This window comes from Bos taurus, chromosome 2, assembly GCF_002263795.3.
Source record: "Bos taurus isolate L1 Dominette 01449 registration number 42190680 breed Hereford chromosome 2, ARS-UCD2.0, whole genome shotgun sequence".
Lineage (NCBI taxonomy): Eukaryota > Metazoa > Chordata > Mammalia > Artiodactyla > Bovidae > Bos > Bos taurus.
In genome coordinates this window covers 10,493,841-10,782,198 of record NC_037329.1, presented here as the reverse complement: position 1 = coordinate 10,782,198, position 288,358 = coordinate 10,493,841, and the positions used below count along the sequence as shown (strand labels likewise).

The 288,358-nt window shown below is 36.9% G+C and overlaps 1 protein-coding gene across 1 annotated transcript; it reads left to right on the top strand.

Moving 5' to 3' along the window:
• Positions 1–76,841: 76,841 nt before the first annotated feature.
• FSIP2 (fibrous sheath interacting protein 2) lies at positions 76,842–219,322 on the top strand. Its single transcript, XM_059877827.1, has 23 exons — positions 76,842–77,010; positions 77,361–77,486; positions 84,851–85,012; positions 85,760–85,849; positions 86,809–86,948; positions 91,490–91,631; positions 95,814–95,924; positions 113,152–113,278; positions 118,952–119,041; positions 128,508–128,620; positions 129,544–129,589; positions 130,786–130,892; positions 138,437–138,497; positions 162,741–162,798; positions 168,516–168,552; positions 171,829–180,772; positions 182,660–192,132; positions 194,869–195,369; positions 196,929–197,029; positions 204,432–204,475; positions 211,128–211,171; positions 215,943–216,012; positions 219,117–219,322. The coding sequence occupies exons 1-23, from the start codon at positions 76,912–76,914 to the stop codon at positions 219,254–219,256; spliced, it is 20,826 nt and encodes a 6,941-aa protein (XP_059733810.1). The 5' UTR covers positions 76,842–76,911; the 3' UTR covers positions 219,257–219,322.
• Positions 219,323–288,358: the final 69,036 nt, after the last annotated feature.

The window sequence follows — 288,358 nt, the reverse complement described above, 5'->3', positions numbered from 1 at the left end:
TTATGTTGAGGTATGTTCCTTCTATTCCTGCTTTCTGGAGAGTTTTTATCATAAATGGGTGTTGAATTTTGTCAAAGGCTTTCTCTGCATCTATTGAGATAATCATATGGTTTTTGTTTTTCAATTTGTTAATGTGGTGTATTACATTGATTGATTTGCGGATATTGAAGAATCCTTGCATCCCTGTTTTTAATGGGTTATTTGATTTTCTGCTATAGAGTTGTTGTTCAGTAGCTAAGTCATGTAACTCTTTGCAACTCCATTGACTGTAGCATGCCAACTCCTCTGTCCTCCACTACCTCCCAGAGTTTGCTCAAATTCAGGCCCATTGAGTCGGTGATGCTATCTAACCATCTCATCCTCTATAGAGTTGCATGCCTTACGTATTTTGTATATTATTATCTTAATAGATACATGATAGCAGTTTAGTTGCTAAGTTATGTCCAACTCTTGCAACCCTGTGGACTGTAGCCTGCCAAGTTCCTCTGTCCATGGGATTTCTCAGGCAAAAATGCTGGAGTGGGTTGCTATTTCCTTCTCCAGGGGATCTCCCCAACCTAGGGATCAAACCCAGGTCTTTTGCATTGCAGGTGGATTCTTTACCACTAAGCCATTAGGGAAGCCAACAGATATGCAGTTTACGAATGTTTTCTCCTATTCTGAGGTTTGCATTTTCACCCCTTGACTGGTTTCCTTTACTAGGCAGAAGATGTTTTTTGATATGATGCAACCCCACCTGTCCATTTTTTGCTTCTTTTGACTGTGCTTTTGATTTCATATCTAAGAAATCACTGCCAAGACGAATGACATGGAGTTTTGCTCCTGTTTTCTCTTAGGAATTTTATAGCTTCAGATTGTGTGTTTAAGTATTTGATTCATTTTGAGAATTTTTTGTATGATGAAAGATAAGGATCCAATTCTATTCTTTCATACATGCATATCCAATTATGAAAATGCTATTTGTTGAAGAGACAATTCATTGCCCATTGTATATTCTTGACAATTTTGTTGAAGATGGTTGACTGTGTATGTGAGGATTTTTTTTTTCTATTATGCTATCTGTTATGTTCCATTGGTTGGTCTGTATAGTAGTACTATACCGTCTTGCTTACTGTAGCTTTATAATGAGTTTTTAAATCAGGAAGTGTGAAATGTCTGACAACTGTGTTCTCCTTGCTCAAGATTTTTCTGACTGTTGATGATTTTTGTGGTTATATATGACTTTTAGAATTGTCTTATATATATTTTAAAATTCCATTGAAATTCTGATAGGAATTGCATTGAATCTATAGATCACTTTGGAAATTTTAACAATGTTAAATCTTCTATTCCATAAACATGGGATATTTCAATTTATTTGTGTTTCAGCAATGTTTTGAAGTTTTGAATGTATAAATCTTATACTACCCTGGTTAGGTTTATTCCTAAGTATTCATTCTGTTTGGTGCTAGTGTGAATAAAACATTTTTTTTCTCATTTTCCTTTTTGAATGTTCATTGTTAGCGCATAGAAACAAAATTGAATTTTTACATTGATTTTGTAACCTACCAGTTTATTGAATTCATTTATCAATTCTAATGAGTTTTTTTTTTTTTTTGATAAAGGTTTTACAGTTTTCTTTACAAATAATTGTATCATCTATGAATAATATTAATATTATTTCTTTTCCAGTATGGACCAATTTTATTTTTATTTTTCTTGCCTAATTTCTCTGGCTTCTATGGTTAAAAGAAAAAAAAAAAAAAAAAACCTGGTAAGTATACATATCTTTGCTTTGTTCCTGAGCTTAGAGGAAAAGCTTTTAGTCATTAATCATTGAGTGTAATAACAGCTGTGAGGTTTTCATATGTATCCTTTATTATGATGGAATTTACTTCTAATTTGGTATTTTTATAATGAAAGGGTATTAAATTTTGTTAAGTGCTTTTTGTGCATTTATTGAGATGCACTGTGATTTTTGCCTTAGCACTTTAAGGCAAAACATATGTATCTAATTGATCACATATGTTCAACCATCCTTTCTTCTCATGGATAAGACACACTAGATTGTGATGTGTGATCCTTTAAATGTGCTACTGAATTTGTTTATTAATATTTTATTGAGGATTTTTATATCTATACAAATCAAGAATATTGTTTTTTGGTTTTCTTGTGATATCTTTTCTGGTTTTGGTAGTAGTAATTCTGGCTATATAAAATGAATTTTTAAGAGCTTCTCCCTCTTCAATTTTCTGAAAAAGTCTGAGAAAGACTGTCATTATATCTTTAAATGTTTTCTAAAATTTACCAGTGAAAACATATGGTCCTGGGCTTCTCACTTTTGTGGAGGTTTTTCACCAATGACTCAGTATAAAAATAATATCATTAAAATAGCCTAAATAAAAATCACAGTGCATAGAGAAAAATAGCTTGTATGTCTCACTAATAAAATAATAACCACGACAACAATGGAGTGAAATTGTTTAAGAATTAGAAGAAAAAACTCTATAATTCTATGTCCATGGAAAATACTGCACTAAAATAAGGGCAAATTTTCAACAACACAAAGCTGACACTATTTTGCTGGCAAAAAAAGCACTTCAAGAAATGTAGTAGGACAAAAATAAAAAAGACATCAGATGAAAACATGAAATTACACAAAGAAAAGGAGAATAATTAAATCATAAATATGTTGGTCAATATATTTTTAAATTCTCCTCATTTAACAGACTCAGAATATATTTCACTATATTTTAAAGAATTTGGAATCATATAGAGTATCTCAGATGACCATGAAACTAAATGAGAATTTAAAATCAGAAAGTATGTTAAAAATATTCAAATGTTTGCATGATAAACTATATATCATGTGTCAAAAAATAAACCTGAAGGAAAAATAGATTTTTTTTTTCAAAATGAGTGAAAATCAAAACCTGAGAAAATTTGTGGAATGCTAATAAAGCACTTCTTAGTGCAAAATTTATAGCTCTAACAATTTAAATAGAAAAAAAAAAAAAAAACCCTCAGACCAATACCTAGGAGTCTACCTAAGAAAACTATAATAAAGAAGACTAAATAAAGCCCAAAGTAGAAAGTAAAATAAAGATGAGTCAAAATTAGTGAAAAAAAGTTAAATGGTAGAAAATATTCATAAAATCAAAAGATTTTGCTTAATTAGATCAACATAATTTATAAAACTCTAGCTGGACTAATAAAAAGTATAAAAATACAGATTTTAAAATTCAGATTAAAAATAAGCAATACTAGATATAATTCAGATATCAAAAATATACTAAGGGAACATTTGAACAATAATATGACAATAAATTTGATGATCTCATCAAAGATTTTGAGCTCATAATTTGTATCTTCTGTAAAACAATCCCAAGCCAAGATGCTAATTCCCTCAAACTAATTCCCTCAAACATTTAAAAATAAAAGTAATGTCAATCCAGTGTAAAATGTTTCAGAATACTGAATAGGAGCAATGTTTCCCAATTTATAAGACTAATTTTTTATTTAAACATAAATATATATGTATATATATATATATATATATATATATATATCCATTATAATACCAAAAACCTGCATCTCTCTTTAATGCATGTATAAAAAGTATTTAAGTACATATGAGTGAATTGATGGAGAAGGCAATGGCGAGCCACTCCAGTACTCTTGCCTAGAAAATCCCATGGATGGAGGAGCCTAATAGGCTGCAGTCCATGGGGTCGCTACGAGTCAAATGAGACGGAGTGACTTCACTTTCATTTTTCACTTTCATGCAATGGAGAAGGAAATGGCAACCCACTCCAGTGTTCTTGGCTGGAGAATCCCAGGGACGGCAGAGCCTGGTGGGCTGCTGTCTATGGGGTCGCACAGAGTCGGACACGACTGAAGCGACGCAGCAGCAGCAGCAGCAGAGTGAATTGAATCTAATAATATATAAAAATGATTATAAATGATGAACAAATGGAGTTTACCCAAGGTATTTGAGTTTCATTCAGTAATACTCAACAAGAACAAGTGATCATCCAATAAGGCAGATAGCATTCATAAGTCCAAGACAACCCAAATCGATGAATAATGTAATTTGAAATATATAAACAACATTCAGAGTTTGAAAGTTGTAAGCAATCACCAGAAATTTTGAACATTAAATGCCAGAGTTTAGCCATATCTCCAACAATTCATTAAGAAGACCCTTTCATCTAATCAGCAGTTAGAAGACAGAATTCCTTTATCAAATTTTACACAAAGAAAGAAAAACCTTAATTGATAATTAGTCAAATGCATTTGCAGAATTTAGTTCTTAATGCTGTTTTTTGCTTTTTAACAGCTAAATGAGAAATAATCTACAAGCCTTAAAAATCCATCTACATAAACTGTAAAATTTAGGGTTTTAGTAGATTCACAGAGTTATGCACACATCATCTCAATCTAATCTTAGAATATTTTTAACATCTCCAAAGAAACACCATACTAATTTGCAATCACTCTTCATTCCTTTCCTCTCTACAACATAGGCCTAGGCAACCAGTAATTACTTTTCTATCTTTATACATTTGAGTATTCTGGACATTTTCTAGAAACACATCAGATAATGCATAGATTTTAGTGACTGGCTTTTTCACTAAGCATAATGTTTTCCAGGTTTACCCTGTGGTCTAACTCACTATGTCATTCCTTGTTATGGTCAAACACTATTTCGTTGTATGGATATATCACATGATGTTTATCTCTTCAATAGTTGATAAATTACTGAATTTCAATTGTTTCAACTATTTTTGCTTTATGAATACTGCTATGAACATTCATCCTAAGCTTCTGTGTGGATTTAGGTTTTAACTTATCTTGTGTAAACATGTAGAAATAATATTACTGGTTGATAGAGAAAGCAATGGCACCCCACTCCAGTACTCTTGCCTAGAAATTCCCATGGACGGAGGAGCCTGGTAGGCCACAGACCATGGGGTTGCGAAGAGTCGGATACGACTGAGCGACTTCACTTTCACTTTTCACTTTCATGCACTGGAGAAGGAAATGGCAACCCACTCCAGTGTTCCTGCCTGGAGAATCCCAGGGATGGGGGAGCCTGGTGGGCTGCCGTCTATGGGGTCGCACAGAGTCGGACACAACTGAAGCGACTTGGCAGCAGCAGCATAGTAACTATGACTATCATTTTAAGGGACCACCAAATTATTTTTGAAAGGAACTGCACCATTTTAAATCACCACCAACAATACATGAGGATTTCAAATTCTTCACATCCTCACCAACTCTTGTTAGTCTCTCATTTTAATTATAGCTATCATGGTGGCTAGGAAGTAGCCTTTTGTAGTTTTGATTTGCATTTCCCTAGTGATTAATCATATTGATCATTTTCATGTGTTATTAGTAATTCTTACTTTTTAAAAAAATATGTATACAATTTATTGTGGACAAAAGGACATTTTTTATGAATTCAGTTTTTCTAGATTTATTGAGACTTGTTTTGTGGACTAGAGTATGGTCTAGCCTGCAGAATGTTCCATGTGCACTTTAAAAAATGTGTATTTGTTGGGGGTGGGGGTAAGTTTTCTATTCATGTTTAGAAAACATATACATTGTTCAAGTCTAATATTTCCTTACTAATCTTATGTCTAGAAATTCAATCCATTACTAAAATGTGGTAATGGAAACTATTATTTTAGAATTCTCTTTCTCTTTTCAATTCTGTGAATGTTTGCCTCATATATTTGGGGCTCTGTTGTTTGGTGCATGTATTTTTATAACATATAATTTTGATGAATTGACCCTTTTATAAAAATGTTATATATGACTTAGTCTCTTGTAAAAGTTTTTGACTTAAAGCCTATTTTGTCTGACATTAGTATAGTCATTACTACTCTCATTTTGTTACTATTTGCATACTATTTTTCACTTTTTCATCTTGAATCTATTTGTGTCTTTGGTTATAAAGTTAATCTCTTGTAGATAGTATGGAATTGCATAGTTGTTTTTTTTTTTTTTAATCTATCCAATCAATTTCTGCTTCTGGACTGGAGGTTTAATCAATTTAACTTAAAAATAATTACTATTAAGAAAGAATTTATTTCTGTCATTCTGCTATTTGTTTTCAACATGTCTTTCAACTTTTTTGTTCTTGCTTTACTCCATTAGTGACTTCCTTTTCTAAGAGTTTTATGGTGTAAAATTTACCTTCCCTCTCATTTCCTTTGGTGTTACTGTTTAGATAATTTCTTAACAGAGAACATGGAAAGTGGAATTCATAACTTAAATTTATTAAAACTAGTTTTAATTGATACGTAGCTTCAGTCAGTCAGTCAGTTCAGTTATTCAGTCATGTTTGACTCTTTGTGACCCCATGGACTGCAGTTTGCTAGGCCTCCCCGTCCATCACCAATTGCCAGTCCTTGCTCAAACTCATGTCCATTGAGTCAGTAATGCCATCCAACCATCTCATAATCTGTCATCCCCTTCTCATCCTACCTTCAATCTTTCCCGACATCAGGGTCTTTTCCAATGAGTCAGATCTTTACAACAGGCCAAAGTATTGAAGCTTCAGCCTCAGCATCAGTCCTTCCAATAAATATTCAAGACTGATTTCCTTTAAGATGGACTGTTTGGATCTGCTTGCAGTCCAAGGGACTCTCAAGAGTCTTCTCCAACACCACAGTTCTAAAGCATCAATTTTTCAGTGCTCAGCTTTCTTTATAGTCCAACTGTCACAACCATACATGACCACTGGAAAAACCATAGCTCTGACTCAAACCATTACTTTGCCAACATGGACCTTTGTTGGCAAAGTAATGTCTGTGTTTTTAATATGCTATGTATGTTGGTCATAGCTTTTCTTCCAAGGAGTAAGCATCTTTTAATTTCATGGCTGCAGTCACCATCTGCAGTGATTTTGGAGCCCAATAAAATGAAGTCTGTCAGTGTTTCCATTGTTTCCCCATCTATTAGCCATGAAGTGACGGGACTGGATGCCATGATCTTAGTTTTCTGAATGTTGAGTTTTAAGCCAACTTTTTCACTCTCCTCTTTCACTTTCACCAAGAGGCTCTTTAGTTCTTTGCTTTCTGCCATAAGGGTGGTGTTACTGCATAGCTGAGGTTATTGATATTTCTCCTGGCAATCTTGATTGCAGCTTGTGCTTCATCAAGCCCAGCATTTTTCATGATGTACTCTGCATATAAGTTAAATAAGCAGGGTGACAATAAGCCATACCTCTACAGGATACACTCAAACATTCAAAGGCAGGACTGGCTCAGTCTCTGTGAGGTCTCCTGGTGCACACAAAGTTTTGTTTGAGCCCTCCAAGTGTCTCTGCCAGGTAGGGGTTTGATTCTAAACACAATTTCACCCCTCCTAGCATCTTGCTGGGGTTTCTCCTTTGCCTTTGAATATGGGATATCTTTTTTTGGTGGGCTCCAACATTCTGCTGTTGATGTTTGTTCAGCTGTGAGTTGTAATTTTGGAGTTCTTACAGAAGTAGATAAACACATGTCTTCCTACTCCATCTTGTAAACACGTAGCTTCAATAGCATTCAAATATGTTTCCTATACAGTTCCACCTCCCATTTATTGTGATATTCACAAATTACACAAATATTCACAAATTCACAATTACAGTGGTAAAAAATCCACCTGCCAATAACTGGAAAATTCCATGGACAGAGGAGCCTGGCTGGCTACAGTCCATGAGGTCACAAAGTATTGGACACAATTGAGCAACTGAGCATGCATGCGTAGTGTGTGTGTATATACACTTTACAATTGTTGTTTCATGCATTTCCTTTAAAATAATATAGGGACTATAAACAGGAGTTAAAAAAACAAAATAACAACAATACTGGATTTTATATTTACCTATGCAGCTACTTTTTATCAGGTTTCTCTTTTATGGTTTTGATTTACTTTATAGTATCCTTTTATTTCAGCCTGAAGGACTCTTTTTAGTGTTTACTAGTACCAAACTCTTTCAGCTTTTCTTTTTAAAGTATCTTAATTACTTCTTCATTCCTTAAGGACAGTTTTTTCAAATATAAAATTCTTGGTTGACAATTTTTTTTCTTTTATGATTTAAAAAATATCATCCACTCCTTTCTGGTTGCCATGTTTATCATGAGAAATCTGCTATTCTATTGAAGATACACTGTACCTTTTTTCAAAGATTTTCCCTTTGTCTAACTGTAATGTGTTTTTGTGTGGATTTCTTTGGGTTTATTTTTCTCTGAAAGAGGGAGGAGAAGGGGATGATAGAGGACAAGATGGCAGGATGGCATCACCAGCTCAATGGACATGAGTTTGAGCCAGCTCCAGGCAATTGAGCAGGACAGGGAAGCCTGGTGTGCTACAGTCCATGGGGTCACAGAATCAGGCACGACTGAGTGGCTGAACATTTTTCTCTGATTTTTTTGAACTTCTTTATTGTGTAGATTAATATCCTTTATAAAATTCAGAAAGCTTCAGCTATTATATATTCATGATTTTTTTTCTGCTCCAATGCCTATTTTACACTTGGGATTCCCATTACACATATGTTGTCATGAGTAGCATGTATGCTCAATTGTGATCCACTTTTTGCAACCCCATGGACTGCAGCCTACCAGGCCACTCCGTCCATGGGATTTTCCAGGTAAGAATACTGGAGTGGGTTGCCATTTCCTTCTCCAGGGTTCTCCCTGACCCAAGGATTAAATCTGTGTTTCTCGCATCAGCAGACAGATTCTTTACCAACTGTGTGTCACCTGGGAAGCCCCTATGTTGGTATGCTTCATCATAATCCATAGGTCTCTTAGTCTCTGTTTAACTTTCCTTATTCTTTATGCTTTCCATTCCTCAGAAGAAATAATTTCAATTACCTATCCTCAAGTTCATTGATCCTGTATTATTCTATTAAGTCTATCCTTTTCCTGCTCAAATATGCTATTGAGATGCTCTAATACATTATTTTAGCTATTGTAATTTAAGGTCATTAATTAGTTTACTCCTTTTTACAATTTCTCTTTATTGACATTCTCAAAAGTTTATACATCATTCCCCTAATTTCCATTACATCTTGCCTATAGTTTTCTTTAACTTTTTGAACATATTTAGAAGTCAATTTATAGCCTGTAGTTTGTAAATCCAATCAGGGATAGTTTTTGTTACTTTCCTCTGTAATTTGGTCACATACTGCTTCTTTAAACATGTTTTATAAAATATTGTTTAAAAAACCAATATTTTCAACATTTTAATGTGTTATCCACGGAAAGCAAATTGTTTCTCTTCCTAAGGGTTTTCATTTATTTCTCTAGCTATTTGTTTAGTGATTCTTAAAGACTATTTCTCTAAATGTATGACCCTTGCCATGTATAATCTCTGAATTTTCTGCTACTTCAGCTTGTGTTCAGTTAATGGTTTGATAGATATTTCACAGAATGATAAAATGGAGAGAGAGAGAGGGAGAGGGAGGGAGAGGGGGAACTCTCAGTCATTGCAGATTGGCTCTGTACTGTGGGACTCCTTTGATTCTTAGCTGGGCTATTTATAACTCTGCTGCTGCTGCTGCTAAGTCGCTTCAGTTGTGTCCGACTCTGTACGACCCCATAGACAGCAGCCCACCAGGCTCCCCTGTCCCTGGGATTCTCCAGGCAAGAACACTGGAGTGGGTTGCCATTTCCTTCTCCAATGCATGAAGCTGAAAAGTGAAAGTGAAGTCACTCATTCGTGTCCTACTCTTAGCGACCCCATGGACTGCAGCCTACCAGGCTCCTCTGTCCATGAGATTTTCCAGGCAAGAGTACTGGAGTGGGTTGCCATTGCCTTCTCTGATTTATAACTCTACCATTGCTTTTACTTCTTAAGTGCTAGGCACTGAGACTAGCAAACAGGTAAAATCTTAAGATCCCCTCAAGTTTTTTATGAGTATGTGCATTGTCCCAGGCATGCACATGATTTTCCAAATTTCCCAGTGGACATGGGCACTTTTGAATTCTCTAATTTTCCAAAGAAACTCTTTCCTCTAGTTTATTTCTTGAGGACAACAAATTTTAGTTGTTCCATTGTTTGATTCAACTGTAATATTTTGCTCCAAGAAACTGTATGTTTTTATGTTGTTTGTTTACCTTAAACTATTTTTAAGAATCCCCATGACTTTTCTACACTGAGTGAGTTTTGATTTAGGCCAAAAAAAAAAAAAAAGATAAGCAACTTGAATCAGTCTTTTAGGAAGCCCCATATAGAATAAATAATTCTTTGATAATCAATTCTGCTCTGCTCCCTCTGTTTTCAAGAACCAGAGTTCTACATTAGAAACAAAAGGTACTATCTCCAAGCCATTATGATGAAGAGAAGGTAGGTAGGGCAACAGCAAGTAAAAGCACTACATTATTCTACCCTTTAAAGTTCCCTTTTTCTTGATTCAGCTATATACCTTTGACTATTTTCCAGAGTTCTAACAAAATTGGTCTACATATCTTGATTTTTCTTTTATGTTCTGGCAAGATGGCTTCTTGGAGTGTTCTACTCTGCTATTTTTACTGACATCTTCACTTTATTTATTTTTATTTTATTTTATTTTTTAACTTTACAATATTGTATTGATTTTGCCTTATATCAACATGCATCTGCCACAGGTATACATGTGTTCCCCTTCCTGAACCCTCCTCCTTCCTCCCTCTCCATACCATCACTCTGGGTCATCCCAGTGCACCAGCCCCAAGCATTCAGTATTGTGCATCGAACCTGGACTGGCGACACGTTTCATATATGATATTATACATGTTTCAATGCCATTCTCCCAAATCACCCCACCCTCTCCCTCTCCCACAGAGTCCAAAAGACTGTTGTATACATCAGTGTCTCTTTTGCTGTCTCGTATACAGGGTTATTGTTACCATCTTTCTAAATTCCATATATATGCGTTAGTATACTGTATTGGTGTTTTTCTTTCTGGCTTACTTCACTCTGTATAATAGGCTCCAGTTTCATCCACCTCATTAGAACTGATTCAAATGTATTCTTTTTAATGGCTGAGTAATACTCCATTGTGTATATGTACCACTGCTTTCTTATCCATTCATCTGCTGATGGACATCTAGGTTGCTTCCATGTCCTGGCTATTATAAACAGTGCTGTGATGAACATTGGGGTACACATGTCTCTTTCCCTTCTGGCTTCCTCAGTGTGTATGCCCAGCAGTGGGATTGCTGGATCATAAGGCAGTTCTATTTCCAGTTTTTTAAGGAATCTGCACACTGTTCTCCATAGTGGCTGTACTATAAGTGATAGGCTTGCGAGAAACAAATTCTCTTAGTTTTCCTTCATATACCAATTTCTCTATTTCATATTTATCAATAAAGGGTATTTTCACTAGATATACATTTAAAAATATTTTCTACTTTTTCTATCTTATTATATATATATTTATGTTGTTGTTTAGTTGCTAAGTCATGTCTGACTCTTTGCTACCCCATGGACTGCAGGCCATCAAGCTCCTGTGTCCATTGCATTTCCCAGGCAAGAATACTGGAGTGGGTTGACATTTCTTTCTTCATATAATATATATTATATAATAAATATATTGTGTATATATAGATACACACACACATATATTTCACTTGACAAGTTTTTTCTTTGAGTACTTTTGGCTCCCATGGTTTCAAATGTAAATTCACTGTATTACACTGAATTCACTGTAAACTGGGATTCTCATATAAGAAATATATCCTTTCTTTTGGGGTGTTTTCAGAAACTTTTGTTTTTTAGTTTTCAGAAATTTAATTGTGATTTATTTCTGTGTGGATTTCCTTGAGTATAGTATTTGGGGTGTGTTCAGTTATTAAATCTCTAGACTGAAGTCATTTCCAAATATTGATTTGTCCTTAAGTTCACTGACTTCATCTTCTATAATCTATATTTTGCCATTGAGCCCAACCTGTGAGTTTTTATTTCAATTACTGTATTTTTCAGTTCTACTATTTCTGTTTGGTTATTTTTATTTAATTTATATTTTTTGAGAGATTTTCTATGTTTTATTTTGTTTCACTAAAATCCAGAGTTGTTTGTTGTAGCATTTTTATGAAAGCTGCTTTAAAATATTTGTAAGATAATTCCAACATCTGATTAAAATCAGTATTGATATCTATGGATTGTCTTTTGTCATTCATGCTGTCATTTTCCTGATTCTTGGTATAATGAATGATTTTCAAATGCATCCTTAATACTTTAGCCATTAGGATACTCTGTTTCTTATTTTTCTTGTTTTTATAGCAGGACATCCCCTTGGTGAGGTATAGCACACTGGCCTGGTGGTTGTGCATATTCAGATCCCTCTTAGATCTCACCAACTCTACTTCATCAAAAGTGAAGCACTTACCCATACTGTTGCATTGCTGATGGATAAGATGAAATTTCAGCTCCCTTTGAGTCAGCTGGATACCTTCCTGGTGAGAGAAGACACTAACTCATATATTATTGCCTTCTAGTTGAGATGTAATACCACTATCAACAAGGAAGGTGGAAGTGAAAAGATTACTCAACTGTTCTGTTGTTGCAGGTTGAAAGCAAAGTTTTTACCTCCTTTTTTGACCAGCTGACAGCTGGAGAAAATGGCAACTAGACCTTCCTCTCTCCTCATTTTTCTACTTCACTGATGTTAGTTGGTTGTGGAACCTCAGATATATACTGGATCCCAATTATACCAAAGGACTAGAGTATTGACTATTTCAATTTAAATAACTTTGTTCTGATCACTGACATCAAGTGTGTGTGTGTGGAAGCTCAGCTTGCCACTTGACTTATTGACATCACCATCAAGAATTGATCATTGCACCTTGAATAATTACAATGCCCCATGCTGTCTCTCTCTACTGCGCAATGAATTTTATATTATCTTGGGTATGGATCTGATGTTATATATGTATATTCATGTGTGTGTGTGTGTGTGAAACACTTATTACTCACAATAACATGTATATTGTGGTAGAGAAATACTTCCATAAAATTATCCTTCATTTGTCCTAATTTTGTCATCTAAATAACCAAAAATATCAACAGCTGAAATTTCAAATTTAGTCAATTAAAATATATATCTTAGGAGATCTCCATAATGCAAATATATTACTATAACTATATAGATAATGAATAAAATGAATTAAAACATTTATTACTTGCATATTATGGAAAATTCTTTAAAAACATCATGTACTATACAGCCACATGGGGGCAGTGAGAATCACTTCCCATATATTATTATGCACATTATATATTGAACACAAATACAGATAAAATCAAATGTGCATCATGCTGCACGGGCATAGCTGACTGCCTGTATTACCATCACGGATGGTGAACTTTCCCTTTACTGTCAAATTAGTTTCAGGTATTAGATGTTATTAGTATCTCCAATAGTTCTGACTGGTCTAAAATTGAACTGCCTTTGGATGTAAATCTGTATCACTGTTTTGTTGTGATGTGATATTCCAGTATTAATACAAAATTTTGATAAATATAAACTCAAGTGTCATTTGATTACTAAAGACTCTCCCGTTTACAAGGTCACATTATAGTGGAAATAAATGTAATCATGTAGATGTATAATATGATAATTTTAATTTTGGTCAAAGAGGACAAATGTAGAACATCTGGATTTTATGTTTTATAATTCCCATCAGTCAATTATAGTACAGTGATCTGAAAACAGATGCCACTGAAGTCAGGCAGATTTCTCCAGCACTGAGTATTAACATGTAGGAATTTTAGCAATATAGAGTGTCAATCAAAAAGTAAATTCTGTATGATATTTGTCATTGTGCTACTACATAACAATTTTTAAGAACAGTTAACCTGATATTGCATTATGCCATATCAGTGACTGATATGCATTATATATATAACCAATTTTATATCCTAGTAGCTACATTCCCTGGAGAGAAAGAATAGTTATGTTTTCAGTGATTTTTTTTTTTTTTGGCCAGATGGCAATTAAACGGTCAGAGTTTTTGGATGACTACAGAAACATCTGTTCTCATTATCGTCCTGCTTTCAACAATTCAGCTTGTTAGTAGATGGAGAAAAGTCCCATGTCTATGAGTTGTCTTCCATAATTGAGACTGTTAGGATTACATTTTCTAGGAATAATGTAAGAGAATCGGTAGCACCCATATTAAAAATGTATAGATTCATTAGATACAATTTTCATACCACACTACAAATGCTCATTGAATTAAATCCCTTATGCAAAATGACAATTGATCATTTTACAGCCTATAGAATGTGAATGCTAAAGTATATGATATTCATTGTAAGCAAATTATATATTGCAACAGAGACTAAAAAAGCAGAGTTGTACTGCTGCTACCATTTACCAACTAAGTTCAGTGTAATAAAAGATGCAACTCTTGAGCTAAATAATTAAGAAAATAAGCAAAATGCTTCCCTTACGAGACAGTTCAAGATATAATTCTCAATATTTCAGTGACATAAGTACTAATAAAACAAACAAAAAAAAACCCTGCAATATTACTGGAGGATTTCATATTCTACCAAGATAGAATTATTCCTTCCAATCCCTGTACAATTAAAACACCCTTGCCACAAACAAGCATAAGAAGACTATGATAGATGGAAAAAAGAAAATCAGTCTAGAGACCTCTAAGCATGGTGAATAACACAATGATGAGTTCCATGGATTTTCTCATCCTTTATACATATTCTGATAAAGCATCACAGACTATAGCATGTACAGGACAACAATAACAATTCTAGATAGGAATAGGATAATATCTTCCTAATGGCACCCCACTCCAGTACTCTTGCCTGGAAAATTCCATGGACAGAGAAGCCTGGTAGGCTGCAGTCCATGGGGTTACTAGAGTCGGACATGACTGAGCGACTTCACTTTCACTTTTCACTTTCATGCATTGGAGAAGGAAATGGCAACCCACTCCAGTGTTCTTGCCTGGAGAGTCCCAGGGACAGGAAGGCCTGGTGGGCTGCTGTCTCAGGGGTCACACAGAGTCGGACACGACTGAAGTGACTTAGCAGCAGTAGCAGCAGCAAACCTAAGGTAGCTAAAGGTTGTTTTTCAAATAGAACATGAAGGGGATTAATCTCAAAGTAAAAATGAAATTTCTAATTACCAAAAATAGTGCTGAGAGTGAAGAGGAAAGGTATAAACTTTGAAAATATATCTACAGAGCATAAGAAGTATAAATGACTTGTACTCAGAATATATGTCAAATCACTTTTTAATATAAAGAACTGCATAGAAACTTGGTTAAAATTTTGAATGAGTATGCCACAAAAGAACATATTGACTAAATAAATATATATAAAAGGTATTAAATATCATAGTAATTAGAGATATGAAATTAAAATTAATACATTATATATCTACCAGAATGGCAGACTCACAACCAGTAGTTTGAAAATAATTTTACTAGATTTAACTAAAGATCTGAACAACAACAAATTATTTATATCTGAATGCAATATATTCATTTTCTATAAAGCTATGTGATGTTCCTCTTAAGTTGAACTCCTGAAACAAAGTTATTATTAAATGGGTTCTGATAAAACAGCTGTTATTAGAGCTAAAAATGACACCTTTACTTTGGATGCAATGCATGGCAGAAGTAAACTTTAAAATCATAAATATTTTCTTTCCTAAAGCAATTGCAACTGAATATCTGTAGCTTTCAATTAGTAATATAGTTTCAAAATAGAAAATCAGTCGATTGTACTGAACTAAAAGTATCATTTGCCTACAAGCTCTCCCTGAAAGCTTTTTTTTTTTTTTTTTTTTCAATAAAGGGTGCCATATATAATCAAATATCACAGTCAAGGGAAAAAGTATTTTAAATGCTTTTGTTAGCATTCTAACTATACATTTTCAAAAAGAATACAATATCAAGCTTTGTAGTAACATTTTTGTTTTCTCCCTCTCAGAACAGCACTGTCAAATTATAGTTAATGATCCATTTTAAATCCCTCAAATTATAGAGTGAATGAAATGAGTTAATGTGCTCCATTACTTTTTTTTAACATCTCTTAAGTATTTTTCAAAGTTTTTTAAAAAGAAAATATGCTTCAGTCATATCAAAACTTATGCTCAACTTTTCCAGACAAGGGAGAGAGTTTGTTTTTTTTTTTTAATTTTATTTCTTTCACAGAAGATTTGAAAGCATAGATTATACATATCTATAAACATATCACTTGTTTTACCTCATTTGAATAAAGTTTATGTCAAAGAAATAAATCAAAATATCACATTTTGGAAATTAAAATGTTTTATAATAGGAAGTGATGTTGAATTTTATATGATTCTTTCAATATTCACTCTACTTAATTAAATATTAGGTTTATCATAAGACAACACTTCTCTAGTTTCATAGTAATTTCTATTGCAGATGAGTAGGTCTTTTGGTACTTGCCTAACACTGTCTGCAATATGGCAGAATTATGCATTCATAGGTATCAATTCACATTTTAAGAAAATGTTTAAGAGAATAGGAGCTCACTCATGGTTCTTAGGAGCTTCCTTCGTCACTCAGACAGTAAAGAATCTGTCTGTAATGCATGATACCCAAGTTCAGACCCTGGGTTGGGAAAATCCCCTGGAGAAAGGCATGGCAACCCACTCCAATAGTCTTGTATGGAGAATTCCATGGACAGGGGACCCTAGTAGGCTACAGTGCATAGGGTCACAAAGAGTCAGACAGGAGTGAGTGGCTAACATTTTCACTTTTCATGGTCCTTAGACAGTAGGAAGCTTCTGGTAGAAGCTTCTTCCTGGAAATTTAACGGCAGTTGCTTGGGAATGTGACTTCCAAAATTACAGGGTGATACCCTTTATGTCTACAAGATATGAAGGTGGAAGAACTGATTAATAAAAGGTAACACTGAATATTGTCACCATGTCATATATAATAGCCACACAATAAGCAATTTTTTAGAACTATTTAGGATCATAAAGCATATACCTATGGTGTCCTTTCTTTATTTAATAAATTGTTACTGTCAGTAAATTTGGTGAGGTGATGGATGTGTTAATTAACTTGACTTTGATAATTATTTCACAGTGTGTGTATATATATATATATATATACATATACATATATATTAAATCATCATATTGTGCATCTTAAATTATGTTGTACAACCTAAATACCAACAAGTTTTATTTATCAAGCATACCTCAATAAAGCTAGACAAATAAAAATTAAGTGAATAAATAAAACAAACACCGTTGATTCTTATAAAAAATAAATATATATTTAAAAAGTGCTTACAATCTGCCATTGCCGAGAACTAGCAAGGTATGTAACTGGAGTGATTTTAAAAAATGAAATACTTTTTGAAGTCTAGAAACAGAATTTTCAATAATGATTTAATGGAATTTTTTCCTTTTTTTCTGTGAATTAAAACTTGTGAAATATCTCTTATTTGAACAAAGCAGAAAACTTTTCTGAACTGTTTAAAAAAGAAACTAATATGTAGAATATTTTGGGGTTATTGTTAAGACAGTAAACTAAAGAAATTTAAGTATTCTCCTGCCATGAACATCTGGAAATCATACGTAAATCCTAACAAACATATTTTAAATTTGAATCTGATCTCACATTAAAGAAAAAGAAATTTTCGGTTTCCAGATATAAGGTGGAAGAATAGAATCTAGTGATGAAAGTAACTGACCTGAGGCTGCTCCTGTGTGAAGTCTCAGAGGATAGCAGTACACAGGACGAGAGGGTTCCATCCACATAAATACAGGACATTAGGCCTTGTGCACATGTAGGCAGAGGGTAGAAAATAAGATAGCTAAAGATAAGACTCCACTAGAAAATTACTAGAACTAATCAATGACTATAGTAAAGTTGCAGGATATAAAATCAACACACAGAAATCCCTTGCATTCCTATACACTAATAAGGAGAAAACAGAAAGAGAAATTAAGGAAACAATTCCATTCACCATTGCAACGGAAAGAATAAAATACTTAGGAATATATCTACCTAAAGAAACTAAAGACCTATATATAGAAAACTATAAAACACTGGTGAAATAAATCAAAGAGGACACTAATAGATGGAGAAATATACCATGTTCATGGATTGGAAGAATCAATATAGTGAAAATGAGTATGCTACCCAAAGCAATGTATAGATTCAATGCAATCCCTATCAAGCTACCAACGGTATTCTTCACAGAGCTAGAACAAATAATTTCACAATTTGTATGGAAATACAAAAAACCTCGAATAGCCAAAGCTATCTTGAGAAAGAAGAACGGAACTGGAGGAATCAACCTACCTGACTTCGGGCTCTACTACAAAGCCACAGTTATCAAGACAGTATGATACTAGCACAAAGACAGAAATATAGATCAGTGGAACAAAATAGAAAGCCCAGAGATAAATCCACGCACATATGGACACCTTATCTTTGACAAAGGAGGCAAGAATATACAATGGATTAAAGACAATCTCTTTAACAAGTGGTGCTGGGAAATCTGGTCAACCACTTGTAAAAGAATGAAACTAGAACACTTTCTAACACCATACACAAAAATAAACTCAAAATGGATTAAAGATCTCAATGTAAGACCAGAAACTATAAAACTCCTAGAAGAGAACGTAGGCAAAACACTCTCCAACATACATCACAGCAGGATCCTCTATGACCCACCTCCAAGAATATTGGAAATAAAAGCAAAAATAAGTGGGGAATAAAGCAATGAAAACAAAACTAACAAATATGTTGAGAGGACAGGAAAGAAAGAAAAAGAATAAATATGCAACATTAAATAGAGGTAGATAAAGAAGATTTATATACATTTAAGTTTAACTGTAAGGGGAAAAGAACAGTAGAAAAGCAAACAAAGGAATAAATGTAGAAAATATAATACTAGGTTTAAAAAAATAAAACTTAAAATTAAAGAGAAAAGGAAAAAACAAGGAATAAGAAAGAAAAAAAAAGTGGGGGAGAACTCCACATAACTGCAAAAGCTCAATGTAGAGGCAGAAGTTTATAACAAGAGTAAAAAATACAACTGAGAAAAAAATGCTCAAAAGCTTTGTTAGATTTCATAATGCCAATAAAATCAACAACTACAACGTGGGGTGGGGGAAGGAAAAGGGAAAAAAAAGAAAAACAATCGAAAAGAATCTACAAAACCAGTCAAAACATAACAATAATAAATATTTTTCTTGAGTCAAAAAAAAAAAAAAATAAACAAATGGGACCTAATTAAACTTAAAAGCTTCTGCACAACAAAGAAAAGTATTAGCAAGATGAAAAGGCAGCCTTCAGAATGGGAGAAAATAATAGCAAATGAAGCAACTGACAAACAACTAATCTCAAAAATATACAAGCAACTCCTACAGCTCAACTCCAGAAAAATAAATGACCCAATCAAAAAATGGGCCAAAGAACTAAACAGACATTTCTCCAAAGAAGACATACAGAGGGCTAACAAACACATGAAAAGATGCTCAACATCACTCATTATCAGAGAAATGCAAATCAAAACCACTATGAGGTACCATTTCACGCCAGTCAGAATGGCTGCTATCCAAAAGTCTACAAGCAATAAATGCTGGAGAAGGTGTGGAGAAAAGGGAACCCTCTTACACTGTTAGTGGGAATGCAAACTAGTACAGCCACTATGGAGAACAGTGTGGAGATTCCTTAAAAAACTGGAAATAGAACTGCCTTATGTTCCAGCAATCCCACTGCTGGGCATACACACTGAGGAAACCAGAAGGGAAAGAGACACGTGTACCCCAGTGCTCATCACAGCACTGTTTATAATAGCCAGGACATGGAAGCAACCTAGATGTCCATCAGCAGATGAATGGATAAGAAAGCAGTGGTACATATATACAATGGAATATTACTCAGCCATTAAAAAGAATACATTTGAATCAGTTCTAATGAGGTGGATGAAACTGGAGCCTATTATACAGAGTGAAGTAAGCCAAAAGGAAAAACACCAATACAGTATACTAACACATATATATGGAATTTAGAAAGATGGTAACAATAACCCTGTGTACGAGACAGCAAAAGAGACGCTAATGTATAGAACAGTCTTATGGACTCTATGGGAGAGGGAGAGGGTGGGAAAATTTGGGAGAATGGCATTGAAACATGTAAAATATCATGTATGAAATGAGTTGCCAGTCCAGGTTCGATGCATGAACTGGATGCTTGGGGCTAGTGCACTGGGACGACCCAGAGGGATGGTATGGGGAGGGAGGAGGGTTCAGGATGGGGAACACATGTATACCTGTGGTGGATTCATTTTGATATTTGGCAAAACTAATACAATTATGTAAAGTTTAAAAATAAAATTAAATTAAAAAAAAAAGAAATATAAACACACACACACAAAAAAAGAAATCCTAAGAAGAGTGGGTAGATAGAGAAATGTGGAAACTATTACAAGCTTCTCTATATCTGCATGAGCTATAGGTGAAAAGAAATAAATAGGATTGTCAGTTCACACCAGACATGCCCTGGACATAAAAGTTGGTCACTGAGGTTTGAATTCCTAATATGTCTGATGAAAGCAAACCAAAACCTACTATGGAGATACACTCCAACTCAGAGATAAAATTTACCAGAATAGAAGATTAATGTTTTCCAATGCAAAGAAGTATAAAATTTCAAGTAGGATAAATGAATAAAAATTCACAGCTGAACATATCTTATTGAAACTCCTTAACTTTTATTTCTGCCTTATTGACTATGCCAAAGCCTTTGACTGTGTGGATCACAATAAACTGCAGAAAGTTCTGAAAGAGATGAGAATACCAAACCTCCCTCTTGAGAAATCTGTATGCAGGTCAGGAAGCAACAGTTAGAACTGGACATGGAATAGCAGACTGATTCCAAATAGGAAAAGGAGTACTTCAAGGCTGTATATTGTCACCCTGCTTATTTAAATTATATGCAGAGTACATCATGAGTAACACTGGGCTGGAGGAAGCACAAGCTGGAATCAAGGTTTTTGGGAGAAATATCAATAACCTCAGATATGCAGATGACATCACCCTTATGGCAGAAAGTGAAGAGGAACTAAAGAGCCTCTTGATGAAAGTGAAAGAGGAGAGTGAAAAAGCTGGCTTAAAGCTCAACATTCAGAAAACTAAGATCATGGCATCCAGTTCCATAACTTCATGGCTAGTAGATGGGGAAACACTGGAAACAGTGCCTGACTTTATTTTGGGGGGCTCCAAAATCACTGCAGCCATGAAAGTAAAAGACTCTTACTCCTTGGAAGGAAAGTTATGACCAACCTAGACAGCATATTAGAAAACAGAGACATCCTTTTGCCAACAAAGGTCCACCTAGTCAAGGCTATGATTTTTCCAGTAGTCATGTATGGATGTGAGAGTTGGACTATAAAGAAAGCTGAGCACCAAAGAATTGATGCTTTTGAACTGTGGTGTTAGAGAAGACTCTTGAGAGTCTGTTGCACTGCAAGGAGATCCAACCAGTCCATCCTAAAGGAGATCAGTCCTGGGTGTTCATTGGAAAGACTGATGTTGAAGCTGAAACTTCAATACTTTGGCCATCTGATTCGAAAAGCTGACTCATTGGAAAAGACCCTGATGCTGGGAAAGATTGAGGGCAGGAGGAGAAGGGGACGACAGAGGATGAGATGGTTGGATGGCATCACAGACTCAATGTACATGAGTTTCAGTAAACTCTGGGAGTTGGTGATGGACAGGGAGGCCTGGCGTGCAGTGGTACATGTGGTCGCAAAGAGTCAGACATGACTGAGTGACTGAAATGAACAGAATTGAAAAATAATCATATAACAGGCAAGAGACAGAAAACCAGATAAAACACAGGCAAAAATTTTATCTAGAGAAAAAATTTTTGAGCATTATGAAGCCAAATATCTTTAAAATACTAAGATAGTCATCAAATCAAAAGAGAAAAGATCAAAATAAGGAGAAAAAATATACAAAAATAAATCCAAAACGATTAACAAAATGGCAATAGGAACAGACATATAAATATAAACAATTATCATAAATGTAAGCAGAGTAAGTCTCCAACCAAAAGACACAGACTGGATAATTGGATAGCAAAAAAAAAAAAAAGACCTGTATATAGGCTGCTTATAAGAGACTCACTTAAGATCTAGTGATGTATACATACTGAAAGTGAGAAAATGGAAAAATATATTCTACATAAAAGGAAATTAAAAGAAAGCAAGGGTTGTAGCACTTATATCAGACAACAGAGACTTTAAAATCCATACAGTTACAAGAGACAAATAGGACACTATATAATTATCAAAGAATCAATCCAAGAAGATACAACAATTGTAAATATATATGCACCCAACAGAGGAGCACCTCAGTATATGAGGCAAATGCTAACAAACATAAAAGGAGAAATTAACAGTAACAAAATAATAGTGGGGGACTTGAACACCACACTTACATCAATGGATAGGTCATCCAGACATAAAGTCAATAAGAACAGATGCCTTAAATGACACATTGGGCCAGATGAACTTAAATGATATTTATAAAGCATTCCACTCAAAAGCAACAGAAAACATATTCTTGTCAAGTGAACATGGAATATTCTCCAGGAGAAATTGCATGCGAGGCCACAAGGCAAGCCTCCATACATTTAAGAAGTTTGAATCATATCAAGTGTCTTTTCTGATCACAAACTATGAGATCAGAAATCAATTATAAGAAAAAAACCTGCAAAAATCATAAATATGAGCAGTTAAAAAAACATGTTACTAAACAGTCAATGGATCACTGAAAAAATCATACAGGAAATTAAAAAATATTAGAGACAAATTAGGACATAAACATGATGATGCAAAGTCCATGGGATGCAACAAAAGCAATTCTAAGAGGGCATTTTAGAGAAACAGAAGCTTACCTCGGGAAGTAAGAAAAATCTTGCAGAACAAATCACCTAATCTTATGCCTAAAGCAATAAGGAAGAGCAAAAAAACCCTCAAAGTTAATAGAAGGGAAGAAATCATAAAGACCAGAGCAAAAATAGATGAAATACAGAATAAAAAAAATTATACCAGAGATCAATGAAACTAAAAGCTGGTTCTTTGAAAAAATAAGCAAAATTGATAAACCTTTAGCCAGACTCATCACAAAAGAAAGGGACTGGTTTCAAATCAATAAAATCAGAAATGATAAAGCTACAACTTAAATCACAGAAATACAAAGACTCATAGAAGACTACTGTGCGTGCTAAGTCACTTCAGTCCTGTCTGACTCTTTGTGACCCTATAGAACATGGCCTAACAAGGTCTTTTGTCCACAGAATTCTCCAGGAAAGAGTACTGGAGTGGATTGCTGTTTCCTACTCCAGGAGATCTTCCTAGTCCAGAAATTGAACCTACATCTCTTAAGTCTCCTTAATTGGCAGGCAACTTCTTTATCACTACCGCCACCTCGGAAGCCAAAAGACTACTAGATGCCAATCAAATGGACAATCTACAAGAAATTAAGAAATTCTTACAAAGTAACAATTTCCCAAGACTAAATCAGGAAGAAATAGAAAATATGTAGGGACCAATTATAAGTACTAAAATTTTGAATTTGTGATTAAATAACTAATAAGAAATAAATGTGCAAGATCAACTGGCTTAACACATGAATTCTAACAAACATTGAGAGAAGAGTTAACCACTATCCTTCTCAAACTATTCCAAAAAATTGCAGAGGAAGACATTTCTGAACTCATTCTATGAAGCCACCATCACTCAGATAACAAAACCGGACAAATACATATCACACAATAACAAAAAATTAGAGGACAATTTCAATTATGAACATGGATGCAAAAATCCTCAACAAACTACTAGCAAACCAATTCCAATAACACATTAAAAGGATCACATACCATGATCAGGGGAGTTTACCCCAGGAATGCAAGGAGTTTTTAATATCTGCAAGTCCATCAATGAGATACACTATATTAACAAACGGAAGAATAAAAACCACATGATCATCTCAATAGATGCAGAAGTTTTTGACAAAATTCATTACCCATTTATAGTATAAACTCTCCACAAAGTGGGCATAGAGAGAACCTTCTTCAACGTGAATGTTAGTTGTTCAGTCCTGTCCTACTTTTTGCGACCCCATGGACTGTAGCCCATTAGGCTCCTCTTTCCATGAAGGCCATATTTGAAAAACTCACAGCAAACATCATTCTCAACAGTGAAAAATGAAAGCATTTCTGCTAAGATCAGGAAGAAGACAAGGATGCCTATTATTACCACTTTTATTCAACATAGTTTTGAAAATCTTAGACACAGAAATCAGTAGGCTTCCCAGGTGGCACAGTGGTAAAGAATCGGCCAGCCAATGTAGGAGACATGAGTTTGATCTCTGAGTTGGGAAGATCCCCTGGAGGAAGAAAAAGCAACCCACTCCAATATTGTTGCCTGAAGATTCGCGTGGACAGAGGAGCCTGGCAGGCTTATATAGTCCATAGGGTCACAAAGAGTCAGATGTGCCTGAGCACAAACACACATGGACAAAGAAATCAGAGAAGAAAAAGAAATAAAAGGAGTCCAAATTGGAAAAAAAAATGTAAAACTGTCACTGTTTGCAGATAACAAATGATAGTATACACAGAGAATCCTAAAGATGCTGCCCAAAACTACTAGAGCTCGTAAATGATTTAATAAACTTGCGGGGTAGGAAATGAACATACATGAATCTGTTGCATTCCTATACACTGAAAGCAAAATGACAAAAAGAGAAATTAAGAAAACAATTCCATTTACCATCATATGAAAAAGAATAAAATACCTCAGATTAAACCTACCTACCAGTTTCCTACCAGTTAGAACTGGACATGGAATGACAGACTGGTTCCAAATCAGGAAAGGAGTACATGAAGGCTGTATATTGTTACCCTGTTTATTTAACTTATATGCAGAATACATCATGAGAAATGCTGGGCTGGATGAGGCACAAGCTGGAATCAAGACTGGTGGGAGAAATATCAATAACCTCAGATGTGATGACATCACCCTTATGGCAGAAAGTGAAGAAGAACTAAAGAGCCTCTTGATGAAAGTGAAAGAGGAGAGTGAAGAAGTTGGCTTAAAACTCAACATTCAGAAAACTAAGAACATGGCATCCACTCCCATCACTTCATGGCAAATAGATGGGGAAACAGTGTAAATAGATACAGACTTTATTTTCTTGGGCTCCTAAATCACTGAGATGGTGACTGAAGCCATGAAATTAAAAGATGCTTGTTCCTTAGAAGAAAAGCTATGGCCAAACTAGATGGCATATTAAAAAGCAGAGACATTATCCTGCCAACAAAGGTCCATCTAGTCAGAGCTATGGTTTTTCCTGTAATCATGTATGGATGTGAGAGTTGGACTATAAAGAAAGCTGAGCACCAAAGAATTGATGCTTTGGAACTGTGGTGTTGGAGAATGCTCTTGAGAGTCTCTTGGACTGCAAGGGGATCCAACTAGTCCATTCTAAAGGAAACCAGTCCTGAATATTCATTGGAAGGACTGATGCTGAAGCTGAAATCCCAATACTTTGGCCACCTGATGCGAACTGACTCACTGGAAAAGACCCTGATGCTGGGAAAGATTGAACGCAGGAGGAGAAGGGGACGACAGAGGATGAGATGTTTGGATGGCATCACCAACTCTATGAACATGAGTTTGGGATGGACAGGGAAGCCTAGCGTGCTGCAGTCCATGGGGTCACAAGGAGTTGCACACGACTGAGAGATTGAATGAATTGAACTGAAACCTACCTAAGGGGGCAAAAGCATATCCCTGGTTGCTCAGTGGTAAAGAATCCACCTGCAATGTAGGCATCTCAGGAGACACAGGTTCAGTTCATGGGTCGGGAAGATCCCCTGGAGGAGGACATGGCAACCCACTCTAGTATTCTTGTCTGGAGAACCCCATAGACAGGGGAGCCTCGCTGGCTACAGACCACAGAGTTGCAGAGTTGGACACCATTGAGCAACTGAGCAGGCAAGAGCTGAGAAAACAAAAAATAAAAATAAGAGAAATATAAGTAAAGGAATGAAACTTTTGCCTGAATTATTTCCTTACTTTCAAGGAAGAAAAAAATTGTAACCAATTTTGTGTTCTACTTAATTGAAATATCTTAATGTCTTTATGTTTTTGTCTCACTTAAATATAGAACAATTGTTCTTTGACATATAAATATTATCCCTTTCTACACTAAAAGATCACTTATCAATAAGTATATATTGCTTTCATATGTTGCTCATTTATTTAGGAGAAGTGTCAGATTGTGTCTTGGTCTATAAAGGTAGTAAAAAATGCACTCTTCAGAAATTATTGCGTACCAGGTTTCATACTCATGGTGTGCTGGCATGCTTTGTTCATGTAAAATAGAACTAGTTTCTATTTTATTTCTTAACTGTCAGCAGGTGACAGTAATGTAAGAAAAATTTTAAGAAAAAGAACTTTCTTACTTCTTTTCTTGTAGGAGCCACAGTGATTACATATCATAGTGCAAAATTATATTAGTGGTATAAAATGTCACTCAACATTTAGCTGTAAACCACACAAGAGTTGGTGGGTCAACCCAGAGCCCAGAATTCATTTTCCTTTCTCCTTAGCAATGCAAGGATAAAAATATTAACTGTCACACAAATAAGAATGACAGAAGAAACTCTGATGTTATTTTTTGGTGATTAAAATTTCCCTTCTTAATAATCAATAGCCAGAAAAAGATAACAAAAAATAATGTATGTAAAAGTCCTTCTAATGCTCCATGAAACAACAGAGAATAACTTAGATTCTTAAAGGCAATAGAAAAGAGTTACTTATTTAGAATAGAAATATAGTCAAGTCGCTCAGTCATGCCTGACTCTTTGAGATCCCATGAATTGCAGCATTCCAGGCCTCCCTGTCCATCACCAACTCCCAGAGTTTACCCAAACTCATGTCCACCGAGTTGGTGATGCCATCCAGCCATCTCATCCTCTGTCCTCCCCTTCTCCTCCTGCCATCAATCCTTCCCAGCATCAGGGTCTTTTCCAATGAGTCAACTCTTCACATGAGGTGGCCAAAGTACCAGAGTTTCAGCTGCAGCATCAGTCCTTCAAATGAACACCCAGGACTGATCTCCTTTAGGATGGACTGGTTGGATCTCCTTGCAGTCCATGGGACTCTCAAGAGTCGTCTCCAACACCACACTTTAAAAGCATCAATTCTTTGGCACTCAGATTTCTTCACAGTCCAACTCTCACATCCATACATGACCACTGGAAAAACCATAGCCTTGACTAGATGGACCTTTGGTTTAGGCAGGGTTAATGTCCTTTACTTAAATACATATGTAAAAGAATCATTCACTTTTTTTGTTTGTTTGTTTGTTTTTAATTTTATTTTGTTTTTAAACTTTACAATATTGTATTAGTTTTGCCAAATATCGAAATGAATCTGCCACAGGTATACATGTGTTCCCCATCCTGAACCCTCCTCCCTCCTCCCTCCCCATACCATCCCTCTAGGTCGTCCCAGTGCACCAGCCCCAAGCATCCAGTATCGTGCATTGAACCTGGACTGGCAACTCATTTCATACAGGATATTATACATGTTTCAATGCTATTCTCCCAAATCTTCCCACCCTCTCCCTCTCCAACAGAGTCCATAAGACTGTTCTATACATCAGTGTCTCTTTAGCTGTCTCGTACATAGGGTTATTGTTACCATCTTTCTAAATTCCATATATATGCATTAGTATACTGTATTGGTGTTTTTCCTTCTGGCTTACTTCACTCTGTATAATAGGCTCCAGTTTCATCCACCTCATTAGAACTGATTCAAATGTTTTCTTTTTAATGGCTGAGTAATATTCCATTGTATATATGTACCACTGCTTTCTTATCCATTCATCTGCTGATGGACATCTAGGTTGCTTCCATGTCCTAGCTATTATAAACAGTGCTGTGATGAGCATTGGGGTACCCGTGTCTCTTTCCCTTCTGGCTTCCTCAGTGTGTATGCCCAGCAGTGGGATTGCTGGAACATAAGGCAGTTCTATTTCCAGTTTTTTAAGGAATCTCCACACTGTTCTCCATAGTGGCTGTACTAGTTTGCATTCCCACTAACAGTGTAAGAGGGTTCCCTTTTCTCCACACCTTCTCCAGCATTTATTGCTTGTAGACTTTTGGATAGCAGCCATTCTGACTGGCGTGAAATGGTACCTCATAGTGGTTTTGATTTGCATTTCTCTGATAATGAGTGATGTTGAGCATCTTTTCATGTGTTTGTTAGCCCTCTGTATGTCTTCTTTGGAGAAATGTCTGTTTAGTTCTTTGGCCCATTTTTTGATTGGGTCATTTATTTTTCTGGAGTTGAGCTGTAGGAGTTGCTTGTGTATTTTTGAGATTAGTTGTTTGTCAGTTGCTTCATTTGCTATTATTTTCTCCCATTCTGAAGGCTGCCTTTTCATCTTGCTAATACTTTTCTTTGTTGTGCAGAAGCTTTTAAGTTTAATTAGGTTCCATTTGTTTATTTTTCCTTTTATTTCCAATATTCTGGGAGGTGGGTCATAGAGGATCCTGCTGTGATGTGTGTCAGAGAATGTTTTGCCTATGTTCTCTTCTAGGAGTTTTATAGTTTCTGGTCTTACTTTTAGATCTTTAATCCATTTTGAGTTTATTTTTGTGTGTGATGATAGAAAGTGCTCTATTTTCATTCTTTTACAAGTGGTTGACCAGATTTCCCAGCACCACTTGTTAAAGAGATTGTCTTTAATCCATTGTATATTCTTGCCTCCTTTGTCAAAGATAAGGTGTCCAAAAAAAAAAAAAAAAAGATAAGGTGTCCATATGTGCATGGATTTATCTCTGGGCTTTCTATTTTGTTCCACTGATCTATATTTCTGTCTTTGTGCCAGTACCATACTGTCTTGATAACTGTGGCTTTGTAGTAGAGCCTGAAGTCAGGTAGGTTGATTCCTCCAGTTCCATTCTTCTTTCTCAAGATAGCTTTGGCTATTCGAGGTTTTTTGTATTTCCATACAAATTGTAAAATTATTTGTTCTAGCTCTGTGAAGAATACCGTTGGTAGCTTGATAGGGATTGCATTGAATCTATACATTGCTTTGGGTAGCATACTCATTTTCACTATATTGATTCTTCCAATCCATGAACATGGTATATTTCTCCATCTATTAGTGTCCTCTTTGATTTATTTCACCAGTGTTTTATAGTTTTCTATATATAGGTCTTTAGTTTCTTTAGGTAGATATATTCCTAAGTATTTTATTCTTTCTGTTGCAATGGTGAATGGAATTGTTTCCTTAATTTCTCTTTCTGTTTTCTCCTTATTAGTGTATAGGAATGCAAGGGATTTCTGTGTGTTGGTTTTATATCCTGCAACTTTACTATATTCATTGATTAGCTCTAGTAATTTTCTGGTGGAGTCTTTAGGGTTTTCTATGTAGAGGGTCATGTCATCTGCAAATAGTGAGAGTTTTACTTCTTCTTTTCCAATTTGGATTCCTTTTATTTCTTTTTCTGCTCTGATTGCTGTGGCCTAAACTTCCAAAACTATGTTGAATAGTAATGGTGAAAGTGGGCACCCTTGTCTTGTTCCTGACTTTAGAGGAAATGCTTTCAATTTTTCACCATTGAGGATGTTTGCTGTGGGTTTGTCATATATAGCTTTTATTATGTTGAGGTATGTTCCTTCTATTCCTGCTTTCTGGAGAGGTTTTATCATAAATGGGTGTTGAATTTTGTCAAAGGCTTTCTCTGCATCTATTGAGATAATCATATGGTTTTTATTTTTCAATTTGTTAATGTGGTATATTACATTGATTGATTTGCAGATATTGAAGAATTCTTGCATCCCTGGGATAAAGCCTACTTAGTCATGGCGTATGATCTTTTTAATGTGTTGTTGGATTCTGATTGCTAGAATTTTGTTAAGGATTTTTGCATCTATGTTCATCAGTGATATTGGCCTGTAGTTTTCTTTTTTTGTGGGATCTTTGTCAGGTTTTGGTATTAGGGTGATGGTGGCCTCATAGAATGAATTTGGAAGTTTACCTTCCTCTGCAATTTTCTGGAAGAGTTTGAGCAGGATAGGTCTTAGCTCTTCTCTAAATTTTTGGTAGAATTCAGCTGTGAAGCTGTCTGGACCTGGGCTTTTGTTTGCTGGAAGATTTTTGATTACAGTTTCAATTTCCGTGCTTGTGATGGGTCTGTTAAGATTTTCTATGTCTTCCTGGTCCAGTTTTGGAAAGTTGTACTTTTCTAAGAATTTGTCCATTTCTTCCACGTTGTCCATTTTATTGGCATATAATTGTTGATAGTAGTCTCTTATGATCCTTTGTATTTCCGTGTTGTCTGTTGTGATCTCTCCATTTTCATTTCTAATTTTATTGATTTGATTTTTCTCCCTTTGTTTCTTGATGTGTCTGCCTAATGGTTTGTCAACTTTATTTATCCTTTCAAAGATCCAGCTTTTGGCTTTGTTGATTTTTGCTATGGTCTCTTTTGTTTCTGTTGCGTTTATTTCTGCCCTAATTTTTAAGATTTCTTTCCTTCTACTAACCCTGGGGTTCTTCATTTCTTCCTTTTCTAGTTGCTTTAGGTGTAGAGTTAGGTTATTTATTTTACTTTTTTCTTGTTTCCAGAGGTATGCCTGTTTGCTATGAACTTTCCCCTTAAGACTGCTTTTACAGTGTCCCACAGGTTTTGGGTTGCTGTGTTTTCATTTTCATTCGTTTCTATGCAAATTTTGATTTCTTTTTTTATTTCTTCTGTGATTTGTTGGTTATTCAGCAGGGTGTTGTTCAGCCTCCATATGTTGGAATTTTTAATAGTTTTTCTCCTGTAATTGAGATGTAATCTTACTGCATTGTGGTCAGAAAAGATGCTTGGAATGATTTCAATTTTTTTGAATTTACCAAAGCTAGATTTATGGCCCAGATGTGATCTATCCTGGAGAAGGTTACATGTGCACTTGAGAAAAAGGTGAAATTCGTTGTTTTGGGATGATATGTCCTATAGATACCAATTCACTTTGTACCAAAATTTTCACCTCTGTAATTCTAGTCTTTAGCCTTCTTCCAGCTGTTACCTCTGCTAAACTGACACAGATACTTGGAATGAGCAAGTTATATTAATATAGAAATAATACTTTATTAAATTTTGATGCATTATTTTTAATTACAATTAAATAAAAGAATATTTTTCTCTTTTTCATTTGAGGCCATGACCTTACTATGTCCCATTCCTTTTTCTAAGTCACAATACACTTACACAAAGTAATAATATAATATATATATAATATATAATAATATAATATATATATATATAATAATATATATCCTTCTTGCCCCACACTTCCTTTATGATTTCTTTCTCTGCTAGCCAAGATATAAGAATAGAAAAAGATAAACATGGATAGCTTTCAGTAATGTAAAAAGTATTTTAACTACAAGTGGAAATTAATCTATTGAAATAAATTATTTACATTAGTCTAATTTTTCCAATTCACAGATATCATAACCTCCCTTGAGATAGAGAACTTAATGTGAGTGATCTACCTATACACTCATTTGTTTCCCATAAGCTTACTTTTCTCAAGAATATTTTTGTATGTATATAGTTCTAATAACATTTATTGTGGTTCAAGTTTCAGAGAATTACTCTAAGCTAATAGTACAGTCTAAGCTATTACATTAAAATTTTAATTGTACAATTTGATACTGTTATTTTGTCAAAATGTATGTTGCAACATAATTGTCCAAAATATTACTTTTAATGTTTAATTATTTCATGTACCATTTATTTTTGCAAATATGCTAAATAGATATATAATCAGAGTATGTACTACTATGTACCCTGCTTTGGCACTCAGTATTTTTCTAAAAATCTTTCAACCCTGCCACATAATCTGGATGATTATTTTAATGATCCTTTAGTTGTCCACTGATTTTTGACATAACTTTGATTGTCTCCTGGTGGCCCCAGCTATGATATAATTCATACTTGGTGATTTAGCACCACATTACAGTACCTCTGTGTTCACAGATTAAATATCATCATACTTCCCTATTTGTTGTTGTTTGGTCGCTAGATCAAGTCTGCCTCTTTGCGACAACATGGGCTGCAGCATGCCAGGCCTCCTTGTCCTTCATTATCTTCCAGAGTTTGCCCAAATCGATGGCAATTGAGTCAGTGATGCCAACCGACTATCTTGTCCTCTGCCACACACTTATCCTTCTGCCTTCAATCTTTCCCAGCATCAGGGTCTTTTCCAGTGAGTCAGCTCATCACATCAGGTAGCCAAAGTATCTGAGCTTCACCTTCAGCATCAGTCCTTCTAATGAATATTTAGGATTGTTTTCCTTTAGGACTGACTGGATTGACCTCCTTGCTGCCCAAGGGACTCTCAAGAGTCTTCTCCAGCACTGCAATTCAAAAGCATCAATTTTTTGGCACTTGGCCAACTTTATGGTCCAACTGTCACATCCATAATGACTACTGAAAAACCTGTAGTTTTGACTATATGGACCTTATCAGCAAAGTGATGTTTGTGCTTTTTAAACACTGCCTAGGTATGTCATAGCTTTTCTTCCAAGGAGCAAGCATCTTTTAATTTCATGGATGCAATCACCATCTGCAGTGATTTTGGAGCCCAAGGGGAAAAAAAAGTTGTCACTGCTTCCATTTTTTTCCCATCTATTTGCCACAAACTGATGGGACCAGATGCCATGATCTTAGTTTTTTGAATGTTGAGTTTGAAGCCAGCTTTTTCACTCTCCTCTTTTACCTTCATCAAGAGGCTCTTTAGTTCCTCTTTGCTTTTTTCCATTATAGTGGTATCATCTGTATATGTGAGGTTGTTCATGTTACTCTACACCATCTTGATTCCAGCCTTTGATAGTTCCCCATGACTTCAGGTTATTTAGACAATGCATTCATTCTGATTCTGCTGTCTTCAATTCTGTCAGTCTACACTCAGCCACTTACATTGGTTCCTTCCTATGCCCTATCACCAGAAAAAATCTGGAGAAATGCCTAGGTTCTTTCTTCCTAAAAAGTCAATGACTTGCCACAGAGTTGCAGATAGTAAGAAAGAACAAAGTCTTTCTCTCTCTTCTTACATGTAAAAAAAATTCTGGAGCTTTTTGTGTATCCAACTTGGGCTACTCTGCCTATGGGATTTTCCTGGCAAGAATATTGGAATGGGTTGCCATGCATTCCTCCAGGGAATCTTCCAGACCCAGGGATCAAATCTGGGACTCCTGCATCTTCTGTGCTGTAGGTATGCTCTTTACCTGATGAGCCATTGGGAAGCCCAGGTGCTTTTTCTTACTTTCTAGATTTTGACATGAGCAAGATAAGAGTGGAGTTAGCTGAGAGGAACTTTATGACAAGGATGGATAGATATATAACTGTCAACTGGTAGAAACTAAAAAAAAAAAAAAATCATTTAGACTAATTTACGGGGACTTTTAATGTCTTAGCCAAGTTGTATTGCAATTCTAACTTCATAAAAGTCTGTGACATCTGTGACCTGTGGCAATTGTGTCACTGCAGCAACCATAAGAAAAGACACATGACCTTTCATCCCCTTCATAAAGCTGTATTGAGAAATGAAAGCATTCACTTAAATTTGATACACAGATATAAAGTTTAACTGTCTAATAAACCAATAAAATCAGTATTTGTCATAAATTTCTTCATCATTGGAAGATTAAACTTGTCACAGATATTTCATTAGGGGATAAGGTCCGCAATACATTAGTCCCATTGTTTTATTTCTTAATCTTACTTTCCAAGTAGTGCTTTTTTTTTTTTTTTTTTTCCCAAGAAGTAATTCAGACTTTAACCATAAGGCCAAAGAGATCAAGCAATATTTCTTTTTTTTTTCTCGGTTGCAGAAAGTTCATTGACATTTATACATTTTAAAATATTACTCACCTTGCAATATCATTTAATAACAGTAAATCAAAGTACAGTTAGAAAGAGTGGGTTTATTTATAAGCTAGTGGTAGTAAACATATGTCCTTGAGAACATATTTTCAAAGGCCACCAATTACCAATCACTTTCAAAATTGCCTCGTACTATAATAATATGCCAAAACTTAATTTTGTTATTAAGATATTTCTAAAAAAAAGTAAATAGAAGTGAAAATGTGGAAGTGTCAGTCACATAGTCGTGTCCAACTCTTTGTGACCCCATGGACTGAAGCCCACCAGGCTCCTCTGTCCATGAGATTCTCCAGGCAAGAATACTGGCATGGGCTGACATTCCCTTCTCCAAAATAGAAGTGGACTGGAAATATTTTTAATTACATTTTTAAAATATTCACTGTGTTACTTATATTCTAAAACAGAAATAATCCTAGGGGAAGATTTAGAAACACCACATTTTGTAATTGCCAATCTCTTTTGGAATTGATACAAAATCAACAATATAATACCTGTAAGCAAGTCATTCATTGGTTTAACAAATACTTTTTGAATGATATTGTGCAACAGGTTCTGTTCTAGGTGCTATAAAGCAATAACAAACATGATAGATAGGGCTATGATCTCATTTATTTAAAGTAGACAATAAAGAAATTTATAGATAAATAAAATTGATCAGATTATAAACTTTCAATTATAGCTAATGTAAAGTAAGTCCCTACAATATTCAGCTGAATGTCATAGGGACTTTTAAGCAAGCAGATGTATAATAGTGATGTAAAGTATGATTACTCTAATTGCACAGATGAAAAAACAGAGGTATAGATATACTAAAAATATCAAGATGCTAACAAGCAATTGAGTCCTTTTTAAAACCTTCTCTTATTTCTCCAAAACCCATAGGTGCTCTTTCTCTTAATGTTGTTCATGGCTGCACTCCCCAAAATTATAACCTTCTTTAAAGAAGATTAGCTGCCAGTTAGATGGGACAGCTAGTTCTATACCTGTTAATGGATTGAGGCCTTTAGAAGTGGCCTATAAAAAAATTAAAATGGTTAGCATTTGTAGCAGCTGTAAGAAGTTTTGTTGAAAAATTCCCTAAATTGCAAGAAATGAAACACCTTTTTCTCTATGGTCATTCAATACCCTTAAAGGTTGCTCATATCTGGATAATAGAAAGATAATAGGCTTAAAAAAGAATAATCTGGCCCAAAATACTGTCATTTGCTCCATAGAAGTTGTATAGGTAGCCCTCTATGAGCAAACCACATCACACCTTAGATCAGTGGTTAATTAACCATCTGAGTGATCCCCAGTAAAAACTAAAACTTACTTGCCCCCACCAAAAATTGTAAGTGCCCTTGATAACCTACTTTATGGAATATTAGTAGATTTCTGGCTCTACTATATGTATTATACAAAAAGGAGAAAGTCTAATTGCTAGTTCAGTTCAGTTCAGTTCAGTCACTCAGTAGTGTCTGACTCTTTGTGACCCCATGGACTGCAGCACGCCAGGCCTCCCTGTCCATCACCAACTTCCAGAGTTTACTCAAACTCATGTCCATTGAGTCGGTGATGCCATCCAACTATCTTGCCCTCTGTCATCCCTTTCTCCTGCCCTCAATCTTTCCCAGCATCAGGGTCTTTTCAAATGAGTCAGCTCTTTGCATCAGGTGGCCAAAGTAATAATTGCTATCCTTTTCTTAATTACATCCGTGTGAGTCAGAGTTCATATAAATGAGAAAAGCACTGCTAACAAATAGGTAAACACCCATGATTTTAATGGTACATGAGAAGTGATGACTGAAATATAATTCTGATCTTGAATTTACTGTATGGAAAATTGTAACAGAATAGCCAATAAAGTATATACAAGAATTTATAATAAACTAAGGACATATAAAGGTAAGTAAATTCAGTAATTCTACATAATTTTCAAGTTCACCATTGAATAATCCACCAATTAATGCAAACACTAGGTCAAGAAATAAACAACAAAACTACCCTGATTACTTATGCCATCATCACTTTCTAATTGCTTCATTTTATAGAAATCAGTCACAAAAAATACAGTCAGAACAAAAACCTGTTAAAAAGTTTACATAATTTTATATATGTATGTGTATATATATATATACACATATAAACACATGTACACATATACATATATATAATAAGTTTCACTTCACTCACAGTCCTTTTCACTTTAGATTTTTTTTTAAAGTAAGATTGACCCCAAACTGACATATTGAATGTCTAGATGCCATGGAGTTGAAGAAAATATACACATAAAATAGCTTAATTTTAGTAATTTTTTTTTCTTAAGGAGAAAGAAAACAAACTTTTTCATATTGACTTACCTGATTTTTCTAGTCCAGAAATAACTGCACATCTACCAGACACAAGAGAAAAGGAATGCTTTTCTTTCATATATCTGTTTATTGTAGACTTTAACTATGTTAAAAGACCTTTCAAATCTCAAACAGAGTGAAGCAAACAAAACATTGGTGCTGAGTTCATTAGCATTTAATGAATAACAAATTAGCTTGCCTGGGCTAGTAATCTGAATTAGTTTTCCTCCTGAGTTTTTCATTTATGTTATCTTCTTTCATGCAAATTAAGGAACTACACAAACACAATTAGATGTGGCAGCAATCTCTGTAGCAAGTAACAGGAAATGGGCTTTGCAAAATAAATTACAGATATATTTCCTCTTATAGCGCAATAATCAAATACTACATTTCAGGCACATTTCAGACTTTTTTCATTTCACCATCTCCTATGAATTAGAAAGTAGGTTAATACAAAGTAAATGTTTTTAAGAACATGAATTAAGTTGCTTTCCCTGGTCTATTTTTCCTTACAAATAGCTGATTTCATGAAGTCTTGGGGAAGAGGCGTGTTAAAAGTATTGCTGCTGAATCCATGGTTGCCCTCTTCCTGTAATTCACACGTTCACCAAGCCCAGGCTTGAGAATAACCACATCCATTCCCACTTGTCCATCTGATTTGGCTGCATACCCTCAATAGCAAAAGTTGGGTTCTTTAAACAAAAATGAAATTTGATTCCAGTTCTTCAGCAATAACCTTTTCAGACATAAATCGTGACTGCCTCATGGCACAACTGGGTCCAGGTGAAACTGCAGAGTAAGCAACATTTGCTACAGTTGCTGTAATATTGTTCCACTTCTGCAAAAACATTCAAGGTATTAAATTTACCTTAGTTGAACATTAACTCATTTACATGTGTTAAACAATTTAATCCTCCCTGTAACTCTGTGAATTAAAATGAACTAAATTTTAATTCAGAAGAGCTAAGTGAAAACAAATTACAGGAAGTAAATGATAGATCTAGTGCTTAAACACAAGTCTGAATAACTCCAAAAGAAGTACTCTTAACTCCTTATCCCATCGCCTGCCAGAAAATTGGGTTTTTCACAATTTCTTGAACATGGTAATTAGGACTGAAGGCTCACCTCATGACGTCCAATTCTTTAACTAGGTCAATGCTCTGGGTCTACTTCTTGATTTCTCCCTTAAGCCTAATATGCCTGTGACAACCAACATTAAGTCCTTCATTGCTGTAGTCACTCATTTTTAAGCTCCTAGTATAAGTAGGTTATTATTTTAGTACCAAAGGGCATGGCTTCTGTGCTAAAGTAGTTTGAAGTCCAGTGGGACAATAGATAGGTGATAAAGTTCTGGAAAATGATTAGTGTTAAGGCAAAACTATGCAGGGAGGCTTATGAAAAAAAGAATCTAATGTTTTCTACAAGTTTCTGCAACTTTCTAAGGGAGAAACATTTACATGGTGATCTGGGTCATTTCTTGGTTCAGCACCTTGCAAGTGTTATTTTCTTCAGTGACACAAGTGCAGAGCTCAATTCTTTTCTTTATATCAATACACACAAATCAAAATTAAAAAAAAAAAAAAAAAAAAACTGCTGACCTAATCCTGAATGTGAAGCTATGTAACTTGGTAAGAGAGAAGAAAGAGATAAGAATTAACTTAAAATAAAATGAACATTAATCAAACATTACATAACTTTGTCCTTGAGCGTTCTTCAACTAGTCTATATTGTCCTTACTATACCCCACTCTTTTTCTCTCTCTCTTTTCTTCTATTTTCCCACCACTCCCAGTTTCCTGTTCATTCTGTCAATTAGAAATCTAATAATATTTGAGTGTGCGTGTCTCCATAAAAGGCACTCACTCACCTTTTATCCTAAGTGAATATCAATTGTGTTTTCCAAAACAAAAGTTCTTTGGAATAAAACTGGTAACAGCTCCAGAAAATACGCAGGTAGGTAAAGTGTCTCAAAGGAGAGTAGAAAAACAAGACCAAGAGTAAATTTATAAGAGTTAATCTGTGTAAGGCTTATCTAAGTAAGAGGAGTTATCTAGGTAAGAAAAGGATAAAAAAATAAGCTTATAATCACTGATAAGTAATTTCTAATATGGTGGGTTTCACAGACCCCAAGATAGAAAAAAATTTCATGAAGGACAGGATGAATGAGCAAACTGTCACAGATGCTAGACAAATGAAAGACAAGAGACAAAATAGGCCATTGCCTCTGGCAATGTGACAGTTATTGCTGACTTCTGCAAGAAGAGTTTCAGTATTGTATGTAATGCGAGACAACTTTTATACAAAATTCAACCTAAAGATAAGTATTATTCTCAATGGAAAGGTCTTCCTTAAAAGCTCAGCTAAAATAAAAGAGCTCGGATAAATAATTTAACATAAATATATCTTAGTTTATTTAGTGTATTACAATTTTAAAGATCTCCATGTGTCAGATGTAAACAATCTCCTATTCCAAATACTCAGATAGTTTTTACTGATGGGTCAGCAAACGGTAAAGCCTCCATAGTTACTAAAAATCACCAAAATGTTTTAGAAACACAGAAAACTTCGGCTCAAAGAGCTGAAATAACAGCAGTCATAGAGGCTTTTGCTGTGTTTGGAGATGAGGAATTTAACCTTTATTCTGATTCTCAGTATATTGTCAGGTTGTTTCCACACATTGAAACTGCGTTTTTTGTCTAAAAATAAAACTACCATATTTCATTTGTTAACTAAATTACAGCAACGAATTTGGAAAAGAAATAAAATATTTTTCATTGGACACATTCGGGCTCATTCCGGATTGCCCGGCCCTTTAAATGCCTTTAATGATTTGGCTGACTTAACCAGAAATACAGTGGCTACTGTGATTGAGGAGGCCAGAGCCTCTCACTCACTTCATCATCAATATGCTACTGCCTTAAGATATCAATTCCAAATTCCCAGAGAAACTGCTAGGGAGATTGTGCGTTCTTACTTATATTGCCCCACTGTTTATAATAGTCTACCTATGGGAGTTAACCCTCGCGGTCTCAAACCTAATGTACTCTGGCAGATGGATGTAACTCATGTCTCTTCATTTGGAAAACTGTCCTTTGTTATACCTTTTCTCATGTCATTATTGCAACTTCTCGTACCGGAGAGGCAGTTAAAGGACGTTATACAACATCTCTTTACTTGTTTTTCATATTTGGGCCTACCAAAAGCTCTGAAAACTGACAATGCTCCTGCTTACACTTCCAAGTCTTTTCAGGAATTTTGTTTACAGTTTCAAATTAAACACAATACAGGCAACCCTTACAATCCCCGGGGACAAGCCATTGTGGAAAGAGCACATCAAACATTAAAGCTTCAAATTCAAAAATTAAAAGAAGGGGAGTTTAAGTATAGCTCTCCCCATCAAATCTTGCAACATGCTCTTTTTGTAATAAATATGTTAAATGACGATTCAGCTGGAACTACTGCAATGCTTCGTCATTGGTGCCTGGAGCAATTAAATGCAAAACCATTAGTCAAATGGAAGGACCTCCTCTCCGGACAATGGAAGGGTCCTGACCCATTATTAATTAGCGGTCGAGGATGTGCTTGTATTTTTCCACAGGACGCAGATTCACCAATTTGGGTTCCAGACAGGCCAGGTTCGCGGCGCGCACTCGCTCGCTCGCCCCGCCCACCAGGCAGCCCTCGCCTCTGCGCCTCCAGCCTCGCCCCGCACCCTCCTCGCTGCACCCCGCGACCTAGAGCAAAGAAGTTTGTGCAGCGAGTGAGGGCCAGAGAGGAGAGCGCACCCGCAAAGTGCCGACCAGACCAGCGCGACGCCCGCCAGCAGGGGAGACAAGATAAACATCGAGATCCCGGCGAGACTGACAGGGCTGCTGCAGCATGAACTCCAACCAGAAAATAATTCTACTTATTCTGTTTTAGCTTGTCCACCCTCGCCTTATGTTTTCCTTTTTACTAATGACTCCAACAAACTTAATGTAGGCATGAATTATTCAGGTGGACCTAACGTAGTGACTTGTGAACAATGTATGCTTTCATCTTATTTAAACCCTCAATGTAATGTTTGCTCCTTTGTGGTGTTACAATGCCCATCCTATCTTATGGTGCCTATATGATAGCTATGGTCTTACTGTGTTACAACAACTGCAGGATTTAATGCGATCGTGACAGTTTGTGGTCTTACTTATTTTAAGAATATCAGCTTTAATAGCAGCAATTAGTTCTGTTACTGCGGCAGCAATATCATTGACTCAACAAGTGCATACTGCCCAATATGTTGATACCATGTCTAAAAATGTTTATTTAACTCTAGCAACACAGGAAGCTATAGATAGGAAATTAGAGATGAGAGTAGACGCCTTAGAAGAAGCAATTATGCATATTGGGATTGAGTTACAGGCTTTAAAGGTGAAGATGGCTTTGACATGCCACGCTGATTACAGGTGGATATGCGTGACATCTTTGAAGGTAAACGAGACAGATTATGAATGGGAAAAGATTAAAAATCATATCTCAGGTGTTTGTAACAGTTCTGATATTGGCCTGGACTTAGGGAAACTTCATAATCAAATACAGACCTTGGAACACTCTCAACTGGATTTTACCGCCGCTGGAGCAGCTAATGACTTTTTTCACACCATCTCTAACTTTATTTCTGGAAAAAATATTCTGTCTAATATCCCTAGTCTCTAATCCTACTTCTCATAATCATTCTTCCTTGTATTGTCAGGATTCTCCGGCAGAGCATTTGGAGGCTCGCGACTGAGCTGCATCTGGCTGTTTTAAGAAATAAAAAAGGGAGAGATGTTGGGGGCCAGAGTGAGGTACTCCGCCCATGGCAAAGGTCATGAGGAAGGAGGCTCGACATACGCAAAGGCGGGATCGAGCCTCAGGAGTCCCCCTGGAACTCCTCGAGCATCTACCCCCATAACCAGAGCCTGCCTACTTTACTACTTTGTGCTCTTACCTACACCTCTGACTTTACGGGGGGCTGTCCCCCACCACCTCTTTCGGAGAAGGAGTTAACCTAGAGCTCCAGTCAATAAAAACTCTTGGGTGTGACAAGAGTGTTTTAACCTACAAACTCCTCTGAAGGTTCTCTAGCCTGCCTGACAGGCTCGTCCGGCCACATGTGATTGCTCACAGCCTCCCAACCGTGAGAGGCACAAGATGCTTTAAACCCTCTAAAAACAGGTTCTTTAGAGAAGTTAGAAAACTATTAGTATAAATATAATGGGCTAATTAGAAATTGTGTTGGTGAAGGGTTTTTCATTTGTTGAGCCAATGTTTGTTGCTAAGTCTCCACATCCCCTGCCCTTACACACATTAATGAATATATAGAAGAAATAAGTATTAACCTTTGATATTAATCACGTTAGACCTTAGGCTAAGTAAATTCTTTCCTTAGCTAAAACCCACTACACCCTCACCCTGTAGGAATGTAACTTTATTTGGGTGGCGTCTGTTTTGAGAATAATCAGCCCTGGAGAAATAAGTGTCCTGATTGACTGACCGCTGTCACAAGGAGAGGGTCGTAAATTGTCAGCAGGCCCCCCTGGCCAGAAGATGATGTAACACCCCTAAGACCTCTGTATACATTTGTGTGAAGCACCTGACTTTAATAAAAGTCAGGACTGCTGTCCCCACGTGACTTTTGTATAACATCTTAGTGTATAAAAACAGACTCTGGAAAATAAAGAATTGGGATCAGTTTCTCGAAATACTGGTCTCCCCATGTCGCTCTCTCTCTCACTCTGGTTGAGTCTCCATCTGGAGCGCGGAACCCACCATGCTTACTAATTATGCCTGGGCTTCTAAGATCCAACTGGGGAGGCCTCAGTGTCTCCTCTCCTTCGGGAGAACGGAAGGACGCCTGCGGCCTACGTAAGTGGTGCAAACTTCTTGTCTTGAAGTTTTATTGGTCTCCCGCGTAAACCAAGCTACTCAGCCTCTTTTCTCCACTGAATTTTCCTACTGAGCTATCCTTATTCTATTACTCTTTATATCTTTAATTAATATCTAATTGAAGCTATTGTATCCTGATCCTCGCCTATGCCGTCTCTCCTTCGAATACCCTGGATCAGCTGGGGCTGGTCCCCGGCATGTAATAGTTTTCACTATTTGTAGGTTGTACACCAGACAAGGGCACAAAAAATATTCTCTTCATCTGAAATAAAGAAATAATTTAATTCCCATATATAATTCCAATTGCTATTTTTAGAATAAAAACATCTTATGTACAATTGAAGCCGGGAAACTGTAATAAAAATTCCAATCATAAATACAAATGAAAAGAGGATAATTTATATATGTCAAATGATGAGTTAGTAATATTATGCACAATTGCTTTTCAGTCACTCAATCATGACTGAGTCCATCCTTTGCAACCCATAATTTGCAGCATGACAGGCTTCCCTGTCCTTCACCATATTCCAGTTTTCTCAAACTCGTGCTCATTGATTTGGTGATGCCATCCATCAATCTCATCCTCAGTCCTTGCCTTCTCCTCCTGCCTTCAGTCTTTCTTAGCACCAGGGACTTGTCCAATGAGTCGGTTCTTTCCATCAGATGATCAAAGTATTGGAGATTCAGCTTCAGCATTAGTCCTTCCAGTGAAAATTCAGGATTGATTTCTTTAGGAATGACTGGTTTGATTTCCTTGCTGTCTAAGGAATCCTCAAGAGTCTTCTCCAACACGACAGTTCAAAAACCAACAATGCTTCTGAGCTCAACCTTCTTTATGGTCCAACTTGCACATCAGTACATGACTACTGAAAAAAACATAGCTTTGATTATACAGACCTTTGTCAGCAAAGTTTTGTCTCTGCTTTTTAATACACTGTCCAGGTTTTTCATAGTGTTTCTTCCAAGGAGCAAGGTTCTTTTAATTTCATGGCTGCAGTCATCATCCACAGTGATTTTGGAGCCCCAGAAAATAACATCTGTCACTGTTTCCACTGTTTCTCCATCTATTTCCCATGAAGTGATGGTACCAGATGCCATGATCATTTTTGAATGTTGAGTTTTAAGACAGCTTTTTCATTCTCCTCTTTCATCTTCATCAAGAGGCACTTTAGTTCCTCTTCACTTTCTGTCATGAGAGTGTTTTCATTTGCATATCTAAGGTTAGTGATATTTCTCCCTGCAATCTTGATTCCAGCTTGTTAGAATTTTGCATGATGCAGTCTGCATATAAGTTAAATAAGATGACAATATACAACCTTGATGTACTCTTTTCCCAATTTGGAGCCAGTCTGTTGTTCCATATACAGTTCTAACTGTTGTTTTTTGATCTGCATACAGGTTTCTCAGGAGACAGGGTAAGGTGGTCTGGTAGTCTTATCTTTTTAAGACTTTTCCACAGTTTGGTGTGATCCACATAGTCAAAGACTTTCAAGTAGTCAGTGAAGCAGAAGTAGATGTTTTTCTGGAATTCCTTTGATTTTTCTATGATCCAACAGATGTTGGCAATTTGATCTCTGGTTTTTCTGCCTTTTCTAAACCCAGCTTGTACATCTGGAACTTCTTGGTTCAACAATTTTGGTTGAAACCTAGATTGAAGGATTTTGAGCATTACCTTGCCAGCATATTAAATGAGTGCAACTGGGTGTTAGTTTGAACATTCTTTGGCCTTGCCCTTCTTTGAGATTGGAATGAAAACTGACCTTTTCCAGGCCTGTGGTCACTGCTGAGTTTTCCAAATTTGCTGGCATATTGAGTGCAGCACTTTCACAGCATCAACTTTTAGGATTTGAAATAGCTTAGCTGGAATTCCATCATCTCCACTAGCTTTGTTTATAGTAATGCTTCCTAAGACCCACTTGACTTTACACTCCAGGATGTCTGGCTCTAAGTGACTGATCACACCATTGTGGTTATCCAGATCATTAAGATATTTTTGGTATAGTTATTCTATATATTCTTTCCACCTCTTATTAACCTCTCCTGCTTCTCTTAGATCTATACTATTTCTTTTATTATGCCCATTTTGCATGAAATGTTCCCTTGGTATCTCTAATTTTCTTGAAGAGATCTTTCCCATTCAATTGTTTTCCTCTATTTCCTTCATTGTTCACTTAAGAAGGCTTTCTTATATCTTCTCACTATTCTTTGAACTCTGCATTCAGATGGGTATATCTTTCCTTTTCTCCTTTGCCTTTTACTTCTCTACTTCTCTCAGCTATTTGTAAGGCCTCATCAGACAATCATTGTGCATTTCTTTTTCTTGGGAATGGTTTTGATCATTGCCTCTGGTACAATGTTACGAACCTCTGTCCATAGTTCTTCAGGCTTTCTCTCAGGTCTAATCCCGTGAATCTGTTTGCCACTTACACCGTATAATCATAAGGGGTTTGATTTAGGTCATATTTGAATGGCCTGGTATTCTTTTCCAATTTAAGTCTGAATTTTGCAATAAGGAGTTCACGGTCTGAGCCACAGTTAGGTCCTGGTCTTGTTTTTGGTAACTTCATGGAGCTTTTCCATCTTCAGCTGCAAAGAATATAATCAATCTCATTTTGGAACTGACCATCTGATGATGTCCCTGTGTAGAGTTGTCTCTTGTGTTGTTGGAAGAGGGTCTTTGCTATAGCTAGTGCATTCTCTTGGCAAAATACTGTTAGCCTTTGCCCTGCTTCATTTTGTACTCAAGGCCAAACTTGCCTGTTACTCCATGAACTTGACTTTCTACTTTTGCATTCTAGTCCCCTGTGATGAAAAGGACATCTTTTTCTGATGTTAGTTCTAGAAGGTCTTGTAGGTCTTCACAGAACCATTCAACTTCAGCTTCTTCAGCATTACTGGTTGGGGCATAGACTTGGATTACTGTGATATTGAATGGTTTGCCTCAAATTGAACAGAGATCATTCTGTAGTTTTTGAGACTGCACCCAAGTACTGAATTTCAGACTCTTTTGTTGACTTTGAAGGCTATTTCCTTCCTTTTAAGGGGTTCTTGCCCACAGTAATGGATATAATGGTCATCTGAATTAAATTCACCCATTCCCATTCATTTTAGTTCCCTGATTCCTAAAATGCTGATATACACTTTTTGTCATCTCCTGTCTGACCACTTCCAATTTAGCTTAATTCATGGACCCAACATTCCAGTTTCCAATTAAATATTGTTCTTTACAGCATCGGACTTTACTTCCACCAACAGACACATCCTCAACTGAGCGTTGTTTCTGCTTTGGCTCAGCCTCTCCATTCCTTCTGGAGCCATCTCTCCACTCTTCTCCAATAGTATATTGGGTACCTACTGATCTGGGGAGCTCATCTTCCTGTGTCATATATTTTTCCTTTTCATACTATTCATGTGGTTCTCAAGGCAAGAATGCTAAAGTGGTCTGCCACCCAGTGGACAATATTATGATTATATTTGTAATATAACATATTAATAATATTCATGATCATACCTGTTTATTAAGTGTTAATATAGATTATAAAAAGTATAACTAACAGAGGCTCTAATTCAACACCTATGTTTATTATCCATATATACCTCTGAGGGCCAGGAAGGGAAGCACATCCAAAGGAATCACTGTGGTCCATCCAAAGTGTCTAAGACCACTCTGGTTCTCCCAAGGAAGATTTATTTATTCTTTTCCGAACCTAGTTGTATAGGTGTCCTATCCTATTCTCCAGGATCTCATATGACTAGATGGAAAAGAATCCTGCAGGTGTTCTTTTAATTGTATCCCCTAGATTTGACCTATATATACTGGCATAAGTGGGTGTTTGAACCAAGAGTGGAAGATGACTGTAATAGGGTTGGGGCAGGAAGCAAGGGAAGGCACATTTATGTTGTCAGTTTCTTGAATATCCATACCTTTTATTTCTAACATGATTGCATTTATTATTAGAATATTTTAAAATTGTTATTCATGATTATTAATTTGAATAATTATTATATTTTATACAATATTAGGCTGCAATGGCACGTAAGCTCCAGTGGCTGCGATGGCCTACAAGCACGGCCGAGAGGAGCTACCCCATGTCCGAGGTCAGGGGCAGATGCCAGGAGGACCCCATGCTCGAGGGGCAGCAGCCAAAAGGAACTACACCACATCCGAGGTCAGGGGAGGCAGACTAGAGGAGCTACCCTGCGTACGAGGTCAGGGGCAGCGGGCAAGAGTGCCAGGTTGCAACAGCTCAGGAGCAGCTGGGAGGAGCTACCCCACGCCAGAGGCCAGGGGCAGCAGCCGGGAGGAGCTACCCCAGGTCCAAGAAGCAGCAGTTGCCTGGGCACAGGAGGGCCGAGAGGAGCTACTCCACGTTCAAGGTCAGGAGGGGCGGCGGTGAGGAGATACCCCTCATCCAAGTTAAGAGAAACCCAAGTAAGATGGTAGGGTGTTGCAAGAGGGCATATGAGGGCAGACACACTGAAACCATACTCACAGAAAACTAGTCAATCTAATCACACTAGGACCACAGCCTTGTCTAACTCAATGAAACTAAGCCATGCCCTGTGGGGCCACCTAAGACAGGCGGGTCATGGTGGAGAGATCTGACAGAATGTGGTCCACTGGAGAAGGGAATGGCAAACCACTTCAGTATTCTTGCCTTGAGAACACCATGAACAGTATGAAAAGGCAAAATGATAGGATACTGAAAGAGAAACTCCCCAGGTCAGTAGGTGCCCAATATGCTACTGGAGATCAGTGGAGAAATAACTCCAGAAAGAATGAAGGGATGGAGCCAAAGCAAAAACAATACCCAGTTGTGGATGTGACTGGTGATAGAATCAAGGTCCGATGATGTAAAGAGCAATATTGCATAGGAACCTAGAATGTTAGGTCCATGAATCAAGGCAAATTGGAAGTGGTCAAACAGGAGATGGCAAGAGTGAACATTGACATTCTAGGAATCAGCGAACTAAAATGGACTGGAATGGGTAAATTTAACTCAGATGACCATTATATCTACTACTGCAGGCAGGAATCCCTTAGAAGAAATGGAGTAGCCATCATGGTCAACAAAAGAGTCCAAAATGCAGTACTTGGATGCAATCTCAAAAACGACAGAATATTTGTTCCTTTCCAAGGCAAACCATTCAATACCACAGTAATCCAAGTCTATGCCCCAACCAGTAACGCTGAAGAAGCTGAAGTTGAATGGTTCTATGAAGACCTATAAGACCTTTTAGAACTAACACCCCCAAAAAAGATGTCCTTTTCATGACTGGAATGCAAAAGTAGGAAGTCAAGAAACACCTGGAGTAATAAGTAAATTTGGCCTTGGAATATGGAATGAAGCAGGGCAAAGGCTAATAAAATTTTGCCAAGAGAATGCACTGGTCATAGCAAACACCCTCTTCCAACAACACAAGCGAAGACTCTACACATGGACATCACCAGATGGTCAACACCAAAATCAGATTGATTATATTCTTTGCAGTCAAAGATAGAGAAGCTCTATACAGTCAGCAAAAACAAGACCAGGGCTGACTGTGGCTCAGATCATGAACTCCTTATTGCCAAATTCAGAAGTAAATTGAAGAAAGTAGGCAAAACCACTAGACCATTCAGGTATGACCTAAATCAAATCCCTTATGATTATGCAGTGGAAGTGAGAAATAGATTTAAGGGACTAGATCTGATAGATAGAGTGCCTGATGAGCTATGGAATGAGGTTCATGACATTGTAGAGGAGACAGGGATCAAGACCATCCCCATGGAAAAGAAATGCAAAATAGCAAAATGGTTGTCTGGGGAGGCCTTACAAATAGCTGTGAAAAGAAGAGAAGTGAAAAGCAAAGGAGAAAAGGAAAGATATAAACATCTGAATGCAGAGTTCCAAAGAATAGCAAGAAGAGATAAGAAAGCCTTCTTCAGTGATCAATGCAAAGAAATAGAGGAAAACAACAGAATGGGAAGACTACGGATCTCTTCAAGAAAATCAGAGATACCAAAGAAACATTTCATGCAAAGATGAGCTCGATAAAGGACAGACATGGTATGGACCTAACAGAAGCAGAAGATATTAAGAAGAAATAGCAAGAATACACAGAAGAACTGTACAAAAAAGATCTTCACGACCCAGATAATCACAATGGTGTTATCACTCACCTAGAGCCAGACATCCTGGAATGTGAAGTCAAGTGGGCCTTAGAAAGCATCACTACAAACAAAGCTAGTGGAGGTGATGGAATTCCAGTTGAGCTATTTCAAATCCTGAAAGATGTGGCTGTGAAAGTGCTGCACTCAATATGCCAGCAAATTTGGAAAACTCAGCAGTGGCCACAAGACTGGAAAAGGTCAGTTTTCATTTCAATCCCAAAGAAAGGCAATGCCAAAGAATGCTCAAACTACCTCACAATTGCACTCATCTCACACGCTAGTAAAGTAATGCTCAAAATTCTCCAAGCCAGGCTTCAGCAGTACATGAGCCATGAACTTCCAGATGTTCAAGCTGGTTTTAGAAAAGGCTGAGGAACCAGAGATCAAATTGCCAACATCCACTGGATCATGGAAAAAGCAAGAGAGTTTCAGAAAAACATCTATTTCTGCTTTATTGACTATGCCAAAGCCTTTGACTGTGTGGATCACAATAAACTGAGGAAACTTCTGAAAGAGATGGGAATATCATACCACCCGACCTGCATCTTGATAACCTATATGCAGGTCAGGAAGCAACAGAACTGGACATGGAACAACAAACTGGTTCCAAATAAGAAAAGGAGTATGTGAAGGCTGTATATTGTTACCCTGCTTATTTAACTTCTATGCAGAGTACATCATGAAAAACGCTGGGCTGGAAGAAACACAAGCTGGAATCAAGATTGCCAGGAGAAATCTCAATAACCTCAGATATGAAGATGACACTACCCTTATGGCAGAAAGTGAAGAGGAACTCAAAAGCCTCTTGATGAAAGTGAAAGAGGAGAGTGAAAAAGTTGGCTTAAAGCTCAACATTCAGAAAACGAAGATCATGGCACCTGGTCCCATCACTTCATGGGAAATAGATGCGGAAACAGTGAAAACAGTGTCAGACATTTATCTTTTGGGGCTCCAAAAGCACTGCAGATGGTGACTGCAGCCATGAAATTAAAAGACGCTTACTCCTTGGAAGGAAAGTTATGACCAACCTAGATAGCATATTCAAAAGCAGAGACATTACTTTGCCAACAAGGTCCATTTAGTCAAGGCTATAGTTTTTCCAGTGGTCATGTATTGATGTGAGAGTTGGACTGTGATCCAACTGAACTGAACTGAGGCATTTCAAATGAGGAACCTATATGCCAAAGGGTATACTGACATTCTCTCATCATATGTTGAAATACTAACCCTTAATATTAGGAGGTAGGGATTCTGGGAGATATTTAATCATGAGGGTTGAACCTTCATTATGAGGTTAGTGCCCTTACAAAAAGACACATGTAAGAAGTCATCTCTTTTTCCACCATGTGAAAATACGAGTAGATGCCATATATAAACTAGGAAGGGGATCTTCACCAAACACACTATTAGTCTAATATTAGACTCTTAGCCACAGAACTGTGAAAAATCAACTTTTGTTGTTTAAGCTACACAATCTATGCTATTCTACTGTAGTACTCTTAAGACATTCAGTATTATGAAAAAGACACATTGCTTAATTCTTTCCTTCTTATTTTTGTGTTTGACCAAATTCTCCTCAAACACCTGCAACCTTGATTTGACCATATTTTAGTCAGGCTTCTATCCTCTTACTAGACCCCTGAACTTTGTCCCACACTTGAGCTTAAGCACTGTAATGAAGATCAGTATCCTGTTAATGACACCTTCTGAAAATCAGATGACCACAAAGACTTGTTTTTTGTTCAGCTCTTTGATCATGCTACCTGCTCACCCTACTTCTCCATACCTAGTCTTTTCTTTTACGTTGTTTTGCTTCTCCCTATAAGAAAAGGGAATTCCCTTCTTTCTTTACTCTGAGACATTTGTAGATTTGCTCAGAGCATTCTCCCATTATCATAGTCTTTCTGAATACAATCTTTCCTTATTTAAATTTGGGCTTATTTTATTATGATATGCTAAAATATTCTGTACATTTTGTTGACCTTGGGCAAAGTTAAAAGAAATATTTTGAGGATATAAAAATGGTTTTATTGAAGAAAGCTTTCATTACTAAACTGAAATATTTAAAAAGATAATGGAATTCCCTGGCAGTCCAGTGGTTAAGACATTGCTTTCATGGCCAAGGGTGCAAGTTCGATTCCTGTCTATGAAACACAAATCCAACAAGCCAAGTGGTATGGCAAAACAAAACAAACAACAAAAAATAGGAATTTTAGAGTGTAAATCAGCATTTTAATGTTGATAAAAATACAACTAAATAATTCATTTGAACTATTATTGAGTATTTGCAATGAGACAGAAAATGTATTGCATGCGTCCAAATACTTTATTGCCTTCATGTTTCCCATTAACTCCATGCAAGTTTAACTCATTTTCTGAAAGAAGGAAATGAAGATCATGGATACAGGAATGATATATTTTGGCCAAGGTCACACACATAGCAGGAATATGGACAGTTGTCATTTGAATGCAAGTCTCATGATGCCAAACCAAATGTTGTTTACACACAACAGCTGCAGCACAAAACCTGTACACTATTTGATTATAAATGAAAAGAAAAAAATACTCTCGGCGTAATATTGAAAACTGAACACTTTCAAAGTCACCAAGAATATTACAGATTTTTTTTTTCATTATTAAACAAACCAACAAAAAAAACAGTAAGGACACAGGGAATTCTCTTACCATATATATAAGATGAGGTTACTTATGGATATTTTGCAATTTTTCCATTTCCTAATGGTATTCAAGAGAACTGAGAATCTTACCTTAAGAGTATGAAGTGTGTGTGTTTTTTTTAATATTTATATATTTTAATTGGAGGCTAATAATTTTACAATATTGTGGTAGTTTTTGCCATACATTGACATGAATCAGCCATGGGTGTACATGTGTCCCCCATCCCGACCCCCATCCCACCTCCCTCCCCATCCCATCCCTCTGGGTTGTCCCAGTGCACCAGCTTTGAGTGCCCTGTTTCATGCATCAAACTTGGACTGGTCATCTATTTCACATATGGTAATATACATGTTTCAGTGCTATTCCCTCAAATCATCCCACCCTTGCCTTCTCCCACACAGTGCAAAAGTCTTCTTTATATCTGTGTCTCTTTTCCTGTCTCATGTATAGGGTCATTGTTACCATCTTTCTAAATTCCATATATATGCGTTAATATACTATATTGGTGCTTTTCTTTCTGACTTACTTTGCTCTGTATAAAAGGCCCTTGTTTCATCCACCTCATTAGAACTGATTCAAATGTGTTCTTTTTAACAGTTTAGTAATATTCCATTGTGTATATGGACCACAGCTTTCTTATCCATTCACCTGCCGATGGACATCTAGGTTGCTTCCATGTCCTAGCTATTGTAAACAGTGCTGCAGTGAACTTTGGGGTACATGTGTCTCTTTCAATTGTGATTTCCTCAGTGTGTATGACCAGCAGTGGGATTTCTGGGTCATATGGGAGTTCTATTTCCAGTTTTTTAAGGAATCTCTACATTGTTCTCCATAGTGGCTGTACTAGTTTGCATTCCCACCAACAATGTAAGAGGGTTCCCTTTTCTCTGCACCCTCTCCAGCATTTATTGTTTGTAGACTTTTTGATAGCAGCCATTCTGAACAGCATGAGATGGTACCTCATTGTAGTTTTGATTTGCATTTCTCTGATAATAAGTGATGTCGAGCATCTTTTCATGTGTTTGTTAGCCACATGTATGTTTTCTTGGGGAAATGTATATTTAGTTCCTTGGCCCAGCTTTTGATTGGGTCATTTATTTTTCTGGTATTTAGCTGCATGAGCTGCTTGTATATTTTTGAGATTAATTGTCAGTTGCTTCGTTTGCTATTATTTTCTCCCATTCTGAAGACTGTCTTTTCACCTTGTTTATAGTCTCCTTCATTGTGAAAAAGGTTTTACATTTAATTTAGTTCAGTTCAGTTGACTTGCTCAGTCGTGTCCGACTCTTTGCAACCACATGAATCGCAGCACGCCAGGCCTCCCTGTCCATCACCAACTCCCGGAGTTCACTCAGACGCACGTCCATCGAGTCAGTGATGCTATCCAGCCATCTCATCCTCTGTTGTCCCCTTCTCCTCCTGCCCCCAATCCCTCCCAGCATCAAAGTCTTTTCCAATGAGTCAGCTCTTCACTAGAGGTGGCCAAAGTACTGGAGTTTCAGCTTCAGTATCATTCCCTCCGAAGAAATCCCAGGACTTATCTCCTTCAGAATGGACTGGTTGGATCTCCTTGCAGTCCAAGGGACTCTCAAGAGTCTTCTCCAACACCACAGTTCAAAAGCATCAATTCTTTGCCTCTCAGACTTTTTCACAATCCAACTCTCATATCCATACATGACCACAGGAAAAACCATAGCCTTGACTGGACAGACCTTTGTTGGCAAAGTAATGTCTCTGCTTTTGAATATGCTATCTAGGTGAGTCATAACTTTCCTTCCAAGGAGTAAGCGTCTTTTAATTTCATGGCTGCAGTCACCATCTGCAGTGATTTTGGAGCCCAGAAAAATAAAGTCTGACACTGTTTCCACTGTTTCCACATCTATTTCCCATGAAGTGATGGGACTGGATGCCATGATCTTTGTTTTCTGAACGTTGAGCTTTAAGCCAACTTTTTCACTCTCCACTTTCACTTTCATCAAGAGGCTTTTTAGTTCCTCTTCACTTTCTGCCATAGGGTGGTGTCATCTGCATACCTGAGGTTATTGAGATTTCTCCTGGCAATCTTGATTCCAGCTTGTACTTCTTCCAGCCCAGCGTTTCTCATGATGTACTCTGCATAGAAGTTAAATAAGCAGGGTAACAATATACAGCCTTGACGTACTCCTTTTCCTATTTGGAACCAGTCTGTTGTTCCATGTCCAGTTCTAACTGTTGCCTCCTGACCTGCATACAGATTTCTTTGAAGGCAGGTCAGGTGGTCTGGTATTCCCATCTCTTTCAGAATTTTCCTCAGTTTATTGTGATCCACACAGTCAAAGGCTTTGGCATAGTCAATAAAGCAGAAATAGATGTTTTACTGGAACTCTCTTGCTTTTACCATGATCCAGCGGATGTTGGCAATTTGATCTCTGGTTCCTCTGCCTTTTCTAAAACCAGCTTGAACATCAGGAAGTTCACGGTTCACATATTGCTGAAGCCTGGCTTGGAGATTTTTGAGCATTACTTTACTAGCATGTGAGATGAGTGCAATTGTGAGGTAGTTTGAGCATTCTTTGGCATTGCCTTTCTTTGGGATTGGAATGAAAACTGACCTTAGGTCCCATTTATTTTTGCTTTCATTTCCACTACTCTGGGAGATGGGTCATAGAGGATCCTGCTGTGATTTATGTTAGAGAGTGTTTTGCCTATGTTTTCTTCTAGGAGTTTTATAGTTTCTGACCTTACATTTAGATTTTTAATCCATTTTGAATTTATTTTTGTGTATGGTGTTAGAAAGTGGTCTAGTTTCATTCTTTTACAGGTGATTGACCAGTTTTCCCATCACCACTTGTTAAAGAGATTGTCTTTTCTCCATTGTATATTCTTGCCTCCTTTGTCAAAGATAAGGTGTCTATAGTTGTGTGGACTTTATCTCTGAGCTTTATGTTTTATTCCATTGATCTATATTTCTGTCTTTGTGTCAGTACCATACTGTCTTGTGACTGTGGCTTTGTAGTAGAGCCTGAAGTCAGGCAGGTTGTTTTATCCAGTTCCTTTCTTCTTTCTCAAGACTGCTTTGGCTATTTGAGTTTTTTTTTTTTTTTTTGTATTTCCATATAAATTGTGAAATTATTTATTCTAGTTCTGTGAATAATACCATTGGTAGCTTTATAAGGATTGCATTTAATCTATAGATTGCTTTGAGTAGTATACTCATTTTCACTATACTGATTCTTCCAAACAATGAACATGGTATATTTCTCCACCTATTTGTGTCATCTTTGATTTCTTTCACCAGTGTTTTATAATTTTCTATATACAGGTCTTTTGTTTCTTTAGGTAGATTTATTCCCAAGTATTTTATTCTTTTAATCACAATGGTGAATGGGATTGTTTCCTAAATTTCTCTTTCTGTTTTTTCATTGTTAGTGTATAAGGATGCAAGGGATTTCTGTGTGTTGATTTTATATCCTGCAACTTTACTATATTCATTGATTAGCTCTAGTAATTTACTGGTGGAGTCTTTAGGGTTTTCTATGCAGATAATCATGTCATCTGCAAACAGTGAGAGTTTTACTGCTTCTTTTCCAATCTGGATTCCTTTTGTTTGTTTTTCTCCTCTGATCCTTGGCTAAAACTTCCAAAATTATGTTGAATAGTAGTGGTAAGAGTGGACACCCGTGTCCTGTTCCTGACTTTAATGGAAATGCTTTCAAATTTTCACAATTGAGAATGTTTGCTGTGGGGCTGTCAAATATGGCTTTTATTATGTTGAGGTATATTCCTTCTATTGCTGGTTTCTGGAGGGTTTTTATCATAAATGGATGTTGAATCTTGTCAAAGGTTTTCTTTTCATCTATTGAGATAATCATGATTTTTACCTTTTAATTTGTCAATGTGGTATATCACATGGATTGATTTGCAAGTACTGAAGAATACTTTCATCCTTGGGATAAAGCCTGCTTCATCATGATGTATGATCTTTGTAATATATTGTTGGATTCTGTTGGCTAGAATTTTGTTGAGGATTTTTGCATCCATGTTCATCAGTAATATTGGGCTGTAATTTTCTTTTTTTATGGCATCTTTGTCTGTTTTTTCCAGTAGTCATGCATGGATGTGAGAGTTGGACTGTGAAGAAAGCTGAGTGCTGAAGAATTGATGCTTTTGAACTGTGGTGTTGGAGAAGATGCTTGAGAGTCCCTTGGACTGCAAGGAAATCCAACCAGTCCATTCTAAAGGAGGTCAGTCCTGGGTGTTCTTTGGAAGGATTGATTCTGAAGCTGAAGCTCCAATACTTTGGCCACCTCATGCGAAGAGTTGACTCATTGGAAAAGACTCTGATGTTGGGAGGGATTGGGGGCAGGAGGAGAAGGGGATGACAGAGGATGAGATGGCTGGATGGCATCACCAGCTCAATGGACATGAGTTTGAGTGAACTCTGGGAGTTGGTGATGGATAGTGAGGCCTGGCATGCTGCAACTCATGGGGTTGCAAAGAGTCAGACATGACTGAGCGACTGAAATGAACTGAACTGAACTGTCTGGTTTTGGTATTAGGGTGTTGGTGGCCTCATAGAATGAATTTAGAAGTTTACCTTCCTCTGCAATTTTCTGGAAGAGTTTGAGTAGGATAGGTGCTAGCTCTTCTATAGATTTTTGGTAGAATTCACCTGTGAAGTCATCTGGTCCTGGGCTTTTGTTTGTTGGAAGATTTTTGATTACAGTTTCTATTTCCATGCTTGTGATGGGTTTGTTAAGATTTTCTATTTCTTTTTGGTTCAGTTTTGGAAAGTTCTACTTTTCTAAGAATTCGTCCATTTCTTCCAAGTTGTCCATTTGATTGTCATATAGTTGCTGTTAGTAGTCTTATGATCCTTTGAATTTCTGTGTTGTCTATTGTGATTTCTCCATTTTCATTTCTAATATTGTTGATTTGATTTTTCTCCCTTTTTTTCTTTATGAGTCTGGCTAATGGTTTGTCTATGTTATTTTTCTTCTCAAAGAACCAGCTTTTAGTTTTGTTGATTTTTGCTGTAGTCTCTTTTGTTTCTTTTTCATTCATTTCTGACCTAATTTTTATGATTTCTTTCCTTCTACTAACCCTGGGGTTCTTCATTTCTTCTAGGTGTAAAGTTAGGTTATTTATTTGATTTTTTTCTTGTTTCTTGAGGTAAACTTGTATTGCTATGAACTTTCCTCTTAGCACTGCTTTTACTGAATCCCATAAGTTTTGAGTTGTTGTGTTTTCATTTTCATTTGTTTGTATGCATATTTTGATTTCTTTTTTTATGTCTTCTGTGATTTGTTGGTTATTCAGAAGTGTGTTTAGTCTCCATGTTTGTATTTTTAATTTTTTTTCCTGTAGTTTACATCTAATCTTACTGCACTCTGATCAGAAAAAGATGCTTGAAATGATTTCATTTTTTTTTTTTAATTTAAGAGTACAGCATATTTTGGATGTTTGCCATGTAACTATTCTTTCTGATTTGTGAGGAATTGAGCTTTATATACTGCCACTATTTGAAAAAGTATATGAAATAGTTCAAAATGATTTGAAAATCAGTGACGGTTATGTTTTATTATTATTAAAAATTATTTGGGATAGACAGAAAGGACTGAAGAAATTTTTTTCTGTATTACTGTCTCCTGATATTCTTAAAGTTGGTTTCTATACTTGATAAAAGGAGTAATGCTTGGGTCTAGGAAATGAAAAGACATTTATTGTGACAAGACTCTAAATAAGCTTTCTTACATTTCAAGGTCATGGATGGTATATCCCATTAAGACAATATCTCCAGCCTGTGTGGGATGGACATTAATAAGTCTATTAAAACACAGATATTGCACTCTGAATCTGGTTCTGCTGCATGTCCAATTAAAAAGGAAAGTTGTGCCTACAAAGATTGAATTGTGGTAAATTCTGATTTATATAATCACCCTTCCTTTCCTCCTTTCTTTTCATTTCTTCCTTCCTTTCTTTCAGGTACATTCTATTTAGAACTTGCTTTACTCATGATGCATGACTCATGATGCATGAAGGAAACACAACTTGGAAAGTTCCAAGTATCAAGGTTCAAATACTTCCTGCACATTGCAATAAAGAGATTCTCTGATATCTTTAAGTAGGGTAACTATTCACTCTTAGAAATTATACTTCTTTGAAGAAAACCCAGCTCTTTTTATATTTCCACCTATTTACCACTTCATTGAGTCTTAATCATGTCTTTTTTATTCTATATCAACCCTAGAGCTTTCTCTGCTGCTGCTAAGTCGCTTCAGTCGTGTCCGATTCTGTGCGACCCCATAGATGGCAGCCCACCAGGCTCCTCTGTCCATGGGATTCTCCAGGCAAGAGTACTGGAGTGGGTTGCCATTTCCTTCTCCAATTCATCTAAGTGAAAAGTCAAAGTGAAGTCGCTCAGTCGTGTCTGACTCTTAGCGACCCCATGGACTGCAGCCTACCAGGCTCCTCCATCCATGGGATTTTCCAGGCAAGAGTACTGAAGTGGGGGTGCCATTGCCTTCTCCTAAGTCTTGTTATAAAAGTATCCTTCCAAATCCTTGGCAAACCCATTCACTCCTTCATTGAAAAAATATTTCTTAAGTATCTACTGTATAAAATGAACAATTCTACTTAGATTCAATGGTATGGGGGGAGAAAAACACAGTGCCCACAGTGCCCATTCTCTTGAAACTTACAGTATATTGACAGGAAACACAAGACATTAAGAAACAAACATTCAATGTACTATCACATGCTTAACCGTTCAGTCATGTCAAACTCTTTGTGACCCCATGGACTGTAGCCCACCAGACTTCTCTGTCCATGGAATTTTTCAGACAAGAATACTGGAGTGGGTTGCCATTTCCTCCTCCAGGAGATATTCCCAATCCAGGGATCGAATTCATGTGTCCTGCGTCTCCTGCACTGCAGGCAGATTGTTCATCACTAAGCCACCTAGGAAGCCCCCAGTGTACTATTAGGTCATAATAAATACTATGCTGAAAAATAAGCAGGAAGCAGACACAGAGAGTTTGGGTAGTGGTGAGGGGGTAGGAAATATTTTAGGTAGGTAAGGTAGGGAAAGCTTCAGAGCCAAGACATTTGCGCATGGATCTGGAGTAAAAGCAGTGGAAGAGAAGTATCCCAGACAGAGAGAACAGAGGGTGTGAGATTTCTGAGGTGGAAATATTCTTGAACTAATCAATGAACAATAAGCCAGCTTGGTAAATGTTAGAACATTGAGCAATGGAAAGAATAAAGGGGCTGAAGTTGATAAAGCAGCCTGGGTTAGAATTTTGTTTTGAATTATATTGATATTAAGAATATGATCAAGGAGAAAATGAGCAGTGTCAGAAAGTTCATGAGATTTCCTAAGAATAAATCAGAGGGTTCCTATGCATAAATCTAAAATCAAGGATGTTCTATGATATTAAATAGGCATGGATTTTCCCTTAGCTTTGTTTGGGATTTCAAAGGTCTGAATATGTAAAATATATAACTACAAATACAAAATGGAGGCTACCTTCAACAAAAGTACAAAAGAAATATTTGAAAGTGTTTCCATTAAAATCTTGCCAATAAAGAAACAAACAAAAAAGGGAAAAATTGAGGAGGCAAAGTCTGATTCTCAACAAGTATTAGCAAGAAAAGGTTAATGAAGATATTTCACAAAACAGAACTGAGTCAGTGTATCTCCACTCTTAAAATTACAACACTAATGAGTATACACAGCTGACCCTAAATATATATCTAAATATTTTATTCTTGTTTAAACCTTTATTTTTCTATATTTAAAGTAATAAAATGTTATTTTGATATAACCTAGAAAAATATAGAAAGTCATATCTTGGCATATAAATGACATTTCTAGGAACGTTTTTCTGCTGGCAATTTTCTTATGGCAGACGCAACTTAAGCTGCTGATAATTTCAGTGGGTGGGGGAGGCAAGGCATCAGGAGGTGGGTGAGTGAATTATCACAGTAACTACTAGGAATGACACTATAAATACAGAAATATCATGAATAAGTTATAACTTAACTTATATTAACTTAAATTTAACTTTAAATTTAACCAGTTAAAATTTAAAAATACTGGGCTAAAGTAATAAGAATTAACATAATTTCACATACTAAAATATGTCACTCTTTTATGTAATGAAGTACCTAAACTTCAAATCTGAACTAAAAATCTGTTTTATTCAAAAGCTATATAAGTTCAACCAGGATCATCTTTATCACTCTACCTTAAGCCATTAAATTCCTAGACCTGGTTGTAGCTCTAACAATGCACAGTTCTACTGGTAGCCAAAACATGATGATATTCACTTTGGGGCTATGGATATAAAACTGAGGTCTTCCAAATTTCCACTCATGACATTTCCTAGCATCAAGTATGATTTAGCAGGGTGGGAAATTAATATGTAAGATAGCCGGATATATGTATTATCAAGTTCTTCTGATTATAAAAATTAGTCCAATTTTCTGAGGAAATAAAGCAGTTACTGAAAACAAGTAGCTGAGACTCCAAGCCACAGGGAGAGCAGAAACTAAATTTATTCAAGATGATGGCCACTTCTTAACTTTTCTCTTTCATGGCCCTTCAGTTTTACATTATTCTGTTTCCCATCTCACCTAACTGACTTTTGAGTTAGCTTCCCTTTTTCTCAACATTTCTCGAATGTTTTCTGAACATTCCCTTTTTCTCTATGTCTTAAATTCCTCTGACATAGCAGGAAGTTCTCACTTACTCAGTTTCAGTAGCGTGGCCAGCTATATAATTTGAAAGACCCAGTGAAAAGTGAAAGCAAGGGGCCCCATCTTCAAAAATTATTAAGAATTTCAAAAGGCAGAATATTGAACCAGGGAAGGAGTATTTCTAAGTGAGGACTATAAGGGTCACATACTTATGAAACTGGCCCTACTCAGGAATAAAACTAAATTACTCAAGTTCTTTTTTTTCCCAACCAAATCACAGCTTTTGTCAAGTTGGTGGATGAACTACCTCTGCATCAAATCTAGTGCTTGTACCAATATGAGTTATAACTTAGAAAGAGTATGGATACGTAGTGTATTTCTTATAGCAAAGCTAGCTGTAGAAGCTTTGTAAAATGTAAAACACAGTAGAAGATTCTTGTTATTTATATGAAAATAAAAACCTGCATTCCTTCTATGGTATTGCCCAATTATCTCTTATGGCCTCATTGCCACTATATTTAGCCAGTAAAAAGATAAGAGTTAATAAAGAAGTAGCACTTCATCTCTTAACAATATCAGCCAAAACTGCACACAGGATTTCTTCTCACATCTGATTGGCTGGAATGAGTCACACTGGCATGCCTAACTGCAAGGAGATTAGAGGATACAGTCTGGCATGGTTTACACAAAGAAAAGGAAATGCATTTCTGATAAACAGTTACTATTTTCTTCCATACACAGCATATAACAAGCTGCCTGGGCCATCTTTGTTACCATGAAGTGAATTTTACAGAAGGATTTCTTCTAGTCCAAGTCAGCTTCCTTTACTATGTCCTCATATAAACTCTTTTATTTTCTTTCAGTGTGCTCCTTTCCAATAATATATCTATTTAACAGTAATCTAGTTAATATCTGACTCTTCTACTAAATTCACAAGTAAGCACACAATGTGTGTCTTAATCATCTTATCCACTACCCTGTACTCGTAGCATAGCTGACCAAATCTGAGTGTACGTTTGAACCTTGGATTTGGTGGGACCTAAATTCCCATGACATTCTTTCAATAGTTTGTATAGCTTAACCCTCTTCGGTTTTCCTTTTTTTTTTTTTTTTTTTTTGTGACCCAGGATTATGACCCAGAATCCCATCCAGTTCTTGGTCAGATTTGCCTTAGATCCATATTAGAGAGAAATGTTATAATTTTACCACAAAACCAAAATTATCAGCCAGTACTATTGCCACCATGTAAGAGTCAGAAATTACTGAAAATAATTAAATTTCCAAACCCTTTGAAATAGTGAGGGTATAATAGGCTCTTGGTTGCAAAAATTAAGAAAAAAATCTAGTAGTCCTTTAAAATCTTTATAGCACTTAAATAACATAAGAAAATTAAGAATTCCTGATGAATGTGGGGGTCAAAGATGGCAAATTATCTTCCAGTAGAAAGTCTTTCCCTCTATTCTTTAGGAATAGAACTCCCTAAGCTTTCACCAAGCCCATGCCTTCCACCTAGAGATATATTTCCCAGCTCATCTCACAAATTCATTTGGTTATGTAACTAAGTTTTTACCAATGAAACAGGAGCACAAACAATTTGCCTGTAAAATGATTAGATGAGTATTTCTTTTAGTATTTATTTTTCATTTATAATTTCACAAAGCTGCAATATAAGATTGCTAGTGAGACAGATTCTAATTCTCACGGACTATACAGATGACAGAGAAGATAGGTAACCTAGCAGATGGCAGACCAAGAAAATTGAAGTAACCTGGGTATTTGGGTAACCATGGGAACAGATCAGCATATCAGTATGTCTGCATTCAGTTATTCAATATTCCTCAGCTAAAAAGTAAGAATTAATCAAGCTTTGTACTAGCTTGATAGAGATTTATAAAGTTTTGGTATAGCAGTTTAGCCTGTAATGTTTTTACCAATATAGAGGTGTTATGCTTGATGAAGTACAAACACAAGGCCAGAATACCAGCCTGAACCAGAAACACTTCCAAGATTTCTTTCTTTTAAACTGATTGGATAAGAAATGCCAAAATAGAAGCATGAAGTATCTCAATGAGGCATATTTTCGAAAACAAGGAGACTATAGCAATCATACTTGATATTTGCCCCAATTGAGTCAAACTACTTATAACACATTTCTAAACCCATACAAAATATTCAAACTATTTTTAATACCCAAACCCATGGAAAGTAATAAATCTCAGTTAAATTTTAGAACCATAGCAACCCCAGAATGTCAGGAGAGTTATGGTCATGGAAGAGATATAGAAACAATAACAATACTCTTTATTCTTGTTCCAGATAAATTTTTGTTTGCAATGCAGCAGATATAGGAGACACGGGTTCAACAGCAGAGTCAGGAAGATCCCTTGGAGAAGAAAATGGCAACCCACTCCAGTATACTTGCCTGGAAAATCCCATAGACAGAGGAGCCTTGTAAGGTACAGTCCAAAGGGTCACAAAGAGTCAGACATGACTGATGACTAAACACAGCACATGGAAACACTGGGAAATAACAGAAAAGCTAAGCAAAAAGCACTTGATATAATAATGTAAGCCAAAAATTTCTGAGGAGATATTTTTAATAAATCAAGAGACCTGTGCATAAGTGTTTATATGCTACTTCAAGTGGCAAATGTCCGGTAATGCATCCATAACCCAACCCACTTTACTTCTCTATAGGTGAGAAAACAAGGGGTAGATAGTCCTTTGGCTCCTAACTTTAGTCTTCCCAAAATTTGTCTACAGCATATGAGATGAATGAGCAGCATAGTTCAAGGAACACCTGGTTGTGATGACTCGGACATGAATTTATTTTCTTTTCTCCCATGTCATACTTTCTCCCCCCTCTGCTTGAGGACGTTCCACTCAGACCCTGCACTCTTCAAAACTCTCTGTGCTCAGAAACATTTTTTCTTCAGACAACCATTCATCCTAATTTCAATATATGATGGAATATCATGTAAGCAGGACAATGCTCAGATCAAGAACAGCAATGATATATATATATTTTTAATATTTATTAACTAAAATTTTTAGTTTAAAAGAATCAAAGAACTACAAATGCATCAGGGCTTGAAGGGCCAAGATCTTGACAAGACGAGGTCTTTTTCTGGGCAAACCTAATTTTCTGTGTCCAACTTTTCTCTTTAGGAATTTCTGGCAGCAGATTTCACTAAAATGATAAGAGAATAAATAGATCAGGTGATTGTCAATGTTAAGGAACCAGGAAATAAGAGATCAAGAACTTGAAAAGGAAAGAGGTCTGATCTCTGAGAAAATGGAGGTGAATAGAAGTAAGCATGGCACTTAGCAGTTTTTCCCTTGAGGCTTTTGCTGACTTCTTATTAAGCAGAAGAAGAGGCTAATAAGTCGAGAAAAAGACACTGAATAGCAGAACAGTTTTTGACATTCTTGTGATACTGAGGAGAAAGATTGTAGTTTAGGATCCGTCAAGAAAGAAGGCCACTGGTAAGCTTTCCAAGCTTGCAGTTTGTATGCTTGTAGACTTACACACTAGGGATTATAACTAACGAGGGATAGACTGAGATTTCTAAAAGTGCAATGCCACCTGGTACAATCACTGCAACTTGTGAATTGTTTTCCTCATTCTAATTCTTTGAAGAATAGGCTAAATACTCTCTAACAAAAAATCAAATAAGTCACAGTCTGCAAGGTTTGTATAGACAAATCTGAGTTTAATGAAGGCCTTTTTCCTGTGGATGTTTACGTGGCATCTCAAATAGGAAAAAAGGCCCATTTTCCAAGTATTTGCTGCTTATTAAATATGTCTGATATGGAACATGGAAGTTTACCACTATACCTGAAATGTCATGATGATGTTTAACATATTGTAGTAATTCTGAGATGTTAATAAGAATTGAATTATGAAGAAAAAAAGTTCTATGTGAGTTTAAGGTCTATGTAGAGAACAGTTATATGCCTGGATGCATTTTCTCAGATCCTGGAAGACAAATACTATTATTTTCTAACTCTGTAATGAGTTGATTTTTTTTTCAAAGCTTCTAAATCAAACATATTCTGGACTTAAAAACTTTGAATACAATAGTAGTCAGGGTGCTGAATTGAAAAAAAGGTGACTATAAGATAAAAACCCCATCGTCCTTGCCCATAATCTCCCTTTTCTATCTTAGTCCAAAAAGGAGAGCTACACTATGTACTCCCACTAGAAGTGTGCAGAATTTCTCTCTGCAGAAACTGACTGGCCTAAGAGAAAGGATCTATACTTATTGACAATAGGATTCTCCATCAAAATACCTTTATCCCATACTTGATCACTCTGCAGTGAAAGTCACTAATTGATTAGGCCTTCCCATACACTTTTGTCCCTCATTGTAAAATTTAAATGGATAGTCATGGACCAGACATTTCAACAAGGCCTTCAACTTGAGAAAAAACTAAAATGAAAACCAAGCAAAAATGCTCTTACAACAATCAAATAAGGGGAAAAAAAGGAAGAGACTAAAAGGTGAAAAAGGCTTAAGCATAAAATCCAAGAAATGTGTCCTTTTCTATACTATTGAATATTGTTTGTGACTATATATTATTTTAATAATATAATAAATATATTTCAAATTATAGGCATTTAACAAGTGGAATAATTATATGAAAAAATAACTTGATATTGGCATATGGACAAACTTAAATATATAAATAAATAAAACCCAAGAAAAATTTAATGACCTTTAATTAATAATCTCAGAATTAAAAGAAGATAAGGAATCTCTAAAATATAAAATGGCATGATATACTTAAAGTGATGAAAGAAAATAACGTACAGCCCAGATTATTGTACCCAGCAAGGATCTCATTCAAATATGAAGGAGAAATCAAAAGCTTTACAGACAAGCAAAAGCTGAGAGAATTCAGCACCACCAAACCAGCTCTCCAACAAATACTAAAGGATATTCTCTAGACAGGAAACACAAAAAAGGTGTATAAATTCGAACCCAAAACAATAAAGTAAATGGCAACGGGATCATACTTATCAATAATTACCTTAAACGTAAATGGGTTGAATGTCCCAACCAAAAAACAGAGACTGGCTGAATGGATACAAAAACAAGACCCCTTCATATGCTGTCTACAAGAGACCCACCTCAAAACAGGGGACACATACAGACTGAAAATGAATGGCTGGATAAAGATTTTCCATGCAAATAGGGACCAAAAGAAAGCAGGAGTAGCAATACTCATATCAGATAAAATAGGCTTTAAAACAAAGGCTGTGAAAAGAGACAAAGATGGCCACTACATAATGATCAAAGGATCATTCCAAGATGAAGATATAACAATTATAAATATATATGCACCCAACACGGGAGCACCGCAATATGTAAGACAAATGCTAACAAGTATGAAAGGAGAAATTAACATTAACACAATAATAGTGGGAGACTTTAATACCCCACTCACACCTATGGATAGATAAACTAAACAGAAAATCAACAAGGAAACACAAACGTTAAACGATACAATAGACCAGTTAGACCTAATTGATATCTATAGGACATTCCATCCCAAAACAATGAATTTCACCTTTTTCTCAAGCGCACATGGAACCTTCTCCTGGATAGATCACATCCTGGGCCATAAATCTAGCCTTGGTAAATTCAAAAAAATTGAAATCATTCCAAGCATCTTTTCTGACCACAATGCAGTAAGATTAGATCTCAATTACAGGAGAAAAACTATTAAAAATTCCAACATATGGAAGCTGAACAACACTCTGCTGGATAACCAACAAATCACAGAAGAAATAAAAAAAGAAATCAAAATTTGCATAGAAATGAATGAAAATGAAAACACAACAACCCAAAACCTGTGGGACACTGTAAAAGAAGTCCTAAGGGGAAAGTTCATAGCAATACAGGCATACCTCAAGAAACAAGAAAAAAGTCAAATAAATAACCTAACCCTACACCTAAAGCAACTAGAAAGGGAAGAAATGAAGAACCCCAGGGTTAGTAGAAGGAAAGAAATCTTTAAAATTAGGGCAGAAATAAATGCAACAGAAACAAAAGAGACCATAGCAAAAATCAACAAAGCCAAAAGCTGGTTCTTTGAAAGGATAAATAAAATTGACAAACCATTAGGCAGACACATCAAGAAACAAAGGGAGAAAAATCAAATCAATAAAATTAGAAATGAAAATGGAGAGATCACAACAGACAACACAGAAATACAAAGGACCATAAGAGACTACTATCAACAATTATATGACAATAAAATGGACAACGTGGAAGAAATGGACAAATTCTTAGAAAAGTACAACTTTCCACTACTGGATCAGGAAGAAATACAAATCTTAACAGACCCATTACAAGCACGGAAATTGAAACTGTAATCAAAAATCTTCCAGCAAACAAAAGCCCAAGTCCAGACGGCTTCACAGCTGAATTCTACCAAAAATTTAGAGAAGAGCTAACACCTATCCTACTCAAACTCTTCCAGAAAATTGCAGAGGAAGGTAAACTTCCAAACTCATTCTATGAGGCCACCATCACCCTAATACCAAAACCTGACAAAGATCCCACAAAAAAAGAAAACTACAGGCCAATATCACTGATGAACATAGATGCAAAAATCCTTAACAAAATTCTAGCAATCAGAATCCAACAACACATTAAAAAGATCATACACCATGACCAAGTGGGCTTTATCCCAGGGATGCAAGGATTCTTCAATAACTATAAATCAATCAGTGTAATACACCACATTAACAAATTGAAAAATAAAAACCATATGATTATCTAAATAGATGCAGAGAAAGCCTTTGACAAAATTCAACATCCATTTATGATAAGAACTCTCCAGAAAGCAGGAATAGAAGAAACATACCTCAACATAATAAAAGCTATATATGACAAACCCACAGCAAACATTATCCTCAATGGTAAAAACTGAAAGCATTTCCTCTAAAGTCAGGAACAAGACAAGGGTGCCCACTTTCACCATTACTATTCAACATAGTTTTGGAAGTTTTGGCCACAGCAATCAGAGCAGAAAAAGAAATAAAAGGAATCCAAATTGGAAAAGAAGAAGTAAAACTCACTATTTGCAGATGACATGATCCTCTACATAGAAAACCTAAAGACTCCACCAGAAAATTACTAGAACTAATCAATGATTATAGTAAAGTTGCAGGATATAAAATCAACACACAGAAATCCCTTGCATTCCTATACACTAATAAGGAGAAAACAGAAAGAGAAATTAAGGAAACAATTTCATTCACCATTGCAACAGAAAGAATAAAATACTTAGGAATATATCTACCTAAAGAAACTAAAGACCGATATATAGAAAACTATAAAACACTGGTGAAAGAAATCAAAGAGGACACTAATAGATGGAGAAGTATACCATGTTCATGGATTGGAAGAATCAATATAGTGAAAATGAGTATACTACCCAAAGCAATGTATAGATTCAATGCAATCCCTATCAAGCTACCAACAGTATTCTTCACAGAGCTAGAACAAATAATTTCACAATTTGTATGGAAATACAAAAACCTCAAATAGCCAAAGCTATCCTGAAAAAGAAGAATGGAACTGGAGGAATCAACCTACCTGACTTCAGGCTCTACTACAAAGCCACAGTCATCAAGACAATATGGTACTGGCACAAAGACAGAAATATAGATCAATGGAACAAAATAGAAAGCCCAGAGATAAATCCATGCACATATGGACACCTTATCTTTGACAAAGGAGGCAAGAATATACAACGGATTAAAGATAATCTCTTTAACAAGTGGTGCTGGGAAAACTGGTCAACCACTTGTAAAAGAATGAAACTAGAGCACTTTATAACACCATACACAAAAATAAACTCAAAGTGGATTAAAGATCTAAATGTAAGACCAGAAACTATAGAACTCCTAGAGGAGAACATAGGCAAAACACTCTCCGACATACATCACAGCAGGATCCTCTATGACGCACCTCCCAGAATATTGGAAGTAAAAGCAAAAATAAACAAATGGGACCTAATTAAACTTAAAAGCTTCTGCACAACAAAGAAAAGTATTAGCAAGGTGAAAAGGCAGCCTTCAGAATGGGAGAAAATTATAGCAAATGAAGCAACTGACAGACAACTAATCTCAAAAATGTACAAGCAACTCCTACAGCTCAATCCAGAAAAATAAATGACCCAATCAAAAAATGGGCCAAAGAACTAGACATTCCTCCAAAGAAGACATACAGAAGGCTAACAAACACATGAAAAGATGCTCAACATCCTTCATTATCAGACAAATGTCAATCAAAACCACTGTGAAGTACCATTTCATGCCAGTCAGAATGGCTGCGATCCAAATGTCTACAAGCAATAAATGCTGCAGAGTGTGTGGAGAAAAGGGAACCCTCTTACACTGTTGGTGGGGATGCAAACTAGTATGGCCACTATGGAGAACAGTGTGGAGATTCCTTAAAAAACTGGAAATAGAACTGCCTTATGACCCAGCAATCCCACTGCTGGGCATACACAATGAGGAAACCAGAATTGAAAGAGACACGTGTACCCCAATGTTCATCGCAGCACTGTTTATAATAGCCAGGACATGGAAGCAACCTAGATGTCCATCAGCAGATGAATGGATAAGAAAGCAGTGGTACATATACACAATGGAGTATTACTCAGCCATTAAAAAGAATACATTTGAATCAGTTCTAATGAGGTGGATGAAACCGGAGCCTATTATACAGAGTGAAGTAAGCCAAAAAGAAAAACACCGATACAGTATACTAACGCATATATATGGAATTTAGAAAAATGGTAACAATAACCGTGTATACGAGACAGCAAAAGAGACACCAATGTATAGAACAGTCTTTTGGACTCTATGGGAGAGGGAGAGGGTGGGATGATTTGGGAGAATGGCATTAAAATACGTATAATATCATATATGAAACGAGTCACCAGTCCAGGTTCGATGCATGATACTGGATGCTTGGGGCTGGTGCACTGGGATGACCCAGAGGAAGGGCAGGGGAGGGAGGAGGGTTCAGGATGGGCAACACATGTATACCTGTGGCGGATTCATTTCGATATTTGGCAAAACCAATAAAATATTGTAAAGTTTAAAAATAAAATTAAATTAAAAAAATAAAAAATAAATTAAAAAAAATAAAAGGGCATGATAAAATATAACATCTGTGAAGCTATGATGGCATATAATTAGAAAGAATACATTATTTATATGAAAAAATAAATTTTTAAATTTAAATAAATTTAAAAACAAAAGTTCGTTGAAAACTGCACTTCTCAAAAAGAATCATTTTGAAATAGACCTAAATTTCCAAGTTTCTGAATTTTATTTTAATATTAAATATTTAAAGTGCTTTTATGATTCAAACAATACATTGTAGATCTGGGAATATTTGCTGTAGTTTCTGAAAATATATATAAATATATCTTCATATATAAACATCTTTAGAACAATGTTCTTGGTCTTTTTTTTTTTTTGGAGGTAATGAAAAATATGGAACAGTGGATCCTCAAAAAACACATAAGCAACCAAATATGCACTAATTCCAGGTCTTTTCCCCGATTTCCACCTTGCCATCCATCTACACTCTCCCAACTACATCCTCACTTCCTCTATACCAGATTAACTGGGTATTCAGACAAAGTTAAACCCTCTGAAAGAGATATTGGGTGGCATCTCTCTCTCAATTTAAACTTTTTATTTTATATTGGGATATAGCTGTTCAAAGCACTTTGAGTCAGATAGTAAAAAAATCTGCCTGCAATGCAGGAGACCCGGGTTTAATGACTGGGTTGGGCAGATCTCCTGGAGAAGGAAATGGCCACCCACTCCAGTATTCTTGCCTGGAGAATCCCATAGACAGAGAAGCCTGGTGGGCTACAGTACATGCAATTGCAAAGCATCAGATGTGCCTTAGTAACTAACATTTTCAGTTTCATAGCAGATTAACAATGTTGCAATAGCTTCAGAACAAAGGAAGGGACTCAGCCATATATATACATGTGTTCCTTCTCCTCCAAAGTCCCCTCCCAAGCAGGCTGCCACATAACATTGAGCAGAGCTCCATGTGCCATACAGTAAGTCCCTGTTTGTTATTCATTTTAAATATAGCAGTGTGTACATGAAGTAAGCTTCCTATTGAAATGTTTAATTTCACACTTTTCTGACCTTTTACATGTCCTTGCTTTTTGACTCCTTGTGTTATTGATAAATTTTTTCCCTCTTTCTGTGCCCATTGCATTGTACCAGCAACTTTCACTACAATTTTCCTTATTTGAGAAAAAGCAAGCATTTTTGTAAAAAGCCTTTGACTCCTGGGGGGAAGATACTTGGTATGAATTTAGTGTGTTTGATCAATCATAGATAATTTTAACATTTTCAGAACACATTGATTTTTACTGCTAACATAAAAGATCAAAATTAAATTTCCACAGGGATTCTTAACTGCTATATTAAGATGTATAAAATTATATATTTTTAACAATAAAGACAGCAAAACTGAAGTCTGATTTCATTTTGATTATGGCGGATGTCATAGAAACAAAAGAAAATTCTAAATTAGTCTTTTGATATTTTCATTATACTTTCATCTGTCACAGTACTTGAAATGCACATAGAGTAGATATTAGAGAATGAACATATATTTACTACAAATATCTACATAAACATATTTTTCTAAATATGTTTTCAAAGCCCACTTTACTCCCTGCTGGCTTGATTGAGTTTCTTAACCAGCAAAATAAAACAGTAAAATGGATACACATACAATTACATTTTAGAATCAACTATTTATTAACCAACATGAACATTTATTTATGAATCAATATGAACTTACTGAATGCAATATGAATAATTCATTGTATGGTTTTTAATCAAAGGAGTCTTTCATGATTTGGTGCAAATCCAGAAGGGGCATCCATTTGACTCACATTTTTCTGAAATCTTAACCTTACTCCCACTTAACATTTGGTTTACTGTGTATTTTTCATCTTTTTCATCAGGAATTCCTCTGGTAAAGTAATAGAAATGTTGATGAATTATTGAGACAGTCTATTCAACCACTAAAAATTATCAGCATGTTTGTAAGTACTCCAGTCACCTCTGAAAACAAGGATTCCCAGCTGTTTTATGCCCTTAAGAAAATTTGTTGTTGTTAAGTCTCTCAGTTGTGTCCTACTCTTCGGAATCCCATGGACTGCAGCATGCCAGACTTCCCTGTCCTTCACTGTCTTCGGAGTTTACTCAAACTCATGTCCACTGAGTTGGTGATGCCATCCAAGCATCTCACCCTTTGTCGCCCCCTTCTTCTCCTGCCCTCAATCTTTCCAACCATCAGGGACTTTTTCAGTGAGTCAGTTCTTCACATTGGGTGGCCAAAGTACTGGAGCTTCAGCTTCAGTATCAGTTCTTCTGATGAATATTCAGGATTGGTTTCCTTTAGGATTGCCTGGATTGATCTCCTTGATGTCCAAGGGACTCTCAAGAGTATTCTCCAGCACCCCAGTTTGAAAGCATCAATTCTTTGGGGCTCAGCCTTCTTTAAGGTCCAACTCTCACATCCTAAGACAAATTTCAAAAACACCTGATTTTGATTCAACTGCCTCTATGACTGTTGATTTGTGTGTGTGTGTGTGTGTGTGTGTGTGTAAGAAACTTTTCAGATGATACCACATCAATATTGCAGCCACAAGTAAAACAGATGGCACAAAAAGTGTTTTAAACTAAAAAAAAAAAAAAAGCAACAATATTCAGTATATATGTAATGTAGGTTAGTTATTCTTCAAATTCTATATTGAAAAGTACCTGGCAGAATAAATTAGGAGTTATGGATTAATAGATACATACTGCTGCTGCTGCTTCAGCCGTGTCCGACTCTGTGTGACCCCTCAGACAGCAGCCCACCAGGCTCCGCTGTCCCTGGTATTCTCCAGGCAAGAACACTGGAGTGGGTTGCCATTTCCTTCTCCAAGATACACACTACTATATATAAAATAATCAACAAAGATCTACTCTATAGCACAGGGAATTATATTCAATATCCTATACTAACCTATAATGGGAAAGAATCTGAAAAAGAAGATGCATATATAATTTTGCTGTACATCTGAAACTAACACAAAATTGTAAATTAAAGTATTAGGTGATGGTTTTATATCTATATCTATATTTACATATATACATAAATATATATATTTATGTATTCTAAATATAGTTTATTAAATAAACTAGAAATATGAATGCTAATAAAGAGTTATAATAAAGCCAAATTTTATTAGTATTTAACTTATATCTATCTCTCCTTCCCCCAAAGATAGAAAAACAAACATATTCTTCTTTTAATAACATTTGATCTCTACTCAAATATTCCCTATTCCTTAATAGAAATTTTCAGCTCTGCATGCATGATTTATGTTTTCTAATGTAGATAGGTAGGGCATATTTTATTATAACTTCTTAGCATTAGTTTATGTTTAAATGCATTTTTAAATTACCTGATTAAGGAAAACAGTTTAGCAGAAACAATATTTATTTTATTGCATTCTAATAACTCAAAATGATAGAAAGTTAAAGTGTGCTTTTCTTCTTTTTTATTTTGGTTTATTTTCTTTTAAAATCGCAAGGTTTATTTCTTTTAAAATATGATTCACATATTTGCATTTCATTTTCTGATATAAAAGTCAGCTTTGCAACTGGAATATTTATGTAACTCTGTTTTCCATCTAGACCATTAAAATTTACTCTGAACCTGGCATGTGTTTCTAAACTTTTCTCTGGTAGGACGTTTTAAAAATTAATAAATTAGATGTAAAAATGGAAATAAAATGGGAACTTAGAGTTAGGAAGCAGAAGGAACTAGAACAAAACCAATAACTTATTACCAGCTATCTGAAATGCATAAATCAAAAGACTGAATATTCAAACTCAGAAGGCAGAAGGTAAAAATGTAATCTTGCTACAATGTTCCTGAAACTGTAATTGGGGCATGGTATTTCAAAGCTGTGGAAGTCAAACATTTTCTGCAACATTATTAATTGGCCCCAATAGCAAAGCATTCCAGTATTTTAGACTGGTAAATCCCATGGACAGAGGAGTGTTCAGATTTTTACCCACACATGTTAAGACTTTACCAAGACAAAATTCTGCTTCTTATGTCTTCTTAGGGACACTAAATGATTAAATCAATTAATAGGATGAACTTTGAGAAGGGCTGTCATAGAAATCGATACCTCTTGGAATTTAAGGTAACATAAACGGTTGGATTGATAATTAAGATTCAAAGGACTCAGATCTTACCCAGTATCAACCTTCACTAATGCTTTCAGGGATATATGTAATCATAACACACAGGCGAAAAAACAAAGGTCCATGACCTCTAGTGCAGTTCCCCAAGTCCTATTATACGTGAGACGCTCTCTGGCTCAAGGTAACAGACAAGTTTTTTTGTGAGAAATGCTTTACTTTCACAGAAGGAGCCAGTTAAATTAAGAGATACGTTTTACACTGAGAGGATTACACAGATTACATAATTTTCCAACCAATCATTACCCAAAAATCTCTATATTCCAGTTTGTTTACCGTGAGCAATTCTAGACAATTTAGGAAGATTGTTGCTAAATGCTTGCTAGGCACTATACTGGGCTTCCCTCATGGCTCAGCTGGTAAAGAATCCATCTATAGTGTGGGAGACCTGGGTTCAATCCCTGGGTTGGGAAGATCCTCTGAAGAAGGGAAAGGCTACCCATTTCAGTATTCTGGCCTAGATAATTTCATGGACTGTATAGTCCATGGGTTCACAAAGAGTCAGACACGACTGAGCAACTTTCACTTTCAGGCATTATACTATGTACTGTGCACATAAAGTTGAATAAGGAAATACCTGCTTTCAATAATGAACTTTCTATTTCATTAAAGGGGAATGACAGGTAAAGAGATATCCTTTTTTTAACTTTTTATTTTGTACTTGGGTATAGGCCATTAGCAGTGTTATGATAGTTTCACATGAACAACAAAGGGACTCAACCATACACATGTATGTATCCAATCTCCCCCAATCAAGATTTCAGGGAGAAATACCAATAACCTTAGATATGCAGATGACACCACCCTTATGCCACAAAGTGAAGAGGAACTAAAGAGGCTCTTGATGAAAGTGAAAGAGGAGAGTGAAAAAAGCTGGTTTAAACTCAATGTTCAAAAAACTAAGATCATGGCTTCTGGTCCCAGCACTTCATGGCATATGGATGGGGAAACAACGAAAACAGCGATAGACATTATTTTCTTGCATTCCAAAATCACTGCAGATGGTGATTGCAGCCATGAAATGAAAAGATGCTTGCTCCTTGAAAGAAAAGCTATGACAAACCTAGAGAGCATATTAGAAAGCAGAGCCATTGTTTTACTCACAAAGGTCCATCTAGTCAAAGTTATTGTTTTTCCAGTAGTCAGGTATGGATGTGAGAGTTAGACCATTAAAGAAAGCTGAGAGCAAAAGAAATGATGCTTTCAAATGGGGGTGTTAGAGAAGACTCTTGAGAATCTCTTGGACTGCAAAGAGATCAAACCAGGCAATCCTTAAGGAAATCAGTCCTGAATATTCACTGGGAAGGACGGATGCTGAAGCTGAAGCTCCAGTGCTTTGGCTATCTGATGGGAAGAGCTGACTCATTTGAAAAGACCCTGATGCTAGGAAAGATTGAAGGCAGGAGGAGAAAGGGACAACAGAGGATGAGATGATTGGATGGCATCACCAACTCAATGGCCATGAGTTTGAGCAAGCTTCAGGAGTTGATAATGGACAGGGAAGCCTGGTGTGCTGCAGTCCATGGGAGTCACAGAGTTGGACACAACTAAGCAACTGAACTCAACTGATTCTCCCCCAAGTAGAGAGAGATTTTGATATTGTGAAAAGTGCTAAAATGGAGGGAAGCACAGAGGAAGCAAAGAATTGGTGCTTTTGAATCATGGTGCCAGAGACTTGAGAGTCCCTCGACCTGCAAAAATATCAAACCAGTCATTCCTAAAGGAAATCAACCCTAAATATTCTCTTGAACAAGTCCTACTGAAGCTGAAGCTCCAATATTTGGTCACCTGATGCAAAGAGCCAACTCACTGGAAAAGACTCTGAAAATGGGAAAGACTGAAGGCAAAAGGAGAAGGCAGAAGCAGAGGATGAGATGATGGAATAGCATCACCAACTCAATGGACATGAATTTGAACAAACTAGGAGATGGTGAAGGACAGAAGAGCCTGGTGTGCTGCAGTCTATGCAGTGGCAAAGAGCTGAATGTAGTTCAGTGATTGAACAACTACAACAGAGGAAGATAATTTGACAAAAGCTTAAAATATCAGAAAGGCTTCCTAGAGGTGAGAATACTTAAGCAGTCTTAAAGGTTGACTGAAACTATCCAAGCAAGAAAGTGGGAAGGGCTGTCAGGAAGAGGAAACAGCACAGTAATACAGAGAGTTTTGAGTCAGGGGGCTCATAAGGGGAAGTAGGTCTAAGAGGATTTCTCATCTTCTGGTTTGGGTAGACACTGGTACTGTTATTGAGATGGGAAGTGCAGGAAGAATGGGGCTTTTGTTTTGTCCTGTGGTGAAAATTGTGGGTTGAGATTTGAATATATTGAATCTGAGTTGATTGTAAGAAATCCCTGTGGATTATAACCAAAGTTTAGATTTCAAATTTCAAAGTCCTAAGCATATGGGTGATGTTAAGACAAATAAAGCAGATGCAAAAGAAGAGTGTAATGATTAAGAAACTGTCTCTTGGGCCACTATTTAATACTGACCTTCTTTAATCTTTGAAAAAAATGGGATAATTGACAAGGGTGTTAAAAACATTAATGCACAAAGTGTTTAGCACAGTACCTAGAGTTAGAGGATTCTCAATAAATAGTAGGTATTATTATTAAATGGCCCAAAAAATAAAAGGATAAGAATAGATCAAGGAATCTAAGGGGCTAAGTCCAAGCTCCTAACATCAGATACAGTTTCTGCTTTCAAAGTTCTCACATCCTTGTTAGCTCCCTGAAGGAAGGACCATATTTTTCTCATCATTGTATCCTTAAATTCCTAGCTCAGATGACTGGCCCAAAGGAGCCAGGCACTTGATAAATTTTCGCTGGAAGACGAGAGGATGAAAAAGAGGCCCACAGGAAGACACAGGAGAGGCAGTCAATAGGGACAGGAAGAAAGAAAAAAGAAAGAGCTAGAAATGAAAGAGGGCGACTAGAAGAGGAGGGAGGACAATAAGTTATGTGGGACCTGGAGTGGATTGGGAAGAGGTTATGGACACCTGGGGGTGGGGTGTGGTCACAGTTTACAAGGGAGCCATGTGTATTCATCAGTCCTGAGTGCAGAAGAATTGATGCTTTTGAACTGTGCTGTTGGAGAAGACTCTTGAGAGTCCCTTGGACTGCAAGGAGATCCAACCAGTCCATCCTAAAGGAGATCAGTCCTGGGTGTTCATTGGAAGGACTAATGTTGAAGCTGAAACTCCAGTACTGTGGCCACCTGATGCGAAGAGCTGACTCACTGGAAAAGACCCTGATGCTGGGAAAGATTGAGTGCAGGAGGAGAAGGGGACAGACAGACAGAGGATGAGATGGTTGGATGGCATCACCGACTCAATGGGCATGGGTTTGGGTGGACTCCGGGAGTTGGTGATGGACAGGGAGACCTGGGGTGCTGCGGTTCATGAGGTCGCAAAGAGTCAGACATGACTGAGCGACTGAACTGAACTGAACTGGCTCTAGAATGGGCTGCACAATCATTCTTGTTTGTTTTCTGCATAGAACCAAACCTTCTTGGAGAAGAGGAGAAATTAGCCAGCTAACGTGCCAGCAAAGTTCTGTAAGTTTTGATTTTGGTTTGGTGTGGCTGAGGGCTGTAGGGCTCGTAGAGAAATATGTCTCCCTCGGCACGCAGGGACCAGGCCCCGCGTCCTGATTTCCCGGCTCTGAGGCTCCCAAGCCAGCGCGCGAGGGGCTCGCCCTCGGGAGGGCGCTCTGCTCTTCATAGTTGAACACCCGCACGTTCGGAGCCTGGAACGCTGAGAGGGAGGGCCTCTGACACGCAGGATACTGGTCATTCAGTCCGGTGGGGACGGAGGGACGACGACAGGGACGGGGTGTGAGGGGAGGTGAGAGAGGGGGACAGCGAGGGCACAGAGGGGCCCAGGCCGGCTATGGAGCTGTACATCAGCGCCTGCTCCAAGGCTGCCGACGTCGCAGCCACCAAGACGGCCACCAGCGGCCTCACCACAGAAAGCCAGCAGTGTGGAGACGTGAGTGGCCCCCAGGCTGGTCAGCTCTGTCCTCCTCTGCCGTGCCTCCAGCCTGGGAGGGAGGGGAGGGGAGGGCGGCGAACGGTCACGTGCCCTCGGTGAGGCCCGTAACCGTCCGGCTTTCAGGGCCCACAAGCAGGGGCGCCGCAGGAGGCAGGGCTGGGCGGGTGCTGGCGCAACCGGCTGTGGCGCTGCCTAGGGAGCTGGTAACTGGAAGCCAAGGTCTTCCAGGCTGCCTGGCAGGGCGGGACCTTTCTGTTCCTTCCTTCCTCAGGATTGGAGTAGCAGTTAAGTTGGCCTAAACTAACATACCTAAAGGAACGACAAAACTCTCCAATTGTATCCGACAGGGTGAGCACAAAACTCAATTTTCGGGGGTCGGAGCAGCTCAGCTACTGGATCTGCCTCTTGGGGTCAAGCTGCCTGTGATCCCAGGAAGCAATAGTTTATACTATACCACAAAATTAAATGAGAAGGTAAGGTGATGTTTAATTTTCTTACATTGACTTCATTCTTTTATGAAAATTGTTAGTTGCTCAGTTGTGTCTGACTCTTTATGACCCCATGGACTGTAGCCTGTCAGGCTCCTTTGTCTATAGAATTCTCCAGACAAGAATAGTGGAGTGGGTTGCCATTTTCTTCTACAACAGGTCTTACCCACACAGAGATATAACCCTCAGGTGGCTCCGATGGAATGAATCCACCTGCAATTCAGGACCCAGTCCTATACTTTGCTCTTCTCCCAGCTATGAACTTGGACCATCTTTCAAGATTTCTTTTCAACTGTTACAGCCTTTATTTCCTTAGAATTTGCATTGTCCTTGGTTTGTATAAGTCTACCCCATACTATAATTTTATAATTTAAATCTTACTAGGTTATAGTGTGTATGCCCCTCAAACTCTTCCATGTTTTTAGTCCTCAATGTAATGTGAAAGTGAAAGTGAAGTTGCTCGGTTGTGTCCGACTCTTTGTGATCCCATGGACTGTAGCCTACCAGGCTCCTCCTTCAATGGGATTCTCCAGGCAAGAGTACTGGAGTGGGTTGCCATGTATGCCCCTCAAACCCTTCCATGTTTTTAGTCCTCAGTGTAATACCCTCCCTCAAACCTTCCCACTCCTTGATTCAGTAATTAACAGGGCAGGAAGTGCAATGCAGTCTTTTTAACCAGTTGCTTTGATCAATACGGCAAAAAATTCTACTGGAAAGATTTTTCAGTTAACCGCTATGTGTGCATACTAAGTTGTTTCAGTCATGTCCGACTCTTTGCGACTGCATGGGCTGTAGCCCACCAGGTTCCCTGAAGATTGACTTTGTGATAGCTTTCTTTTTCTTTCAGTAAAATCTCCTTGATGAAGTACTGCCTTATATTTACACTTTTTTTTTTCACCCAGTTGTTTTAACTGACAGCAGAAGGATTACCTGACACTAAGGAATGGGTTTGTATAAAAGATGTTCTTTGTTTAGAGATCAGTAGCCCAGGATTGATTTTGAGAAACACAGACCATCAGAGGAACCAGAGATCAAATTGTCAACATCCACTGAATCATTGAAAAAGCAAGAGAGTTCCAGAAAAATATCTACTTCTACTTTACTGACCATGTCAAAGCCTTTGCCTGTGTGGATCACAACAAACTATGGAAAATTCTTAAACAGATGGGACTAGCAGACCACCTAACCTGCCTCCTGAGAAATCTGTATATAGGTCAAGAAGCAACAGTTAGAAACGGACATGGAACAACAGATGGTTCCAAATTGGGAAAGAAGTACATCAAGGCTGTATATGGTCACCCTGCTTGTTTAACTTATATGCAGAATACATCGTGAGAAATGCTGGGCTGGATGAAGCACAAGCTGGAATCAAGATTACTGGGAGAAAAAAAAATCAATAATCACAGATATGCAGATGACACCACCCTTATGGCAGAAAGCGAAGAACTATTGGTGAAAGTGAAAGAGGAGAGTGAAAAAGGTGGCTTGAAACTCAACATTCCTAAAATGAAGATCATGGCATCAGATCCCATCACTTCATAGCAAATTAATGGGGAAACAATAAAAACAGGGAGATATTTTATTTTCTTGGGCTCAAAAATCCCTCAAGATGGTGACTGCAGCCATAAAATTAAAAGACGCTTGCTCCTTGGAAGAAAAGCTAAGACCAACCTAGCCAGCATATTAAAAAGCAGAGACATTACTTTGCCAACAAAGTTCTGTCTAGTCAAAGCTATGGTTTTTCCAGTAGTCATGTATGAATGTGAGAGTTGGACTCTAAAGAAAGCTGAGTGCCAAAGAATTGATGCTTTTGAACTGTGGTGTTTGAGAAGACTCTTGAGAGTCCCTTGGATTGCAAGGAGATCCAACCAGTCCATCCTAAAGGAAATGAGTCCTGAATATTCATTGGAAGGACTGAAGTTGAAACTAAATCTCCATTACTTTGGCCATCTGATGCGAAGAACTGACTCATTGGAAAAGACCCTGATGCTTTGAAAGATTGAAGGGAGGAGGAGAAGGGGAAGACAGAGGATGATATGGTTGGATGGCATCACGGACTTGCTGGACATGAGTTTAAGTAAGCTCCAGGAGTTGGTGATGGACAGAGAAGCCTGTCCTGCTGCAGTCCATGGGGTCGCAAAGGGTCAAAAATGACTGAGCAACTGAACTGAGCTGAGACCATCAAAGCTAAAATTCAGTATCTAAAATACAGTGGAAGTGACAAATAGATTCAAGGGATTAGACTGATAGACAGTGTGTCCGAAGAACTATGGATAGAGGTTCGTGACATTGTACAGGAGGTAGTGATGAAGAGCCTCCCCAATGAAAAGAAAAAGGAAAAATGGTTGTCTGTGGAGGCCTTGCAAACACCTGAGGAAAAAGAGAAGCTAAAGGCCAAGGAGAAAAGGAAAGATATACCCATCTGAATTCAGAGTTGCACAGAATAGCAAGGAGAGATAAGAAAGCCTTCCTCAGTGATCAATGCAAAGAAATAGAGGGAAACAATAGAATGGGAAAGACTAGTGATCTCTTCAAGAAAATTAGAGATACCAAGGGAATGTTTCATGCAAAGATGGGCACAATAAAGGTCAGAAATGGTATGGAACTAACAGAAGCAGAAGATTATTAAGAAGAAGTGGCAAGAATACACAGAAGAACTGTACAAAAAAGATCTTCATGACCCAGATAACCACAATGCTATGATCACTCACCTACAGCCAGACATCCTGGAATGCAAAGTCAAGTGGGCCTTAGGAAGCATCACTATGAACAAAGCTAGTGTAGGTGATAGAATTCCAGCTGAGCTATTTCAAGTCCTAAAAGTTGATGCTGTGAAAGTGCTGCACTCAACATGCTAGCAAATTTGGAAAACCCTGCAGTGGCCACAGGACTGAAAAAGGTCAGTTTTTATTCCAGTCCCAAAGAAGGTCAATGCCAAGGAATGTTCAATCCACTGCACAATTGCACTCATCTCACACGCTAGTAAAGTAATGCTCAAAATTTTCCAAGCCAAGCTTCAGCAATACATGAACCGTGAACTTCCAGATGTTCAAGCTGGTTTTAGAAAAGGCAGAGGAACCAGAGATCAAATTGCCAACATCCATTGGATATAGAAGAAGAAAGAAAATACCAGAAAAACATCTACTTCTGCTTTATTCATTACACCAAAGCCTCTGACTGTGTAGATGACAACAAACTGTGCAAAATTCTTAGAGATGGGAATACCAGACCACCTTACCTGCCTCCTGAGAAATCTGTATGCAGGTCAAGAAGCAACAGTTAGAATTGAACATGGAACAACAGACTTGATCCAAATAGGGAAAGGAGTACTTCAGGGCTGTATATTGGCACCCTGGTAATTTAATTTCTATGCAGAGTACATCATGTGAAATGCCAGGCTGAATGAAGCACAAGCTGGAATCAAGAATGCTGGGAGAAATATCTATAACCTCAGATACACAGATGACACCACCCTATGGCAGAAATTGAAAAGGAACTAAAGAGCCTCTTGATGAAAGTAAAAGAGGAGAGTGAAAAAGGTAGTGTAAAATTCAACATTCAAAAAACGAAGATCATGGCATCCAGTCCTATCACTTCATGGCAAATAGATGGGGATACAATGGAAACAGTGATGGACTTTATTTGGGGGGGCTCCAAAATCACTGTGGATAGTGACTATAGCCATGAATTAAAAAACACTTGCTCCTTGGAAGAAAAACTATGACCCACCTAGAGAGCGTATTAAAAAGCAGAGACATTACTTTACTGACAACGGCCCGTCTAGTCAAAGCTGTGGTTTTTCCAGTAGTTATGTATAGATGTGACAGTTGGACTATGAAGAAAACTGAGCACTGATAAATTGATGCTTTTCAATTGTGGTGTTGCAGAAGACTCTTGAGAGTCCCTTGGACTGCAAGGAGATCCAACCAGTCCATCCTAAAGGAGATGAGTCCTGAATATTCACTGGAAGAACTTATGCTGTAGCCGAAACTCCAATACTTTAGCCACCTGATGCAAAGAATTGACTCCTTAAAAAAAACCCTGATGCTGGAAAGATTGAAGGGAGGAGGAGAAGGGGACAACAGAGGATAAGATGGGTGGATGGCATTATCAGCTCACACATGAGTTTGGGCAAGCTCCGGTAGTCGGTGATCGACAGAGAAGCCTGGCGTTCTGCAGTTCCCGGGGTCTCAAAGAATCGGACATGACTGAGCAACTGAACTGAACTGAATATCTAAAAGTTCTCAACTAAAAATCAACTAAATATCAACATCTAAAAGAAACAATCCATTTCTGAGTGACTCACAACTCAAGATTGTTGATTGTTTTCCTTAGAGAAAGATACGGATTTCACTTCTGGTCTCACTGAATTTATGACATTGCCCTATGGAATTCCTTTTTTTTTTTTTTCCCCTTTCTTAGGGAATCTATGGTAATTAGGGAATTCTGCTTTATAACCTAGATGCATTGGAATAGAGTAAAGTCTAGTATTAAGCATTGTCAGAAATTTATCAAGGAAACTTTTAAATGGATAAGGCATCCTAGCATCCTATCAGCTCCCCAATCTCCCTCTTTTTTCACATAAGCATCCTCAACTTAACTTGAGGGAGTTCTTTTTAGGGTCCCACCCAAGCCAGGCTCTTTAGTGTTCAGAATCTGACTGAGGAGGCTACTGCCAGACAAAACACAGGCTGAACACAAATTGGTACCTGCAGACAGATCAGTTCAGTTCAGCTCAGTTTGGTCGCTCAGTCGTGTCTGACTCTTTGCTACCCCATGAATTGCAGCACACCAGGCCTCCCTGTCCATTACCATCCTCTGGAATTCACTCAAACTCACATCCATCAAGTTGGTGATGCCATCCAGCTATCTCATCCTGTGTCGTCCCCTTTTCCTCCTGCCCCCAATCCCTGGCAGCATCAGAGTCTTTTCCAATGAGTCACCTCTTCTCATGAGGTAGCCAAAGTACTTCAGTTTCAACGTTAGCATCATTCCTTCCAAAGAACACCCAGGACTGATCTCCTTTAGAATGGACTGGTTGGATCTCCTTGCAGTCCAAGGGACTCTCAAGAGTCTTCTCCAACATCACAGTTCAAAAGCATCAATTCCTCAGCACTCAGCTTTCTTCACAGTCCAGCTCTCACATCGATACATGACCACTGGAAAAACCATAGCCTTGACTAGACGGACCTTTGTTGGCAAAGTAATGTCTATGCTTTTCAATATGCTATCTAGGTTGGTCATAACTTTTCTTCCAAGGAGTAAATGTCTTTTAATTTCATGGCTGCAATCACCATCTGCAGTGATTTTGGAGCCCAGAAACATAAAGTCTGACACTGTTTCCCCATCTATTTCCCATGAAGTGGCGTGACCAGATACCATGAACTTCATTTTCTGAATGTTGAGCTTTAAGCCAACTTTTTCACTCTCCTCTTTCACTTTCATCAAGAAGCTCTTTAAGTCTTCTTCACTTTCTGCCATAAGGGTGGTGTCATCTGCATATCTGAGGTTATTGAGATTTCTCCTGGCAATCTTGATTCCAGCTTGTGCTTCTTCCAGCCTAGCATTTCTCATGATGTACTCTGCATAGAAGTTAAATAAGCTGGGTGACAATATACAGCCTTGACGTACTCCTTTTCCTATTTGGAACCAGTCATTGTTCCATGTCCAGTTCTAACTGTTGCTTCCTGACCTGCATATAGGTTTCTCAAGAGGCAGGTCAGGTGGTCTGATATTCCCATCTCTTTCAGAATCTTCCACAGTTTATTGTGATCCACACAGTCAAAGGCTTTGGCATAGTCAATAAAGCAGAAATAGATGTTTTTCTGGAACTCTCTTGTTTTTTCCATGATCCAGCGGATGTTGGCAATTTGATCTCTGGTTCCTCTGCCTTTTCTAAAACCAGCTTGAACATCAGGAAGTTCATGGTTTACGTATTGCTGAAGCTTGGCTTGGAGAATTTTGAGCATTACTTTACTAGCGTGTGAGATGAGTGCAGTTGGGTGGTAGTTTGAGCATTCTTTGGCATTGCCTTTCTTTGGGCAGACAGATACCAGTGTGCAAAGATGTATAGATCACAGAATTTGAATAGCATGCCTGCACAGGGCATGGTGTGCTCTCAGGTTTGCCACATCTCCCACACATTCCAGTTGCTTTTCACTTGAGACAGTTCCTACTTTAACTTTAGACTAAAAATTTCTGTTGTCTGGCTAAGACAATCTAAAGGATAGTATAAATATAGGATACAAAGACAACATTTGGATGACTTCCGCACCTACTTCTAGCCTCTCCTTTTCCCCTTTCAGAGGTTCTCCCATTACCTATTATCACTATCCTGCTATTGAAAAATTTTTGAAAAATGAACGAAGTACTGATGTCCCCCCTGGCAGATTTTAAAGTGCCTCGTCTTGGTAATGTTTTAACTTACAAATGAGATGAAATTATTCATGTTTCCTCTAAAGTAACAGATAAACTAACATGACTATTAGTTATTTTCCTTCTTTGATACAGTAATAGCTATTTAATAAGGTTGTATTTGGTATGGAGAAATCTCAATCCCTAGCATTATTCTTTATAATTGATTCTTCAATATATTGAACTTTATAATATAAAGTGGTAACTTTTCCCTGACTGTAGCACTCAGAAATCATTGCATTTCTTAGATAAGAGTTCAAAATACAATAACTCTTTAATTCATCATCTTTTAACATCTGAGTTTTACTTTTTTTTTTTTTTCAAAGTTGTTTCAGTGAATCTTTGTGGAAGATTTTCTGTTTTTCTTTATTGTTAGAATATGAGATACAGAGCATGAGCTGGCTGGATGGCATCACCTACTGGATGGACGTGAATTTGAGTGAACTCCGGCAGTTGGTAATAGGGAGGCCTGGCGTGCTGCAATTCATGGGGTCCCAAAGAGTTGGACATGACTGAGCGACTGAACTGAACTGAACTGAATGATATTGATATTGAATGCAGTTTCTGGATCTGGAGGAGGGAAGAGGAAAAGAGAAAGTCTTAGTTTTGGCTTTATACATTAAAACAAAGTTTATACTTTCCTCTTTCTTTTCATTTCCTCCTCCCTTTTCTAGCTTTGGGCTAGGGACTGATAAAGATGGGGGAATTAATTGAGTGAGGGTGGGGTTTTAGGATAATTCAGGTTAGTGAAGAAAAAAGGTTAGGGATAAGCAATTAACACTGCCCATTCCAAATTCTTTTTCTGATTTTGTCCCACTTCACATTCTTACATGTTTTATTTTCTATGAATAGTCTGGTCATTTTAATAGATTGATATTTAAAAGAAAAATTGATTAATTGTACATTTATAATATGCTTAAATTTCTTGTTTGCAGCTTTTTCGACCTTCTTATGGTTTTAACCTGACTGATCCATACTGTCGACTTTTGGAAAACCAGTATAAAAGTCTCCATGATCCACATTTAAGAGCCTACCATCAGCGTAAAGACATCTTGAGAAGATTAAAGAAAGGTGGTTACATCACCAGCAATAATAAAGTGAGTTGAAAATAACTTTTTTTAAATTTAAATTTATTTTAATTGGAGGCTAATTACTTTACAATATTGTATTTGTTCTGCCACACATCAATCATTGAAAACCTCTAAGATTTGATAAAAGCTTGCTTCTGTTCCTCTCTGGGGGGCCTGGATCACCTTTAGTTTGGTCAGAAGAGATACTTACTGGAAAATTCCATTAAATCAATCAGTATTTGGGTCAAAGAAAATCAGACAGTAGTTGTTTTCCAAGTGAAACTACTTCTTCCTTTAACTTTTTTTCCTTGAAATATCAAAAGATGACTACTAAATAATTTGAAGATGTAAAAAGAATTTTCCCAACTGTATCATAGTTTTCTTTGTCTCTAATGGCACTGTATGCTTGTCAAGGGTTATGTCCCATGTACTTTTTAAAAAATTAAGAAAAAATAAGAACCTAGAAAAATCAGCTTAATACAGTCCTAATACACTCTGTTCTTATTGAGGTTGAACATTATTATTAAATTGGTATTTTATTTTAATAACTTTATGTACTCAATTCCTTACCATGGCATAAGTCATATAAATAAAGTAATGCTATTTGAATAGCAATTTCCTGTTGATTAAAAATTCTAGAGAGATATTACTTACAAAATTGTTAGCAGTTTTTTACTTGGTTAACAGAGTATTATTTTACTTCTATAAAGTAATTGCTTTGATTTTTAGATATTTTTATTTATATATTTTTCTAATTATTTTGTGTTTTTTTAGGTTGTATGTACCTTGAGGGAATTGAATAAGTACAGGCAATATCTTACCAGTTTAAAATTAGACTTTGAAAGAAACTATATAAGAGAACAAGTAAGTTAAATATTTAAATTTGGTTTCTGTACATGGGGTTTGGAACAAAGGTTTACTTGTGGGCAGAGTATTTTCTTATAATATTCTACCTTTAATTTTGGCAACCTAAATAATTTCTCCAAGTAAAAATTTAGAGCAGAAGAAAATATTTTGAGATTGCTATTTTGGGCCAAGAAAGGGAAAGGGACCAGGTCATCTATTAATATGCCAGTGGTAGCTGGCAAAATTTAATAATAAAATTGTTACTAGGATATGCCCCATCTACCTGATTTGGGACCAATTGGAAGAGTCTGTTGTGGCAGCAAGATTCTTAGGCTGGAGACCAAAACAACTTAAGTAACAGGAGAGGAGCCATATGAATTGTTATAACATCCTAAAAATGCAAAGAACACGTACACTGTATGTTTGTACACATGTGGCTGTGTTCATCCACTAAAACATGTGAGCCTCTTCTCATGTGTGTGTAAGTGAATTCAGACTTTAGAGTCACAAGTTGGATAAAAATGAAAAAGCTGCACATATGTGAATTTTACAGATTTATGTTCCAAGGTCAAGAGTTGTATAGAAATGAAGATGATTCCCCTATACTTTAAAGTGTTCTCTATTTCCCCTCATCTACTCCTTTGTGCTGGGAGTTTCTCCTCCACTTCTTCCATTTTTTAAAATTAATTTCTTTAGAATGGATAGAAAAAAAGCTGAAATATTTTTTATTTTCAGAAACAGAAATCTTTGAGTCAATTGTCCATATCTACAGTGGATTCAAAATAGATTTAAATGCAGTTAAAAGGAATTAGTTATTTACAAAGTATAGGAATTTCACTAAACATTAAATATAAAAAAAGCAGATCAAAAGACATTTTTATTTCTGGGAAATGTTAAAAAATTGTATATACATATATATATATACATCCATATATATATGTGTATATATATGTTACACACACACTTTTTTTTAATAGAAAATGCTTGCAAAACAAGTAAATAAACTACAGGAAGACAATCAAATACCTGGACGTTCTGATGTTACACAGTTCCAAAATTGGTTGTTACAGGAAGGCACCCCATCTATTAAGGACCAAGAACGATTAATAAGGCACAGGTGAGATTGAAGTTAATGAATGTTTTATATATATATTGTGGATCCAAATAAGTTACAAAATGCTAGAAATAATTGAAGCTAAGAGTTTTTTTAAAGTATGGGATGCTATTTAACTTCACTATTTCAGTATGGAGAGGAAGGGAGAGCAAAAGGTCCAGGAATTGGGAATTCTGGTACCAAGGCTATAAACATGAATTTCTGCTAGAAAAGATACAGTTTCTGGGAGTCCAGGAGGTAATCCAAGCTGTTAACTGAATAAATAATCAAATACAAAATCCATCCTGTAGTTGGAAATGGAGGGAAAGTATCTTTAGCACATGATTTTAATAATAATTTTTTATTGGGTCATCTTTAAGAGCTGGCAGCATTGTTTGAGGAAATTAATGCAAATTCAAAAAAGGAGGGTAGATATAGCTTCAATACTGATAAAACATGTGTGATTGCTTAAAAAACCTGCAAGCTCCTTGTTGTTGTTGCGGCTGTTCAGTTGCCTAGTCGTGTCTGACTCTTCACGACCCCATGGACTAAAGCATGTTAGGCTTCCCTGTCCTTCACCATCTCCTGGAGTTTGCCCAAGTTCATGTCCATTGCATTGGTGATGCCATCCAACTGTCTCATCCTCTGTCACCTTCTCCTTCTGCCAACAGTTTTTCCCAGCATCAGGGTCTTTTCCAATGAGTCAGCTGTTTGAATCAGGTGGCCAATATAATCGAGCTTCAGCATCACTCATTCTAATGAATGTTCAGGGCTTGCTTCCTTTAATATTGACTGGTTTGATCTCCTTGCTTTCTAAGAGATGCTCAAGAGTCTTTTCCAGCATCACAATTTGAAAGATTCAATTCTTCAGCACTCTGCCTTCTATATTGTCCAGTTCTAACATCTGTACATGATTACTGGAAAGACCATAGCCTTGACTATATGGGCCTTTGTTGGCAAAGGGATGTTTTTGCTTTTTAACTTACTATCTAGGTTTTTCATAGCTTTCTTGCCAAGAAGTAATCATCCTCTAATTTCATGGTTTCAGTCACCATCAGCAGTGGTTTTAGAGCCCAGGAAAAGGGAACATGTCACTGTTCCACCTTTTCATCTTCTATTTGCCATGAAGTAATGGGACTGGATGCCAGAATCTTAGTTTTATTAATATTGAGTTTTAAGTTGGTGTATTCGTTCTCCTTCACCCTCATCACGAGGCTTTTTACTTCCTCTTTGCTTTCTGCCATTAGAGTGGTATTATCTGTATATCAGAGGTTGATATTTCTCCCAGAAATCTTGATTTCAGCTTGTAACTCATCCAGCCTGGCATTTCTCATGATATGCTCTGCGTGTAAGTTAAATAAACACGGTAACAATAAACAGCCTAAAGGAGAAATCATACTCCTTTCTCAGTCCTGAACCAGTCAGCTGTGCCATACAGGGTTCTAACTTTTGCTTCTTGACCTGCATACAGGTTCCTCAGGAGACAGATTAAAATGGTCTTGGTATTCCCATTTCTTTAAGGGTTTTCAACAGTTTTGTTATGATCCACACAGTTAAAGGCTTTAGCATAGTCAATGAAACAGAGGTAGATGTTTTTTTCTGGAATTCCCTTGCTTTCTCTATGATTCAGCAAATGTTGGCAATTTGATCTCTGGTTCCTCTTGCCTTTTCTAAACCAAATTTGAACATCTGGAAGTTCCTCGGTTCATGTAATGTTGAAGCTTGCTACTGCTAAGTCACTTCAGTCGTGTCCGACTCTGTGCGACCCCATAGACGGCAGCCCACCAGGCTCCCCCGTCTCTGGGATTCTCCAGGCAAGAACACTGGAGCAGGTTGCCATTTCCTTCTCCAATGCATGAAAATGAAAAGTGAAAGTGAAGTCAGTCAGTCGTGTCCAACCCTCAGCAACCCCATGGACTGCAGCCCACCAGGCTCCTCCATCCATGGGATTTTCCAGGCAAGAGTACTGGAGCGGGCTGCCATTGCCTTCTCCGATGTTGAAGCTTAGCTTGGAGGATTTTGAGCATACACTTAGTGGCATGGGAGATATGTGCCAGTTGTCTGGTGGTTTGAACATTCTTTAGTACTTCGTTTCTTGGGAATTGGGAGGAGGATTGACCCTTTCTATTCCTGGGGCCACTGCTGGGTTTTCCAAATTTGTTGCCCTAAAGAGTGCAGCACTTTAAAAGCATCATCTTTCAGGATTTTAAAAAGCTCTGCTGGAATTCCATCACCTTCACTAGCTTTATTGGCAGCAGTGTCTTCTAAGGCTGACTTGACTTCACACTCCAGATGGTCTGGCTCTGAGGGAGAGACTGCACCATTGTGGTTATCTGGGTCATTAAGATCTTTTTTTGTACAGTTCTTCTGTGTATTCTTTCCATCTCTTCTTGATCTCTTCTGCTTCTGTTTTGTCTGTACTGTTTCTGTCCTTTTTTATGCCCATCTTTGGATGAAATGTTCCTTTGATAATTTCCAGTTTTCTTGAAGAGATCTTCTAGTCTTAAACCCTTTCTGTTGTTTTCCTCTAATTCTTTGCATTGTTCATTGAAGAATGCCCTCTTGTCTTCCCTTGCTATTATCTGGTACTCTGCATTTAGTTGAGTATACCTTTTCCATTTCTCCCTTGCTTTTTGCTTCTCTTCTTTCCTCAGCTATGTGTAAAGCCTTCTCAGATAACCACTTTGCCTTCTTGCATTTCTTTTCCTTGGCATGGTTTTGTTCTCTGCCTTCTGTACTGTATTACAGATCTCTGTCCCTAGTTCTTCAGGAACTCTGGTTGCTAGATCCAATCCCTTGAATCTATTCATCACCTCCACTGTATATTCATAGGGAATGTAATTTATGTTGTTCCTGCCTGGCCTAGTTGTTTCCCCACTTTCTTTAATCCAGAATTTTGCTATGACGGACTGATTATCTGAGCCACAGTCAGCTCCAGTTCTTGTTTTTTCTTATTGAATACAGCTTTTTCATTATCGGCTCCAGAAAATGTAATCAACCTGATTTCAGTATTGACCATTGGTAATGTCCATGTGTAAAGTCATCTCTTGTGTTGTTAACAAAGGGTGGTTGCTATGACCAGTGTGTTTTCTTGACAGAATTCTGTTAGCCTTTGCTCTGCTTCATTTTGTATTTTAAGGCCAAACTTGCCTGTTATTCCAGGAATCTTTTGTCTTCCTACTTTTGCATTCCAATCCCCTATAATGAACATAATATCTTTTGGAGGAGGATTGTTAATTCTAGGAGGTCTTCTAGGTATTCATAGACTGGTCAACTTCAGTTTATTTGGCATCAGTGGTTGGGGCATAGACTTGGATTACTGTGATGTTGAATGGTTTGCTTTGAAAACGAACCAAGATCATTCTATTGTTTTTAAGCCTGCATCCAAGTACTGCATTTCAGACACTTTTGTTGATTATGAGGGCTACTCCATTTTTTTCTATGGTATTCTTTCCCTCAGTAGTGGAAATAATGGTCAACTGAATTAAATCCACCCATTCTTGTCCATTTCAGTTCACTGATTCCTAAGATGTCAGTGTTCACTCTTGCCATCTCCTGCTTGACCATATCCAATTTATCTTGATTCATGGACCTAACATTCCATGTTCCTATGCAATACTTTACTTTACAACAGTGGAGTTTACTTTCATCACCAGACACATCCACAACTGAGCTTTGCTTTGGCCTAGCTGCTTCATTCTTTCTGGAGCTATTAGTAGTCGTCCTCCTCTCTTCCCCAGTAGCATATTGGTAACCTTCCAACATGAGGACCTCATCTTTTGGTGTCATATTTTTTGGCCCTTTTATACAGTTCTTGGAGTTCTCATGGCTAGTATACTGGAGTGGTTTGCCATTGCCTCCTCCAGTAGATCACATTTTGTCAGAACTCTCCACTATGATCTGTCCATTTTAGGTGGCCCTACATGGCATGGCTCATAGCTTCACTGAGTTATGCAAGCCCCTCGATCATGACAAGGCAGTGATCCATGAAGGGGCAAGCTCTTTAGATGCCATCTATTCATGTTCAATCATTACCTTTCCATGGTCAAGACCATCTCTTAGGAAGTGAAAATATATATATTTTCCCCTCCTCCTTCATTAAGCTGTGGAATTAAGCTGCATTTCCTAACTGCTATGTTCCATAGTAATTTTGTAACACAGAGACATACCAGAGACCCAGACTATACATGGAAGATGTGTTCAAGGCCTTTTAAATTACAAGGGAATCAACATACATCTTTTCTTAGAAAATCTAAATCATTTTTCCAAATTTGAAGTCACTGTTTCAGTTATTTCAACCTTCTTTGCAAACATATATTCCTAAATCTATTGTGAATAGGTACTATGCAAAATGTTTTTAATAATATGCCTCACATTTATCCTTTTATTGGCTACAATAACAGATATATATATATCTATATATATATATATATATATATAAGCTTATATATATATAAGCTCAAGAAATAAAGCAAGCAAGGAGGTAGTTTTGGAATATCAAAGCAGATGATGTCATTGTAAGCAAAACTCCTAGTTCACCATGACTTACATTTGCTTTTACTTAGATATCTGGATATGATAAGGAGGGAATTAGAACATCTTGAGCACACAGCTGAAGAGCAACGCCTGCTCCGAATGGATAGAGAAGAAAGACGACAGCGAGAACATGCAAGAAGAAAACTTAGTCTTCGTAGAAAAATTGAAGAGGTGAGAGACAGCAAATTTAAACCAGAGAAAAATTGTGTACAGTTATTCATTTGTAAATAAGTTGAGCTGTCCATCATGCTTCTTCAGGTAATGTCAGGTCTAAACATTTTACCCACATTGAGCTTTCTCCACAGCTGTAATCATAAGTTGTTACATAAAATAAGGATGACACCACACACTGTGTGTATGAGCCAGTATCTGCTCTTAAAGTGATGATGGGGAAAGTTACTAGATACTGTTTTAGTCCATTATAGCCCTCAGTGTGGAGAGGAAAACATTTTAAATTTAGATTTAGTTAAACACCCCTGCATTCCTAATAGGAGTGCAGTAAAGTAAAGAAAGCCCATTCTAGAGCCAATGAATGATTTTATTAGGTTAGTGCAAAAGTAATTGCAATTTTGCATTGCTGAATGTTGCTATTTGATATTGGAATGCATTCTTAAGTAAATGTGGTTATGTTATATATCATTTTAATGTACATTTCTTCCTTTTATGTTTTTTGCTAATGACTTATTACTTGTTTATTTTTTTATTTATTTTTTTAGATTGTTTTTATTTTTTTTTTCCAACTACAATTTTATTTTATTTTTAAACTTCACAAAATTGTATTAGTTTTGTCAAATATCGAAATGAATCCACCACAGGTATACATGTGTTCCCCATCCTGAACCCTCCTCCGTCTTCCCTCCCCATACCATCCCTCTGGGTTGTCCCAGTGCACCAGCCCCAAGCATCCAGTATCGTGCATCGAACCTGGACTGGAAACTCATTTCATACAGGATATTTTACATGTTTCAATGCCATTCTCCCAAATCTTCCCACCCTCTCCCTCTCCCACAGAGTCCATAAGACTGTTCTATACATCAGTCTCTCTTTTGCTGTCTCATATACAGAGTTATTGTTACCATCTTTCTAAATTCCATATATATGCGTTAGTATACTGTATTGGTGTTTTTCTTTCTGGCTTACTTCACTCTGTATAATAGGCTCCAGTTTCATCCACCTCATTAGAACTGATTCAAATGTATTCTTTTTAATGGCTGAGTAATACTCCATTGTGTATATGTACCACTGCTTTCTTATCTAGTCATCTGCTGATGGACATCTAGGTTGCTTCCATGTCCTGGCTATTATAAACAGTGCTGTGATGAACATTGGGGTACACGTGTCTCTTTCCCTTCTGGTTTCCTCAGTGTGTATACCTGGCAGATTTATTTTAGACTAGGGAAATGATTGGAAGAGGTCAATCCTAATCCCAGTTCCCAAGAAGGGCAGTACTAAAGAATGTTCAAATCACCAGACAATTGCACTCATGCTAGTAAGGCTCTGCTCAAATTCCTGCATGCTAGGCTTCAGTATTATGTGAACCAAGAACTTCCAGATGTTCAAACTGGGTTTAGAAAAGGCAAAAGAACTAGAGATCTAAATGTCAACATTTGCTGGATCATAGAGAATTTGCTGGTAACAAATAGGGAAAGGAGTACATCAAGGGTGTATATTGTCACCCTGCTTATTTGACTTATATGCAGAGTACATCATGAAAAATGCTCAAGGGTGTATATTGTCACCCTGCTTATTTGACTTATATGCAGAATACATCATGAAAAATGCTGGGCTGGATGAAACACAAGTTGGAATCAAGACTGTCAGGAGAAATATCAGTAACCTCAGATATGTAGATGACATCACCCTTATGGCAGAAAGTGAAGAACTGAAGAGCCTCTTGAAAGTGAAAGAGGAGAGTGAAAAAGTTGGCTTAAAACTCAACATTCAGAAAACTAAGATCATGGCATCTGGTCCCAGCACTTCATGGCAAATAGATGGGGAAACAATGGAAATGGTGACAGACTTTTCTTTTTTTTGGCGGGGGGGGGGGGGCTCCAAAATCACTGCAGATGGTGACTGCAGCCAAGAAATTAAAAGATGCTTGCTCCTTGGAAGAAAAGCTAGGACCAACCTAGACAGCATATTAAAAAGCAGAGACATTACTTTGGCAACAAAGGTTCATTTAGTCAAAGCTATGGTTTCCCAGTAGTCATGTATGGATGTGAGAGTTTGACTATAAAGAAAGCTGAGTGCTGAAGAATTGATGCTTTTGAACTGTGGTGTTGGAGAAAACTCTTGAGAGTCCCTTGGACTGCAGGGAGTTCAAACAAATCAAACCTAAAGGAAATCAGTCCATCCTAAAGGAAAGCATGATGGGCAGCTGAATATTCATCAGAAGGATGGATGCTGAAGCGGAAACCCCAATACTTTGGCCATCTGATGCAAAGAACTAATTCATTGGAAAAGACCTTGATGGTGGACAAGATCAAAGGCAGGAGAAGAAGGGGACAACAGAGGATAAGATGGTTGGATGGCATCATCAACTCAATAGACATGAGTTTGAGCAAGTTTCAGGAGTTGGTGATGGACAGGGAAGCCTGTCATGTTGCAGGCCATTTGTTCACACAGAGTTGGACTCGACTTAGTGACTAAACTGACTGAACTGTTTCTTGGCAGGAAAGCTATGACAAACCTAGACAGTGTGTTAAAAAGCAAAAAATCCCTTTTCCAACAAAGGTCCATATAGTTAAGGCTATGGCCTTTCCAGTAGTCAGGTATAGTTGTGAGAGCTGGACAATAAAGAAGGGAGAATGCTGAGAAATTAATGCTTTTGAACTCTGGTGCTGGAGGTGACTCTTGAGAGTCCCTTGGACAGGAAGGAAAACAAACCAATCAATCTTAAAGGAAATCAACCCTAAATATTCATTAGAATGACTGATGCTGAAGCTCCAATGCCTTGGCCACCTGATTTGAACAGCTGACTCATTGGAAAACACTCTGATGCTGAGAAATATTGTTGGCAGAAGAAGCAGGTGACAAGGGATGAGATGGTTTATTGAATCACCAATACAATACATGATCATGGGCAAGCTCTGGGAGATGGTGAAGGACAGGGAAGCCTAACATGCTATGGGGTCATGAAGAGTCAGACATGACTTGGCGACTGAACAACAACAGCAAACAGATATGTTAGACAAAGAGCAAGTTTGAGCACTTTTCTTATTCAACTTCAAAATGGGTCGTAAAGCAGTGGAGACAACTCACAACATCATTGATGCATTTGGCCCAGGAACTGCTAATGAACCTGTAGTGTAGTGGCTGTTAAGTTTTGCAAAGGAAACGAGAGCCTTGAAGATGACGAGCACAGTGGATGGCCTTTGAAAGCTGACACCAACCAATTGAGATCATCGAAGCTGATCTTCCATCAAAGCTGATAGAAGAACTACCTGAGAAGTTGCCAAAGAACTGAACTTTGACTATTCTATGGTCATTTGGCTTTTGAAGCAAATTGGAAAGGTAAAAAAGCTTGTTAAGTGGATACCTAATGTGCTGACTGCAAATTAAAAAATCGTTGAAGTGTCATCTTATTCTACACAACAACAATGAACCATTTCTCAATCAAATTGTGATGTATGGCGAAAAGTTGATTTTATGTGACAACTAGCAATGAGATGACCAGCTCAGTTGTCGGACCAAGAAAAAGCTCCAAAATACTTCCTAAAGCAAACTTGCACCAATAAAATGTCATGGTCACTATTTGGTCATCTGCTATCAGCTTAACCCACTATAGCTTTCTGAATCCCCATCAAAACCATTATATCTGAGAAGTATGCTCAGCAAATCAATGAGATGCACCGAAAACTGCAATGCCTGCAGCTGGCACTGGTCATGAAAATGTGTCCACTTCTTGATAATGCCCAACCATACATCGTACGACTAGTGCTTCAAAAGTTGAATGAATTTCACTTTGAAATTTTGCCTCATCTGCCATATTCAACTGATCTCTCACCAACTGACTATCACTTCTTCAGGCATCTCGACAACTTTTTGCTTGGAAAGCACTTCCACAACCAGCAGGAAGCAGAAAATGGTTTCCAAGAGTTCAGTGAATCACGAAGCACAGATTTTTATGCTACAGCAAACTTATTTCTCAGTGGCCAAAATGCATTGATTGTAACAGTGCCTATTTTGATTAATAAAGATGTGCTTAAGCCTATTTTTAATGGTTTAAAATTCACAGAACTGCAATTACTTTTTCACCTTGACTTGTTCTAAATAACTTGCTTTTTGGTAGTGGAAAAAATATAGAGGTTAATTGTGTATGCATACTGAATATGGTAACATGGTGCTCTTTAGGAATGGAAGACAAAAGAGATGTTACTTCTGACAAGGATTGGAGAAGATGTGAAAAGAGAAGCTAGGATAGAGGAACAACGGCGTAAAAGCAGAGAAGAGAGTGACAAGAAGGTAGGGTGAGATTTAACCTCTGATTGGGGCTGATTGAGGATGTGCTTTTGATAGTTTTCATTTTTGAATGTAGTCCACTTTGTGAGATGGCAATAGAACAGTTACCCCAAATGATTTGTATTATACCAAGTGAAAGTTATAAAATTTTTATTGTATTTTGGTTGTATTTTATTGTGGCTGTAATATAAAAAGTACTTCACTATTATTTGATAAAGCTACTTTTGACTTTATCTCACACCATAAACTATACTTGTAATTCCTGTAGAAAAAATTTATATAACTGATTGTTTTTATTAGAATTTTGAAGCAAGTTCTCAGTTTTTCCCCACCAGTTAATCTTCTCAGAATACTTGTTTTGAACTTTAAATAATATGTAATATTTTATGATTTAGAGTATAAATCAGTATAAAGAGAAATAAAATTCATTTGTAATTCCATCACCACCATATTTATTTATTGGTATATATACACACACCACTGTATTCTTACACATTGTATAATACTTCTGTAAATGTTTATATGTTTGAATTAACACATACATTCATGTTATTATTCCTTACAGATTCTTCACTTTTTTAATAACAAAACAACATTGACAACTCTATGTCAATAAATGTTATCTAAAATAATCTAATCTAAATAATTATTTTAGGTAATTTCTTGTTGACAAACCTATGTGTAAGTGTAAGATTTACATAGTTTGGTTATACTGATATACACTGCTATATAATTTTTTAAATATTGAAATTGAAATATATTAATATTTTATTCTACCATTGCGGTGGTGGTGTTTAGTTGCTAAGTCATGTCTGACTCTTGCGACCCCTAGGGAAGCCCTCTAGACTTCCTACATGTACATTTTAGTATTGTTAGTGACTCGTTGTTCATATGGAAATCTCAGCTTACTTGAATTTACTATAATTATTATTTTCTAATATTTAATTTTTCACCAGTTTTTTATTGGAATGCAGTGCAGGAGACTTGAGTTTGATCCATAGGTTGGAAAGATCCCCTGGAGGAGACCGTGGCAGTTCACTCCAGTATTCTTGCCTGGAGAATCTCCATGGACAGAGCAGCCTGGTGGGCTACAGTCCGTGAGGTCACAGAGTTGGACATGACTGAGCGACTAAGCATAGCACATAGTTGATTTACAGTGTTGAGTTAGGTTCAGGTGTATAGAAAAGTGATTCAGTAATACATGTATTCATTCCATTTTAGATTCTTTTCTCATGTAGGTTATCACAGAACACTGAGTAGAGTTTACTGTGCTATGCAGTAGGTCCTTGTTGGTTATCTGTCATATATATAGTAGTGTTTTGTGTGTGTTATCACAGGCTTCTGATTTATTCCTCCACCCCCTCACATTTCCTCTTTTGTAACCGTAAGTTTGTTTTCCATATCTGTAAGTCTGTTTCTGTTTTGTGAATAAGTTCATTTTTTTTTAAATTTTATTTTACATATGAGTGATATCATAAAATATTTGTCTTTTCTACCTGACTTAGTGTGATAATCTCTATCCAGGTCATCTATGTTACTACAAATGGCATTATTTCATTTTTCATGGCTGAGTACTTTTCTGTTATATATATGTACCACATCTTCTTTATCCATTCCTCTATCAATGGACATTTAAATTGTTTCCATGTTTTGGCTATTGTGAATAATGCTGCAGTGAACACTGGAGTGTGTGTATCCTTTTGGATTATAGTTTTCTCTGGATACGTGGCCAGGAGTGGGGTTACTAGGTCATGTATAGTAGTTCTATTTTTAGTTTTTTAAGGAATCTCCATGTTATTCTGCACTAATTATCAGATAAATGCAAATCAAAACTACAATATGGTATCACCTCATACTGGTCAAAATGATCATCATCAAAAAGTCTACAAACAAACAATGCTGGAGAAGGTGTAGAGGCAAAAAGGGAACCCTTCTACACTGTTATGACAATGTAATGGTACAACCACTATGGAGAATAGTATGGAGATTCCTTAAAAAACTAAAAATAGAACTACTGTCTTTTCATATATTTTGGCCATCTGTATGCCTTTGGAGAAATGTCTGTTTAGATCTTCTGCTTATTTTTGATTGGGCTGTGTATTTTTCTGTCTGAGCTGAAGGGGCTGTTTGTAAATTTTGGAGACTAATTCCTTTTCTGTCTCATTTGCAAATATATCTCTCTTTTTGTTTATGGTTTCTTTTGCTGTGCAGAAGCTTTTAAGTTTAATTAGGTCCTTTTTTCTTTCCCTTTTTCTTTTCATTACTCTAGGAGGTGGATCAAAAAAAGATATAGTTGTAATTTATGTCAAAGAGTGTTCTGGCTATACTTTCCTCTTAAGAGTCTTATAACATTTGGCCTTACATTTAGGTCTTTGATCCATTTTGAGTTTATTTTTGTGTATGGTGTTAGTGAATATTCTAATTTCATTCTTTTATGTGTAGCAACAGAGTGCCCCAGGTTTCCTCTTAATTTTCACCTGATGACATTTACTGTGTCTCCATAAACTTTAGTCTCAATCAAATTCTGGCACTGGGCGTGCCCATTAAACATGAACATTCATGGTAGGCATGGTAATACCACAGGCTGCTTGAGGAATCTTAATGGCAGAGCAGTTTGAATTGTTGGTATTTCCAGTGCAACTATTCTAAATTGGGTTTTTGAATTATGTTTTAATATAAAAGCTTTTCAATTCATTTTTGTTTCTTAGTATAATCTATATTTTCTTTTAGATTTGACATTACCTGTATTTTTACTCAAAGTATGTGTTTGTTGCAGAGTTATCAAAAACTTAAGATAAGAGATTTATCTTAGCTTCTTTGTCAAAAATGAGTTTCAGGAGAAGGCAGTGGCACCCCACTCCAGTACTCTTGCCTGGAAAATCCCATGGATGGAGGAGCCTGGTAGGCTGCAGTCCATGGGGTCGCTAAGAGTCGGACACGACTGAGCAGCTTCACTTTGACTTTTCACTTTTATGCATTGGAGAAGGAAATGGCAACCCACTGCAGTGTTCTTGCCTGGAGAATCCCAGGGACGGGGGAGCCTGGTGGGCTGCTGTCTATGGGGTCGCACAGAGTCGGACACGACTGAAGCAACTTAGCAGCAGCAGCAGTTTACTAACTTTACTCCTTTTTTCTGTTTTTTGACCTGTTTGTCTTATCTTGATTATACATTTAATAATTCTTTAAATAAGTCATTTTAGTTTTCCAAGTTTGTTTTTCTGTTTCAGAGTTGTTTTGGTTAATCTATATTTACATTTATATTTCTATATATATTTTAAAACCATGTTGTACATGTTTGCCAGGAAATTTTGCTGAGATTTTGATGGGAATTGTATTGACTGTATAGGTCATTTTGGGCAGAATTGATCTCTTGATTATATTGGATCTTCCAACTCATGAACCAAACACCTCTATTTATTTATGTCTTCTTAATTTTTCTTATCATGTACTTATATAATTTGAAGTGTACAGCTTTTACACATCTTTTGCTAGATTTATTCCTATATATTTCATAATTTATTGTAATTTGTATTTTAAATTCCAATTATTTTATGTTGGGATATAGGAAATCAATTTTTAATATTCATCTTATATCTTATATGGATAAAAACACTTACTAGCTCTATTAGTTTTATTGTAGGTGCCAACTGATATTCGACATAATGATCATGGTTCTACAAATGATCTTGGTGCTCATTAAACATGGATGAGTTTTTAGTTCCTTCTCTTGCCTGATTGCATTGGCTAGAACCTCCAGTATAATGTTTAATAGAAGTGATTATCATGGACATTATTGTCAAATATTTATTTTGTCCTGCTTGCCTCTCTACAGAGCTATTAGGCTGCTTGACATTGCACCAGACCTTAATGATGTTTTTCATTTTGTGGTTCTTTAATTGAAATATAGTCAGTGTATAGTATTACAATGTACAATGTCAGCTTCGGGTGTATTATATAATGATTTTACACATCCATACATTATAAAATGATCACCACAATAAGTCTAGTAAACTTTGTTATACAAGCTGATTTATATTATTGACTGTATTCCAGACGCTGTATATTTTGTCCCTCTAATTCGTTAGATAACTTGAGATTTGTACCTCTTAATACCCTACATCTGCTTCCCACCAAACTCCTTTCTGGAAACCACCTGTTTCTTGTCTGTATCTGAATTTGTTAGTTTTATTTTTTAGCTTCTACATTTGATATATGTTGCATTTGTCTTAATGTGAATTATTTCACTTAGCAGAATACTTTTAGATTGTCCATGTTGTCACAAATGGCAAGATTTAGTATTTTTAATGGCTAAATAATATTCCAATGTGTGTGACCACATCTTAGTTATCCATTTGACTATGGATGAACACTTGGGTTGCTTCCTTTTCCTGGTTATTGTTAATACTACTGCAGTGAATACTTGAATGCCTGCATCTTTTGTATTAGTGTTTGTATTTCCTTTGATTAAATATCCAGAAGTGAAATTGCTGTGTCATATGGTAGCTCTATTTTTTTTTTTTTTTTTTTTTTTTTAGGATTTTACGTACTGTTTTCTGTGGTGGCTTCTACCAGCTTATAATTTATAATCCAGACAACAGTGCCTTGAGGGTTCCATTTTCTCCTCATCCTGAAGTTCAGTTCAGTTCATTCGCTCAGTCATGTCCGACTCTGTTCAGCCCCATGGACTATAGCATGTCCACCACCAACTCCCGGAGTCTACCCAAACTCATGTCCATTGAGTTGGTGATGCCATCCAACCATGTCATCCTCTGTTGTCCTCTTCTCCTCCAGCCTTCAATCTTTCACAGCATCAGGGTCTTTTCCAATGAGTCAGCTCATCACATCAGGTGGCTAAAGTATTGGAATTTCAGCTTCAACATCAGTCCTTCCAATGAATGTTTAGGACTGATTTCCTTTAGGATGGACTAGTTAGATCTCCTTCCATTCCAAGGGACTCTCAAGCGTCTTCTCTAACACCACAGTTCAAAAGCATCAGTTCTTCTGTGCTCAGCTTTCTTTATAATCCAATTCACATCCATACATGACCACTGGAAAAACCATAGCCTTGACCAGATGAACCTTTGTTGACAAAGTAATGTCTCTGCTTTTAATATGCTGTCTAGGTTGGTCATTGCTTTTCTTCCAAGGAGTAAAGGTCCTGGACGCCATCACCATCTGGACACCATCACCATCTGCAGTGATTTTGGAGTTCAGAAAAATAAAGTCAGCCACTGTTTCCACTGTTTCCCCATCTATTTGCCATGAAGTGATGGGACTGGATGGGGAAACAGTGGAAACAGTGTCAGACTTTATTTTGGGGGGCTCCAAAATTACTGCAGATGGTGACAGCAGCCATGAAATTAAGAGATGCTTACTTCTTGGAAGAAAAGTTATGACCAACCTAGATAGCATATTGAAAAGCAGAGACATTACTTTGCCAACAAAAGTCTGTCTGGTCAAGGCTATGGTTTTTCCAGTGGTCATGTGTGGATGTGAGAGTTGGACTGTGAAGAAAGCTGAGTGCCAAAGGATTGATGCTTTTGAACTGTGATGTTGGAGAAGACTCTTGAGAGTCCCTTGGACTGCAAGGAGTTCCAACCAGTCCATTCTGAAGGATATCAGCCCTGGGATTTCTTTGGAAGCAATGATGCTAAAGCTGAAACTCCAGTACTTTGGCCACCTCATGCGAAGAGTGGACTCATTGGAAAAGACTCTGATGCTGGGAGGGATTGGGGGTGGGAGGAGAAGGGGATGACAGAGGATGAGATGGCTGGATGGCATCACTGACTTGATGGACGTGAGTCTGAATGAACTCTGGGAGTTGGTGATGGACAGGGAGGCCTGGCGTGCTGCAATTCATGTGGTCGCAAAGAGTCAGACACGACTGAGTGACTGAACTGAACTGATGGGAATGGATGCCATGATCTTAGTTTTATGAATATTGGGCTTTAAACCAATTTTTTCACTGTCCACATCCTTACCATTTGTTATTAGTTGTGTTTTTAATGATAGCCATTCTGGCAGAGGTGTGGTGGTACTGATTCTGTTTTTGATTTGCATTTTCCTGAAGACTTATGATGTTGAGCATCTTTTCATGTATTTTTTGGCCATAAGTATGTTTTTTAGAAAAATGTTCATTCAAGTCCTCTGCCCATTTTTGGTTGGGTTATTTATTTGTTTGTTTTTGATAAGTTATATGATTCCATTTTATATTTTGGATACTAACCTTTTATTGGGTATATCATTAACAAATATCTTCTCCCATTCAGTAAACTGCCTTTTTATTTTGCCAAGAATCTACGTGTCCAAAAAAGTTTTAGTTTTTTGCAGTCTCATTTGTTTATTTTTGCTTTTTGCCTAAAGAGCCAGATCAGACTAGTAATAATATGCTAAAATTTATGTCAAAGATCATGATACCTGTTTTCTCTAGGAGTTTTTTGATTTGAAATCTTAAACATTTAAATTCTTAATCCATTTTTAATTTGGTTTTGTATATGGTATGAGAAAGTAAATCCGTTTTTTCTTTTCCCTTTAGCTCTCCAGTTTTCCCAACACCATTTATTGAAGAAGCTATATTTTTCCTATTGTATATTTATGCCTCCTTTGTTGTACATTAATTGACCATAAAAGTGCAGGTTTATTTCTGGGCTGTCTCTTCTGTTGTAATGATATATGTGTCTGCTTCTGTGCCACCTACATACTGTTTTGATTACTGTAGCTTTGTCGTATAGTTTGAAACCAGGGATTATGATTTTGAACATCTTTCTCAAGATTATTTTGAGAAAAGACCCTCATCTATCTCAAAAACTTTTATGTTTTCATACCAATTTTAGAATTATTTGTTCTGGTTCTGTAAATGCCATTGGTATTTTAATAGGGTTTACATTAAATCTGTACATTGCCTTGGGAAATATGGTCATTTTAACAGTATTCTTCCAATTTGTGAGCATGGTATATCTTTCCAATTTTTTGTGTTGTTTTAAATTTATTTCATTAATGTCTTACAGTTTGTGATTTTAAGTCTTTTATCTCCTTTGTTAGAATTATTCCTAGGTAATGTATTCTTTTTGATGCAATTGTAAATGACATTGATCCTTAATTTCTCTTTCTGTTAGTTCATTGTTGGTTTGTAGAAATATGACTTGTGATTATTAATTTTGTATCCTGCAATCTTACTGAATTCATTTATTAGTTCTAATAAATTTGGGGGCATCTTTAGGATTTTCTGTGTATAATATCATGTCATCTGCAAACAGTTTTACATCTTCTTTTCCAAGTTGGATACAGTTCATTTCTTTACTTGTCTGACTGTTATGGCTAGGACTTCCAGTGTTCAGTTGCTGAGTTATGTCTGACTCTTTGCTCTTTCCTGAACTCTAGCTCACCAGGCTCCTCTGTCCTCCACTATCTCTTGGAGTTTGCTCTAATTCATGTCCCTTGAGTAAGTGATGCTATCAAACCATTTTATCCTCTGTTGCCCCCTTCTCCATTTGCTTTCTGTCTATACAGCCTCAAGGTCTTTTCCAGTGAGTCAGTTCTTTGCATCAAGAGGCAAAAGTATTGGAGCTTCAGCATCAGTCCTTCCAATGAATATTCAGGGTTGATTTCCTTTAGGATTGATTGTTTTGATCTCCATGCTGTCCAAGGGACTCTCAAGAGTCTTCTGTGAACAGCACCACAGTTCAAAAGCATTAAATTGTACTCAGCCTTCTTTATGGTACAATTCTCAAGTCTGTACATAACTACTGGAAAAGCCATAACTTTGACTATATGGACTTTTGTCAGCAAAGTGATACCTCTGCTTTTTGAATACTTGTCTAGATTTGCCATAGCTTTTCTTCCAAGGAGCATGTGTCTTAAATTCATGATTGCAGTCACCATCTTCAGTAATTTTAGAGCCCAAGAAAATAAAATCTGTCACTGCTTCCACTTTTTCCCCTTCTATTTGCCATGAAGTGATGGGACCAGATGCCATGTTCTTTGTTTTTTGAATGCTGTGTTTCAAGCCAGCTCACTCACCTCTTTCACCCTCATCAAGAGGCTCTTTAGTTCATCTTCACTTTCTGCCATTAAAGTGGTATCATCTTCATATCTGAGGTTGTTGATATTTCTTCCAGCAATCTTGATTCCAGCTTGTGATTCATCCAGTCTAGTGTTTTGTGTGATGTACTCTGCATTTAAGTTAAATAAGCAAGGTGACAGTATACAGTCTTGTCAAACTCCTTTCCCAATTTGGAACCAGTCAATTTTTCCATGTCCATTCTAGCTGGTGCTTCTTGACCTGCATTTAACTTTCTCAGGAGACAAGTAAGGTGGTCTGGTACTCCCACATCTATAAGAATTTTCCAGTTTGTTGTGATCCAGATAGTCAAAGGTTTTAGTGTAGTAAACGAAGCAGAAGTAGATTTTTTTTTTTTTAACTCCCTTGCTTTCTCCATGAGCCAACAGATGTTGGCACTTTTATCTCTGGTTCCTCTACCTCTTCAAAACGACTTCCAATACTGTATTCAATAAAAGTAGTGGGATGGGGCATCCTTGTCTTATTCCTTATCTTAGAGGAAATGCTTTCAATTTTTCACCATTAACTATGATGTTGGCTGTAGGTTTATCACATATGACCTTTATTATGTTGGGGTATGCTTCCCCTGTCACCTACTTTGTGGAGAGTTTTTTGTTTTTTTTTTTTAACTTTTTGATTTATTTTTTTATTGAGGGATAAATGCTTTACAGAATTGTGTTGATTTCTGCCAAACATCAACATGAGCCAGCCATAGGAAGGTGTTTATCATAAATAGATATTGAACTTTGTCAACACCTTTTTCTACACTGATTGAGATAATTGTATGATTTCTGTTTTTCACACTGTTAATATGTATCATATTGATTTCTTTGCAGGTACTGAAACATACTTTTCAGACAAATCCCACTTGATCATGGTGTGTGATCTCAAATTCTGACTTTTAATATTTTGAGGATATTTACATCCGTGTCCACCTTTGATAATGACCTGTAATTTCCTTTTTTGAGTGGTGTTTTTGTCTTGTTTCAGGGTGATGTTGGTCTCATAGAATGAGTTTGGAAGACTCTCCCTTCCTCTTTGATATTTTGGAATTGTTTGAGAGGGATAGGTAGTAAATCTTCTTTAAATATTGGTAGTATTCTTCAGTAAAGACTTCTGGTCCTGTTGATTAAATTTCATTACTGGTAATTTCTTTTTTCATCTTTCATCTTCTTCTCAATTCAGTCTTGGGAGATTATACATTTCTAGGAATGTATATTTCTTCTAGCTTGTATATTTTATTGGGATATAATTGTTCATCATAATCTTTTATGATATTTTGTATTTTTATGATGTTGATTATAACTTCTTTTTCACTTCTAATTTTATTTGGGCCCTCTCTTTCTTGATGAGCCTGGCTAAAGATTTTTCAATTTTGTTTATCTTTTCAAAGAACCAGATCTTATCTTCATTGATATTTTACAACTTTTTTTTAGTCTTTGTTCCATTTATTCTGCTCTGATCTGTATGACTTCTTCCCTTCTACTAACTCTGAGTTTGTTTGTTCTTTTTCTAGTTCCTTTGGGTGTAGATTAGGTGGTTTATTTGAGAATTTTGTTCCCTGATATAAGCTTCTATTGCTGTAAACTTCCCTCTCAGAACTTCTTGTAAGTTCCCTCTTAGAAAAGTTGCTTCCCATAGATTTTGGATCATTGTGTTTCCATTTTCTTTTGTCTCCAGATAGTTTTCGTTTGATTTCTTCAGTGACCCGTTGGTTGTTTAGTAGCATATTGTCTAGCCTCCACATACACATATTTTTATTTTTTTACAATTTTCTCGTGGTGATTTTATTGTGCTAGGAAGAAATGCTTGATATGATTTCAGTCATCTTAAATTTATTTAGACTTGTTTTCTGGCCTAACATGTGATTGATCTGTCCTTGAGAATGTCACATGTGTACTGGAGTGTGTACTCTGTTGCTTTTTGATGCGATATTGTATATATCCACCATTTAATTTGTTGTTTAAGGCTAGTGTTTCTGTATCGATCTTCTGTCTAAATGATCTGTCAGTTAATGTAAGTGAAGTTATTATTGTCCCCTACTGTTATTGTGTTACTGTCAATTTCTCCCTTTATCTATGTTAGTATTTGCTTTGTGTACTTAGGTGTTCCTATGTTGGGTACATAGGTATTTACAATTGTTATATCTTCCTAGATCAATCCTTTCTTCATTATGTAATATCCCTCTTTGTTTTTTGTTAGAGTCTATGTTTGAAAGTCTATTTTGTCTGATAAAAGTATTGCTACCACCAATTTTGTATGGAATACTTTCTCCATCCCCTTACTTTCAGTTTGTGTGTCTTTATTTTTTTTTTAATTAATTTTATTTTATTTTTAAACTTTACATAATTGTATTAGTTTTGTCAAATATCAAAATGAATCCACCACAGGTATACATGTGTTCCCCATCCTGAACCCTCCTCCCTCCTCCCTCCCCATACCATCCCTCTGGGTCGTCCCAGTGCACTAGCCCCAAGCATCCAGTATCGTGCATTGAACCTGGACTGGCATCTCGTTTCATACATGATATTTTACATGTTTCAATGCCATTCTCCCAAATCTTCCCACCCTCTCCCTCTCCCACAAAGTCCATAAGACTGTTCTATACGTCAGTGTCTCTTTTGCTGTCTCGTATACAGGGTTATCGTTACCATCTTTCTAAATTCCATATATATGTGTTAGTATACTGTATTGGTGTTTTTCTTTCTGGCTTACTTCACTCTGTATAATAGGCTCCAGTTTCATCCACCTCATTAGAACTGATTCAAATGTATTCTTTTTAATGGCTGAGTAATTGTGTGTCTTTAGATCAACCTGCAGGCAGCATATGTATGGGTTATTTTTTTATATTCATTCCGCCATTCTGTCATTTGATTGAAACATTTAATCCATTTAGATATAAAGTATTGATAATTACTGATATCTATGTACTTGTTTACATTTTGTTCATTGATTTCTGGTTGTTCTATAGGTTCTTTTTCATTCATTTAATCATTTGCTCTCTTCCATTGTGATTTTATGAATATCTTTAATATTATTCTTGAGTTTGTTTCTTTTCTTTTGTGTTGTACTACATGTTTTTGGTTTGTGGTTACTGTAAAAATGTATGTGCATGCTCAGTAGCTCAGTTTTGTCTTTATGACCACAAGGACTGCAGCCTGTCAAGCTCCTCTGTCCACAGAATTCTCTAGGCAATAGTACTGGAGTGGATTGCTATTTACACTTCCAGGTGCTCTTCCCAACTCATGGGTCAAACCTGCATCTCCTGGGTCCTCTGCATTGGCAGGCAAATTCTTTACCACTGAGCAACCTGGGAAGCATAAAATGTGTGTGTGTCTGTGTGTGTGTTTAAAATCATATATATATATATATATATATATATATGTATTACATATGATTGATTTAGTTGATTATCTCTTAGATTCAAATACTTCCTAACAACCCTACAGTTTTATTCTCCTCTCCATTTTTAATGTTTTTACATATTATATTTTAAATATTTTGGGGCATCCCTTAACTACCTTTCGTGCATCCCTTAACTACTCAACTACACTCACAGTCAAGTGTAACTCAGTCTCTTGTCAGGGCACTGCTCCTTTCTCCTGGCTCCTGGTGTGCACAAGGTTTTGTTTGTGCCCTCCAAGAGTCTGTTTCCCCAGTCCCGTGGAAGTTCTGTAATCAAATCCCACTGGCCTCCAAAGTCAAATTCCCTAGGGGTTCTGAGTTCCTTTGTTGGACCCCCAGCTTGGGCTTCCCTAGTAGCTCAGTTGGTAAAGAATCTGCCTGCAATGCAGGAGAACCACGTTTAAGCCCTGGGTTGGGAAGATCCCCTGAAGAAGGAAATGGCAACCCACTCCAGTACTTGTGCCTGGAGAACTTCATGGACAGAGGAGCCTGATAGGCTACAGTCCATGGGATCACAGAGTTGGATACGGCCATGCAACCAATTTTCATTTTGACTTTACTTACTGTGGATATGATTTTACTACTTTTGTCTTTTAACTTTCCTACTAGTTTTATAAGTGCTTGATCCACTGCCTTTACTGTGTGTGTGCCTTTACCAATGAGATTTTTCCTTTTGTGTTTTCCATATTTCTAGTTGTGCTCTTTTCTGCTTAGAGCAGTCCTTTTCAGGTTTCTTATAAAACTTTTCAGTGGTCTTTTCAGTTCAGTTCAGTCCAGTTCAGTCATTCAGTCATGTCTGACTCTTTGCGACCCCATGAATTGCAGCACGCCAGGCCTCCCTGTCCATCACCAACTCCCAGAGTTTACACAAACTCATGTCCATTGAGTCCGTGATGCCATCTAACTATTTTGTCCTCTGTTGTCCCCTTCTCCTCTTGCCTTCAATCTTTCCCAACATCAGGATCTTTTCAAATGAGTCAGCTCTTCACATCAAGTGGCCAAAATATTGGAATTTCAGCTTCAACATCAGTTCTTCCAGTAAACACTCAGGACTGATCTCCAGTCCCCTACAATGAAAAGGACTTTTTTTTTTTTTTTTTTGAGTGTTAGTTCTAAAAGTTCTTGTAGGTCTTCATAGAACCATTCAACTTCAGCTTCTTCAGCATTCCTGGCCGGATTACTGTGATATTGAATGGTTTGCCTTGGAAATGAACAGAGATCATTCTGTCATTTTTGAGATTGCATTCAGGTACTGCATTTCAGACTCTTTTGTTGACTATGATGGCTACTCCATTTCTTCTAAGGGATTCTGGCCACAGACGTAGATATAATGGTCATCTGGTTAAATTCACCCATTCCAGTCCATCTTAGTTCGCTGATTCCTAGAATGTCGACGTTCACTCTTGCCGTCTCCTGTTTGACCACTTCCATTTTGACTTGATTCATGGACCTAACATTACAGGTTCCTATGCAATATTGCTCTTTACAGCATCGGACCTTACTTCTATCACCAGTCACATCCACAACTGGATGTGTTTTTGCTTTAGCTCCATCCCTTCATTCTTTCTGGAGTTACTTCTCCACTGATCTCCAGTAGCATATTGGGTACCTAACTACAAAATTCATGGGCTGACCTTCAAATTTGAATGACAGCCTTGGCAAATATTCTTAGTTGTAACTTTTCCTTTTGTCACTTTGAAATATTGTATCACTCTTTTCTGGAGTGCAAAATTTCTGCTGAAAAGTTAGCTCAGAGTCTTATGGATACATAACTATTTGCTTTTCCCCTGCTGCTTTCAAGATTCCTTCTCTTCTTTACTTTTTGCCAAAAATTGGTGTGAACCTCTTTGGTTGATCTTGATTGTGATTCTTTGTGCTCCGTGGACATGGATGGCTGTTTTCTTTCCCACTTTAGACAAGTTTTCATCTATTTTTTCTTCATTTAAGTCCTCAGCCACTTTCCTTCTCTCTTCTCCTCCTTCTGTGACCATTGTAATGCAAATTATGGTATGATTGATGTCTAGAATTGTCTTAAACTCATTTTGTTTGACTTTTATGTCTTTTTTTCAGTTAGGCTTAGGTAATTCGGACTACTTTGTCTTCCAGTTCACTGATCCCTTCCTCTGTATCAGCTAATTTGTTGACTCCTTCTAGTGTTTTGTTTGTTTGTTTTGTTTTTTTAGCTATTTTATTAGTTCCGTTTGATTCCTCTCTATGTTCTAATGCTTGTTAAACTTCTCACTGGTTCATCCATCTTCTTCTGTGTTCCTTGAGCATCTTATGCCCATAATCTTGAACTCTTTTATCAGGTAGATTGCTTGTCTCCCCTTATTTAGTTATTTTCTGAAGTTTTATGTTTGGAACATATTTCTCTCATTTTGCCTAATTCTTTTTGTTTATTTCTATGTATTAGATACATTGGTTACATTTTCAAGTCCTGAAGATGTGTACTTATGTGGGGTATATCCTTTGAGACCCAGCATCTCCTCTGGTCATGAGAATTACGTGCTCGAAAGGTATCCCATATCAGATCTACATGGCCTGGTTGACTGCCAAGTGCTGCCTCACGTGATGGCTGCCTGCCCACTGGTGGACAGAGCTGGGTCCTGGTGCAGCTGGTTGAAAGGTCCAAGGGTCCCATGCCTCAGCCAGCTGGTAGACAGTGTATGTCCTAGTAAGACTGGCTGTGGGACCTCTGGTGAATGGAGCAAGGACCAGGCCCCTGTTGCAAGATGATGGGTCCCAATGAGGCTGGGTGTATAGCCCAGATGGGTCCCAGGACTGTTGCCAGCTCCCTTGTGAGCAGGTCATCCCTTAGTGCTAACAACCTAAAAGGAGGACTCCAAAATGGTACTTGCCATCCTTGTAGTAAAACAGGCCTCCAAAAGTGGCTGCCACCCTCATCCCCATCCCCAAAGGGAATGCCAGTTGCCTCCTGTCTCTCCAAGAATCTCTCCAAGATGAACAAGCTGGTCTGATGCTTCTTTCATCTTACTGCCTCTGCAGTGGGCCTCAGAACATATATTTGCATGTGCCTTTTTAGAGCAAAGTCATTATTTCCTACCACCCTCTGGTTCTTCCATATGTAAGCCCTGCTAACTTCCAAAGCCAGATATTCTTGAGGTTTGTCTTCTTGGTGCAGGACCTTTCTGGTTGGGAAGCCTAATGTTGAGCTTGGACCTTTTTCTCCTTGGGAAGAACCTTTGCAGTTGTGATTATCCTGTTGTTTATGGGCCACTGACCCCAAGGTGAGGCTCTAGACTATATTACATCTCTTTGTCTCCTACCCATCTCATTGTGGCTACTTCTTTCTGTCTTTAGTTATTAAAGTGTTTTCTGCTAGTCTTCCTGTCATTCTCTTAGTTACCCTGAAAATAGTTTTAATTTTGGTGTGTCTATGATCAAGGAAGGAAGCCTGGGGTCTCCCTTCTCTACCATCTTAGCCACATTCCCTAATTTTGCTTTTTTTTTTTTTTTCCCCTCAGTGTTTCTCTTTGGATGGTTTCTTTTTCTGAATATATATTAATATCTTCCCCTTCAATGTGAACTCTACCATTAATGCACCAAATGCATTGCTTACCTCACACATTTAAAATTGACTGGGCACTGTTTATATCTTCTGTGTCTCTTGTTTATCTTATAAATATTTGGAATTCAGTTATTTTATGCTTTTAATTCAAGTGTAGTTAGTTTATAATGATGTATTAGTTCTATGTGTATAGAAGTGATTCAGTTGTATATATATATATATATATATATATATTCATGTGTATATATAAAGTCTTTTCCAAATTCTTTTCCACTATAGATAATAAGAAAATACTGAATATAGTTCCCTGTGCTATGCAGCAGGTCCTTTTTTACTTATTTTATATATAGAAGTGTGTATATGTTAATATCAAACTCTTAATTTGTCTCTCTACCCATTGCCTGCTACCCTCTTTGGCAGTCTTCAATTTTTTTTCTCTGCCTGTGAGTCTATTTCTGCTTTGTAAATAAGTTCATCTGCATTATTTTTCAGATCTCACATATAAGTGATATATATATATTTGTCTCTGACTTATTTCACTTAGTATGATAATCTCTAGTTCCATCCATGTTGCTGCAAGTAGCATTGTCATTCTTTATATGGCTGAGTAATATTCCATTGTGTGTGTATACACACATATTGTATCCTCTTTATCCATTCACCTGTCAATGGACATTTACATTACTTCCTTGTTTTGGCTATTATAAATAGTGCTGCAGTGAATGTTGAAGTGAGTGCATCTTTGTGAATTAGTTTTCTCTATATATATGCCCAAGAATAGGATTGCAGGATCATATGGTAACTCTATTTTCAGCTTATTTATTTCAGTGTTATCATTAAGTCTAACATCTGTATCATTTCTGGGTTATTTTTGATTGATTACTCTCTTTATGGGTCATATTTCTGTGCTTCTTTATATGCTCGGTATTCCTTGATTGGATGCCAAATATTGTGAACTTTTTATTGTGTGTGCTGAGTATTTTCATCTTTATATAATACTCCTTAGCTCTTTTTTCTTGGATGTAGATAGGTTATTTGGAAATAAGTCTTGCTTTTTAATATTTGTTAGATGGGAATAGAACCACATTGAATCTGGGACAGGTTATTCATCACTGCAGAAGCAAGACCCATTTTAGTACTCTACTCAATGCTCTATGACTTAATGAATTTTTTCTGGGTAGCCTCATGAGAATAAGTATCATAGATTGGTACCAGATATTTTTTCCTTGATTCATTTGGGATGGGCCTGTCTTTGGTCTTAGGTGAAGTGAAGTCGCTCAGTCGTGTCCGTCTCTTTGTGACCCCATGGACTGTAGTCTACCAGGCTCCTCAGTCCATGGTATTTTCCAGGCAAGAGTACTGGAGTGGGTTGCCATTTCCTTCTCCAGGGGATCTTCCCAACCCAGGGATTGAACCTGGGTCTCCCACATTGCAGTCAGACGCTTTACCATCTGAGCCACCAGGGAAGCCCTTGGTCTTGGGTAGTTTCTCACATAGAAGTCCTATAAGTACTAATCCATTATCTTGCTGACTACTCCTCTAGGGAATTCTCTGAGGATTACTGGGGCTCTTTCTCTGTGCAGCTGTCTCTTTTCTGGTATATCCAGTGTCAATATTAGTCCAGAGATAGACAAAAAGAAGCCAGATTTCATGTACGATATTCTGTTTATATGTGTTTGACCTGACATTTGGTAAAGGAATTGTCCAACTGAAGATGATTTAGAAATTGCCTAAAATCACAGGAGAGCAATACATTGAGAAGATGTCTGATCTGAAACTGGATACCCTGAAGGTGTGCAATGAGAAAAACTGCATCTAAGGGTTAAATGGCTTCCCTGGTGGCTCAGAGGTTAAAGCATCTGCCTCCAATGTGGGAGACCTGGGTTCGATCCCTGGGTTGGGAAGATCCCCTGGAGAAGGAAATGGTAACCCACTCCAGTACTCTTGCCTGGAGAATCCCATGGACCAAGAAGCCTGGTAGGCTACAGTCCATGGGGTCGCAAAGAGTTGGACATGACTGAGCGACTTCACATTCAAGGGTTAAATATATTCTTCCTGTTTGACAACATATGGAAATTTACCCATTACCACCCTCCCAAATTTATGTTCAGAATAACCTTACAAGTCACAGGACAGGAATGACTGCTGATTTCCAACAGACTGTAACATTTTAAATATTTATTTGTATCTTTAAACAGCAAGTTGAAGTTAACCAATATACTTGTTTGATATTTTAGAAACAAGCTCTTCTAGAGAAAAAAATGGCTTATCATTTACAAAAAATGCAAGAAAGTGGCATTAAAAAGGAAGATATGAGGAAAAATACAAATGATTACGGAGAACAAGATGGACTACATTATGAATGTGAGAATATTAATATCTAATGTAGCTATGTAGAAAGTGCTTGACTATATATTTATGTAAAAAATTCTTTTGCAAAACAATTGCTCATGCTTGCTATCTGCTTTGTACCAGGGCAGGATTCTAGGAATTTCCCTATCACAGTTCAAGTTGAAATGTAGACATATATATATATATATATATATATATATATATATATATATGTAAATTAAACAAACTAAAATAGCCTTATCAAGTGATTCAGCAGAGAGTCATGCCTAGACTGCAGTTCTAGTCAACTTCCTTATACTTATATATTTTGTGCTCAGTTCAGTTTAGTCACTCAGCCATGTCCATTTCTTTGCGAACCCATGGACTACAGCATGCCAGGCTTCCCTGTCCATCACCAGCTCCCAGAGCTTACTCAAACTCATGTCCATTGAGTCAGTGATGCCATTCAAACATTTCATCCTCTGTCATCCCCTTCTCCTCCCACCTTCAATCTTTACTAGGATCAGGGTCTTTTCCAAGGAGTTAGTTCTTTGCATCAGGTGGCCAAAGTATTGGAGTTTTCAGCTTCAGCATCCATCCTTCCAATGAATATTCAGGACTGACTTCCTTTAGAATACACTGGTTGGAGCTCCTTGCAGTCCAAGGGACTCTCACAAGTCTACTCCAACACCAAAGTTCAGAAGCATCAATTTTTCAATGCTCAGCTGTCTTCACAGTCCAACTCTCACATCCATACATGACTACTGGAAAAACCATAGCCTTGACTAGACAGAACTTTGTTGGCAAAGTAATGTCTCTGCTTTTTAATATGCTGTCTAGGTGGGTCATAGATTTCCTTCCAAGGAGCAAGCATCTTTTAACTTCGTAGCTGCAGCCACCATCTGCAGTGGTTTTGGAGCCCCCCAAAAATAGTCTTTCACTGTTTCCATTGTTTCCCCATCTATTGGCCATGAAGTGATGCCATGATCTTGGTTTTCAGAATGTTGAGTTTTAAGCCAACTTTTTCACTCTCCTCTTTCACTTTTATCAAGAGGCTCTTTAGTTTTTCTTCACTTTCTGCCATAAGCGTGGTGTCATGTGCATATCTGAGGTTATTGATATTCCTCCTGGCAATCTTGATTCTAGCTTGTGCTTTATCCAGCCTGGCTTTTTGCATGATGTATTCTGCAAATAAGTTAAATAAGCAGAGTGCCAGTATGTAGCCTTGACATACTCCTTACCAGATTTGGAACCAATCTTTTGTTCCATGTCCAGTTCTAACTGTTGTTCTTGACAGGCACACAGATTTATTAGGAGGCAGGTCAGGTGGTCTGTTATTTTCATTTCATTAACAATTTTCCACCATTTGTCGTGATCCACACAAAGGCTTTGGCATAGTCATTAAGCATAAATAGATGTTTTCCTGGAACCCTCTTGCTTTTCCGAGGATCCAACAGATTTAGTCTCTGTTTCCTCTGCCTTTTCTAAATCCAGCTTGAACATCTGGAAGTTCATGGTTCATGTATTGTTGAAGCCTGGCTTGGAGAATTTTGAACATTACTTTACTAGTATGTGAGATGAGTGCAATTGTGTAGTAGTTTGAGCATATTTTGGCATTGCCTTTCTTTGGGATTGGAATGAAAATTGACCTTTTCCAGTCCTGTGGCCACTGCTGATTTTTCCAAATTTGCTGGCATATTGAGTGCAGCCCTTTCATAGCATCTTCTTTCAGGATTTGAACTAGCTCAACTGAATTCCATCACCTCCACTAGTTTTGTTCATACTAATGTTTCCTAAGGCCCACTTGACTTCACATTCCAGGATGTCTGGCTCTAGGTGATTGATTACACCATTGTGGTTATCTGGGTCATGAAGATCCTTTTTGTATAGTTCTTCTGTGTATTGTTGCAGCCTCTTCTTAATATCTTCTGCTTCTGTTAGGTCCATACCATTTCTGTTCTTTATTATGCCCATATTTGCATGAAATGATCCTTTAGTATCTATAATTTTCTTGTAGAGCTTTCTATTCTTTCCTGTTCTATTGTTTTCCTCTATTTTTTTTTGCATTGATTGCTGAGGAAGTCTTTCTTATCTCTCCTTACTATTCTTTGGAACTCTGCATTCAAATGGCTATATCTTTCCTTTTGTCCTTTGCCTTTCACTTCTCTTTTTTTCTCAGCTGTTTGTAAGGCCTCTTCAGACAACCATTTTCCCTGTTTGCATTTCTTTTTCTTTGGGATGGTCTTGATCACTGCCTCCTGTACAGTGTTATGAACCTCCGTCCATAGTTCTTCAAGCACTCTATCAGATCAATCCCTTGAGTCTTTGTCATTTCCACTGTATAATCATAAGGGATTTGATTTAGGTCATACCTGAATAGTCTGGTATTTTCCCCTACTGTCTCCAGTTTACTTCGGAATTTGGCAGTAGGGAGTTCGTGATCTGAGCCAGCTCCCGGTCTTATTTTTTCTGACTGTATAGAGTTTCTCCATCTTTGACTGTAAAGAATATAATCAATCTGATGGGCCCCGCCCATTAGAACAAGACCTAGTTTCCTCCTCAGTCATTCTCTCCTTTCAGGAAGCTTCCATAAGCCTGTTATCCATCAGAGGTCAGACAGAATGAAAACCACAATCACAGGAAACAAACCAAACTGATCACATGGATCACAGCCTTGTCTGACTCAATTGAAATTATGAGTATGCTGTGTAGGGCCACTTAGGACAGACTGGTCATGTTGGAGAGTTCTGACAAAAAGTAGTCCACTGGAGAAGGGAAGGGAGAAGGCAATGGCACCCTACTCCAGTACTGTTGCCAGGAAAATCCCATGGATGAAGGAGCCTGGTGGGCTGTAGTCCATGGGGTTGCTAAGAGTCAGACATGACTGAGTGACTTCACTTTCACTTTCCACTTTCATGCATTGGAGAAGGAAATGGCAACCCACTCCAGTGTTCTTGCCTGGAGAATTCCATGGACAGAGAACCCTGGTAGGCTGCAGTCCGTGGGGTCGCACAGAGTCGGACACGACTGAAGCGACTTGGCAGCAGGCAGGAGAAGGGAATGGCAAACTACTTCAGTATTCTTGCCTTGAGAATCCCATGAACTGTGTGAAAAGGCGAAAAGATAGGACACTAATGATAAACTCCCCAGGTCGGTAGGTGCCCAATATGCTACTAGAGATTGGTGAAGAAATAACTCCAGAATGAAGAGACGGAGCCAAAGCAAAAACAGCAACCACTGGTGATGGAAGTACACTTCGATGCTGTAAAGAGCAATATTTCATAGGAACCTGTAATATTTTGTGCCACTGAAATTAAAATATGTAAATAATTGCTATTACCTACCAACATGATGTTCTACTGTTTTGTCAGCCATAAAGAATAGACAGTACCAGAAAAAAAAAAAAAAAAAAAAAGATGAAGGAAAGGAGGAAGTAGAAAAAGAGGGAAAGGAAGAAAAAGGAAAAAACAAAGAAAATTTAAAGGAAGGACTTCAGGTCATTACTTTGTTATGCCCAATATCTACCAGCTTCCTCTTATTTCTAACATTATAAGACTATAGAAGTATTTGTTAAAATTAATGATATTAAAATTTCTTGGCCAGAATAAAAGTATATAGGTTTTTGTAAATTATCTGTGAGTATATGTATCAGGGAAAAACATAATAATCTTCCATAAGTTATCACAGCACACCATCAATCCTGTCTCTGTCCCATCAATGCTGTTTCTTGGTGAGAGTCTCCCTTTGTCTGTCCAGTAGATTCCTAACTAGTCTCCATTGGCTCTTATTTTTACCTGCCTCAAATCCATTTTTTATGCTGTTACATAATTATATGTAAAGGTCTGCTCTGATAGTTTCTTCTCCTGGCCCCCAAACTTAAAGATTTCCATTAACTCTTAAATGAAGCTCAGACTTCTTAAGCAACCATTCATCACCATTGAGGGTCAAACTTAAACCTAACTTTACTTCACATTACCTCCTTGAAGAAGGTGGATATGATCTAGGAGGTGATATGCACCCAAACTGGAGCCAAACTGCTGAAGTTCAAGTCCTGCTTTATCATTTTATAGCCTTTAAATAGGTTATACAAATTATTTAACATCTTTGAATCAGTTTGATCATCTGAGAAGATAATACTTCTAAATTCCATAAAGAGCCCAAAAGTTCTAGCCCTTAGCAAGCATTTAGTTAATTGTCTAATCTAATGAGACTACTGACCTTTCCTAAAACACAAGTTACCATTTATACTTCTGTGCTGCTCTTTATCCAGGTGTCTAGCCTGGAATGCCATGTTTACTGTTCATCTATTCAAATCCTACAATTCTTTAAATCTTCACAATAAATGACACAATAAAAAATCTTTCTTGATGTCTGTAATTGGAAGATACCTCTCCTTTGAACTCTCTAATACTTTGTGCTATTCTTAATCCATGTATTCCATATTTCCCACCATCTTAATTACCCCTAATATTGAAACTCCCACCTTTGTGTTTCACAGAGTACTAAGTACTGTGTGTGTGCATGTGTGTCTGTGTGTGTGTGTGTGTGTCTGTGAATGTGGTCAAGAATACATTTTAAACAAATTGTTACGTCAAATCTCCTCTTTTGAGGAAGTAGTATATAAATTATTTTATCTAGGTGACAAATTGAGTTATAGCTCTATAGTGATGTTGTCATCTTCCAAATAGCTTCCAGAGGGACAGAGAGAATAAGAAAGGAAAGGAATATTGGGTGAACCTGGTCTAGTTAGAGGAAAGATCACTCTCATATGTGACAATTTTACTGAAAAAACATTGAGCACACATGCTATGAAGTTCCTTTGTCCTCCTAATTGGTTAGAAGCACGAATTATAATTTCCTTTTTTATAGAGAAGGAATATGTATATGGTTACTTATGCTAATTTGTGAGGCACATTCAAGAGTTGCAGTTGTCACTGTGGGCTAGTGGGTCTCCAGCCAGTAGTTCTATTGGTATCCCATCTCTATAAAAAAGAAATAGTATCATCCACCTCATTAGAACTGATTCAAATGGATTCTTCTTAATGGCTGAGTAATACTCCATTGTGTATATGTACCACAGCTTTCTTATCCATTCATCTGCTGATGGACATCTAGGTTGCTTCCATGTCCTGGCTATTATAAACAGTGCTACAATTGGACACTGTGGGAGAGGGAGAGGGTGGGATGATTTGGGAGAATGGCATTGAAATATGTATAATATCATATATGAAACGAGTCGCCAGTCCAGGTTCGATGCACGATACTGGATGCTTGGGGCTGGTGCACTGGGACGACCCAGAGGGATGGTATGGGGAGGGAGGAAGGAGGAGGGTTCAGGATGGGGAACACATGTATACCTGAGGCAGATTCATTTCGATATTTGGCAAAACCAATGCAATATTGTAAAGTTAAAACAAAATTAAAAAAATAGAAAAAAAGGAAATAGTAAATTATAGTTAATAAACCAGATACAGCTTTTCTGTCAGAAGAAAATTCTGTCCCTTCAAATATATATTTTAACCTTAAGGGATAATATTTGAAGAGTAATTCCATTTCACATTTCTTCTTGTTCTCCAATACCTCCCCAAAATGCTGAATATAATTAGCATGTAGGCTCACTTCCTATTATGGTATGATAAGAGAGTCTATCTTGGGTAATTCTGTCATCACTACTATTAAAAATAAATGTTTTGTTGCATTTTAAAGCTATTTATCCAAAGAAGAAAAAGAAGAAGAATGATGACATAAAGGTAGTTTATGCTGTTGCTGACCAGAAACCAAACAGAGGAGCAGATGGTAATTTAATATTATAATAAGAAATATTAAATAGTATTTTTAGGGAAGACTAAATTTGGATGACTTTTTTTTTTTTTTTTTGGCTTAAATGCAGACAATTCCTCTATTCCTTTTTGTCAAATGACAAAATTTGGGTGATGCTTACAAGCAATAATACAACTCTATTGCTTCCAGAATTTTATCTCTAATTACTAATTTAGTATTCTGGCCTTATATCATCATTTTAGAGAAATTAAATGGTCTATTGCTGCTGAATGAACAGTATATGAAACAAAAAATTGCAAGATAATTTTTATATTGCTCAAAATGATTTTTGAAAATTCTGAAGTGGATCAGAAATTAAGTACATTAATTCAGTCCATCATGGACTCCATATCACTTTATTATTTCTATCATTCTGTGTCACTTCATGTTGTATGTTAGAATTAGACCAGGAACCCAAATAACAGCATAAATATCCTCCAAGTAATACACTATCAAAACTATAAGACTGTTTTAAATTGAGCAATATGAATTCTTCTCCAATATTAAATTTCCAAAGAAAAATTTAGTATAAAAATTAAATCCATTTGTATTTATCAGTTAAATTCTAAGTAAAAAGTTTAAAATCTTTCTTATCCGAGGGTGTAATTTGATTACTCTCATAAAGTCTCTAGGATGAAACAGGATTGAGCTAAGGCTGTCTTCCACTCAGAACTACTGTAGTTTACTTAATTCAGCTCTAAACTTTGTGGGCACCATTTGTAACCCATTTGTAACATTTGTAACCCAGTTCAGTTCAGTCACTTAGGCATGTCCGACTCTTTGCAACCCCATGAATCACAGCATGCCAGGCCTCCCTGTCCATCACCAACTCCCGGAGTTCACTCAGACTCAACGTCCATCGAGTCAGTGATGCCATCCAGCCATCTCATCCTCTGTCATCCCCTTCTCCTCCTGCCCCCAATCCCTCCCAGCGTCAGAGTCTTTTCCAATGAGTCAGTTCTTCTCATGAGGTGGCCAAAGTACTGGAGTTTCAGCTTTAGCATCATTCCTCCCATGTGGGTCCCAAAAAGTTTTTTTTGTTGTTGTTGTGTTTTTTTTCTTTAATAAAACACCAAGTAATTACTTACAACATATACAATTATGACAACACAAGCCACATATCCACTAAATAGAGACAATAAAACTAAATTCTCAGTTTCTGAAGCAGTTATCCTATGCAGAATGGTTTTCTAAAACTCTAGTGTTTAATGAAGGTCAGAATTGTCTTAGAAAAGAAAGTCATTTAGTCATGTCCGACTCTCTGTGATCCAATGGACTGTAGCCCACCAGGCTCCTCTGTTCATGGAATTATCCAGGCAAGAATACTGGAGTGGGTTGCTATTTACTTCTCACTGATGTCAAAATCAGTGCCTCTTGAGAAACCTATATGCAGGTCATGAAGCAACAGTTAGAACTGGACATGGAACAACAGACTGGTTCCAAATAGGAAAAGGAGTACGTCAAGGCCGTATATTGTCACCCTGCTTATTTAACTTATATGCAGAGTACATCATGAGAAACGCTGGACTGGAAGAAGTACAAGCTGGAATCAAGATTGCCAGGAGAAATATCAATAACCTCAGATATGCAGATGACACCACCCTTGAGGCAAAAAGTGAAGAAGACCTAAAAAGCCTCTTGATGAAAATGAAAGAGGAGAGTGAAAAAGTTGGCTTAAAGCTCAACATTTAGAAAACGAAGATCGTGGCATCTTGTCCCATCACTTCATGGGAAATAGATGGGGAAACAATGGAAACAGTGTCAGACTTTATTTTTCTGGGCTCCAAAATCACTGCAGGTGGTGATTGCAGCCATGAAATTAAAATACGCTTATTCCTTGGAAGGAAAGTTATGACCAACCTAGATAACCTATTCAAAAGCAGAGACATTACTTTGCCAACAAAGGTCTGTCTAGTCAAGGCTATGGTTTTTCCTGTGGTCATGTATGGATGTGAGAGTTGGACTGTGAAGACAGCCGAACACTGAAGAATTGATGCTTTTGAACTGTGGTGTTGGAGAAGACTCTTGAGAGTCCCTTGGGCTGCAAGGACATCCAACCAGTCCATTCCAAAGGAGATCAGTCCTTGGTGTTCTTTGGAAGGAATGATGCTAAAGCTGAAACTCCAGTACTTTGGCCACCTCATGTGAAGAGTTGACTCATTGGAGAAAACTCTGATGCTGGGAGGGATTGGGGGCAGGAGGAGAAGGGGATGACAGAGGATGAGATGACTGGATGGCATCACCGATTCGATGGACGTGAGTTTGAGTGAACTCCGGGAGTTGGTGATTGACAGGAAGGCCTGGTGTGCTGCAATTCATGGGGTCGAAAAGAATCAGACACGACTGAGCGACTGAACTGAACTGAACTGATGTCAAAATATCTCAGTGATATTGGAGGAAAGAATGGTAAATGGAAAGTACTATTTTAAGCCTCACCAGGTTACCAGTCTATCTGTGACGGTTCTCCAGGTATCAAAATTATAAATTTAATTAAGTATAACTGAAAGACAAAAATGAATTCTCAAACTGTATTAATACTTTATCTGGGGGTGGTGGGGAGGTACTGTTTCTACTTTCCACTCCTAGAGATTGGCATGTGAGTCATTCTTTTTTTATGAACTTTAGAAATGTACAGTAGTGATATCACAATTATATATTAAAAGTGTTCCTCTCTCTCATTCACCATAATCAAACCTCCTAAATTTGCCTCTCACCGTTGCACTGAGTATGAACTCCATATGGTGTAACAGCCTATCCACCATTATGGGCAGTTTTCTCAACATTTTGTAATTGGCAACAATCCAAGTAGAGTTCAGAGGTCAGAATTCTCTACAGTTCCTGCTTCTTGTCTCTATATTTTTACATTCTCAAAAAAAGATCTGGAGGTAATTTATTTTGGTTTTTAAATTACTTTAAAGCAAAATGGAATGGTTTTATGTAATTGCATGAGTTTTAACACATATGAAATTGTGTGACTTCTATCAAAATCATAACATTTTCAACATTCCAAAAATGTTCTTTGGCAGTCATGCATTCCTTCCTCCAACTGATAAGCCCAGGCAACCACTGATATGTTGTCCAGCACTACAGTTCTTTTTCCTTTGGAAAATGTCTTATAAATGGACATTTTGATAATTGTTCCTTTCATTCAACATAGTGCCTTTGAAATTCATTCAAATTATTTCATTTGTCAGTAGTTTACTCCTTATTATTTCCTTTGTGTGTATGCAATGGACTTACCTCTGCATATATCAGTTGAAGAAAATTTGGTTGTTTCCAGATTTGGATGATTATGAATAGAAAGATCAGAAGTATACACTAAGTATACATTAAGCTTTTTGTGTGAACAAGGGATTATTATTGTGTATGTCGAAGTTTATAAAGAATTGCCTATTTCTCAGAGCAGCTATAACATTTTGTATCCCCCATTAGTAATGCATGAGAGATCTATTTGCTATGCATCCTTGCAACCGTTGATGTTATCAGTATTTTTTATTTTAGCTATTTATATAGATGTAATGGTATATCACTGTGGCTTTCATTTGTATTTTTCTGATGTCTAATGATGATGAGTATTTTTTCATATGCCTTTTGCCTTTTGTAAATCCTGCTTAGTGAAGTAGCTGTTGAAGCCTTTTCCTCATTTTTATTTGGACAGTTTTCTTACTATTGAATTTTGAAAGTTACTAATATATTCTGAATATAAGTCTTTTTCAGGTATGTGATTTGAAAATATTTTAATCTGTGACTTGCCTTTCAATTTTCCATTTCTAATTATTCAGTATGTCTATCCTTTTGCACATATTGCACTACCTTTGATTATTGTAGCTTGTTATTCTTAAAATGAAGTAGTATAATTTCCAGCAAGTTTATTTTTCTTCCCAGTTTTTATGGACATTTTAATTCATTTGCCTGAGTATTAGTTTTATACTCAGCTTTACATCAAAAAATATGCCAGGGTTTTTGAATGAAAGAGAAATAAATCTTTACAGGGTCTTCCAATCCGTAAACATTGTATTTCTTCCTATTTGTTTAGGTCACCCTTGATTTCTTTCATAAGTGTTTTGTAGTTTTCAGCTTAGAAATCTTGTATATGTTCTGATGAATAAGTGCTTCATTTTTGTACATGTACATGGTATTTTAAAAATTTGATTCCCAGTTGTCTGTGGCTATTGTTTTTACTATATCTCTTTGTACAGATATTTTAGTGGTTTTGTTCAAGGTAATAGCATACTTACTTAGCTTATCACAATCAACTCTGACTAGACATTCTTACCTCTTTATGTTAAATGTAAAGTGTAAAATGTGTAAATCTTACCAGTATATATGTTTCCTTATTCCTCTCCCCTTTGTTATTAGGTACCTTATATATTACATCTACATACACCAAACACGCACTCAGACAATGTAATCATTATTTAAATAACTAAACAGAGGTAGACAGTCTATTATATTTAGTCAAATAATTTACATTTTGGTTGCCTTTTAACTCCTGATGTTTCTGGTTATTTTTATTCTTTTTATCTTAACTTTTTTTCTATTGGAGTATAGCTGATTAACAATTCTGTGTTAGTTTCAGGTGTACAGAAAAGTAACATATACATATATCTATTCTTTTTCAAATATCTTTTGATGTGAAGGAATTCTTAATTCAGTACAATAAAATTTCACATATTTTCATTATAGTTTGTATATTTTGTTACTTTTTCAGGCTCATTTGTATGAATTCTCTTTGATATTGAAAAATTATTAATCTTTTACCTTATTTGTGGGAAATATTTTCATCATTTTGTTAATGGCATTTTTAGCCTTTCTTATTAAACATTTCAAACATAAGCAAAAACCAACAGAATACTTATGTGCCTCTCTTTCAATTTCAACAATTCATAGACTATTTTGTTTTGTCTGTGCCCTCAACTTCTCCCTGGTGCCCTATTGTTTTAAAGCACGTCACACACATTATTTCATCCATCAGTATATTATTATGTACCTAAAAGATAAGGATTATTTTTAATGCATAACCACAATATCATGATCGCATTACACAAATGAATAAGTCATTAATGTAAAGTGAAAGAAAGTGAAGCCGCTCAGTTGTGTTCAACTCTTTGCGACCCCATGGAATGTAGCCTACCAGGCTCCTCCGTCCATGGGATTTTCCAGGCAAGCGTACTGGAATGGGTTGCCATTTCCTTCTCCAGGGGATATTCCCAACCCAGGGATCGAACCCAGGTCTCCCGAATTGCAGGCAAACGCTTTACCGTCTGAGCCACCAGGGAAGCCCTTAAGGGAAGTCCTTAATATAATCAGACATTAAATCACTATTCAGCTTTCCAGTAATCTCATAAATATCACAAAAATATTTGGAAGTTACTTTGAATCTACATTGACAAATATTGCAATGGTTTGTATATCTTCTGAGTCTCTTTTAATCTGTGGATTCTCCTTCCATATATCCCTCTTCTTCCCTCCTTCCCTTCCTCCTCTTTTTTCAAACTATAGTTTGTTTGTTTCAGAAATTGAATTGCTTGCCTGGTTGAGCTCCTCAGTGACTGAACTTTTGCTGATTGTATCTATATGGTGTATGTTATTTCTTTTGTATTTCTAGTAAAGTATCAGTTTATTTACTTTCAGGTTCAGGTTCTTTAGCAAGGTTGATTCATAGATGGTAGTGTATCTTTCTATCAGGAAGCACCATAATATTGCACTGTTTTTCTCTTTGTGATATTAACAGCCATTTGTGCTCAAGGACTGATCCATGAATTAATTATAGGTTTCAAAATTGGGTTAATTCCATCATCTCTTCTTTATAAATTAGAATGATCTAATAAAAAGAAATTTACCCTCAACTTCTGATTGGTTACATTGTGATACAGATATTTAAGAATAGCAGACGGATGCTTAATACTTTAACATCATTTATTAGTTTTCAAAATAATGAATTATTTCAGTAGCATCTTCCATGCATGTGTGCTATGTCGCTTCAGTCATGTCCAACTCTTTGTAACGCTATGGACTGTAGCCCACCAGGATCCTCTGTCAATGGGATTGTCCAGGCAAGAATACTGGAGTGTGTTGCTATGCCCCCCTCCAGGGGATCTTGCCGACCCAGAGATCAAACCTGACTCTCTTGCATTACTGGCAGTTTCCTGCATTCAGTGAGATTCTTTATGCAGTGACCTACCAGGGAAACTGTCCATAATGCTATTACTGTGCTTGTTTATGCTGAAATAAACAAGCACAGTAATTATATACTGTGCTTGTTTGTACTTTGTAGCAGGTGAGAGCCCCTTCAAGATAACTCTTGAGTCCCTTTTGACACAACCCTATCGATTTTTGTTAGCTTTCTTGTTAACTGAGAAGCTTATTCTGTACACATTCAGTTGTTTTCAACCAATGAATTTCATTGGCATCTTTGAAAAGATGAAGTGATATATATAGTTGGACCTATTTCTGGACATGCTGTTTTGTTTCATTCGTCTGTTTACCCTTATGTGAAAACAGTATTCTATTAATTACTTTAGCCTTATAATGAGTCTTGAAATTTGGCAGTTTGAGTTCTCCAACATTAATTGCTTTTCTAGGTTAACTTAGTTGTTCTAGGGCCATTGCATTTCCATAGAAATTTTAATTTTTAATTGAAGTATAGTTTATTTACAATATTATGTTAGTTTCAGGTGTAAAAATTATTCAGGGTTTTTTGTAAATTATATTCCATTATATGTTATTACAAGCTATTGAATATAATTCCTTGTGCTATACATCAAATCCTTGTTGTTTTATCTATTTTATGAATATAGTTTGTATCCATTAATCCTATACTAATTTGTCTCTCCCTTACTCCATCTCCCCTACATAACCATCTTTGTTTTCTAAGTCTGTAAGTCTGGTTCCGTTTTGTAGAGATTCACTTGTATTACCTTTTCGATTCCACATATAAGTGATATCATAAAGTATTTGTCTCTCTCTGTAGCATTTACTGGTGGCTCAGAGGTTAAAGTGTCTGCCTGCAATGTGGGAGACCCAGGTTCGATCCCTGGGTCAGGAAGATCCCCTGGAGAAGGAAATGGTAACCCACTCTAGTATTCTTGCCTGAAGAATCCCATGGACGGAGAAGCCTGGTAGGCTACAGTCCACGGGGTCACAAAGAGTTGGACACGACTGAGCGACTTCACTTTCACTTTCATATGACTGACTTCACTAAGCATAATATTCTCTCTAGGTCCATCCATGTTACTGCAAATGGCAATATCTCATTCTTTTTATGGCCACATAATATTCCATTTTGTGTGTATGTATGTATATCTTAAGCCAATCATTTTCTGATGGGCACTTGAATTATTTCCATATCTTGACTACTGTAAATAGCAGTGCTTTGAACATTGGCATGCATGTATCTTTTCAGCTCTCTAGTTTCTACAACTGTCATTTGGAAATTTTGTGGGTTCACCTTTCATTTCTTTTTCTTGCTGGCCAGGACTTCCAGAACAATGTTGAACAAAAAGGTGATTGTCTACATCCTGATCTTGTTCTAAAATTTAAGGCTAAGTGATCAATATAAACTAAAATATTAGCTCTAGAGATTTGAAGATAACTTTTAACAAAGGAAAGACATATCCTCTCATACTCCCATTCACTAAGAAGTTTCATCATGAATGGGTGTTGTTTTCCCATGTTTTTCCTTGCATCTTGGAGATAATCATCTAAATTTCCTTCTTTTTGCTCCTACTGTGGTAAGTTACTTTGACATATTTTTGAATAATAAACCACCTTATGTTCTTGGGATAAACATCACTTATTCATTGTGTATTATTTTCTAGTATATATTGTCGCTGCTGCTAAGTCGCTTCAGTCGTGTCTGACTCTGTGCAACCCCATAGACGGCAGCCCACCAGGCTCCCCCGTCCCTGAGATTCTCCAGGCAAGAACACTGGAGTGGGTTGCCATTTCCTTCTCCAATGCATGAAAGTGAAAAGTAAAAGTCAAGCCGCTCAGTCATGTCCGACTCTTAGCGATCCCATGGACTGCAGCCTACCAGGCTCCTCTGTCCATGGGATTTTCCAGGCGAGAGTACTGGAGTGGGGTGCCATTGCCTTCTCCAGTATATAGTGTTAGATTCAGTTTATTTATAATTTTTACATCTTTTGACATGGGAGGATATTGACTGAGTTTTTCTTATAATGTCTTGTAATTTTTATATGATTTTTATATGTGAGTGATTCTGATCTCAAAGTATGAGTTAGGAGATGAGTTCACTCCTCTTCGTTTTTCTGGATGAATTTGTGTAGAATTAGTGTAAATTCTTCCTTTGGTATGTTGTATAATTCAGAAGGAAAGTCATTTGAGCCTAGAGTTTTCTTTGTGGAAATGTTTTAAAGTACACATTCCATTTATTAAATAGATATGTTCTTCATATTTTCTATTTGTTCATGAATGTGATTTGGTCATTTTTTGTTTTTGATGGAATATATATCTCATTTTATAAGTTATTGCTATACCTTTTCATAATTTATTATTTTTAGCATCATGGAAATGGCAACCCACTCCAGTGTCCTTGCCTGGAGAATCCCAGGGACAGGGGAGCCTGGTGGGCTGCCATCTATGGGGTCGCACAGAGTCGGACATGACTGAAGCAACTTAGCAGCAGCAGCATAGACTCTGTTATGCCATTATCTCTGTGTCTTCTCTTTTTCCTGATCAGTCTGACTTATCAGTTTTATTTAAACTGTTTATTTTCTCTTGTTTTTCTATTTCCTTTTCACTTAGATCTTATTTCTTTTCTTCTGCCTATTAAGTGTGACAAGGTTGCGGAAGAATTAAAATTTTGATACACTGCTGAATAGTATGATATGGTACAACCACTTTGGAAAACAGTCTGACATTTCTTAAAACTAGACATACACCTACCATATGACCTAGCCATCCACTACTATGTATTTACTCAATAAAAATGAAAACATATACTCACAAAAACTTGTGCAGGTAAATTCCTAAATATTTGTAAGTTGCCAAAACTGTAAATCTCAAACAACAGGGGAGTAGATAAAAATAATTGTGACAAATCCATTGAATGGAATAATTTTTAGAAATAAAATGAATGAATTTTTAAAACATACAATATTATGTTGAGTGAAAGAAGCCAGGCAGAAAAAAAGAATACATACTATATGATACCATTCCTATCAAAATTCTAGAAAATGCAAATAAATCTTGTGTTAGAAGTACAGAGCAGTGTTGTCAGAGAGTGGGAATAAAGAGATAGATGGATTACAGGTGAATGAGAGAACCTTCAGGGGGTATTATAAATTTTATTTTGGTTGTAGTGATGGCTTCACAGTTATGAGCATATTTTTAAATTCAGGAAACCATACAGTTAAAATAAGTACAGTTTATGTTACTTCAATTATACTTAATATGCTGTTTCTCTTTCATTTACTTTTAGGACCCTATGTAAACACTCTTCAGAGATCTCTAAGTAGTTCAAAGAATGTTGCCAAAAAACCTGTACCTGCTGTTGTTTGCCGGCTAGATGCACAAGATGATACAGAACAAAAGGTATAAAATTATGTCTCAAACTTTTGTATGCTGATTATTAATTTATCTAGTTAACTGTTGCTTCTATGAACCACCTCCTTCTCTAGCATGTTAACTTATCTGTTAGGTATATTAGGGTCTATTCCTGAGAACTGATCCTTTCCCCTATATGTATTGATTTACCTTTGTGCTAAATTCACTATGTAATTTAGCAGAAACTAATCCAAATAATCATTTAGCAACTGCAATGATAATATCTAATATCTATTGAGCATCTGTTGGCCAAAGCCCTGTGGCTTTTTCCAGAAGGAAGAGAAAATGAATAAACTGGTCACATAGGATACATAATCTTCCCTCCTGAGGACTTATTATTTAGGGAAGCAGATAGACACACAAAAAAATGTTTTACAGTAAGTAAAGAATATGGAATGATACATTTTATTTTGATTCTAAGCAATGTGTTTTTAAAACATTAATTGGATTAGAATAGTTTGGATTGTACTTCCCTGAAACAAAGCAAATGACTAAAGTTTTTAGAATCAGCCATTAAATAGATTATCATGAATTTAAACAAAGTATGGAATACTGGAAGAAGTGAAGTCGCTCAGTCGTGTCTGACTCTTTGTGACCCCATGGACTGTAGCCTACAAGGCTCCTCTGTCCATGAAATTTTCCAGGCAAGAGTACTGGAGTGGGTTGCCATTTCCTTCTCCAGGGGATCTTCCCCACTGGCCACATACTAAACTCAATTTTGAACTAGTGAAATACCCATAGAACTAGTACCTACCTGTAGAAGGTACCCTAGGAAGCTGGTATTAAGTATTACCCCTGAGACAGTTGGAAGATTAAAGACAAGAAAATCTGTATTAATTTGGTTGACTGATGGAAGGCAAATCTCTTTAAGAAGTAAAGTTACTAACTATCTTTAATGTTGTGCCATTTAGAAAGATGGAGAGACAAGTGAAAAACCAAGTGTTTTTGATGATAGAGGTAAGAAAATAAAAAACATTTCATAATTGTTCTCTTATTTGTTAAGTACCTAATTATGGTTTCACCATATAGTTTCTCAAGTTGTTTTATTTGATTATAAAAGTCATGGTTATTTTGGAAAATAAAGCATGATATGAAACTATGAATTTTGATTTGTAAATTAGCCTATATATTTGAATGATTGCTTGATGAGGATGGTTTTTGAAAATTGTGAGGTGTGGGCAAGTTAGAATACCTGCTGTAACTGTTCCAGTGATAAATAGAGTAAGGTACTGACATACTATGGTTCAGTAGGTTACAATACAGAGCACTTCCCAGGAAGGCCCTCGTGTCCCACTGCCATATATTCCTCATAGGCAATATATCCTAATTTGTATCTCCTCTTGAATGGAATATACAAAAGCTAAGTTTTTATGCATGTTGTTAGATTTCTGGAAGTCACCCAAAGCACTTCCATGCATATCCTACAGTATACACACATAGAACATGCTAGAACCCTCCATGTAGTACCCAATGACCACCTCAGATTCAATACAAAAATCAAATTCTTCATCCTCCTGTTTTTACCCAGGCACAAAACTTGACTAATCTTTGACTCTTCCTCCTTCTTAAATTTTGTATCCCAACATTACCAGTCTCTGTCTAACCTACCTCCTTAATTCCTCTTCCCCTCTCCTCTTTTCCATTCCCACAACTGCTGACTTTGTTTTGTCCATCCTTGAATATTTCAGTAATCTTTCCCCAACCTCTTCCTCTTCTTTTTAATTTACTATATATTTTGGTATAAAAGCAATTTTCCTAAAACACAGTTTTGGTTATTCCCCTATTCAAGTTGTGAATGGTTTTCCATTGCAGACTGAATGAAATGCAAATATCCAGTTAAATCTGCCAGTGGTTTGTGACTATAGGAATTAAATTGGCATAGTAGTATATGAATTAGGATCAGAGGTTAAGGATCTCAGACTTGGTTTTGAGGGCAGTGGTGAGCCACTGGAAATTTGTAGGCACTGAACATCAACAAAGCACATGTTATTCTTGGTGATACTGCCTTAACTCAGGTGAATCCCTGATTGATGTAACCCACTGATTGAGCTCAGTCAGCAGGGAGAACATTGAATCAGTTCTTTTCATGAACATTCATCCTGAATCCAGCAATATTATCTTTTTGTATGTAATTGTTTCTCTTCTTTGTCCAGGGCAGCCATGTGTCTCAACTCAAGATTCAATGATTTCACCTCAGAATTCAGCTACAAGAAATTTTTCCAGATCTTCAATGACTTATTTGAATCATTCAAAAGTTGAGGTATATAATATTTCCTTTGCTCCAAATGTGAATAATAAATGAAGTACCATTTTATGATCATCATTGGTTAAAAAAATTCATTCATGAAACTACTATACAGAACAACTTTGCTGCTGCTACTGCTGCTGCTAAGTCACCTCATTCATGCCCGACTCTGTGCGACCCCATAGACAGCAGCCCACCAGGCTCCCCCGTCCCTGGGATTCTCCAGGCAAGAACACTGGACTGGGTTGCCATTTCCTTCTCCAATGTGTGAAAGTTAAAAGTGGAAGTGAAGTCGCTCAGTCGTGTCTGACCCTCAGCGACCCCATGGACTGCAGCCTAGGCTCCTCTGTCTGTGGGATTTTCCAGGCAAGAGTACTGGAGTGGAGTGCCATTGCCTTCTTCGAGAACAACTTTACTCGCTGAAATTAATCATATCATAAAATTTCCCCAAAATAGGCTGCAACATACAGTTCATGGTACATACCTGTAACCTTCAGAGAAAGTATCAAATTAGGCTTATTTGATTGGGCTTTGGATAGTGCTGATAGATTGTTCTGAGACAGATCATTTCTTCCCATTGCCTTTTGACTAATGATTAGTTAATTGCTTTTGAAAAGTTACCAGCAAAAGTTCAGGGTGTGACATCTGGATATAACATAGATACATAGATACCTTTCTCTGTGGGTTGCCAACTTCCTATCACAGGAGTAAAAAAACACATCTTCCATTACGTTAGCAGCACAGTGTTAACTGGTTGAAAGAGATTTCAGTATACTCAAAATTTATTAAAATTTTTCTAAATGAATTCTATTTGATTACGGTAGAAAGTAACATCATTTTCTGTGTCCTCTAACGCATAATTTTTGAAAGAGTCCATTATATAAATTCATAAATGTGTGATTAATATAATATGCTTTTCTGTAGCACAGTTTTATTATGAACAAGCAGTTTACGTTTCAATGTTCTGCTGTGTTAATAACCACATTAAGCATGAAAAAGAAATTTTTTACTAACTCTTAACATCTAAAGTCCTCATATTGCCCAACAAATATTAAAGACTATGTCATTTACTAACAACCAAAAAAATGAAAAACTTCTTTAAATACATTTTATTATTGACCGTTTTTGAGTAATGTGTGTATTCTTAAATTTGCCATCTGTATTTCTTGAAAACGAATATGAAATGTCCACAAATACCTAGTTTATTATAGGCAATACCATTAGAATTTTATTATGAAAAGTATTACATCCTGTTTCCAACATGTACAAAGATTACCACTGTCAGAAAATGTATGTCTGATGGTCTGTGTTCAACTCTTAGATCTGGGAATTTAAAAAGTCTATTGTGAATTCACTGATTAGCTCTAGTAATCAACAAATTCAACAAAGTTGCAGGATACAAGGTCAACACAGAGAAATCACTTACACTCCTATATACTAGCATTGAAAAACCAGAAAGGAATTAAGGAATCAATACCATTCACCACTGCAACAAAAAGAATAAAATATCTAGGAATAAACCTACCTAAGAAGACATAGAAGCAAGGTCCTATGCTGTAAAGAGCAATATTGCATAGGAACCTGGAATGTTAGGTCCATGAATCAAGGCAAATTGGAAGTGGTCAACAAGAGATGGCAAGAGTGAATGTCAACATTCTAGGAATCAGCAAACTGAAATGGACTGGAATGGGTGACTTTAACTCAGATGACCATTATATCTACTACTGTGGGCAGGAATCCCTCAGAAGAAATGGAGTAGCCATCATGGTCAACAAAAGAGTCTGAAATGCAGTACTCGGATGCAATCTCAAAAACGACAGAATGATCTCTGTTCGTTTCCAAGGCAAACCATTCAATATCACAGTAATCCAAGTCTATGCCCCAACGAGGAACACTGAAGAAGCTGGAGTTGAACGGTTCTATGAAGACCTACAAGACCTTTTAGAACTAACACCCACAAAAGATGTCCTTTTCATTATAGGGGACTGGAATGCAAAAGTAAGAAGTCAAGAAACACCTGGAGTAACAGGCAAATTTGGCTTTGGAATACGTAATGAAGCTGGGCAAAGACTAATAGAGTTTTGCCAAGAAAATGCACTGATCATAACAAACACCCACTTCCAACAACACAAGAGAAGACTCTACACAAGGACATCACCAGATGATCAACACCGAAATCAGATTGATTATATTCTTTGCAGCCAAAGATGGAGAAGCTCTATACAGTCAGCAAAAACAAGACCAGGGCTGACTGTGGCTCAGATCATGAACTCCTTATTGCCAAATTCAGAACTAAATTGAAGAAAGTAGGGAAAACCACTAGACCATACAGATATGACCTAAATCATATCCGTTATGAATATACACTGGAAGTGAGAAATAGATTTAAGGGCCTAGATCTGATATATAGAATGCCTGATAAACTGTGGAATGGGGTTGGTGACATTGCACAGGAGACAGGGATCAAGACCATCCCCATGGAAAATAAATGCAAAAAAGCAAAATGGCTGTCTGGGGAGGCCTTACAAATAGCTGTGAAAAGAAGAGAAGCAAAAAACAAAGGAGAAAAGGAAAGATACAAGCATCTGAATGCAGAGTTCCAAAGAATAGCAAAGAGATAAGAAAGCCTTCTTCAGCAATCAATGCAGAGAAATAGAGGAAAACAACAGAATGGGAAAGACTAGACATCTCTTCAAGAAAATTAGAGATACCAAGGGAACATTTCATGCAAAAATGGGCACAATAAAGGAGAGAAATGGTATGGACCTAACAGAACCAGAAGATATTAAGAAGAGATGGCAAGAATACACAGAACTGTACAAAAAAGATCTTCACGACCCAGATAATCACGATGGTGTGATCACTCACCTAGAGCCAGACATCCTGGAATGTGAAGTCAAGTGGGCCTTAGGAAGCATCACTAAGAACAAAGCTAGTGGAGGTGATGGAATTCCAGTTGAGCTATTTCAAATCCTGAAAGATGATGCTGTGAAAGTGCTGCACTCAATATGCCAACAAATTTGGAAAACTCAACAGTGGCCACAGGACTGGAAAAGGTCAGTTTTCATTCCAATCCCAAAGAAAGGCAATGCCAAAGAATGCTCAAACTACCACAGAATTGCACTTATCTCACACACTAGTAAAGTAATGCTCAAAATTCTCCAAGCCAGGCTTCAGCAATACATGAACCGTGAACTTCCTGATGTTCAAGCTGGTTTTAGAAAAGGCAAAGAAACCAGAGATCAAATTGCCAATATCCGCTGGATCATGGAAAAAGCAAGAGAGTTCCAGAAAAACATCTATTTCTGCTTTATTGACTATGCCACAGCTTTTGACTGTGTGGATCACAATAAACTGTGGAAAATTCTGAAAGAGATAGGAATACCAGACCACCTGACCTGCCTCTTGAGAAACCTGTATGCAGGTCAGAAAGCAACAGTTAGAACCAGACATGGAACAACAGACTGGTTCCAAATAGGAAAAGGAGTACGTCAGGGCTGTATATTGTCACCCTGTTTATTTAACTTATATGCAGAGTACATCATGAGAAACACTGGACTGGAAGAAACACAAGCTGGAATCAAGATTGCCAGGAGAAATCTCAATAACCTCAGATATGCAGCTGACACCACCCTTATGGCAGAATGTGAAGAGGAACTCAAAAGCCTCTTGATGAAAGTGAAAGTGGAGAGTGAAAAAGTTGGCTTAAAGCTCAACATTCAGAAAACGAAGATCATGGCATCTGGTCCCATCACTTCATGGGAAATAGATGGGGAAACAGTGGAAACAGTGTCAGACTTTATTTTTTTGGGCTCCAAAATCACTGCAGATGGTGACTGCAGCCATGAAATTAAAAGACGCTTACTCCTTGGAAGGAAAGTTATGACCAACCTAGATAGCATATTCAAAAGCAGAGACATTACTTTGCCTACAAAGGTCTGTCTAGTCGAGGCTATGGTTTTCCTGTGGTCATGTATGGATGTGAGAGTTGGACTATGAAGAAGGCTGAGTGCCAAAAAATTGATGCCTTTGAACTGTGGTGTTGGAGAAAACTCTTGAGAGTCCCTTGGACTGCAAGGAGATCCAACCAGTCCATTCTGAAGGACATCAGCCCTGGGATTTCTTTGGAAAGAATGATGCTAAAGCTGAAACTTCAGGACTTTGGCCACCTCATGCGAAGAGTTGACTCATTGGAAAAGACTCTGATGCTGGGAGGGATTGGGGGCAGGAGGAGAAGGGGATGACAGAGGATGAGATGGCTGGATGGCATCACTGACTCGATGGACGTGAGTCTGTTTGAACTCTGGGAGTTGGTGATGGACAGGGAGGCCTGGCGTGCTGCAATTCATGGGGTCGCAAAGAGTCGGACACGACTGAGCGACGGAACTTAACTGAACTGAAGAAGACAAATGACCTGTATACAGAAAGCTGTGACACTGATGAAAGAAGTCAAAGATGACATAAAGAGATGGAGAGATATTCCATGTTCCTGGGTAGGATGAATCAGTATTGTGAAAATACTATACTACTGAATGCAATCTGCAGATTCAGTGTGATCCCTATCAAATTACCAATGGCTTTTTTCATAGAACTAGAACAAAAAATTTCATGATTCATATGAAATAGCCAGAGCAGTGTTGAGAAAGAAGGATGGAACTGGAAGAATCAACCTTCCTGACTTCAGACTATACTTAAATGCTACAGATATCAAGACAGTACAGTACTGGCACAAAAACAGAAATATTGATCATTGGAACAAAATAGAGAACCCAGAGATAAACCTACATACCTAAGGGTACCTTATTCTTGACAGAGGATGCAAGAATTTACAATGGGGCAAGACAGCCTCTTCAATAAGTGGTGCTAGGAAAACTGGTCAGCTACATGCAAAAAATGAAATTAGAACACTTCCTAATGCCATACACAAAGATGTGGATTACTCAAAATGGATTAAAGACCTAAATGTAAGACCAGAAACTATTAAACTCTTATAGGCAGAACAGTCAATGACATAAATCAAAGCAAGATCTTCTGTGATCCACATCCTAGAGTAATGGAAATAAAAACAAAAGTAAACAAGAGGGACATAATAAAACTTAAAAGCTTTTCCACAGCAAAGGAAACTACAAACAAGGTGAAAAAACAACCCTTGGAATGAAAGAAAATGATAACAAAGGGAACAATGATAAAGAATTAATTTCAAAATGTACAAGCAGCTCATACAACTCAATACCAGGAAAGCAAACAACCCAGTCAAAAAGTGGGAAAGGAACCTGAAGAGACATTTCTCCAAAGAAGACATACAGATGGCTAACAACCACATGAAAAGATGCTCAACATCATTCATTATTAGATAAGTGCAAGTCAAAACTAAAGTGAGATACCACCTCACACCAGTCAGAATGCCCATCATTGAAAAGTCTACAAACAATAAATGCTGGAGAGGGTGTGGAGAAAAGGGAACCCTCTCGCATTGCTGGCGGGAATGTAAACTGATATAGCCACTACGGAAGACAGTATGGAGACTCCTTAAAAAGCTAGGAATAAAACCATCATATGACCCAGCAATCCTATTCCTAGACATATACCCTGAGGAAATCAAAATTGAAAAAGACACATGTCCCCCAATGTTCATTGCTACACTTTATACAATATCTAAAACATGGAAGCAACCTAGATGTCCATCAATGGATGAATGGATAAAGAAGTTATGCTATATATATACAATGGAATACTACTCAGCCATAAAAAGGAACACATCTGAATCTATTCAATGAGGTGGATAAAACTGGAACCTATTATACAGAGTGAAGTAAGTCAGAAAGAGAAATGTAAATATAGCATGCTGCTGCTGCTTCTGTTAAGTCGCTTCAGTCATGTCCGACTCTTTGCGACCCCATAGACTGCAGCCCACCAGGCTCCCCGATCCCTGGGATTCTCCAGGCAAGAATACTGGAGTGGGTTGCCATTTCCTTCTCCAATGCATGAAAGTGAAAAGTGAAAGTGAACTCGCTCAGTCGTGTCTGACTCTTCGCGACCCCATGGACTACAGCCCACCAGGCTCCTCCGTCCATGGGATTTTTCAGGCAAGAGTACTGGAGTGGGGTGCCACTGCCTTCTCCAAATATAGCATACTGACACATATATATGGAGTCTGAAGAGATAGCACTGATGAATTTATGTTCAGAGCAGCAGTAGAGAAACAGACATAGAGAACAGACCTATGGACATGGTGGGATGAGAGGAGGGAGAAGGGGAAATATGAAGAGAGTAACATAGAAATTTATAATACCATATGTAAAAGAGATAGCCAATGGGAATTTGATGTCTGACTCAGGCAACTCAAACAGGGGCTCTGTGACAGGCTGAAGGGTGGGATGGGAGGGAGGAGACATGGGTGTACCTATGGCTGATTCTTGTCGATATATGACATAAAACCACAAAATTCTGTAAAGCAATTTTCCTTCAATTTAAAAAAAATTATTTTTAAAGCCTATTGTGGAATTCCCTGGCACTCCAGTGGTTAGGACTTGGCATTTCGCTGTTGGAGGTCTGGGTTTCATACCTGGTTTGGAACTTATGATCCTGCAAGCTACACAGTGTAGCCCCCCAAAAAGAAAAAGTCTGTTGCACCTGATTCACTGCTCTCAAAGTTTCATATATTCAGAGAATCTGCAGTCTGCCTTCCAGCTCTATTTAAACGTTTATTCTTTTAGTGTTAAAAAAAAAAAAATGTACCTGTTCATTTATTCCATTGAGTTAGCTTCCTTACTAATCAGTGCACTCCAAAGATAGTTAATTTAACAGTAAATGATATTGTGCAGAAAAGAACAGGCTTGAGACTGCTGACTTTGTAGTGGCTTGCTTGCAAGACTGGCCTGTGGCTAGTGTTTGGGAACTTGGTTTTTCTAACATTCTCTAACTGATATGAAAATTCCCTAACTGAACAGGTACATACATGTACCTAGACTCTGCAGAAAATGTGATTTTTGTTGAACATATGATTTCCTTTTGGAAGGCTAGAATTTCAGATATGCATTAGGCAGAGGATGTCTTCATGATGAACCTTCAATAAAACCTTAAATGCTGAGTTTCTAATGGATTTCTGAGGCCAAAACATTACACACATGTACTTTTATTGCTGGAGAAAAGAGCATGTTCAAATGTGTCCTTTCACAGGAGGGGTAAAGCAACTGTGCTTATATTTTCCCAGACTCCTGCTGTCTTTTCCCTTTACTTATCCTATAGTGTATCCTTTTACTATTAATATAATAAATATTAGATATGAATACACTATATTCTGAGTCCCCTGAGTCTTTGCAAATTACCACGTGTGCATAGTCTTGTGGTCCTCCTATAATATACCTATAAACTTGTTTAGTTCTGTAAATAATAGATGTAATATAGCCATCAAAATGTGTGCATTTCTTTAAAAAATTACAGTTAAGAGAAAGTCTCAAAAATCATAAATCTTTGTGTTTTAAATATATAAATAATAGTTGGTCAGATCCTGGAAAAAAATATTTGAAGATATTTGTTTTGTTGTTTGTATTATGTAGAAGGAGATAAATGTTGACTGGAATGGAAGATCAAAGAGACCAAGCCTCTTATGCAAACCAGGTAAATATCAACAGCTCTTGAGTAAATCATGCAGTCTGTTAATTCATTTTTTCAACTAACATTTATTGAGCTCCTGATTCATGCCAAGTATAATGCTAAAGACTGAAAAAAGAAAATCCAAAGTTCAGTTATAGTGTAGTAAGAAGATAGACATGCCAATAACCACAACCCAATAAGGTAAGTACAATAAAGAAAGTAGTGTGCATACATATCACATATAAATATAAATATATGTAATATATATGTAAAATATAAAGAAGACATATAAATATATGTGCCTACATATCACATATAAATATAAATATATGTAATATATATATATGTAAAATATAAAGAAGACAGTGCGTAGGTCTACCTAGGGTCCTCAGAGAAGCCTTTACAGAATAGGCCATAATTATGACATGAAGGAGGAGAAGGAATTTTCTATTTTAATTTTGAGAAAATTGATACTTAATATTAATTGTTCTTTCTCTAAATATTGAGTGCCTTTTCAATGGAGAAGTTGCCTTGAATATTGTTTTATTATGTACATATATGAAACATAAATATGTGAAACATGATATAGATTGGTTCTGTACATGAGTTTATTCCTAAGTAATTTGATCATTTTTATAAATATTTTTCTACATTCATGTATAAATAGGTTCCTAATGCTAGAGAAACACAGTAAAGTTTTTCCTTATTATTGAATTACCTCATGAAAATCTCTTGTTAATTTTAATATTTTTGCTCATATCTCTTTATTCTTAATAAATAATTATGTGACAAAATTCTTAAAAATTCCCAAGTGTTTGTGCTCATTTTAATATCCTTTCTAAATATAATTACTGGAACTTCCAATATAAGTGGCATGGTAGTTAACAGTATGCCTGTTAAATTTGGGGTTTTACCTGAAATAGTTTTGTTGTTTCACCATTTAGGATATTTGCCTTTGCTTTTGGTAAATATACCTTTATTATCTTTAAATAATGTTTTTCCTATCTTATTAGGAATATTACAGCTGAAATTATGAATTTATTTTATGAAATAAAGTCATTTTAAAAATCTTGTAATTAGCCTCCAATTAAAATAAATAAATTTATATTTAAAAAAATCTTTTCTAGTACCTATTGATAGAATCATGTGATATTTTCTCCTTTGATTTATAAGGATCATATTGACAGATTCTATCATATACTATTTTCCTATTTCAGAAATAAATTGCACTCATGTTTTACTTTTGTATATTCTTTAAATTGAAGTAAAACATAATCAGAAAAGATTACAGAACAATATACAGCTTAATGAATTAACAAAGGAAAACACCCATGAAACCACAACATAGGAGAAATAGAACATTGCAAATCTAGTAGAAGGAAAGCCTAGTTATACTCACTCCCAATCAATATTCTCTCTTCTCACCAAATACTGTCATTATCTTGATTTCCAATATAGTTTATATATATATATTTGTATATATTAGTGCAGTTCCCTACCATCTTCTTATCAAACCAATACTCCACTGTCCTAATTCCAAAAGCCTTGTAACATATCTTGATATCCAGTAGAGCAAGTAGAGTATCTTGGCCCTTTGCCTTTCCATATAAATTTTCCAAGAATATATTTAAGTTTCCTTTAATTTCTCTCAATAATATTTATGCTTTTGTGTCTTAAATATATCTATTGGATTTATTCCTGGGAGCTTGATTTTTTAATGATATTTTAAAGAGTATCTTTTATATTTGTATTTTTATATTTATCAATAGTCTAATGAAATAAAATTGTTTTCTATATTAGTCAGAAACCTGGGTAACCTCAATTATTATTCCTAGTAATTCATTTGCAGATTATTTTAGACTTTCTGTGTATATTATTGTTTCTTACAAGTGTCAGTATTTCTTCCTTTTCAACCCTTTATCTATTTTTTTTTTTAATTTTAACTGTCTAGTAGCATTAGTGTGTGTTGAACAAGGCAGTTTTTTATTCCCAGGCTGAGAGTGAAAACTTAACAAAAATGTCTGCTTATTTTTTTTTTCTTTTTAGATCTTAGCATATTAAGGATGTTGTCTTAAAGCCTTAAACTACTAAGTAAGATCTTTCATTATGATTGGATGTTGAGTTTTTTCCACCTGGATTTTGCTTTTGTTTTACATCTATTGAGATGGTTATATGATTTTTTTCCTTTATCTGGTTAATGAATTATGTTGATTTTTCAAATGTTATTCCAAACTTTTCTTGAAAGAAAGTGCAAGTGTTAGTCACTCAGTCGAGTCCATCTCTTGGTGACCTCATGGATTGTAGCTTGCCAGGCTCCCAAATCCATGGAATTCTCCAAGCAAGAATACCGAAGTAGAGTGGGTTGCCATTCTCTTTTCCAGGGTATCTTCCCAACCTATGGATTGAATCCAGGTCTCCTGCATTGCAAGCAGATTTTCTACCATCTGAGCTACCAGGGAAGCCCAATCTTTTCTTACTTCAAATAATAATCATATGATCATTATGTATTATTTTTCTCTGCACCTGGATTCAGTCTACTTAAGTTTGTTTTTAATTTCTTGCTTCTGTAGTGGTAACAGTGATTAGCTTATAATTTTCACTTCTCATACCGTTTTGACATGGTTGTGCTATTCTCATTAGTGTTTCATCCTTTATTTTCTTCTGGAAGAGCTAGGTAGAATATTGGGATGATTTTTTATTTCCCTTAAACATTGTATCGAATTTATTTGTGAGGCTGTCTAGGCTAGGAGTTACTTTGTTAGGTAGTTCTTAATTACAATTAAAAAATTGTTTTTTTCATTTTTAAAGTCTGTTGAATTTGTTTTTTAATTTATTTTTAAATGAAAATGAATATTTTTAATGGTAAAAGGTACAATTCACAAAGAATATAGATATCATAAACCATTAGATACCTAACAACAAAGATATATAAAACAAAAATCAGAAGAAATAAAAGGGAAATGAAAAAAGTATATAATCATGGTGAGACATATTAACATTTCTCTGAGAATATTTTATCTAGTGCAGAGAAGAATAAGAATAGTAGCATTTTGAATGATGTCATTAATAAATAAAATATAATAGATTTATACTTATATTAATCTTATATCCTACACAAATATGTTTAAATTTTGTGTTTCATATATTGTTATTAGAAGTCCATAGGATATTTAGGAAAACTGGCAAAAAGATAAACATTACTAAATTTCTAAAAGTAGAAATATTTTTTGTGTGTGATTCAGTTATAATATACACATATATTATTTTTAAATTATTTTCCATTATAGGTTATTACAAGATATTGACTGTAGTTCCCTGTGCTATACAATAAGCCTTTGTTGCTTGTTACATATCTATTTTTTTTAATTAGAAATCTAGTATTCTATTTACAGTAAGCCAAACAAGTAGAATCAAAATGTCATAAATGTTTTAGTTAGGCAGAAATTCATAAGTTTTCTAAAATATATATTATATGTATTATTTATATATATATGTATACAAGAGGTTTTCTACTACACGTGATAAAGGCTTGAGAAAGAACATAAAAAAAAGAGGTGGAAAAATTGGAAATCATAAACTAAATGAAATGGGAGCACTGAATATGAAATAAAAAAAGTGAAACAAACTAGATAAAAGTAAAATATCTTCATATAGTCCAGTTGTTTTTAAACATGACTGCTCATTAGAAACATATCTGAAGCCCTGACAAAAGGAAAAGCCATACCTGGGCATTTTTATTTTTCAAAAAATTCCAAGATACTTCTGATTAGCATCTGGATTTTAAAAAGTTATTACAGGTTTTTCTATTAAGTGGTACTTTTGGTGATACAGAATTCTGTTATTTTTCTGTTAACCAGTCATGATACAGTGGTATTGAGTGATAGTTACATAATTGCTGTAGTGAAAACGTTGATCAGTTTTCACAATCAATAGCCAGCCAAAAAATAAAGATAAGAACAATCACAAGCCATAATGGGAACATCATTAACCTAACAATATAAAATAATTACATACACTTTGGGGGGATCAAGCAGAGTGAAGTGGAAGTGAATACATGCACATGTTTTCATCTCCTTAGCCAATCTATATCTTTTGATTGGTGTACTTAATCCATTTACATTTAAGGTAATTATGGATATATATATGGGCTTCCCTGGTAGCTCAGCTGGTAAAGAATCTGTGTGCAATGCAGGAGATCCCAGCTCGGTTCCTGGATAGGGAAGATCCCCTGGAGAAGAGATAGGCTACCCACTCCAGTATTCTTGGGATTCCTTGGTGGCTCAGACAGTAAAGAATCTGCCTGTAACGTGGGAATCCTGTGTTTGATCCCTGGGTTTGGAAAATCCCTGGAAGAGGGCATAGCAATCCACTCCAGTATTCTTGCCTGGAAAATCCCCATGGACAGAAGAGCCTGGTGGGCTATAGTCCATGGGGTCACAAAGAGTCAGACATTACTGAACGATTAAGAACAGCACATGGATATGTATGATCCTATTATCATTTCCTTAATTGTTTTAGGTTTATTTTCTGTAGATAAGTCTTTTCCTTGTTTCCTGCCTAGAGAAATTCTTTTAGCGTTTGTTGTAAGGCTGGTTTGGTGGTGCTGAATTATTTTCACATTTGCTTGTCTGGAAAGCTTTTGATTGATTCCTCCATCAGATCTGAAAGAGAGTCTTACTCAGTAGAGTATTCTTGGTTGTAGGTTCTTCCCTTTCATCACTTTAAATATATCATGCCATTCCATTCTGGCTTGTAGTTTCTGTTGAGAAATCAGCTTGATGTGAGTTCCCTTGTATGTTATTTGTCATTTTTCCCTTATTGCTTTTAATATTTTATCTTTGTCTTTAATTCTTGTCATTTTGAATACTGTGTGTCTCAGTGTGTTCCTCCTTTTATTTATCCTGCCTGGGACTCTGTGTTTCCTGGACTTGGTTGACTATTTCCTTTCCCATGTTAGAGAAGTTTTCAGCTATTACCTCTTCAAGTATTTTCTCAGGTCCTTTCTCTTTCTCTTTCCTTCAGGGACCCTTATAATGCAAATGTTGGTGCATTTAATGTCCCTGAGGTCTCTTAGGCTGTTTTCATTTCTTTTCATTCTTTTTTTCTCTATTCTGTTCTGTGGCACTGATTTCAGCCATTCTGTGCTCTAGGGCATTTATCTGTTCTTCTGCCTCAGTTGTTGTTCTGCTACTAATTCCTTCTAGTGTTCATCTGTTTGTTCTTTAGTTCCTCTAGGTCTTTGATAAACATTTCTTGCATCTTCTCAATATTTGCCTCGATTCTGTTTCTGAGATTCTAAATCATCTTCATTATCATTATTCTGAATTCTTTTTCTGGAAGGTTGCCTATATCCATTTCATTTAGTTGTTTTTCCGGGGTTGTATCTTGGCCCTTCATCTGGGACATAACTTTCTGCTTTTTCACACTGATTAACTTTCTGTAATGTGCTTTTTTCTTTAGTCACTGTGGGGATGTGGTTCTTCTTCTGTCTTCCCTCTGATGGAAGAGGTTAAGAGGTTTGTGTAAGCTTCCTGATGGGAGAGACTGGTGGTGGGAAAAACTGGGTCTTGCTCTGGTGGGCAGGGCCTTGCTCAGTAAAACTTTAATTCAATTATTTGCTGATGGGTGGGGTTTGTGCTCCTTCCTGGGTTTTTTGGCTTGAGGCAACCCAAGGCTTTATGGTTGGGTTAAGCTTCCCTGGTGGCTCAGAGCCTGCAATGCAGGAGACCTGGGTTCGATCCCTGGGTCAGGAAGATCCCTTGGAGAATGAAATGGCAACCCACTCTGGTATTCTTGCCTGGAAAATCTCATGGATAGAGAAGCCGGGTAGGGTACAGTCCATGAGATCGCAAAGAGTCCTACATGACTGAGCGATTTCACTTTCTTTTCAATGGTGACCTCCAAGAGGGTTTACACCATGGGAGACCTTTCCAGACTGGTGCCCCTGTTCCTGTGGTGAGCTCCTGCTGAACCACACCTCCACAGGAGACTGTCCAACACCAGCAGGTAGTTTTGGTTCAGTCTTCTGTGGGGTCACTGCTCCTTTCTTCTGAGTCTTGGTATCACAAGGTTTTGTTTGTGCCCTCCAAAACTGGAGTCTCTGTTTCCCCCAGTCCTGTGAAAGTCTTGTAATCAAATCCCTCTGGCTTTCAAGGTCAGTTTCCCTGGGGAGTCCCAGTCATTGTGGAACCCCCAAGCTTGGATGCCTGATGTGGGGTTCAGAACCTTTACAAAGTGAGAGAACTTCTTTGGTATTATTGTTCCCAATTTATGGGTCACCCACCTGGTGGGTATGGATTTGATTTTTATCATGATTGTGCCCCTCATGCTGTCTCACTGATATCTCTTCTTTGTCTTTGGATATAGGGTATCATTTTTTGGTAGGTTCCAGCATCTTCCTGTCAATGGTTGTTCAATAGCTAGTTCTACAATTTAAAAATTTTAAATATAGGATCATTTAGCTGTTTGTCTTGGTGGTAAGTTTTCTTTTTCTAGAAATTGAAGTAAGGAAAGCATAAAATTATGGATAGTGTATCATATACACACACACACACACACACACACGCACACACACACAGTGCTCTGCCGCAGGCATAGGGGCTCTGGGTGCAGCAGACTTGGGTATGGCATAAGCCCTCTTGGAGGAGGTTGCCATTAACCCCACTATAGAGCTGCCAGAACTAACACCAGCCTGGGAAATGGACTCTTGGAGGGCGCAACAGAACCTTGTACACCAGGACCCAGGAGGAAGGAGCAAAGGAGCAGTGACCCCACAAGAGACTATCGCAGACTTGCCTGTGTCCAGGAGTCTCCAGCGGAGGCATGGGTCTGTGGTGGCCTGCTGCAGGGTTGGGGGCACTGAATGTAGCAGTACATGAGTGAGATCTTTTGAGGGATGTCACCATTATCTTCATTACCTTCACCATAGTTTGGCCCCAGGTAAATAGCAGGCAGGGAACACAGCTCCACCCATCAATAGAAAATTGGATTAAAGCTTTATTGAGCATGATCCTGCCCATCAGAGGAAGACCCAGTTTTCCCTTCAGTCAGTCTATCCCATCAGGAGCTTCCATAAGCATCTTATACTTCTCCATCAGAGGGCAGACACTCTGTAAATCACAGTCACAAAAAACTAACCAATCTAATCACATGGACCACAACCTTGTCTAACTCAGTGAAACTATGAACCACACCTTATAGGCCACTCAAGATAGACAGTTCATGGTGGAGAGTTCTGAGAAAACGTGGTCCACTGGAGAAGGGAATGGTAAACCACTTCAGTATTCTTGCCTTGAGAACCCCATGAACAGTATGAAAAGGCAAAAAGATAGGACACTGAAATATGAACTCTCCAGGTTGGTAGGTGCCCAATATGCTACTGGAGGTCAGTAATGAAACAACTCCAGAAAGAATGAAGAGATGGAGCCAAAGGAAAAAAAAACACCAAGCTGTGGATGTGACTCATGATAGAAGCAAGATCCAATGCTGTAAAGAGCAATATTGCATAGGAACCTGGAATGTTAGGTCCAAGAATCAAGGCAAATTAGAAGTGGTCAAACAGGAGATGGCAAGAGTAAATGTTGACATTTTAGGAATCAGCTAACTAAAATGGACTGGAATGGGTGAATTTAACTCAGATGACCATTATATATATCTACAACTGTGGGCAGGAACTTTTTAGAAGAAATGGAATAGCCATCACAGTCAACAAAAGAGTCTGAAAGACAGTACTTGGATGCAATCTCAAAAACGACAGAATTATCTCTGTTCACTGCCAAGGTCAACGATTCAATATCACAGTAATCCAAGTCTATGCCAAGACTAGTAATGCTGAAGAAGCTAAAATTGAGTGGTTCTGTGAAGATCTACAAGACCTTCTAGAAAGTGAAAGTCCCTCAGTCGTGTCCGACTCTGTGCGACCCCATGGACTGTACAATCCATAGAATTCTCCAGGCCAGAATACTGGAGTCAGTAGACTATCCCTTCTCCAGGGTATCTTCTCAACCCAGGGATCAAACCCAGGACTCGTGCATTTCAGGCAGATTCTTTACCAGCTGAGCCTAGAACTAACACCCCAAAATGATGTCCTTTTCATTATAAGGGACTGGAATGCAAAAGTGGGAAGTCAAGAAACACCTGGAGTAACAGGCACATTTGGCCTTGGAGTACAGAATGAAGTAGGGCAAAGGCTAATAGAGTTTTGCCAAGAGAATGCACTGGTCATAGCAAACACCCTCTTCCAATAACACAAGAAAATACTCTACACATGGACATCACCAGATGGCCAACACTGAAATCAGGTTGATTATATTCTTTGCAGCCAAAGATGGAAAAGATCTATACAGTCAGCAAAAAACAAGATGGGGAGCCAACTGTGGCTCAGATCATGAATTCCTTATCACCAAATTCAGACTTAAATTGAAGGAAGTAGGGAAAACCACTAGACCATTCAGGTATGACCTAAATCAAATCCCTTATTACTATACAGTGGAAGTAACAAATAGATTCAAGGGATTAGATCTGATAGAGTGCCTAAAGAACTATGGATGGTGGTTCATGACATTGTAATAGAGACAGTAATCAAAACTATCCCCCTCCAAAAGGAAGGCAAAATGGTTGTCTGAGGAGGCCTTAGAAGTAGCTGAGAAAAGAGAAGTGAAAGGCAAAGGAGAAAAGGAAAGATATATCCATCTGAAAGCAGAGTTTCAAAGAATAGCAAGGATAGCTAAGAAAACCTTCCTCAGTGATCAGTGCAAAGAAATGGAGGAAAACAATAGAATGAGAAAGACTAGAGATCTCTTCAAGAAAATTAGAGATACCAAGGGAACACTTCATGCAAAGATAGGCACAATAAAGGTCAAAAACTGTATGGACCTAACAAAAGGAGAAGAGATTGAGAAAAGGTGACAAGAATACACAGAAGAACTCTACCAAAAAAATCTTCATGACCTAGATAACCACAAAGGTGTGATCACTCACCTAGAGCCAGATATCCTGGAATGCAAAGTCAAGTGGGCCCTAGGAAGCATCACTATGAACAAAGCTAGTGGAAGTGATGAAATTCCAGCTGAGCTATTTCAAGTCCTAAAAGATGATGCTGTGAAAGTGCTATATTCAATATGCCAACGAATTTGGAAAACTCAATAGTGGCCACAGGACTTGAAAAGGTCAATTTTCATTTCAATCCCAAAGAAAAGCCGTGCCAAAAAGTGTTTAAACTACCTCACAATTGCACTCATCTCATACGCTAGCAAATTAATGCTCAAAATTCTCAAAGCTAGGCTTCAAATGTTTGTGAACCAAGAACTTCCAGATGGTAAAGCTGGATTTAGAAAAGGCAGAGGAACCAAAGATCAAATTACCAACATCCGTTGAATCATAGAAAAAGCAAGAGAGTTCCAGAAAAGCATTTATTTCTTCTTCATTGACTATGCTAAAGCCTATGACTGTGTGGATTACAGTAAACTAGAAAAATCTTAAAGAGATGAGAATATCAGACCACCTCACCTGCCTCTGAGAAAGTTATATGCCTGTCAAGAAGCAACAGTTAGAACTGGACATGGAACAACAGACTGGTTCCAAATCAGGAAAGGAGTACATCAGGACTGTATATTGTCACCTTTCTTATTTAACTTATATGCAGAGTACATCCTGCGAAATGCCAGGCTGGATCAAGCACAAGCTGGAATGAAGATTGCTAAGAGAGCTATCAATAACCTCAGATATGCAGATGACAACCACCCTTATTGCAGAAAGTGAAGAGAAACAAAAGAGCCTCTTGCTAAAAGTGAAAGAGGAGAGCGGAAAACCTGGCTTAACACTCAACATTCAAAACACGAAGATCATGGCATCCAGTCCCATCATTTCATGGCAAATAGATGGGGAAACAATGGAAAGATAGATTTTATTTTCCTGGGCTCTTTTTCTGATATTTATTAGTATACAAACACATAACTGATTTTTATATACTGATTTTGTATGCTATATCTTTACTAAATTTGATTATTATCTCCAAAATTTTGGGTCCATTCTTTATGATTTTATCTATATAATGTCATCTGAGAATAGAGATTATATTACTTCTTTCTTTCTTTCTGTTTTAGCCATATTTTCTTTTTCTTTACTAATGGCTAGGACTTCCAGTACTATGTAAATAAAAGTGCTCAGTTTGCACACCCTTGTTTTGTGCCTAATGTAGAGGGAAAGCTTTCAGATCTTCACTATTGAATATGATGTTAGCTGTGGACTTGTCATGTGATGTTTTTATTATGTTGAGGAACATTCCTTCTGTGCTCAGTTTGTTGAGAATTTCTATCATGAAATGGTGTAAATTTCTATCATGCTTTTCATGCATCCAGAGATCATATAGTTTTTAATTTTCATGTAATTAATATGGTGTATCACCGGTAACCACTTGGATATGTTGAACCATTCTTGCATCACAGGGACAAATCACACTTGATCCTGGTGTATATTCCTTTTAATGTACTATTGAATCACTGGCTAATGCTTTGTTTTGAATTCTTCCATCCATGTTCATCAGAGATGGGCTTCCCTGTAACTCAGATGGTAAAGAATCTGCCTGCAATTCAGGAGACCCAGGTTTGGTTCAATCCCTGGATCAGGAAGATCCCCTGGAGAAGGGAATGGCTACCCACTCCTGTATTCTTGCCTGGAGAATTCCGTGGACAGAGGATCTTGAAAGGCTATAGTCCATGGGGCCATAAAGAGTCAGACATGACTGAGTGACTTTCACTTTCATCAGGATATTTGCCTACAGTTCTTTTTTTCTTCTGTATTCTTGTCTGCCATTCATATCTCAGTAATGCTGGCCTTTTATAATGAATTTATAAGCTTCTGGTTTTTTCCAAAAGAGTTTGATAAGGATTAGTATTAATTCTTATAGTCAAAGCTATGGTTTTTCCAGTAGTCATGTATGGATGTGAGAGTTGGACCATAAAGAAGGCTGAGGGCAGAAGAATTGATGCTTTTGAACTGTGGTGTTGGAAAAGACTCTTGAGAGTCCCTTGGACTGCAAAGAGATCAAACCAGTCAATCCTAAAGGAAATTAACCATGAATATTCATTGGAAGGACTGATGCTGAAGGTGAAGCTCTGGACCGCCTGATGCAAAGAGCTGACTCATTAGAAAAGACCCTGATGCTCGTGTAGATTGAAGGCAGGAGGAAAAGCGGACGACAGAGAACGGGATGGTTGGATGGCATCACCAACTCAGTAAAAATGAATTTGAACAAGCTCTGGGAGATGGTCAAGGACAGGGAAGCCTGGTGTGGTGCATTCCATTGACTACAAACAGTCAGACACGGCGACTAAACAATTATTAATTCGTCTTTAGATGTTTGGTCAGTTTACCAGTGAAACTATCTGGTCCTGGACTTTTCTTTGCTAGAATGTTTTTTGATTACAGATTCAATCTCCTTGCTAGTAATCTCTCAGATTTTCTGTTTCTTTTTTTTTTTTTTTTTAATAATTCCACCTTGGCAGGTTGGATGTTTGTAAGAATTTATCCTTTTTTTCCCCTAGGTTATCTAATTTGTTGGGATATAATTATTCACGATAGTTTATTATCCTTCGACTTTATGTTGTATTAATTTTAATATTTCCTGTCATTTCTGATTTTGAGTCTTTTCTCCTTTTTTTTCTGTTAAGTCTAGATAAATGTTTGTCTATTTTGTTAATTTTTAAGACAGAGTATTTCCTAAGCTTTCCTTTTTTCTTTTCAGGCTCTGTTTCCACACTGATATTTGTCATTTCACCTGTTGTGCTTAGGTTGTTCTTCTTTAATTTGTTCCTACATGTTAAAACTAGATTATTTAATTCACATATTTTTTTCTTCTCAGAATATCAAATAAGGCAACAGACATGACAGAATAGATAGGTTTGACTTAACTGACATCTACAGGTTACTACATTACCAAAAAAAAAGTAAATAGACATTCTTTCTAATCATGTATGGAACACTCCCTAGGATAGACCACACATTAAGGTAACCAAACAATATTCAACAAATTCGAGAGAATATATATTATTTTAAGCATATTTTCTGACCACAATGACATGAAGCCAGACCTCAACCACAGAAAGAAAAATGGGAAAAGAATGACTACTAATGGAAACTAAACAGCATCATACTAAAAAACCAGTGGATCAATGATGAAATCAAAGAAGAAATCAGGAAATACTTTGAGACAAAAATGAAATCAAAACCATACAAAATCTATGGGATCCAGCAAAAGCAGTTCTATGTACAAAACAGCAACAGTCTCACAGATGTAGAAAATATATTTATGGTTTTCAAAGGGGAGAGGGAGGGAGGAGGGACAAATTAAAAGTATGAGATTAACAGATACAAACCATCATACATAAAATAAGCAACAAGGATTTCCTGTATAGCACAGTGAATTTTATTCACTGTTTTATAATGTAGAATGGAATATAATCTGAAGAAATATATATACAGCTGAATTACTTTACTGTATACCTGAAACTAATGGAATATTACAAATCAATTATACTTCAATAAAAAGAAATAAGGAAAATTTAAGTTTAATAGGCTAAAGAAGTCAAACATTAATTTTTCCACAGAGATAAAGACAGAACATTCTTAACCAAGTTTTAACTCTGTCTTACAAGATTGCGGGATTTTGTTTTGTAATTCCATTATAATAATAGCCTATATGATAGACATTTTCTTTTTGTACAGCTCAATACTATATATTGTGCTGTAAATTGTTCTGCTTTTTATTGGTTTATATATATATATATATATTATTTTCTCTCATTATTTTTCAATAAAGCATCTATATGTGTGTATATTTTTAAATTTCTAGTAAATAATTTGGGTATTTATTTTTATTTTCCTTAAATTAATATCAGAAAAATATAGCCCTTGAATCTCTCTTCATTGAAGTTCAGTTTTCTTCATGGCCAAATATGCATCACTGTATTTTTTTGTAACAATTCTATTTATGTATTCATTTTGGGCTGTGCTGGTTCATCATTGCTGCATGGGCTTTTCTCTAGTTGTGCAACGAGGTGGTACTCTCTGGTCTCAGCGCCCAAGCTTCTCATTGCAGTGGCTTCTCTTGTTGCAGAGCTTGGGCTCTAGATTACACAGGCTTTGGTAGCTCCAGTATATGGACTCAGTAGTTCCTGGGCTCTAGAGCACATGCTTAATAGTCATGGCACATGGGCTTAGTTGCTCCATGACATGTGGAATCTGACCAGGGATCAAACCCATGTCTCCTGCATTGGTGGGTGTATTCTTTACCATTGGGCCACCAGGGAAGCCCACATCATTGTTTTTAAATGTTTCACAAATATATCAAAAAACATTGTGTGAGAGATGTAATGTTTTAATTCATGTGTTGGCAGTTATAAAGTCTCTCTTGGAACTATTCAGCTCTGCCAATTAGGCTGGAAATCAGTCATAGGCAATATGAGTGAATAGACATAACTTGAGTCTTTCATCAGTTTTGCTTTTGAGAATGTCATATGTAGTTCTCAGCCCAGTTATTGCTGAGTTCTTATTGAGTTTTAAAATTTTCTCTTCTGCTTCATACTTTATGTTCTCAGCTGTTATTGTTCAGTTGCTAAGTCATGTCCAACTCTGCTCCAACCCATGAACTGCAGCACACCCGGCTTCCCCGTCCTTCACTATCTCCCTGAGTTTGAGTCGGTGATGCCATCCAACCATCACATCCTCTGTAGCCCCTTTCTGCTCTTGCCCTCAATATTTCCCAGCATCAGGGTCTTTTCCAGTGAATCATCTCTTCACATCAGGTGTCCAAAGTATTGGGTCTTCAGCTTCAGCATCAGTCCTTCCAGTGAATATTAGAGTTGATTTCCTTAGGATTGACTGATTTGATCTCCTTGCTGTCCAAGGGACTTTCAAGAGTCTTCTCCAGCGCCACAGTTCAAAAGCATCAATTTTTCAGCACTCAGCCTTCTTTATGGTTCAACTCTTACGTCCATAAATGACTATCAGAAAAACTGTAACTTTGACTATATGTACCTTTGTCGACAAGTGATGCCCTGCTTTTTAATACACTGTCTAGGTTTGCCATAGCTATTCTTCCAACAAGCAAGTTTAATTTCATGGCTGCAGTCACTCTCTGCATTGATTTTGGAGACCAAGAAAATGAAATCTGGCACTATTCCACATTTTCTCCATATATTTTCCATGAAGTGGCAAATATAGTTCAGTTCAGTCTCTCAGTCGTGTCCGACTCTGCTACCCCAAGAATCGCAGCGCGCCAGGCCTCCCTGTCCATCACCAACTGCCGGAGTTCACTCAGACTCATGTCCATCGAGTCAGTGATGCCATCCAGCCATCTCATCCTCTGTTGTCCCCTTCTCCTCCTGCCCCCAATCCCTCCCAGCATCAGAGTCTTTTCCAATGAGTCAGCCCTTCGCGTGAGGTGGCCAAAGTACTGGAATTTCAGCTTTAGCATCATTCCTTCCAAAGAAATCCCAGGGCTGATCTCCTTCAGAATGGACCAGTTGGATCTCCTTGCAGTCCAAGGGACTCTCAAGAGTCTTCTCCAACACCACAGCTCAAAAGCATCAATTCTTCAGTGCTCAGCTTTCTTCACAGTCCAACTCTCACATCCATACATGACCACTGGAAAAACCATAGCCTTGACTAGATGGACCTTTGTTGGCAAAGTAATGTCTCTGCTTTTCAATAGGCTATCTAGGTTGGTCATAACTTTCCGTCCAAGGAGCAAGTGTCTTTTAATTTCATGGCTGCAGTCACCATCTGCAGTGATTTTGGAGCCCCCAAAAATAAAGTCTGACACTGTTTCCACTGTTTCCCTATCTATTTCCCATGAAGTGATGGGACCAGATGCCAAGATCTTCGTTTTCTGAATGTTGAGCTTTAAGCCAACTTTCTCACTCTCCACTTTCACTTTCATCAACAGGCTTTTTAGTTCCTCTTCACTTTCTTCCATAAGGGTGGTGTCATCTGCATATCTGAGGTTATTGGTATTTCTCCTGGCAATCTTGATTCCAGCTTGTACTTCTTCCAGCCCAGCGTTTCTCATGATGTACTCTGCATAGAAGTTAAATAAGCAGGGTGACAATATACAGCCTTGACATACTCCTTTCCCTATTTGGAACCCGTCTGTTGTTCCATCTCCAGTTCTAACTGTTGCTTGCTGTCCTGCATATAGGTTTCTCAAGAGGCAGGTCAGGTGGTCTGGTATCCCCATCTCTTTCAGAAATTTCCACAGTTTATTGTGATCCACACAGTCAAAGCCTTTGGCATAGTCACTAAAGCAGAAATAAATGTTTTTCTGGAACTCCCTTGCTTTTTCTATGATCCAGCGGATGTTGGCAATTTGATCTCTGGTTCCTCTGCCTTTTCTAAAACCTGCTTGAATGTCTGGAAGTTCATGGTTCACGTATTACTGAAGCCTGGCTTGGAGAATTTTGAGCATTACTTTACTAGCATGTAAAGATTGTCAGAGACATCTACTAACATAAATGGGAGATTTTACAGTCAGGTCTAATTATCCTAACATGGAAGTCATTTGCTCTTCTTGTTTAATATTTTCAGACCACGTGACAATGAAAATTTTCATTCGAGCTTTTGCATCCCTGGCATTGCTGAGTGAAGAGCAGTGGCTGGATTCGGGTTTACCTTTCGTTTTGTTCAGCAGACAAAATATCCTTTCAGGGGGTGCTTTCTTTGGAGTATTTACACCTTTTGTCAGCATAGCAAACTTTTAGAAAACTTTACTGAAAATGTTTGCCTGATCCTGTTGTATTTTGTCTGTGCTGCTTTGTGTTGGAATGATTGTGTGCTACAAATGAGACTTACTGAGGACTGCATTTGGAATCTCCTAGAGGTAATTCGTGGCTCATAGGATCTTTTGCAACTTTATATATGTAAATGTACCCTGGCTTATGTATATGCACATATATATGACATGTATCATGTGTATCGTGTGTATTGCTTATTTTACATATTTATACACACAACCCCAATTAGTAGTTGTTTAAAATCTATAATAATTAAAAGTATTAAATTTACAATAACATGAAAGATGCAGGGATGCATGAGAGAACATTTTGTAAATCATGCCCTTTGGAGAGACTACTCAAGTGAAGAATTAGAAGGAAAATAAGGACACTAGTATTTTTAAAGAGTAAAGGTATTTTCTTTTAAATATCTTTGGTAACTGAAAAATAGAACTTAAGATGTTTCTACATAGAATGTTTTCATGTAAGTTCAGCTTCATGCCTTTATATTTTTCTGAAAAGCTAATGAGTATCCAGATATATACTCCCTCAGTTCTATCTGAGAAGCCCGTGAGGGGACTCTGTGTCACCAAGTGAGGGGACTAAGGAAGCAGCAGTTCCATGTACCACAGAATGGGTGCTAATTATGACTTCCACTTGGCAAGTTGAGACTGCTCGTTACTTCTCTGTTAGAGCTAGCAGCCTTTCAAAAATGTAACACTCACGTTGGCTTTGATTAGAAGGTAAAGGTGTATTCTCAGTGCATGAGAAAATTTTGAGGCCTTATTTGGAATATCACCAAGTCTTTCACAGTTGTGTTTTTCTTTAGCAGTTAACTTTTCTTTTAACAAATAGATATGATTCAGGGTCATAAATACATAGAATGTACTTGGTTACTTAGAATTTGGTTAAGGTGAATTTTGGAGAACAGAAAATAGGTTTGGGGGTCTCACTTTCCTGGTGGCTCAGAGGTTAAAGCTTCTTCCTGCAATGCAGGAGACCTGGGTTCGATCCCTGGGTCGGGAAGATCCCCTGGAGAAGGAAATGGCAACCCACTCCAGTACTCTTGCCTGGAGAATCCCATGGACAGAGGAGCCTGGTGGGCTACAGTCCATGGGGTCGCAAAGAGTCGGACACAACTGAGTGTATCCTTAGTAGTTAGTTAGTAGTTACTAGCGTGTGAGATGAGTGCAATTGTGCGGTAGTTTGAGCATTCTTTGGCATTGCCTTTCTTTGGGATTGGGATGAAAACTGACCTTTTCCAGTCCTGTGGCCACTGTTGAGTTTTCCAAATTTGCTGGCATATTGAGTGCAGCACTTCCACACCATCATCTTTCAGGATTTGGAATAGCTCAACTGGAATTCCATCACCTCCACTAGCTTTGTTTGTAGTGATGCTTTCTAAGGCCCACTTGACTTCACATTCCAGGATATCTGGCTCTAGGTGAGTGATGACACCATCTTGATCATCTGGGTTTTGAAGATCTTTTTTGCATAGTTCTGTGTATTCCTGCCACCTCTTCTGAATATCTTCTGTTTCTGTTAGGTCCATACCAGTTCTGTCCTTTATCGAGCCCATCTTTGCATGAAATGTTCCCTTGGTATCTCTAATATTCTTGAAGAGATGTCTAGTCTTTCCCATTCTGTTGTTTTCTTCTATTTCTTTGCATTGATAGCTGAGGAAGGCTTTCTTATCTTTCCTTGCTAGTCTTTGGAACGCTGCATTCAGATGCTTATATCTTTGCTTTTCTCCTTTGCTTTTCACTTCTCTTCTTTTCACAGCTATTTGTAAGGCCTCCCCAGACAGCCATTTTGCTTTTTTGCATTTATTTTCCACGGGGATGGTCTTGATCCCTGTCCCCTGTACAATGTCACGAACCTCCGTCCATAGTTCATCAGGTACTCTATCAGATCTAGTCCCTTAAATCTATTTCTCACTTCCACTGTATAATCATAAGGGATTTGATTTAGGTCATACCTGAATGGTCTAGTGGTTTACCCCATTTTCTTCAATTAACTCTGATTTTGGCAATCAGGAGTTCATGATCTGAGCTGCAGTCAGCTCCCGGTCTTGTTTTTGCTGACTATATAGAGCTTCTCCATCTTTGGCTGCACAGAATATAATCAATCTGATTTTGGTTGACCTTCTGGTGATGTCCATGTCAACGTTTACTCTTTCCATCTCCTGTTTGACCACTTCTAATTTGCCTTGATTCATGGACCTAACATTCCAGGTTCCTATGCAATATTGCTCTTTATAGCATCAGCCCTTGCTTCTATCACCAGTGGTATTTACAACTGGGTGTTGTTTTTGCTTTGGCCACATCCCTTCATTCTTTCTGGAGTTATTTCTCCACTGATCTTCAGTAGCATATTGGGCACCTACTGACCTGGGGAGTTCATCTTTCAGTGTCCTATCTTTTTGCCTTTTCATACTGTTCATGGGGTTCTCAAGGCAAGAATACTGAGTGGTTTGCCATTCCCTTCTCCAGTGGACCACACTCTGTCAGACCTCTCCACCATGACCCATGTGTCTTGGGTGGCTTCACACGGCATGGCTTAGTTTCACTGAGTTAGACAAGCTGTGGTCTGTATGATCAGATTGGCTAGTTGTCTGTAATTGTAGTTGCTTCTTTACCTGCATACAGATTTCTCAGGAGGCAGGGAATGTGGTCTGGTATTCCCAACTCTATAAGAATTTTCCAGTTTTGTTGTGATCCACACAATCAAATACTTTGGCCAAGTCAATTAAACAGAAGTAGATGTTTTTCTGGAACTCTCTTGCTTTTTCAATGATCCAACGAATGTTGGCAATTTGATCTCTGGTTCCTCTGCCCTTTCTAAACCCAGCTTAAACATCTGGGCCATATCCAGGTTTATCTTGGTAAACTGAGTCTCTTATATTATGTAGTGACCTTTATCATGAGTCATACTTTCTGTTTTAAATTCACCTGGTCTAATGTTAATATAGTTGTATACACTTTCAATCTTTAGTGTTTAGATGTAGCTCTTAAAAATATTTCTGGGTTTTCCTTCATGGCATTCAGTATTAGCATTTCTAATTTTTAACTGAAGTAAACTAGTTATATTTATGTTAATTATAGATCTTTGGGAGATTTTTCCTTCCTTTGCTTGAAGCTGATTCTCCTTTTTAATATATACATAATATATATGTTTAAATTAAGCATATTATATATTTTTTAACTTCTTATTTCTTCCTTTCATTTAGAATATTAAATGTATTTTAAATACAGTTTTCCCTCTACTGTTTTGGAAATTATATACTATATTTCTTTTGACAATTATCCTTAAATTTTAACTTGCATACTTAAAGTTAGAATATTTCAAAGTGGGTACATTTTACTTATAATCACAATCCTATATTTATCTAATAGTTTATCTGGTAAAACATTCAAAATTAAACTACTCTCCTCTTTTTCATACAGTCAAGTTTTATTTATATTTACTCAGATATTTATTATTTTGTTGTTGTTCATCATTCCTTTTTGTACTTCATACTTTATGGAATCACCTTCATTCTTCCTAAAGTATATCAATTCTTTAGAAATGTCATTAATGAATATGTTTGGTTAGTAAACTCTGATTTTATTTGATAGAACTATATTTTATTTGTTATAGGATTTAATTAATTATGGCTGGGTATACCAGTTCTCAGTTATTTTTTTTTAGCACTTTAAAGAGATCATTCTATTTAAATTATCTACATTCCATTCTACTTAATTTCATGTAAGTGATCATCTATCTCCCTGACCTTCCCACCCCCTGCCACACACACACACCACAGGCTGCTTTTAAGATCTTGTTTCACTTTAGTATCACTATGATGAGCAGTTCCAGATATGTATCAGCTATATTTCTCTCCTATATTGCCTCTTCTCATTTTATTTTTTTCCTCCTAAAATTCCAAATACGTATGTATGTGTATGCATGTGTCTCTGTCTGTTTATTTCCCTTTCTACTTATACATACTCTAAAAACCACTGTATTTTCCATTTTTCTATAGAATTCTGGTTAATTTCTTAAGTCTGCCTTCCACTTAAACCATTCTCTCTTCAGTTATATCTATTTTACTATTGTATTAATTCAATGCACTTTTATTTTATTAGAATAAACATATATATTGTATATTATAAATATGTGTTTTATATTTATTTAATAAAATATATTTATTAATATATAAAATGTATTTTATACATTATAAAATTTCTCATTTTCCAGATTTGACTGGATTTTTTGATAGGTTCTATGATTTCCAATTACTTCTTTATGTATTTAAACATATGAAATGCATATATTTTATATATCTGATAATTCAGATATATGAAATTTCTGGGATCTAATTTTAATATTTCTTATTCCTGATAACAGGCACATTAATTTTTTTTTATATTTGTCTATGTGTATGACAGGGATGTGTTTTATATGTTAGTTCATTTATGACAGAATTCTATACTTTGATATGATGTATTACTATGTAGAAACTCAAACTGAACACATTAAATATGTAGAGTTCTAAGAATATTATACTTTAATAAAGCTGTTAGTTTTTTAATATGCTTCTGCTAGGCATCTGGGAGAGCTATAAATACAGGTTCATTTTAATTTCTCATTTGGAGTTTTATGGCCCATACAGTGAATTTGCACCTGAAAATCACATAAGAGATAACCTGTGGTTGTGAATTATTAAGATATATTTTTATTTTCTCCTTTTCTCCCTCTTCCACACTGACACCAAGGCATAACGTGTTTGTGCCTTGGCATCATGTGCATCTCTGTGCCATGAATTTTTTTTTAAAGACAACTCTTTCACCAAGAGTGTAGCTCTGTGGGATCCAATATGTTTTTACAAGCTCTAAGTTTCAATTTCCCATATGACTTGAGCCTGATTTATTTTAATTCTCTGGCTCTCCATTAAGTTTACAGTTATGGCCGATGGGCAGAGAGTAGGCATCAGCTTCAACATTTCCTTATAGTTCTATATTTACGTTCCCCCAGTTTTTTACTCTAAAAGACTTCTCTTTCCTCCTTGAAACCTTAGCTTTTTAAAGAAGATAGCTATAATGTTTTATACAGAATTCTAGGAAAATATTTCTATTTACTACAGCATATTAATGAAAGCCATAGAAGAGTTTTTTTATTTTGCTTTTAAAATTGTATTATCCTCACACTTAATTTCTCAGTTCTTTGAAATCTTAAATTGAAGTACTACTTCTCAGAATATGAACACACACAACAAATATATCTACACAAACTCAAAAAGGTCCATAGGATTTAAGTAAGACTTTTTATATACACCATTGTTACCTATTTGTTACTCATTCATTGGAAGAAACAAGAATTACCTCTTAAACTTGACTTTGGACAGGCTCTAATTTCTAATACTTTTCTGTATCCAACACATTCTTTTTGTCTAAAATTTTTATTCATTTCTACATTTGTATAATTAACAAACACTAAATCCACTGTGCCTGTAGCTGCTGCTGCTGCTAAGTCTTTTCAGTCGTGTCCGACTCTGTGCGACCTCGTAGACGGCAGCCCACCAGGCTCCCCCATCCCTGGGATTCTCCAAGCAAGAATACTGGAGTGGGTTGCCATTTCCTTCTACAATGTATGAAAGTGAAAAGTGAAAGTGAAGTCACTCAGTCGTGTCCAACTCCTAGCCACTCAATGGACTGCAGCCTACCAGGCTTCTCCGTCCATGGGATTTGCCAGGCAAGAGATGTATGTAAAAACTTCCTGTCACCTGTGTCCAGAATCTTTACTATTCATTTCAGTTCAGTTCAGTTCAGTCACTCAGTTATGTCTTACTCTTTGCAACCCCATGAACTGCAGCACGCCAGGCCTCCCTGTCCATCACCAACTCCTGGAGTTTACCCAAACTCATGTCCATTGAGTCGGTGATGACGTCGGGCCATCTCATCCTCTGTCATCCCCTTCTTCTCCTGCCCCCAGTCCCTCCCAGCATCAGGGTCTTTTCCAATGAGTCAACTCTTTGCATGATGTGGTACAAAAGCAATTGCGGTTTCAGACCATGAAATTTAAATCATTATAATTAGTGTCAAGCACATCTTTATTAATCAAAATAGGAGCCATTATAATCAACATGTTTTTGCCAATAAGAAATAAGTTGGTTTATTTCTGTAGTGCAGAAATCCATGCTCCAGAATTCAGTGAACTCTTAGAAAGCATTTTCTGTCTCCTACTGGTTATGGAAGCATTTTCCCTGCAAAAAGTTGTTGAGATGCTTGAAGTGGTAGTCAGTTGGCAGGAGGTCTGGTAAATATGGCAGATGAGGCAAAAGTTCATAGCCTAATTCATTCAACTTTTGAAGTATTGGTTGTGTGTTGTGCAGTAGGGCATTTTTGTGGAGAATAATTGCAGCTGGGTGTTGTTGTGAATAAGAATTGGGCCTATTCTGTTCACCAATACCAGTTGCAGGTGTTGCAGTTTTTGGTGCATCTCACCAATTTCCTGTGGAGAAGACAACGGAACCCCACTCCAGTACTCTTCCCTGGAAAATCCCATGGATGGAGGAGCCAGGTAGGCTGCAGTCCATGGGGTTGCTAAGAGTCAGACACAACTGAGCGACTTCACTTTCACTTTTCACTTTTATGCATTGGAGAAGGAAATGGCAACCCACTCCAGTGTTCTTGCCTGAAGAATCCTAGGGACGGGGGAGCCTGGTGGGCTGCAGTCTACGGAGTCGCACAGAGTCGGACATGACTGAAGCCACTTAGCAGCAGCAGCATCAATTACCTGAGCATACTTCTCAGATGTAATGGTTTTGCTGGGATTCAGAAAGCTACAGTGGGTCAGAAGGTTGTCAAACCACCAAACAATGACCATCGCTTTTTTTTTTTTTGATGCAAGTTTGACTTTGGGAAGTGATTCAGAGCTGCTTCTTCATCCAGCCATTGAGCAAGTCATTGACAGTTGTATGAAATCCACTTTTATTCACATGTCACACTCTGATAGAGAAATGGTTCATTGTTTTGTGCAGAATAAGAGAAGATGACACTTCAAACCTATGATCTTTTGATTTGTGGTCAGTTCATGAGGCACTCACTTTTCAAGGTTTTTCACCTTTTCAACTTGCTTCAAATGCCAAATGACTGTAGAATGTAGTTCTTTGGCAATTTCTCATGTAGTTGTAAGAGGGTCAGCTTCGATGATGGCTCTGTATTGGTGGTTATCAGCTTCCAATGGCCAACCACTATGCTTCTCATCTTCAAAGCTCTCATCTCCTTTGCAAAACTTCTTGAACCACTACTACCACAGTGTACATTCGTTAGCAGTTCCTGAGCCAGATGTATGTTGCTGTTGCGAATTGTCTCGCCTGCCTTGGGACCCATTTTGAACTCAAATAAGAAAACTGCTCAAATTTGCTTTTTGTCTAACATCATTTTTATAGTCTAAAATAAGAAGCAAGTAGCAAATAGTTAGCAAAAAAAAATAATAATAAAGTGAGAAATGTGCATTAAAATGATGTATATCAGTTATAACCACATTTATTTAAGAAGGTATTCCAGGATCAAACTGTAAAGTTCAATGTTAAACCTCAATTATTTTTGCACCAACTTAATAAAACCCAATAATGGAAACTTACTGGATTACATGCAAGGCAAATTAGATGATATTCGAGTGAGAGAAGATTAGTGGCCAACAAATCAATGAATAAATTTTGAGGAAACATTAATTAAATAGTATTCTCAAAAAATTAATGTTGGGGATATAATGATAGATTTATATCATAATCAGGAAGACAGAAGAGCAAACCTTTAATTTCAATATAGCATAAGTTTTATAATAGAAACAGATAGAATACTTTAGGAGCACCAGAGAAGAATATTCATTTGTGCTGTGGGTGCTTAGTCACTCAGTTATGTCCGACTCTTGAGACCCCCATAGACTGTAACCTGCCAGGCTCCTCTGTCCATGGGATTCTCCAGGCAAGAGTACTGGAGTGGGTTGCCATTTCCTTCTCCAGGGGATCTTCCCAACCCAGGAATTGAACCTGGGTCTCCTGCATTGCAGGCAGACTTTTTAACAACTGAGCTATGAGGGAAGTCCTAATATTCATATACTTAGTTTCAAAGAAGTCTTTCTAGAAGAGTTAACATAAGCTGAATGAGACCAAAAAGGTAAGTTAAAAGAGGGCATAGGGTGCTCCAGATAGAGAAAATGGCAAAACAAGGGCCCAGAGGCATGGAAAATATGATACATTTAGGAAGTAAGTTATTCTGTGCCTCTGGTTAATAGAATAAATATGGAGGACTAGTCAGTGAAGACCCTAGAGACCTAAGAAAGAACATCAGATTGTACGCCTTGCTAAGGAATTTAGATTTCATTGTGGAGAGTCTCTGGAGGCTTTTAAACAAGACTGATAACAGAATAAAGACCTATTAAAGGACATTAATTGCCATTTTATAATTTGTTGGGGAAGGATGCAAAGTAATTGTTTTCTTTTTCTGCTAAATAGGACTTCAGGCTTCTGGCACAACCCAGGGTATTTTCCCTTCTTGTGTTTTCTCAAATACGTAAGTATCTAAGAAAATTAATATATATTTATAAACTAATATTCTAAAAAGTACATGAGTGATGTTAAAAAGCAAATAATTGCATGGGATCCTCCATTCTTGTGGTTCTACTTAGATTTAGTGAACTGATGTCTTTTGCAAATTCTCATCACTAAGGTTAAATTGTAAAGTAGACAAAGTGAATATTTTTCCTTTTCCTTCGCTATTTCCTTATCCCACTGTGGTCTACCCTCACCCTATATTTAGAGTCTTCATGCCACATTCAAATATGACCTCTCCTCTTCAGGTAGCTTCCCAGAATCTAGACTTGCCTCTTTGCGTTTATCCCCTTTTAAATATTTACCATTCCTTGAAACTTTTGAGATTACTGGCTTCCTAAGGATGGTAGATTAGTTTTAATTTTTAAATTTTTAATTAGTCATTGTTATCCTAAAATGTGTTTGCCATATAATCCAAAATAATAACCTCTAATAATGGAACTTGCCAGTCTTTGGAAAAGAGATTTGGGGTACCTCTGGGAGTTTTATTCTTCAAACTGGTGATGATCTGTTTCTGTTGGTGTCTAGAATGGCTTTCTCAGTGTTAGAGCTGAAAGACTATTATTTTAAACCAAACACTATTACCTTAAAAAAAAAATCAATTACCAAAATAAGATCCAGCTTCAGTTCAACTCAGTCGATCAAGTCATGTCTGACTCTTTGCCACCCTATGAGCCACAGCATGCCAGGCCTCCCTGTCCATCACCAACTCCCAGAGTTTACCTAAACCCATGTCCATTGAGTTGGTGATGCCATCCAACCATCTCATCCTCTGTCCTTGCCTTCTCCTCCTGCCCTTAATCTTTCCCAGCATCACAGTCTTTTCCAATGAGTCAGCTCTTCGCATCAGGTGGCCAAAATATTGGAGTTTCAGCTTCAACATCAGTCCTTCCAATGAATACCCAGGACTGATCTCCTTTAGGATGGACTGGTTGGATCTCTTTGAAGTCCAAGGGACTCTCAAGAATCTTCTCCAACACCACAGTTCAAAAGCATCAATATTTCTGCACTCAGCTTTCCTTATAGTCCAACTCTCACTGACCACTGGAAAAACCATAGCTTTGACTGGATGGACCTTTGTTGGCAAAATAATGTCTCTGCTTTTTAATATGCTCTCTAGGTTGGTCATAACTTTCCTTCCAAAGAGTAAGCGTCTTTTAATTTCTTTGCTACAGTCACCATCTGCAGTGATTTTGGAGCCCCCAAAAATAAAGTCAGCCACTGTTTCCCCATCCATTTCCCATGAAGTGATGGGACCAGATGCCATGATCTTAGTTTTATGAATGTTGGGCTTTAAGACAACTTTTTTCACTCTCCTCTTTCACTTTCCTCAAGAGGCTCTTTAGTTCTTCTTCACTTTCTGCCATAACGGTGATGTCATCTGCATAACTGAGGTTATTGATATTTCTCCCAGCATTCTTTATTCCAGCTTGTGCTTCTTCCAGCCCAGAGTTTCTCATGATGTACTCTACATGTAAGTTAAATAAGTAGGGTGACAATATACAGCCTTGACGTACTCCTTTTCCTATTTGGAGCCAGTCTGTTGTTCCATGTCCAGTTCTAAATGTTGCTTCCTGACCTGCATACAGGTTTCTCAAGAGGCAGGTCAGGTGGTCTGGTATTCCCATCTCTTTCAGAATTTTCCACAGTTGATTGTGATCCACACAGTCAAAGACTTTGGCATAGTCAATAAAGCAGAAATAGATGTTTTTCTGGAACTCTCTTGCTCTTTGATTATCCAGCAGATGTTAGCAATTTGATCTCTGGTTCCTCTGCCTTTCCTAAAACCAGCGTGAACACCCCAAAGTTCACGGTTCATGTATTACTCAGTAAGGTGAGTAACTCTGTGCACTATTTGGAGCTTTTTCACCACTCCCTTCCAGATTGACAGGGAAAAATAACTTTTAGCTGTACCCAACCAGCCTAACATCCCATAAGAATACCAACAAAACACAGCTAATAATGTTTTCTCATCTGACTCTACCAATCATACATATTCACATTCTTCTCATTCTGATTTCACTCCAGATTTCATAAAACTTTACTGTGGAATGATTACATGTATTCTACCATCCACCTTCTCTATCCCTCCCTTTCCTCTATTGATTAGTTCTATTTTCTCTAATGTTAATACTAAAAACAGCAAGACTTATAAAATAGACTTGGAAGTTCAAAACCAAGAGAATGAAGACAAGGTAAATATAGCATTGTGGATAAACTTCAATGATTTTTATAATTAAGTTTCAATAATTAAGCATTACACTTAGATAATGAGTACGTTTATATTATTGGGATGGAAGTTGTAAGGAGTAACAGTAAAGAAGACAGTAAGAGTGCTTGCTACTTTGTATACTATCAGAAATTTATAGTTTATCTACTGGGCAACACTGTTTAGGAGGGATAGTGGTATGATCAAGTTGGAGTACGTGATGAATACCTAACAGAAATATATAAGAATAATTTATGGAAAGAAAATAGAAACCAGTGTTAGAAGTCCATTAATGGCCTGCACAAAGGCTTCATTTTGAATTACATGAGTAGGCCCATATCCAAAAGATTTTAAATAGGAATTTATATTTGAAGCATAATGCTAGATATTAGGTAGATATGACAAGAAGAAAACCATGCCTAAGTGATTGTGAGGTGTTCTTTTTTAAAGATACCTTGTTGCCGCAATTTTTTGGAATAGTTTCAGAAGGACAGGTATTAATTCTTCTCTAAATATTTTTTAGAATTCGCCAGTGAAGCCGTTTGATCCTGGATGTTTGTCTGTTGGAAGTTCTTAAATCATAGTTTTGATCATTATTCCCTTCACAATTGCTTATTTTGATATCATATTTGTGTGCAAATGATTTCCTACCTTTAGGTTTGCCTTTGCTGGTGAGCTTTCCCATTCATTCATAGTTTTCTTGTTTCTAGGTGTGGCCTTATCCTCTCCACCTAGAGAAGTTCCTCTAGCATTGTTGTAAAGCTTGTTAGGTGGTACTGAATTATGTTAGCTTTTGCTTGTCTGTAAAGCTCTTGACTTCTCCTTCAAATCTGAACAAGGGCCTTGTTGGGTAGAGTATTCTTGTTGGTAGGTTTTTCCCATTTCTCACTTTAAATATATCATGCCACTCCCTTCTGACTGCAGAGTTTCTTCTGACAAATCAGCTGATAACCTTATGCAGATTCCCTTGTATGTTATTTGTTGCTTTTCCCTTGCTGCTTTAATTATTTTCTCTGTCTTAAAGTTTTATCAGTTTGGTATGTGTCTCTGTGCATTCCTCCTTGGCTTATTCTGTATGGGACTCTGCACTTCCTGGACTTGAGTGTTTCCTTTCCCATGTTAGGGATTTTTCTAGCTATCATCTCCCAGGCCCTTTCTCCTCTTCCTGGGACCCCTATAATTGGAATGTTGATGTATTTAATGCCCCAGAAATCACTTAGACTGTCATTTCATTCTTTTTTCTTTATTGTTCTGCAGCAGTGATTTCCAACAGTCTGTCTTCCAATTTACTTATTCATCCTTTTGCCTTATTTATTCTGCTATTGGTTCCTTCTAGTGTATTTTTTATTTTAGTTATTTTATCTCTGTTCTTTAAATCTTCTAGCACTTTCTAAACATTTCTTATATCTTCTCAGTCTATACCCTCATTCTTTTTCCAAGCTCTTGGATCATCTTTGTTAACATTATTCTGAATTTTCTTTCAGGTAGATTATCTATCTCTACATCACTTACTTTTCTTCTGGGGTTTCATCTTGTTTCTTCATCTAGAACATATTTCTCTGATGGCTCATTTTGTTTCACTTTCTGTGTTAGTGGTTTGTCTTCCACAGGCTGTAGGATCATACTTCTTGCTTCTGTTGTCTGTCCCTGGTGGGTGAGGTTAGTCTAGGGGCTTATGCAGGCTTCCTGTTGGGAGGGTCTGGTAAGTGCTCACTGGTGGGTGGTGCTGGATTTTATGCCTGTGGTGGACAGGGCTGTGCCAGGGGCCTCAGGACAACTTTAGCCAACCTCTCTGTTGATGAGTGGGGCTGTGTTCCCATTTTGTCAGTTGTTTGGCCTGAGGTATCCCAGCACTGAAGCCTGCAGGCTGTTGGATAGGGCCAACTCTCAGTGCCAAAATGGTGACCTCCTGGAGAGCTCACACTGAGGACTTCCCTGGGACTTCCGCCAACTCCAGGGAGACCTTTAAAAACCCACAGGTAGGTTTGGCCCAGATTCCTATGGAGATTCTGCCTTGTTCTGGGTCCTAGTGCATGTGAAACCTTGCATGCACCCTCCAAGAGTGGAGTCTCTGTTTCCCCTAGTCCTAGGAGCTTCTGCAGTTAAGCCTTGTTGGCCTTTAAACCAAATTCTGTGGGGGCTTCTACTTGTGATGCCAGACCCCTAGGCAGGGAAGCCTGATGTGGGGCTCAGAATTTTCAGACCTCTAGGATAAACTCTGCAATATGTTTCAAGTCTGTGGGTCACCAACCCAGTGGATATGGGATTTGATTGTATCACAAAAGCACGCTTACTGTCTCGTTGTGGCTTCTTCTATGTCTTTAGATGTAGAATACCTTTTTTTCATAGGATCTAGTCTTTTCTGTGGATGATTATTCAGCAGTTAGTTGCCTCTTTTGTGTTTTTGTGATAGAAGATGACCGCAAGTCCTTCTACTCTGCCATCTCGTCACCCTTCTGAAAGCATCTATTTAACTGTATACATATTCTCCAGAGATCTTGGGAGAATACAGTTTATGAGCACGCAAACACTGATTTCATCCTTTGCAAGTGGTCTTCCTCCTAGGTCAGCAATGCTCATTGTTGTTGGATCAGGAGTCCATGTCTCATCACTCAACACAAACTCAGTGTCTGGTTTTATAATGTAAAGTACAGGCCTAGAAAAAGTAAAAAATGTGTATCGATTTTATTTTAAGTAATTAGGAAAAAGATAAGCAAAGGACCTATACTGAAATACATGAAAATAAATACCTGAAATATACAAAAATAAATAAGAACTAAAGTCTTAGATTTTGTTTTATTAACAGTTCTATAATTTTCATTGAGTTCTTGTTACCAGTGAGAAAACTGCATTGTTAATTTCATTATCATGATAAAAATATGACTAGAATACATGATACAATATTGTCATACATAGAAAAGGGCTGTGTCTAAATTTGTATTTAAGAGGGCTAGAAATGTATTATTTTAACCCACAGTTATTGAATAGTTATCACATAATTCCTTGCCGTTTGATGAAAGCATGGGTAAAACCATGGGATTTGAAAGAGTAAATTAAGGATTATCCAGAAGCTCTGGTCAGATGTCTTGTCACTTCATGCTGCCTTTTAACAAACATGAAAGACTAGCTCACCTCCCTCCAAGTCTGTGTCCTTTCCCAGCAGACAACACAGCAGGAATGTCTAAGGCGGGTCAGAAATAGAATTTTCAAATAGACATTTTTATGCAACAGTTATAATTCTGCTTCTGAGTATTAAGGCATATGGGCCAGTATCAAAAAAGGAAGGAGAAGTAGGTGGTGGGGGATAGAAATAAAATTTATTCTTTTGATTTCTGTTTAAAAAAAAAAAAACAAACTTTCAGATATAAAGAGAAAAAAAAATGATTCAGTGATTATAAGTTTTGGAAAAAGCTACATAAATTCTTGATCCTAAATAATAACAAAAGTATCAACCTTTCTTGACTTTACAGACAACAGCATCTCCTACAAAACTGCTTGCAAGAAAAAGTATGTATCATAAAACTCATTGATAAAGCAGCATATTAGTGATAATTTTAAATGTTTCATAGTAGAAAAAAACTATGCAATCATTTGCTGATATTAATGTCCCTCTTTGCCCATTTTTTCTTCTTTAAAGTTCACTTTCAGTTAATTCTTAGATTTTGCACTAAAGTTCTTATCAAAAGATAATTTTGCCCATTCAGGAAGAGGTCTCATGGAGATGGGCAGGAAGTCAGGGGAGGAGCATTAAGGGACCTAGCCCTTATAAGAATAGTGTCAAACAACCATAAACCCATTCTGTCATGGGAAGCTACTACACATCACTTTGCAGATTTGGCTCATGAGTTGGGATGCCTGGACTTGTCCAAAGTCAGTTTTGTGGGAAGGGACCTAGTCACCTAAGAACAAAACATATTAGGGATAGCTTTCTTTCATATGTCATACTTAGCCTAAGAATAATAATGTAGTTCTATCATTTATGATCTCTGGTAGTAAGAAAAGCAGAAAGCAATATATATATATATATATATATATATATATATATATATATTGAATGTCTCAGTTTATATGTCATAGTAGATTAGAATAAATTATTTGTTTTTATTCAAAACATTTCATTTTGGATGTTATATAATGTTTTGGATGTTGTATAATAAATGCAAAACATATGAGAAGATTCAAGGATTAGAGCAGAATAAAATGGCTTTCCCTGGGGTGCCCCCAAACATTCTTTAATGTGTCAAAAGAGAATATGCTGCATAGGTGTTAACTTATCTTTGACTGTTGGCCTAATATGGGTATAATTGTGTGCTTGTTGTTCAGTTGCTAAGTTGTGTCTGACTCTGTGACCCCAGGGATTGCAGCACGCCAGATTTCCCTGTCCTCCACTCTTCCCCAGAGATTGCTCAAACTCATGTTTGTTGAGTCAGTGATGCCACCCAACCATCTTATCCTTTGTCACCCCCTTCTCTTCCTGTCTCAGTCTTTCCCAGTATCAAGGTCTTTTCAAGGAGTCGGCTCTTCACATCAGGTTGGCCAGAATATTGGAGCTTCCTCATTGGTCTTTATAATGAATATTCAGGAATGACTTCCTTTAGGATTGACTGGTTTGATCTCCTTGCTGTCCAAGGGACTCTCCAGCACCACAATTTGAAAGCATCAATTCTTCAGCACTCAGCCTTTTTTATGGTCCAATTCTCACATCCATACATGACTACTGGAAAAGCCATAGCTTTGTCTATACTGACCTTTTGGAAAAACTGTAGCTTTGTCTATACTGACCTTTGTCAGCAAAGTGATGTCTCTGCTTTCTGTGCTAACTTAATGCAGTATTTTGGGTGTGAATAGCCCCATTACAGAAATCCTTTTTTTTTTTTTTTTTTTTATTCTCCTGCCTACATGACAGCTTTCCAGGCTTTGCTGCCAGTTACTTATGTTTACTAGTTTTTGTTTTAAGAGTCGTAACAATTTTGAACAGACTGTTAGTTTATTATAGGCAAGAGGATTTTTATTAATACAAATCCAAAGTATGTTTTTAATACATAAGCAGAAGTATATAGAAACAGATGGATTCTGTTAGTGAGGCTCTTAGTCCAACTTTAAGTAAGTAAGTAAGTGAAAGTCACTCAGTCATGTCCGACTCTTTGCGACCCCATGGACTATAGAGTCCATGGTATTCTCCAGGCCAGAATACTGGAGTGGGTAGCTTTTCCCTTCTATAGGGGATCTTCCCAACCCGGGAATCGAACCGAGGTCACCTGCATTGCAGGTGGATTCTTTACCAACTGAGCTATCTGGAAAGCCCAAACTTAAACGTAGGATAGCCCCATTGACCACTAAGGAAATGGTAGTTCAAATCTAGTCCCTGAAGTTTTATATCAAGCTCAAAAGGAGGAATTCTCTAAACCTATCCTTGCTCAGCCCTCTTGACTCTTTGAGACGAAATTCTAGCCTGCCCTTATTTTCTATCTAAGCTCGTTTGTTCACAACTTCACTGTATCACCTTTTTTCTGCCTTCTATGACAGTTTCCATTGATACTATCTTGTTAGATACAAACCCATTCAATCTCCATAAAGCATAAACTTTTTATTTTTGCTTATTAGATTCTTGGAAAGAAAGTTATGACCAACCTAGATAGCATATTCAAAAGCAGAGACATTACTTTGTCAACAAAGGTCCGTCTAGTCAAGGTATGGTTTTTCCCGTGGTCATGTATGGATGTGAGAGTTGGACTGTGAAGAAGGCTGAGCGCCGAAGAATTGATGCTTTTGAACTGTGGTGTTGGAGAAGACTCTTGAGGATCCCTTGAATTGCAAGGAGATCCAACCAGTCCGTTCTGAAGGAGATCAGTCCTGGGTGTTCTTTAGAAGGAATGATGCTAAAGCTGAAACTCCAGTACTTTGGCCACCTCATGCAAGGAGTTGACTCATTGGAAAAGACTGATGCTGGGAGGGATTGGGGGCAGGAGGAGAAGGGGACAACAGAGGATGAGATGGCTGGATGGCATCACCGACCCGATGCACATGAGTTTGAGTGAACTCCGGGAGTTGGTGATGGTCAGGGAGGCCTGGCATGCTGCGATTCATGGGGTCATAAAGAGTCGGACACGACTGACTGACTGAACTGAACTGATTAGATTCTTAACAATTAGCTGTAGTCCTTTCCCTATCAACAAAACACAGGCTCACCTCTGCATCAGGGAATGAGAAGAGAGCTGGGTTCTTTTCCATCCTTACTTTTAGCTAGATGGATGCCTCTGAAGCCACCCAAATGTTTTGACCATATCTGTTTGAGAAATAATTTGTTAGAAATAACCTGGTTCATTTTAAAATAATTTTGCTAGATTGTAGACACTATGTTTCTTCTTGAAAAAATATATGCATGTAATATAATGTGCCTAGATAGCAATTTGGTGATTTTTCATTTTCTTTCTTTTTAACCAAAAATTCTTTTATCCTAGCTATAAATGTTAGGAAAAATAAATAAATAAAAATGTTCTGAAGGAATGAGAGCCAAATGGAAACTTATATATATATATATGTGTGTGTGTATATATATATATACACATTTTACTTTAGTATAGAATAAACTAACTCAAAATTAATTTGAAATTCTAAATATATATATATATATATATATACATATTTACCATGTTCTCTTTATAACCATGATGGTATCAAGCTATGCATTGTTTGATATAAAACATCAAATGTTACCCTCTGTTGCATCATAGAGTAGATAGTTACATGATTTTCTTTTCATTCCTGCTTGCCTCAAACCAGGTAACTTCTGAAGAACTGAATAGCATAATTCAGAATATAATGACCTGGGTTGTGGCTACAGTTACCAGTATATTATACCCAGCCATCACAAAGTATGAAGAAAGGTTGAAAAATAATACATATCCAGTGTCTGATGACTCTGTCCTCTCCTCAGATAGTTCAAGTTTTTGTAGCACATGCAGTGAAGAGTTTACTTACGGAAGCTACACTTCTGCAACAACTAAATCATTTAAGAGAGAGCCCTGTGCATTTGCAGTTGACATATCAGTAAGGAGACCAACCACACCATTAAAGCCATCTGCCCATGTGGAAAAAGCAGTTGTGGGAAAAACATGTCACATTACAGGACAATCTGTAACAAATGAACTAAAACATAATGAAACAAACATGGTATATACATACCCTGACCTCAGAAGTTGTAAATCTGATAGTCATCTTCTAGCATCACTTGAAACAGACACAAAAAAATCAAAGGATGCTACCACTGAAACAGATGGTTTAGAGAATCCACCATTTTCTGATCAAAAAGCAAAAGCCGTGAATGAAATGAAGAATTTAAAGAATGTTTTTGTTAACTTTAAGTGTCACTTAAAAGGAGAAACTGAATTGATTTTGGAAAGCATTTTTCAAGAAATAATGTCTGATTTAACACATGCCATTCCCTCTATTTCTTCTGTTACTGCTGAAGTTTTTGTTGACCAAAGTGAGCCTGTAAGAGGAGACTTGGTTTCCAATACTGATATCTGCTCAGTAGCTTCAGAAATTGTGGAAAATATGCTTGAGAAACTACAGTCTGCAGTTGAGAAAAAATGTGTCCAGATATATTCACAAGAAGATTTACCAGTCAACATTCAACCAAGCCTAACACCCAGTGGAGAATCTCTCACTCTATCATATGGAAAACCTTTAATAGCTTCAGTGCCTTCTACTGCAGAACCCATGTGTGATGTTGCAGAGGATATGGTGCATGCCATTTTAGAAAAGCTGATGACTCTTACAGCTAATAAGCAAAGTAAACTTCCTCATCTTGAAGAGGCAACTAAACTTTCCCATCAGCAACATATGACAGACCCAACATATATGTGTCATATAAAAGCCAACAAAAATAAATGTAATCCTGAACTTGATGCAGCTAATGTAATTGTTAAAGAAAAGATACAGAATTTAATGTCAAATATTCTTTCCCAGTCCTCTTTGGTTGGCTATATAGAGGAAGCAATCAGCACTATACTAGGATATGTACAAACTGAACTTAATAATGAGAGACTTATTGCATCTGAAGAAACAGTAGTACTCCTTAAGTTGCTTGATGATATCTTTACTCAGCTACATCAGGAACCAGTAAAAGCTGGTAATCAAAAATGTAGACATTCTAGACTGAGAAGTCCTTCTAACACTGATGTAAAGTACAGACTCACTGGCACTAGATTTTCTAATGGCCCTAGGTCTGGAAGACCATTTCCACCTATTAATGTTCCTGGCATGGTCCTTTATTCTGAAGATGATAATGAAGAAGTAGACAGAATTGTGGAAAATGTGCTTGATTCATCTTTCAAAGATGAAAAAGCAAAACCACAAGAACAAATTTCTGAGCATTGGTTTACAAAAGGAAGCACTTGTCTAGAATTCCAAAGAAATAGCAAACTACCTACAAAGCCTGCTTCTCCAAGAAGCAAAGCTACATTTCACAGTTGCAGGTTAAGGACTGAGCTACCATTTTTTAAGGATAGAAAAATTTTGAAGGAAAAACCCTGTTTGAATAAAGACATTTTATTTTTCAGCCAAGATCAAAAGCATCAAATACAAAAGGCTTCAGAAAACACAGTTAAAAGTATTTTAACAGAAATGCTCAAGGACATATCTTCAGTTCCTCCTGGTCACTTAGAAAGTAGAACTGACAAAGCTTCAGTTCATGTTTCAGAAAAACCTCAAGAACCATTACATCAAGAATGGATGGACCAGCTGTTTTCTGTGTCAGAAATTAGTACAGTAGCTCAGGAAATAACAGACACTATACTAAACATACTTCAAAAAGCAAGCTGCATTCCCAGTACCACCAAAAGTTCCATTTCATCATCAGTTCATCCAGCTTCTCTAGAGAGTCCTGACACTCTCCACATGGTCAAAGCAGCACCAAATAAAAAGCCACTAAAAATATGGTTCGACAGTGAAAAGAAAATGAAATATTTGTCTTCACTAGATGGAGATATGGCAAAACCTTCCCTGTTAAAATCTAAAGAGAGTGAACCAAAACCTGCAGATGAAATTACTGATAAGATCATTAATGCAGTTTTTAAAAAGCTGAAGTTATTTATTTGTCCAAAATTGCAAATGGGCTTCAAACCTTCACTTGCAGACAAATCTTCATTACAATCTCAACTTAGTACTTACACAGCTAAAGTGGTAAACATCGTTTTGCGTGCTATCCAGAATGAACTAGAACTCAGTGAGAAAAACCTAAATCTTAGGGAAAGAAACTATACCAAATCCCTCACAGGTAAAGGATGTTTTACTGACACTAAGAAATTAGAATCTCTTGTCTCAGATCTCAATGATGACATCATGGAATCACCATTATTAACTTGTATTTGTGAAATATTATCAAGTGGACATCCAGATCAAAGCAATATTTCACTCTCTTCAGATAACTCAAAGCCAACAGCTTCACATGGATCTGATAAAGTTGATAAAGGGAACATTTTGCCAAGCAGACAGGATAAAAAATCTTTTTACAAAATTTTAGCTACTCCATGTGCTCTCCATAGTGTCATTAATGGAAAAGATCTGAAAGAGAATTCCAGATTACAAGTGTTAGATAATATTGGGGAAACACTCTATGAAATGTTATGCAAGCTCATAGGGGCCCACCCTCACTGTCAGCCATCTTGTTCTAAGGTAAGTAGAGAGAAGACAAACAAGAATCAGCAAAGAGCCACTGAATTGCAGTCTAATATTCAGCTCATTTCCACAACAATTTTGGAATATATCATTGCAAAATTATGTAGTGTCGACACAGATACTAGTTCAGTAAGTTCTGGATGTAAAGCTACCTCAGAGTCTCTTGATATTGACAACCTATCACTTACTTCAATTATTGAGGAAATGGCCAAATGCACTGACATAATCTCCAGCATAGTTTCCAGGATGGTTCAAGAGGGTGATAAAGAGATAACTAAAAGCACGGAAAAACCTATTGCTCCCAAGTCTTCCAAAACAGGGAGTGCAAAAGAAATGCATTCAAATAAGCTAAAAGCGGTAGCTTCAGATATTCTTAATATGGTTTTTGCTAAACTGGAAGGCTTTGCCAATGGAAATTTAGAAACTCTGGATTCTACTAATGATGAAAATAAAAAAAGCAGTAAGATGAACGTGGAATGTGAAAGCTTCAGTGTTTTCACAGACACACATGAAGAACTATTGCAGTCAGCTTTATACACAAATGCAAAGAAAGTATCAAGTGCTATTTTGAAAGCTATTCAAACAGAATTAAATATGAACTCGTTAGATTTGAGGACAAGTGTGGAAACACCACCACCTGAGAAACAAATGCTAGAGAATATAGTCAGTTTAATCTTAGATGCAGTATCCTCAGATATGCTTAATGAAACTGAATCTGAAGAGAGAGACAGTGAAACTTATGGATACAGGCCAATCTATGGAAATTTTCTTCCTGGGGGAGCTGAATCAGATTCATTTCTAGAAGATGCTACAAATGCAGAGAAAGAATTCATTGGTGAGGAAATACCACTAAGAGAAGAAACTCAATCAAATTCTCTTCAACAATGGGTTCTAGAAAGAACCTTAAACAAACTTGAAGTAAAGCTCAAAGAACCACAGAAATCTCCAATTGTCCCCATTATAAGAAATATTTTGAATGAGATCTTTCAAAATGCTTTGGTCAGTCAATTAAATATGCTTTTTCTCTCCCATTCTCTTTTAAGCGACATCCCTCCCAATGTTGACAAGCCAATTGCTCAAACGTCTGTTCCATTTATAGATAAAATGATGGTGTCTGAAGCAGATGTAACCATAGTGGCAGATGATGTTGTTACAACTGTATTTGATAAACTTTATACAGCTGCTAAGACAGAGACAATTGCAAGTGAAAATAGCTATAAAACCATCACCTTCTCAGCAAATGTTTCTTTCCATGAACACACCTATGGAAGAGGAAAACCCTCCATCACTGCACTGAACAAGAATCCTTATACTCTTCAGTCCAGATTCAATATTGGCAGACAAGCTAAAGGAAACATAGTTGAAGATATTGTGCAGGCAATATTAACAAGTTTAGAAACTTTTGTAACTTCCAAAGTAGAGTCTCTTTTTTGTCCCCAAATCAACTTCACAGTTCCAATGGCTTTACCTGTTCAACAGGGTAAGAGTACAATAAGCAAAGCTTTGTCAGCCAAAGATTTGTATTCTGAGGGTCAGCTTTCCTCTTGCTCAGTGGATAATGTTATGTCACAAAACACCAACTCATTTTGTCAGGTCTCTTTGAACAAATTAAATATATATGCAACAGAAGTGGCCAGAAAAATTTTAAAAGGAATCAAAAATGAATTAGATAAAGAGAAGGAAACTCCTTTCTTAACCAATAACATTGTGGTTTCTGAAAGTATTACAAGACAAATTGTTAACACAGTGTTAGATATTGTATCATCCAAAGGAAAATGTGACAAGAACAGTTTTGACAAAGAGATCAGTTCAGATCAGCAAGAAGGTATTATTGAAAAGCTGTTTAAGAAGATTGAGTATCGAAAAGTACTTCAGTTTCAAATACAAGATACCATTGAAAGTGTCTTATGTGATATTTATGAAAAAACACTCAACCAGAATAATCTCTCATTTGCCACACCCACTTTGAAATGTACCATAGCTGGCAAACATTCCAGAGCAAATTCTGACACTGAGGGTGTAAATAAAATTCTTCCAAAGTTTTCAGTTCCTAAATCAGATGTTATTTTGATATCCAATGATATAGTAGATGTTGTACTTCATAATCTCAGTTCTGCTGTCATGCTTAGCATAAATGCAAAGGATCCTACTTCTACTAGATTGCCTCTGACCTTTTGTGATACGTTTTCAAAACTACAATGTCAACAGTCTCTTCTTACGGTGTCAGAAAGTGAAAGAAAAACAGAGCATTTTCCATCTTCAAAAATTCTTAAACCAGCTTATGTTAATGATAGCCAGATAACTATAGTAGAGAAAGAAGACCCCAAGAAATCTGTTCCTGACCCATGTGAGGAAAGTGCTAACTTCATTACTCAAAATATTTTTAATTGGTTAGAATCATTTGCCACAGAAAGAATAGATTCATTTATTATGCTTGCTTTCCAGCCTAAAGAAAAGTCATTTGTGAGACCAGAACTGGAAAACTGTAAGCAAGATGGCATCATCTTTCATGAACCAAGCCAGGTGGAATCAAATGTGAATATTCTGAAAATATCAAATGAAACTATTCTCAGCCAAGAGCTCACAGATTCCACTTTTGCCAGTTACAGAGAAAAACTTGGATCTACAATTCATCTATCACAAGCTCATCTTAAGGAATATTCTGACATCATTGCCAGTGCCATTTTGAATTTTATTAAAAATGACTTAGACCTTGAAATCCAAAAGATGCATCCATATCCAAACAATGTTTCATTCCAAGAAATTACCATTGTAAGTGAAATTGTCAATGGTATCTTAAAGAGTTTACATAATAAAAGAGCTGCAAAGGATATCAGTTTTTCCTCAAAAGACAATCCTAATTTATTTTCACAGTTAACCGCATCAAATGAAATATCACTGGGACAAAAAGCTCAGGAAAAAAAGACCAAACTGTCTCTGTTTTCAAAGTATCCATTAGAACAAAACCAAATGGCATTGGAAAGGGAAAGCCAAAGAATTATTTTAGAAGAATTATTTATGAGAAATGAAAACTCAAAACAAAAAGAAAGAACTGCATTATTCAGTGCAGTGGAAGAAGTTTTAAGTAAAGTGTATCAAAAAATAATAGAAATCATAGGCCATTTGCCTTCCTTTAATGAAAAATCCCACTTTAACTCTAAAACATCAGACATAACACAAAATAACTTCTGTCAATCACATATCAACAGTACGGCAAGTGACATAATTGAAAATGTTTTGGGGAACATGTACTCTGTAATCATGACATCATTATATGAAAATAATGAAGGAGAACCAGCTGACAAAAATATTTTACCAAAGAAATCACCATGCATCAAAGAAACTAAAGCAGGAATAGGAAGTAGTGTCACTAGATTTGTGCTACCACAGGTTTATCATTATGCAGACAGTCAAAATATCTCTCTATTGGAAAACACATTTTTACGATATTCACCATCACAAGTGGGGAAAGATTTAATCCAAGTGGTTCTCAGTAAGATCACAAATTTTGCCTCATTTTATCTTGAAGAGACTGTGTCCCATGAAAATTGTTCTGATGAGTTGCAACCTTTAAGACTACACAGTTCTAAAGTGAGCCCTAAACCAAGTGTTAAAACAAGTTTAAAAGCAAGATCAAAAGTTACTCCTTTGCCTAAACTTAGAACAAAACCACACATAGGACCTAGTCGTGCTAAGGCCAAGAGCAGGACCAAATCAAGTCCTGGAGAGAAGACCCCAAAAGATGTCTGGTCCAAGACTGATATTGGGCTGCCACACATCCTGTCAACAGGAGATGCCAAAAACTTACTGGAAATGAAACTGCCTACTTCGCAACTAAAAATGTATGCCAAGGATATAATAAGTAATATCCTGAAAACAACTATTAAAGAATTGGAAAAGGTGACACGAGCTAGAGCAATGATAAGTAATAGAGCTTTACCATCTGATCAAATCATGGCAGCAAATAAAATAGTTACTACAGTTTTGCAAGGATTATATGCCATCAATAACCACAGTTCAGCTAATCCTGTCAAATTCTCACATCTGGATGAAACCAAACGTTCACGCGGAAATGAAGGTGCAGAGTCTCTTGCCAGACCACAAGCCTGTTTCTACTTGGAAAATGTTTCTTCACAGTTAGAGCAGATTTTTCCTAAAGAAGGTATATTTAAAAAAATGTTTGACAAATGGCAAGCAGAATCAAATGACATGGAAAACGAAAAATGTAAGCTTTTAATGATAGCTGAAAATGATTTGACTGAAATTTCAATAAAAGCAAAAGAATTAGAATATTCTCTTTTGCTTTTAAATCTGCCACATCTTGAGGACTGTGAAAACCGGTTTTATAGTTGTTTTAAGGGCGCTTCTACTAGAGCTGAAAACAACAAAGCACAAATTAATATGTTTGGAAGGGAAATTGTTGAAATGCTGCTTGAAAAATTACAGCTGTGCTTTTTGTCCCAGATGACCACCCCATATGGTAAAGAAACTGCAGCAAATAGGAAAGAACACATTACTACTAAAAGTAAATATGGTTTTCCAGCCAAGGACATCCTCAGCAATGTACCAGTATATAACACTAAAACCAAAGACCAAAGTGCTTTGGGCTCTAGCAACCAAATTGTTCGAGAAATTGTAGAACGGGTTTTAAACATCTTAGAGTCATTTGTGGACTTACAGTTTAAACATATCTCTAAATACGAGTTTTCTGAAATAGTGAAAATGCCTATAGAAAATCTTTTTCCTGTCCAACAAAGACTATTAAGCAAAAAGATGTTGCCAAAGTTACAACCATTGAAAAAATTTTCTGATGAATCCAAGTCAAGTACTATTGTTTCCAAGGAAAATGTACAGAATACCCTTCTACAGGTTCATTCATTCCATTCAGAATTACTTACATATGCTGTTAATATTGTCCACAACATGCTTGGTGTAATTAAGAACAAGCTAGACAAAGAAATAAGCCAAGTGGAACCATCTTCCGTCAGCACATTGAAAGAGAACACTGCAGCAAGTGAGATCATTGGTACACTGATGGACCAGTGTGCTCATTTCAGTGAGTCTCTAATCAAAAACCTTCCCAAGGAAAATTTCTTCCAAGGAGTAGAAAATACTTACATTGTTAACCAGGTTGAATTAGCAACTGATACGAAAATGCCCATGTCAAAGTTAAAGGAAGTAAGTTTTGGGAATAATCTTCCACAAAGCAGTGTTCCAGATTTGGGTTTTTATTCAGAGGAAAATATGAAAAAAAGGTATAAGTCTTCATCAAATTTACCTTCATATTCCAGAGCCTCTGTAGAAGACACAGTTAGAAACTCAGAGCCAATGAGAAGGCCTGATTCAGAAAATAGACCTTCATCTTCTAGAAACAAAGTGCAAGACACTATCCCAAAGGAATCTGACTTGGGCTATTTTGATCAAGCTATGAAAGGAAATAGCTCCCTCCCTGAAGGGAGTGTCTTACAAAAACTGTTAAAGAAAGCAAATGAATCCACAGAAACAGCATTAAAGCAAGTAATGTCATTTATAGAAATGAGAAAAGGTGAAAATCCGAGGGTGTTTCATTATGAGATCTCCAAACCAGTTATTGAGCCTAACCAAATTCAGACAAGTGTTTCTCCACTCAAAATTTGTTTAGCCGCAGAAAATATTGTCAGTACTGTGCTGTCAAGCTATGGATTTCCAAATCAACCACACATTAATGAAAGCACAGAAACAATGAAACCATTTTTCATATCAAAGCAAGACCCTTTGTCTGAAACATCTGGAGGACAAAAGAATGAGGAGAAAAGTCTGCTTAGAATGTGGGATAAAAGAATCAGCTATATACTTGAAGAAGAAAACAAAAAAGCTGAGGTCAAAAGGGAAGATTTTTCTTTATTGCAAAAATGGGAAAATAAGAGTTACCTGAAAATAAAGACGCTGAAGGAAGTTGAAGTCATTGCTTTTGCTGACCATGAACTGGGTCCAAATGAAATTCACCTGGTATCCAGACATGTCACCACATCTGTGGTCACATATTTCAAGAACTTTGAAACTAGAGGTAAGTAAGAGTGGGCTTAATTTACAAAGAAAATAATCAGATATATATAAAAGAGCTCCAGTTCAAGAAGCTTCATTTACTGTTTTTCTGAAAACAGCCTTAGAGGGACGGTGTTTAATCACTTCTTAATATAACAGAATACTAAAAAAAAAAAAGTTAAAAATTCATATGGTTTGAATCTGAAAAGGTGTATTGCTCATTTTTCCATATCTACAGATGAGAGAAAATATGACTATTGAAAAGCGGGAAATATTGGTTTGAACATGAGGTCTGAGTTCTAAACATTTTTAAAGTTGTCATGCATGACTTATTTATAATTATACCAAATGTACAGGTAACTGATTGAAAGTTGTGTTTCAACTTTAAGGTGGACAGTTGAAGTCATTACTATGATTAGTCACAGTTTGTAAGAACAGTGATATTAAACATCTTGTTTTGTTTGTATTACAGTATTATTATATTCCTTTTAGGTATAATACTCTAAACATATCCTTGAAAGCATTTTTTTAAGAAGGTGAAAATATATTTATCTATATGTATATTTAGCTTCTCAGATGGCTCAGTGGTAAAGAATCTGCCTGCCAATGCAGGAGATGTAGATACGTGGGTTTGATCCCTGGGTCAGGAAGGTCTCCCAGAAGAGGAAATGGTATCCCTCTCTTGTATTCTTGCCCAGAAAAATTCCATGGACAGAGGAGCCTGGCAGGCTGCAGTTCACAGGGTTGCAAAAGAGTCAGACACAACTTAGCGACTGAGCATGGATACATCTGTATGTTTGGTTGAACTATATGATAGCCACTTTATGTCAAACCTGGTAATTATTGGCAGTTTCATAAAATTCCATCTAATACTATTATAGCCTTGAGCTGGATCATTAATTCCAGTTGCCAGTAATTAATTGCTACTTTACCAGTCTAGATACATCACTTCACCATCATTGAAATAGTAGAATACATATTATCAGTCCTAACTACTTGTACAATGAGGCCATTTCCTATAATTAAAACTGGTATTATTTCAAGGTGGACAGTTGGGTGTGTCTGCAGTTCCAAGCTTATAAGTATAATTTCTTCAAGTACAGCCTAACTGAACTTAAAGAATAAAGAAAAACAAAGAAAATAGGAGAAGATAAGATTCATAATCCCATCCCATTGGTATTTGACTCTGTGGTGGTGGTTTAGTTGCTAGGTCTCTGACTCTTTTGTGACCCCGTGGACTGTAGCTCCTCTGTAAATGGAATTTTCCAGGTAAGAATTCTGGAGTGGGTTGCCATTTCCTTCTCCAGGGGATCTTCCTGACCCAGGGATCAAACCTGTGTCTACTGTCTTGGGAGATCAGATTCTTTACCACTAGCCCTTTCCTTCTATCACGTCTCTTCTCTATTCCCAGACATGTCTAGGGTTTTTCAGTGATGTCACTCATGCTCCTTCCATGTGGAGCTTCCTTTCCTTACTTCCTTCATCTCAAGATATCTAAACCCATCTAATTGTCAAAGTTCAGCTTAAAGCCTCCACTCGCCACTGGTCTTGCCTGATTCCACAGAGATCACTGTGCACATGTTAAGATATAACACTTGGAAATCATTTCTCTGCCCCAGGAATTCCAGCTCTTTAGAGCACCTTAACCATCTAAGCAAAACAGATACCAGCAGTAGACTTAGATATTTGAATTCTTCAGGGTTATTTTCTCAACTTTATGGCTAAAATTAAGATTCCACAAGTGGGAAATAAGTATCTGAAGAAAACCCAGTATTTTTCTTGACTAGATTTTTTTTTTTTTTAGTGAGGTGTTCCACAGATGAAATTCATACATAAATAATTATCAAAATACTGAATTTTCCATATGTCCCTTAATGCAAACTAAAATGGTAATGTTTTCTTTTTTAAGTTTCCAGTGAGAAGGTGTCTATTGTTTCCACACTGTCAAGGAAAAAATATGAATCAAAATCGCCTCTAAGAAGCATATATAGTGATTCTTCACTTCATCAATTTTGTGAACATCTCACTGAGTCTGTCATTTGCCATTTAATGTCAAGCATTTCTGGTAGCACCACAGATATTACAGAAAAAGAGAAAACATCGGAAAGACAAAATGCTGCATTTAACACTATTATTTCAATTGATTCTCAAGTATTTGAGAGTAGGTCAATTTCTGTTGGAGAACTTGCCCTAAGTATCTCTGAAATCATCACTGAAATCCTTTTAAATAGTAACATCATAGAGACCGACATTGCACAGCAAATGTTTTCATTAACAAGAAAGTACACTTACTGCCCAGGAGTAAGTGCTGCTGATTTTGATGATCTCTTTCAGGACCTCTTAATAGGTGTGATTCATGTACTCTCCAAAGAAATAGGCTTAAATCATCACCTTGAAAATAGCGGAAGAAACAGACCATTTCCCATGCTCAGAAGTAATAGTATGCCCATTTGCAACAGAAGAAATACAATGCAAAGACAGAAAGGTTCCAGAGACTGGGGATTAGCTACTCACCAAATTGATCATATCATTCAAAAAAATAAATTAAATTATTTGGCACACAAGTTAGATAGTCTGGCTGGTAGCCTAAAAACTCATGAATCCAAAGAAATAGTCAACAGAGTTTTCAGTATTGTTTTAGATTTATTTTTACCAGATGAACAGCCAGATGAGGCTATGGGTTCTGAAATAAAAGCAAGAACATTTTTCTCATCATCGTATGAAGGGCAATATAATAACATACTTGGAAATAACTTAGGGCTCTCCCCTAAATCAGTTTTCCTTCTCAATGTTGTATGTGAGAAACTAATCAGAACACTTTTAGAAAAATGCACAAACTCTGTCTTTCTTGATAATTTCCCTCTTTCTGAAGAGGTATCAGCAGAAGAATGTCAACTTTTAAAAATACTTCAAAGTGTAGATGAAGAATTTGACTACTGTAATGGAACAATGGACTGGGAACAGTTTCAAGGGGATTATACGTCAGACATTTTGGAAAATCTGGCAGAAATGGATCCGGATTTATTGTCAACAGACTCTATGCTTACTATTATTTCCCACAGCTTGGTTAAATCATTGATGGATAAACTACATCACAGTATACAACTCCCCCAAAGTCCACCTTTTGCAAACAAGCATTTGAAGTGTGGAACAAGAGAAATACAGCCTAGTTGTATAAAAGCAAAAAGGCCAGAATTAACAGAATTGGAACAAGGTAGAGGCTCTTTAGGATGCATGAGTTATTATGGCCATGCTTTGACAGGACCCCTGAATAATCCCAGTGTAGTTAGCTCCAAAATACAAGCACCGTTTGGCAAGAAATATTCAGTAAATTTTGCTAATGTGCCACCTCTTAAAAGACAGGGAGCAAAGGATATGAATACAATAGCCATCCATAATACGCTTTATCCAGGAGATATGAACACAGGTGTTTATTCAGCCACATTTTTAGAGGACATAATTTCAGAACTGTTTTTTAATCTCTCTATTTCACTGTTGGGCAAAAATGAAAACATCATGGATGCCCAGCTCAATGAGATGAATACATTATTTGTCAACAGTATAGTGAATGAGTTTAATAAGGCAAGGGTCACTGTTTTACGGAATTCTGAAGAAAGGCTATGTTTTCCACCAATCCATAAAGAAACCGTTAGTAGGATTGTTGACTCAGTTTATTATGGTGTTTTACAGCAATATAAATCAAAAGTGACCTGTGGTGGTAATCTGGCATGTGACAGTACTTCAATAGCAGAACAAATAACTAATAGCATATTGTTAGAGATTTTGGACTACCAACTCCCATCTTGCTTCAGGGAAAAGCTCTTACACAATTCATATTACCCTCTCAATGCTGAAATTATATTACAGAAACTTCAAAATAACCTGAGGGAATTTACTTCCAAACCTAGGTCTTTAACAGACTATAGCACCATGTTATCACAATCATTTTTAGAAGATATCATCAGAAGACTTTTAACTCAACTCATTCCTCCACCCAGTAAAGCTTCCTCTTTGGAAAACAAATATTTCGTGAGTTCAGATTTTAATGAAATGTCTACCTGTATAATAAATAAGGTTATATCAGCTATTTCAAAACATAAAATTTGGTTCACTATATATGATAATCAATATCTGTGTACAGGAAAAAACCTCCAGAAGATGGTGGATTCTGTTTATAGAAATATTATGCAAACCTATGACTCTCTTATTTCAATACAGAAAAGTATACTCAGCCGAAGCCCGATTTTGGTTGACCGAATAGCCAGTTTTATTATCCAAGAGATTGTTGAAAATCACCTTCAGCCATTTTTGTGTGGAGAAGGTTTACCTCGTCCAAAAACTCCTTCAGATGCAATATCGAATATGGTTAAACAAGTTCTCAATGAAGTCATAGAGTCACACAGACCCCAGACGCCAGCAGCCGCAGGTATTTACACTGAGACATTTGTAAGGGAAATTGTTGCCAGACTTTTATCAAAAATTTTCAGTCCAAAGCATAACACTGAAATTGAGCTGGAAAACATGACCCAAAAAATTGTTAACTCAGTAAATAACCATTTTGACAAAGCTAAAGTTCACCTTCTATGTAATGACAAAGAACAGTCTTACCCTTCTGTGGATACAGATATTGTGGACGAATTGGTCACCTCAGTTTATAGAAATGTTTTAAAACAGTATGGATTAGATCCTGAGTTTGATAAAGAGTCTGAAGACAGCAGTATTTTTGTGGAAAAAATTACCAACTTAGTTGTAGCAGCTATTTCAGATTACCTTTTTCATCCACTGTTTTCTGGGAATTTGTCATCTTCATATTCTCTTTCAACAACTGACAATATTGTTCAAGACATTCTTAGTAACATCAGTGGATCTACCATGCCAAGTCAGAGTTTATCTCCATATAACACCTTGCTGCCATACACATTTTTAGAAGACATGATCAGAGTACTATTATCTAGAATTTTTCCCTCTGCACATAGCATTGTTGCAAACAGAGAAATTCCGAAAGATAGATCAAAAGCTAATTTCAATGAAATTGCTTCAGATATAATCAGTGATATTAGAAGGAAAATTTCCCAACATGAAATTCGATTCTCAAAAGATGAAGAAGGAACCAAGTTTATTTATTCAGAAGATGATATCCACCATCTCGTGGACTCAGTATTCAAAAATATTCTAAACTCTGAGTCTCAAGAATTAGTTGAGCCAAGTGTCACAAGTAGTAATGATGTTCTTATTGACAGGATAGCAGGTTTTATCATTAAATATGTCTGTCAACAACATCTTCAGCCATTTGTGGATGGAAAGTCATTACCTTCTTCATCATACACATATTTGGGCGATGAGAGAAGGCAGTGGTTTTATGCCAGTGTTTATTCCTCAGCTTTTTTGGAGGATGTGATTTCTGGGGTTTTAAGCAAAATATTCCACAGGGGGTTAGGCATCGTACAAACAAAATCAGTAAGAGATTCAGAAGATGAACTATTTGATAAAGCTGAAAAACTCGTACATTTCATAACAGAGGAATTCTCAAGAGCTAAAGTTAGCATTTTAGAGAATGCAGAGAAAAATTTATGTTTGCCTCCAGTAGAGAGAGATGTGGTCAAGAACATTATTGACACGGTGTACAGCAAAGTTGTGCAAGAATATGAAATGGAAATAATGCCTGATAAAAATTTTCTAAATGACACGAAGACACTGGCTGCAAAGATAACTGAAATCATCCTGGCTGAAACCTCTGATTTCCAAATTCATCCAAATCTTACAGAAAAGCTTCCATTTGGGTCACAATCCAAACTTAGTAGTGATATTTTGATAAAGAAAGTTCACCATGACATTACTAAATCAAGATCCCAAAGACAGGCTTCGACAATATATACTACTATGTTATCACATACTCATTTGGAAAAAATTGTGTCTCAGCTTATATCGCAGATGAGTCCATTGGTCTCCAGTACAGAACACCAAGATACTTCTCAATCAGACTTAAGTAATACAGTCATAAAACTGATAAATGAAATCATGTCAATAATTTCAAAACATGCAGTATGTATTATTAAACATGGAAATGAAAAACATAGTATGATTTCAGAAAAAGACATCCAGTCCATGGTTGATTCCATTTATGCTGCTCTTTCCTGTTCAAGTATATACCAATCTCTTACAAAAGATAAAAAAGATATAAATAATATACCTGTTTCAAAAATAGCAAGTTTTATAATAAAAGAAATCTTTAATCATCATCTTCAGTCATTTTTATCTGGAGATAAAACTCTCCTTTCAGCTGAAGTTGATCAAACTTATAAACAGAAAGTATTAGATCCTAAAGAAAAACAGTTGTCCTTCATCATGAATTCAGCTGTCTTTTTGGAAGAAGTAATTTCTGAACTTTTATGTAAACTCCTTTATGCATTCTCACACAATGTCTTGGCTGCTGAAAACCCAGATATAGTAAAAGCCAAAGTTACTGGCATTGTTACAACATTAGTAAAATCAATTGTTCTGGAGTTCACCACATCAGAGATTTTCCTTGCAGATAGCTTTGATGCTGATATGTGTTTTTCAGAAGGATATAAAGAAATGGTTCAAAGAACAGTCAGCCGTACTTATGAAAAAATATTAGATGAATATAAATCTCTGATTCAAATATATAGGGCTATGCAAAGTGACACTGCTTGTTTTGGAAGAAAAATATATAATTTCCTTTTGGAAGAAATTTATGACTGCCAGGTAAAGTCATTAATTTCAGGAGAATTAATATCTTCTTCCTCTTCTTCTCCTCAAGCTGATAAAATCATCAGAAATGTACTCAATGTCATCATGAGAGATAGCCATGCCTTGCCATCATGTATTACTGTGTTGCCATGTTCTCTTTTAGAAGATATGATTTACAAGCTGCTAGTGCATATCTTCCCTTTGACTGATACTGAAAGTGAACTAAAAGAGGAAGAGGTTTCAGATTATGAGTTCGTGGATGCAGCATCAAAACTAACTGATGAAATCATCAAAGAAATTTCTGAACATGAGATCTGTCTTGCTACAGCAGAGGAGAATGCAGAAAGTGTGCAATTAGAAGTGATTCAAGATTTGATTAACTCTATATGTAATAATATTTTGAAAAAATCTGAATTTCAAGCTGAAGTCCAGAAAGATGCAAACAAAAATGGAGGCTCATTCCTCAGTAAAATAGCTGGTTTCATTATGAAGGAAATCATGGATCATCATCTGCAGCCATTTTTACATGGTGAAGAATCATCCTCCAATAGCTTATCTAATTATGACCATGTCTCTGTACATACTATACCTGGTAAAAAAAAGACACAGCCTTCTCTATATTCGGCTACATTTTTGGAAGATGTAATTGTTGACCTTGTTCACAAATTTTATTCTCTTCCAAGTATCACTGAAGAGATTAAGGAAAAAGAAAAACCAGAGCCAGATGTTGTGAGCTTGGCTATAAAATTTGCAAACTCTCTGATAGGAGAATTTAGGAAAAGTGAAATTAAAGTTCTACCAAATGCTGAAGAAATGTTTTCCTTTCCACCAATTGATAAAGAGACAGTTGATAAGATATCTGATTTTGTGTATGATCAGTTCATAGAAACTTATGGATCTAATGATATTCAGAAGAATGGTAAAAATAACATTGTTACAGAAATGATTGCTACTTTAGCCCAGAAGGCAATCTCTGCTTTCAAGATTCAACCACTTTTTTCAGGAGACTGGTCTTCTACTTTCTTTTCGTTTCTAAATCCAGATAACATCACTCAAAGGGTTAAACACCTTCCACAGCAAACTTCTACACAGATAAACAGATGCTTAAAAGAGAATCAACTTACTTTATCAGAACAGTCATATAAACACACGTCTCTAACTTCAGACCAGAAAAATGTGTTGGATACTTTGGAAGTAGATAGAGGTGCAATGAGCAAAAGGAAAAGTTTGGAAACTAAGGAGACATCAATGAAAACAGGTGATATCCAAGACCCAGTGGTTACCTCTGTAACTAGTATTATGAAAAGCAATGTAGTTAACCTGTTATCAGGACCAGGTGTGGCCAATAAAGAGAATAAAAACAAAATGGGAATTCCAGTTCAAAAATACAATGTATCAAAAGTTACTTGTCCAACTACAAAAACTAAAGATAAACAGGAGCCATATTTGAAGGGAACACTCAAAAATAATGAAACTGACAAGAAAAGAATATCAGCTTCAGATAAGGAGGGGCAAGGTAAGGAGGTACACACACAAATTCTAGTAGCTACTGATGGTGAAAGGGAAATCTTTCAACTAGATTTTAAAATAGGCAATGAGAAGAAGGTTGACAAAACAAGAGAAAGTTCATTAAAAACAGAAGACAACCCCCTTCAGTTATCTTCTTTGATAGCCAAAGTGAGAAATACAGAGAACACAATCGAGAAACCTTCAGAAGCAGTTACCCAGAAGCCAAACGACGAGGAGAGGAAAGACTCTTCAGCTCAAATAGACATAAAGGAAGGAGAGTACTCAGATTATGAATTAGTCCAAAATGTCACTGAGAATATTTATGACAGTATCTTTGGAATGTACCATTCTCAAGAATCAGCTGATTATTTAAGACAACAAAGTCTTCCTAGTCATACAGCATCACCTATAACTCAAGCATTGCCTGTAACTCAAGAGATTGGCAAGGATTTTGCACAGTCTGTTTTAACAAAGGGTTTATCCCTCTCAGCCAACAAAAATCTCGGGGCCAAAGAGAAAGAAGAAAAAGAGAATGCAAGCAAAATAGAAAAAGAGAGGGAAAAGAAGAGAGGGGGTGAAAGAGAAAATGACAGCGTGAAAGTTAAGGATATTAAAAAGGAACCTAGTAAACCAGACAGTCCTCAGTACCCTCCAGAACCTGCGGTTTTCCCTGCTAAATTTTTAGAAGATGTTATTACTGAAATGGTTAACAAATTGATATTTTCTTCCTCACCAGAAACACAAACATATGATAGATGTCAAAATGTATGTGATGATGAAAATCAAGATGAACTCTATGACACAGCTATGAGACTTATTGATTCACTGTTAAAGGAGTTTTCTGATGCTCAAGTTAAGGTATTTAGGCCAGATAAAGAATATCAGGTTTTTCCTCCTGCAGATAAAGTGTCATCAGTTCCTAAGGAATATCCCAGGCATAAAGAATCAAATATAGATGAAGCACCATGCAACGTTAAGACAATAACTATGGATAAGAGTCACACAATGACTGAAAAACCCTCTTCAAATAAGATACTTTTTTTAGATAAAATGTCATCAATTGATAAAACATTGGTCAACAAAGTTGTCCATGCCTCTGTGTGCAATATTTTGAAGGAATATAAATCTCAAGACTCCATTTGTAAGAATATAAAGAATAATGGGGGACATTTAGCAAGAAGATTAGCTAGTGCAATGATAAATGAAATTTTTCAACATAAGCTTAATTTGATATTGTGTGATGAGTTTCCAGTTTCATCATGTTTGCCTCTGGAAACTAAGGATGTTGTTAAAAAGGTCCAAAAAGTGGCTCAAACAGCCAGCAAAGAATGTCAGACATCATCACCATATACCATCATGCTGCCTCATGAATTTTTAGAGAATGTGATTTCTACTCTTTTATCTAAAATTTTCTCAACCGTATCAAACACCATAGCAGAAACATATGAAAGCAGCTGGTTTACAGAACTGGATTTCCTTCAAATGAAGTTATTAAGTACAGTTACAACAGAGATCTCCAAAGATGAAGATATGATTATACAGTATGTGGAATCCTTACATCCCAGTGATGATGAAACTATTCAATTAGTGGTTCAATCACTCTATAATAATCTCTTGTCACAATTTGGGTCACAAGAGAGTATACAAAATTGTGCAGCCAGTGGATGTAGAATTCTTTCAGAAACCATAGTTGACTTAATTCGACGAGAAGTGACTGGCAATCAGTTGCAGAACTACTTTTCTGGAGAGCTAACACCGTATCAGTGTGCAGAAGTTGACAATGTTGTTGAAAATATTCTTAAAGATGTGATCCAAATGGCTGACATTCCCCAGCCTCATCCATCACAGGCGTGTATACTGCCTTATAACATAATAGAAGAAATTGCTGTAAAATTTTTATCGAAGCTTTTATCTGCGTTTCCAAAGGTCAATAAGGAAAGACCCAAATCCCTAGAAACTGAAATGCAAAAAATAACATCAAAAATATTAAATTCAATACAAGAAATTATCTCCAAAAATAAGATTAAAGTTGTATCACCGGCAAAGGAAATACCTACTGCACCTTTGGCTGACAATGAAGCTATTGAAAAAGTAGTTAATTCTGTTTATACCAGTATTTTAAAACACTCTGGCTCACTCAATTCTATATTTAAAGATTTAATGGGTAAGAGTAATATCCTCTCTGATATAATAGGGTTTTTAATGGTGAAAGAAATTTCCAAATCCAAATTTCAACCTCAAGTACAGGAAGAATTATCAGGTCCAGAATTAGCTCTGGAAGCTGTTAAAATTATGGAAAAAGTAGTCAAAATGGTTGATGAATTTAAGTCCCAGGAAAAGTCTTCATCCAAAAAAGGTTCTATGTTAGATGCCACGTTTTTAGAGGAAGCACTAGCCTTGTTCTTGGCTAAAATAGTAAGGTTGCCAAGTGACTCAAGCAAACATGCAAAAAACTTATCAAAGCCTGAATTAAATAAAATTGCATCTCAACTGACAAAATCTGTGACGGCTGAAATTTCAAAGAGTAATATTAATCTTGTTGCTGCTGATTCTGAAGAACACTTTCTAAATCCAGAAAGTATAGAAATGGTTTCTCAGGTTATTGATTCTATTTATAGTAATGTACTACAACAATCTGGAACCCAAAAGGATCTTTATCATGATATAAAAAGTACAAACGGAGTTTTCCCTAAAAAAGTGGCTAATTTAATTATTAATGAAGTTTCAAATTTTCCCTTCGATTCAGCTAGTCCAAAGAATTCAAATGCTTGTTTCTTTGGAGATCTAGACATTAACAGAATTGTTGAAAAGGCACAAGAGCATGCTGTTAACATGATTCCTGACTTAAATAAAGAATCAACTAAAGATTCAATTGTAGAGGACTCTGCAATTAAAATAGTTCCACATGTTGGGAATAAACCCCTCAAAATAGATCCAAACATTATCTCAGAACACTTAGCAGTAATTTCTATAAAAACTCAACCCCTTGAGAAACTTCAGACGGAATGTTTAAAGAATACTGGACATAGCATAGCAGAACTGAGAAGAGCATCAATAGGTGGAAGAAGTTATCCCTCAGACACATGTACTATAAGAGAGTTGAAGAGAGAAAGACGGACCTCATTGAGCAAGACAGGACGACTAGATATAAAACCCTTTGAGGTAAGTATAAAAAGAATAGCAAAAAAAAGTGAGAAATGGTTGTTCTGTTCTGTTCCTCAGATGGATATATGAGAATGTGTTTTTTTGTTGTTGTTATTGTCCAACCCAATAGGAAAATTGGTGGCATAAGTTTATCTGTATAGTTATATGACTTACTGGGACTTGCCATTCCAGCTCTGAGGCTCATTCTAAAAGTCTCAGGCTAGTTTTCCTAAGACAATCAATTTAAACTTTAAGAAAAAAATAATGAGAATACAGGGATATACCCTTGACTGGCCTTCCCAGGTGGCTCAGAGGATAAAGAATCTGCCTGCAAATCAAGAGATCGGGTTTCAGTCCCTGGGTCAGGAAGATCCCCTAGAGAAGGGCATGGCAACTCACCCCAATATTCTTGCCTGAAGAATTCCATGGACAGAGGAGCCTGGCAGGCTATAGTCCATGGGGTCGCAAAGAGTTGGACACGACTGAACAACTCTCATACAAACACATACACACACACATACACACCCTTGACAGCAGAATTGTGCTGACTGAAATAATAATAAAACTATCTAAAATACATTTCTTATATACGGCTCTACAGCAGTAATACTACTCTTTTTACTTTTAGCAACATTTGTCAACACACATCAGAATACAAACTCTTAGATTATGCTAGTTTCTTATTTCACTTTAATAGTCTTCCTCAGGTTCTTCTATAATCTCAAGAAGTGTTAAGTTTCTTCTTATCCTTCTTCTAGATTTAGCTGCTTTAATGTTTCCATATTTATGAATCTGTTTCCTCTGTTTTAGTCCCTAATTCTGCTCTGCAGTTCCATATTTAGGCCCCCAATATATTAACCTAGTGGAGACTTTAAAATGCAAAAATGATGTCCTTGTTACAAGGAAACTGTACAACTGAGGACAAAGGATGGTCTGGCCAATGGAATCACACTAATCTACACATTTTTATCAGAGCCCCTTGTACTGATCGTGTTCTCTCATAAGAGGACTGAGTGTGCTGAGGGTATAATCTGTTTGGAGAATGAGCCAAGTTTTATAGAACTATTCTCCCTGGAGCAGACACTTGAAGTAAATTTTCTCCAGCACTGTCCTGTAACCCATTGAACTAGGTATCAGGGCTGTTAAATATGTTAATTGGCACTTATGTTTTCATACCCAAGAACTGAAATTATTATGGGAAGACATACTAATTTAATCTTTGCCTTAACTTTTTTGAACCAGATGACAGTCTTTTCAAGCTCTAAAAGTTATTCCTTACATGGATTCTCATCATTTTCATCAGCATATTTTTTGGTAGTCTTCATTCATATATATATGTAACCCCTTAGGAGTAAAATTTGTGTTCAAAGACATAGAATAACATTGCTCAAAGGTAGTTTTTAATTATATGTAGAATTGTCTGTCACAAATCTCACTCTTGGTCACCATTCTCTTTCATTAAGTCATTTATAGACCACAGAAAGCAGGAAGAGAATATTTAAATGAAAATAATGGCCATTTTTCTCTTAAGGGGGAGAAAATTCATCCAAAAAATAAAGTACAAATGAAGCAGACCTAGACAACTCTGGTAAGACATGATTTGAACCAGTCTGGGTATCAATGTTATCAATCTCCTGCACAGGGACAAAAAGACTAAAGAATAGTAGATTAGAACAGAGAATCTAGGTATTTGTTGGCTGTGCCCCAGGGCTTTATTTCCTGTTTTGAGATACCATAAATTCCTAACACACTAGCCATGTACATATTAAAATTATATATATTAACAAAGCCAGATAGAATGATTTTGGATTTTCTAAACCACTGCCTGCCCTGCACGCCCCCCGCCCAACCCCACCAATAACACAGAAAATCAAAACTGATTGTGTTTTAAGTTCTTAAGGAGACTGTTTGTATATTTTGTTTCCATAGAAAATATTCTCTTCTGGTACCAATATTTTAAAAATTGCCTTGCAGTGTTCCAAAGGAATGTTGATGTCTAGGATTAGGAACAATTTGGAGGTTCTGTGGCATCATCAAAGGCTACTGAAATGGGGATGTTATATTACTCAATAATAATTGTCTTTTCTTTAGACATTTAGATCTGTCTTTAGACATTGAAAATGAAAGGTGAGATTTGCCTAGGGAGGTGAGGAAAAAATGAAGACTTATGTTTTGAAGAGTCTTTTGGAAAATATATCCAGAGAATCAAGAGTGGAATGATAGAGATTAAAGAGTCAGAGACCTTCACAATCTTGGTCATTCATCATTTTTAAAAATCAAGAGCAGATAATACACTGCTTTTCTATTGAAAATATGTACATTTCAGTTTCTCTTTGATAACCTATCTACAGTTTTAGAAAAATATATCATCATGTCTACTTCTCTCACCAACTTCCAAAGTAAAAGAATAAAAAAAAAAATACATAATGCAACAAGATACAAAGTTTAAGCAAAAAAAGAAAAAGAAGAACCTGTGTTAGTCCTTCATTAAACTCCGGAGTAAATTATGGTAGATTATTTAAATGGTATGATAGATTACATACAATCCCTGAATGTAAAAGACATGATACCAACAAATATTTCTTACAATTTTCATGTTTCTTTTTTAAAATATTGCTAATGTAAACATAGCATCTGAAGATATTATTTTACATTAAAACTAGAAATCAAACTGAAATAGCTCTTTTGTAATAGAATCACAGGAAAAGTGATTGAGGCATTTGTTTCTGATATTCATTATACCTTCAATTCTAGGCTGTTTGCAGAAATTCATTTCAGAATATAAGAAAGCCTGATATCACCAAAGTGGAGCTTTTAAAAGATGTTCAGAACAAAAAAGAACTTATCCTTCGGTTAGTAGCTCATGATATTGAGCAGGAAATCTCAGAAAGTACCATAGAAGAGGAACTAACTTCATCTGATGAAGATGAAGTTGTTTTAAGAGAGATTGTACAAGAACCCTCAGGAGAAAATATTGAAGATCAAGTAAAACATTCCACAAAGCCAGTAGAAAGCAAAGTCGTTTCTCCCAAGCCAACACAAAGCACAAGCAGTCTGAAAAAGTTTTTTTCACTAAGTAAATGTTGTCAGGCCACATCCAATGCAAATGTTGAAAATACTGGAACAGTGTCAAATCATGTAATAGAAGCTAAGAATGGACAAATTAAAAGAACTGTTGCTGAACTTGACATGTCCCCCTGCTCAGGAACCTTCACTGAAACAGATTCTACTTGGGAGGAAAAGTCACAGAGTAAGGTGAGTGAGAAACATGACTCTCAATAACCAGATGTCTGTGGAAAGAGTAGAGGTCTTCAGAGATTCTGTCCAAGTATGCACCTTAATTGAGTAGAAAGGAATACTGAAAAGGTTCCAGATATAGTCTCTTCCTAAATCTGGCAACATTTACAGTATGCAAGAAATGCATACAGTATGCAAGAAAAATTTACAATATGAAAGAAACTTTCTAAAAAAATTTACAACATGCATAGAACACAATTGTGCGCATAGAACACAATTGCATATAGAACACAAAACAGATAATGGAAAGAGACGTAGAATAATTAGAAAGCCAAGGATGACAGAAAAGGAAGCTACTTAAGAGAAATGAAAGTTAATTATTTACATATTTTAGAAGATTTCATCCCTTTTATATTTTGACTGGTAAATACATTTTCAACAAGTAGGGCAGGACCAGAAGATGGGTCGAGGTAGGAGGTAATTTAAAAAAAAAAAAAAAAAACTTCAGATTGGGTTTCAATCCCAACTCTGTCTTTAATAGCTATGCATCTTTTGGGCAAGTTACATAGCTTTTTTTTTTAATATGTTGCTTAACCAACTTGACCAAAGTTAACAAGTTAATAAAAATATTTTAAATATCATCCTTGCAATCAGCCCATAAACCCCTCTATATTCATGGAGAACAACTTTCATCCCTAGTACCAAGTGCCTCACATAGCATAATGGTTTGGATTTCAGTGACTCTTTGGGTGGTCCTTGTTCAAAAATGTATACCAAAGTATGTTTTTGAAAAGTGTATATGATTTAGGGTTTCCTGGTGGGATAATCCTATTGATTATTCTTTTGACATGATTCCCAAATTAACACAAAAGCTGAGATGAACCAGAAACAACAGATACAACTCTGTTCAGTTCAAAAGCTTCCCAGGCAAATCATCTTAACACATACTCTAAACTATTTGCTGGGAATCTATGTGATTACATGACTAGATGCAGTCTGCAGAATAGTTTTCTTGAGCCTCATTCAGAAGTACTGACTTCATAGACAACTAAAGAATTGTTATAACATTAACAAAAGTAAAAACGGATTGTATGAACAGTAATCCCAGTAATAGTAGTCTATTTTTTCAAGATTATAATAGACACAACACTAAACGTATTCTTATAAAAGTTATGGCCTTAAAATCACACATGACTTCCCAACCAGATCAGAGTACAGGTTCACATGATTGAGTTGACAGTCTTCTGAACTGACCAGAGTTATATCTCTGTTCTTTTTGAACTGTTTCCATAAAACACCTGTAAAGTACAGAATTGGAAAATCATATACATCAAACTTTGTGCTACGTTTATCTTTAGCATTTACTCAAACTTCAGTGTTATTGTCTAGAACCTTTCACTAGCTATTTCCTAAAAACTATATTGGAAAAAGACATTTTACTTAGAACTATAGGTTCCATCCATTTTTAAGTAACCTCTGAAACTTTTTCTAATTATAGTGTATGTTAAGAGGGGAGAATATGCCAAGTATATGGTGAAGTGCATATCAAATGTAATACATGGCTTGCATTTTTCCAGAAAGAAGAAAAAATCCTTACTACTGAGCCTACACATTACTTCATACACAGAATTATGAGTTCATCTTCATACAACCAAGAAGATCTGATTTCATATGCCAGGTATATGAAATTAAAGCAATATAAAATAGCAATCTGAGATGAGGGTAATGCTTCTGGGAAGACTGAAGTCCCTGGTAAAACTTGATTGGGCAAGTATTCAATCCTATAACTTCCTTCACTCCTTCTTATCCTTTCCTCCCCTACCTCTCCACTGTGCTTCTCTAAGGCCTTTTCATTCTGTCTGATGCCCCATTCCTAGTTACTTGCCCTCTACATTCTTCCTAGTCTAACAGTGTCTTGAATTAAGAATTCGCTAATGTGTTATAGTTTTGTTTTGTTTTTTAATCTGGAAGATAGTGATATGAATGCAACCCAGTGTCTTTCAGCCCAAAGGGTTCCTACTCAAATCTCTTTAAGTAATTCAATGTTCCAGTATGTATGAAGAGAGGGAACAGTTGGAGCATTCAGAGATGAATTCTAGGAAACAATGTAGTTTGATGTGGGTCTGTATATATAGACAGCATTTACATGAGAAGGCAACCCAAGTTTGTATGATTATCAGAGCAAAGTCTGAACTGTTTAGCTGTGAGATCAGATTGCCAACATTTACTGAACCATAGAGAAAGCAAGGGAATTCCAGAAAAAACATCTACCTCTGTTTTGACTACACTAAAGCCTTTGACTGTGTGGATCATAACAAACTGTGGAAAACTCTTAAAGAGATTGGAATACCAGACTATTTTACCTATCTCCTGAGAAACCTGTATGTGAGTCAAGATGCAACAGTGAGAGCCCTGTATGAAACAGCTGATTGGTTCAGGACTGAGAAAGGAGTACAACAGGGCTGTCTGTTGTCACCTTGCTTGTTAACTTATACACTGAGCACATCATAAGAAATGCCAGGCTGGATGAGTTACACAGTGGAATCAAGATAGGCGGGAGAAACATCAACAACCTCAGATACACAGATGATTCCACTCTAATGGCAGAAAGCAAGGAGGAACTAAAGAACTTCTTGATGAGGACGAAGGAAGAAAGTGAAAGAGTCAGCTCAAAACTAAATATTAAAAAACTAAGATCGTGGCATCAAGCCCCATTACTTTATGGCAAATAGAAGGGGAAAAAGTGGAAGCAGTGACAGATTTACTCTTCTTGGACTCTAAAATCACCATGGATGGTTACTACAGCCATGAAATCAGAAGATGATTGGTTCTCAGCAGGAAAGCTTTGACAAACATAGACAGTGTGTTGAAAAGCAGAGACATTACTCTGCCAACAAAGGTCTATATGTCAAAGCTATGGTCTTCCCAGTGGTCCCATATGGTTATAAGAACTGAGCCACAAAGAAGGCAGAGCGCCAAAAGATTGATGCCTTCAAACTGTGGTGCTGGAGAAGACTCCTGAAAGTCCCTTGTACAGCAAGTTGATCAAACTAGTTGATCTTAAAGGAAATCAACCCTGAGTACTAATTGAAAGAACTGATGGCTGAAACTGAAGCTCCAGTATTTTGGTCACCTGATGTGAAGAGCCAATACTTTGGAAAAATCCCTGATGCTGGGAAATACCAAGGGCAAAAGAAGGGGGTGTCAGACAATGAGATGGCTGGATGGCGTCATCGATCCAATGGACATGAACTTGGGCAAACTCCAGGAGATGGTGGGGAACAGGAGGGTCTGACGTGCTGCAGTCCACTGGGTTGCAAAGAATGAGAAACATCTGGGTGACTAAACAACAGCAACAGACTTGAAATCTAATTAGATTTCTAATCTAATTATATCTAGAACAGAAGTTGCCTAAAATTATTCTTAAGTTTATAAGAGTATTCATAACCTAGAAACGGAAGTATCTCTATTGTGGGAGAAGCAATAGGTATAAATAGAAAAATCTACCTGGTTATAATTTTTCCCCACACAGCATGATGCAATTCTTTTGACATACTATTTTGGAACATTTGTTCCTGGCCAAATTATTGCCTCTTGTTCCTAAATAATGATTGATTGTATTAACAGACAAAATTAGTAATGCAGGTACCCCTCTATTATTTATATCAGTGAAGACAGAGGGCACAGTTGATACCAAATAAAAGTCAATTTAGAGTGAGGTAGGAGAAGGCAATGGCACCCCACTCCAGTACTCTTGCCTGGAAAATCCCATGGATGGAGGAGCCTGGTGGGCTGCAGTCCATGGGGTCGCTGAGGGTCGGAAATGACTGAGCGACTTCACTTTCACTTTCCCCTTTCATGCATTGGAGAAGGAAATGGCAACCCACTCCAGTGTTCTTGCCTGGAGAATCCCATGGATGGGGGAGCCTGGTGGGCTTCCATCTATGGAGTCGCACAGAGTCGGACACGACTGAAGCAACTTAGCAGCAGTAGCAGCAGCAGCAGGCCAAAAAAATGCAAACCCTTATTTTCTTGTAGAAACAAAAATAACTAGAGACTGATAAAACAACTTCACAAGAGCTCTAGAAACCGATCAAGTAATAGCATCAACCAAGGGAATGCCCAAAGAAAGGCCACATTCAAAGTGGCAGAAAATTCCACAGACTTTTCTTATCATTACCTAAGCCCCTTCTGCAACATGATGTGGCATAGTTGGGAAGAAATGGCCCAATTCTCAGTTTTTTCTCTTGAAGTGGAAAGAGCAGATTGGAACTTATTTGCAATGTTCAGATCTATCTGTGGACTACCTGAGAGACTATTTCTGTCTCACCTGAAGAAGCACAGATTGGGAATGATGGCATAGTTTGGATCTAAGCCTGGAAGCCACAGAAGTCAGTAGATGGATGCCATGGTGTATGGAAATCACAAGGGACTACAGATGCACAGACACCTGAAAGCAAGAGATTACAGACACAGGGAAACCACAGAACAGCTAAGGCCCTGAGACGAAACCTCGGATATGCAGATGATCACCCTTATGGCAGAAAGTGAAGAGGAACTAAACAGCCTCTTGATGAAAGTGAAAGAGGAGAGTGAAAAAGCTGGCTTAAAACTCAACATTCAGAAAACTAAGATCATGGCATCTGGTCCCATTACTTCATGGCAGATAGATGGGGAAACAATGGAAATAGTGACAGACTTTATTTTCTTTGTCTCCAAAATCACTGCAGATGGTGACTGCAGCCATGAAATTAAAAGATGCTGCTCTTTGGAAGGAAAGTTATGACCAACTTAGACAGCATATTAAAAAGCAGAGACATTGCTTTGCCAACAAAAGTCCGTCTAGTCAAAGCTATGGTTTTTCCAGTAGTCATGTATGGATGTGAGAGTTGAACTATAAAGAAAGCTGAGCGCAGAAGAATTGACGCTTTTGAACTGTGATGTTGGAGACAACTCTCAAGAGCCCCTTGGACTGCAAGGAGATCAAACCAGTCAATCATAAAGAAATCAGTCCTGAACATTCATTGGAAGGACTGATGCTGAAGGTGAAACTCCAATACTTTGGCCACCTGAAGCAAAGAACTGACTCGTTGGAAAAGACCCTGATGCTGGGAAAGATTGAGGGCAGGAGGAGAGAAGGGGATGACAGAGGATGAGATAGTTGGATGGCATCACTGAGTTGATGGACATGAGTTTGAGTATGCTCCAGGAGTTGATGATGGACAGGGAGGCCTAGCATGCTGCAGTCCATGGGGTCGCAAAGTGTCAGACACGGCTGAGCAACTGAACTAAACTGAGAAGAAATATGATGATACTCTTAGCAAACAAAACATTTAACAGCAGGTCGGGAAAAGTGAAAAAGGAAAAGCAAAAGTACATACATAGGCCCAGAAGGACATAGGCCCGGAACAAAATGAACACCTGAAGGCTTTACCTCCGTCTGTTCCCAAGGTTCCCTGTTCTGCTAGTTAGTGAAGGGTTTCTACACCAATCTCCAAAAGCTGGAAGAGATAACTGTTTCTTTAAATGCTCAAATTCCATCATAAGATCACAATGTATATTAAGAAACAAGAAAATTTGGCACATTTTTAAGAAACCAAATAAATCCTCAGAAAATGTCCATGGAGAAGCACACCAAATGGACATATATGACAAAGAGTTTAAATAACTGAAACACAAAGACCCAAAGGAAGTCAAAGGAAAAGTATACGAAAAAAAAATCATACAAATAAAAAGAGATTAAAAGCTGTAAAAAGGAACCGGTCAGAACTAACAAATTCTGTAACTGAAAAATATAGCAACTAAATTGTAAGATTCACTAGATGGGCTCAAAAGCAGTCACAATCAAGCAGAAGAAATAATCAGTGAATTTGAACACAAGTCACTTGAAATTATTGAGTCTGACAAGCAAAAAGAAGAGGCTGAAAAAGTGAACAGATTCTATAGAACTTAAGGGATATCAGCAAGCATACCAATACACACACACCCACACACACTATGGTGAATTCCAGAGAAATGAGAGAAAAAGGGCAAGGGGATTATTTTAGGAAATATGGCTAAAACCTCCTCAAATTTGTAAAAGCATGAATATACAAATAATAAATTCAGTGAATTTTAAGTAACATAAGTGCACAGAGATTACCTGAGACATAATCACAACCATCAAAAGACAAAAAGAGATTCTTCAAGTGGCGCCGTAGAAATTGCTTGTACAAGAGATCTCCATAAAACTGTCAGTAAAACTTTTAGAGGGAACCTTGCAGGATGGAAGGCAGTAGATTATATATTTAAAGGGCTAAAAGAGAAAACTGTCATGTGACAACTCTTATTACCAGTAAAAAATACCCTTCAAAGTGAAAGAGAAATCAGAACATTCTAAATTAGAAAATGAAATGCAAGAAATGTTAACACAAGTTCTTCAAATTGAAACTAAAGGATGTTGGATGGTAACTCAAAGCCGTATGAAAATTTTAAATTCTCTAGTAAAGTTAAATATATGGACAAATGTAAAACCAGTATTATAATAATTTTATGTGGATTCTTTACTATCTGAGCCACCAGGGAAGCCCAAAGACTAAATGGAATTTATATAAAGCCATAATTTGGGATAGCAGTAACAAAGGGATGGCGGTTGATCTATCGAGGAGTAGAGTTTTTGTATGCAACTGAGGTTAAATTGGTATCAGTTTAATTATCATAACTTTAAGATGTCATATGTACTCTCTGTGTTAACAACAAAGAAAATAACTATAAAATATACGTGAAAGGAAACAAAAAGGGAATCAAAATGTGTCTCTGTAAAACCTCAACTAATAGGAAGGAAGCAGCAGTGGAGCAAATGAGGGATTTCATTCTTCAACATAATAAAGGTAGTATCTGACAAACTTATAGCTAACATTATGTATAACCATGAAAAGCTGAAAGCATTTCCTTTAATATCAGAAAGAAGACAAGGATGTCTACTCTGTCCAGTTTTATTCAATGATAGTTGACACTCTCATCACTTCTATTCAATATATTACCAGAAGTCCTAGTCAAAACAATTAGGCAAGAAATAAAAGGTATCTAAATTGGAAGAGAATTAAAATGAGTTCTGTTCATAGATGATATTATCTTATATGTAGAAAACCAATGATGCCATACAAAAAAAAATACTTTTAAGAGAAATATATGAGTTAATCAAAGTTGCTAGATATAGAATTACCCAGAAGAAAACCATTGCATTTCTATACTCCAGTGAAAACTGAAAAACATACCTGGAAGAAATTTAAAAAGACACAAATTAACAGAAATATTCTGTTAAGATTTTAAAATAATACCCGAAGGATTGTGCTCATTAAATGGAATCCTTATAAAAATTCTGACTTTTTACAGCAAAAGAAAAAATACATCTGAATATTTATATGGTATCTCAAAGGACTTCCAGTAGCCAAAACAATCCTGAAAAGAAAGAACAAACTTGGACTCCTTGTTACAAAACTTATTACAGAATCATGGTAATCAAAGCAATGTGGTGCTGACATAAAGACAGATATGTAGACCAATGGAATAAAATAAATAACCCAGAACAGATCTTTAATATATCAAATACTTTTTGATAAGCATCCCAAGACCATTAAATGGAGAAAAATGTCTTTTCAACAGATGGCGTTGGGAAAACTAGATAACCACACACAAAAATGAAGTTAGACCTTTACCTTATACTATGTAGAAAAACTAATTCAAAATGGGTCAAAGACACCTAAGTAAACTATAGAATTCTTGTAAGAAAACATAGAGGGAAAGCCCATGACATTGGATTTAGCAATAATTTCTTGGATATGATACTAGAAGTACAAGCAGTAAGAAAAAAATTAGATAAGTTTGACTGTATCAAAATTAGAAATGTTTGTGCTTCAAAGGAGAGTAAAAAGTCAGCACATAGAATGGGAGAATATAATTGCAAGTCATATATCTGATAACGAAGTACTATCCAGAATATATAAAGAACTCCTATAACTCAACAAAAACAAAAAACAACCTGATTAAAAAATTAGGCAAAGGGCAGCTTGAATAGATACTTCCTCAAAGAGGATATATAAATGGGCAATAAGCTTGTAAAAAGATCCCCAGCATCACTGATCATTAGGGAAATGCAAATCAAAACCACAATGAGATGCTATTTCACACCCATGAGAATAGCTATAATCAAAAAACAAATTTGTTTTTTCATAAAATAACATGTTGGCAAGAATGTAAAGAAATCAGAACCCTCGCACAATGCACTGGGAATTTAAAATGGTATAGGCACTATTGAAAACAGTATGAGAGTTTGTGAAGAAAAAAAAAATTTAAGAGTTACCATATGATCCAGCAATTCTACTTCTGGGTATATACTCCAAAGAATTGAAAACATGGACTCAAACAAATATTTTTATATTTATATTCATAGCATCATTATTCACAATAACCAAATCTTGGAAGCAACACAAGAGTCCACTGATGGATGAATGGATCAGCAAAATATGGTACATAATTTCAACAGAATATTTCTCAGTTTTAGAAAGGAAGGGCATCCTGACAAGGACACGTCACCTTGAAGACACTATGCTAAATGAATAAGTCAGTCACAAAGTAGCAAATTTATGATTCCACTTATATGAGATACCTAACTAGTCAGATCACATAGGCATAAGGTAAAATATGGGTTCCAGGGGATGGAGAGAGAGGGATGTACAGTGTTAGTATTTATGAATAAGGATTTATGAGTACAAAGTTTCAGTTTCAGGGGGAAATGAAGAAGTTCCAGAGATGGATGGTGGTGATAGTTGCACAGTAATGTGAATGTACTCAAGTATAAAACTGTACACTTAAAAATGGTAAAGATGATAAATTTTATGTGTATTTAACCAGATTTTTAAAATTGGGAAGAAAGTCAATTTAAAAATAATCTGCATTTGATTTGGAAATTCAGTGATACATTATTCCAGGTTTACCTCTGTATGGAGAATGAGGACAGATTGTGATTTTACTTAACCAGTAATTTCTTGATTCATTAAATACATTAAAAAATGAAATGTTCTTTTTCTCTTCTGTTTTAGTGAAACTGAAGATTATACTGCAGAGAGAACTAAAATTTTGGAAGGTTGGATTTATTCTTTTTCTTAATTTAAAGTAGAAACTATTCAGAAGGATACTCTACTACTCTGATCAGTTTTTTTAAGTTATCAAGCCTGAAGTTGATACAACTTTTTCCTATGAGCTTATCTACTTTTAGAAAGGATCTAGTACTATATCATGCAGATGTTAAAATAAGTGAACTAGTTTATGTTATTATTAATGATGTTGGTCAAGAATATGATGTGATAAATGAATTTATGTTTACCATGCTCCTGTGAGAAATATCCACAAAATCAGGGTGTATATCATAGATTCTAGCTGAACCAGAAACCATGATACTAGGATTTAACAATTTATTTGAGAACTTATCCTATCTTTGTGCTTAACCAAATCAAAATGTACCCGTAAAAAAGGCCTTTAGAGCTAAATTCATATGTTTACATTTAAATGTGGCTAGTATGGACCTCACATTTTTTTTTTTAACCTATAATAATATTGAGTGCTTAGAACATTTGTGTGAGGACTATCCAGCACTGTATTTGTTGAAACCTCCGGTAATTGATATGGTTCTAACAGTGGTAGCATGTCCAAGAATTTGAGTTTGTGCCTACTATATGAAGTGGCCTTTAAATCTGAACCACAAGTTTACCCTGGGTATTTTGAACATACAGCTCACTCAAGGTGTTACTTAAGAAACATTCTCTCAACTTGAGGGAGGAAATCATTTTTATTAAGATGGTTCATAAAATAACAGTAAGTACACCAGAATTCTGTAAACATACTATCAGATCAGATCAGATCAGTTGCTCAGTCATGTCCGACTCTTGGCGACCCCATGAATCACAGCATGCCAGGCCTCCCTGTCCATCACCAACTCCTGGAGTTCACTCAGACTCATGTCCATCAAGTCAGTGATGCCATCCAGCCATCTCATCCTCTGTCTTCCCCTTCTCCCCCTGCCCCCAATCCCTCCCAGCATCAGAGCCTTTTCCAATGAGTCAACTCTTCACATGAGGTGGCCAAAGTACTGAAGTTTCAGCTTTAGCATCATTCCTTTCAAAGAACACCCAGGGCTGATCTCCTTCAGAATGGACTGGTTGGATCTCCTTACAGTCCAAGGGACTCTCAAGAGTCTTCTTCAACACCACAGTTCAAAACCATCAATTCTTCGGTGCTCAGCCTTCTTCACAGTTCAACTCTCACATCCATACATGACCACAGGAAAAACCATAGCCTTAACTAGACGGACCTTTGTTGGCAAAGTAATGTCTATGCTTTTGAATATGCTATCTAGGTTGGTCATACTTTTCTTCCAAGGAGTAAGCGTCTTTTAATTTCATGGCTGCAGTCACCATCTGGAGTGATTTTGGAGCCTAGAAAAATAAAGTTTGACACTGTTTCCACTGTTTCCCTATTTCCCATGAAGTGATGGGACCGGATGCCATGATCTTCATTTTCTGAATGTTGAGCTTTAAGCCAACTTTTTCACTCTCCACTTTCACTTTCATCAAGAGGCTTTTTAGTTCCTCTTCACTTTCTGCCATAAGGGTGGTGTCAGCTGCATTACTGAGGTTATTGAGGTTTCTCCCGGAAATCTTGATTCCAGCTTGTGTTTCTTCCAGTCCAGCGTTTCTCATGATGTACTCTGCATAGAAGTTAAATAAACAGGGTGACAATATACAGCCTTGACGAACTCCTTTTCCTATTTGGAACCAGTCTGTTGTTCCATGTCCAGTTCTAACTGTTGCTTCCTGACCTGCATACAAATTTCTCAAGAGGCAGATTAGGTGGTCTGTATTCCCATCTCTTTCAGAATTTTCCACAGTTTATTGTGATCCACACAGTCAAAGGCATTGGCATAGTCAATAAAGCAGAAATAGATGTTTTTCTGGAACTCTCTTGCTTTTTCTATGATCCAGCGGATGTTGGCAATTTGATCTCTGGTTCCTCTGCCTTTTCTAAAAGCAGCTTGAACATCAGGAAGTTCACAGTTCACATATTGCTGAAGCATGGCTTGGAGAATTTTGAGCATTACTTTACTAGCATGTGAGATGAGTGCAATTGTGCGGTAGTTTGAGCATTCTTTGGAATTGCCTTTCTTTAGGATTGGAATGAAAACTGAAATTTTCCAGTCCTGTGGCCACTGCTGAGTTGTCCAAATTTGCTGGCATATTGAGTGCAGCACTTTCACAGCATCATCTTTCAGGATTTGAAATAGCTCCACTGGAATTCCATCACCTCCACTAGCTTTGTTCATAGTGATGCTTTCTAAGGCCCACTTGACTTCACATTCCAGGATGTCTGGCTCTAGGTCAGTGATCACACCATCATGATTATCTGGGTCGTGAAGATCTTTTTTGTACAGTTCTTCTGTGTATTCTTGCCATCTCTTCTTAATATCTTCTGCTTCTATTAGGTCCATACCATTTCTGTCCTTTATCGAGCTCATCTTTGCATGAATTGTTCCTTTGGTGTCTCTGATTTTCTTGAAGAGATCCCTAGTCTTTCCTTGGCTTCCTTGGTGGCTCAGATGGTAAAGCCTCTGTCTACAATGTGGGAAACCTGGGTTCAATCCCTGGGTTGGGAATATTCTCTGGAGAAAGAAATGGCAACCCACTCCAGTATTCTTGCCTGAAAATTCCCAGGCTACTGCGTCCATGGGTCGCAAAGAGTCGGACACAACTGAGCGACTTCACTTTAGACTTCCCTGGTGGCCTAGACGGTAGGTAAAGTGTCTGCCTACAATGCAGGAGACCTGGGTCATTCCCTGGGTGGGGAAGATCTCCTGGAGAAGGAAATGGCAACCCATTCCAGTATTCTTGCTTGGAGAATCTACAAGAAAGCTACATGAGGATCAGCAAGTACAGAGATGCTGAATTCCTGGAATGTTTAAGGACTAGACCAAGGAAGCCTTCCTCCTGTATCTACATTGCTTATTCTTTACCTTCAGAAACTGAGATGTCACCTGCTCAGTGAAGTCTTCTTGGACCACACTCTTTTAAATTGTAACCTCATTGTCAAGTTCAGTTCAGTCGCTCAGTCTTATCCAACTCTTTGCGACCCCATGAATAGCAGCACGCCAGGCCTCCCTGTCCATCACCAACTCCTGGAGTTCACTCAGACTCATGTCCATCGAGTCGGTGATGCCATCCAGCCATCTCATCCTCTGTCATCCCCTTCTCCTCCTGCCCCCAATCCCTCCCAGCATCAGAGTCTTTTCCAATGAGTCAGCTCTTTGCATCAGGTGGCCAGAGTATTGGAGTTTCAGCTTTAGCATCATTCCTTCCAAAGAACACCCAGGGCTGATCTCTTTCAGAATGGACTGGTTGGATCTCCTTGCAGTCCAAGGGACTCTCAAGAGTCTTCTTCAATACCACAGTTCAAAACCATCAATTCTTCGGCACTCAGCTTTCTTCGCAGTCCAACTCTCACATCCATACATGACCACTGGAAAAACCATACCCTTGACTAGATGGAGCTTTGTTGGCAAAGTAATGTCTCTACTTTTCAATATGCTGTCTAGGTTGGTCATAACTTTCCTTCCAAGGAGTAAGTGTCTTTTAATTTCATGGCTGCAATCACCATCTGCAGTGATTTTGGAGCCCAAGAAAATAAAGTTTGATATGGTTTCCCCATCTATTTCCCATGACGTGATGGGACCAGATGCCATGATCTTCGTTTTCTAAATGTTGAGCTTTAAACCAACTTTTTCACTCTCCACTTTCACTTTCATCAAGAGGCTTTTTAGTTCCTCTTCACTTTCTGCCATAAGGCTGGTGTCATCTGCATATCTGAGGTTATTGAGATTTCTCCCGGCAATCTTGATTCCAGCTTGTGCTTCTTCCAGCCCAGCATTTCTCATGATGTACTCTGCATATAAGTCAAATAAGCAGGGTGACAGTATACAGCCTTGATGTACTCCTTTTCCTATTTGAAACCAGTCTGTTGTTCCATGTCCAGTTCTAACTGTTGCCTCCTGAACTGCATATAGGTTTCTCAAGAGGCAGGTCAGGTGGTCTGGTATTCCCATCTCTTGAAGACTTTTCCGCAGTTTATTGTGATCCACACAGTCACAGGCTTTGACATAGTCAATAAAGCAGAAATAGATGTTTTTCTGGAACTCTCTTGCTTTTTGGATGATCCAGCAGATGTTGGCAATTTGATCTCTGGTTACTCTGCCTTTTCTAAAACTAGCTTGAACATCTGGAAGTTCACAGTTCATGTATTGCTGAAACATGGCTTGGAGAATTTTGAGCATTACTTTACTAGCATGTGACATGAGTGCAATTGTGTTGTAGTTTCTGCATTCTTTGGCATTGCCTTTCTTTGGGATTGGAATGAAAACTGAAATTTTCCAGTCCTGTGGCCACTGCTGAGTTGTCCAAATTTGCTGGCATATTGAGTGCAGCACTTTCACAGCATCATTTTTCAGGATTTGAAATCGCTCAAATGGAACTCATCACCTCCACTAGCTTTGTTCATAGTGATGCTTTCTAAGGCCCACTTGACTTCACATTCCAGGATGTCTGGCTCTAGGTCAGTCATCATACCATCGTGATTATCTTGGTCGTGAAGATTTTTTTTGTACAGTTCTTCTGTGTATTCTTACCACCTCTTCTTAATATCTTCTGCTTCTGTTAGGTCCATACCATTTCTGTCCTTTATTGAGACCATGTTTGCATGAAATGTTCCTTTGGTATCTCTAATTTTCTTGAAGAGATCTCTAGTCTTTCCCATTCTGTTGTTTTCCTCTATTTCTTTGCATTGATCACGGAGGAAGGCTTTCTTATCTCTTCTTGCTATTCTTTGGAACTCTGCATTCAGATGCTTATATCTTTCCTTTTCTCCTTTGTTTTTTGCTTCTCTTCTTTTCACAGCTATTTGTAAGGCCTCTGCAGACAGCCTTTTTGCTTTTTTGCATTTCTTTTCTATGGGAATGGTCTTGATCCCTGTCTCCTGTACAATGTCACGAACCTCCGTCCATAGTTCATCAGGAACTCTATCTATCAGATCTAGTCCTTTAAATCTATTTCTCACTTCCACTGTATAATCATAAGGGATTTGATTCATTGTCAAGATGGCAGTGCATATTCCGCTTCTTTGCTTTTTTTTCTCCCTAGCTCTTATTACTGTATGACAGACTTCATATTTTTTTTTCACTATCTCCTTCTAGAATATAAGCTCAATGAAGATCAAATCTATATCCCAAAGGGTCTAAAACAAGCTTATAATAGGTGGAAGCAGTAAATAAGGGAGACTATGGGAATAACTAAAGAGAGAGCACAAGAATTCTGTTTTGAATATGTTAAGATATTAGATATTTAAGTTGAGATGTCACATAAGCCGTAGGATATTTAAATCTTGAGTTGAATGACAAGATTAAGGTTGAACGTTTTAGTTTATAGTTTTATATACACTATAAAATATTCCTAATTTTAGTTTATAGTTTTATATAGAATATAGAAGAAAATCTCAAATAACTTGTATCTGAATATCCTAGGATCCTAAACTAGCAGGAATTTTTCTGTGACTTTTCATCAAAACAAATTCTAGTACATCCTGGAAAGTTGATAGTCACCTAACCTAGAAACATAAAAACCTGTGTTTGGAATGACAGCCATGGTAGTAAATCCAAATGTCCTCAGTCATTTAAATGTAAGTTCAATTATGTGCAGTATAGAGTTAGGGACTTTAGTAATATTATTAACCAACAATGAAATTTTGCCAACCTTGTCAGGTAAGTCAGATAATTAGCTCTTCTCTTGAGTTAACTGAGGTCTTGCTACTGTTTTGTTTTTCCAGAACCTAAATTGATCCTAACAAACATGTATTGACTCTTGATGAGTACATGTCTATAAAATGCATAGTTTTTTATACATGAGATATCCCATTAAGTCTTCTTCAGACAGAGACAGGAAAATAGTCTCATTCACAGTCTACAAAGGGGAGGAAACTGGGAGAGAAGTCAGATTAAATTCAACAATATCCTCACAGCTCTAAGTAGTAAAGCTAAGACTTAAACTCAGGTTTTCTGATGCCCCAGCAGGTGAACTGCCTTCTTAGTGATGGGTCTTTGTGAAACGTATTTCCTAGTATCATTTCTACCTCCTTGGGTTGATTTTTTTTACTGGTGTCGACTTCCCCTGAAATTTAGGCAACTTTTAGTTGTGCAGCAACTCCACCAGGTTTCCTCTTGGTATTGTCTCAAAATTCTCCTGATTCTCACTCAGAATATTTCATAAGACTAGCTCTTTGTTCCAATTGTCTGCTTTTAATTAGCTATGTAGAATCAAAGAGTGCTAAAGCTGGAAAGGCCCTTAGGAATCACATATAGGGTAATTTCTTATTTTACATGTAAAATAAATAATAAAGAGGCACATAGGGATTGAGTGGTCATTCTTAGATTTATAGTTATTAAGTTATAGAACCTGTCTTTCCTATGACATCACACTTCATCTTTCATAATTCCTAAAAGAAGGGCTAAAATATGCCACATACATCTGGGGATCTCACCTATTTCAGTTTTATTCACATTGTCTGTGCACTGAAACAAGTGCTTCTATTAACCTAATTCTATGACTTTTCGGTGAAAAACAATAAGATCAGGTTTGTGTCAATGTTATTTGTGCCTCAGAAAGAATACTATTTTTTTCCTGTTTTTTTCTTCTTCTCCACAGCAAGTTCTCAGGAACAAAAGCCAGAAAATTCAAACAGTGTTAAGGTAAGTATTTTTTCTATACCTTATAATTAGAATATATGAGGCCATTTGAGTATATTCTGTTTTAATCAATAACCATATGGTGCTGTTTGAGGGGCATCAGGAAGTATTCCCCTATTTGCAATTTCTTCATGCTCAAATCTCTCCTCCAGGCTAAGACTTGTCCATGGTACCCAAGAAATCTGTCAATTCTTACCTTAGGGTTAAGCTATCATTCCTTGCTTAAGTGCACAGGATAAGCCACTATTCCTCCTTAGCACCTGAAAACAATTCCATTCCTTAACTCTGTTACTGCAGTCACTAGAGGAAATCTGAGAAGGAATGGGTCATTTGGCCCTTCAGTGCAGATGGTGACTGCAGCCATGAAATTAAAAGACGCTTACTCCTTGGAAGGAAAGTTGTGACCAACCTAGATAGCATATTCAAAAGCAGAGACATTACTTTGCCAACAAAGGTCCGTCTAGTTAAGGCTATGGTTTTTCCAGTAGTCATGTATGTATGTGAGAGTTGGACTGTGAAGAAGGCTGAGTGCCGAAGAACTGATGCTTTTGAACTGTGGTATTGGAGAAGACTCTTGAGAGTCCCTTGGACTACAAGGAGATCCAGCCAGTCCATTCTGAAGGAGATCAGCCCTGGGATTTCTTTGGAAGGAACGATGCTAAAGCTGAAACTCCAGTACTTTGGCCACCTCATGCAAAGAGCTGACTCATTGGAAAAGACTCTGATTCTGGGAAGGATTGGGGGCAGGAGGAGAAAGGGATGACAGAGGATGAGATGGCTGGATGGCATCACTGACTCGATGGACGTGAGTCTCAGTGAACTCCGGGAGTTGGTGATGGACAAGGAGGCCTGGTGTGCTGCGATTCATGGGGTTGCAAAGAGTCGGACACGACTGAGCGACTGAACTGAACTGAAGGCAAGTAGACCCAAGTGAGGGATTTGGTGGAGGGAGAGAAGAAACAGAAGCTTCAAAAATGGAAGAGAGCAGGTTTTAAGAAATAAATGCTGATTCCATTTATTTATCTGCATTCCTAAGGACTGACTGCCTGAAGACAATTTTCCGAAAGACTCAGCCAGCTAGGCTCCACTGTAAACTCAGAAAGTGTCCTCCTTCCTAATCCTCTTTAGAAAGTTTTCAATGAGTCCCCAAGCTACAAATCCTCTTATGTTGTGGTTGTTTCTTGGCTCAATTTAATCCTCTTTTTAAGCAAATCTCCCTAACTCCATGACACCCAATCCATTGATTATCCAGTCACTTCTTATTACCAGAGTAATTTTCAGAGTCAAATCTTACAACTCATACTTAAGATAACTTTTACCACATCTCTAAAGATGTTGGGTTAGTTCCTCACTCAACCTAATCTTCATTTTTAAACTAAAATATCTGTTTGACAACCTCAGGCTTCACTTAGGCCATGTTTTCCAAGTAATATCAAATGTCACTAAAATGGAGACAATCTTTAGTCTAAGGACCTGATTAACAGGCTATTCCTTGTGCCAATCTGAACTGCTGGCTAATCTGCACACTTTTGGCTCCTGTCCTTTTTCTTCACTTAACTGTTTTTCCATGGTAAAATTGTGCTTACAGTTTTTATTCAGCCCAGTTCTGAGAAAGGTAAAGTAAAGCACATTCCAGTTGTGCCTCTCACTGATTAAACTCTCTAGACAACTACCAAGGGCCATGAAAAGCAACTGATTGAGTAGCTTGGGGCAGGAAATCAGAACTCCAAAACCCTTATGAGTTTCGTGGGTTTTTTCCTCTCACATCTCCTAGCATAGACCCAGGGCAGTTAAAATCCTGTAATTACATAGAGGGAATGGATAAAATAAGAAAGCTCCAAGAGAAACCATGGCTATCTTACGACAATTAGGAAGGAGTACCTATGAAATGGAAAGTAGGGAGGCTCACTTTTCACCACCATTTCCCCTCTTCTGCCCTCTCTCAAGGCAAGATTTAGCCATGAACCTGTACAACAGTGGCAACGAAGCTGTGAGGCACTTAAGACTGAGAGAAAATCCTTCTCTCTGACCAGAGGAATTAGTCTCCAGCAGCAGCAACATGAAGAACACTAGGGGGAAACCTGCCACGTTTTTCTCTGCCTTCTTTTGTTACTTTACCCTGGACATCAATACCGTCATGGGATGTGTGAGACGGCACCCAGGAAGGCTAGAGCCATAGCATTCTAAACATAGAATCAGAATAGGGGACTGTTGAGAATCAGAGACACTGAAATCAAAGAGAAGAGGGACATGAAAAAGGAACCCCTCCAAATCTGTTTTTATAAAGTGTCTCCTGAGATGTGCATGCAAGGAACTGACTTGATGTTCTATAGACAAAAGGTTATAGAAACTGAACTACAGTCTTAATAGAGATACACACTAAAAAATACTGCCAAGACTCTGAAAACTAAATTTACATTGGAACCACTGTCACAGAAGGCGGGGTAGGATGTGTGTTCTGAACTTTAAAGGGTTAATTAGCTACTTTAAAAACAAATCAACCCTCTACAGAGGATTTTAACAGTTCTTAGAATCATATAAATTGTTCAAAAAGGTCAGGATACAATACAATATTACTCAACATACAAAGAACTAAGACAGTGTCTATAACTTTAAGGCAAAGGAAAAAGATGCCAACTCCAACACAGGCAATATTTTTAAATTTTCAAATAAAAATTTTAAGTGATATTAAATTTAATCAGGCTTCATTGGTTTATTTTTGTTTTCATTTTCTTTATTCTAGGAGGTTAGTCAAAAAGATCAAATAGAACCTAACTAAATTTAAAAGCTTTTGCACAGCAAAGGAAACCATAAGTAAGACAAAAAACAACCCTCAGAATGAAAGAAAATATTTGCAAAGCAATTGACAAAGGATTAACCTCCTAAATATACAAACAGTTCATGAAGCTCAATATCAAAGAAATAATGCAACCAAAAAATTGACAGAAGACATAAATAGACATTTCTCCAAAGAAGACATACAGATGGCCAACAAACACATGAAAAGATGCTCAACATCACTAATTATTAGAGAAATGCAAATCAAATCCATGAGATATCACCTCACACCAGTCAGAATGGCCATGATCAGAAGACACATGCATCCCAATGTTCCTTGCAGCACTGTTTAAAATAGATGTGACATGGAATTAACCTAAATGTCCCAGAGAGATGGACGAAGACAATGTAGAACATACATACAATGAAATATTACTCAGCCATCTAAAGGAATGGAACTGGGTCATTTGTAGAGACATGGATAGACCTAGAGATTGTCATACAGAGTGAAGTAAATCTGAGAGAAAAACAAATATTGTATAATGTCACTTACATGTGGAATCTAGAAGAATGGTACAGATGAACTTATCTGCAGAGCAGAAATAGAGACACAGATGTAGAGAACAGATTTATGGTTACCAAGGGTGGTGGGGAAGTGAGGGTTGAGATGAGTTGGGAGATTTGGACTGCCGTACATACACTGCCATGTACAAAACAGATAACTAATGAGCACCTGCTGTATAGCACAGGGAACTCAGTGTTCTCTGGTGACCTAAATGGGGAAAAGTCCAAAGAAGAGGGGATCCAGGCACAGCTGATTCTCTTAGCTACATAGCAAAATCTAACACAACATTGTAAAACAACTACAAGAATTTTTTTTAAAAAGAACCTATAAATTTTTATTAATAAGGTTATTTTAACAATGTTCCATGAAGTAGCAGCAAATATTCTTGAATCTCATGTAATGCTGGAAGTTCTTAGCAGAACTTAAGTATATTTATTCATCTGAGACACATGGCACCATCAGCTTCCTTCTTATAGAATAGGTATTATCAACTCTGATTCTCACACAATAGAGTCATGTGTTTTTCTTTAGTATCAATATCTTCCCCACCTTCAGGGACTTCAATTCCATGGTGTTATGGGCCCAGGGATTCATATTTAAAAAAAAAAAAAAAAAAGATTTCATAGATAATTCTACTGTGCAGCCAATGCTGAGAATATGTTCTTTACACAGTCTCTGCTCCATTTCATTCTTCAAGTATCTTGTTCAAAATATCTCAAACTCTGCCTCAAATCCTCTTGGAGGAACTGTGGTAGAACTCATTAATATCTGGTGGTCTTTTCATAATCTATACACACGGCATTTTGTGGTGCATATATTTAGCCTTACTTCATTGACTTATTTCCTTTTTAAATTACTAGCATTCTAGAATAGGTACAGTGAAATCTTGCTACCTGTCCCAGGCTATTTCATGCCTTTCTGGGGAAATTGCTTCTTTTGCATTCAAAGACATGATAAAGTCCTATGGAATAAAGCTAGTATCTGAGCCATGTTCCCTGCTCTAGATCCACACAGCCACTTGACTTCTCTTTGGAAACAGCTAAGATTTCCATAAAAGGAAGAGTTATGTAGTAAACATCTATTTCCTTCTCTTATCTTTATTATCAGAAAATAATCTATAACTTACTACTCATTGCAGTTTATCCCAAAGAGGAGGAGGGAGAGACACAGCTGACATTTTTTTTTTGTCTGTTATTATACCTGAGCCTTCAATTATTTGGTAGTCAAGCTTGGTTCATATCTATGATAAGGGTCAATCCTAGCCATATAATTGGCAAAATGTATGAGTCTCAGATAATAATTGTTACTGCAGAACATAGAAGTCATATAAAATGCTATAATGATTATGCTACATCTCTTGAGGATTTCTAGGTATCTCTAGTATGTAGTATCTAACAAAAGGTTGAATCAGTACTTTGCTTTGTCTTGCAGTTTATCACCATTTTTGAAGGAAACAAGAATATTCTTCACAGTATGAATCCCTCAAAAGAAGTCATTTCAGGTATAAAATATGTTATGCTTTTAACATTACTTCTAGAATGAGTACATTACTTCTCCTTTGCAGTTTTGATGCACGTTATCAATATGAGATTGCTATATATTAAAATACAAATATTATATATAAATATTAAGATATTATTTCCACTTGCAGTTTACTATGCAATTCTTAAACCAAAGAGGTAATAGGTAATGGAACTAACATTGATTAGGTATCAGCTATCTTCATTTTACTAAAGAAAAAGTGAGAATAACTTATTCAAGGCCACCCCAAGCTAGTAAGCTACAGCGCTGGGGTTCAAATACAGATCTGCCAGACTTCAAAGCCTGAGCTCATTCAGCATGACCATAGCTGACATACTCAAATGATCACAGGAGCTAAGTAGGTGACAAACAAGAGCAGTATTTGAGCAGGGGTCCATGGCATGCCCCATCTGAAGAAAGGAGCTGTTACTCATGTCCAGTCATTGGCATGCTGGCTTGTTGCCAGGCCTTCTAATTCAGGTCTTAGCATTTTTCAGAAGAAAGTAGAGACAGTTTTGTGTGAAAAATCCTGACTTTCAGATTTTATGACGTAATTTCAAAACACCTGATGAATGAAATAAAACTTGTTTATATCTCCTACACCATATAGTATTCCCTCTGCAAGTCTTAGAACCCTAATTTACAAATGAGAAATGGAGGTAAATAACTATCAGAGGTTATACAGCCAACAAATGGAGAGCTTTTAGGGTTCAAAAACATATCTTCTTTCTTTTATCTTACATTCTTTCTTCCCTCTACACTGTGGATCCATATAGTTGCCATTGCATCCCAGAACTAGGTCCTTAGTGGGTAATGACCAAAGATACCTTATAGTTTTGTTGTGAAAAGAACTATTAATTGATAAACACAAGAGTTCACTGTTCACTCTGGGAATGATGCTATTAACCTAGTACACCAGCCACCCCCCAGTCTTCTAATAGTGAATATGGATTTGGGCAGTCTTTGGTGTGTTTCTAGAAACTGCTTTACAACACTGGAACCACCCAGAATACCTTTTTGACTCTGAAGATTCCCAGACCCTCTATAGCCTGGCTAAGTTAGTATCTTGGAGTAATGATGCCCAGAAATCTGCATTTTTAACAAGACCACCAAGTTTTCAGAACATTAACCCTTACCTCTCCAATGAGAATTTCAGAAGCCTTGTCATAATGCCTCAGTCATGTTAGAAAAATTTTTATCTTTCCTTTTCAGAATGTACATTTTTCTCTTTCATCCATACTTCTGTCTTTTTGCTACAGATTTTAGCTTTTTCCTTTTTAAGTTTTAGATAATTTAAAAAACAATAGCACAGGAAAAATCTAAACAGAGGCTTCCCAGGTGGCTCAGTGGTAAAGAAGCTGCCTGCCAATACAGGAGACTCAGGAGACAGATTCAATCCCTGGGTTGGTAAGATCCACTGGAGAAGGAAATGGTAACACACTCCACTATTCTTGCCTGAACAAAAAATCCCACAGACAGAAGAGCCTGGTGGGCCATAGTCCATAGGGTTGTAAAGAGCCGGACATGACTGACAAACGGGGCATGCACTAAAAACCTAAACATAGTTTTTTTTTTTATTCTTTATTGTGTTGGCTTTCTTGGACTTCCCTGATGATTCAGATGATAAAGAATCTGCCTGAAATGCAGGAGACCCAGGTTTGAACCCTGGGTCAGGAAGAGCCCCTGGAGAAGGGAATGGCAACCCACTCCAGTATTTTTGCCTGGAGAATTACATGAATAGAGGAGCCTACCAGGCTACAGTCCATGGATCACAAAGAGCTGGACACAGCTGAGCAACTAACACTTTCACTTTTCACATCTGACAGCTTTAAATTTGCTGTTAGCTGTGTTAGCTTTTCAGGGGCTTCCCAGGTGGGTCAGATGTAAAGAACCTGTCTGCCAGTGCAGGAGACACAGGAGACCTGGGTTCGATCCCTGAGCCAGAAAGATACCCTGGAGAGGGAAATGCCAATCCATTCCAGTATTCTTGTCTGGAGAATCCCATGGACAGATGAGCCTGGCAGGTTACAGTCCATGGGATCACAGAAGAGTCAGACGTGACTTAGTGACTAAACAACATTTTTGCTTAACCATAGAAGATCACCTTGCTAGAAAAAACAAATGTAGTAACTATAAGAGGTATAGTCATGAATTCTGGCGTGAAATGGAAATAAGAAAAGATGGGCTTTTACTATCATGTGTGCTTTCATGTCCTGTCACATCCTATCATAAGTTTTCATAAAAGTACATAAATATTCACCTCTGTCTTTACATGTAAAATACTCATTTTGTTAAATTTTAATATGATATTCTCTAAGAGTCCACGCCCTGAAGAAGTGATAAGTGAAAGTGAAGTTGCTCAGTCGTGTCCGACTCTTAGCAACCCCATGGACTGCAGCCCACCAGGCTCCTCCGTCCATGGGATTTTCCAGGCAAGAGTACTGGAGTGGGTTGCCATTTCCTTCTCCAAATCCCATGTGATACAGAACAATAATTCCAAATGGAAACTTTTATTATCCATACAGTCTCCTTTCACACGACAAAAGAAATCACATGAAGTCAGTCAACTAAAAATTTACCCGAAGTCATGAGAAATAATAGCAGTTTTAATGCACTTCTGTTTTCAACTGAGCACTCTGAAATAGTCTCGCTGTGTTGAGTTGAAAGTTATCAGTACTGTCTATGTGAGTTTAACTCATTACCTTTTCGGAGGTTCTTCTGCTAGAAAAAGAAAGGTATTCTTTAAACACCTGATTAGAGAAGTATCAGAGTAGAGCAGGTATAATGATGCCATGAAAGGCAGAAAGCTGGACCCTATGGAAGTGAGATGACTTTCTACTAATGTGACCTTAGGCAGGGTTTCTGACTTCATCAAGATTCATATCCAAAAATGAGGATATCATTCTGTTTCCTTCACAGGGGTGTTAGAAGGATCAAATCAACAGAATCTTTGTGAATATTTTTTAAATCCCATAATTTATTTTATAAATGTCAATTTCTGAATTCTAAATCATTAATCCTATGGTATTACTGTCTCAACTAGAATGTCTAATAAATATCTATACTGCTTTGCTTTGTCCACAGAAACTTCCAGGTCTGATGTTCCCAAACAAGGATCTAAAATGCTGGCAAAGGTATCTTCAGCTCTGTCAAAGGTGTTTTCTCGAAATATTAACACCAATATTTCCAAATCTTCCTCACCACCTCACCAGAATGAGCATTGAAGTTTTTATACCTGATACTACTATGCTTACTTCCCTTATAAAATAAAATGTTTTTTAAAACATTAACATAGTGTCCAATAAGATGATTCCTATAACTCTGAGCAAAAAATTAAGAGCAAGAAAAATAGAGACCTGAGTAACAAAATTTTGACAATGCTTCTGATTAGAATTTTGGTATAAGGAGATGCTGAGTTCTGGTATTACATACATGCCATGAAGATAAAGAGACAAAAAGTATATCAAGTAAATCAGTCAGCCCTCATTACCCAGCAGAAAATGAACTTGAATTTTTTCCTATTAAATTTCCAGAGGGTATGTTCACCAAAATAGTCAGCAAGCTGAGATAAAACTCAATCTGAATTCTCTGACACAGATACGAAACTGATTGGTTCACTAGAAAAGATGTATTTGTATGTTCAAATAAGAAGTATCTCTAACCAACTACAGGTAAAATTTCATCAGTTTATAAAACACCTGCCAAATAGAAATATGTAACTATTGATAAGAACTATCAAGAAGAATAACTATCAAGAAGAATCACTGTGGAAAAAATATTATATATACATAAGATAACCCCTCTCCTTAAAAACCCTTTTCAGACAAGGTACCTTTTTGGATAAAATACCATCAATAAACAAATTGTTGGTCAGTAAAGTTATTAAATTCTTTATATAGACACCTTATATGAGCATAGATCTCAAGATTCTATTTGTAAAAACATAAAAAGTACTGAGGAAAACTTAACAAGATGGATCATTAGTACAGTGATAAAGGAATTTTTTTAATATCAGTTAACTTGCTACTTTGTGATATGGATCCAAATTTATTCAGAATATTTGCTCCTGGGTTTTAAAAGTCTTTTGAAAAGATCCAAAAGGTGGACCAAACAGTAAAGAATGTCAGTCATCACCATTATCTATCCCAGTGCCGACTCATACATTTTCAGAGAATGTGATAGCTTCTCTTTTCTCTATATAATATTCTTGACAGTAGCCAGCATTAAAGCAGAAACATCTGAGAAAATTTTGTTTTACACTATTGGATTTCCTTTAATAAATTTAGTCAGTGAGGTTATGACAGATAGTTCCAGAAGAAAAAATGTAATTATAAAGAATTTTTATATTCCAGTGATGATGAAGATACTCAATTAGTAATTTACTCTATTTATAATAATTTCTTATAAATTATTTGATCTAAAAGGTCATAAAAAATCATGTACACTATAGATGTAGATCTTTTAAAAAATGATAGTTGATAAGAAATGATTGGCAGTCCAGATCAAAACTATTTTCAGGAGAACTAATTCTACCAGTGTGCATAAATATCCAACCAAACCACCGGTTGTCCCCAGCTTTAGAAATTCCATGCTTTCAGGTTGTCTTTTAACATAAAAAAGTTTTACCATAAATTATTTTTAATCAAAGCTCCTCATTCATGTTTTCAAAAGTTGATGAGGAAATAAGCAAACCTTTAGCAAATCTGATTCTAAGGTACTCTGATTTACATACTTCTCTAATTAAAGATTTAACATGTAAGAGTAATGTACTCTCTGATAGGTTTTTAATGATGAAAGAAATTTCCAGTTTTCTCCAACTGAGGTAGAAAAAGAAGCATAAAGTTCAGAATTCTTGAAGCTGTCAAAATTATGGAAAAAGTGATTTAAATTATTCATAAATTTAAGTTCTAGGAAAAACCTTAATCCAGAAAAGTTTCTATAACATGTCATGTGTTGAATAAACTTTGTAGCTGTTTAGATAGTATTATAAAAGATACTAAAAGTATCAAAGACTGAGATGAAAGAAATGCATATTACCTGATAAAATCTGTAGTAGCCTTAAATTTCTATAAGTAATGAACTTTTGATACTGAAAAATATTTTTTTAAATCCATAAAGCATGGGAATAATTTCTCAGGTTTTTTATTCCATTTCTGCTGTACTAATACAGAGGTTGGCAAATCTTTTCCATAAAGGGCTAGATAGTGAACATCATACTTTTGGAGGGTATAATGGTCTCTGTCAGAACTATTGCATTATGGCTTTCTAGCACAGAAGCAACCATAGTTAATGTATGAACAAGTGAATATGGCTGGAAATTCAGTTTATGAAAAGTAAAATTTGAAGTTTAAAATCTTTACATCACAAAACATCTTTTATTTTTTCAGTGATTAAACAGATTATAAAACCATCCTTAGCTCACAGATTTCACAGAACGAGACGGTAGGCCAGGTAGACCCCATGGTGGTAGTGTCCTGACTCATGTACTATGAAAGTTTGGGACCCAGTTAATAAATTAACTGAGTTTGATATTAAAGATACTAATGCTAATCAAAGATACTTTGATATTAAAAATATTAAAAATAGTTCTAAAAACAATGAATTGTGGGAGTTCCCTGGCAGTCCAGTGGTTAGCACTTGGTACTTTCATGGCTGTGGTCTGGGTTCAGTCCCTGGTCAGGGAACTAAAATCGCACAAGTCACGCAGTGTGGCCAAACAAGCAATGAAATTTTACTAAGGAAGTTTCAAAATATATTACAAAAAATGAATACATAAGGTTCAAATATTCATCTTTTTTTGGTAATTTTATTTTTGAATACAGTTCTGAAAAGGCTCATGTACATTCTGCTTCAAGCTACTTTGAATTAGAAAAAGAAAGTTACATCAAGATTTAATTTGAAGTTGAATTTTCGGTAAAAATTTGTTCTTACCTTAGAAACAGCTAGTCAAAACGGATCCAGACATATTTTCAGAACACTTGGTAGTCACATTTGTGAAAACCTCTCATCAGTCTAGATTGCAGCTCCAAGTTCCCATCCCCCTTCAGAAACAACTGACAAGCAAAAACTGTCAAACCCAACTTTTCAGAACTTTGTGAAACAGTTAAATGTTTACAGTAACTAATCAAACACTGAATCAAGAAAAAGGTAACTGGAAAATGGTAGCAAAAATGTATGATGTTTTTACTTGTCCTTGCTCATTCTCTCGCCAGTACAGTGGCATTCCTAAAAGAAAGAAACTTGTATTCCTTGTGTGTAAGTCCTTGGACCCTGCTTCTGGAAGGAGCAGAGCAGACTTGGTTGGAATATTGTTGTTTGTCTGTCACAAACTATCTGGGAGCTGCATGAAATAGTGGCAAAGCACTTGTTCCCAGTTCAACCTAACTGGGAACTCAGAGCAGAAAAGCAATAGACATCACTCAAAAAAAACCTGCAAGCCAAGCTAACAACTCACAGATGCTTAGGGGGTAAAATATGATGGAAACATAAAACAGATATCAAAATCTGAGGAACAAAAGTTAATGTCGTTTCATTAAGAAATTAAGACATTCAGAAGCATCTTTGAGAGGAATACAGAAAGCCATGCGTATGCCCACAGCAAAACTCATGCTCAGAAAAGATATGAAACACCTTAAGCTTTCACTTCAAGCCAATCATTAGGCTAGCTAAGCCTAGCTAGGTATTTAAAGTAGTTTCCCTCATAGATCCTGCAAAGACTAGGATGTGTGCTTTTGAGCTTCTGGTGTTCAGGGAACCTCTGTTAAAACTCTAGCTTAACACAAGGAACAGACTTCAGTGATCACAGAAGACAAGAAATACATCCTTTGAAACTATAGTTTAAGAAATTCACTAAACAAATGGGCTGCTATAGCCTTCAACAATCAAAAACAAACAAACAAATAATAAAAAAACATGGAAAAGATGGAGACTTGATTTCCAAGGTTACCACATTATGAATCACAAATGTCCGGTTTTCAACAACAAAATCAACCCCCCAAAATCCCACAAGGAATGCAAAGAAATAGGGAAACATATCCCCTAGAAGAACAAAATACAAAGAAATAGGGAAACATATCCCCTAGGAGAACAAAACAAATATTAAGAAACCCTCCCTCAGGAAGCCCAAACTTTGGAGTAATATATAAAGATCATAGAACAATTATACTAAATATGCTCAAAAAGCCAAAGGAAAACCTGGACAAAGACTGAAGGAAATCAGGAAAACAATGCATGAACTGAATGAGGATATCAATAAAGAAGTAAAAAGTATAAAAGGGACTCCAGCAGCCACCATGGAAAAGGTTGACAGTTCCTGAAGAAGTGAAACATAAAACTGCCACATATTCTATTAATTCCCCTTCTAGGTATATACCCAAAGACATCACTTTGTCAACAAAGGTCCATCTAGTCAAGGCTATGGTTTTTCCAGTGCTCATGTATGGATGTGAGAGTTGGACTGTGAAGAAAGCTGAGTGCTGAAGAACTGATGCTTTTGAACTGTGGTGTTGAAGAAGACTCTTGAGAGTCCCTTGGACTCCAAGGAGATCCAAACAGTCCATCCTAAAGGAGACCAGTCCTGGGTGTTCATCGAAAGGACTGATGCTGAAGCTGAAACTCCAATACTTTGGCCACCTGATGTGAAGAGCTGACTCATTTGAAAAGACCCTGATGCTGGGAAAGATTGAGGGCAGGAGGAGAAGGGAACGACAGAGGACGAAATGGTTGGATGGCATCACTGACTCGATGGACATGGGTTTGGGTGGACTCCGGGAGTCAGTGATGGACAGGGAGGCCTGGTATGTTGCAGTTCGTGAGTTCACAAAGAGTCAGACACGACTGAGTGACTAAACTGAACTGAAGGTTATATTGATACCAGTTCAAATTATATGGTATAAACTTGTAAATGCATTCTCTCCACAGTATCCACAAATAAAACATCTAAAAAATATATATACACAATAAAAAAATAATAAGATAATCAAATGAATCATGACAAAAAAGTAACAATACACAAAGGAAGGCAGTGATGAAGCAAATGAAGGAACAAAAAAGCTGTAAAGCATACCAAAAACAAATAATTAAATGGAAAAATCCCTCTCTGTAATTACTTTGAATGTAAATGGATTAAATTCTCTAATCAAAAGGCACAGTCTTGTAGTAGGAAAAAAATAAAAGCATATTGCCTCAGGAGACTGTTTTAGATCCAAAGAAACAAATAGATTTAAAGGATGGAAAAGGATACTCCATGCCAGTAGTAACCAAAAACAGGTCAGGTGGCTATATTAGTATCAGACAAAATGGATTTTAGGTCAGTGTTACAGACAAAAAATGACATTATATATTGATAAAAGGGTCTATTAATAAAACAATTGTAAACATATCTGCACAAAACAGAGCCCCAAAATATGTAAAGCAAATATTGACAGAGTTCAAAGAGGCAAGAATTGTTGCAATTCACCACGTACTTAATGAATAGAACTTGTATACAGAATATCAATAAGTAAAAGACTAAAACAAAACTACAAATTGATTAAACTTCCCAGTCCATTCTGAAGGAGATCAGCCCTGGGATTTCTTTGGAAGGAATGATGCTGAAGCTGAAACTCCAGTACTTTGGCCACCTCATGTGAAGAGTTGACTCATTGGAAAAGACTCTGATGCTGCCAGGGATTGGGGGCAGGAGGAGAAGGGGATGACAGAGGATGAGATGGCTGGATGGCATCACTGACTCGATGGACATGAGTCTGAGTGAACTCCGGGAGTCGGTGATGGACAGGGAGGCCTGGTGTGCTATGATTCATGGGGTCACAAAGAGTCGGATACGACTGAGCGACTGAACTGAACTGAACTGAACAGAAATAGAGCACTACACCTAGAAAGTACACACAAGTGCACACAATATTCTTTGGAATAATTCATATTTTAGGCCACAAAACAAATTTCAATAAATTCTAAAAGACTAACTCAAAGTATCTTTTCTGACAACACTGGAGTAATGATAGATATCACTAAGAAAAATTGGAAAATTCATAAAAATGTGGAAATTAAACATCATACTCTTAACCAATGGGTCAAAGAAGAAATCTGAGATTTGAATATACTTATAAGTAAATAAAAAATAATGATGCAACACAGCAAAACTTATGGGATGTAGCAAAGGCAGTGCTCAGAAGAAAATTTATAGCTGTAAATATCTACATTAAAAAAGAACGATCAAGTCAATAAGCTTAATTTTACACCTTGAAAAACTAGAAAAAGAAGCTAAATAAACCCAAAGCTAGCAGACACAATGAAGTAATATAGATTAGAATGAAGAAAAGTAAAATATGCACCAGAGAAACAATAAAACCTATGAAATGATAAGTTTGTGTTTTTTAAAATGAAAATTTATAAACTTTTAGCTAGGTTGACTGAAAATAGGAAACTCACCATTGAGTATAATGTTATTATCTGTGGGTTTTTAATAAATCCCCTTTATCATGTTGAGGAAGTTCTCTTCTATTATTTTTCTGAACTTTTTTTTTAATCATAAAATAGTGGTAATTATTGTCAAATGCCTTTTTTCTCTGTCAGTAGGAACGTTAATGTGGTTTTTCCTCTTCAATCTATTAATATAGTCCCAACTAGTTGCTTGCTGCTGCTGCTGCTGCTAAGTCGCTTCAGTTGTGTCCGACTCTGTGTGACCCCATAGACGGCAGCCCACCAGGCTCCCCCGTCCTGGGATTCTCCAGGCAAGAACACTGGAGTGGGTTGCCATTTCCTTCTCCAATGCATGAAAGTGAAAAGTGAAAGTGAAGTCGCTCAGCCGTGTCCGACTCTTAGCGACCCCATGGACTGCAGCCCACCAGGCTCCTCCATCCATGGGATTTTCCAGGCAAGAGTACTGGAGTGGGGTGCCATTGCCTTCTCCGATTAGTTACTTGGGCACTGTAGCACAAACTGAATGTCTTAAACAACAGAAATGCCACACAGTTCTAGAAGCTTGAATTCTGAGATCAGAGTGTTTTGCAGGACGATGCTCCCTCTGAACGAACTAGAAAAAGATATTTTCTAAGCCTGTCTTCTAGCTTCTGGTAGTTCTTTGGCTTTGGGCAGTTTAACTCCAATCTTCACGATGGATTTTCCTTGTGTATGCCTGGATTTTTATATGGTATTCCTCTTACAATAACACTCATCATATTGAAGTAAGGTCCCACCATTCTCCAGTACAATTTCATCTGAACACAAAATTCTATTCCAATGATCCTATTTTCAAAAAAAAAAAGGTGACTTTATTTGGTAGAGAGGTTAGAAAATCAATATGAATTTGGAGGAAGCACAATTCAAACAATAACACAGTGTATCACATTGATTAGTTTTTCCATGTTGAACCTTGTTTGCATTCTCTAATCCTTTTAAATTAAATCAGTGTGCTAGTATTTTGTTGAAAATTTTTGCATTTATGTTCATAAGGACTTTCCTGGTGGCTCAGACGGTAAAGCGTCTGTCTACAATGCAGGAGACCTGGGTTCAGTCCCTGGGTTGGGAAGATTCCCTGGAGAAGGCAATGGCAACCCACTTCAGTACTCTTTCCTAGGAAATCCCATGGACAGAGGAGCCTGGTGCAGGCTCCTCTGTCCATGGGGTCACAAAGAGTCGGACACGACTAAGGGACTTCACTTTCACTCATAAAAAATATTGGTATTTAATTATTTTCTTGTGATGTCCTTATATGGCTTTGTGTCAGGGTAATTCTGGCCTCATAGTATAGATTAGGAAATGTTCCTTCCTCCTCTTGATTTTTGGAAAAGTTTAAGAAATACTGGTGTTAATTCCCATTTAAGTGCTCAGTATAATTCACTAGGGAAGTCATCTAGTCCTGGGTATTTCTCTGTTGGGAGGTTTTTATTGCCCTGTTTCATTCACTACTATTCAACATCATAGTAGGACTTTTTTACCAAAGCAATTAGGCAATAAATTATAAAAAGCATCCAAGTGAGAGAGAAAAGAGTAAAACTATCTCTGCTTGCAGATATGAATAGAGATCCCCAAAGAAGATCCACAAGAAGGCTACTGGAACTAAAAAGTGAATTCAGCAAGATTATAGGATAGAAGATAAATTTTAAAAAGTCCTTTGTATTTCTATATACGTGAAATAAATACCCCCCTCAAAATTAAGAGCAGTTCCCACAATATCAAGAATCAATCAAGAAAGGAGGTGTAAGACTTATAATAAAACGTTTATAATGTTTCAGAAAGAAATTTTATTTTTTTTCATAAAGAAATTTTAAAAGGACTAAATAAATGGAAAATATGTTCATGATCCTATATTTTTGGCAATGGATTACTGAATATGACACCAAAACCATGAGCAACAAATCTAGACTCAAAAATTAAAAGCTTATCTGCAAAGAATATTATCATGAAAGTGAAGAGACAGCCTGTAGAATGGATGAAAATATTTTCAAATCAAGTATCTGATAAAGGTGTAATGTCTAGAATATACAAAGAACTCATGCAACTCAAAAACAATTAAAATATGGGTGTTGAATAGACATTTCTCCACATAAGATATAAAAATGGCCATAAGATTTGGTAGACATGCAATTCCATTAACTATTAGGAAACTGAAATCAAAACAACACTCATTTACTATTTCATTCATATTAAGATGACTTTTTTATTTTTTAAAGGAAAAAAAATGTTGAGTGGGCCAGGACATAGAGAAAACAGAATACTCATAAATTGTTGTTGGGAATTGCAGCTGCTGTGGTAATGGTGGTTTCTCAAAAAGTTAAACCTAGAATTACCATGTGACTCGGCAATTCCACTCCTATATATGTGCCAAAAAGGACTGAAAATGGGAACTCAAACACATATACAATAACACTCATTGCAGTACTATTTGCCAAATGTGGAAACAACTCACCTATTTATCAACAGATGAATGTACCCCAAAAATGTAATATATACATATAGTGGAATATTATTTAGCCATCGAAGAATGAAGCCCTGATACATATGGCAACAGAAACGAACCTCTAGAATGTTATTCTAAATAAGTGAAATAATCCAGACTCAGGACTGGATATTCTACTTAAATTACATATTGTATACAATTGGCAAATGCATAGAGACAAAAGGTAGATTAAACATTACCAGGAACAGGGGTTGGAGATAGGAATGGGGATCGCTGCTTACAATTACTGCTTAATTGTGGAAGTTTCTACTTGGACTACTGAGACATTTTTGGAAATAGCAGTGATGATTCCTTAACACTGTGAATGTCATGCTGTTGAATTTTACACTTCAAATATGTATTAAATGTCAAATATTCTATGTTCTATCACAAGAGAAATTTAAAAGCCTCAACTGAAGATGTGATATCGAACTGAAACTGGTCATAGAATAACTCAACTGAGAAAAGCATCAATAAGTGAGAAGTGTTACTTACTAGGCACATCTAATGCAGAAAGCAGAAAGACCTCATTAGATAAACCTACACAGTGGATGTAATGTTTTTAAAGGTAAGTGAAAAAAAAAAAGCAATAATGAGAAGAAATGAGAGGGCAGTGAGATACAGTCCTTCTGTTACCCTCTTAAACTCTGGGAATGTAAATAGAGTAAAATCGACAGGCTGAAATTGTAATCCTCATTGACAATTCAGAAGAAATGCAATCTTTTACAGTTTATGCAGTTCTTTATTATGGATACTCTTTATCATGACACTCAGATCAGATCAGTCGCTCAGTCGTGTCCGACTCTTTGCGACTCCATGAATCACAGCACGCCGGCCTCCCTGTCCATCACCAACTCCCGGAGTTCACTGAGACTCACGTCCATCGAGTTAGTGATGCCATCTAGCCATCTCATCCTCTGTCGTCCCCTTCTCCTCTTGCCCCCAATCCCTCCCAGCATCAGAGTCTTTTCCAATGAGTCAACTCTTCACATGAGGTGGCCAAAGTACTGGAGTTTCAGCTTTAGCATCATTCCTTCCAAAGAAATCCCAGGGCTGATCTCCTTCAGAATGGACTGGTTGGATCTCCTTGCAGTCCAAGGGACTCTCAAGAGTCTTCTCCAGCACCACAGTTCAAAAGCATCAATTCTTCGGCACTCAGCCTTCTTCACAGTCCAACTCTCACATCCATACATGACCACAGGAAAAACCATAGCCTTGACTAGATGAACCTTTGTTGGCAAAGTAATGTCTCTGCTTTTGAATATGCTATCTAGGTTGGTCATAACTTTCCTTCCAAGGAGTAAGCATCTTTTAATTTCATGGCTGCAGTCACCATCTGTAGTGATTTTGGAGCCCAGAAAAATAAAGTCAGCCACTGTTTCCACTGTTTCCCCATCTATTTCCCATGGGGATGCAAAAGGGCAAGTAAACAGAATAATAGAAAATTTATCTCTACTAGTCTTTAAACTAGTTCACAGTAGTACTGTTATTCAAACAATATTAATAAGACTTCAAATACTAGGTTTCCCCTCATTTTTTCTTATTGTACTTGCATTATATAAACTTTTCTCATATATTTTCACATCCTCATAATAAAACTGACTTCTTTCCTCTTTTACCTTGTCCTGGATTCCTAGGTGGCGCTAGTGGTAAAGAACCCACTTGCCAATGCAGGAACCTAAAGAGACATGGGTTCGATCCCCCTGGGTCAGGAAGATCCCCTGGAGAAGGGAATAGCAACCCACTCCAGTATTCTTGCCTGGAGAACCCCATGGACACGGGAGCCTGGCAGGCTACAATCCATAGGATCGCAAAGAGTCAGACACGACTGAAGCAACTCGTGCTGCTAATTTTATGCATCAGTTGCAATAAGGAGCTTACCAGGTCAATAGTTTTATCCAGATATCATTACTAAATACAATGTGTAATTTCCCAATATAGCATGGTCAGATTGCTGGCTTATATCATTTCCAAGGAAATTTTGTGGGTTTTTTCCTTAATTTATATCAAATTCTACTTTAATACTAGACTTCCTTTTTTCCTACATAACAAAGGAGACCGACTACTGAACTAACACAAAATTATGAGTTCACCCTCACATATCCAAGAGGATCTAATTTCATTTGCTGGTTATATTTAATTAAAGCAACTAAAAACTATGAATCTCAGATATAAGTTAAGCACATGGCAAGATGAGACCCTTGATAAAACTTTGAGGAAAATGGTGATCAACCCTCAATCTTTGTTGACTTCTTGAGCATTCCTCCATTCCCTAACCATCAGGGTCAGTTCTTAGATCCCCCTTTTCCATCTGAGTTTCTATTCCTGTTTCCCTGATTTCTCTTTCTTTTTCTTGAGACCATGTTTGTTGTGCAGTGATACAATGGATCGGATCTTTGGAATGTGTTATTTAATCAGAACACAGGCATGAGTTAACAATAGTACAGTGTCTGTACCATAGGCTCAAAAGTTCACTGATTAATAGCTTGCATTTTTATTTTTAGTGTTCAATTATTCAATTTATAAATCTAAGTCTCCTTCAACTTGTAACACAACTTACAATCTGTCACAATAATCACTTGTAAATATAGAAATCTGTGTTAAAATTAAAGGTACTCACTTTTACTTACATTGTTTGTTCAAATAATACTCAATTAGTTTATCACTTTGAGGGTGGAGAATAACCTTAAATATTTACCATGGTTCACAAATTTCATTATGTAAATTCTGTGAGTTATTTCAAGCTACATGCAAATATCAGTCTATTTTTCTCAAGCATTCAAAACCTCTAAATCTCAATATAAACAACAAAGTCTTCCTGTCACCTACAAAACTCTTTTAAATTGATATATCAGACTTTTAAATTAAAAAAATCAAACACTCAAGTATTTCAAAGTGTGAATAAAAGCATAATGATTAGAAAACTTGTCACCAAACTTCTTAAATATATCAAATAAATTAGCAATGCTATGAATTTTTTATAAACATGCACCCATTCAAGTACACCCACACACATATAAATATTTAAATGTTATTATAATTGCCAAGCAGTTTAAGCTTTGTGACCAAAAATGAAATTTGGGGTGAGGAATTTCGTTGGTGGATTAGGGGGCCTGAAACAACTAAAAGTTACCAGAACCACCACAACACTCTAAGGTCCAGACCAATCTAAGAGCAATCATCACAGAGGAAACCCACTGACAATGTTTACTCAACTGAAGCTAATGCTACTACTAAGTCACTTCAGTTGTGTCCGACTCTGTGCGACCCCACAGAGGGCAGCCCACCAGGCTCCCCCGTCCCTGGGATTCTCCAGGCAAGAATACTGGAGTGGGTTGCCATTTCCTTCTCCAATGCACGAAAGTGAAAAGTGAAAGTGAAGTCACTCAGTCGGGTCCGACTCCCAGCGACCCCATGGACTGCAGCCTACCAGGCTCCTCCGTCCATGGCAATTTCCAGGCAAGAGTACTGGAGTGGGTTGCCATTTCCTTCTCCACCCAAGTGAAGCAGTTAACCTCAAAAGACTATTTGTCTTCTAATGCTGATGGTGGTTTAGTTGCTAAGTCGTATTTGACTCTTTGCAACCCCATAGACTGTAGCCCACCAGGCTGCTCTGTCCATGGGCTATCCCGGGCATGAATACTGGAGTGGTTGCCATTTACTTCTCCAATTGTCCTCTGATACATTGCTTAAATCTACTGGATAGGTAACCAGAAGAATTCATTTAAATAAAAATAACCTAGGATGTTGTCCATTAAGAAGTTTACTTTTTCATTAGCAGTGTGAGATCCCATGAAAAACCAAAGGAAGAAATATTAGAACACTTAGACAAAGAAGAAGAAACTTTTTCTCTACCAAAGTATTATCTGAGTAAATGTGCAAAAGTCATGTCTGAGTCTTTGGGCTATGGCTCAGTAATTTAATGAATCATCCTCCTCAAAAACAAGTATAAAATTAGACAACATTTTCAAAACAAACCATATAAGGAATCTGAAAATAGACCAGTGGCAAACAAAAAATTGGAATGGGATTATTCATAACAACCTTCCAGAATTTCAGGTAAGAACAGAATCTGTTTTGCCCATGTGGAATTGCTCCATTGCTTCTCTCTTCCCATCTTGATCAGGAAGGACAGTTTTCACAGAGCATGGCTGATGACCATAACCAGAAACTTGGTTTCCAGAAAGGAAGACATATTCTTTGAAATGATAGATGTGGCAGTTGAATCCAGCAAAGTTACAAAAAATGTAAAAATAAAGCAGAATTCATACTTGCTACAATATATTAACTAAAATGCAAAATTTTGTTCATTTAAGTTAGGAAATGTGCAAAAAAATCAGGAAACTCTACTCTGGAAGTAAAGCAGGCAAATATAAAGGACCATGAGAGGGCCTAAGTGTCGGACTGAGTAGACAAATGCCTCAACTATATATATGTTTATATATAGAATATATTTGTGCATATATATATATGTATACACACACACACACAAGGTGTCAATTATATTCAGTTGATTGTCCTTATTGATTTCTTGACTGCTAAATCTGCCCATTTATAATATGGGGATGTTGAAGTTTCCAGTTATAATAATTGATTTATCTGTTTCTCCTTGCAACTTTATTAGTTTTTGCCTCATGTAGTTTGTCATTCTGTTATTAGGTGCATACATGCTAACCACTGTTATACTTGTTGAATAATTGATCCTTTTATTATTATGTAATACTCTTTATCTCTGATAGACTTCCTTCCTTTGAAGTCCTTACTAAGATTAAGATATCTACTCCTGTTTTCCTTTGATTTGTATTAGCGTGTTATATTTTTCTCCACCTATTAACCTTTATATATGTCTTCAAAATCATGCAGTTTCTTGTAGACAACTTATATTTGAGTCTTTTTTTTTTTTTAACCCACAGGATAATCTGTCTTTTAATTGGTGAATTTAGACAACTGATATCCAAAGTAATTACCAGTTAAAAATTAAATTAGAGACCAAAACTATTAATCTTCCCAAACTTAATAATTTGTTATCACTTTTATGACAGAGCCATTATTGGCAAAAAAAAGAAAAGAAAAACTGGTAAACATATAGCTATGTACCAAATTAATCATGTTATCACAAATATGTTTTAAAAATAACACTAAATTGTAAATTTTTCAATATCACAAAGAAAACTTGTGTTCTCAAATATTTCTGATACAAGCACTTAGAAGAATGTCATTTAATTTAATACTGTTTAAGCTTTCAAAAGTTGAAAATACTTTTCTGAAGATTATTTTATGATAGTACATATACAAGTCTTTATTTTGATAGAATAAAATCACTACCTTTGGAATTTCTAAGAAAAATCTTATTTCAAAAATTCTCATGGACTTAAATCCAAGAAAGTTGTAGCAGAGAGGTGATAGGATGTAAATGGAAGAGTTATGATGTAAATGATTTGCAGTGTGTAAAGCACTTAAGAGGGCTTCCTAGGTGACTCAGTGGTAAAGAACCTGCCTGCTAATGCAGGGCACCATGAGTTCAATCCCTGGGTCAGGAAGGTCCCCTGGAGAAAGAAATGGAAGCACACTCCATTTTTCTTGCCTGGGAAATCCCATGGACAGAGGAGCCTGGTGAGCTCCAGTCCATGGGGTCACAAAAAAAATCGGACATGACTTAATAACTAAAGAACAGCAACAAAGTACTTAGAACAGTCTGACACAAAGTAAATTTAAGAGTGGCCAAATGAAATAATGAACATACATTGCCAACCAACTTCTCATTCCTAATTTTTTCTCCAGAGAATTAAAACAATCCAGGAAATCATATTGAAAGGCACCTAGTTTACTTTCAACCAAAAGCAGAGTTAATGGTTATACAATTTTTTCAAAGGCAATCGGTGATAGTTGTGGGACAGTGGCTCAGAAGATAAAGAATCTATTTGCAATGCAGGAGATCCAAGTTTGATCTCTGGGTCAGGAAGATCCCCTGAAGAAGGGAATGGCAACCCACTCCATTATTCTTGCCTGGAGAATTCCATGGATAGAGGAGCCTGGTGGGCTACAGTCCAAAGTTGCAAAGAGTCAAACATGACTGAACAACTAAAACACATGAGGATCTATGGCCGGAAAATCTTATAATACTTTCATGTGACATAAAATGTTCAATTTAGAGACATGCTAAGAGTTCTAGAGATAAAAAAATAATAATAATATACTTAGGAAGTACTAGTGTCAGTTAAATTTGGTTCTTTTAAGAGTTAACTAACTCTTTTTACCCCAATAAACATGTAAAGATGTTGGTCACAAATTGCTCCTAGTGGGCAGAGTGGCTTCCTTAGAGAACACTGCCACTCATACCCAGAAAGATCTGAGGTAAGAGAGATAATAGGTGGGTATGACTTTTCACCTCAATATGTGCAAACTGCAAGTGCTATGCCTATGATCTTAAAATCCAAATTAAATTGCACACAGGATTTTAGATATACATTGTGAAGAGGGAGAACATCAAATATTTACTAAGCTTCTACTATGTCTTAAGCATTGCTCACATTGGGGAATACAGAAATAAACAGTCTGCAGCCTCTTCCTCAATATAGTGTACAAGGAATATATATTATCTGATAATCACAATAATGTGTAATAAGTAGTAATGGATAATGTAAATAAAACATGAAAGATAGATGAAAAACATAGCTAACTGTACCAAATAGCAGAATTTTAAATCACTGAAATTTCAGTTCCATTGTAAATGACATAAGTAAAAATTTGTAGAAAATGAAAATACACATGTATCTTTTATTTAAAAAATAACTATATAACTTATGGAAATATAAGCAGTATGTGCATGCATGCTAAGTCACTTTAATTGTGTCTTATTCTTTGTGACCCTATGGACTGTAGCCCACCAGGCTCCTCTGTCCATGGAATCCTCCAGGCAAGAATACTGGAGTGGGTTACCATTTCCTTCTCCAGGGGATAAAAAACCACATTATATCAACATCATAGAAAAGAATCTGGAAATTAGATTTAAAAACCTGTAAAGAAATATTTATAAATAGGCATGTATATAAGCAGAAGTCTGGAAGGTGTTATAGGAAATGGAAAAAGTTGTGTTAGCTCTGAGGAACATTTTTTTTTAATAAAATATTCTTGGGGTTAAAATCAATAAGTGAAATTAAATGCCTCATAAAGTACAAATATCATTTAACATTTTAATATAAATTTTAACATTAAAAGTAATTTATTTTGTATTTCAATGTCAAAGAATTTCAAGAACATTTAACCATTAAAATGCTTGAAATAATGGTAAGTTTAGCAATGTTATAAAAATAATTATATAAAAATGCATACCTGTAAGTCACCTTTCTCTCACTACCTCAAATGTATATGGGTAGGTAAATTTTAGAACATAAATTTTAATTTTCTATCTTCCACAGAAGTGCTTAGCTCCTAGTTGCATAACCCCTTACCATATTACACACATGATGTGAAGAAAATCAGTTTTTTAATTTTATAAATTTCCAGATTTATAGTCAGAATTTTATCAACTCATTTTTTTCAATAAAATAAACATGAGGAAAAAAGACAAAAATATGACTTCTCTCACAAATATCCATTGAGTAGTGCTTCTTTTAAATACTCGCCTTTCAAACATACTTGTGAACTGCCAAATGTTATGCTTCTCTGTTACATTTTTACTAAGCTGGGAGTCCACATTTAATTATTAATAAAACATATTAGGTAATAAGTGCATTGTTCTGATGCTCAGTATAGCACAGTAATCAATATGTTTAGCTCATTTACACAAGATGAATTAAATTTTCATTGCATTTCACTAAGATTATTAATATTTAAACAAAATGAAATCTGTACAGAGGAATAAAAGGACATTGTCTATTTTCCCTCAATTTCAACTACTCTGTGGGCAAAGATGTTTCAAAACCTATTTCTAATGAATTCCTAATAAATAAGCAAAGGCAACACATTCCCAAAATCCTGTTAACACTGCTGCTGCTGCTGCTGCTAAGTCGCTTCAGTCGTGTCCGACTCTGTGCGACCCCATGGATGGCAGCCCACCCGGCTCCCCTGTCCCTGGGATTCTCCAGGCAAGGACACTGGAGTGGGTTGCCATTTCCTTCTCCAATGCATGAGAGTGAAACGTGAAAGTGAAGTCATTCAGTCCTGTCCGACTCTCAGCGACCCCGTGGACTGCAGCCCACCAGGCTCCTCCATCCATGGGATTTTCCAGGCAAGAGTACTGGAGTGGGGTGCCATCACCTTCTGTTAACACTAGTCTAATCAAATGTGCAACGTATAAACAATACACTCTCATTGAATTTTGTCATACTATTTGAGGAAAGCACTACATGATTGGAGAATAAGACCTGTCTGTAATAACTGTTCATCTGATGACTTTCCTAAATTAATTCATTTAAAAAACATTACTAAATACCTATTCTAAATTCTTTCCTAAATGTTAGCATATGACCTGGCAAAATTTTAAGTGATTTCATAGGGCCAAAAAATTAACTCATATCATTTGGCTGTGACTAGGAAAAAAAAAAACAAACAAGCAGTTAAATACAAGAAAAAATTATATATATATATATATATATATATATATGTCAGAAAAATAGCTGAAGTAGAACCTTTTATTGAGGATGTTTATAAACCTTTCTATGATACTAAATATTAAATATTAAACACTAAGAAGTGATGTTTCCAAAGGAAGATTTGAAACTCTTCTTCTGCATAATTTTATCAATGAGCAAATACTCCAAAACTAGGAAATATGGCAGCAACTGACCACAAACCAAATAACTTCCCTCTACCCTTACTTGCCAAAACTTGACAAAATAGCCAAAGAAAAAATTACTTATAGAAAACTTTAAACGTATGCTGGAACTAAACAATGGTGACAAAAATCCTAAGATAACTTTAAATGAATACAAGCAATGAAATAATGTGCTTGTGCATGCTCAATTTCTCACTTGTGTCTGACTCTTTGCAACACTTTGGACTGTAGCCCTCCAGCCTCCTCTGTCCATGGAATTTTCCAGGCCAGAATACTGGAGTGGGTTGATATTTCATCCTCTAGGGAATCTTCCTGACTCAGGGAACAAACCCATTGTCTCCTGCACTGCAGGCGGATTCTTCACCTGCTGAGTCATCGTGGAAGCCAATTAAATTAAATAATGGTCAACTAGCAAGTCTCATTTCTAAAAGATCATTTTAATGTTGTTTGTAGTAGTGCTAGAAAATATCAACTACCTAATTTGATGCAAGATTAAAAAAAAAAAAAAAAAAGCACCTGAATGAGAAAGAACCACTTTCTACCATCTACCCACTCAGTTCAGTAAACACAGAGAGCAAAGATAAAAGAAAAAGGATTCAAACACAAAGCCAAAAGCGTTTGGGAGAATGTTTTCTTAAATTTGAACCAGCCTCTGTATTATTGCTCAAGGGTTCAGGGAAGAAAAGAACATGAAAAACTGTAAACTTCTTTTTTTGGAGTTACATTTTGCCACCACCATGGTTCAAGAATAATTAGAAGAAATTAGACGAAGTCAGCAGACAATGGGGTAATAGAGGGAAAAAAGATGAGTTAGTATTACAAAATTTCTACTTAAAGTTATTCCCTATGGATATGCATGGGCTTCCCAGGTGTCTCAGTGGTAAAGAATTTGTCTATCAATGCAGGAGATGCGGGTTCTATCCCAGGGTCAGGAAGATCCCCTGCAGGAAGAAATGGCAACTCACTGCAGTATTTTTGCCTGGAAAATTCCATGGACAGAGGAGCCTGGCACGCTACAGAGAATCATACAGGTTGCAGAGAATTATACACGACCGATTACACAAGCATGGATATCCATACGACAAAGAAACAAAAAAGAATCAACATCAACTCCTACCTCACATAATACACAAAAATTTACTCTAAATGGATCATACATCTAAGTGTAAAAGTTTAAAGTATGAAAGTTCTAGAAGAAATTATTAGGGAACTTCTTTGCCATCTAGCATAGGAAAAAATTTCTTTAGAAGTAGGTAAAATATTTTAACAAACACTTTGCAAAAGAATATTGATGGATGACCAATAAGCACATGATAAGATGCTCAGCAGGTAAGTTGATTAAAAACAATGGTCTATCTGTACAATGACACACAACTCTACAATCAGTAAAATGAATTGCTACTGCTACATGCAACAACATTCATAAATCTAAAAATCACTTTCCTGTGTAAAAATATATTAAAAAATGTAAGTACTATATTTTGTCCCTTAAACTGCAAGGAGATCAAACCAGTCAATCCTAAAGGAAATCAGTCCTGAATATTCATTGGAAGGACTGATGCTGAAGCTGAAACTCCAATATTTTGGCCACCTGAAGTGAAGAACTGACTCATTGGAAAAGACCCTGATGCTGGGCAAGATTGAAGGCAGGAGGAGAAGGGGACAACAGAGGATGAGATGGTTGGATGGCATCACCGATTCAATGGACATGAGTTTGAGCAGGTTCCAGGAGGTGGTGATGGACAGGGACGCCTGGCATACTGCTGTCCATGGGGTCCCAAAGAGTCAGACAGGACTGAGCATCTGAACTGACTACATTTTGTAGTAAAATTCCAGAAAATGGAAACATAGTAACAAAGAACATTTACTGATATATGAATCCAGGCACAGATGAATGGATAGGCTGCAAAGGTGCATAAGGAATCTTTTTTGGCATGATGGATATGAACTTTACCTTCAGAATCCACCTGCCAGTACAAGAGACATGGGTTCAATTCTTGGGCTGGAAATATCTCCTGTAGGAGAAAATGGCAACCCATTCCAGTATTCTTGCCTGGAAAATTCCACAGACAGAGGAGCCTGGTGGGCTACAGTCCATGGGGTTGCAGAGTCAGATATGACTAAACACACATGCACATAGAATTTTATACTTTTAGTAAATTATTTTATATAAATAGCTCAAAACTCTTATAAAATATATAAAAGGATATTTGTACCAGGATAAATACTATGCTATAATTTTAAATAGCAAAAAATGAACCATGCTTAATTTTCAATATATGATATATACATAAATTATTATCCAGTGGCTTAATTCCACTAAAAACAGAACTTCTCTTAAATGAGCAAAGGAACATTGCCATAACTCAAGTTTATTGGACTGACAAAATATTTTGGCCCAAGAGATCAGAGTGAATCTTTGTTTTTCATATTTGGCTTTGTAAATATTTAGAATAACTATATTCTTTTTTCTTTTTGTTATTACATTAATTATCTTACTATTTTATATTCCTATCATGGATTACATGTCCAAACAAGTGGTTTTTGGTTAATCCAATATTTAAATATTACAATGTGGTGAACAATGACAAAGTTGAGAAACAAACATACCTGGGTGCATATTCCCTCTCTGTCATCCACTACTTTGAACAGGTTACTTATTCTCATTGTAAATGGGATACCAAAAATTCCCATTTCACAGAGATGTTATCAAAATTACTGAGGTATGTAAATGATGCTCAACAACATTTATTACTTCCAATTATTATCAACTACTGACTTTGTTTAGCAATTTCACTTTACAGATGAGAAAACAAGAGATAAAGAAAATTAATAGATTTATCCAAGGTCACAGATTATAAAATTTAAAGCCAGATTTACAACTATTTATTCTAAATAACAGCTACTTTGCTACATATTATGTTGATGAATTTTAGTTCAATTTATCATTATCTCAATTTTTTCATTAAATTGACTTGTATAATTCATGGATAATTTTCATTCAAATCAAATATTCTCAATTCCATAATTTAGAACAATGCCCTAATGTTCCTCCACAGGCCAGAAATAGTCACTCCACTACTGAGTCTTGTGTAGATGTTCCATACTTTATAAAACATAAGAAAAAGTAAAAATCTCACCTTCCCCCAGTCCATACTCAGAGGCCCATTTTTCATTGCAGTGAAAACTATTTTCAGGTAATTAGAAAAATTAACAGGATTCATGTTGTTTGTTTTACTTTTCTCAAAGAATCATAGACGTACACTGCATTTTGTCCAATGTCCAAAAATAATTATTTCATATGTTTTGTCTATCTCTAGATTTTGTTTTTGCCTAAGTGGAGAGGGTAAACCTTGTCCATTACTCTGTCATAGATGAAAAGGGAAGTTATTATTTTATATGTACTCATTTTAAAATTATTTTATTAGAAAGCCCATTAGGCAATTTTAGTTGAAAACTTTCTACCAGCTAGAGTTTAGTCAGTTCAGTTCATGATCAAAAGCCTTTTGTATACATTCCTTGTGGAGCACATCAATTTCCTCTGAGCCTGAAACACCAAATCTAAAGATCCCTGACCTTAGGAAAAAAACTAAGAGTGTATGAAATTAGTTTTTTATTGACTTGAGGAATGTAGTTTAGTTAAATCATTTTTTGATATTCTAAACAGATTCATCATGTTATTCAGAGTAACTATATTTTGTGCTTAAGACTCACATCGCTAATATGTGCCAGACTCTGATATATTTATAAAAATGTTACATCTGATAATGTTTTATAGATGATTACACAAAGGATTCCAAAATTCACAAACTTCAATTTCTTTAAAAGTTTCTAAAATATGGTTATTCTTTGTCTTAACTAAGAAATAAGAGTTACAAAATAACACTATAATACAATCAGATAATTGATCATTATCAATACTTTTTGCTTTAAATGACTCATTTTCTGAAAATTATATATTTCTAACTTGCTGACAGCCTATTTTAAACACTGAATAAACTATTTTACTCTCTAATGTATTTCTCTTATGATTTATTTTTTATTGCAATATAAGGGAAAAAGCAGCTGCATTCTCCAGCTGTGACAAAATGTTTCAATATATGAGGCAAGAACATCAGTAATAAATAAAGCAATTTACTTCTTTACAAAAATGACTATCTTTATTTAATAGCAAAGCTGTTGTTAGTGGTAGAGCCTAGCAGCTGGTATGGCTAAAGTGAATACTCACTGAGAAATTAGGTTGTCACTGTATCAGCTATATCATGCTCCAAGAGCATACCAAGTTTACTGTGGAAAATGTTTAAGCCCTTTCCTTTTGAATTCACTACCAAGAAGCTATCTTGTTTCACTTGCTGCTGCTGCTGCTAAGTCGCTTCAGGTCACTGATAACAACTGAGTGACAGAATGTAGCCCACTGCTGCTGCTGCTGCTGCTAAGTCGCGTCAGTCGTGTCCAACTCTGTGCGACCCCATAGACGGCAGCCCAACAGGCTCCGCCATCCCTACGATTCTCCAGGCAAGAACACTGGAGTGGGTTGCCATTACCTTCTCCAATGCATGAAAGTGAAAAGTGAAAGGGAAGTCACTCAGTCATGTCCGACTCTTAGCGACCCCATGGGCTGCAGCCTACTAGGCTTCTCCGTCCATGGGATTTTCCAGGCAAGAGTACAAAGCAATTAACTTTACAACTATTTGTATTTTCCAACAACTATTAGTCTATAAGGATCTATGGTAAGACTGAATTTTTGCATATCACTGCTCTCTAGAGAAACCATGCAACTATCCAATAGTTATCTTTGAACTATCAACCTGCATCACATTCTCACACTAATATTTGGATAATAGAGATCAAGATATCATCTATTCATGAATTCAGGTATGCATCCAGAATGCATATGTCAACAACTAAGAGCCATAATTTTGTTCATATTTCATTGAAATACTTATAGCTTATATTTGGATATCACCTTACAGTTTACATTATATTTTTGTATGTATTTAATAACTATATAAGATAGAAATGAAAGTATAACAGAGAAAAACAAATCTGTTCACACTGGATTTATGCCTTTGGCTCTAACCCATGTGTCTGTTGCCCATGCTTAGTCATTCTGGCTCTGCACCTTTGTAAGAGAATGTTGCCTATAGCCTGAAATATATATGATAACCCATTCTCAAGGCTCTGACCTTTAAAAAGTATAACATTTTTCAGCTTATATAGAGATAAAAAGTTGCAGAATAAAGAATAATACTTGTCTTGTTGGAGGTTTACAGGAACGTTGTGAACAGCCCCACAAAACAGATACAAGAGCAAAGGATGCCTGTACCAAGTTTGCAACAACCAGCCATACCCTCTCCCCTTTTTGTATAAAAGCACCCTGAATTCTAACTCTAGGTCTATGAAACAGGATGGAAAGATGAAACAGGATGAAACAGAGATAAATCCACACATCTATTGTCACCTAATCTATGGCAAAAGAGGCAAGAATATATAATGGAGAAAAAGCAGTTTATTCAATTAGTAGTGCTGGGAAAACTGAACAGCTAAATGTAAAAGAATGAAATTAGAACACTCTCTAATACCATACACAAAAAATAAACTCAAAAAGAATTAAAGACCTGAGTATAAGGCCAGATGCTATTAATCCCTTAGAGAAAAACATAGGCAAAACACTCTTTGACATAAATCACAAGATTTTTTTGTTCCATCTCCTACAGTAATGAAAATAAAAACAAAAATGGACAAATGGAACCTAATTCAATGTAAAAGCTTTTGTATAGCAAAGGAAACCATAAGTAAGACAAAAATACAACTCTTAGAATGGAAGAAAATATCTGCAAATAAAGCAATTGACAAAGGATTAATCTCCAAAATATACAAGCAGCTCAAGCAGTTCAACATCAGATAAAAAAAAAAGTCAAAAAATGGGCAGAAGAAATAAATATACATTTCTCCAAAAAAAGTCATGCAGATGGCCAACAAACACATGAGAAGATGTTCAATATCACTAATTATTAGAGAAATGCAATTTACAACTACAGTGAGGTATCACCTCATACCAGTCAGAAAGGCCATCACCAAAAAAATCTACAAATGCTGGAGTGTGAAGAAAAGGAAACCCTCGTGTACTATTGGTGGGAATGTAAATTGATAACAGCTTCTATGGAGAACATTATGGGAGTTCCTCAAAAAACTAAAATTAGAACTACCAAGCATTCTCACTCCTGGGCATATACCCAGAGAAAACCATAATTCAAAAAGATACAGGTACCCCAATGTTCATAGCAGCACTATTTACAACAGCCAGGACATGGAAGTAACCTAAATGTCCATCAGCAGAGGCATGGATAGAGATGATGCAATACATATATACAATGGAATATTACTCAGCCATAACAAGGAATGAAATTTGGTCATTTGTAGAGACATGGAATCGAGAAAAATGATATAAATGATCTTATTTGCAAAGCAGAAATACAAAAACATAGAGATCAAATATATGGATAGAGAACACATATATGCATATAAAGAGGGGAAGAGGAATTAAGAGATTGTTATTGATACATATACACTATTGATACTATGTATAAAATAGATAATGAGAACATACTGTATAGCACAGGGAATTCTACTTAATGCACTATGGTGACCTGACTGGGGAGGAAATTCAGAAGAGAGGGGATATGTGTATATGTATAGCTGACTCATTTTGCTATACAGTAAAAACTAACACAGCATTATAAAGCCACGATACTCCAGTAAAAATTAACTTACAGATAGAACTTACCCACATTAAGGTTCTCCACAATTTTTAAGAATTTTTTTAAGCTTCTGAGAGCAAGTTTTGAGAACCCCTTCCGTAAAATACGTTATAGAGTGTGTTACACCAGGGCCATGGTATATTCATCTTTTCAAATGGGCAGAGAGCTCTGCTTATGCTACATGTAATTTAATAAGTTCTTTTTGTCTCGTCTACTAATTTAAAGTTTAAATTTAAAATATGTTTAAAAATAATTTATTCCAAATTTAAATATTTTAGAATAAATATTTTCCATGGAATATTTTTAAATGTTCATAAATTATCGTTAAACATAGGTAAGTGAAATGTGAGTCAAATTTGTTATTTAATTTGATAGTTTATCACTGTAGGTAAAGAAATTTACTTTTCATTGTCATGACAGCTCATTATTATACTGGTGAATAACTATAAAATTTACCTGTATCAGGAGTCTATTTTGAAGTATAGAGAAAATATGCAAATATTTTGGCTACGGTCAAATTGGATTATTTTAAGTGACTTCAGTAATAGCATTCTCTTCTTTGGCATTAGAAAAAATAGATCTAAAATGTTCCTGACTGTAAATTTTGAGAATCACTCAAAAGCACATGCACATTAGAAATTTTTTTTTTTAATGAATGTAATTCTGCTCCCTTATAATGCAAAATATTTAAAATAATCAGAATTTAGAAACAACCTATAGCATGAAAATGCTAATATTTAAACTAAGGTAATTTGAAAGCATTATATATAATATGGAAAGTAGATAGGCATATCTGCAAAATTAAGACTTACATTAAAGAAAGTAGCAAAAACCACTAGGCCATTCAGGTATGACCTAAATCAAATCCTGTATGATTATAGTGGAAGTGAAAAATAAGATTCAAGGCCTTCGATGTGATAGACATAGCCTGAAGAACTATGGACAGAGATTCATAACATTGTACAGGAGCCAGTGATCAAAACCATCCCCAAGGGGGAAAAAAAATACAAAGAGCAAAATGGCTGTCTGAAGAAGCCTTACAAATAGCTGAGAAAGGAAGAGAAGTGAAACTCAAAGGAAAAAGGAAAGAAAGGCCCATCTGTATGCAGAGTTCCAAAGAACAGCAATGAGTGATAAGAAAGCCTTTTTAGTGAACAATGCAAAGAAATAGAGGACAACAATAGAATGGGAAAGACTAAAGATCTCTTAAAGAAAATTAAAGATACGAAGGGGATATTATATGCAAAGATGGGCACAATAAAGGACAGAAATGGTATGGCTCTAACAGAAGCAGAAGATATTAAGAAGAGGTGGCAAGAATACACAGAAGAACTATACAAAACAGATCTTCATGACCCATATAACCATGATGGTGTGACCACTCACCTAGAGCCAGACATCCTGGAATGTGAATCAAGTGGGCCTTAGGAAGCATTACTATGAACAAAGCTAGTGGAGGTGATGGAATTCCAGCTAAGCTATTTCAAGTCCTAAAAGATGATGCTGTGAAAGTGCTGCACTCAATATGCCAGCAAATTTGGAAAACCCTGCAGTGGCCACAGGACTGGAAAAGGTCAATTTTCATTCCAATTCCAAAGAAGGACATTGCCAAAGAATGTTCAAATTATTGCACAACTGCACTCATTTCAAACACTAGCAAGGTAATGCTCAAAATCCTTCAAGCTAGGCTTCATCAATATGTGAACTGAGAAATTCCAGATGAACAAGCTGGTTTTAAAAAAGGCATAGGAACCAGAGATCAAAGTGCCAGCATCTGGCACTTTGATCAGCATCTTGGATCACAGAAAAAGCAAGACAAAAAAAGCAATGCAGAAAACATCTATCTACTTCTGCTTCATTGACGATACTAAAGCCTTTGACTGTGTGGATCACAACAAACTATGGACAATTCTTAAAGAGATGGGAAATTCAGACCACCTTACCTGCCTCCTGAAAATCCTGCATGCAGATGAAGCAATAGAACCAGAAATGGAACAATGGACTGGTTCAAAATTGGGAAAGGAATATGTCAATCCTGCTTATTTAACTTATATGCAGAGTATATCATGCAAAATGCAGGGCTGGATGAAGTACATCCTGGAACCAAGATTGCCAGGAGAAATATCAACAACCTTAAATATGTAGATGACACCACCCTAATGACAGAAAGAGGAACTAAAGAGCCTCTTGATGAAGGTGAAAGAAGAGAGTGAAAAAGTTGGCTTAAAACTCAACACTTAAAAACTAAGATCATGGCATCTGGTCCCATCATTTCATGGCAAATAGATGGGGAAAAAATGGAAACAGTGATAGATTTTATTTTCTTGGGCTCCAAAATCATTGTGGATCATGACTGCAGCCATAAAATTAAAAGACACTTCTTGGAAGAAAAGCTAAGACAAACCTAGTCAGCATATTAAAAAGCAGAAATATCACTTTGCCAACAAAGGTCCATCTAGTCAAAGATATGGTCTTTCCAATAGTCATGTACAGATGTAAGAGTTGAACCATGAAGAAGGCTGAGTGCCACAGAACTGATGCTTTCAAACTGTGGTGCTGGAGAAGACCCATGAAGGAGCCTCATCCAACTCATTAAAGGATTGAATAGACTAAAAATCTGAATAAGAAAAAATTATTTCTCACTGCTTCATTGTCTTCAAGTAATCAGTCTTCTTCACTCAAGCTCAGTCTAAAACTTATACCACTGGCTCTCCTGCATCTTGAGTTTGCTGACTACAGATCTTAGATCTTATACCATAAGTGTATACACACACACACACAGGTTTTATATAGAGAGTACATATATAGAGAAGCCAAAAACTGGGGCAGGGTAGAGAAAATGAAGAATTGTTATTTAGTGGGTCTAAAATTTCAAGGACGCTGGGTGAATAAATTCTAGAATTGTAGAATATATACCTATTTCAGTTCAGTTCAGTTGCTCAGTTGTGTCCAATTCTTTGCAACGCCATGAATTGCAGCACGGCAGGCCTCGCTGTCCATTACCAATTCCTGGAGTTTACCTAAACTCATGTCCATTGATTCAGTGACGCCATCCAACCATCTCATCCTGTCATCCCCTTCGCCTTCTGCCTTCAATCTTTCCCAGCATCGGGGTCTTTTCAAATGAGTCAGATCTTCACATCAGGTGGCCAAAGTATTGGAATTTCAGCCTCAACATCAGTCCTTTCAATGAACACCCAGGACTGATTTCCTTTAGGATGGACTGGTTGGATCTCCTTGCAGTCCAAGGGACTCTCAAGAGTCTTCTCCAACATCACAGTTCAAAAGCATCAATTCTTCGGTGCTCAGCTTTCTTCACAGTCAAACTCTCACATCCATACAAAACTACTGGAAAAACCATAGCCTTGACTAGACAGACCTTTGTTGACAAAGTCATGTCTCTGCTTTTTAATATGCTGTCTAGGTTGGTCATAACTTTCCTTCCAAGGAGTAAATGTCTTTTAATTTCTTTGCTGCAGTCACCATCTGCAGTGATTTCAGAGCCCAGAAAAATAAAGTCAGCCACTGTTTCCACTGTTTCCCCATCTATTGGCCATGAAGTGATTGGACCAGATGCCAAGATCTTAGTTTTCTGAATGTTGAGCTTTAAGCCAACTTTTTCACTCTCCACTTTCACTTTCATCAAGAGGCTCTTTATTTCTTCTTCACTTTCTGCCATAAGGGTGGTATCATCTGCATGTCTGAGGTTATTGACATTTGTCCTAGCAATCTTGATTCCAGCTTGTGGTTCTTCCAGCCCAGCATTTCTCATTATGTACTCTGTATTAAGTTAAATAAGCAGGGTGACAATATACAGCCTTGACGAACTCCTTGTCCTATCTGGAACCAGTGTGTTGTTCCATGTCCAGTTCTAACTGCTGCTTCCTGACCTGCATACAGATTTCTCAGGAGGCAGGTCAGGTGGTCTGGTATTCCCATCTCTTTCAGAATTTTCCACAGTTTATCATGATCCACACAGTCAAAGGTTTTGTCATAGTCAATAAAGCAGAAATAGATGTTTTTCTGGAACTCTTGCTTTTTCAATGATCCAGCAGACGTTGGCAATTTGATCTCTGGTTCCTCTGCCTTTTCTAAAACAAGCTTGAACATCTGGAAGTTCACAGTTCACGTATTGCTGAAGCCTGGCTTAGAGCATTTTGAGCATTACTTTACTAGGGTGTGAGATGAGTGCAATTGTGCGGTAGTTTGAGCATTCTTTGGCATTGCTCTTCTTTGGGATTGGAATGAAAACTGACCTTTTCCAGTCCTATGGCCATTGCTGAGTTTTCCAAATTTGTTGGCATACTGAGTGCAGCATTTTCACAGCATCATCTTTCAGGATTTGAAAGAGCTCAACTGGAATTCCATCACCTCCACTAGCTTTGTTTGTAGTGATGCTTTCTAAGGCCCACTTGACTTCACATTCCAGGATGTCTGGCTATAGGTGAGTGATCACACCATCATGATTATCTTGGTATGAAGATCTTTTTTGTACAGTTCTTCTGTGTATTCTTGCCACCTCTTCTTAATTTCTTCTGCTTCTGTTAGGTCCATACCATTTCTGTCCTTTATCAAGCCCATCTTTGCATGAAATGTTCCCTTGGTATCTCTAATTTTCTTGAGGAGATATCTAGTCTTTCCCATTCTGTTGTTTTCCCCTATTTCTTTGCATTGATCTCTGAGGAAGGCTTTCTTATCTCTCCTTGCCTTTCTTTGGAACTCTGCATTTGATGTTTATATCTTTCCTTTTCTCCTTTGCTTTTTGCTTCTCTTCTCTTCACAGCTATTTGTAAAGCCTCCTCAGACAGCCATTTTGCTTTTTGCATTTCTTTTCCATGGGGATGGTCTTGATCCACCTGATGGGTTTTTACAATAATTGGTTATTACAATAAATCAAAATAATATCTCAAGTTTGTAAAGATCTTACTAGACCCACTCACACAATTTACATTTTAAAATGACAGGATTAGAACTTACAGTAGAAAGATCTTACCAAACCCACTCCCTTAGTATATCTAACATTAACATTGTAAGATAACAGTATTAGCCAGAAGGTTTTCAAGAAGGAGAAACTATCCTCAAGCAGGATACATTTTTGTTATATAATCCTTAGTTCAGAGTTTAAACTGAGTTCTTTGTTGTGTAATCATCAGTTCCAGGCTTAAAGAAAAAAACATTTTATGTGACTAAGACTAAGGAAGGTATAGGAAAAAAGACATTTGTCCTTTCTTCCTCCTTGAGAATTCCAGACCCCATCTCCTATTTGAGAGACCCAGACCCCTCTGTCCTCCTTGGGCACCCCAGACTTTTTATCAACCTGCCTAAAAACTGACTCTCACACTGAAAGATGAACTCCCCAGGTCAGTACATGCTTAATATGCTACTGGAGAGAAGGGGACGACAGAGGATGACATGGTTGGATGACATCACCGACTCGACAGACATGAGTTTGAGCAAGCTCCAGGAGTTGGTGATGGACGGGGAAGCCTGGCATGCTGCAGTCCATGGGGGTCACAAAGATTTGGACAAGACTGGGTGACTGAACTGAACTGAGAGAGTATGATTATTCAAATAGAAAATTCCATGCAATCCACACAAAAATACTAAAATTTATGAATGAATTAGGCAAAGTTCAAGGATAAAAGATAATACTAAAATCAGTTGTATTTTTACTAACCAGTGAGAACAATTAAAAACTAAAACATTTAAATTTCCATTCACTGTACACAAAATAAAATACCCAAGGTGCACTATTTCCCAACAATATAAATTGCAAATCATTAGTGATAGAAAATTAAGACTACTAAATAGAGAAATATTCATTATTCACGGACTGAAACATTTAATATTTTTAAGATAGTAAAGCCCCTCCCATTTCAACTATGCATTAAAGACAACCCCAAATATACAAGTCGACAAGCTGATTCAAAAATTATTTTAAACAAAAACAAAAATCTTAAAGACTTATTCCACCTAATTTCGAGAGTAAGGCGACAAAATAAAAACTGGTATTAGTGAAAGATAGATATATGCATCAATGTAGCAAAATAGAACATCTAGAAACAGGCCCACATATATAGGCTCAATTTATTTCTGACAAAGATACCAAAGCAATTAAATTTGATCTCTATGTATAAAGATTGAGTATTCTCCCTTTTATCACATCATGCATAAAAAATGAACTCAAAATGAAAAGCCTAGCTAAACATTCAACCAAAAACTATAAAATGTCATAAAGAAAGCAGTTTATTTGTTATCTAACAAAGTTTTTTTTTTTATAAACTAAACAAAACATGGAGCATAAAAGAAAAAATCATAAACTGAGACTTCATTTAAAAAAAAAAGTGTTCTTCAAAAGGCATCATTTATACATGGATGAGAAAAAATGTTGAGCTGCCAGGTGTCAGGGTGGTAGATTAGGACAACACACCATACCTCAAGTAACAATCAAGCCTTTATTCACTTACTGTGCGTATTTGTTTGTTAGGGCTACCATAACAAGGTACCAGTATACCACAGGGTTGTTTAAACATACAGGTCTAGATGCTAGAGATTGAGATGTTGACAGGGTTACTTCTTCTGAGGCCTCTCTCCAGAGCTTGTAGATAGCCACCTTCACATGACCTTCCCTCTGTGTGTCGTCATCCTAAAATTCTCTTCAGGGGCCCAAACTCTTCAGAGACACAATTGAGCCCAATATACTGTGACAGTGCAGGCAAGAGGCAAAGAAAACAGTACAAGCTAACCAGTGTTCCATGTTTCCCCATGGAGTGCTACCAGGACAGGGTCAGTTAGATTACCCATTAGGGTGGGGGAAACCACCTCATTGCTGAGGATCCTGAAAAAGAAAAAAAAAAGAAGCAAAAAAACTCTCTTGTCTTTTATAGGCTTAGGTAGCCAGGAGCTGGGGGAAGGAGATGTGTTAAGAGTGAAAAAGTGCTGAGTCAGAGTGGAGACAATTTCTTAGTAAGAAGGTTTCAGCTGAGACTGGTCTCTGAATGGAGGTGCCTCCCATAGGAATGCTGATAAGCATATGATCAAGGCCGGCCCAGCAGGTGGGGGTTGCGTCCTTAACTGACACTCTCTCCATAGTTACAGTGTCAAAAATGGGTGTTCAGGAATAAAATGTATAATTACGTAAATAGCTGAAAGTCTACATTTTAAATGTAGTATTAGGGACACATACCCTAGAAGCAACTAAAATAAGTTTAATTGTCAGAGTCTAATAAAGGAACTGGGAAATAACAAAGACTATCCAAATGAGAATGAGCTATTCTCATTTGAACTATCCAAATGCTATTTACTCAGAGCAAGGAAGTCAGCCATCAACTCTGACTGGCAGAGACTCAGAGGGAGACAGATTAATAGGGACGCTTTATATAGCAAAAAAAGGGAAGGCTTCAAGTATCCTTTGATTGGAGGCTGTTGCCATGGAGAAGGTGTAAGCAAACTGGAAGTGGGCACTCTGTATAATTGGTTAGATCCTAAATCAGAAGCAGGGGCAAAAATTAGAGAAGCTCCCAGTTACCCATCAAGTCCTGGCTGTTTTGGGTCAAAGGTTACTGAGGCTGTTATTTAGCTTCCTGGATTGGCTGCTGCAGGTTGAGGGGCAGAATTCTACTGTTAAATATGCTTTTGAGACAGGCTGGCACATGGGACCCTTTACTAGAGTCCTTGCACCTGGACAAACATCTCCTCCTTGAGCAATAGAATACAAAGAAACTCTAAGGCACGTCTCCCACTTTGTAGACAGACGCTTTACCTTCTGAGCCACCAGGGAAGTCCAAAAATAACTGCAAGTATGCACAATTGGGGCAAATAATGAACAATAAGATATAAAAAGTCTAAAAACCCACTGACACTTATGAGCTTCCAGGAGCAAAAGCAGGGTACTGCACACGATCCCTGCACACAGCCACCAAGAGGACGGGCAGATCACCCATGAGGCTGACCCGCGAATCTGCCCCTCCCCTCACCCCATTAAAGGAACCAGCTTGCCCTACCCTCAGGGAGAAAGCAAGGGCACCTGTTACTTGCTTTTGCTCCCCCTTGCTGCAGCCCCAGTCCCAATAAATCATTAGAGTCCAAAGGCTCATATATTCATTCTCTCAGTGAGAAAGCAGTGAAACGTTAGTGCATTATCCTGTCAATTCCTGAATAAAGCCCAAGTAACATATATTCTTTTGCATTTTTTTCTGGAATTTATATGTGGAATTGAAAGTAAAATTAACATTAAATATATAGTTAGAATTAAAGTTACATGTAAAGTAGGAAAAGTATTCACAGAGCACAAAATTAAGTGAATTAAGCATGGAGGTACTATAAGATACTGAGGAGAAAAAAAAATCAAAGCCTAGAGGACAGTGAATGCAAGTCACAAATAAGGCATAACACAAGATTAGAAGATTAGAGATCCTAAAGGCAAAGTATAATTTTTTTTAATTTACCACATTTTTCCCAGAAAAAAAAAAAAAAAAAAAAACTTGGATTAGCATGTTAGAGAAGGCATATATCCCATGGCATTGATAGAATTAATGATTGGAGAAAAAACAGTATTTTAAACTCTCAACGAGGGTTAATTAAATTTGCTCTCTTTATTTGAAAGAATGAAGGATACCAAAACCTCAGAGAAGAGAATAATATTTGAAACACAAAAAGAGATTTCTTATATTTGGTAGTTTGATATGATGATTAATAGTATAATCTCTAAATCTGCCTAATGTCAAATACTGCCTCCGCCACTTATAAGCTGGCTGTTTCCTCTCTATCACATGGAATTCCTGTCATGGTTATGTACCATATATTTAAACCACTTAAACATAACACCTAGCACATTGGTTAATATCTCATCAAAGTTAGCTTAAATATATGTTTCACATAAGGAATAAGTACTGAGTGCTGAATACAGTCCCGTCACTATTTTAAACACTGGGGATACAATAGTAAACCAAACAGACCCAATCTCTGGTTTGATAGTTGCATTCTGGAGCCCTATGAATACTATACAGAAGAATTAGGGTAAAGTAAGAATTCATGATACTGCAGAGAGGAGTGTTCTATATATAGAGCGGTCCAGGAAGAACTTCTTCAAATAAGAAGTTGACTTTTCAGAGTCAGAGGGGAATGTTGGGAAAAGTCAGAGGGAAATGTAGAAGGGTGTGTTTGATAGAAGGAACTTTGTGGAGTGCCACACATGTCAACGCATTTTTAGTATGTTTCTGTCAAAAACAACAAGGCCATATTGGCAAAATGGAAACCATGAAATATTTTGAGCAAAGCAATGACCTGATTTTATTTCCAAAGTATTACACTGGATTCTCTTAGCAGTATAGGGCAAGATAGAAGAAAAGTCATTATCTTTATCAATGTCTCCCCCTCCCTTCTCCGCATATATGTATTCAGTCCCTCAATCATATCTGACTCCTTGAGATCCTGTGGACTATAGCCTCTTAGGCTCCTCTGTCCATGAGATTTCAGCAACAAGAATACTGGAGCGGGTTGCCATCTCCTCCTCTAGGGAATCTTCCCAACCCAGGGATTGAACCCACATCTCCTGCATTACCAGCAGATTCTTTACTGCTGAAACACTGGGGAAGCCCTTTCCCCTGTATATATCATTCATTTATTTATTTCTCTGTCTATGTAGAGTATGTTATATCCATAATATATAATATGTTGAATGTATGAAAGAAGATGAGCTATTATATTTGCCTTGTTCATCTCAGGTGCTATAATGAGAACAGTTCTGGAGAGAATTCTTAACACAAAAGTAAATGGAGGGTATTATTTTGCTTTGGTTTTTGTTTTCTGTTTGTCTTGCTATAATTTTAATAACAGATGAGAGCCCAGTAAAGTGAAATTCAATGCAAGCAAGGTTGTAAGGATCTAAGATAGGTATGCTTGAGTTTGAATCTTGGTTCTGTGACCTTGGGCAAATTATTTAACCTCTCTGTGATTAAATTTCTTCATCTTTAAGTTGGAATAATACAAAGACCTACACCAAAGTTGACTTTTTTTAGTGAGAATTAATATATACAAATGCTTAGGAAAAAGCCTATAATATAACAAGCACTTAATAAACGAGTTCTTATTCTTAATATTCTTATTGTTATTATTATTGAAGGAAAAGAGAAAAAAAAAAGATTTGTGACTAAACATCAGTGTGGCTCCAAAAGAAAATTTTAAGTAGTAGAATATTATTTATTCTAATGTAAGTAGTAGAATTCTGTCAGCACAGGTGACTTTGCTCAGCAGCACAGCGGGGAACCCAGGCTCTGACCCAGAGCTCAGCAGTCTCTGGGCAGGGGGCGCTGAAGGACAGCAGCAGTCTGGGATCTTCTATAGACTGAGGTTTATAATATGGATGCCTAGCAGGTGTTGAGTGCAGTTTTGCAGAGTATGCAAAGCAGACAGTCTCTAAATGGCCTAATCTAAAATATCTGACATTGGTGACTGTGGGCTTTTGAGCTAATGGGCCCCCAGCTTGTTATGAAGAAATAACCAACATAGAGCCAATAGACAGAGGCCATTTTTGCCTTGTTTATACATAAAACAGGACTCCCGTGATTCCCAGGTGATGTGGACATAACTATTTCAGAGCCAGGTTTGTAGTCAGAGACCCTGAAATAGCAGGGTCCCAAAAGCAGGTGTCAGAAGGGAAATCTGACAGAGAGGTTAGAGAGGTCTTCTTTTCTCAGGATAAAAGGAAGACTGAGAGGGGCAAGAACTGGAACTTTTCAAATACGTAAACACCAATTCATTCACAAACACCTTGCACCTTCTCTCATTTCTACATCCATTACTCTAACATAATATTCAAACTATCCATACATACCCATATCCAAGAGCATAAAGACCCATGGATTCAAAAGCACACATAAACTCATATTTACATATACGTATTTAAATGTAACTAGAATGGACTTATCAATATTATTAGAATAACATCAATCCTAAAATATTCTTTCCATATTCATATATTCTAATGCTTTAAGTACATATACAGTAGAATAAATAATCCAAAATATAACGATTGAATCGCTTCATTTGGTATTGCAATATAAAATATTCACATAGGAAATCTTGTAGGACTGTCAACCATGTAGCCTATCTGTTCCCTTTTGTTGAAAACATATCAATTTTTGTATGAAGATTAGCTCCAAATCTCGAAGGAGTTACTTTTAGTTTTCAAAGTGAATACCATGGAGAATGGGACATTCTCATATAAGTTTCCTTAGATCTTGTCACTAATTTCAGCCAGGTGTATGATTACTTTAGGTGTTGCATCTTTTAATCTGAATATCAGAGTTCTCACTGCAACTTTTGAACAAGCTTGTTAGTAAGTCATCAAGTTGGAAGTGCCTAGCTGAGAATGGCCATTAAAAAAGAGCACCTGAGATGTACACTCAGCAACAATAGGATTTGCAAAGGGCAGCCGAAAATAAAAAGTCTAATTCACGCTTAAGATTAGATTTCAAAATAAAAGGGATAATTTTATACATAAAATTTGCTATAGCGAATGATTGATTCATTTCTCAAAATAATAACCTCCTGGTAGTTACCTTCTGAATAAAAAATATTTTTGTGGTTCTGGATATGTACAAACAGAAAGTTTTAGTGCTTTAAAATATATGTAGATTCCAAAATTAATCTGAAGATACAGTATATTTAAATATACTTCAATATTAATGTTGAAATATGCTATAGTTTATCAACAAGTTTATTTTTGGTTTCAGTATGAATTCATAATTAGACCAACCGTGGTCTGAACATAGTTTATGTTTGCAACAAAGTGAGTATTTTGTGTAATTGAATCATAAATTTTACCTATTATACCTGGACTTTACATCTATATCCTTCAAAAGAGCTCTAACATCCTTAATTGCATCCTGTATTATTTTTGTAAAATAGCTCTGTTTATAGATTTATTGCACAATTATTTCAGAACAATATGAGAACACAGAGATATCACATTCATTTTATAAGCATTATTTCCTCCATTGTGTAATGCTTCTGTGAGGAACTGCAGTTCTAAAATTTGTATTTGATTTGAATATTGGACACTACATTAATTTAGTTGGAAATTGCAAACATTTAGAATAGTCCACAACGAAGAAACATTATTTCAAACTTTTTGGTAGATGTAAAGATGTACAGCCAGGTCTCCCATCAGGAAGGCTTCCTGCCTAACAGTAGAGAAGAAGGTCTGCAAACAGCTTCCAGCTCATAATTCCTCAGAGCCTGCCTCAGCTGCAAAGAGCTGAATTTACACAACCCTCATGCCGTTCCCAGGGCACCTGTATCCAGACTAAAGAAGATAAGGAGACAAGGACCTGAGCCTTTGGGCCCAGCTGGGTATCATCTGATGGGCAACACTCCTGAGAGCTCCTTTCCAGGTTGACTAAGGCTTTTTTTGAGTCAGCATTACTCGAAAAAGTCCAAGAGTTTTTTGACATAAAGACCAGACCAGCAGCAGCAGTGTAACTAGGATCTTTTAAAAATGCAGATTCAGCTGATCTCTGAAATGCAGATTCAGCTGATTAGATATTCTAGGAGTGGGTATTAGCAATTTCTGAGTAATTCTGACGGATGCTGAAGTTTGCTCTCCTAAATTCTTTCTCTTCCCTCCCACTACAGATATTGTGTGTGTGTGTGTTTGTGTGTGTGTGTGTGAAAGTTGCTCAGTTGTGTCCAAGCTCTTTGCAACACCATGGACTGTAGCCCATCAGTCTCCTTTATCCATGGAATTCTCCAGGCAAGAATACTAGAGTGGGTTACAATTCCCTTCTCCAGGGGATTTTGCCGACCCAGGGATCGAACTCAGGTTTCCCTCATTGTGGGCAGATTCTTTACTGTCTGAGCCACCAGGGAAATAGATATTAATCTCTAATAAATATCTTGCAGACCAATTCTTTCTCAGTACCTGTTTATCGGAAACCCAACCTGGGACAGTTTTGTTATATCAATATCTAAATAAACCATATGACATTTTAAGAGCTCACAGAACTTTATCTGTGGGCAGGTCATTAGTAACCTCAAAACACTACACTTTCTGTTAGGAAGCTTGACCTTTATAGTTTCTTCGGTCAGGCCTACCCCTCTATCTGCAAACTATATTCAGCCAATTCCTTTACCAGCTGAGAATTATTCTCTCCTACTAGTAGTCACTGGTGGAAGATTAGAAAGCTCGAATGAGGAGCTCACTAGTCTGGTTGACCTCTCTCTGGTTAGGAGAGTTAAATCTAGAATCCAGCATCTTTGAACACACCTAGCAGTCACGCGTCACTCCCTCTGGAGCATGAACAGTAGCCAGAAACATGAACTGAGGAGTCAGAGTTTCAGAAGCACCAACTTGCATACACCTATCTTCTGCTCTCTGAACACCATCAATCGCAGCCCTTCATCACAGGTCTGAGCAGCAGAGTCAGGATGACTCAGGCTTACTAGACTCATGATATCACTTCTTCCCTTTGGTTTCCCTGTTCGAACAATGGTAGGAACTTTATGCAGTTTAGATTCCCTATGTGCCCTAAGCATCCTTTTATCCTCTGTTGGGCTCCACCTGTGAAAACAACTGACAGTGTTTAATCTCTATATTAAAACTGGACCCTGACTGATACAGGATGTTTTCTCAGAACTATGGGGGAGTGGAATATAAATTCTTATATATCAATAAACCTTAGTATATAAACATGAACACTGTGAAGACAGGACATGAAAGGATGTGACAGCATGAGATTACAAGCCAAGAATTGAAATTCCTATACTGGAAAATCAATTTAAAAAACACATGTTTAAGAAAATCACAGTTTTAAGTAGAGATCTTTTTCTTCACAGTACATATGTATACAAAACATGACCTAGGAAGTATGAGAAAACCTAACTTCAAAAACATCTAATTAGTCTGCTAAATTGTAACTTGGGGCTTCCCTGATGACTCAGTGGTAAAAAAAAAAAAAAAAAAAAAAAAAAATCCACCTGCAGTGCATGAGATGTGGATTTGATCCTTGGGTCAGGAAGATCCCCTGAAGAAGGAAATGACAACCCACTTGAGTATTCTTACCTAGGAAATCCCATGGACAGAGGACCCCAGAGGGCTACAGTGCATGGAGTCGGACAAGACTGAGCGACTAAAGCAAACAAAGCAAAATTTTAACTTAGAAGATACATTGAGGAAACTTTCCATTCATTCAAGATGTGTGGATTCCTCTTTAAGATACGAAGTATATAGTATTTTTTTTTTCAAATCTTCCACTTGGCGGTAATATTTAACCCAATATTATGGACAATCCCAAATCACCCTATGGACAATCATTCATATATGTTTATAAAAAATTACTGCAGGATGCAGCCTTGGAGATGCTCCCCACCTCACCCCTCCCTACCCCTGCCTGCTGGGATTCAAGCCCTTCTGTAATACTCTACCCTTGATTATGGCCTGGACTTATTTGCTCATTTCTAGTGAATATGATACAGCAGACATGAGATTCAGTCTCATCAAGAATCATGAAAGACAGTCTGGAAGTGAATCCTATCCTAGTTGAGCTATGACACAACTGTAGTCCCAGCTCACACCCTGATTGCAGACTCTTGAGAAGCCATGAAGCAGAAATACCCAGCAAATCTGTGTTTGTATTCCTGACTGACAGAAACCATGGAAAAATAAATGTTTTCTATTTTCAACCACTGTGTTTGGAGTAATATATGAGGCAGAAGAAGATTACTAATTCAGACTTTAGTGTTTGAATGTAAGGACCGCCATTACAAAAACCTAAAATGTGGGGAAAGCTTTGAAAAGAGCGGTGGACTTGAGGAGAGTGTTAGTAAAAACTTGAAGTGCCTTCAACATTCTGAGGAACTTTGGATTTTATACTGTAGCTAAGGATTTTATAAGAAAATGAGGAATGTATTTCTGAAAGCAGGAATAAGACGAATCCTTGTTACTTAGTGACAGAAAGATTAACAACACTAAAGTGGATCATGTAGAAAGTAGCTGCTGCTGCTAAGTTGCTTCAGTCGTGTCCGACTCTGTGCGACCCCATAGACGGCAGCCCACCAGGCTCCCCCATCCCTGGGATTCTCCAGGCAAGAACACTGGAGTGGGTTGCCATTTCCTTCTCCAATGCATGAAAGTGAAAAGTGGAAGTGAAGTTGCTCAGTCGTGTCCGACTCTTAGCGACCCCATGGACTGCAGCCTACCAGGCTTCTCCATCCATGGGATTTTCCAAACAAGAGTACTGGAGTGGGGTGCCATTGCCTTCTCCGTAGAAAGTAGAACATGTGACTGATGAGATGAGTGATCTCCCTAAAGAGATGTTTAAGAAAAGAAATATATTAACAAACGAGATGTATATGAAAAGTTTTGAAGGTACAGCCTGCTTTCTAGGAATCATGATGCTAATAGTGAACTGTAAGAGGAAAGAGATAAATTGTAAGAAAGAAGGTTCTTTCTTTCTTCAAACCAGAACTTGAAGGTTTAAAAATCTCCAGCCACTCCAGGAAGTACATGATCCTAAAATTAAGAATATAACAAATGAAATGAGGCCTTTGAACCTCCAGACTACTTGCAGGAAGCAGGCAATGCTGTTTAGCAATTAAAAAAACAAACAAAAAAATGTGCTGCCTTTCAGGTAATAGGAAAATTACTCACAGTGTGAAACCGAGAGCCTAGAGATTAGAAATAAGTGCCAAGGAAAAGTATTTCCAGGCATTAAGGAATAATCAAGACATGTCTAACATTTCCATAGGTTTTAGAATTCTTAGGAACAAGTGACTACTTGTCTCACTTATCCCTTTTTTAAACTGAATGTCTATAGCAGTTATTCTATACCTACCCAACCACTCACCATTAATGTTAGATATTTTTAGGGTAGATAACATGTCTTTTGAATTTCCAGGGTCTACAGATGCAGAAATATAACTGAGGAACTGTAATTAACAAACACCCAGTTGTGGATGTGACTGATGAAAGAAGTAAAGTCGGATTCTGTAAAGAGCAATATTGCATGGGAACATGTTAAGTCCATGAATCAAGGCAAATTGGAAGTGGTCAAACAGGAGATGGCAAGAGTGAACATCAACATTTTAGGAATCAGCGAACAACATGGACTGGAATGGGTGAATTTAACTCAGATGACCACTCTATTTACGACTGTGGGCAAGAATCTCTTAGAAGAAATGGAGTAGCCATCATAGTCAACAAGAGTCTGAAATGCAGTACTTGGATGCAAGCTCTGTCATTTGACAGAATGACCTCAGTTCATTTCCAAGGCAAGCCATTCAATATTAAAGTAATCCAAATCTATGTCCCAACCAGTAATGCTGAAGAAGCTGAAGTTGAATGGTTATATGAAGAACTACAAACCTTTGAGAAATAACACACAACAAAGATGTCCTTTTCATTATAGGGAACTGGAATGCACAAGTAGGAAGTCAAGAGATACATGGAGTAAAAAGTAAATTTGGCCTTGGAGAAAAAAATGAAGCAGGGCAAAGGCTAATAGAGTTTCGCCAAGAGAATGCACTGGTCATAGCAAACTCCTTCTTCCAACAACATAAGAGAAGACTCTACACATGGATATCACCACATGACAATACTCAAACCAGACTGATTATATTATTTGCAGCCAAAGATGAAGAAACTCTATACAGTCAGCAAAAACAAGACTGGGAGCTGACTGTGGCTCAGATCATGAATGCCTGATTGCAAAAGTCAGACTTCAATTGAAGAAAGTAGGAAAAACACTAGACTACTCAGGTATGACCTAAATCAAATCCCTTACAATTATACAGTGGAAGTGACAAACAGATTCAAGGGGTTAGATCTGATAGAGTGCCTGAAGAACTATGGACAGAGGTTCAGGACATTGTACAGGAGGCAGGGATTAAGACCATCCCCGAGAAAAAAAATTGCAAAAAGGAAAAATGGTTGTCTGAGGAGGCCTTACAAATAGCTGTGAAAAGAAGAGAAGAAAAAGGCAAAGGAGAAAAGGAAAGATATACCCATTTGAAGGCAGAGTTCCAAAGAATAACAAGGAGAGATAGAAAGCCTTCCACCAATGCAAAGAAACAGAGGAAAACAACAGAACTGGAAAGACCAGGGATCTCTTCAAGAATATTAGAGATATCAGGGGAATGTCATGCAAAGACGGGCACAATAAAGGACAGAAATGGTATGGACCTAAGAGAAGCAAAAGATATTTAGAAGAGGTGGCGAGAATACACAGAAGAACTATACAAAAAAGATCTTCATGAACCAGATAATCATGATGGTGTGATTCTCACCTAGATCCTGGAATGCAAAGTCAAGTGGGCTTTAGGAAGCATCACTACAAACAAAGCTAGTGGAGGTGATGGAATTCCAGTTGACCTATTTCAAAGTATAAAAGATGATGCTGTGAAAGTGCTGCACTCAATATGCCAGCAAATTTGGAAAACTCAGCAGTGGCCACAAGACTGGAAGAGGTCAATTTTCATTCCAGTCCCAAATAAGGGAAATGCCAAAGAATGCTCAAACTACCACACAATTGCACTCATCTCACACACTAGTAAAGTAATGCTCAAAATTCTTCAAGGAAGACTTCAGCAGTACATCAACTATGAAATTCCAGAAGTTCAAGCTGGATTTAAAAAATGCAGAGGAACCAGAGATCAAATTGCCAACATCCACTGGATCATCGAGAAAGCAAGAGAGTTCCAGAAAAACATCTACTTCTGCTTTATTGACTACGCCAAAGTATTTGACTGTGTAGATCACAACAAATTGTGGAAAATTCTTAAACAATTTTCTTAAAAAGATGGGAATATTAGACCAACTGACCTGCTTCCTGAGAAACCTGTATGCATGTCAAGAAGCAACAGTTATAACTAGACATGGAACAACAGACTGGTTCCAAATTGGGAAAGGAAAGCTGTATATTGTCATCTTGTTTATTTAACTTATATGCAGAGTACATCATGAGAAACACTGGGATGTGTGAAGAACAGGCTGGAATCAAGATTGCCAGGAGAAATATCAGTTTAACCTCAGATATTCAGATGACACCACCCTTATGACAGAAAGTGAAGAACTAAAGAGCCTCTTGATGAAAATGAAAGAGGAGAGTGAAAAAGTTGAATTAAAACTCAACATTCGGAAAACGAAGATCAAGGCATCTGGCCCCATCATTTCATGGCAAATAGATGGGGAAACAGGGGAAACAGTGGCTGACTTTATTTTTTTTGTGCTCCAAAATCACTGCAGATGATGACTGAAGCCATGATTAAAAGATACTTGCTCCTTGGAAGAAAAGTTATGGCTAACCTATACAGCATACTAAAAAGCAGAGACATTACTTTGCCAACAATGGTCCATCTAGTCAAAGCTATGGTTTTTCCAGTAGTCATGTATGTACGTGAGAGTTGGACTATAAAAAAGCTGAGTGCTGAAGAACTGATGCTTTTGAAGTGTGGTGTTGGAGAAGACCCTTGAGAGTCCCTTGGACTGCAAGGAGACCAAAGTTGTCAATCCTAAAGGATATAAATCCTGAATATTCGTCGGAAGGACTGATACTGAAGTTGAAACTCCAATATTTTGGCCAACTTATGCAAAGAACTGACTAATTTGAAAAGACCTTGATGCTGGGAAAGATTGAAGGCAGGAGGGGAAGGGGATGACAGAGGATGAGATGGTTGGATGGCATCACCGACTCAATGCACATGATTTTGAGCAAGCTTCAGATTTGGTGATGGACAGGGAAGCCTGGCGTGCTACAGTCCATGGGGTTGCAAAGAGTTGGACACGACTGAGCAACTGAACTGAACTGATCCTTGTGTAGACCTGATTTAGATGATGAGATTCTGAACTTTGAATTGATTAAAAAATGGGATAAAGAGCCCACTAGGAAAGATATAGGATGTATATCAGAAAATAGAACTGTTTTGAAATGGAAAAGAGTTTTCAAAAACCATCCAAACTTCATTATTTTCTTGAAAAGTACAGGGAGGAAAAAATTCAAATCTCTTATAACCACTTGAAATGAAAAATAGTTAATATTTAATTCAAAGTCAGGAAAATCAAATAGTAAACTGATGAATACCCATTGATATTATTAAACATCATTTCTTACAAAAATTTAAAAATAAATCATTTTTATTTCATATCTCAAAATTATGTCAGTCTCATATTTCTCAAATTTAAAAGTAGCAATTTGATTTGGATTAGAAAATGGGAAATATAAATAAAGATTATGCTGAGTCATTTTAAAGAAGAATTACTTAGCAGTTATCAGAGTATATGATAAAAAAAAAAAAACTAGTGTTTTATTTAAAATCAAAAAAGAAATGAAAGACATTTGGCAAAATTAAAAAGACATTTTTCTTTGAAAGCAAATACTTGTATAATGTGTTAATACAAATACATTTTAAGAATAAGGGAATGATTAAAAACATTCTATTCAAACCACTTCTTTAACTGAGTTATAAAGGTTTCATTAAACTAGCTTATGATTGAGAGTCTAGTGAACATAAAAGCACAATCATAATGCATCTTGTTTAAACAAAAAAGTCAAGCCACTATCCCTGATAGATGCAAAAGTCTTCCACAAATTATTAGCAAACATATCAATGCATAGAAAGGATCACAGACAATGATAAAGTGAAATCTAGTCCATGGATGCAACAATGGTTCAACATTTGCAAACCGATCAATGTGATATACCATATGAACAAAATGAAGGATAAAAATCAGATGAGCATCATATGATACCAAAGGCAAAGACAAAAAAAGCAAAAATAAACAAAAGGGACTTCATAAAACTAAAAAGCTTCTGCACAATGAAGGAAATCATCAGCAAAATGAAAAGGCAACTTATTGAATGGGAGAAAATCTTGCAATCATATAGCTGATAAGAGGTTAGTATCTAAAATATATATAGACTCGAACAACTCAATAGAAAAAGAAAAAACAAGCCAATTTTAAAAGGGCCAGGGAACTTAATATTTTTCCAAAGAAGTCATGAGTATCAGTTCAGTCGCTGAGTCGTGTCCAACTCTTTGTGACCCCATGGCTTGCAGCATGTCAGGCTTCCCTATCCATCACCAACTCCCAGAGTTTACTCAAACTCATGTCCATTGAGTCAGTGATGCCATCCAACCATCTCATCCCCTCTCTTCCCACCTTCAATCTTTCCTAGCATCGGGGTCTTTTCAAATGAGTCATTTATTTGCATCAGGTGGCCAAAGTATTGGAGTTTCAGCTTCAGGATCAATCTTTCCAATGAATGTTTAGGACTCATTTCCTTTGGGATGGACTGGTTGGATCATCTTGCAATCAAAAGGACTCTCAAGAGTCTTCTCGAACACCACAGTTCAAAAGCATCAATTCTTCAGCGCTCAGCTTTCTTTACAGTCCATCTCTCACATCCATACATGACTACTGGAAAAACAATACCTTTAACTAGATGGACCTTTGTTGGTAAAGTAATGTCTCTTCCTTTTAATATGCTGTCTAGATTGGTCATAGCTATTCTTCTGAGGAGCAAACATCTTTTAATTTCATGGCTGCAGTCACCATCTGCAGTGATTTTGGACCCCCCAAAATAAGGTCAGCCACTGTTTCCCCATCTATTTGCCATGAAGTGATGGGACCAGATGCCTTTGTTTTCCGAATGTTGAGCTTTAATTCAACTTTTTCATTCTCTTCTTTCATTTTCATCAAGAGGCTCTTTAGTTCTTCTTCACTTTCTGCCATAAGGGTGGCGTCATCTGCATATCTGAGGTTATTGATTTTTTTCCTGGCAATCTTGATTCCAGCCTGTTCATCAAGCCCAGCATTTCTCATGATGTACTCTGGATATAAGTTAAATAAGCAGGGTGACAATATACAGCCTTGATGTACTCCTTTCCCAATTTGGAACCTGTCTATTGTTCCATGTCCAGTTCTAACTGTTGCTTCTTGACCTGCATACAGGTTTCTCAAGAGGCAAGTCAATTGGTCTGATATTCCCATCTCTTTCAGAATTTTACACAATTTGTTGTGATCCATACAGTCAAATGCTTTGGCGTAGTCAATAAAGCATAAGCAGATGTTTTTCTGGAACTCTCTTGCTTTTTCAATGATCCAGTGGATGTTGGCAATTTGATCTCTTGTTCCTCTGCCTTTTCTAAATCCAGCTCAAACAACTCCAAGTTCACAGTTCACGTACATTTGAAGCGTAACTTGAAGAATTTTGAGCATTACTTTACTAGACTGTGAGATGAGTGCAATTGTGCAGTAGGTGAGCATTCTTTGGCATTGCTCTTCTTTGGGATTGGAATGAAAATTGACCTCTTCCAGTCTTGTGGCCACTGCCGAGTTTTCCAAATTTGCTGGAATATTGAGTCCAGCACTTTCACAGCACCATTTTTTTTTTAATAGCTCAACTCTAATTCCATCACCTCCACTAGCTTTGTTTGTAATGATGCTTCCTAAAGCCCACTTGACTTCACATTCCAGGATGTCTGGCTCTAGGTAAGTGATCACACCATCATGATTATCTGGGTTGTGGAGATCTTTTTTGTACAATTGTTCTGTGTATTCTTGCCACCTCTTCTTAATATCTTCTACTTCTGGTAGGTCCATACCATTTCTGTCTTTTATTGTGCCCATCTTTGTATGACATATTCCCTTGGTATATCTAATTTTCTTGAAGAGATCTCTAGTCTTTCCCATTCTATTGTTGCCCTCTATTCCTTTGCATTGATCACTGAGAAAGGCTTTCTTATTCTCCTTGCTATTCTTTGGAACTCTGCATTCAAATGGGTATATCTTTCCTTTTCCTTTGCCTTTTGTTTCTCTTCTTTTCAGTTATTTGTAAGGCCTCCTCAGACAACCATTTTGCCTTTTTGCAATTCTTTTTCTTGGGAATGGTCTTGATCCCTGCCTCCTGTACAATGTCACAAACCTCTGTCCATAGTTCTTCAGGTACTCTATATGATCTAATCCCTTGAATCTATTTCTCACTTCCTCTGTATAATCACTAGGGATTTGATTTAGGTCATACCTGAATGGTCTAGTGATTTTCCTTAATTTCTTCAATTTAAATCTGAATTTTGCAATAAGGAGTTCATGATCTGAGCCACAGTCAGCACCCATTCTTGTTTTTGCTGACTGTATAGAGTTTCTCCATCTTTGGCTGATAAGAATATAAACAAGCTGATTTTGGTATTGACCATCTGATGATGTCCATGAGTAGAGTCTTCTCTTGTGTTGTTGGAAGAGGCAGTTTGCTATGGCCAGTGCATTTTCTTGGCAAAACTCGATTAGCCTTTGCCCTGCTTCATTCGGTACTCCAAGGTCAAATTTGCCTGTTACTCCAGATATCTCTTTACATCCTACTTTTGCATTCCAGTCCCCTATAATAAAAAGGACATCTTTTTTGGGTGTTAGTTCTAGAAGTTCTTATAGGTTTTATAGGTTCAACTTCAGCTTCTTCACCATTACTGGTTGGGGTGTAGATTTGGATTACTATGATCTTGAATGGTTTGCCTTGGAAATGAACTGAGATCATTCTTTCATTTTTGAGATTGCATCCAAAACTGCATTTTGGACTCTCATTGACTATGATGGCTACTCCATCACTTTTAAGGGATCTTGCCCACTGCAGTAGATAGAGTGGTCATCTGAGTTAAATTCACTCATTCCAGTCCATTTTAGTTCACTGATTCCTAAAATGTCGACGTTCACTCTTGCCATCTCCTACTTCACCATTTCCAATTTGCCTTGATTCATGGACCTAACATACAGATGACCTAAAGAACACATGCAGGTGACCAACAGGTATATGAAAAGGTGTTCAGCTAATGAAAATCAATACAATGAGTTATAACCTCATACCTCTTAGAGTAGCTGTAATCAGAAAGTTACGAAATAACAAATGGGGCAAGGATGTGGAGAAAAGCACCCTGTGTATTGTTGGTAAAAATGCAAATTGTTACAGTCACTATGGAAAATGGTATGAGATTCCACAAGAATTAAAACTAGAATTACCATATTTACCAGCAATTCTACTTCTGCATATTTATCTGAAATAAAAGAAAAACACTGACTCAAAAAGCCAAATGCACCCCCATGGTCATTGCAGCAACATTTACAATAACCAAGATATGGAAGCCACTTCAGTATACATCTGTAGAATAATGGATAAAGAAGCTGTGGTGAATTTATATATAATGGAATATTATTCAATCATAAAAGAATGAAATTTTGCCCTTTCGAAGGCATTATCTTAAGTGAAATGTCTAACAGAGGAAAAAAAAAAAAAACATTTGACCTTTCTTATATTATAATAGGGCTTCCCTAGTGGCTCAACGGAGAAGGCAATGGCAACCCACTCCAGTACTCTTGCCTGGAAACTCCCATGGATGGACAAGACTGGTAGGCTGCAGTCCATGGGGTTGCTAAGGGTCGGACACGACTGAGCAACTTCACTTTCACTTTTCATTTTCACGAATTGGAGAAGGAAATGGCAACCCACTCCAGTGTTCTTGCCTGGAGAATCCCAGGGATGGCAGAGCCTGGTGGGCTTCCATCTATGGGGTCGCACAGAGTCAGACACGACTGGAGCAACTTAGCAGCAGCAGCAGCAGCAGTGGCTCAAACCATAAAGAATTTGCTTGCAATGCAGGAGACCTGAGTTTGATCCCTGCATGAGAAAGAAGCCCTGGAGAAGGGAATGGCTACCCACACCAGTGTTCGTGGCTGGAAAATCTGACCAAGAAGCCTGGTGGGCTACAGGTCATGGGGTCGCAAATAGTCAGACACAATCAAAAAAATAAACAGGTAAACAAATGAAGGCGAAGCCCATAGATACAGGGAAGAAACTGGTGGTTACCAGAGTTAGCAGGGGTAAGAGATGGGTGAAATGGGTGAAGGAGGTCAAAAGGTACACACTTTCAGTTATAAAATGAATAAGTCATGGGATATTAATAATACCATATTGCATATTTGAAAGTTGCTAAGCGAATGTGTCTTAAAAGTTGTCAGCAACAATAAAAAAATGATTTTTCTAACTATACATGTGATGGATGGTAAATAAACTTGTGGTCATTTTACAATATAGACAAATACTGAATCATGTTGTATACCCAAAGCAAATATAATGTTATATGTCAATTATACCTCAATTAAAAAGAAAACTGTCTATCAAAGAACAAGTAAACAAAACCCAAATATGAGTATTTTGTATGCAGGAAGAGGTCCAGGGGTATACTGCAGTTGGTTTCTCTATGACGGCCCCAAACATTCTTTGCCTCCTGATAGTCACATCCTTGGAGAAGGCGATGGCACCCCACTCCAGTACTCTTGCCTGGAAAATCCCATGGATGGAGGAGCCTGGTGGGCTGCAGTCCATGGGGTCGCTAGGAGTCGGACAGACTGAGCGACTTCACTTTCACTTTTCACTTTCATGCATTAGAGAAGGAAATGGCAACCCGCTCCAGTGTTCTTGCCTGGAGAATCCCAGGGACGGGGGAACCTGGTGGGCTGCCGTCTCTGGGGTCGCACAGAGTTGGACATGACTGAAGCGACTTAGCAGCAGCAGCAGCAGCAGCAGGTACACCCTTGTGTAACATCATCACTTTGCATATTCCCTAAGTTCGCTGATTCGCTTCTAATGACTAGAGTAAGATAGAAGTGATGGAATGTCACTCTGAGATTACGTTATTAAAAGGTTTCTGTCTGGGGCACTCACCTGCCCTCTTTTGAGGTAGCTCTGTGGAGAGAGGTCCATGTACTAAGACTGCAAGTAGATCTGAGGTTTTTCAGCCTCTGTGAGAATGAATTTGGAAGCGGATTCACTCCCAGTTGAGTCTGAAAATGACTTAAGCCTTCATCTACACTTTGACTGCAATCTTATGAGAAATTCTGAGGTAGGAAAATCTAGCTAACTCTTTCCAGATTCTGGGCTTACAGATGTTTCTTGGTTTTGGTTGCTAAGTCTTGGGTAACTCAGTGCACAGCAGTAGATAAGTCACAAGGCAAGCCATAGAATGAAATAAAATACTTTCAAAACAATAATAGCAACAACATAATCTTTTCATCATTAACTATTAGATTGTGTTCTAATTATTGAATTATAAGTGTTCATTATATATCTGTTCACAAGACCTTTATTAGAAATGTTTTGAAAATATTTCCTTTCATTTTATGACTTGCCTTTTTATTTTCTTACAATGATATTTGAAAAGCATCATAATTTTGACTTTGATAATGTCCCATTTTTTTTAAACTTTATAATTCATGATTTTTTTTTGGTCCAGTCTAAGAAGTATTTGCCTAACCCATAGTCACAAGATTTCTTTCTTTGTTCTCTACTAGAAGCTATACAGTTTTATTTTTTACATTTAGGTCACTGATCAACTCTCATTTTGGTATCATTGCTGTGTGTGCTCAGTCATGTCTGACTCTTTGCAACCCCTTGGACTTGCAGTCCACAGGCACCTCTGTTCATGGAGTTTTCCAGGCAAGAATACTGGAGTGGGTTATCATTTTCTACTCCAGGAGATCTTCCTGACCCAGGGATCAAACCCATGTCTGCTGCATCTCCCGTATTGGCAGGCAAATTGTTTACCACTGCACCCCCTGGAAAGCCCTGAATTAAGTGTTATAAATGTGTAAATTGAGTTCTTAGGTTCAGTTTTTTTCCCCATGTGAATATTCAACTTTCCTGTCATCACTTTTTTTAGGACTATCATTTCTCCCACTGAATTTCTCTGGCACCTTTGTTAAAACTGATTTGATCATATATGTTCAAGAATATTTCTGAACTCTCTATTTTATGCCACCAATATAAACATCTAATACTTAAGTAATAGTACACTATCTTAATTACTGTAGTTTTATTAAATCTTGAAATCAGGCAGCTTACATCCTTCAAATGTGCTCTTCTTTTTCTAAAATGTTTTGAGTTTTCTCACTCTTCATACTTTCTTATCAGTTTGAGAATCAGTTTATCAGTTTCTGAGAACTCCCAGTGAGGTTTTGATGGTATCTAATATTTGCCATGTTTTATATAATTTGCTTGCTAAAAATTAGTAGTATACAGAATAAAATAGCTTAGCTTTCAAAACTGCTTACTCTAGGAAAATGCAAATTATTAGTTTGATTGTAATATGGAAAAACATCTTGGCCAACAGGTTTTTAATCAATAATTTTCTTCATTAAAATACATAAAGAAAAACACCAATACAGTATACTAATGCATATATATGGAATTTAGAAAGATGGTAACAATAACCCTGTATACGAGACAGCAAAAGAGACACTGATGTATAGAACAGTCTTTTGGACTCTGTGGGAGAGGGAGAGGGTGGGATGATTTGGGAGAATGGCATTGAAAGATGTATAATATCATATATGAAACGAGTCACCAGTCCAGGTTCGACGCACGATACTGGATGCTTGGGGCTGGTGCACTGGGACGACCCAGAGGGATGGTACCGGAAGGGAGGAAGGAGGAGGGTTCAGGATGGGGAACACGTGTATACCTGTGGTGGATTCATGTTCATATATGGCAAAACCAATACAATATTGTAAAATTAAAAAATAAAAGAAAATAAAAAAAATAAAATACATAAATCCAGAATAATTTTTAAATAGAAGAAATATAATATTGCCTGACTCCCTCTCTGTATCTAGCTTCACATCACTGAGATATCTTTCTCACTAGATTACAGGTGAAAATTAAAATGTTGGTGCAAATTAACAATACTTGCTATAATAAGCATAATATAACCTTTTTTAATGTTCTTATTATTCATTAATGTGACATCAACCCATTTTATTTATATATTATTATTATTCATTATAAACATAATTAGCACTCTTATTCTTCTCAGATGCACCACTTAATGAGTATGGTAATACAGTTCTCAAGAGGGAAACACACAATCCTGTATGGCTAGAAGCAAATTTTCTTTTAATAGATTATCTCTGTAGTAGACTGAAAAGTGCATATATATAAACATTTAAATTCTGTTTAAACTACAGAATACCCATTTACCAATACACTTCAAAAATGTTTAGGTTTACATGGATACATTAATAAACAGTCACAACATATCTGTCAGCTCTTTTGGTCTATATTTATAATATATAGCTTTAATAGAGCAGCATCACTGAACACTTGTACCTTTATTGGCTGGAATGACAATAGGAAATCATGTTGAGTGGAACCTGGAGAAATTTACTTAAGTATTCTGCCCTCTAGGGAGCAAAGGCTCACATATATCTCAACCTGGTACTGTACTCACCGAGTGAGTTGAAAAGGGCATGCAGGCATCTTCACGGTGTTGGAAGGGATCGGTATTCATTGGTATGTTAGGTTATCTGTCACTCATTTTCTCTGGATAATCAGTATGTGATTGCCCATTGGCTAGTCATCTTTCATAGTTAGCATATCTTGACAGACACATGTTATCTAAAACTCTGACCATTTCTTGCTATATCCAAAGCTAGTAACTACCACCATTCCTCAGCTGGATAATTATTATGGATTTTTCACTGGTCTTTCCTTTTATTTCTAAGTCTATTGTCTACTCAAAAGCCACAGTGAGCCTTTAGAATCATTATTCAGATCATCTTATTCTATTTTTCAGAGCCATTCAGTGACTCCCCATTTCACTCAAAGCAAAAGTCAAAGTTCTCACAATGGTCTGAATGATCCTCCAAGGTCTGTGCTTCTCAGTAAAGCTTTGTCCCTAATTCTCTCAAGACAGTATTCAAGGTCACAAGGATGAGTGCACATAATTATACAGTCTGACATTTTTCTATTTAGATCTTTAAACTTCCAATCTCTGTAGGTATATTATATATGTCTTCCCCCAACACACACACACACACACACACACACACACACACACACAGATAATTTAAAGGATTGCCAAATTCCCACTTATTAGTGAAGATATTAAAATATTCCCATCCTTCTGACACCACCAAAAAATTCATACTTTAGAGCCTGTCAGATATAACACTCTACTTCAAGCATCAAATTAAGTATTGGGAAACTTTTGATGGCAAATGATACCAATAGCTCTCAGACAAGTTCTAAGAAAAGAAAATATAGTGCCTAATTTGAGAATCTGAAGAGAGAAAATGAATTCAGGCCTCTCTTCTCCTACTTACTTAGCTTTGCATCCTACTGTGTAGGGCTCCTTTTGTGAGCTCCACAGATGGGCTCCCACCATTCAAATAGGTGAGAGGCCACCACAGGCCTTAACACTACATCTCATAGTTTAAAAGGCTTAGAGGTTTCTTTTCATCCTCTTCCTTTGTTTCTTAAAATTAATATTTGAGAGTATATCTCATTGGCACTGTTTACATTACATGCATAATTCTCTGACAAACACTGCTGAGAAAGAGAAATTCAGTTCAGTTCAGTCGCTCAGTCATGTCCAACTCTTTGTGACCCCATGAATTTCAGCACTCCAGGCCTTCCTGCCATCACCAACTCCCGGAGTTCACCCAAACTCATGTCCATGGAGTTGGTGATGCCATCCAGCTATCTCATCCTCTGTTGTCCCCTTCTCCTCCTACCCCCAATCCCTCCCAGCATCAGAGTCTTTTCCAATGAGTCAACTCTTCACATGAGGTGGCCAAAGTATTGGAGTTTCAGCTTTAGCATCAGTCCTTCCAAAGAACACCCAGGACCAATCTCCTTTAGAATGGACTGGTTGGATCTCCTTGCAGTCCAAGGGACTCCCAAGAGTCTTCCCCAACACCACAGTTCAAAAGCATCAATTCTTTGGCACTAAGCTTTCTTCACATTCCAACTTTCACATCCATACATGAACACTGGAAAAACCATAGCCTTGACTATGAGACGGACCTTTGTTGGCAAAGTAATGTCTCTGCTTTATAATTGGTCTAATCTTGGTTATCATTCCCTCTAAAACCTGGAAATGCCTTACCAGGACGACATAACAGGCAATAGAGTAATTCCCCAAAAGGAAAGATGCTACACACTAGGAAGAGGACAATTCTCTGATATCTTGCTATTATATTGTATATTTGCACTTCAATGTTAAGATATGGAAGCTAGTAACATTTGCCAAATTCTGCATTGTTCACTATAACAATAATTACTACTTTGAGCAAAAATTAAATGTTTTTGTCCCAAGCCAGAATAAGGAAACAAATATCCAGGTAAAGGAAGCATAAAGAACCTATAACAAAAGAATGGATAAAGAAGATGTGGTATATATATGCAATGGAATATTACTCGACCATAAAAAGGAATGAAATATAGACATTTGAAGCAATAAGGATGGACTGAGTTGCTTCAGTCATGTCCAACTCTGTGTGACCCCATAGACAGCAGCCTACCAGGCTCCCCCATCCCTGGGATTCTCCAGGCAAGAGCACTGGACTGGGTTGCCCTTTCCTTCTCCAATGCATGACAGTGAAAAGTGAAAGTGAAGTTGCTCAGTAGTGTCCGACTCTTAGCGACCCCAAGACTCCTGCCCACCAGGCTCCTTCATCCATGGGATTTTCCAGGTAAGAGTATTGGAGTGGGTTGCCATTGCCTTGTCCTAGAGAGAGACTATTACACTTAGTGAAATAACTCAGACAAAGACAAATACTGTATTTTACCATTTATGTGTAGAATCTATAAAATAAACCAATGTATATAACAAAACAGAAAAAAGTGCAGGTTTTCATAGAAAAAAATAACAGACTCAATATTGAAATTTTGCTCTCAAGAAACTTTCTGTGTAAGTAAGTTACACAGAATGAGAATTCTGAGGCCCATGTAAATGAGAATTCAAGGACTACTGTGATATTTATGGAAATATGATGTGATTTAAAGCCACACATTGATAAAGTCTCAAAAAATTTAAATTCTGTGATACAAATGGAAACAAATAACTACAAACAGAAAGAGGGAAGGTTGTTGGAGCCAAGAAGAATTCATGAATTTCAATATAAAAGTAATCGATTATAACACAATGCATTAATAAATAAATTCACCTAACAAAAATAAATAATACCTTTATGCATATTTTAAAAATCCAATTAAAGAACAGACATGAATACTTATATAGATGTAGACATATCATTTTCATTCAGTGATGAAAAATATTAATACTGAAAAGATGCAAATCCAAAATAGTTTAAGTATATATTTAAATAATAAATTTAATTTATAAATGTAAAGAAAAATGAAAAAAAATGCAGTTATATAAAGGGGTCCTAAGCTTTACATGGGAAAACAAATGCCCACAATGAGCAAAATCAATTAAAAGGAACACACGTAAGAGAAGCTAAGGAAAATGCACCCTAAATGCTATTAAGTCAGCTGAAGCCATTGCAATTACAACAGTAATGAACTGATATAGACAAACAGAGCACATAGAATCCAGGAATCAGCATGATTTGCGTAGATGTATCATCAGAAATAAATGTGAAAATAATACAATGTTCCATAAATTTTGAGGGGAAATTTAACTCTCTTCATGAAAAAAATAGGATGCTGTTATCACTAACTTACATCATATATGAAAATGAGCCCCAGGTAGATTAAATACCCAGATATGAAAAACAAAATTATAAAGCCCAGGAAGATAAAATTAAGATGATTTCTGGAGAAAGAAGGATTTTTCATACAGGGCCTAAAAGGCAAACTCTAAGTTAATTTTTAACAAATTTTACTATAATATATAATGATACATGCTTGTTAATTTAGCTACTATAACTTTGATCTAAATAATCTCTATATCCTATATAAACTTATCAATAATAGTTAAGTAATTAATAACCTAAAATATAAAAAGTACTATTGGGAATACAGAAAGTAATTAAGACAAAAATCTCTTTTCACGTAGTTGACATGTGCATGAATAACAAAATTTTGAGGAGAATTTGATCGCTTTTTTTAAAGATAACACAAATTACTAGCCATTTTTCCACCCTGAATGTTTTAGAGCATAATTTATATGTTATCTTCTTCCTATTTAAATGACACATTCAATAATTTTTATGTTTTCATTTATGATGCTACAGTCAAACTTACTAATATGTTTGCAAACCGGCTTCAAAATATCTATTAATTTCCACTGAACTTTAAAATAACCTAAAAAGGGAAATATATAAATGTTTACAATGGCTTTTTCGCCAACAAACCTGTATGGTTTCATTACTGTTGTTATAAATGTAAAGGCTTTTCTCCCCCACGATTTTATTATGAAAATATCTGTCTAAGTCATATACCATATGGACCACACCAGGGAAAATTCATTTAATGTGTGATAAAAGGCTGTACTCCTCTTTTTAATTAAGACTTTAATGCCAAAAAATTAAATCACATTAACCACTGCATCTCAAGTTAGCCACAAAATTATCAACAGTAATGCTTGGATTTAATTAAATATTTTATAATCCCTTTTATCCTGTCAAAGATGTTCACCCTTTTCACATGTCCATTTATAAGATGAGAATAGTAAATAGCTAATATATTAGAATTTGGTTTATAATTTTATATCCAGAAAAATTATGTGTTTTTAATATGTATTTCAGCTTATTTGTAAATAACCGAAAAGTGATGTCAAGATCTAACCAGGTAACATCCTTTCTGTCATAGTCAAGTATAAGCTGGTGAGTGCTGTGCATTAAGTGACTACAGTTTTCCAAAATTTGAATCAGTTCTAATGAGGTGGATGAAACTGGAGCCTATTATACAGAGTGAAGTAAGCCAGAAGGAAAAACATAAATACAGTATACTAACGCATATATATGGAATTTAGAAAGATGGTAACAATAACCCAGTGTACAAGACAGCAAAAGAGACACTGATGTATAGAACAGTCTTATGGATTCTGTGGGAGAGGGAGAGGGTGGGAAGATTTGGAAGAATGGCAATGAAACATGTAAAATATCATGTAGGAAACGAGTTGCCAGGCCAGGTTCGATGCACGATGCTAGATGCTTGGGGCTGGTGCACTGGGATGGCCCAGAGGGATGGTATGGGGAGGGAGGAGGGAGGAGGGTTCGGGATGGGGAACACACGTATACCTGTGGCGGATTCATTTTGATATTTGGCAAAACTAATACAATTACGTAAAGTTTAAAAATAAAATAAAATTAGGAAAAAAAAACGCTACATAATGAATCACATATTTTAAATGTTCAATAAACAACCATTTTTTGTCCTTCCTTAACATATAGTTCTTTATGGAATATTGTATTAAACTTCCATCAACCTAAACTTTTAAGGTAAAACAAAGCAAGCTGAAAATTGTCAAAAGGAAAACTTTATTCTGGAATAAAAGAGGAACTACAATTCCAGACAGGCAAACTGGCAAGCCTACTAAGGGTTTGGGGCAGGCTGTATATATGGGCAGGGAATGTAAAGAGAAAGTGCATTTGGGGCTGCGACAGCGAACATAGTGCGGGCGGCTGCAATGGCACACAGGCGCAGCCAAGAGGCGCTACCCCACGTCCAAGGTCAGGGACAGAAGTTGGGAGGACCCTATGCCTGAGGGTGGCAGCCAAGAGTAGCTGCCCCACGTCTGAGGTCAGAGGCAGTGGCGGAGAGTGCCAGGCTGCGATGGCGCAGGAACAGCAGAGAGGAGCTACCCCACACCCGAGGCCAGGGGCGGCAGCCAGAAGGAGTTACCCCACGCCCGAGGCCAGGGGCGGCGGCCGGGAGGAGCAACCCCACATCCAAGGAGCAGTGGCTGTGCGGGTGCAGGAGGGCCTAGAAGAGCTATTCCATGTTCAAGGTCAGGAGGGGAGGCGGTGAGGAGATACCCCTCATCCAGGGTAAGGAGCAGCGGCTGCGCTTTGCTGGAGCAGCCGTGAAGAGATACCCCACACAAAAGTAAGAAAAACCCAAGACAGTAGATGTTGCAAAAGGGCATCAGAGGGCAGATACACTGAAACCATACTCACAAAAAACTAGTCAATCTAATCACACTAGGACCACAGCCTTGTCTAACTCAATGAAACTAAGCCATGCCCGTGGGGCAACCCAAGATGGGCGGGTAATGGTGGAGAGATTTGACAGAATGTGGTCCACTGGAGAAGGGAATGGCAAACCACTTCAGTATTCTTGCCTTAAGAACCCCATGAACAGTATGAAAAGGCAAAATGATAGGAAACTGAAAGAGGAACTCCCCAGGTCAGTAGGTGCCTAATATGCTGCTGGAGATCAGTGGAGAAATAACTCCAGAAAGAATGAAGGGATGGAGCCAAAGCAAAAACAATACCCAGCTGTGGATGTGACTAGTGATAGAAGTAAGGTCTGATGTTGTAAAGAGCAATATTGCATAGGAACTGGAATGTTAGGTCCATGAATCAAGGTAAATTGGAAGTGGTCAAACAGGAGATGGCAAGAGTGAAGGTCAACATTCTAGGAATCAGCGAACTGAAATGGACTGGAATGGGTGAATTTAACTCAGATGACCATTATATCTACTACTGAGGGCAGGAATCCCTAGAAAAAATGGAGTAGCCATCATGATCAACAAAAGAATGCAAAATGCAGTACTTGGATGCAATCTTCGAAATGACAGAATGATCTCTGTTTATTTCCAAGGCAAACCAGTCAATAGCACAGTAATCCAAGTCTATGCCCCAACCAGTAACACTGAAGAAGCTGAAGTTGAACGGTTCTATGAAGACCTACAAGACCTTTTAGAACTAACACCCAAAAAAGATGTCCTTTTCATTATAGTGGACTCGAATGCAAAAGTAGGAAGTCAAGAAACACCTGGAGTAACAGGCAAATTTGGCCTTGGAATCCGGAATGAAGTAGGTCAAAGACTAATAGGATTTTGCCAAGAAAATGCACTGGTCATAGCAAACACCTTCTTCCAACAACACAAGAGAGGACTCTACACATAGACATCACCAGATGGTCAACATCGAAATCAGATTGATTATATCCTTTACAGCCAAAGATGGAGAAGCTCTATACAGTCAACAAAAACAAGACCAGGAGCTGACTGTGGCTCAGATCATGAACTCCTTATTGCCGAATTCAGACTTAAATTGAAGAAAGTAGGGAAAACCACTAGACTCTTCAGGTATGACCTAAATCAAATCCCTTATGATTATACAGTGGAAATGAGAAATAGATTTAAGGGATTAGATCTGATAGATAGAGTGCTTGATGAACTATGGACGGAGGTTCATAACATTGTAAGGAGACAGGGATCAAGACCATCCCCATGGAAAAGAAATGCAAAAAAGCAAAATGGCTGTCTGGGGAGGCCTTGCAAATAGCTGTGAAAAGAAGAGAAGCCAAAAGCAAAGGAGAAAAGGAAAGATATAAGCATCTGAATGCAGAGTTCCAAAGAATAGCAAGAAGAGACAAGAAATCCTTCCTTAGCGACCAATGCAAAGAAATAGAAGAAAACAACAGAATGGGAAAGACTAGAGATCTCTTCAAGAAAATTAGAGATACCAAGGGAAAATTTCATGCAAAGATGGACTCAATAAAGGACAGAAATGGTATGGCCCTAACAGAAGCAGAAGATATTAAGAAGAGGTGGCAGGAATACACAGAAGAACTGTACAAAAAAAATCTTCATGACCAAGATAACCATGATGATGTGATCACTCACTTAGAGCCAGACATCCTGGAAAGTGAAGTCAAGTGGGCCTTAGAAAGCATCACTATGAACAAAACTAGTGGAGGTGATGGAATTCCAGTTGAGCTCTTTCAAATCCTAAAAGATGATGCTGTGAAAGTGCTGCACTCAATATGCCAGCAAATGTGCAAAACTCAACAGTGGCCACAGGACAGGAAAAGGTCAGTTTTCATTCCAATCCCAAAGAAAGACAATGCCAAAGAATGCTCAAACTACCGCACAATTGCACTCATCTCACACACCAGTAAAGTAATGCTCAAAATTCTCCAAGCCAGGCTTCAGCAATACGTGAACTGTGAACTTCCAGATGTTCAAGCTAGTTTTAGAAAAGGCAGAGGAACCAGAGATCAAATTGCCAACATCTGCTGGATCATGGAAAAAGCAAGAGAGTTCCAGAAAAACATCTATTTCTGCTTTATTGACTATGCCAAAGCCTTTGACTATGTGGATCACAATAAACTGTGGAAAATTCTGAAGGAGATGGGAATACCAGAGCACCTGACCTGCCTCTTGAGAAACTTATATGCAGGTCAGGAAGCAATAGTTAGAAGTGGACAAGGAACAACAGACTGGTTCCAAATAGGAAACGGAGTACGTCAAGGCTGTATATTGTCACCCTGCTTATTTAACTTCTATGCAGAGTACATCATGAGAAACGCTGGGCTGAAAGAAGCACAAGCTGGAATCAAGATTGCCGGGGGAAATTATCAATAACCTCAGATATGCAAATGACACCACCCTTATGGCAGAAAGTGAAGAGGAACTAAAAAGCCTCTTGATGAAAGTGAAAGAGGAGAGTGAAAAAGTTGGCTTAAAGCTCAACATTCAGAAAACGAAGATCATGGCATCTGGTCCCATCACTTCATGGGAAATAGTAGGGGAAACAGTGGAAGCAGTGTCAGACTTTATTTTGGGGGGGTCCAAAATCACTGCAGATGGTGACTGCAGCCATAAAATTAAAAGACACTTACTCCTTAGAAGGAAAGTTATGACCAACCTAGATAGCATATTCAAAAGCAGAGACATTACTTTGCCAACAAAGGTCCGTCTAGTCAAGGCTATGGTTTTTCCAGCAGTCACGTTTGGATGTGAGAGTTGGCCTGTGAAGAAAGCTGAGCACTGAAGAATTGATGCTTTTGAACTGTGGTGTTAAAGAAGACTCTTGTGAGTCCCTTGGACTGCAAGGAGATCCAACCAGTCCATTCTGAAGGAGATCAGCCCTGGGATTTCTTTGGAAGGACTGATGCTAAAGCTGAAACTCCACTACTTTGGCCACCTCATGTGAAGAGTTGACTCATGGGAAAAGACTCTGATGCTGGGAGGGATTGTGGGCAGGAGGAGAAGGGGACGGCAGAGGATGAGATGGCTGGATGGCATCACTGACTCTATGGACGTGATTCTGAGTGAACGCCGGAAGATGGTGATGCACAGGGAGGCCTGGTGTGCTGCGATTCATGGGGTCACAAAGAGTCGGACACGACTGAGCGACTGAACTGAACTGAACTGAAAATAAAAACAAATAGGACCAACTTTGAAAATTCCCTGAGCAGACAAAGCCAGTCCAATCATATCAACAAATCTCAATTCAGCTTATTTTGTCAAGACCAACCAGACCTGGGTCGTTTCTTGTTCGTGCCTCTGGAAACCATAAGGAAACTTTCCCAAGGTTGATGAGACAACCTTAACCATTCCCTGTTATTTATGAAAATTCCACTATCAGTCATCTGTAAATCAAGCATTTACAGGGAATCAGTCTCTCAGTCCTTAAGTTTTGTTTACCTGAGGGCACATGTTGAGATTTTCCATTTTATACCTCTGGTTCCATTTTCGATTGGCATTCTTTCCAACTACTTGCACTGCTATTAGCTTCTCTTTGAATTGTCCCAGCATAGCACAGCTTTCTTATTCTTTCAAAAAACACCCTCAAATGATTTCTCTGTGCAAGAGTCATCAATTTTCTACTGCCTGTAAGAAAAATGTTCATTATCTTACTTAATGCCTTTTGTAACCTTGCCCAAATAGTTTTTCAATCGAATTTCCCATTAATATCTTACAGTAAATTTGTGTTTAAAGATCACGAGTCTCCTTACCAACACATAAAAGTGAAGTCGCTCAGGTGCGACTTGCGACCCTGTGGACTGTAGCCTACCAGACTCCATCATCCATGGGATTTTCCAGGCAAGAGTACTGGAGTGGGTTGCCATTTCCTTCTCCAGGGGATCTTCCTGACCCAGGGATCGAACCCGGGTCTCCCGCATGGTAGGCAGACACTTTACCGTCTGAGCCACCAGGAATGTTTACCAACACATAACTCACTTGTAATTTTACTCAAATTATTGAGTACCTACTATGTGCCAGGTACCACCTTAGCACTCTTGTTCATCTACGTATATATGACAGCCTTTGATGGTTTTAATTATTGAAAGTCTATATGTCTTTCATGTCCTAGAACAGACATCATCCATACCATGATACCTATCCAAACTGCCTAAACTCAGTTATCTCTACTTGAGCCAAGAACCCATATTCTATACAGTCGGAAATACTAACAAGGTGTATATCTTTGTGTAGTGTTACACACTTTCTCATATTATTACTTTATATATTGATATTTATTGGTTTGATTTACTAAAATTTACATGCCTAAATACCACAGAAAAAGATAATTGGTCCCTCTAACCCAAAGACAAAATATGGCATATGAATAAAATACCGTTCTTGCTTTCAAGTGCTTTTTGTTGTTGTCGTTCAGTCGCTAAGTCGTGCCTGACTTTTTGAGATCCCATGGACTGCAACCGACCAGGCTCATGTGGCCATGGAATTTCCCAGGCAAGAATACTGGAGTGGGTTACTATTCCCTTCTCCAAGGGATCTTTCTAACCCAAGGCCAAACCTGTGACTCCTGCACTGGCAGGCAGATTCTTTACCTCTGAGCCACCAGGGAAGCTCAAGTGGATTGTCAGCCATAAATAGACAGCAGATGATCTCTCAAATGTTTTCCTCTCCTATAAACCTTAGTAGACATCCAGTATACCAATGTGCAGATGCACACATACACACACACACTGAGCAGTCATACCTACTTGGAGAAAATAGTTTTCCATAATTTATTTACATTTTAAATTTCCATTTTTAAGATGTGTGAGAATTGAAACCATTTAGGGTATATCCACACAGTTTACTGTCTATATTTATGTGACCTACTTCATCAATGTGACCAAGTGGACATAAAGTAGTTATGGCTTTCAAGGTTTTTTCCTGTGTTTTCCAGGAAATTCTTGCCAAGAAAGAAAAAAGCCACAAATAATTTTATTACTCATTTCAGGGACTTCCTGAAAGATCTATTCATTGAACATCAGATTATTGAGTAATTTAATCAATAATCCCAAATGATTGTTTTCTTTCCCCAAACTCTTGTTTTGTTTTTATTGAAGTATACTTGACATACAATATTATATTAGTGTACAAAATAGTGATTTAACACTGATATACATTACAAAATAATCAACACAATAAGTCTATTTTGACAATTACCATCTGTCACCACAAAAGTGACATATGTGTGTGTGTGTGTGTGTGTGTGCGCGCCACATTTTCTTTATCCATTCACCTATCAATGGACTTTAGGCTGCCTACACATCTTGGCTATTATAAATAACACTGTAATTGACATAGGGGTGTGTATATCTTTTCAAATTAGCGTTTTTGCTTTCTTTGAATAAATACTCAGAAGTGGAATAATTAGAACTACCATAAGATTTCCTGGTGTTCTGTTGCTCAGTCATGTCCAACTTTTTGCAATCCCATGGACTGTAGCCCACCAGGCTCCTCTGTCCATGGAATTTTCCAGGCCTAGACTCTTCTAAACCCTTTCTTCAAAATCCTCACTTTGCTGTATCCACAAGGCCTGAACTATCATAGCAATCTTTCCCCAATCCTAATCATATCCTAATCAGACTAATCCTAATCAGACTATGACATCAAAAAGTTCATAAATTTCACAACTCTGGGTCTCCCTCTGTGATGCTAAGACTCTATCTAGGTAGTGCTGACTCTTAACAAAGAAAGTAATGGACTCGCCTGTGTCTATTAATAAACTGTTTCAGTGGTATTTTGGGGAAGCTAGTATTTAATATTTGTCATCATTATAGTGAGTATATTCTGTATTTATTTACAGTCTGTATTCCCAGCTCAAAAATCAGAAATTAAAACTAAAATACCTAAGAGTAATTTGAGAGACTAAGAATTTAAGATACTTGGGGCATAAGGTATGATGCAGAAAGAAAAAAGATCATAAGCATACGGAAAACAATATTTGATGCTTGAAACTTACTTTCTTTTAACACCTGAAGAGAAATTTTGTATACTGGATTTACTATATCCATATTATGATATAACTTAATTATAAAAATTATTTAATCCCTGTATTTAAATTATGGACAAGAAAGCTGTGGTACATATACACAATGGAGTATTACTCAGCCATTAAAAAGAATACATTTGAATCAGTTCTAATGAGGTGGATGAAACTGGAACCTATTATACAGAGTGAAGTAAGCCAGAAAGAAAAACACCAATACAGTATACTAATGCATATATATGGAATTTAGAAAGATGGTAACAATAACCCTGTGTACGAGACAGCAAAAGAGACACTGATGTATAGATCAGTCTTATGGACTCTGTGGGAGAGGGAGAGGGTGGGGAGATTTGGGAGAATGGCATTAAAACATATATAATATCATGTATGAAACGAGTTGCCAGTCCAGGTTCGATGCACTATACTGGATGCTTGGGGCTGGTGCACTGGGACGACCCAGAGGGAGGGTATGGGAAGGGAGGAGGGAGGAGGGTTCAGGATGGGGAGCACAGGTATACCTGTGGTGGATTCATTTTGATGTTTGGCAAAACTAATACAATATTGTAAAGTTTAAAAATAAAATAAAATTTAAAAAAAATAAAGTCAATTTAGAGACTGTTATAGAGGATCTTACTTAAAGAGCAGAAATAAGCACAGAGGTACAGATGGATATCAAGGGGGAAGGGGAGATGGGATGAACTGGGAGATTGGAACTGACATATATACATTATTAATAGTATATATAAATAATAACTAATGAAAACCTAGTGTATAGCACAGGGAACTCAGTCCTCTGTGATGACCTAAATGGGAATAAAATCTGAAAAAAAGATGGGATATATGTATGTGTATAAGTAATTCAATTTCCTGTACAGTAGAAACTAGCAAAACATTGTAAAGTAACTATACTTCAATAAAAATTTTAAAAAAATAGAAAATAAAGTAAAAAAAATAAATTATAGACAAGAAAATATACAGAATAAAAGATAAATTTATAGTCAATAATGACTCTCAAGGCTGCTGCTATGAGATAAATAATAGAATTAATCTATTTCACTTTTTCATATTTTTAAAGCGTTTTATACTTAAGTAGTGATATTCCTATTTATAAAACTATCGATACATAGCAGTTCTTGGAAAGAAAAAGTTTGTAACAGGAAAGAAGAAATCTGACTTCATATTGAGTATGTTTCTTTTACTTTAATCTTTATAGTCTATTCCTTTGCTACAAGTTAATCACTAAAAGTATGTTGCCTATATCTTAAAGTAGGCATAATGGCCCATCTCTAAGAACCTTGCCTTCCATACAATGAGGTTAAAGGGTGTGGGAGGGAGATCCAAGAGTGAGGGGATAATCCCAATAAATTTAAAAAATACCCTTGCTTACCTCATGGGAAACGTCCTGACCAGGCCCACCTGTGAATGACTGTTTAAGAAGAAATTAATACATCCCCTCAGAGTCTGACAGAAACCAGGAAACATTTATAACTTTTCTTACAACCTTTTTTGCTCACCTCACCTTCTTTGTTCTATAAAAGAAACTAGTATCCAAACTCTTAGCAAGACGGTTCTTTGGGACACTAGACCAAAATCTTCTTAGTCAGCGGGCTTTCTCAATAGTTGCTATTCCTTGCCCCCATACTTCATATCTCCATCAGTGGCCTATTGTACAACAAATAGTATGAATTTAGACTCGGTAACAAGTTCACTCATTTTCTTCACTGAAAAATGTGTAATATTTCATACCAATAACCATTGAATATATTATAGAAAGGTAAGGTAAAAAAAATAAATAAAATAAATAAGGACTTCCGGGGTGACTCAGCCGGTAAAGCGTCTGTCTACAATGCGGGAGACCCTGGTTCGATCCGTGGGTTGGGAAGATCCCTTGGAGAAGGAAATGGCAATCCACTCCAGTACTATTGCCAGGAAAATCCCATGGACAGAGGAGCCTGGTAGGCTACAGTCCATGGAGTCGCAAAGAGTCGGACACGACTGAGCGACTTCATGTTCACGTTCACGTTCAAGGTAAAATAAAGAGAAATACAAAAAGAAGAAGACAGAAAGAAAGGGAAATAGAGAAAGAAAGCCAGACATCGCAAAATCTTAGATTATGAACTTGATTTTATGACCTTTATGTTTGTAATAATTTGATATCAGGTTTTAAATGTTCAGAATGCAAAATGATAAAAGCAGCAAAAAGTATTAAAGGAGTGTTGATTATATACTTAACATCTGAGAAGACTGTATTTTTTAAATCCTACATATATAACTAGTTAATATATAAAGAGGGCTTCCCTGGTGGCTCAGCTGGTAAAGAATCCGCCTGCAGTGTGGGAGACCTGGGTTCAGTCCCTGGGTTGGGAAGATCCCCTGGAGAAGGGAATGGCTACCCACTGTAGTATTCTTGCCTGAGAATTCCATGGACTGTATAGTCCATGGGGTTGGAAATTGCTAGTATATAACTATTTGTATTACTAAGCTAATGGAGTACTTAATCATAAACTAACCTTTTTATTGCTGTATATTTCTAATATAACTTTAGAGCTTGTAGTTTATAACATTTATAGTCTACTGTTTTATCATATGAACAGCCTTCTTAGTATATAAGCATTTATAGTCGTAGTTATAGATGATGAACAGAAGGCTTGAGTGCTTAAGTTATTTTCTTAAGGCTACTTAACTAGTAAATAGCAAAGTCTAGATCCAATCATATCTTCTGAATTTAAATACTATGTCTTTTCTATTATAAATAATCTCCCTTAAAATAATTTTTCTTTATTAGTAGTTTTAATCAAGGCACATACACTCACTAATTATTAATTCTAAGAACTGAATTCAAGACAACCTATTGGCCATTGAAATAGCTCTATGAAAAGCAACTTGAGCATGCTTGAACATTTTCAGATGCCTAGTTCTGCTCCAGTTATCAAGCATGTTACCTACCAAAGAAATTGTTCTCTCTTAGCTATAAAATTTTGCTTCTTATCTCTTAGCATTTAGCTAAGACTGGTGAGGAGGAAAAGCACTGATCATTTATTTTGCTCATTTCCAAAGGTCTATTTTCTGCAAAGAGGGAAAACCCAAAGTGGAATATTCTCCTGAAATAAACCCCACATTACAATATTGCCACTGGATGATGGTATAAAAAAAAGATGAGCACATCAAACAGAGAACTTCTAGGAGATGTTTCCTTATGGGTGTGATATTCAGTTCAGGCTTGAAGGATAAGATCAACAGAATAGTGAAAATGCTTTAGGCAGAGAAACAACGTGGACAAGGCCCTCTGGGAAGAAAATATGCACATTCAAAGAAATTTTGAAAAGTCTGCATGACTAGCCAAGCAAGAAAAACACAATTCATGTTATGATAAACTTTTGACATTGTTTCTGACTTCAGTTTCTCTATTGTCTGTTGCATCTGTCCCTTGCGGCTTTCCTTTTTTTTTGCTTCTTTTCTCCTTTTCCCCCTGCTATCCTGGCCCTTTTAGTCTTTTAATTTTTTCAAAGAATGGTAAATAAAACCCATGATCAGATAGTAAGTAAACTTACTAGGATTCCAAGAACCATGCCAATAAGTAAAAAATATACAGAATAAAGCATTATTTCACATATTTTGTTTTGTATTAACTAGTTCAACATTTTAACTGGCATCCTTATTTAAAAGTTATCACATTCATTCAAACAGCATGATTCTGAAACTGTAACAAGTCTTTCTGTAATAACTTTATATCCCATAATTAATGTATATTCACTTAGTAAAGATTAAATTAATTCAATGCCAAAATATCCAGACAATCATTTTTGCTCACTGAAGTCCATTAGTGAGAAAGTGAAAAACAGAGTTAATAAGTGGGTGCATGCTAAGTCACTTCAGTCATGTCTGACTCTGTGCACCGTCATAGACTGTAGCATCCCCCCCGCCCCTCGGCTCTTCTGTGCATGGGATTCTCCAGGCAAGAATACTGGAGTAGGCTGTCATTCTCTTCTTCAGGGGATCTTCCTGACCCAAGGATCAAACCCACATCTGTTATGTCTGCTGCACTGGCAGACAGGTTCTTTACCACTAGCACCACCTGGGAAGCCTATTAATAAATGAATAACTAACTGCCAAATAGAGGATATTTTGAAACCAATTAGTGGAAAATATCAGAACTGTCTATATAAATACAATTCCCATGGAATGTGTAGAATTATCTAAGAAAATCTGGCATAACTCTTAAGCATCCAAATAACAATCTTGAAGGAAATGTAAGTTTGAGGAGAATAGTCCTGCTGCAGGTGAGATATGTAACATCTCCAGGTTTCTCATTTAATACTGTACAGTAGTCAGGAAGGACTTTCCTGATGGGCTGCCCTGATAGCTCAGTTGATAAAGAATCCACCTGCAATGCAGGAATCCCCAGGTTGGATTCAACCCAGGTTGGATTCCTTGGTTGGGAAGATCCGCTGGAGAAGGGATAGGCTGCTCACTCCAGTATTCTTGGGTTTCCCTTGTGGCTCAGTTGGCAAAGAATCCACCTGCAGGGGGACCCGAGTTCAACCCCTGGGTTGGGAAGATCCCCTAGAGAAGGGAAAGGATACCCACTCCAGTATTCTGGCCTAGAGAATTCCGTGGACTGTATAGTCCCTGGGGTCGCAAAGAGTCAGACACGACTGAGGGACTTTCATTTTCACTTTCACTTTCAGTCAGGAAGGAAGAAAAAAGTAGGATATCTGCTTCGGAACTTTCTGAGACCTGTGGTATAAACTAGAATTCTGGACTGAAGATGTTGCAGAATGGAAAAAAAAAAAAAAAAGAAATGGTTGAGCAAGAAGCAATTTTGTAACTACTGATTCAAGTCACTTGAAACCAGATAAATAAATTTTCACCTGGCAGAATTGTGAAAACAATAAAAACTCCTACAGATAAAAAAGGGATACACCAAACCTGAGGGCAGACCTGTCACCCAAGAAAAAGGGCCCAACAGATGTGGTAAAAAAGGACCCTTATAGATTATAACCTAATTAAGACTTTCAGATGATTCCTACCATTCTCCCCAACTTTCCCCCACAAATTCTTCACCTAAAAATAGATACAAAGTTTTTAAAAGTGTCCCTGATACAAAGTATCACTTTTGTTTTGAAATCTCCCATTCAAAATAGTGATATTCTTTCTTAGTGCCTAGGACAACACACTTAACACACAAGCACACACAAACAAAAAAACAGTTTTTCAGGGGAAAAAAAAGAATGAAAACACACCTGAAACTAGAACATGCTAAGAGGAGATCCTCAAATTCTAAATGCTACCAGAAACAACAGAGAACTTTGGAGACAACCAGAAGCAGCGGTGGGAGTGGCGGAGTAGAGTGGGGAGAGACAGTGAGGTGCTGAAGGGCAGATACCCCAAATCAGAAGCACAGGTGAGCTTTGGCCGTCTGCTTCCTGTGCACAGGATGTGAGCATATGTGAAGGTGTAGAGAGACCTCTGTCTTATACTAAAACAGAGGAACACAGTTTACAAGCAGGGGCTAGGAATTTTGGAGATAACAGCCAGGGAAGTTACTAGAGAGCACTGGAAGCTCCCCAGAACATGACTGAGTTCATAAAAGTCAGAAACAGCTTAGCTACCAACTGGCATAGTACTTAAAGAGGATAACTGCCCCCACAACTTCCTTGGGGATGACTTCCTTGCTTTCTCCCCTTATGCAAAATGTTGGTATAGAAAAATTAAAGTTGGAAGCAGATTCTAGGACTAAAAAAATGCTAAAAAAGCAGGCAAAACTCAGTTTCTAAGAAAAATAAAACATTTACAGAAGCAAAGTCAAAACCTCAAGGATCCCAGGAGATGACTGCTGCTGCTAAGTCACTTCAGTCGTGTCCGACTCTGTGCGACCCCATT

Excerpts from the sequence above, each read along its gene's own strand:
- FSIP2 (XM_059877827.1), top strand. The coding sequence starts at position 76,912 with ATGGAGCTGTACATCAGCGCCTGCTCCAAGGCTGCCGACGTCGCAGCC. Across the intron at positions 85,013-85,759 it reads ACATCACCAGCAATAATAAA|GTTGTATGTACCTTGAGGGA; the intron begins GTGAGTTGAAAA and ends GTGTTTTTTTAG. Across the intron at positions 113,279-118,951 it reads AGATGGACTACATTATGAAT|CTATTTATCCAAAGAAGAAA; the intron begins GTGAGAATATTA and ends TGCATTTTAAAG.